The sequence below is a fragment of the Eublepharis macularius genome, chromosome 15 (assembly GCF_028583425.1).
Source record: "Eublepharis macularius isolate TG4126 chromosome 15, MPM_Emac_v1.0, whole genome shotgun sequence".
Classification (NCBI taxonomy): Eukaryota; Metazoa; Chordata; class Lepidosauria; order Squamata; family Eublepharidae; genus Eublepharis; species Eublepharis macularius.
In genome coordinates, this window is record NC_072804.1 from 31,920,307 (window position 1) to 32,143,909 (window position 223,603).

The 223,603-nt window shown below is 45.4% G+C and overlaps 2 protein-coding genes across 2 annotated transcripts; one reads left to right on the forward strand and one right to left on the reverse strand.

Moving 5' to 3' along the window:
- Positions 1-83,905: 83,905 nt before the first annotated feature.
- On the forward strand, positions 83,906-117,058 carry PSMB2 (proteasome 20S subunit beta 2). Its single transcript, XM_054998696.1, has 6 exons — positions 83,906-84,116; positions 87,320-87,442; positions 88,309-88,379; positions 111,090-111,252; positions 113,855-113,904; positions 116,849-117,058. The coding sequence occupies exons 1-6, from the start codon at positions 84,026-84,028 to the stop codon at positions 116,954-116,956; spliced, it is 606 nt and encodes a 201-aa protein (XP_054854671.1). The 5' UTR covers positions 83,906-84,025; the 3' UTR covers positions 116,957-117,058.
- A 12,968-nt stretch (positions 117,059-130,026) lies between these two features.
- On the reverse strand, positions 130,027-205,637 carry TFAP2E (transcription factor AP-2 epsilon). Its single transcript, XM_054999438.1, has 7 exons — positions 205,440-205,637; positions 204,059-204,520; positions 201,357-201,408; positions 141,696-141,924; positions 138,988-139,106; positions 132,977-133,118; positions 130,027-131,248 (listed from the first exon to the last, which is right to left on the reverse strand). The coding sequence occupies exons 1-7, from the start codon at positions 205,464-205,466 to the stop codon at positions 130,960-130,962; spliced, it is 1,320 nt and encodes a 439-aa protein (XP_054855413.1). The 5' UTR covers positions 205,467-205,637; the 3' UTR covers positions 130,027-130,959.
- Positions 205,638-223,603: the final 17,966 nt, after the last annotated feature.

The following is a 223,603-nucleotide window of genomic DNA, read 5'->3' on the forward strand; positions in this document are numbered from 1 at the left end:
ACCTGGCGTGGGCTTCCGGGGACCACAGTTCTCTTTGTCAGATGCATCTGAGGGGGAGAGCTGTGGTTATCGAAAGCTTATACTACATTGGAATTGGATGGTCTGGTTGTTTTGCTGCTACAAACCAACACGGCAAACTCCTTTGAAGCCTCACACAAGCCAATTAATCTCCACTCCAAAAGGAGATGTTTACATTTACTAGCAAAGGAATGTTTTGGTTGCACCCTCCCTCTCCCCCCCTAACTGCATCTTCTCTCTCCTCCTCTCCTCCCCCCTCCTCTTCTATATTTGACCAGTTTCTGTAACATGCATCTGACGAAGAGAACTTGATTCTCGAAAGCTTATGCTACAATAAAATTGGTTAGTCTTAAAGGTGCTACTGGACCCTTTTTGATTTTGTCTCCTGTTCCTTAATTGGCCAGTTCAAGATCTGCTGGGGCTTTAGCTCCTGGTGTACTCTGGATACTAAGGGCCAAGCAGGAAGTGACGAATTACACTTGAATGGCAAGTGAACAGACTTCCTCTTCACTCACATGCATTCCTCGATTCACTATGTGATCGAGTAGAGTGCAACTGAACAGGGAGGAATACATGTGAGTCTGTTCACTTGCCATTCAAGTGTAATTTGTCACTTCTAGCTTGGCCCTAAGTAAATCTCCCCCTGTTGTTTGGGGTTGACTGGGCCATTAAAATGGTCTGGGGACAAGCCAAGCTGAACTCAGCTGATGATGATGGGAAGCAAGCATTTGAAGCTCCAAAGGGGCCCCTTGGCTTAGACCTGGGACACTAGTTCTGACCACTAGTTGTTTTAAAGATGGGGGGGGGGCGGTACAAACTGGTGAGTCATAGGCTGCTTCCACACACATTGGATAATGCACTTTCAATGCTCTTTAGTGATCATTTGGAACTGGGTTTTTGTGTGTGGAACACAAAATCCACTTCTAAAGGATAACTAAAGTGCATTGAAAGTGCATTATTCAACATGTGTGGAAACGGCCATAGGATTGTTAAGTGGAATTCTCTTAATTTCTCTTTGCCAAATTTCTCCCTGAAATCCAGCAATCCGTTTCTACTCTTTCTATGAATTCAATCAGTTTTGAATCAATTCCTCTTCCATGAAGATTCAATTTAAATATCTATGAAGCAGTGTATTTATTTATATACTAGTAGCATCGTTGAAAAAATAAGAACACCTTGAGCCATTAAACAAACAATTAAAAACAAGCCAAGACTTGTCTGAACATATCCTTGCTGCAGCAGACGGCTTTTACCCTTTGGATCAGATTACAGTGGCACAATAACAGGCGAGGAGAACTACACTATCACATGGTTTAAAAAACTGAAAGATAAATTAATGCGAAACCAAAGAATTTCTCTTTCGAAAGAGGAAAAGAGAATAAGAGGAATCAATTGCTATATCTAAAAAAGAAAATGTCAGAAAAAGAAATTCCTCGCCCCATAACACCCCTAGTGAGTCATATCTCTCAAGTGCCTCTCATTAGTATTGAAGTTAATGATTTGTATGCAATTAATACCTGCAGTAAATGCCACATATCCATGGAGGGGCATGAATCTCTTTGAAGGTTCTCTAGAACAAGCCTCTTTGAACAAATGCTGTCCAAGAGCACACTGTAGCTCACTTGTGGCTCCTGTTTATTTCCATGGGACTCTTGCAGATATATTTCTTACGGATCTGCCCAAGGGTTTTCCCTTGGTTACTTGCCAGGTTCAAATCAGCAATGTGAGAGGCAAGGGAGAAACTTCAGGCAACCCCCTTTCCCAGTAGTGATGACAGACTAGCATAGTGCAATCCACAAAAGGAGGTTCATTATCGGACCTCCATGTTTGTATGAACAACGGTTGCAGCACTCTGTGCTAAGGAATTAAATTAAGAATTCTGATCTAAGGAAACATCCAGGATTTTGCATCATCCCCATGGCTGAGCTCCTCCGCTTTTGCAGAGAGCCTCCAAGTAAGGAGACAGACTAACCGTGCCCCCCCCCTTGCTTTCCACACCTTCCAACTCTCTCGGCTGTATTTTTCTGTCAGTACACGGGCGTTAAGCAGGCATCTTGCCACAGCACCCTCCTCACAGCTGCAATTCTACATTTATTTATAGCCAAAGCTTTTTTGTTTGCTTGGAGGGGGAAAGGAGGTGGTGTCTGACAGAATCCATCCCCAGCAATGACTCCGATTTGGTGCTATGAAGTCCCCTTTGGGAGTGGGGCATCTGTGACGGAGGCTCTGAAGCTCATCTGGAACTGTAATGATGGAACCATCTTGCGATCAAGACACACTTCTTATCTACCCCCACCCCCCACAGAATAACAACAATGCACATAATTTTACTCCAAATGCATCTTCTCCTATACTCTCCTGTGCCAGTAACACTCCTCAGTCAAATAGAAAAGAGTCCAGTAGCACCTTTAAGATGAACCAACTTTACTGTAGCATAAGCTTTCGAGAATCACAGCTTTCTTCGTCAGATGCATCCTCAGTCAGTCTCCTTCTCATGGTAACTTCACCAAGGACAGTCTGTTTGGTAACAGTAGATCACAGGCTTTTTCTATGGCAGACCCTTTCCTCTGGCATGGCCTTCCTGAGTGGGTCCTAGGGTTGCCAATCCCCCAGTGAGGGTGGGGGATCCCCGACTCCCAGCCTCCTCCTCCACTACCACTCACCTGGCCAGCAGGGGGAAAGGTGTGGGAACAGGCCTCCCAGGGTGTGCTCTTGGCATGGCACGACGACCCTGGGAGTGCTCGTGGGCTTTGCATCTGGCCAATTCGGCCCGTTTGGGGGCCCAAATCAGCCTGCATGAAGCCCAGGAGCATTCCCGGGGCCTGCATGATGATGTCACTCTCGGAAATGACGTCATCACACTGGGAGCGTGTACGTGCTTCGCTCAGGGGAGAAGAAACTGGAGGTAAGAGCTGAGTCCCCCCACCTCCTGCCAGGAGGATAAGGGAACCTGGTAACCCTAATGAGTTCAGAGGTTATCTTCATTCACTGCATTCCAGAAAGCTTGTGGATGGTTTTATTTCAGAGGATTTGGGGTGGAAGGTAAACTGTGTTGGCTGCGTTTTTTAAGTTTTTTTTTTTAAGAAACCTTTTTATTTACTATTAAGACAATTTTTGTATCTTTGCAGCTCCTATTGCATTGTTAGTCTAAGTCTAAGGAGATAAGGCAGGATACAAATATTTCAAATTAGTACAAGTTTATTCACTGGCTGCCTTTCAAGGCAACTTGCAAAATAATTAAATGGGGCTATTAAACAACATAAAAGCATCAGTTTACCCAATTAGCTGGTGAATCATGGGAGTTTTAGTTGACTAGACTTCTGTTTCTGCTTAAAGTTGTGTACAAGTTAACATGATAACAATAACTGCACATCTACTTCTCTTCTAGACAGATTAGTGGCCTACTCAGAGTGATGAACAAAGTCAGTGTTGTTATTATCCCCACAATTCAGCTGGGGCTGAGAGGAGTGGCTGACCCAAGGCCCCCTGTTAGGGTTACCATTCCCCCGCTGGGGTGGGGGATCCCCTGCTCCCACCCTTCCGCCCCTGGCACCCATTTACTTGGCTGGTGGGGGTGTGCGCTCCCCTGGGGTGCACCCCCTGAGTGGCAGTGCATGCCTCCAAGCCACGCCCTGCACCCCAACCCGCGCCCTGTGCCCCCCAAGCTGCGCCACATGCTTCTGCACACATAGTGGGCCCATTTTGGGGAGAATCGTGCCCCACAGGGCCCGATCTGGCCCTTGATGAGTGCGGGAGCACTCACAGCCACACTTTGACCCCTGCGCAATGACAGCACTTCCAGAAGTGACATCATCACGCAAGTCCAGAGCGCGCGTGCAAAAAGGAAAACTCCCTGAGCCGCAAGGTGAGTGCCAGGCTCCCAATCTCCCGCTGCGGGAGTAAAGGGACCTGGCAAACCTCCGGTTTGGGCTCCAGGGGATTTGGCAACCCTACCCCCTGTTGAGCTCATAGCAGTCGTGGGATTTGAACCAGCAGATTGCTGATCCGTAGCTCAGTTACTTAAGCATTATGATACAGACGATGTGTTTCTGAACCATAACATCATCTTAGAAAAGGTACTTCTTCTTGCCCAAGACAGAAGATGCTTTTCTAAGATGGCACATATCATCTGTAGTTACTTTTCTCAAAATAGTGTTAAAAGTGTACTGCCTGATTAATCTGGGCGACCTTTTTAAATCACTCAAAAGTGCTGTGGTTGATTGATCTGATTGAAGGTGTGATCCTAAGCACCCTTCAAAACCCATTGCAGCAGTCCTGAGGGAGTGGAGAAGGAACGAGGAGAAAGAACCGGAATGGCATAATAGTGGTTAGTGTGTCAGACTAGTGTCTTGGAGACCTGTTAAATCCGCCCCGCAGTGGAATCTTGATGGGCAACCTTGGGCCAATCACACACTCTCAGATTGTTGTGACAATAAATTGGAAGAAAGGAGAATGATGCTGGCCACTCTGGGTCCCCATTGGGGAGAAATTGGGGTATAAGCAGGGCTTTTTTTCAGCTGGAATGCGGTGGACCGGAATTCTGGCACCTCTTGAAAATGGTCACATGGCTGGTGGCCCCGCCCCCTGATCTCCAGACAGAGGGGAGTTTAGATTGCCTTGTCTGGAGATCAGGGGGCGGGGCCACCAGCCATGTGTCCATTTTCTCCAAGGGCAAACCACTGAGTTCTACCACCTCTTTTCCCAGAAAAAAAGCCCTGGGTATAAGTGAAGCAAATAAATAAACAGTTGAGACTAAGGAAAATAGGGTGACGGGCACTGCGCACAACCAGTGTTCTACAAAGCGTTTGAGGAACTCACACAATCCGTAAAACAAATAATACATGGAATTTTAAAGCAATACTATATTTTAAAGCAGCAGTCCACAGCTTGTTATAAAAAAGGCTGCCTAGGGCACCTTTGTTCACAGTCTGCCAAAGCAAAATCATATTAACAAAGCCACATAAATCTGGCCAGTGAGATGGCCTGAGTAGTATCCTTAGAGAGGCTGCTCCAGTGTGAGCAACATGGGTTTCACTTGCTAAAAAGATGCTCCAAACAGACTTTAGCGACTGCTGTGCATGAAATGGCAGCTATGCATTGCATCAGGCCTTAGCATACGTGTGCATACATGCCCTATAGCGCATCCGGTGAGCCAGTGTGGTGTAGTGCTTATAGTGTCAGAACAGGATCTGGGAGAAGTTAGTTAAAATCCCAGTTCTGCACTTGGGATGTTTCCACATGGAGATAATTTTCTGTGTAGCTTGCTATGTTAACCTGAGCTCCTTAGGTGGGATTAAAATGTACTAGATGGATACCCATTCACCCTGCTAGCAACTTATATTACAAAAGCATTCCAAAATGGTGAAACGAAGGATATATGAGGTGCAGGTACTTGGAAAATAAGGATTGTGCCTGTTTACCAGGAGCTTAGAAAACATGGATTGCCCTTGATAAACAGCACTGCCAAGCATCTGTACCTCTTCAAAACCACTGTGCAATGCAAACACGTGATATCTCCACTCTTACACTCCATTGCATCTGATAAAGTGAGCTCTCGCTCATGAAAGCTTGCACTGGCATAAACTGGCTTAGTCGGTAAAGCAGGGGTCCCCAACCTTTCGAACCTATGAGCATCTTTGGAATTCTGACACAGGATGGCAGGTGCAACCACAAAATGGCTGCTGCAGGAGGCAGAGGCAACCACAAAATATCAGGGAATGAGATCGTGCGTAACTCTAATAGTAACTTTTCAACATGTCAGGCAGGAGTTCTGCTTAATGCTATGCCTTTAAAAACGTGTATGTATTGTTTAATACTATTTTCTTGCATGCTGGTAGTGAGTGGAAGCTAACCTTCAGTCATGCAGCGAGGAGCCTTGTGGTGTGGGGGACAGCTGCTCTGGAACTAACTTTTGCAAAACCTGCACAAAATCTCCAATGGCCAATCAGAAGCCCCTCTGGGCAAGAGGCCCACCCAGCTCTTCTGCTTTCAAAAAACACTTGTTGGGGGCCAGGGGAGGTGTCAGCAGGCACCATGGGGCCCACAGGCACCACGTTGGGGAAGCCCGCTTTCAGGCATCACTCCGGTGTTATTTTGCTGTTCTCAACTAACATGGCTCCTTACCTGGAAATATTTCCCATATACTGACCTACCTGTTGTCCTCCTGTTTTTAGCAGAGTGCCTCAAATCCAGCCTCCATCTCTCATCCTTGACTTCAGTTGAGCCATTCTGGCAATTTGGGATGTGATAAACAGAAAGGCTTTTCCCATAATGCCGTGGGACGCTGACCAACTAACTTATGCCCTGATGAATCCGTATTGTCCTCCTTCAATTGAAAATGTAACTATAAAAAATAAAACGTAAGCCTATCAAAAGTATTGGGGGTGGGAGGAAGAAAGGAAGGCAAGCAGGGGCAGCTGAACACTGAAAGCCGTAGCAAAGGGAAGCAAGGTCTTGGGCTTTTCTCCCTCCAGGCCTAACCTAATCACTCTCTCTCTGCATTATTACTCTACCTAACACGGCATGCTTTTAAATAAAATATGCAAAGATTTCTCAAATTATTTCCTCAGGGCCCAGCACACTTTCTATCTTCTCTCGTGCATGTTAATCTGAAAAATGTAAATGCCGAAAGAAATACACACCCCGCCAATCTGTTGAGGTATGGCCATTTATTAACTTTTTTTTTTAGTAACGTATTCATTTTCAGTGCTAAAACTGAATTTTAAAAAATTATTTAAATATACAAAAAGTGGCTGTTTTGCTACCTGTTCCCATTTCTGAACCTGCATTCGTTCAAAGGAAATGATTTTAAATGTCTCCAGCAGCAGAGGTTTACACAAGAATGCCAGTCTTTTAATTGTGGAATATGGATTGATGTGATATCATAAAAGATACAGGTCTTTTGTATAGTACCTTTGCGTTATAGCTTTTCTTCTGCTAAGGAAACAAAAAGTATTTCAGTGCTGATGAAGGTTTTTCAAACATCCAAGCAAAATTTTCACTTTCAGATAACATTCTGCCCTGCCCAAAGACATATTTACTTAGGAGTGCTAGTGTGTGTTATAGTGGTTAGAATGCGAGTTTGGTTTGGGATCTAGGATTTCAGACTCCGTTGTGGAAGCTTGCTGGGTGACTTGAGCCAGTCATTCTTTCTCAGCCAAACCTACACCTCAGGGTAGTTGTTCTAAGCATAACATAAAAGAAGGCAGAACAATGTTGTACGGTGCTTTAGGTTTCCACAGGGCAGAAAAGCTGTGTATAAATATCTAAAGAGAACTAAAACAAGAAAGTCCCAATGGGTCTTACCCACAAATAAATGTCTTGAGGATTGCATTTTAAGTTTTTCAGGCTTTATTCAATCTAAATCCCTATTAAAAGCAGTTGCATCCATTGTATCAGGTGCATTGTTTTTAAAAAAAGGGTTGAAGATTGTTGTGTGCTGGGCTGAGTTGGCCAAGCAAGGCCTCTAAGGCATTTACTGTATTGATTGTAATGCACTATACTGTGTTGAGCTTAAGGTTCAGTCAAGGCTCCCAATGCCTGCAATTCTCATTGGTCCATAATCCCTGCAATGTCACTGGTTACTTTCTCAAGGCAGCAGCCAATCAGTCCTCTATAATAAAGACCAATCAGTGGCCTGCCTACTTCATACATTGTATATAGTTTATGCAAATAATGGTATTATAAAGTATGTGTTCTCATTGGCTATCAGTTATTCTTGGGGTGGAGCTGCTGTATATATATTGAGGGCTTCTGTTCAGTCTGGTGTGTCTGTGTTCCTGCTGAATAAAGTCAGCATGGTTTTGTTCCTAACAGATCTTGCCAGACCAACCTGGTTTCCTTCTTTGATCGAGTGACCAGCTTACTGGATCAGGGGAACTCTGTTGACATGATTTATCTGGATTTCAGTAAAGCTTTTGATAAGGTCCCCCATGACATTCTGATGGGCAAACTGGAAGACTGCGGAGTAGACTATAGGACAGTTCGGTGGATAGGGAACTAGTTGGAGAACCGCACTCAAAGAGTGGTGGTCAACGGCGTTTCATCAGATTGGAGGGAGGTGTCCAGTGGGGTGCCACAGGGCTCGGTTTTGGGCCCGGTACTTTTCAATATTTTTATCAATGATCTGGATGAAGGAGTGGAAGGGCTGCTCATTAAATTTGCTGATGATACCAAATTGGGAGTGGTAGCAAACACCCAAGAAGATAGAATTAAAATTCAACAAGACCTGAATACTCTGGAGAAGTGGGCAGCTGTGAATAGGATGCAATTCAACAAAGACAAGTGCACAGTATTACATCTGGGCCACAAAAATGGGAAACACAAATACTGGATGGCGGATACACTTCTGGGCAGTAGTATATGTGAAAGGGATCTTGGGGTAAGAGTGGACTGTAAACTGAATATGAGCAGTCAGTGTGATGCAGTGGCAAAAAAGGCTAATTCAATCCTGGGTTGTATCAAAGGGGCCATAGCATCGAAATCGCAGGAGGTCATAGCCCCTCTCTATACTGCCTTGGTCAGGCCACACCTGGAGTATTGTGTGCAGTTCTGGAGGCCTCACTTGAAAAAGGATGTGGACAAAATCGAGAGGGTGCAGAGGAGAGTGACAAGAATGATCAGGGGTCTGGAGACTGAGCCCTACGAGGAAAGGCTGAGGGCCTTGGGAATGTTTAGTTTGGAGAAGAGGAGGTTGAGGGGGGACATGATTGCTCTCTTTAAATATTTGAAAGGCTGTCATTTGGAGGAGGGCAAAGAGCTGTTCCTGTTGGCAGCAGAGGGTAGGACGCGAAGCAATGGGCTAAAACTACATGCACAAAGGTACCAGCTGGATATTAGGAAAAACTTTTTCACGGTCAGAGTAGTTCAAAAGTGGAATCAGCTGCCTAGGGAGGTGGTGAGCTCCCCTTCACTGGCAGTTTTCAAGAAGAGGCTGGATGAATACTTGTCAGAGATGCTTTAGGCTGATCCTGCACTGGGCAGGGGGTTGGACTAGATGGTCTATATGGCCTCTTCCAACTCTATGATTCTATGATTCTATGATTCTAAGAGCTGTTAAACTACATGGTGTCTGAACCCACTATTTAACAAAGATACTGTACATAATCCATGAGTTTTTGCTTAAAAAGCAGAATTGCTACATCCACTTATGAAGAAAGAGCAGGGTCGGAGGGGTGGGCTGTATTTCAAGTAGCAAAAAACAAAACCCTTCCTCAAATTTCTAGTCTCCAGAAATGTCACTTGGCATATGAAGCTTTTCCTACCACATCTTTATGTTAGAAAGCGTTTCTGCTGTGTATTGGGCTGCTGTTAAAGGGATAAAAAGGCGCCTGTAAAAAAAAAAGCTGTCAAACCTGATTTTGGATGGGGGGGGGGCGGAGCTCATGACTGGACACCCACCCATATCCCTCTAGGCAAACCTTTCTTGCTTGAAAAACTATGGATAGTTTTTCATTTAAGAGGACCAGCAGAGGGCAGTGCTGTTTCCATATGCGGAGGAGGCTCTGACTGTCCAACAAAATATTTATGATATTTATGAGGCTTTGAGGCCTGCACTGGGAGGGGGGAGCAGAGCCTGGGGGACACTATACGGGAACATCGGAAAATCATCCCAGCAGATTCTGTGGACATCCCTTTAGCTCTGTCTTTAGGGTTCCACTCCAATGTCATTATTAAAGGAGCGCATTAAAATGAAAACACACATACTACATCCAACCTGTGACAAGAACTGAAACTGACAGAGTTCTGTATTTTGATTCTAATTGGCAGCTTCCGTTTAGAAGAAGGCCGCCAAACAAACTTGCTTGAAGTCTAAATTATATCTTTTCTCCCTGCCCTCAATTCCCATTCCTGTGCCTCCGGGTGTCCGTCATCGAGGCTGAAAGGAGGGGCAGAATCGGGATCACAGAGATATAGGCCTCGTTTTGGAGTTGGATGCCTTGGGGAATGTCAGCGTTCACCTATGTAATGAGATGGGAAGAGGGCGGGGGATGGGCCAGATAAATATTTTAAAGGAATTTTTAAAAACTCTTAAGTAAATCAAAGTTTTTCTTCAAAAGATGTTTTTCCCACAGCCATACAGGAATCTCAGAAACCTTTCACCGTCTTTGCAGTGCTACGGTTGCCAGGGAGCGGGGGGAGGACCTGGCATTTATCTTGCATTCCACTGAGGCTTCTCTTCGAGAGATGGAAGAATACGTATAGGAGGAGTGGCATAGGGCCGTCAGTCTCCGTAGCATTGCTAGGCCCAGCCTGGCAACCAGCAGGAGACCAAGGGATGGGACAGGAGGGAGCGGTTGTTGGTGATGGCATGTCACTTCTGGGGAAACCAGGAAGCAATGTCGCACCATTTTAGGAATCACCAAAAACTCCAGAAACTATGGTAAAACTAGGAGTTTGACAACTCCTAGAAAGGTGTGATGTCACTTCCAGATTTTTCCCGGAAGTGTCATCAAACCATCACTGGTGGCATTTTAAACTCTTTTGTTCACTTGGCTGCTGGAGTGTCAGTAGGCAACACCCGCTGGGGATGGGAGATCTCCCACTGCCCAGCAAGCATATGGCAACTCTAGCCTCCAGGTGGAGGTTGAAGTCTCCCAGAACTACAACTGATCTCCAGACTCCAGAGGTCAGTTCCTCTGGAGGAAATGGCAACTTTGTAGGGCAGACTCAATGTATCACATTCCCACTGAGTTGTCTCCCATCCCCAAACCTCCAAGAATTTCCCACTCCAAAGTTGGCAACCCTACCCTCGCCTCCATTTTATTCTCGTAGCAACCTATGACATAGGTCAGGCTGAGAATGTGTGGGTAGATTGGCTGTTTTCCCTGCATACCTCCTGAGCCAGCTGTTTTTAACCCCCCTTCCCTCTGAGGGTGACATACGTGTTCCTTCCTTTTATCCTGACCATGTGACTGGCCCGAGGTGTAGCTCATAGCTGCATGGAGCTTGAAACTATTACCATTACATCACACTGTCTTTCTATTTGAGGTGATTAACAGTGATCTGAAGCAGCTATTGCACCCAGCTGCAAACAGAGTTGAGGTAGCTGATCTGCTTTGGGGAGGAGAGAGGAGTCATAGGAAAGGGGCTTCTGGAGGTTCAGGCATTAGAGTAGACAGCCCGGCACATGCTCACTTGTCCCACATGGCTGGAATTCCACAGAGGCTCCATTGGGGAGGGGGCATTGTTTTTGATTAAGGTTCTCAAATATCAAGATCCTCTTGAGAAACTGGCACTCACTTTCCCTAATTCACATTATTGCTTTTGAAGATCATATCACCTCCCCAGCTAATTTGTTTTAGGATCAAAATTATAAGAACCTTATGATATTATTAGCACCTTACAGGGCCTGGAGGTATTGTTTTAAGATAGAAATCAGCTGTCCTCACCAGACTGGAAAGTATTTCTTTATCCCTACCTCCAGGGCTTTTTTTCTGGGAAAAGAGGTGATGGAACTCAGGACCGCACAATGTCACTTTGGGTCAACTGGAACAAGGGGGGAGTTTTTTAAAGTCTAAATCGCCCTCGGCGAAAATGGTCACATGGCCAGCGGCATGGAGGGCAATCTAAACTCCCCTCTGTCGGGAGATCAGGAGGTGGGGCCACTGGCCATGTGACCATTTTCAAGAGGTGCCGGAACTCCATTCCACCGCGTTCCCACTGAAAAAAAGCCCTGCCTACCTCACTTATGCAGTGTCCTCGCATAGTCTGGATGAAATGCTTGAGAAGAAAGGAAACCACTCGCTCAGAACACTTTGTATTATATAGTTTTATTAGAAAGCTTCCCCTTATGAAAAAAAACACACACAAGTACTTAGGAGTGGGGAATCAAAGCTTTGGATATGGTTTTGATTAGGATAGAACAAGATATCCATGAGAAGTTATTCTGGGGGTGTACAGAAAAGGATCCACAAAAAGTCATTTGGAAAAAAGATTGCTTAGTTGTGGAATACAAAAGAACTCTATGCAACATTGCTCTTCAATGCTCCACCTCCCCCCACCCCTGTGGTTCCAACTGAGAAAGTGAGAGAGCATAGAAAAATGTAAATATGTATAGAGAGTTTCAGGCAGGTAGCTGTGTTGGTCTGCAGTAGAAGAGCAAGATTAGAGTCCAATAGTACATTGAAGACCAACTACATTTTCAGGATTTAAGCTTTTGAGGTATCTGACAAAGGGAGCTTTGATCTTTATACCCTGAAAATCTTGATGGTCTTCAGCACACGAGTGGACTTTAATCTTCATGTATGAGAGAGATGCACATTATTGCACATTGTATCAGGAATGATAGATGAGTTCCCTTCTATCTCATGAAAAAATTTCTGTGCCATATCAATCTACCTGTTGGCATAGCTCAGTGGCTCAGGGCTATGATACAAAATATGCTCCAGATGTGCCTGGTCACATCAGGACAGGGAACTCACCTTAACCTGTGCTTACTCGCTGGCACTGTGTAGGAACACTGCAAATGGGAGGGAGAAGGAACTTCTGTTTTTTCCCCACCCTGCTTTTGCTAGCAGAAAAAGAGGCAGGAGGGCTCTGTCCCTTTTTTGGGCTCCACGTGTCCTTCCTATGGTGCACGGAGCCAGAGAAAATGGACAAAAATCCCCCAACCACTCTTTGCACTGGCAAAAGTAGAGAGGGAGGGGAACTGGAAGCTCCTCCCCTCATAGTGCCAAGCAAACAAGTGCCATTTAAGGTGAGTCCCCCAGTATACATCTGACTACAAGTGCGGCCATGCACCCATGACCCAGCATGTGTCAGGTGTATTGTGTAGTGATAACCTTAGTCAGAGTCCTTTCCTCTGTTTTGTCCCCTGCTGTAGGACTGTGAGTTCAAAACCCTTCTTTTTCCATACTGTGTCTTTAATACAAAAATAGGGGAGGAACCAGAACTGTAATTTGCCTTCCTTAGCAGGCAAAAGGATGCCACCTTTCCAGGAGGATTTCAAAGAAATGAATGCAAGGTCAAAGTCATCCATAACAGAATCTGTTGGCCAAGCCTGTACATCTGCATGCATTTTCATGCGTATTATTGTATCTATGTGTTCACACATTTGTTAGAGCATCAGAAAGGTAGATGCTGAATTAAAAATGTGCATTTAAAACTCAAAAACTTTTGCCTACTTACAATGAAACATCATCTTCCCTTGTTTAACAGTGCAGAAGATCTTGGGTTCACTCTCTGAAATCACCAGTTAAAATGATCTAAAGGAGTAGGGCTGGAAAAGAATTTTGCCTGTGGCAAGCTGTTGCTAGTCAGAATACAACACTGTTCTCTCCTCCAGTAACATAAATAAATAAAAAAATTAATCCTCACAACAGCAACCCTGTGAAGTAGGTTAGAATTAGAAAGGCAATAACTGGTCTAAAGTCACACTACAAGCTCTGGGTGTGGATTAGAACCCAGATCTCCCAGATCTTAGTCTGACATTCGCCATTATAACACACTGGTTGTCTGGGTTTGTTGCTTTGCAATGCGTTCATATCATAAACCTTTTACTGGCATAAAATACAGTAAAACAAGGTAAAAAAAATAACCGAAAGGTAGATACCAAGAGGGTAATATAGAATCTCAGCTGGTCAAGAACCATGAGAGAATAAAGAACACAGTAAAAAGATACACAGTAAGGTCTAAGTATTGTAAACTCCTACCCTTAACTTACATACATGGCAGAAGAACTCGGCGACAGATGCAATGATTTCGGGGGACTTATCAGGTAACAAAAAAATAATTTTGTTATCAATCGTGGATTTTGCAGAAGACAAAGGGGGCGAATCAGATGGTGACGTAAAGAAGAGTAATGGGGACAATGAAGAACGATATGTTGAACAGAATCAGGTTCATTATAAGAGCAAGAACAAACTCTTTCCTTATAGGGGATACCCTTATATCTGCCTGTTAAGACAGCTAAGGGAAAGAGACTGAACCTGGCTAACATGAAGGCTGTACTATGATGGGGGGATACCAGATTAGAAAAGTACTGGGCCATAGAGCCATATGAAAAGGAAAGGCCAAAAAAAGTGGGGAACAAACTCCAGAGCAGCCAGCATTGATTACTTGGGCTTCAATGTCCCAAATCCTCCTTCGAACTGCCTGAAAAATGTCCATTTCTCCAGAAGATAGCATCTTCTCGTGCGAGTTTTGCACGACATCGCACAAAACTCGCGCGAGAAGACGCTATCTTCCACGGTTTTCGCGCTACATCTCGCGACGTTTCGGAAGCCGGTGAGTAGTATGAAAAGGGCCCAGGGTCAATACCAAGAAATTTGATTTTAGACACTATAAATTGTGACCATTTAGAAATATAGGGGTCTGTAAGGAGGACAGCGATAAGACTGTTGTGGGGAGGGGACTAAAATGGAGATAAAGCCAATACTTAATAACAGCGATCCACGCCTGCGATTCAATAAGATGAAGACCCAACTCAGCGCAGAGAGTAAAGCTACAGAATTGGGAGGCCGAGGATCCTGCATAGAAAAATAGCATTGATGCGTTCTCCCTCATTATTGAAATTCTGGATCCACACAGGAATCCCCTACAGCAGACATGAGATGACTGTAGCCTGAAAAATCTGAAGTGCAGCCGGGACAAATTGGTTACCTCATTGATGAAAGAAGCGTGTTATGGCCGCAATCTTATTCCTGGCCAAGATGAGAGAGTGATCCCGATAAGAACACCAGTTTAGGTTTTACTGGAATAGAAACCAAGGTATCTGGATGATTTAAGCTGCTCGATTTCTCTTCCCTCTATTCTCCAACAATTGCGCTTCCAAGATTTAGAAAAAAACAATATTTTTGTCTTATCAAAGTTTACAGAAAGAGAGTTCTGTCTCCAATAGCCCATGAACCCTATTAGGGAATGCATTAGGCCTACCCTAGTAAAGGAGAGAATCACAGCATCATCCGCATAGAATAGGATAGGTACCGAACAAGAGTTCAGTTTAGGGGGACAGCCATCAATTTTTGCTAGAGAAGAAGAGAGACCAGAAAGAAAAAGGTAAAAAAGAAAGGGGGACAAAACACACCCCTGTTTAATGCCTTTAGTCACAGGGATTTTTTGAGTAAGGGACCCTCTCCCATCAAATCTAATCTGGCAAGTGGTTGCGGAATGGAATTTACGGAGCAGAAACAAAAGACATTGGTCCATACCTAATCTGTGAAGTTTCTCCCATAATAGGGGCCTATTAATAAAATCAAAAGCTTTACGGAGGTCAATAAAAGCAGCATAGAGCTTTCCTACCGGGTAATGGGAATATTTTTCAGCTAAGAAGTCTAGAGTTATATAATGATCCAAGGTGGAATGGTTTGTCATGAATCCGATTTGCTCTCTATCTGGCAGATTGTGCTCGACCATCCATTCAGATAGTTTTTTAAGAAGATGTTTAGCATAGAGCTTCCCTAAAATAGATAGGAGGCTTATAGGTCTGTAGTTATCAATATTGTTAGGGTCACCTTTTTTGAAGAAGGGGACAATTATGGAATTCAGCCAGGAATCAGGTAAGAAGCCGTACTTATCAATGAGTGTAAAAAGATGGGCAAGAGAATGTGACCACTGATCGATATCGCCCTCCAAAGCTCTGCCGGAATGCCACCCAGCCCTGGGGCTTTACTAGATCTGAGAGTATTGATAAGTTCAGTCACTTCATCAATGGAGACCAGTGCAATGCTTTAAACAGAGCTAAGTTTTTTTCCTTTTATAAAACCGAAAGCTTTAAAATGTACAGATATTGAAACCCCCCCAAGTATATTGCTTGGTACTTCTTGAGCTTAGGGATGGAATCTGGGAACACAAAGTGCTGAGTTAGGCAGAACTGCCAACCTCCAGGTGTTGCCTGAGGATCTCCCTGAATTACATCTGATCTCCAGTTCCCCTGGAGAAAATGGCTGTTTTGGAGGATGGACTCTATGGCATCATATCCCGCTGAGGTCCCACCTGTGTTGGTGGCCTCCAATCTCTTGCTCTAAGGATGCCACCAAACAATGCAGCTGGCCCTTTAAATTGCATGGACGCACGCATGCACAAGTGCGCGTGCGCGCACACAAGCCAGGCTCCTCTTTATTTTATTTTAGGTTTTTTCCCCTTGTTAAAAGATGTCTGCAAGGGGAACTGCCAGTCTGAAAAATGATCCTTGCTTCTCTCCACCCACCCCCCACCCCCCGCCCAATTTTCTTGGTATTTTCCTTCTAGCTTGTGATAATCTGTTCAGGTAAAAACCGCAGGCGCATTCATTAAATCTTTCTCTTTGACACCTCAGCTGGTTTGCTGCCTTAGGCTCCTTTTCTCTTTGCTCTCCCTCCTTTTCTTTCTTTTTTTTAAAAATCCCCCCCTCTCTGCACTCCTCCCTTTTCCTTCCATCTCTAAGCTTGCCTGATCAGCACATATGAACGCTGTGTGTGTGTGTGTGTGTGTGTGACAGAATTGTGCAGTTGGCAAAACTGGAACTTGCTGAGGGGCTGGATTTCTAGACATTTCTATCAAGTTAAGGGGGAGAGAGATGTTTGCTTTAAACCAAAGACATTGGGTCTTAAGCTCTGAGAAAGACTATTTTGCAAGACCTTCACTGACAGTCATGAACAATGTGGAAAACTCATGAAAAGCCTCCAAAATGACACTTAAGTGTAGCTCTTGAATAATGTCTGTGAGCCACAGAAGCTATTCGCAAACTGTGGGGGAGAACCATGCACAAAAGCCAAAAGTTTCTTTGATGTTCCTGTTTATGCCTGTGAAGAGACAAGCCACTCTTGGCTTAAGGGTATAACTTGTAAAGTGGCTTGCCTCTTCAGCGAATGTTAGGAATTTCAGAGCAAGATCTCAAGTGCTACCCAAAAATGCATCAAGAGAGGAAAAATGACCCCGGTTGTTCCTGGGTCATGGTTTAAGAATCAATGGACTAAGGAATGAGGAATTGATTTTCAGGAGCAGTTTTTGAACAGGAAGACTTTGACAAAGAACGAGGGTATCACATGTTCACATGTTTACAGTTTGATTCCTAACTGGCTAAGAACATGTAGTGGAGAAGAAAAAAACGGATTGATCTGGCAGCAGATGTGAAAAGAATAAAACAGAAATGAGAAAGAGACCTTTTCCAGCTGACAATTAGCCTCCTTCACAATCACATCTTGTGAAGAGGTTTATCACAGATGAAAGTTTGAAAGCATTAGTCCGTTCATTCCTTGACACTGATGTTGCTGATTCAGTGTCAGATTTGGGGATAGGGTTGCCAGTGAGTGGCTTGCATCCAGTGGGAGACAAGGGGAGGGAACATGGGGGGTGCCAAATATGTTGACAGCATAACATCATTTCCTGGGCAAACCCAGAAGTGACATTGCAACAGTCTAGGATTCAGTTAAAACTCTATGGATTTATCATAGAGTTCCCACTGCATCCTAGAGTGGCTTGTTGTCATGCCTGGATTTGTCACAGAAATGATGTCATTCGATCAATGTAATGGTGATTTTTGCCTTACTCCCTAGCCCCCCACTGACCTACCAAGCAGCGATGAGGGTCGGGGAAATTGTCAACAGGTGGCAACCATACTTGAGATGCCCAATATGGATGGTGGCATTTTGTTAACTTTGCCCTTGAACTGTTTCCCTGATCAAAAATGCCCACCCACCACAGCTTGAAGGCCACAGTTGAAGAGACAGACATTTATAAGTACCTTACTCCCCCCCCCCAAATTGGGACTTAAAGCGATGAGGGGAGGAGTTTTGATTGATGAGGGTAAATTTACCCATAAAATTCCCCTTTCCCAAGCACCAAGTCTAGGGATGCCAATTCCAGACTGGGACAAGCCTGGAGATTTGCATGCAATGCTGGTGGTGGGTGAGGAGGGGACGGAGCTTAGCAGGGAGGTAATGCTACCTCGGAAGCTGCCATTTTCTACAGTCTGGAGATCAGTTGTAATTCCAAGAGAACGCTAGGGGGCTGGCAAGCCTGCCAGGAATCTCGGCAGTGAGATTCAAAAGGGTTTTTTTGCATCATGCTTTCTCTTGCTCATTGACTGAAGTTATCATATTTGTAATCTGCCCAGTCCCGGTGAGAAAGGCAGATTACAAATGAAGCTAATAAATAAAATTAATTAAATTAAATTTATGCACGACACACTTTTAACTTAAACTACAGCACTCCTAAAAAGCAAGAAGGACAAACATTTTTCAATAAATAAATGCCACCAAATCTATAACAGCGGTGGTGTTTCCATTGAGAAAGCTATTAGGGCCGTTCCTATTTTCCCTTTACACTACAGTTTCTGTGTGCTTTCATAAGCTCAAAGTCTATATCAAAATTGCAAGTGTGATGGAGGTGTTTTGGTTGTGTTATGTAGGTGTAAGCATAGGTGTGTACTTCTTTTGTAGATTTGAGAAAGACAAGCGACTGTACTTACAGGTGTGAGAAGAAGTGTGTATGTTTGTGTATGCATTTACACACATTCAGAGTCAAGGACTCCACTTTGCTGTCAATTCATTATACTTCCTCCACCCCCAGTCCCTGTTGGGTGTGACTTTTCAATGCATCAAATATTTTAAGTGAAAGAAAGAAACAAGAGATTGCTGGGTATGTGAACTCAGCCCGCCCCGGAGAGGCGTGAGATTATTTTAAGAACCCCGGAGAAAACTTTTGTCTTGCTTTATGTATGAAATGACTCCCTTGGGTTTCTGAGAGGGTGGAGTGGGAGAAGGCCACGGAAGGGCTGGCATGCAGATGGTCTCCGGTGCTGGCAACACCAATGAGCAAAAAGAACCGGAGGGCCTGAATGACTGATCTGTGTGGCACAGAACGGGTCCCTCCCCACCTCCCACAGCTGCTGGTCGCGCCTCATTGTCATTCCTGGATCTCGCAGCACAACAGCAGGCTCATGCTTTGCATGCTTGAAGTCCCATCTTCAAAATAATAATAAATAATCATATTATTTCATATATACAACCTTCCTAACAACCCTGTAAGGTTAGTTAGTAAGAGTCTCTTTACACGAGACATCTGACACGTGAAGAACTTGTGTCAAGAGATGCAATGTTCGCTGGGAAGGGTAGTTTTAAAAGACAGTGCGGGTGGCAGGGCAAAGGCTTTGCTATACACTGGAGCTGTGTGAAGGGGCTGTGAAATGCCAGAAGGGAAACTTCAGCCCATTATAACCTCTCCAGGTCCAAGCTCAGCTCTGGAAGTCAGCTCCAGTCCATTTCTGTCAGGTCCAGTATATATCTTAACTGACTCCATTTTCTAATGCTTTTAGTGTTTAAGTGTTTTCTCCTCAGGTGCACCAGTTCCCAGGCAGCATTCCCACCAGAGGACTGTTTTGTCTAACACCGTTCCACCAGGCATTGGCCTTGAAGGAGAGCAGCTTCCCAGGACTGAAAGATGTTGTTTTGAGAACTGTGGGGGGAGGCTGTTCCAGATGGGTATTGTTACTCTGTATCCTATGCTTGCTCTTCATTGGTAACAATGATCATGTACCATCCTGAGTCTCCTATTCAGGACAGTGGACTATAATGGACCTTTTCTGCAATAAAACTTCCTTTGCTAGACATTGGACTTATTCTTGCTTCTAAAGGGAATCTTGCAGAGAGTACCTTATCTAGCCACAGTCTGACATTTTGTTACCAATCATGTCTGCGTCGGGCCCAGCGGAATCCAAGGTTGTCCCGGACAGGGATCCTTTGTTTGATCCGTATGCGTCTCCCGACAATCAACCGGTGCAAACCCAAGACTCCCAGGAGCTGGGAGCAACCGGGAACGGAACCGGAGCCTCCACTTCTACCCTGCCTCTCATCGACTTCAGTACTCGAAACGAGACCGAAAGCAATCTCGGGGCAAGGCCGAAAGCAACCGCTCTCCCCTTGATCTCGGTGCCCACCCCGTCGGAGTGGGGAGCCAGACCCCGAGAAACCAGAGAGCGCCGGGCAGGTGGACTCCATCCACGAGTCTCGATGGACGGGCGCCGAAGCCTAGAAACCGTTCCGGAACTAGATAGCAGCCAACCATGGCGATATTGGAACAGGACGTTTGAGCAGATGGAGGGGGACACGTCTCGCCGAGGCGCCCTGAGTTGGGATTATTCCGAACTTGCCCCGTGGAAGGAGCCAACGGAAGTCCCTGAACCAAGTTGGGAGCAGATACGAGGTCGCACCTATGCGGTAGATACCAGCATCTCGGCCGTGACGGGTATGGCCAAGGGAATTCTAGCCGCGAGGTCGCGAATAGTTCAAGGGGACCCTCCTCCGTGGGGCCCTTTCTCCCCGGTGAGTACAGCGAATGAAGGTTCCCTGAGCGAACAACCAGGGCCAAGTCGTATACAACAATTAGAAGCTAAGCTGATGGATATGGAAGAAAGCTTGGCTCACGCCATTCATTTAATTTCCTCAATGGGGGCAGGGGAAAGACTGTCTCCTGAAGAGATGGCGATACAGATAGCTACCCTTCAAAGTGTCATCTCCTATCCGATGGAGGAAGTTCAGCAGCGGTCGTCGCCTACCGGCGGGGGGGGCACCTATCCTGGCGAATCGGGAGAACAACCCAAGGAACTTCCCCCTCAGCGGGAAACTCCACCGAGAAGGGACCACCCGGTTGTGCCATCCGGTGAGACTCCCATCGAACCTCCTATCACGGGAGGGGATGTGCCGCCAGACGAGACCCCCGTTGAGAGGCCTACGGAAGGGGAGGAAAAGCCAAGTGATACACCGGTGATACCCCCCCATACTTCCCCGAAAACGGTCCGGCCGGACCAAGCGGGAGCACCCGTGGCTCCATCGGGGGGGGGAGCCCCTGGTCAACCGCGCGAAACTGTTCCCGTCGGGCAACCTCCGGGAGATGGTCTACCAGCGCCAAAAGGCCAGCCGACGCTTCCCAGAACAACAACGCCCGGAGGGGCAAGCCCGCGCGGCCTTCCACCCATTCGGCCTTCGCCGCTGCGGCCCCTTCCGCTTCGACCACAACTAACCCCGCCGCTGCAGCCGATACGTTTGCCACTGGAACAACCCGTAAGACCGCCTCCGACCCAACCGATGGGACCTACACCACTGCGACCCCACCAACCCACCCCTCAGCGGCCGATTATTACTTCGCCACACCAACCTCAACCGCCAGCACCTCAACCGCTACGGCCAGCACCTCCGGCATTGCCACCAGCCCTGCCGAGAGCACCACCGCCAGCCCAGCCGAGGCCGGCACCCCCGGCTCAACCGGTGAGGCCACCGCCAGCACAACCGGGTCCCCTCATACCTCAAGTGCCATTGAGGCTTCCGGCGGACTTCTACCCAGCCCCGGCTCCGAGGCAAGACCTCCCAATGGGTTGGGTGAAACTAGACGCCACTTTTGACGGGGATCCCTCCAAACTGGGCTTTTTTCTAGTGCAAGTCGTGCAATTCTTCAACCGGTGGGGACACCTCTTCGGCAGCGAGGCCAGCCAAATTGAACACCTCGGCTCCCGTTTACAAGGGAAAGCAGCGGACTGGTACGTAGGACTATATAATATCGGGGCCCCAGAACTCGATACTCTCCAGGGGTTGGTGGATGCTATTAGAGCACAATATGAAGATCCCTTAGAGGAAACCAGGGCCCGAACAGAATTGCAGGCCATTAAGCAGGGCAGCATGGCAGCGAGAGACTATATCACGAAATTCCGACAATTGGCTGCCAAGTGCCCCAGGTGTGAGGAGTCCACAAAAATTATTCTGTTCAAACAAGGACTTAATCCGAGACTTTTGGACAGAGCCCTCATGCAAGACAATCCCCCTACGCTGTTAGGTTGGATTCAACTTGTTTGCGAAGTGGAAAATCGCATTTTAGAAGTCCGTTTGGTTGAGCAACAACAACAAACGGGACAAAGAAGACCATTGACCTTACAGAAGGGAGCTCGGGGAGCTGGCTACGCCACCCGTGGAGCGAGAGATGCTAGATGGCAACAAGGGCTGTGTTTGCAATGCGGACAGGCTGGTCACTTTGCAGCACAATGCCCCTACCGGCCTGTGCAAAGACCTCCGCTCCAATTACGGCGTCCTACCCTTGCTCCGTTCCCTACGCTCCAACGCCCGACTCCAGCTCCACGAGCAAACAGAGGCCGCGGCGCTTCCCAAAGGCCAGCCTCAGAAAGAGGGCTGGAAGCGGAAGAAGTTATGGAATACGATCCCGCTTCCCCATCTGCAGAAGTCAATCCAGAAAGTCCCCAGTCGGGAAACGAGATGGATCTGTCGTAAAAGGGCCCAAACGACAGATCCGCCCCAAGCCCGTCCCTGCACGGAACCGGCCACCTGGGTCCATTTTATTCATGCCAGTGACTTTAATCAACCCAGAGAGAAAAATGCACATTCGGGTGCAAGCTCTTATTGACTCGGGTTGCTCAAGAGACATCATAGCCCCAGCTCTAGTCAATGGACTGGTCTTACCAACTCGGGATTTACAAAATCCAGTAATTTTTGAACAAATGGATGGTACCAACATGAATCCGGTCACGACTGAAACCATCCCGGTGATCACAGGCATGGGACAACATTGGGAAAAGAGGTCCTTTGTCATCAGCTCTACTGCCAAGTACCCGTTAATTCTAGGCAGCAAATGGCTATGTGATCACAATCCCTACATAGACTGGGCTCAAGGATGTATTACCTTCAATCATGCCAACTGTAAAAATCACCGTTGGAATCAAAACTGGGGCGAAGACCCAACTTATAAAGAAAAGGCCCTCCTCACCCAAGAAGAAGTCAACCAAATACCCGAACCGTACTGGCCTTTTCTAAATGCTTTCTCGGAGGAGGAAGCTGATACTCTACCCCCGCACCGACGAACGGACTGTGCGGTGGAAATTTTACCCGGAGCCTCATTGCCTAAAGGACGACTCTATCCCATGAGTCTCCATGAACGTGAAGAGCTCCGGAAATTCATCGACACCAACCTCCAACGAGGGTTCATCCGCCCAGCCTCTAGCTCCCACGCCGCTCCAGTTCTCTTCGTGAAAAAGAAGGATGGGGGGCTCAGACTGTGCACGGATTTCCGAGGACTAAATGCAGTGTCCACCAACAACGCCTATCCTATACCGCTCATCCGAGACCTTCTCAACGTCGTGGCCCAAGGTAAGATCTTTACGAAATTAGATCTAAAAGATGCTTACTTCCACGTTCGTATCAAGGCAGGGGATGAGTGGAAAACCGCGTTTAATACGCCCCTCGGACAATATGAATACTTAGTTATGCCTTTTGGATTGGCGGGAGCCCCGTCTGTATTCATGTCCATGATAAACGAAGTTCTACATGAATTTCTGTACAAAGGGGTGGTGGTGTACCTTGATGATGTTTTAATTTATTCTGACACCGAGGAAGAACATGTTCAAATGGTACAAAAGGTCCTGGCCACCTTGATGAAGAATAAACTGCCCATCAAATTGTCCAAATGTGAATTCCATAAAACCGAACTCACTTACCTTGGGTATTGTATCTCACAAGAGGGGTTGAAAATGGATCCAGCCAAAATACAGGCGATCCAGGATTGGCAAACACCCACCACCCGCAAAGAACTGCAATCCTTCCTGGGTTTTGCCAACTTCTATAGAGACTTCATAGCAAAGTTCGCCCAAATCACACTCCCCTTAACAGAATTGCTGAAAACCAAAGAGAAAGGGGACCAAGCCAAAAAACCCTCTGCTAAACTACAATGGACCCCCGATTGCCAAACGGCCTTCGAATGCCTTAAAAAGCAATTTGTAACGGAACCCATCCTCTCCCACCCCAACGAACAGTCCCCCTTCATAGTACAGGTCGACGCCAGCGATACGGCGATAGGGGGAGTTTTGCTGCAGAAGGGGGAGGATGGGAAATTGCGGCCTTGTGCATTCTTGTCTAGAAAGTTCTCAGAGGCAGAAAGGAATTGGAATGTGTGGGAGAAGGAGGCCTTTGCAGTGAAAGCAGCTCTCACTAACTGGAGGCATTGGCTGGAGGGGGCGAGATACCCTTTCGAGGTCTGGACAGATCATAAAAATTTGGAGGCCCTCCGAAGCCCCCGCAGACTGAATACCAAGCAATTGCGGTGGGCGGAATTCTTTTCCAAATTCAACTTCACCCTCAATTATCTCCCGGGCAAAACTAACTTTTTGGCGGACGCCCTGTCGCGCATGCCCCAACATAAGAGCAAGCGGGCGGAGACTGTCGACACGGTCTTCTCGCCTAAGCAACTTGGGGGCGTGGTGACTACTCGCAGCCGCGCTAAGCAGCCCCTCCCGGCCGACCAAGAATGGAAATCGAAACTTAAAACTGAAGTGGAGAAGGAGGGGAATAAAGCTCCGCGAAACAAACTAACCCAATCCCCACAGGGGGATTGGCTAGCTGGGAGCAAGTTTTATGTCCCGGACAGCCTTAAGTTGGAAATCTTGCAGCGCTGTCATGATGCTCCCACTGCTGGACATTATGGGTATCTGAAAACTTTACACCTAGTTCAAAGACAATTCTGGTGGCCGGGCATGCGCAAAGACATTTCCCAATACGTTAGTTCCTGCCCTGTTTGCCTCAGCGCTAAAACCAGAAAAGGGAAACCTCCGGGTCTCCTGCAACCATTGGAAACACCGAACAGGCCCTGGGAAGTAATCTCCATGGACTTTATCACTGATCTGCCTCTTTCAAAAGGACATAATTGTATTTTAGTTGTGGTAGATCTGTTCTCCAAACAAGCCCATTTTATCCCCTGTACTACTATACCCTCCGCTCGAAAACTAGCGGATCTGTTTCTAAAACACATCGTAAAATTACATTCTTTTCCGTCCAAGGTGATTTCGGATCGCGGCGGACAGTTCGTTGCCAACTTCTGGCGGGAGCTTTTGAAAATGTTGAATATTGAACAAGGTATCAGTTCAAGCCACCACCCACAAACCGACGGGCAATCCGAAAAAACAAACCAAATATTAGAACAGTTCCTTCGTTGCTACATCAATTTTCAACAAGATAACTGGGTGGACCTTCTCCCTCTAGCTGAATTCTCCTATAACAACAGTGTACACGCTTCAACGGGAGAAGCCCCCTTCAAAATTGTATATGGGACTCACTTCAATCCCTTCCCTTTGGACGCACCCCCTCTCCATTCCTCTAAATTGCCAGATGTATCCTCATGGTGGGGGGAGGCGGTGCAGCAATGGACTATCATTAAGAGACACCTTGAAAAAGCCAAACTGGATTACAAAAAGTACGCAGATCGCCATCGTGTGGCCGAATGGGAATTACAACCAGGAGACCATGTGTATATTTCCACAAAGAACCTAAAGCTAGCTCAGACAAGCCGCAAACTCGCTCTGAAATTCTTAGGACCTTTTCCTGTGCGCAAGGTAATAAATAAAGTGACTGTTGCTGTAACATTGCCCAAGAACCTTCGCCATGTGCATGATACGTTCCATGTCAGCCTTTTGAAGAAAGCTCCCACCGACAACAAATGGCATATCAAAGCTCCACCCATTCCAACTTTAATTGACGACCAAATACACTATGAGGTACAACAAATTTTGGACTCTAAAATCAAGAGAAATCAGCTTTTTTACCTCATTAGGTGGAAGGACTTTGATTCTGGTTACGATGAATGGGTGAACTCTGCACATGTTCATGCTCCTAGATTGACCAAAGCTTTTCATACTCGCTACCCATATAAACCAGGGGGGGATCTATTTTAAGGGGGGCAGAAATGTCAGGTCCAGTATATATCTTAACTGACTCCATTTTCTAATGCTTTTAGTGTTTAAGTGTTTTCTCCTCAGGTGCACCAGTTCCCAGGCAGCATTCCCACCAGAGGACTGTTTTGTCTAACACCGTTCCACCAGGCATTGGCCTTGAAGGAGAGCAGCTTCCCAGGACTGAAAGATGTTGTTTTGAGAACTGTGGGGGGAGGCTGTTCCAGATGGGTATTGTTACTCTGTATCCTATGCTTGCTCTTCATTGGTAACAATGATCATGTACCATCCTGAGTCTCCTATTCAGGACAGTGGACTATAATGGACCTTTTCTGCAATAAAACTTCCTTTGCTAGACATTGGACTTATTCTTGCTTCTAAAGGGAATCTTGCAGAGAGTACCTTATCTAGCCACAGTCTGACACATTTCCATTCCTCACTGCCCTCTGGTTGCGATCCCACACTGTTTTAGACTGGAGAGGTGAAATTGACAGAGCCTTCCTGGAGGGGAAGATGAAATTAACAAATGCTCTGAGGAGCAGTCTCTGCCAGTTCTGTCTTCTTAAACTACGCTGACTAACATTGCATCTCTTTACTTTTGACAAACACGCACCAAGATATGTCATGTCTAAGATATGTCTAAGACTATCCCCTTATGGGGGACAGAAGAAAGCAGCTTGGCTAGGGATGCTGAGTAGGTTCACTAGTAAGGTCCATACAGCAGATTTCCTGATTAGCTCACTCTAAGCCGTTTATGGGCATTCAGTTTCAGCACCGCCAACCATGTGTAATCAGAGACTGTGTGACCCACAATCCTAGTCAATGTGCATGGTTGCTATGTCATTTCCACCTTCAGAATGCATGGATGGGACATTGAGGATTTGAAGGTACACAGAAAAATATGTGTTGCCCTATTCACACAAAATGGTGACCAGCTTTATCAGGAAGATTGCAGGTCGCACATGCCCCCATTACAAATGGTTTGTGTGCTGAGGAGGCTGCTGCAGGTGGCAGGAAGGCTCAGCCTGAATTGGGCCATTGCGGAGCATGGGAACTCTCCAGGACCTGTTGCGCTGCCCCTGCAGCACTCCCGGGCTCCACATAGGCCCGATTTGGCCCAAAACAGGCCCAATTTGGCCCACACAGGAGCGCTACCTGGGGCATTACATGTCCCACAAGTGACATCATCACGTAGGCTGGGAGTACATGTGCTTTGTGTGCACGTGAGGATAACCCAAAGGTGAGTGTCAGGTCTTCCGCCCAGAGGGTAAGGGGACCTGGCAACCCAGCCTGTGCCAGGCTTCTGAGGGGCTGCAGTGCTGGCAGGGAGGCCCGGCATGGTGGCGTGGCCCTCCCAAAGACCCGCAGCAGCCACAGAGGTAGTGGAGAGGCCCAGCATGGTGGCATGGCCCTCCCAAGGCCCCGCAGTGGGGGCCTGCCAAATCAGTTTTCTAGAGCCCATTGTATTTTCCCACACAACAGGCTCTGTTGCTAGTCACAAATAAAAGCCAACAGCAGAAAAATCTAGACACTGCTGGATAAATGCATTTAATTTTATTTGTGTATACCCCACCTTTCTCCCCAGTGGGGACCCAAAGCAGCTTATATCAATCTCCTCACCTCCATTTTATCCTTACAACCACCCTGTGAGGTAGGTTAGTTTGAGAGTGTGTGACTGCCCCAAGGTCACCCAGCAAGCTCCCATGGCAGAGTAGGGGTTCGAACTTGGCTCTCCCAGATCTTTGTCTGGCATTCTAGCCATTATACTAAGTTAGTCATTTTTATTAACTTTAATACAATTTGAAACAACTTTAATACAATTTGAAACAAAACCCAAGTGTGAGGTAATTCTCTAAAGATGTGTGAATATTCTCTTAATAATTTCTACCTATATTTGTTCACGTTTTTCTCAACAATTTTGATTCTCCATTTTTCTTTCCTGTTGGTTTTGTAGACTTGTCTGTCTTGTATGTTTTAATACATGTCATTCCTGCCTGTAATCTGCTTACAAGACAGAATGCTGATAAGTTTGAAATATGTGAAAATTTTATGGGGGAAATGTGGGGGAACCACAGGTTCAAGTTTACAGAAGGGAAAAGACAAAAGCAAAATGGAGATTTGGGGGATTAAAATGACAAGAATGAGAATGTTGTTGTTGTTGTTGTTGTTGTTGTTGTTGTTATTTGCTCTCCTTGATGAGGGCTCTGGGAGCCAGGAGGAGCAGGATGCTGGAGCAACTTTCTACAAGGGCAGACTGGCCCTTTGATGTACTGGGAAAGTCCCTGGAGTGCTACTGCCCTGGAAGGCCAGTAACCAGAAGGAAGCTGAAACAAGTGCTTACAACCAAGCCAAGTGGCCCCAGGGGTGGTATGAGTACCGCAGAGCCCAGCTTGCTCTAGGGCTGTTTTGATATCCCAGTTCCCCCCTGACTGGCTAGAACACTCCTTCCATATTCTTTCTTCCATTTCTGAAAAACTTCAGAGATGTTCTGAACCTCTCATTGGTGTTTTTACTTGTTTCTTTGTTTAAGGAGCCTTCTAAAACCTAAATTTATGCTTCTCATTTGGAGCCAAGCATGCACTATGTGGCTCAAGTCCATGACAAAGAGTGAAGGGGAAAGGGGTCTGGCAGTGGGGCACCCCTCATCTCTTCTGCAGGGGATGTGCTTGGCTCCTCCGTCCCTCCAGCTGGCAGCCTGAGGTCACAAACAATCAGGTTTAGTTCAGTCCCAGCACAATCCTGTTATTTGTCCTGCACCGGAGGGCCCTCTTTTTCTCTTGCTAATTCCACAGCTGGCGCTCCTGGCACACGCCCATTCTGGTTAACTCAGATCAGGGGTTCTGGAGGGATTCCTGGTCCTTCTGCATGGAGTTCCCTTGGGGAGGAAACTTAACCAGCTGAAATCTGGCTGTGATCCATCTGGCTTGCTCAGATTTTACTAGTGAGAATGAGGTCTACGTGTGTGCTGGATGAAAGCAAAGGGGAGTAATATTATGGAGAGTGGAGGAGAAAGGAAGGCCTGGTGTGTTACAAACATGCTGGTTTCATCTTTGGCATAGTTGGCATCCATAGGGAGGGTGTTAATTTTCTCATACAGCATGTACTTTTGAACCCTTGCTCTCTTACCTTGAGTGCTGAGAAATTTTGCCTGGCTTGTTGTTGAGTTTTCCTTATCACCTCGCTGGTCAAGAACTGCCTCCCACAGAATCCAGGGTGTTGCAAATGATTCTGGGAGATATCCTTAGAATGTATGCTCAATTTGTGCAGGGCATCAGGCAAGGCTCTGAGGAATCTCCTCTACAGTACATGCACTCATTTAGAATTTAAACTACAGCATCTTCCTAGAGATGACTATGGAAGAAGGGCTTCTGTAGCAGTTGGTTCTAAGTGATTTCCCAGAAACCTTGAAGAAAAAAGTGAAGGGGAAAGATCCCAACTCTAAATGAACTAAATAACCAAAATGTTGAGAAAAAGCAAACCAAAATGAACAAAAAGCTAATACAGTAGATGAAAAACTGATACAATTTTTTTCAAATAGAATATAGAACAATAAGCCCTGGCCAGGATAGCCCAGGTGAGCCTAATCTCGTCAGATCTCAGAAGCTAAGCAGGATCGGCCTTGGTTAATAATTGGATGGGAGACCTCCAATGAAGACCAGGGTTGCAGAGGCAGGCAATGGCAAACAACCTCTGTTAGTCTCTTGCCATGAAAACCCCACCAGCGGTCCCCATGTCAGCTATGACTTGAGGGCACTCTCTATCACTACTATAGAACAATAAAACTGTAGAATTAAAGCAATGATTATATACATAGCATCTAAGTATGACACTTTCCCCTTGTGTAGTACAAATAGTGAACAGAATAATAATAATAAACACAAGGATGCCATACAGATCACTCTCAAATGACCATGGGAGCAGTCAGTTCGGCCTCTGCTGTTTTAATAAGCTGCTTATGATATAAAATCATAAGCCCCTTGAATCTGATGTGCCTGAATTCGCATTAGAAATCCAGCCAGCTGAGCAAAGTGTTGCCAGGTCCTGCCTGGGAGAATGAGCCATGAATGGAATGTGAATGCAAAGCTGAGTGATTGGGCATGATTAGCTCCTGCCTCCCCACGCTGCGGAATGTGCTACGTTTGAGAATAGAGGTGCTCGTGAGTCACCATCCTGAACATTCCAAACTCCCCACTTCCCATTGATTAAATCCTACCCTGCAATTGAGGGCCATCAATCAGCTCTGATAAGTTTGTAGCTCTTCTTGGGAACATTTAATCAAAACTCTAAATTCATTAACTAAGCTCCAGGAACATTTAATTAATGGCCATTTGTTTGTAAGTCACCAAGGGCAACCAATCTAATTCCTTTGTCATGCCCCCGTAGCGCCAATCAAGATACTCAAGCCTTTTGTCCATCCCAGGAGACAACCAGTAAGGTCTTTGTCCTAACAACTGAAGTCACTCTCCAGCCTCAGGGCACATTCAGTCCTTTAAGAACCCTAGCTGTGGGCCCCTACTTTGAATCTTAGCACTGCTCCCTCAGAGATCTCTCTGAGCCTTACTCTCTGGCCAAAGATGGACAGTTGAAGCCCTCTTCCTCCGCAGACTACTCCTCTGATGGTAACTATCTCCCGAATCCATCACTCTGTTCCAACCTCTAGCAAATTTCCTAGGACTCTGTGTAAACTGTTTATTTGCTTCCTGTGTGTGTGTGAGTTTTCTCCTTAAAAACTATTCTTTGTTTTCAAAGAACACTCGTCTCATCAGTTTCCTTGGGGAGGGGACCTTGTAAAAATTGGTGGAGTATCCCGCTTGTTACCCTTCTCGTATAACCTTCTCCCTGCTGCTAATTCCCCCTATTCACAAGGAGACCAATTCCAATAACAACCAGACACAACTCTGTAATCACCAGACCATATACGTTTTGGCTATTAAAGCCTTCTTTAGTGGTCACTAATGAATTACTGTGCACTGTTTATCTATTTATATAATACAACAATTGTTTTAATTCTATGATTTTATTGCTCTATATTCTATTTTTTAAAAATTGTGTCAGTTTTTCACTTTCTGTATTAACTTCTTTCCCCCCAGAAAGTTTGTCCATGCTTGAACACCAGTTTGGCTGATGCCCTGTTCTCCAGTAGCAAACAGGGAGCCAAAAAACAAAGTGATAGTATAGGGGGTACAGAAAATAAAAAAAGATTATATAACAGTTTTATGGATCAAAGCAATTATATATAACAAGATATATAAAACAGAAACAATATCTTCCCAACATCCCCTTCCCTAAACTTTTAAAGACTGACTACGTAGTATTTGCTTATGTTGGGATACATTTAAAATCAACATTTTAGGTTTCCAATTTATATTCAACATTTATATTTAACCTTCAACATTTTAAGTTTCTAATTTCATAGCTAATCTGTTTTGAGGGGCCCAGTTTTTTGAGAGACAGTTCTTCTGTTCACCAGACCATTCATGGCTGTTTAGCAAGTTGTTTTGACAAATCTTTCCTTACAATACAGTACATCACAATGAGCTTGTTGCACATGCACCTTCTCACACAGTTTGATGGAGTTCTACTCTCCCTCCCTGTGCTGTACCCCGATTCACTTGACAGGGAATTGAAAAAACCTTCTATGCAGTGTTTGTTTATGTAGTTCTTAGCAACACTGTGACTGCCAATCTGTTTAGATCAGCAGCATTTTTACATGTGTACGCAGTTTTGCAAAACACCAATGTTAACCTGTCCTGCAGGCACTTGAATTGTTTGGTGCCAACAGACCTGGTGATCAACCCATATCTGATCCATATAGTCAAACTTGTCATGTTCGACTCATAAAAATGTTTGCTGTGAAATTCGTGGTATTTGTAATCATGACTGATCTTCTAGCTAAGGAGCCCTTTGACAAGTTTCTGAGAAATCTCAGGGCACCCTGGAACATTGAAAAAATTACTGGAAGAGAGAGGACCATTCATAGTCAAGGGAAGGCTATGCAAGGATAAACCGTCATCCGTGATAGCCAGTTAGCGACCAGTGAAAGAAAGCACACCAGTGCTTCCTTTTCCTGTGCCCACCTTTTTGCTTAGCTTGTTGTGCCCACTTGTTGCTTAGCTCCAGCCCTAGAAGACCACAGTCATTAGCAGGAAGGAAAGTTGTGTATTGCTTTCGTTTCTCCGGGCCGCACTTCTGATAGTTAATATACTCCCATGTGCCAGCAAAGTTCTTCAGACTGCCTTGTCCTTAAGGGGTTGCCTGTACAAGAACATCCAGGTAATGGACTTTTTCTGTGCTGGATCCAGTTCTATGGAATGATTTACCTGAGTGGGTACAGTAGGTGCCTTCAAACTGTAAATTTAGGAAGGCATGGAAGAGTTTTACTTAAGTGAGTCTTTGGAGGAGAGTGACCAATTCCAGCAGATTTGGCTGCACTCTTTTTAATTGAGTGCATTCCCTTTCTGTGTGCTTTTCAATTTGTATTCTGTGCTTTCTGAAGTGTGCGTTTTAAAATTCCTGTTAATTGGAATGTTACATTGTGTGTCCTGGCAACTTGGTGTTGCATTTAGTGGTCTTGAGTCTGAGGAGATAAGGCCGGATATAAATATTTGACAGACAGACAAACTTTTCTTGCTAGAGACCAGACAGACAAGCTTTTCTTGCAATGATCAGAGTGAGACTGTAGATCAATAAGCTGTTCTGGAGGACATGTGGCTGGCCTTGACTGCAGATGGCCCTTAGCTTGGAAGCTATCATGCTGCTCAGGGGACAGCAGAGTACCTAGTGCCCAAAGTAAGCAAAGCAATTGCAGGGCAGAAACAGTAGGAAGTAGTGCTGAGGGATTAGCAAAGTGATTCATGGGTGCACCCCATGATCCTGTACCCAGGGCTGTTCACTGAATATGATATTCTTGCCAATGATCTGTTGAAATGGAAGTGTCTGACAGCTGGGTCCCAGGTATGATAAAATTTGCAAATGGTGTTGCTTTTAAGGGGAACACAATTGCATGCTAAAGAAGTAAGAAAGGTATTTCACAACCTAAGAAAGAGGTTCATAGAAGATAGATCTATCAACAATTTTTAGGCATGGCAGTTAAATGGAGCCTCCATGTTTGAAGAGAGTATAGCATGAAACACTAGATGTGGTGGGAAACCCTCCCCCATGTACTTTTGGCTTGATGTCTTGTTAATGAGCATCTGGACAGAGGAATGTGGCTGGCTATTAAGGGTGATGGGCTAAATGGACTTCTGATCCGGTTGACCAGACTGTTCTTAACTGTGACACTCTTGGTGGTGCTGACTTCATTATAAAGCCTAATGCCCAATGAAAAACGTGGTTTGTGTGCCAAATATCTCCCCAGGCACCGGGCCACTGTCTGACCCCTAAGAATACAGACCTTAGCCACGTTTATTACATTAATTTGAGACAGGGTTACCAACCTCCAGGTGGGGTCTGGAGGTCTCCTAGAGTTAACAACTGATCTTCACACTACAGAGATCAGTTTCCCTGGAGAAAATAACTTCTGTGGTGGGTGGACTCTATGGCCTTATACCCTGCTGAGGTCCTTCAACAAACCTCACCCCCCCCAGACTCCGCCCCCAAATCTTCAGGAGTTTCCCAACCCGGAGCTGGCAAGACTCCAAAGTATTAGTCTGTAGCAGTAAAAATAAAGGGAGTCTTGTGGCAGCTTCATCATCATCATCATCATCATCATCATCATCATCATCATCATCGGTCCTCCTTTCTCACTGAGATCCAAGGCATATTATGAATATAATGTAAGCAATAGCTAGGGCATTCACTGAGTAAAATACAATATAATCAACAGTTAGGGACATTCAGTGAAAATAGATATAATAGGGTATGGTAGCAGAAAATTTGAAGACTAGCATAAAACCAAACATTTAATTTCTGAATTAAAGCATCATTAACTAACATGCCACCTTTAGCAAGGGAGGGCTATCCAGGTGCATAAAGGCTAAGGAAATCTTCGTTCAGCATAAGCTTTTGTGAGTGAAACCTCCTTTCATTTACGCAGCTAATCCAAGTCCCAAGCAGCTAGGCCCCAAGAAGGAATTCTTTCCACCTTCATTCCCTCGCCCAACACAGTCCTTTTCACTGCCATCTCCACATAATGATTAGAGGTCAGAACGGGTCTCTTCAAATACTTTCCCCTCCTGCTGTGGGTCCCCATGAATACAAGTTAGGGTTGCCAGCTCCAAGTTGGGAAATTCCTGGAGATCTCGGGGGTGAAATCTGGAGAAAGTGGGGTTTGGGGAGGGAAAGGACCTTGGCATGGCATAATTCCATAGTCCATCCCCCAAAGTTGACATTTTCTCCAGGTGAACTGATTTCTGTGGCCTGGAGACCAGTTGTAATTCCGGGAGCTCTCTAGCCACTACCTGGAGGCTGGCAACCCTAATACAAGTGGAAACACAGCCGGAAAGAGAGAGGTCCTCGGAAAAGAGGCCCCGAGCGCAGGGAGGGTGCGCGCACGGCCCGGCGAGGGCAAGCAGAAGGCGCGCCACGCCTCCGTCCGCGGCATCACACGGGGACGGGCCCGGACAGAAACCGCTCGCCATGCGCGCTGGCAACACTGCGTAGCGCGTCGTGGGATGCGGGGCACCGGGAGCCAGGGTGGCTCCGGGAGGTGTCAGCGACTCGGTGCCCCCCGATGCTGTGAATTCCTGCCGCGTTTTGTTCGCGGGAGCAGCACGCAGCCCGGTGCCCTGCTCCGAATTAATTATCCGCTGACACGGTTTCGCTTCTCTCCTTCTTTGTGTTATTTTAATTAACGGAGGCCTCCTCTGAGCAAGCCAGCTGTCATGTAAATTGTAAAACTGTCAGCATGTACAGGAACTTAACGGCGAGGGTTGTTGGGTTTTTTTTTTTTAAATCAACCATCGCGCAAAAGAGATGTGCTACTTCTCTGTCTCTCTCTCCTCTCTCCAAGTGCATTTGTAAACTTTATTTAACGTGTGAAAACTGGTTGGGGGAGGGAGGCTGAAAATCGGGGGTTGGGGTTGGAAAGGCCCTTTCATTTTAGAGCCACCAAACTGTTGTCTGCTGAGCTTGGCCCACATCTAGCTCTTCTTGATATGCTGGGGGGAATTCAACACAAAGCATCTTTAGTTGGCAAAGAGATTTCTGTCCTCCCCAAAGAACAAATCCAGTCCGTGACATTCAAATGTGTAGAGGCAGGAAAATCCTGTCTTGATTAGGACCGATTGAAGAGTGAGCTCCGTCTGTTTAGAAGGGGGGAAATGTTAAAAGAGAAAACAGCCCTTCCCCTTCGTCCATTCTGTTCATAGAATACGCCCATATTTAGCTAAAACTGTGCTTGGCACAAAAGTTATAGCTGAAGTTTTACGCTACTTAAGTGCCATGGTCCCCCCCCCTCACCAGAATTCTGGGAGTTGTAGTTTGGGAAGGTTCAGAGAATTCTTATACATGTCCCCCCCCCACACACACACACTATGATTGCTACAGTTCTCTGAGAAGAGGGAATTGATTTTTTAAACCCGTTCATTTAAGTTTGAGAAGCACATGGAAGGGTTTTTTTAAAAAACCAAATCTCTAGTACTCACAGATCTGTTCAGAAGCAGAGACTGACACACTGGGGGTTCAATGCACATGAGAAAGAAGCAAAAATAAAACGAGTTTCGGAGCAAACAGGAAGGGGTGAGACATTCAAAATATGCCTTGTGCCAGCTGCTAGGGACGTAGCGGCAATCAATGCTGCGACAGCACCCACTTAAAAGGAAACAGATAAACCAATAATGCAGGACGCTCTGGGATATTCCTGTAAGTCACACTTACTAGGGAACTATAGGTTCTCAAAACCCTTACCTGGTTTGGCTACATATTGGCAAATTACAAGAGTAAGGATGAAAAACCATTTGGATCTTCCTGTGCTGAAATCTAGCTGGATTTGTGTGGGACGTCAACTTGAGTTTCTAACTGTGGACTGGGAAATTCCTGGGGATTCGGGGGGGGGGGAGCCCTGGGAGGGCAGAGATTGGCAGGTGGGGGGCAGATCAGTAGGGATGGGATGCAGTAAAGTGCTCCTTGTGAAGGCACCATTTCCTCCAGGGAAATTTATCCTTGTGGTCTAGAGAACAGTTGTAATTCCAGGAAAACTCCAGGTGCCATCTTGAAGTTGGTAACCCCAAAGTGATGTTGTTGAGATGGTATAGTCCAACCCAAGCCAGACCACACAGTCAGAGCTGGATTTATGCAGAAGCTATGAATGCTACAGTTTTAGGCCTCAAATTGTGAAGGGCTACTAAAATATTGCTAAAATTATTAAATTACTGGGGGGGGGGGGTAATTAGTGCACACTTGTGCATTAATCACTTGTAAAAATAAATACAATTGACTGTTTGGTCTCTCTGGGGATTTCCCTCTCTTAGTTGTTTGTTCTTTGTATGGAGACACACACCCCTTCTTTTTGAGTAGTTGAGGTTCCCAGTGGTGGCAGAGGATCTGCAGCTCCCAGCCTCTGCCCCCCTCCTGCCACCACTCACCTCTTTGATAGGAGGAAAAGGCCCCAGGCAATGGGAATGGGAGGCAAGAAACTTCCCAAGTCAGTGCGCAGCAGGCGTGCCCCCAACGAGTGTGATGACATCACTTCTGGTAGTGATGTCATAGTGCCCAGCATGCCAGCTGCTGGGCGCAATGCTGTCACTTCTGGAAATGATGTCATCATGCCCTCCGAGGGTATACGCACAAGGCTATCATCAAGGTAAGTGCAAGGATCCCCCCCCTCCGCCCCCACTGGGAGGTTAAGGGGACCTGACAATCCTATGCTTTGGGGGCTCTGAAACCTGGTATAGTTCAGGGCCTCCATATTTCTTAATCCAGGACTGTGAATGATTCTGCTGTGTGCATAACTTGGCTCTTCTCTGTGGAGTGAGCACAGAGGGACCCTCGGACGTTTTTGTTGTTGATTAACCTAGAACTAGGCCTACAAATTTCTGGCCATCCATAGAAATCAAAGAGTGTTTTCTTTGGAAGCCTTCAAAAGGGAGGGAAAGCACCGTGTTAATGGGACTCATATGTCTTTGTTTAAAAACTGCTCAAAAGCAAGAACAGCCAATGCAGAATGAAGCAAGTGCTTGGGGGGGGGGGAATATGGCACAATGGGAGTTCAAGTGAGGATATTTGGTGGATGTTTCATTTCCAGCAATTGAAAGGGTTTCCCCCCCACCATGTTTGATACCACAGTTTTCAGTGTTGTACTAATCCAGCGCCATTTGGTACAATTTGTGTCAATTTAAAAACTTTATATTCAATAGCAAAGTTGTTATCTTTAACAAAGAGGGAAAATTGCATAAGTTAAGCTCCTGGTAGAGTTTAAGACTTGGGCTTCCAAGATTTTGTGGAAACGCTGCATTTGAAATTTGACTTTTCCAGCATTACATTAAAAAACCCCAAAATAGGATACTCTCGTGACACTGATTGATCTCTGTCTTTTGGTGCTGCACCTCTGAAGACGCCAGTCACAGCTGCTGGCGAAACGTCAGGAACTACAATGCCAAGACCACGGCTATACAGCCCAGAAAATCCACAACCACCACCAAAATAGGATACTTTGCATTGAGATGTCATCTTCATTGCATGAGTTTGAACACTAAGTGTTGCCAAATCCCCACGATCTTAACACATCAAATTCATAGGAGAAAGGTCTGATGATGTCACAGGGTGGGTCCTGGTGACATCATCAGGCTTTGGGTGGAGTCAAGTGATGTCATACTTTCACAATATACTTTCACTTAGTTCCAACCAAAGTTGATTTTCAACCACATAATTTGAGTTCTCCACCTCTGAAACAAATATTTTAAATAAATGGATAGCACCAAGAAGTCTAATATGTCAAGAAGAAGGCTATGCTACAGTTCAGCCTTGTATAGTTGCTGGGTGGGAGGAAGCGTGAACAAGGTGACAGGGACAGAATCCAAGAAAACTCTGTCAGCATCTTCCTGCGTGAACTCTCATGTGTTTGGGGCCTGCTTTCTTCACAGCCCTGCAAACTGGGGCAGTGGGAAGTACAGGAGCAGAAAAGCCCCCCAGGCAACCTGTGTTCAGTGAGCCCCTCATTGCTGTGAGGTGATTAATGGCCTTCTGCTCTTGTGCCTCAGCGGTCTGTTCTCTCCTTTTTTTTGCTTCCTTACCCATCCTCCAGTGAAGATGGTGCTGAAGGTCTCCTGTAAACAGGGAAGTCAGGTCTAATAAGAAAATTGCCCCAGAACTGGACACAAAGGAATATGTATGCAGAAACTGGGTGTGATGGGGCACATGCTTTGTGCCTGATTTGTAGAAGGGGGGGGGGCGCAAACTTCACTGGGTCCATTACTGCCCTTGATCAATCAGCAGAGATCGATCAATCGTTAGTTGCAGAGCATGTTCTAAAGGTGCTCAGGGCCTAACAACATGTCACATATTTCTCACCTTTCAGCCAGTGGGTGGTAAGGTAAAAACCAGCCCCTACAAGACCTGAGCAAAGGGTGTTAATGATAGGACATTTTGGAGGTCATTAATTCATAGGGTCGCCATAAGTTGCCAGTGACTTGGTGGCGTATAACACCTGTCACTGTTACTAAAGAAAAGACCCCCCCCCTTAAAAAAAATTCTCCATGGGTTGGGTCTTCTGGTAGTGCAGTGTAGTGGGCTAGAATGTTGTACAAGACCAGGGGAGGCCCAGATTCGAACTCCCTCCTGTAAAGAAACTCACTGGATGACTGTGAGCCAGTGACTGTCACTCAGCCTAAGCTACCTCCCATTATCCTGTGATGGGTCTTTTGAAGATGAGGGGTGGGTAAGAGCAATGCATCTTAACTGGAAAAAGTTGGGATAAAAATGTAGTAAATGAATCATAAATTTTCAATACACCTTAGAGGTTCTTATATGTGAGAGATTTTTAATGGTCATTTTTGCTCAAAAATAAAAGGGACAGTCTTGAAAGAATGCAGATTTTTTTTGTTTTTAGTCTGTAGAAAATTCTGAATGAATGGGCGACACGCTGCTTGATACAACAGAAGAAGAGACCCTTTGTTCTACACATTTTTTGCTCATATTTCAAGTTGTGGGGAAAATTTCCAAAATAGGCTCCTGCACAGTGTGAGCTAAACAAATTTGGAAGGTCTACAAAGAGAGGGCAGTTTACAAGGTGTTTTTAATTTGCATTTTATATTTGAAGGCACTTCCTTAAGCAGGGGTTTTTACAAGAGGCCTCTTGGCGTAAGTCACAGGAGACAAGCCCTATTAGGTATGCTTTGGAGCTAGCTTCTTAACAAACTAACATTTATTATCTAAATAATCATAGTAAAAATATTTTAAAGAGAAAAGGCAGCAATGCTGAACTTACAGACAATTAATCCCATGCAAGCACATATCAATCCCTCCCCCACATATATATATTTTTTTGTAAAACCTGCTGCTAGAATAAGGTTGCCAACTCCGCTTTGGGAAATTCCTGGAGATTTGGGGGTGGAGGTCAGGGTTTGGGGAGGGGAGGGACCTCAGTGGAGTATAATGTCATAGAGTCCATCCTCCAAAGCAGCCACTTCCTCTAAGGGAATAGATCTCTGTAGCCTGGAGATCAATTGCAGGGAACTCTCAAACCATGTGTTAGTATAACTTCTCTTTGTATGGGTTCTATGGGGCTTAGAAAGCAAACTTTCACACAATTGTCAGTTAAGACTTTTTAAAAACCTTTTAACAATTAGTACAATACGATTATTTTTTCTTTTCTTTAAACAAACTCAAAAGTGCAACTATACAGAAACTTGCAACTACCAATGTCTTTGAAAACTCAAGGTGAACAGTTCAACTTGTCGGATTCCACCAAATGATAGAGTCCTTTGCCACAATCCTTCCAATTTGAAGCAATTGGAATCCAGGCTTCTGTCCTCTTGGGGAATTACATCCCTGCAAGAACAATACAATCCTGGTAATAACATCAACCAAACACAATACACATACACCACTTTTAGTCATATTGTTTACATACAACATTTCTGATCACCTTATTCAAGGTGATAAGAGCATATTGATTATTATTCAGCTCCCCAGCAACCAGCTTGTCCCTCAGCTGCCTGGCTCTAACTGCCGACTCCACCCTACTGGGCTAAACCAATTACCTCATAGGGGTTACATTAGCATCCTAAGCACTTTACTTCTAGTGAAGGACTGAAATATCCTGATGGGTGCAGAGCATAGTGATGGGTCTGATACACTGGTTTGAATCCCACTAGAGCCATATGAGCTCGCGGCTGACCTTGGGTGAGCCACTCCTCACAGTTCCAGCTGCCCAGCCGTATGGTGGGGATAATAATAAAACTGACTTTTGTTCACTGCTCTGTGCGGAGCACTAATCTGTCTAGAAGAGCAGCATATAATCGCAGTTATTAATTATGTTACTATCAGATAACATGTCAGCCTTTGGTGTCGTATGTCTGTACCCCTCCATCCATGTCATTGTTCTAAGAGATGCTAATTGTCAATACTGTGGTTTGATTTCATATTGCAAATGCCATATGCATCACTTTCGTTTCTCTTCCAGCCTGCCCGAGAATGCAGCTGTGTAATCTGTGTATTTCTTTGAAGCTCACCAAAATGACCTTGTAGTGTCTGAAATGTTACTGTTTCTGTTATGCCTTTTTCTGTCTTGTCTAGCTGGTGTATAAACCCAAGCAGAGATTCACAGACTTCTTCCTGCTCAAAATTGTGGGTCAGGGAGGAGGGGAATGTTTGAGTATTTAGCCCTGTATTTTCCTCAAGTCCCTGTTCCTTTCAAGGAAGCTGTACTGCTTGGAAGCTTTCTTGTTTCTAAGTAAACTATGGACCTGTGTATGGAAATGATTTGATTTCTGAATAAAAACCCATTTAACCAGGAACTTGTGTCTTGATGCAATGGGCCAGAGATCTGCCTGCTGTATTCTGTCATCCATAGCCTGACATTTGGTGGCAAGGAATAGATGTAGAGACAAACTCTGTGAACTGTCTCTTTTTCTTGCCCCCTTTATTAGTAAGACTGGATTCAGAGGGATTCTAAATATGCTGTAGAAAAGGAGCCCCAACCGAACTGAGCCTGCAGGCATCTTTGGAATTCTGACACAGAAGGATGGGCACAATCACAAAATGGCTGCCATGGGAGGTGGAGCCAACCACAAAATGTCAGGGAGTGAGGTTATGCATAACTCTAATAGCACAACATTTCAGAAGCTCTGTTTAACAGGATGCCTTTTTAAAATGAACATCTTGTTTAAAATCCTGCAAGTGCTGCCAAAGCAACATTAAAAAAATCTGCACAGCCAATCAGATCTCCGTCAGCTAATCAGAAGCCCTGCTGAGCAATAGTTCCACCCAGGGCTCATTTCGAGGGGGAACGCACAGGAACACAGTTCCAGCAGTTCCCCAAAGAGGTCACGTCAGGTGGCCCCGCCCACCTGACTCTCGGCCATTTTGGGCCCATTTCAGTCCGGATCGGGCCTCTGACGGGTGGTAGATCACTCTCCCACTCAGCAGTGGCCTGATCCTGACCATTTTGGGCCCGTTTTCGGTCATTTTCAGCCCCTTTTGCCATTTTGGGCCCAATTTCGGCCCTAAATGGCCAGGATTGGGTCCAAAACAGCCAGGATAGGTGATGTCAGGGGGTGTGGCATATGCAAATCAGTTATGCTAATGACACACTCCTGGCGATGGCAAGGGACGTGGCATATGCTAATGAGTTATGCTAATGAGTTCCTCTAGCTCTTTTTCTACAAAATGACCCCTGGCTCCACCCACTTTTAAAGAACGCTTGGTGGGTCCCAGGAAAGGTGTCAGCGGCCACCACATTAGGGACCCTGCTGCAAATTAAGGCAGGACCTAGATATTACGGATGATGTAGGGTTGCTGCCAAAAGCTACAGTACAGTCCGGAGTTGCTTCCTCCTCTCTCTCCATCTGACGAAGAGAGATGTGGTTCTCGAAAGCTTATGCTACAAAAAAGTTGGTTAGTCCTATAGGTGCTTGTAATGTATTGGTCGAACTGTAGCTGATAGAGAACTCAAGGCTTTGTTATCAGTGGCCACTAAGTACGGGTGCTAAGTACGGGCCACTTCGAACCGTTTGACTCAACAGCCGAGGACTGGGAATCCTACATTACCCGCTTCGACTTCTACCTTGAGGCGAACAAGATTGAAGACACAGATCTCGTGAGAGTTCTTTACCATTTTGCAACTACAAACTAACACAGCTAACGGGCTACCAACTGCCCAAACACCGGCTCAATTGTCGGACGCACTTTGTCCCTCGCCTCAAGTGACCTTACGAAGGTCCCAGCGGACTCAGACTACTCCCAGCCACCTGAAAGATTATATTTGTTAGGAGGTCAGTTCTGACTTAGGGGGGAGGAGTGTAATGTATTGGTCGAACTGTAGCTGATAGAGAACTCAAGGCTTTGCTATCAGTGGCCACTAAGTACGGGTGGCAGCAAATCAGGAGAGCCAGATAAAGACCAATCACTGAGCTGTAAATAAGTTACAATGTATGTGAGTTATGCAAACGAGGGTATTCTAAAGTACGTGTTCTCATTGGCTATAACTCTTTGGGAGGGAAAACTGGTATGTATATATATTGAGGGTTTCTGTCAGTTTTTGTTGTTGTGTGTGTGGTTATACTGAATAAAGAGCTGTTGGTTTACTTCAAGTCTGAACCCACTATTTAATACTGGCGACGAGGGTGGGATCTCTGATTGGGTATGCAGCCCCAATACCAGAGCGATATCACTAACAAGGTGCTTGGGTAGGCAGCCCCAAGACCTAAGCTGAAATCTTAAGCGTGAGGAATTGTCACCTCCACCATCCGACATACGCTCGCGTCGTCCAGAAGGCAGACATGGCCGCTAAGGGCCACTTCGAACCGTTTGACTCAACAGCCGAGGACTGGGAATCCTACATTACCCGCTTCGACTTCTACCTTGAGGCGAACAAGATTGAAGACACAGATCTCGCGAGAGCAACGTTCTTCAGCGTGTGTGGGCGTTCCACGTTTGATATAGCACGGGCATTAGTGGCGCCAGCCCAGCTTCAAACTACACCATTCAACACAATAAAGAACAGACTCAAAGAACACTTCTCACCACAGCCATCAGAAATAGCCAGCAGACACGCGTTCTACAACCGCAACCAAGCCCAAGGGGAATCCATAGCAGCATTCGTCACAGCCCTCCGGCAGGCAGCCCGGCAATGCAATTTCCCTGACCTAGAGATGGCACTTCGGGACAGGTTGGTGTGTGGGCTGCGAAATGAAAAACTACAAAGACGACTCTTTGCGAAGAAAGAGCTGACTTTCAAAACAGCGCATGAGGAGGCACTCGCTGCTGAAGCAGCAGAACAGTCTGCAAAAGAGGTCCGGCAGTCGCACACTTCCCCATCATCCCGCAGGGCCGAACGGGTACATCAGGGGTGTGTAGAGGACCTGTCATCATCAGAGGATGACGAAGAAGAGGTCCTGAGAACTAAGTTCCACGGCAAGCAACCGGGGGGGGGGGCACAACATTTCAGGGCACCCCTTGCGCAAGCTGTGGAGGACCTCACTGGAGGAAGTCCTGCCGGTTCCGGGAAGCACAATGCCAGAACTGCGGGAAGATGGGACACATCGCTCGAGCCTGTCGCTCTGCAAAGAACCAAGTCGGATTGCCCAAGTCCAGCCACAAGTCAGCACTGGGCTACAACAAGGCACCCAACCGCAAGAGCGACTGCCATACAGTCACTATACGCCACGCTAATGTAGCCCAGACTAGTGAGTCATCAGTGCAAGCATTACGACCTCCAAGCAGCAACAAAATAAAAGTAACCGTGAAAATCCAAAACATGCCATGTGAAATGGAAGTCGACTCAGGGTCCGCGTTATCCATCATCCCGTCACACACCCTCAAGCTGATACGCAGAAGGTCATCCACACCTCATCTTGAATCAGCAAACATGGTGCTGAAAGACTTCCAAGGCCGCCGCGTGCCGATCATGGGCATCGGCACATTCCAAGTAAAGTACAAGGACTTTATTGGCCCACTACGATTAGTGGTAGTTCAAGGCCGCCAACCTAGCTTACTTGGCCTCGACTGGTTCCGCCCTCTCGGCATCCAAATCGCAGGCGTGCAGCGGCTGCATCGTGATGAGGTAGCATCAGTATGCAGAGAGTTCTCAGCAGTCTTCGACGGGGCCCTTGGTAATTACACAGGACCGCCTGTCTCGTTTGACTTAGACCCAGCCGTGGCCCCCATCTGCCTGAAGCCTCGCAGGGTTCCATTTGCGCTCAAGCCAAAGATAGATGAGGAACTGGATCGTCTGATCGAACAGGGGATCCTGGAGCCAGTTTCTCACGCTAAATGGGAAACTCCCATAGTAACCCCACTGAAACCCAATGGAGCGGTCCGAATTTGTGCAGATTATAAATGCACAATCAACAAAGCACTACAGCAACATGCCTACCCAGTACCAGTCGTGAGCCATCTCCTGGCATCGCTTCAAGGGGGAAAGATTTTTGCCAAGCTTGATCTGGCACAGGCTTACCAAAAACTACCTGTGGACGAGGCGACGGCAGAAGCCCAAACGATCGTGACACACCGAGGGGCGTTCAAGGTTAAGAGACTACAATTCGGCGTCAACGTCGCCCCAGGAATTTTCCAAGGCATCATGGAAGGACTTCTACGCGGAATTCCAGGCGTCATTCCGTACTTTGATGACGTCCTAATCGCGGGGGAGTCAGAAAGCGCACTTGCAGAGAGGCTTCGCTGTGTCCTTCGCAAACTACAAGACGCCGGCTTAAAGGTAAAGAGAGAGAAATGCCAATTCGCTGCTGAGAGTGTGGAATTCTTGGGATTCCTCATTGACGCAGCCGGTATTCATCCCACATCAGCAAAGGTACGGGCCATTAAAAGTGCACCTCCTCCAGGATCAAAGAAGGAACTACAATCCTTCCTGGGCCTATTAAACTTCTACCACGCATTCTTACCACATAAGGCCTCAATTGCAGAACCCCTGCACCGCCTTCTAGATTCCTCCGCCCCCTGGGGGTGGGGCAGAAGAGAAGCCGCGGCGTTTGAAGCAGTAAAAAAACTACTGTCGTCAGAGAGCGTGCTGACACACTTTGATGAGAAAAAACCACTCGTACTCGCCTGCGACGCCTCCCCATATGGTATCGGAGCCGTCTTAAGCCACAGAATGCATACCGGGCATGAAGCACCCATCGCCTACTTTTCAAGAACCTTGTCGGCCGCGGAACGAAACTATGCCCAAATAGACAAGGAAGCTCTGGCAATCGTAGCTGGGGTGAAAAAATTCCATGATTACCTCTACGGCCGGAAGTTCCTCATCGCAACCGACCACAAACCACTCCTGGGACTACTCTCTCCAGACAAGCAAACGCCTCAAATCCTTTCGCCCAGAATGCTGCGGTGGACGGTGTTCATGTCTGCCTACTCCTACGACTTACAGCACCGCCCCGGCAAAGCAATGGGACATGCCGACGCCCTGAGCCGCCTGCCACTTGCTGACCAGGGGACCGACCCATCTCCAGCTCATCACATCATGCTGCTGGAAGACTTGCCGAGTCCACCACTTAGAGCCTCCGACGTGGCGTCACACACTGCTAAAGATCGCACCCTCAGCCGCGTTCTCAACTGGGTGTGGAGGGGGTGGCCATCAGGCCAGCTGGCCGAAGAGTTTCGGCCGTTCCTCATTAGGCAGCACGAACTCTCAGTGCACAAGGGCTGTCTGCTATGGGGAAATAGAGTTGTAATTCCCAGCAAACTGAGACAACAAGTGCTGGAGGCACTACACAGCGGACACCCAGGCATAGTCCGCATGAAGGCAATGGCGCGCAGCTATGTTTGGTGGCCAGGCATGGATAGGGCTATCAAGGAATGGGTCCGTACCTGTCAGCCGTGCCAAGAAACACGCCCAGCTCCAGCGCAAGCCCCAGTACATCCTTGGGAGTCAGCGAGAGCACCCTGGTCGAGACTCCACATTGATTTTGCAGGGCCATTTCAGGGACAAACCTTCCTAATAGTTGTGGACTCTTATTCAAAATGGCTAGAAGTTGTTCCCGTCTCCACAATGACTACTGCAGTGGTCATTAGGGCCCTACGTCAGCTGTTTGCAACACACGGTTTGGCTGACACGGTAGTGTCAGATAACGGAACACAATTCACGTCAGCGGAGTTCCGGCAGTTCCTGGCCAACAACGGCATCAGGCAAGTCACGTCTGCTCCGTTCCACCCTTCCACCAATGGGCAGGCAGAACGGATGGTGCGGACAACAAAGGACAGCCTTCGGCGAATCAGCCAAGGAGACTGGCAATCGCGATTGGCTGCGTTCCTGTTACAGCAACACGTCACGCCGCATTCTACGACAGGGCGTAGCCCCACTGAACTACTAATGAACAGGAAGCTCACCGTGACTCTCGACAGGCTGCACCCCAACCTAGCGGAGGAGGAAAGGCCCATGCTGGAAGGAGAGGTAAGGACCTTCCAGCCGGGGGATCTCGTATATGCCCGCGACTACAGCGGACGTCTGCCATGGGTGCCTGCGACCGTGGACACCACAACGGGACCAGTGTCATACGCCGTTGTCGCTGCGGATGGCAGGAAACTACGAAGACACGTGGACCATCTACGACGCAGATGGCCGACCAGGACAACGGGAGCCGAGAGCTTACCAACGCCCAGTGAACAGGATACCATCCCTCCAGAAACGGACAGTGAAGCTATACCACAGCAGGCACCAACGGTCAGCTCACCGGCTGCAGAGGCAAGTACTACCCCCGAGAACCAAGCGGAACTAAGTAACGGGCTACCAACTGCCCAAACACCGGCTCAATTGTCGGACGCACTTTGTCCCTCGCCTCAAGTGACCTTACGAAGGTCCCAGCGGACTCAGACTACTCCCAGCCACCTGAAAGATTATATTTGTTAGGAGGTCAGTTCTGACTTAGGGGGGAGGAGTGTAATGTATTGGTCGAATTGTAGCTGATAGAGAACTCAAGGCTTTGTTATCAGTGGCCACTAAGTACGGGTGGCAGCAAATCAGGAGAGCCAGATAAAGACCAATCACTGAGCTGTAAATAAGTTACAATGTATGTGAGTTATGCAAACGAGGGTATTCTAAAGTACGTGTTCTCATTGGCTATAACTCTTTGGGAGGGAAAACTGGTATGTATATATATTGAGGGTTTCTGTCAGTTGTTGTTGTTGTGTGTGTGGTTATACTGAATAAAGAGCTGTTGGTTTACTTCAAGTCTGAACCCACTATTTAATACTGGCGACGAGGATGGGATCTCTGATTGGGTATGCAGCCCCAATACCAGAGCGATATCACTAACAAGGTGCTTGGGTAGGCAGCCCCAAGACCTAAGCTGAAATCTTAAGCGTGAGGAATTGTCACCTCCACCATCCGACATACGCTCGCGTCGTCCAGAAGGCAGACATGGCCGCTAAGGGCCACTTCGAACCGTTTGACTCAACAGCCGAGGACTGGGAATCCTACATTACCCGCTTCGACTTCTACCTTGAGGCGAACAAGATTGAAGACACAGATCTCGTGAGAGTTCTTTACCATTTTGCAACTACAAACTAACACAGCTAACTCTGAATCTAAATCAGGCCACTGCAGCTGGAAATTGAATTCTGAGCTCAGAACCCCTCCCAGACTGCATTGAGCAACTGAGCCCGTGCCAGGGACAAACCCAGGAGAAGTATAACACATAGGTAGGCCCTCATTGAGGTGGCAAACCTGTGTCTAAGATGTCTGCAGGCTCACAAGATTAAATGCTTGACTGTATTAAAAAATATCATTGCATGAAGAAAGCTAGATATCAAGGAGAAGGATTCTAGCACAGTTCTTTTACTGATATATTAGTGTTCTCTGTGTAGACTGTTTCGTCTGGAGGAGCGTTCTATTCTATGAGCTTCAATCGACACTCTGAAGTGGGTCAGCCAGGGTTGTAACTTCAGTGAGAAGTAGGTCAGAGACACCGGGTGTGATTAACCAGGAAGTCCACACTGAATGATTTTCTAGTTTTTTCTCTCCATTCCCTTGTGCCCATCTGTCCCCATCCCACCAAAGGGCTTTTTTGCAGATCTTTCTAAAAACTCAGAAGTAGGTATACTGCTGTGGTGTTATATTCGTGTAAAAAGCATAAAACCAGCCAATGGTGGCAGCTAGATGGAGTGGTGACGGGGAAGGGAGCGAAAATAGTGTCCTGTGTGAATGCAGAAGTGTGAAAATCCCCACTTTCCCATCCACACTGTGGGAAAACCTGATTTGACCCTATTTTCCCTGGAGGGTACTCCATTCAGCAGATAAACATCTACTGGTGATCCCTGGCCCCAAACAGGTTCACCTTGCCTCAACTAGGGCCAGGGTTTTTTCAGACCTGGCACCAACCTGGTGGAATTGTCTATGGAAACTTGGGCCCAGCAGAACCCGTTATTTTTCTGCTGGACCTGTAAGATGGAGATGTTCTGCCAGGCTTACGGTGTTTGAGGCGGGTGAATCTCTTAACCAGCCTCCTTCCAAGGGGTGGCACATGCCCCCCTGTGGTCCATCCAACAGTTGGCTGCCTTGCCCCTTGGGCCCACCAACTGGAAACTGGATTATGCAATATATACACTGTATTCAGACTGTTTTAATATACTGCAATTTATTCCTGTGCTACCAATGATTTAACTTTTTCTGTATTTTTTAATTTAATGTTATCTGCTCTGAGTCCGCACACAGGGAGAGTGGACTACACATTTAATAAATAATTTTTTTCCTAGAAATATTGAACTACAGCAGGTTCTGGAAATTTTGGATCAAAGAAGTGGAAACCATGAAAGGTGACACAGGGGAAACTATAGGATGACAACATTGCTGTGTGGATGCTCTTAAAACCCCTACTGCAGTCTGCGATCCAGGGCAGGCCAAATCATCCAAATGGAAACAGACTTGGTGGTGGAGAGTGCCATCAAGTCATAGCTGACTTGTGGCAACCCCTGCTGGAGTTTTCATGGAAAGAGGCTGACAAGTGGTTTGCCATTGCCTGCCTCTGAAACCTTGGTCTTCATTCAAGGTCTCCCATTCAATTACTAACCATGGCCCACTCTGCTTAGCTTCTGAGATTTGATGAGATCGAGCTTGCTTGGGCTATCCAGGTCAGGGCAGAAATAGTCTTAGGCTCCCTAAAATAATTAACACATCTTTTATTCAATATGTTTCAAACATTCCCAGGATTTCACAATCCATCTTTCAATAATCCGTACAACGACCCTATAAGGTAGGTCAATATTTTCCTCCCTCCATGGAGGATGCTGAGAGAACACTAGCTTGTCTTGGGCCACCTAGTTTGCTCCAGACCTAGGAGAGATTTGAGCAGGAAATTTTGCCGCTTGCTTAACCAGTGGGCCACAACAACCTGCCTTAAAGGGCTGTTGTAAGAACTATGGAGATGTGCACAGTGCTTGAGGGGAAAGCACTCTGGAATTCCTCTTATGCAGTGCTTCCATTGTTAAGGCTGAAATTCAGGCATGTCAGGCATGGTTCAGAGTGAGTTGGAATAAAAGTATTCTGACTTGAAGGTCAGAAGTTACTGAACCAAACTAGCATGGGAGTGGGGGTGGGAGAGAGAAGCAAATTCCAAGGAATCTGTTGTTACATAGAGGCAGAGGGGAGGTATGGATGGAGGGGTAGTTTGATGCCCTCTCATTCCCTTCTCTGCAATGACAAAGAGGAGGCGGTATTAAGGGCGCCCCCCCCCCCCCGCCCCAGGACGCCTTTCCAAAGGAATATGCAAACCAGAGTGCTGAGTGATTGACAAATCCAGGGTCCCTTGCCTCTCATTTAAATATGTTCCTAGTCTGCACAGCCGATGTTAATTTATACATTGCCTAAACAGCCGGTGGCTATTGTCTGTAAAACCGCATCTGATCAGGGCAAACAGGGCAGTTAATGTACTAGCTGGTCAGTGAAGCGATTGCAGTTTTCCTTCCACTGGCTCAGTGGCTCCAATGGAAGAGCTGAGATGGAAAGAAAGTGCCAGGGGCTTTCACTGAAGTTCATTCTGTCAAGCGGCCGTAGGGCGAGTCTCAGCTCTCTGCAAAAAAACCCCCACATTTATATATCCTCCTCCTCCTGCACGATGCTCGGGTTTTGCCAAAACTGGAACAGTCTCTCTTGAGATCACTAAGCAGACAGGAGTAGGCTTGGGGAGGGAAGGATCCTTCTGGACTCTTGGTGCCTGTCTATTAATAGGGGTGAGTGGATTCTTTGGACTGGCAACAAATGGTCTTTGGGGACATGTGACTATACTGTGGTTTTAAGACAGATGTGCCCCTGGTACAATTCCCATGTGTACATCTCCAAGCTATTTTCCCACCCTGCCCAGGCTGTAGGCCCAGTGTGTTTGTGTTTTCCAAGATTCCTGCTTTTGTTTAATTTTTTTTGCATTTTTCCCATGAAATGTGTGAGAAGCTGCAGTGTAAAGCCCAAGCTACATGTTACGTGTCACATGTGACGGCTACAAGGACATGGCATCTTTACGGAATTCAATTCTGAAGTGCCACAGGGGGAGGGGATCGGGCCCAAGGACCAGAGGGAAGAGGAGTGGCATTGGCCTTCCCCCACTTGCTGTTCTTCCCTCCTGAAGCAGTCCTGGGAGGGAATTATTTGTCCAATGAGCAGGGGCAGGGGGGGGGGGGGGTTGTACACACACTGATTACTTGCATGTACACCATGGGGGATGAATTCAGTCCTAAACAGGGTGATATGTTTCTAAATCAGTTGAAGGCAATGGTTTTTGAAGGGTGAAAGTCTGCTTAGGATTGTACTATCAGTCTACTAAAATTGACCTTCTCAGAGAGCAGGGCCATTTCCACACGACTTACCTGCCTGCAGAACATCGCGTGAAAGACCCGGAAGACAGCGTCTTCTTGCGTGAAATTGCGCCAGGAAGATGCTGTTATCTGGGAGTTTTGCGCAAAATCGTGTCTTCCTGGCGCGATTTCATGCGAGAAGACACTGTCTTCTGGGTCTTTCGCGTGATGTTCCACAGGTAGGTAAGTCGTGTGGAAACGGCCCAGGTCTCTCTTCTGATAAAAATCCCCTCAAGTTTTGGCCCTAAATATAGGACTTGTTGGATCATACTTAAAATTTTTGCAAGTATGTATGTGGGTGATTTTTGCTAATTATCCCCTCCCATGCCAGACATCTGAGTCCCTCCTAAGTTATTTCTAAGTCCCCCTGCCCCGCAGGAGCAGCATTCCAGGGGGCATTTTGGGGCTGCAGCAGGAAGCGGATGCAGGGAAGTCACAATTCTGTGACTTTAGCAGGAGGAAGTCTGCTTAGAGGAAGGTTGGATCTGCCCTAGCTTTTCCATCCACAGAAATTTTAGGCAGAATCCAGTCCACTGCATTGTACTGTTTTGGACTTTGTCTTTCACCATCATCCCCCCACCCCTCCTCTAAACTCAGCTCATCAATACATCACTGTTTCCAAGTTCTACACAATCATGGGATATGTTGAAGTCAAGTGAAAAATTTCAGACACATTTGGAGAAGGTTGTTCAAAATGTACAGCTCCTAGAAACTGCAGTTCCAGGGCTATAGTTCCCAGTTAGGGCTAAACTTTCTATTGCATCATTTAAATTTCCTAAAACAGCCATTCTGAGGAACTGTGATGCTTGTGGTACCTGAGATATTGCTGCCAGAACAGGAGAATAACTATGGGTGGGGTAACACTTGAAAGACAGTATGGCATACTTTATTAGGATCTGGGAGACCCAGGTTCAAATCCCTGTTCTTCCTGGTGATTTTTAAGGTGGCCCTTTGTCTACTACTTTGGATTTGCAGTTAAACCCAAGGGACAGCAATTCAAACCCCAATGCAGTCTGGAACTTGCTGGTAGATTTTGGACTTCCTATCTTTCTGCCTCAGTACCTTTTCTGTAAAAATGTAAGAAAAGTGCCCATGGTTGAATGTAAGTGACATGTATACACATATATTTGCTTATTTGGCTAAGGTGGTGGGAGCCAGTAAATATTGCGCAAAGTGAAATCTTTGGTGCATATGAAGGATGAAATATCTTTGCCTATTAGAGCAGTGTTAAAAGAATGCCAACAATATTTGGCAGAAGGAATTCTAGTAATAGATTTCTACACTGTCCCTTCACCCACATGCACAACAAGATTGGCGGGTGCTCTGTTAACAGCCAAGCCATAAAAGGCTATGAACTAATACTATCACAAACAATATCTTCGCAGCATTGAGGCTTTCAAATGTTATTTATATCTTACAAGACAAAGTACAATCGGATTGGGTAAACATTCTACAACCGTTTCATCATCCCATGTCGACACAAGACGTAATGTGGTCTAAATACACTCACAGACCCAAAGAAAGCAAAAATAGTATTTTTTCATGTATCATCAAAACATGGGCTAAATATAAAAATAAGCTAATCTCAAGATTATCCCGATACTCAACGCAATCATCACAGGAAAAATTTCCTGAAGAACATATCTTGTTCAAACTGCCGAAGAATTTACGACTAACAGACATATCTTCCAAGAAAGGCCTTATTGGGAAGATGGAGCTAGAAAACAAATTATACCAAACAATTCTGTGGTATCTCTATTTTCAATTTACACATTGTACCATTATAAAAGATATAATGAGTAAACCTAAACAGAATTTGAGGAATTATTAGATGTAGAAAAGCCCACTCAAAAAGGATTAGTAGCTAAAATCTATAATATTCTCATCCAGGCAAACAAAATAAAGAATATACCATTATATTCAAAATGGCAGCAGGACAGCAAAATTTCAATAGCAAATGAAGAATGGGAAAAGATCTGGGCATCAAGGCTACTTAAGTCTCCAGTCATCAGCACAAGACTGCAGACCTATTAAATAATTCACCGTTGATGCCTTACTCTGCAAAAATTATCTAGAATATCTTCAGCTAAATCACCATTGTGTTGGAAAAAATGCGGAGAAGTAGGTTTGTTTGCACACTGCTGGTGGCAATGTGTGCACATTGAAGAACTCTCAAAAAAAGTCTTACATCATATTACTCTAATAACAAGTTACACTATGCCCTTTAAGCCAGAACTTATCTTCCTGGATCTCTGGCAAAACCATTCATTGCAACAGATAAGACAAGACTTGATCTCATCTCTTTTAGTAGCTGCCAAGACCGCCATAGCGTCAAGATGGAAATCCCAACAACCACCTAGTCTAAGTATCTGGTTTACTAAGATATGGGATAAGGTATCGGACAGATTACAACAATCTGCAAATTATCCCAAATCATCAAATTTCTTAGAAAAGTGGTACCCATTTTTAGAATACCTCTCTAGCAATGATTCACAACTAGTAAAATCACCGTATCAGACACTCATAGATATTGAGTTTTAATAATGAAAGACAAAACATAGTTACAAAAGACAAAGCTTCCCCTAATCTTAACTATAATCTTAATTCACGATGCTATCAGACTACCGATAATAGTTAACGGCATAAAAATACAGTATTCAGCATTAGCATCAACACCCCCCCCCCATATCTTCCTGTTTACATTGATGGCTGAAGTTTTTTTTTTGTTCACTCCCTCTAATGTACCTGATTGTGTTGTAGGCAAAATGCTTTACTATGTTGCAGAAAGTGTGGCTCAATAGAAAGCATTCCTAACAAAAATTGTGTAGCTTGGGTACTGACCTCTTGGCCCCTAGCCAGCATAATATTTAGGCTAATGCATGACTCTTCTCCTCTGCTTTCTCAGAATTGACAACCCCAGCTTGCGAAATTCCTGGATTTTTGCAGACAGCACCTGGGGATGGTGGAGAGCTCAGTGGGGTGAGCCCCACTGACCCATGAGCACTGTCCTGTCTTGCCCTCTGAGGCAACTGAGAATTAACCAGTGGTAGTCCAAGCCTGGCACATGCCACCCATCTGGTCCCTTCCAATCCTGGGAGGGGTTTTGCACTCCCTCTTTCTGCTACCAGCCTACAGCACTTGGCCTTTGTGGAAATTGCCTGCTGAGAGAGCCAAGGTGCTCAGCTCCCCTACATTGGCTTGTCGTCTAAAGCCCTGCCTCATGCCCAGGTTTCCTGCTACTCAGCACCTGGGCACAACTTTCTGCACTTGTGCACCAGAGTAAGTTTAGCAATTTGACAATAGACCTCCTGCCTTGATGCCCTTTTCAAGATAGGAAGTTTGATCAGTGGGAGTCTATGTGGTACAGAGAACAGCTCCCAGCATTTAAGAAAATTTGCCAGTTTGGTGTAGTGGTTAAGAGCGCGGGACTCTAATCTGGAGAGCTAGGTTTGATTCCCCACTCCTCCACTTGAAGCCAGCTGGGTGACTTTGGGCTAGTCACAGTTCTCTGGAGCTCTCTCAGCCCCACCCACCGCACAGGGTGTTTTGTTGTGAGGATAATGATAACATATTTTGTTATGTTGTCCTGAAGGGTGGTATATAAATTGAATGTTGCTGTTGTTGTTGTTATAGAAGTATTTTTTTAAAAAAAGAAAGAAAAATGTTCACACAAACACATCCATGCACAGCAACAGATTGATCAATCAGTCCCTTGAGAAAGATGTAAAAACATAATTTATTTCTCTCACTCTTTACATGGGCTAGTCAGATCTCATTTTAAGGCAGGCTCATTAACTTAGCAGTAGAAAAGAGCAAGAGTCCAGTAGCACCTATAAGATGGACAAAATTTGTGCTACGGTATGAGCTTTCGTAAGTTACAAAAAACAAAGCAGATACTGAAGAAGTGAGCCATGACTCATGAAAGCTCATACCCTACCACAAATTTTGTTCATCTTATAGGTGCTACTGGACTCTTGCCCTTTTCTATTGCTACAGACAGACTAACATTAACTTAGGTTACTTACGGCTCAGTGGAAGAGTACCTGCTTTGCATTCCACAAATTCCAGGTTCAGCCCCTGTGGGCCAAGCTACACATGACGAATGACACTTGAACGGCAAGTGTATTTCTTCCTGTTCACTTGCCCTTCACTCAATCCACTTGCTGTTCAAGTGTCATTCGTCATGTGTAGCTTGGCCCTGTGATCTCTGCTGAAAGGATCTCAGACAGGAGATGCTGAGGGAAAAAATGCTTAGTGAGAAGTTCAAGTTTCCATACCTTGCAGTCCTGGTTTAGGCCTCCAACCTCCACTTATGCAACGGCCACCGCCTGAAAGGAGCCCAGGTGTGCTCTTTCTGCTTCCAGGTGAAATGAGCAAAAGACAGCTTCTCCTTTTGCCCACCCCATGCACAGGTCAACCTAGTCCCTGGGCATAGCTATTCTAGTGTTTCCTACCTCCTTGTATAGCCCCCACTGCATGGAAGAAAGCCTGTCCCCAACATCCCTAGAAAAGTGGCTGTTTGTTATTATTAACAGTCCTGTCTTGGTATGTTGCCAAGTAGGCCCCCTCCCCTGCTTTGAAGCCTGCTATGAACTGTGTTAGAGTTTCCTGCATTACTGTTTCACTGCTGCACAAAGACTGCTTTGCACGTGTGTGTTCTGATACACGTGTCAGTTTCCTGCCTGCGTGTCAATTACCTTGCTGCTGTTATAGACTGTGTAGTTTACTGACTCCATGTTTGGTTAACTGCACAAAGGACTCTCCTTCTGGGCAGCCCTGCCCTGACCTATATCTGGAATTCCCTGTGTGCGTTTGGACTCTGTTACAAGTGTGCCCCGTGCCTGCACTGCCATCTACCACGGACCATGCCTGTTCCCTGCTTTGGACTGTGTTTTGTGTGCTGTTCCCCCTGCCTCCATGGAAGCCTGCCTCATATGGGCCCAAGCTGCTGCTAGCAGCCGGGCGCCAGCCGGGGAAACCTCCAGCGAGCCTGGCTAGGCGCTCCCTGGTCAGTTCCCGCCTGGAGCCTCCCGCGGGCCGGTCCCCGAGCTTGCCCTCGCTACCGGGCAGCCTGCTATCCAGCCCCAGCTATGCCCAGCCGGCATCCATGTTCCCAGGCAGCCAGAAGACCCTGGGAAGAAGACTGCTTTGAGAAGCCATTTCGGCGAAGCGGGCACACCACGTCCGCAGCGAGAGCCCCTCGCCCCGCTCTGCATATCTTAGGAGCCGCCCCGGAGAAGGAACTAAGTGCCGACCATCCCAAGCACTTAAAGAATGCATCTCAAAGAAACCTCCGCATTCCAAAGCTGATGACATCAGGACAAGCCCTGTCCGCTGGAACATCCTTTCAGCCCACTTGGATTTCCCCCTCCCTCTTTTGTCCCCTCTTCCTGAGGTGTCACTTATCACAATCTGATTACCAAAGTGGCCCATCCAAGCCATTCAGTAGCCCATTAGAGTCTTTGTTTTAATCTGTGAGAACCACCAAGTACAGCACCAGCCCCAGGGTACGTTTTGGGGTATTTAAGCTGGTCTCTCAGACCACTCGGTGCTTAGGCCATTCCTATCCAGACCCCCCCTTGCTGCCCGTGGCTCAGGCCATTCCTATCCAGACTTCCTTGCTGTCCGTCTGTGGTCCCAGTGCTGGCATTGGGCCACCTCGCTGTTGTGTCTCTGCTTCGCTTCAGGATAAGTGAGTATTCCCCCTACCATCGTTGGGAACCCGCTAATGCGAACGTCTCTGTATTTCCTACGCTATATTTCTTAGACCTTGTATGTTCTTTGTATGATTGTGCAAGCTAGGCTTACGCTACACTCAATACACGTGTTTGGACCTTACTCCTTGTCTGCCTCTTTTTCACTAGAGTGTCTGGGATCGGGACCTCCGTAAACATAGGTTATGATCCTCGCTTAATATTAATAGTTACAGACTGCTACAGCTAATTCCCCATTATAATAAAGAGCAGTTCTGGTAACAGGTAAGCATCAACAGTGCTTGACAGCAGGGACAAATGTTCTCTGTCAAAATGACTGATTCACCTCCCCATTTGCTCCTAGTTTCTAGGACATTTTTTAAAAAAAAGAGACATGGTCACTTCTTGGTCACTTCTTGTTCTGGTGGCGATGAACGTCATAGGCCTCAGACTGAATGGAGTGAGGGCCACAGTAGCATGCATGTTTGGAAAGGAAGATCCCAAATGATCCCAAGGAGTCAATGCAGTCAAATTTCAAGCCTCCTCCTTCCTCTCAATCCCTAGAGGTGGACTGGATCCGTCTGCTTGCCATACTGAACCGTTGTTTTGTTCATTAGGGTTCATCCATAGCCATGACCCTGTCTGGTCACTGAAGCAACGTTTTAATGTAGAAGGGCTTCTAATTAATAGGATTTGGAAGATAATTAAGATGATCTTTCCAATCTCATTTAGCTCTTTCTGCTAAGGCAATGTTGCTTTTGGTGCGTTGCTCGGATAACGCTGCTCAGCCGTGGAAGTGTGTGGCACAAGACTGTGTCAGGAATCAAGTCAAGGGTGCGGGATATCAGTTCAGATAATCAGCAAACCACAAACATTTGCTTCTCTCCATTTTTCATGTCTTCAATAGAGCGGCTATGAAAATGCACACGAGTCGGAAATTCAGTAACACTTCAGAACTCCAAATTGGACAATGTGAATTTTGAATCTTTTCTGATTTTCCCCTCTTTAAATACTTCATTTAAAAAACCTTAAATCCTATTGATTTGATTTTACGGCAATAACATGAAGCCTCAACCTGTCAAATTACAGAACCTTTATAGCTTTTAAAACCTCCATATTTACAATTGGGCATCAAGCATTAGGTTGTATGAACTAGCCAAAGTCAGCATGTGTACAGTTTGTCTGGATGTGGCCATGTGATTCCAGCCAATGTGAATTGGTACTAAGGTTTCAAATTTTGTAATGTGATTCTCAGGTCTCACTGCTGCTGCAGTGCTGGCTTGACTGTGGTTTTGAGGCTGGGCCACTATGTAGCTGCTGCTTACTAAGGTTGAAGACAAACTTAATCTAAAAAGAATCGCAAATATCTCTTTTTGTATTAGTGTCTATTAAATTAATTTTTCTTCCTCTAACCAGGTAGCTAAGGTAAACTCCTATGATTGCTTTCTGGGCAGGTAAGCACTAAGGAGGAGCAAGAATGACATATCAGTGATTTGCCAGGATGCTAAAGGCAGATATTACGATCAAACGAGCTGATAGTGGATTTTTAGTGCTGTGTGCTATGTGATTTTATAAATCTGTCTTTGGCCTAACTGTCCATTTCCAATCTTGAATGAAGCTCAGGTCGAGCAAGAAACATCCAGATCGCTTAGCAGATAAGAGATTGCAAAGATGGGTTTTCAGGACCTTGGTGAGCTCCGAGGAAAGTCAGATGTTACTACAAGAGTAGCTAAGCCCAGCTGAGTCAAGCAAGCAAGTCCTGATGCCCCTCCCCTTAACTACACGCTACAAGGAATTGAAAGAGCCATAGACTGGAACACTGCATGTCAATGTTGCTGGGTGGTGACCTGGTGTATTCTTTTGTCTTTCTGCTGGAAGTCTGCAGAGAATGGAGGCCTTTGGCTAGCTGGTGTGGTGATGGAGTTGAGGCTCCCAGTTCCTTGCTTGTAGAGGAACTTCTTGAGTCAAAGACAGAGTCCTATTGATTACTGGTGCCTTGCAGAGTGTAGTAACCTAAGGTTGCCTTGGAGTCTGGGAAATGCCTGAAGTCTCTCCCCTCTACCTTGTAGATCTGTCCAAAATCTTTGGGACCTGAGCCATGAGTTTTGCTTCTCAGTTATCCACCAAAACTACAGTCCAGAAGAAAGAAAAAGGAGAACACTCGTTTTTGATTCTGGATCTCCTCCTCACCAATAACGATTCCATGTCATTACTGTCTGTTATTCAAAGTAAAACATCCATCTGGGCACACCCAGCCATGGAATATTGGAAAGCTTTGCCCAAGAGGAAGCTATCCCAATGCTACGAGGACGCACAGGTTGTTAACAAGATGGAGTAACTTTCGCTACAAAAGGTCACCCCTCCCCAGTTTCTTCTCAGACGTCACTCCAGATTACACCAAGAGTGATATGATCAGTTGTAATAGTACTGCCGCTTTGTCCCTAATTAGCTCCTCTCTAATTACGTACCCCGGAGAAATCTTTTAAGTAGAACAGCCTCGTCTACAATCTAGTCTGAGGGACTCATTTGTGTTCTTGAATGTGGGGGAAAGAGCTCTTGAGGCCAAATTCTTTCTAGACCCTAAATCAGAGAGTAGGACCCAAGAGGCTGACTAAGCCAATTCTGCTTTGCACCCAGCTTCATAGTGCGCTGCTGATTTACACCCCAGCTCCCCCTGCTAGAAAAAGAGACTTTGGTAGATTAGAGTAGTTAGAAACATAATAATGATACGCTGGTTCTTTTCAAACCTCTCCCCTGCCAAATAATACAAAGTTATGAAGACTTTTCATTCAATATATTTTTTTAAATCTGACAGTCTTTTACCCTTTGTAACTAGCCCACTGGCAGAGAACTTGCTTGGCATCCAAAAGGCCTCAGTTTTAATCCCCAACATCTCCAGTAGGTAGTAGGTGATGTGAAAGATCTGCACCTGAGACCCGGCCTGGACAGCTGTCGCCAGTCACAGTAGGCCTTTCTAGACCCAGCCTCCAGGTGGTAGCTGGAGATCTCCTGGAATTTCAACTGTTCCCCAGGCAACAGAGATCAGTTCCCCTGGAGAAAATGGCTGCTTTGAAGCGTGAACTCTATGGTATTATATCCCACTGAGGCCCCTCCCCTTCCTAAACCCTGCTCTCTCCAGGCTCCCCCCCTCAAATCTCCATGAATTTCCCAACCTAGATCTGGCAACCCTAGGTCTGACTCAGTATAAAGTAGCTACGAAGGGCCCATGGCTTAATGGCAGAGCACCTGTTTTTCATGCAGAACGTCCCAGATTCTATCGCTAGTTGAAAGGATCAGGTAGTAGGTAACATGAAAGACCTTTGCCAATAGCAACTCAGTCTTTTCTGGGTTGAACTTCGCTTTATCAGTTCTCATCCATCTAATAGCAAGGACATTTCCTCCAGCTGATTCAAACTCTCCAGTAAGAGCTGTTCCAACACCAGAAAACACAGAGACTCCCTTTAAAACATTTTAAAATGTCTTTATTGAGCTTTTGGCCAGAAATCTGAATATAGCACATATGCTAGAAATTTGTGAAATTTCTGTGAGACGTTAACAATGCCCAGATGCAGGATTTAAACTCCGATATATTCAGAGATGGGCCGAGACCTTTTGGTGCTTGAGGCAGAACATCTGAACAACACCCCCTACTCCTTGGGTGGTAACAATATTAAGGTAAGCGATTGAACATTTGCAGTCCTATAATGGCATCCCCCAAAACTTCCAGCTGAAGGGGGCTCCCTTGATCTGTCTAACAGTGGGGCCAGCCAAGAATATGTTGAAACCTTTGCTAAATTTCCATAATAAGCCTGGCTAATGTTCAAAGTCACTTGAAGACTATGGTAGGCAATACATATCCTAAAATAAATAAAATTAACGTTTAAATTGAAGGCCACTATTGTACCTACATAGCAACCAATGCGATATTGTAGCGAGAATATCGGATGAGGGAGATCTGGGTTCAAATCCTGACTTAGTCATGAAGTTCACTGAGTGACTTTGGGCAGATCACCCTCTCTTTAATGACCGAATCTGCTTCACAGGGTTGATAGAAGGGTAAAATAGGGAAGAAAATCATGTGTGCTGTCCTAAACATCCTGGAGAACAAGTGGGACAGGGGAGGAATCAGGGGCGGCGCCAGGGTTTCTGGTGCCCGAGGCTGCCCCTACGCATGCCCTGGACTGTGTGATGACGTCACTGCGTGTGATGTCATTACACAGCAAGCCGGCCCCATTGGAGCAGTGGGCGGCTGGAACGGCATGTGGAGGCTGCCTGCACTTCCAGTCGGGCATGCCGAGTGGCTGGGGAGGTGCACATGCGTCCTCCCAGCCCTCCCGCTCCATTGTTCTGCACGCCACCCTGGATACCTGCCACGCCAGGCCGGGCCGCGGCTGCTGCGCCCAGCTGGGGGCGTGTGTTGGCAGTGGCAGGGTGGGGCGGGAGGGCTAGCAGGCTGCAGCAGCTGTGGGCCAGGCCCAGCAGGCAGCTGGGGCAGCTCACGAGCGGCTTCCCATCCCTCCTGCTCAGCCGCCAGTGCTGCCACCGCCAGCTCCATGGTGTGTGCCCCCGCCCCCACCCCCAGTGCCCCCTCTGGTGCCCCCTCCGGTGCCTCAGCCCTCAAGGTGGGAACCGGACCTGCCTCGATGGGTGCACCAGCCCTGGGAAGAATAAACAGTCAGTCTGGGAAGTCAACATCAAAGCAATGACGCTACCGAAGTGAAACCTTGCAAGGACGGTGGAGCTAGCTAGCAGTCAAGAATGTCCCAACTGTACAAGAATCCCTTGAGGGTTGGGGGGGGGGACGACAATATACTTTTCAAAGTGTTGTGACCCCAACAACCGCATCTCTAATAACAACTTGGCAAAGCATCCTGGAGGAACTTCTTGAATTGTGCGGTGCCAAGAGTGGATTGGGATGTTAAATGGTCCGATAGGGATTGAAACCAAGAGTTGGCAGTACCATAGGGATCACTTGGCTCATGCCTGGACATTGGTAATGACGACAACAGGTGTAGGCGTGCACGTTTTTATGGCAGTTGCAGCAGCCCTGTGTCTAATCTGAGTGGACCCTGCAGTGCTGCCGGCCACGCAGGGAGGCCCTTGGTACCACTTGCTCCTGCCTTCCAGGAGAGCGGCCCACCAGGAATGACCCTGGTCAGTGAAATGGCTGATCCACCCCTGTGTGGAGTAGTTCTTTAGGAAGACAGAACGCCTCAGGCCAGTCCTCACTCTTGCCCCATGTCTGTTTCGTCTTTCAGCTTGAGGGCTGAGTGACCTTTTCCCTTCTGCTGCCAATCTGCTCATCATCATCCACCCTTGGAAGCAGCTTTTCTGCATTTAGAGAGGCCGTTGGGCAATGACTGCATACGTTTGTGTGGGATATGTAGATTGGACTCAGTTCAAGCTATACAGGCCATGTGATGTAGTGGTTAGAGTGTTGGACGAGAATCTGGGAGTCCCTATTCTGCCATGGAAGCTCTCTGGGTGACCTTGAGCCAGTCACACACTCTCACCCTAACCTACCTCACAAGGTTGTTGTGAGGATAAAGTGGAGGAGAGGCAAATGATATAAGCCAATTTGAGTACCCATTGGGGAGAAAAGTGGAGTATAAATGAAGTAAACAAATAAACTTAGGCTTACCAGTTTGTCTGCTGATGTGGGCAATCTCCTGCCCTGCCAGCTTTCCTGTTCTGCCCACACTCACAGCAGGAGAAAATGTTGGCAGGGGGGATGTAGCAGGTGTGGCAACATTACTTCTGGTCACCATCTCTGTGATGCTCTAGGACTTTCCTCAAATCTTTGTGGTCTTTATCATACGGATTGGGGCGATTCTACAGCATTGCATGATGTGATAACATCACTTCCAGGTGGAGACATCACTATGTCATGTGATGCTCATTCTCCCCATGCCCTGCCCTCTAAAGTTCCTGGGATTGCCACATGCAGGCCTGGCAACCCTACCAAGTGATGACTTGGGGCAGAACATTGAGAAGGGTGCAGACATGGTGTAGGGGCTTGCCATGCCACAGGCCGTTGGTGGAACAGGAGCCAATCCAGCTAATGGCATCATGGCAGAAGGCAACTGGCATACTTTCTTGGAATGACACAATAGCTTGAACACATGTTGTCTGGCTCTTCTTCTTTTGGAAATTTGCCCCTGATTTTATACATTAATTAGGTAACACGAGCAAATGTTTTGTAGAATTGTGTGCTCAAAAGCTTGACCACATTTCCAATCCCACGGAGAAGAATCCCCAAGTTGTGTGTGGCTCTGCTCTTTACCTGGGATGAGATCCTAAGACTCCCTTTTTGCTAAAATGGATCATCTCTCTTCTCCTAAGTCTTCCTGCAAGTGGGAAAGACTTCCTTCCATTGGAGAAAAAATTCTTTCTGATAGAGAAAGGCTTCCTTTGATGGAAAAAAGTCTTTGCTGAAGCAAGTTTTTCTATGTTGGAAGAAGACATGGGGGGAGGTCCATAGGATCTTTGAAAGGATAGGCAGATCAGCCATCAACATTCCTGTTCAAAATTGAACAAGAGTGGAGGACTTAATTTGTCTCTTGATGGGCATAAAAGGAGGGGGGCCCCGTGAGGCAATTTTTCAGGTAGTTTTGTGCGGAGTAAAAATCATGGTCAAGAATTCACTTGACCAGTCAGGAAATTTCAAATAAGGATTCTTCAGAATAAAGCTCCTCATCCTTCCTTTTCTCTCCAAGTGAGAAAAAGCCCTCCATAAATACAAATTTATCCCCAACCCTTCCTCCAAGGAGATCAGGTGATAATCATAGTTCCTTCTCTTATTCTTATAACACCTCTGTGAGGGAGGTTAGGAAGATTGCCCCAAAGGTCACTGACTGAACTTCATGACTGAGCAAGGATTTGAAGCTGGGTCTCCCAGGTCCTGTTCTGGTAATCTACCTATGAGGCCATATTGCCTCTCCCTATACTTGACTAATTTTTAACTCCGGGGGTGGGGAATGACCCTTTTAACATACAGTGTTAACAGTTCGAGAAACTAGACTTCAGAGACAATAGGGAAAAAAACAAAAGCAGAAACATCTGGAACGAGGAACCAAAACAAGGGGTTTTTTTTAAATAATGGTTTTCCCTTAAGAATCCTTCCAGTGGTCCCCAAGTCTCCCATTTTTTAAAAAAGATGGTATTGCCATTGCTATTTACCACAAACTTGCAAACTTTTTCTCTTTTCTCTTTTCCATGCTTCCTATATTCCGCTTCTAAGTTTAATTCTGAACAGCCGGCTGCGTTCAGCCTGACTGGTTTGTTATGGCTTATAATTTGTGTTAGGATTAATTAACTAATTACCGACAAATGTCCGTTGGCAAGATTCTGCTTCTGCTTGTCAACTTGAAGTATTTAATTATTTTAATCATTTACTTTCATCTTCAGAATTTATGCTCTTCCAAGAGCGTTTCTAGGCATCTTTTAATTATTATTCTAGGGTTTTTTTTCCTGAGATGGGGTGGGGGGGAAGTAAAAGATGGCATAATTTCACATTAACTATTTCAGCTAATGAACTTGCTACAATCTTGGAAGAGCTCTCAGATTTCTAAATCTTGCAACTCAAGGGAATAATTCTGCATTAAGTTTTATTGTGGTTTTGTGTGTGATAGCTGGCAACTTGGGGGGCGTGGGGAGGGGGGAAATGGTACCAAACGAGAAGCACAGCAGCATTTTTGGCAAATATCCAGAAGTGCCACATCACCAGTGTGATGTCAAAATGACACTCGAGGATTTGGGCAAAACTCTTGTGGTAAAAACAGAGTTTTGCCCAACGCTAGAGAGTCACCTGATCATCATGCCAGTGACATGACATCACTTCTGGGCAGGGCTTTTTTTCTGGGAAAAGAGGTGGTGGAACTCAGTGGGTTGCCCTCGGCGAAAACGGTCACATGGCTGGTGGCCCCGCCCCCTGATCTCCAGACAGAGGGGAGTTTAGATTGCCCTCCGTGCTGCTGGAGTGGCACAGAAGGCACTCTAAACTCCCCTCTGTCTGGAGATCAGGGGGCGGGGCCACCAGCCATGTGACGGTTTTCAAGAGGTTCCAGAACTCCGTTCCACCGCATTCCTGCTGAAAAAAGCCCTGCTTCTGGTTATTCTCTGGAAGTGATGTTGTGCCACCACTAGGATGGTGTCATTTTTTTCTTCACTGTTTATTAGTTTTTTGAACAATAATAACTAATAAAACATTGATTTATAACTATATGCAAAGAAGATATATACAATATGAATTTTAATTGAAAGTCATACTGTTTCTTGATTTGCATATATTTGAATAGTCTTTATAAAATAAAAGGGTAAAATGGGTATGCCTTGTCAGGGCATGGTACCATTCCTCATACCAACCCTCAGAGGGCCAGCAGGCAAAAAAAAAATGTCTCCCTACCAGATGTAGTTGCTTCCCTTTTTGGAAGTAGACAGTAAGACAGGTCCGAATTTGTAGTGATAGAGACAATGTTTAATAAAAAAAAAAAATGCATGAGATGGATTCAAAGAATAGCCACAATCCCACTTCATGTTATATTGTTGAAGGCTTTCACGGCAGGAGAACGTTGGTTGTTGTAGATTTTCCGGGCTGTATGGTCGTGGTCTTGGCATTGTAGTTCATACAATGCCAAGACCATGGCCATACAGCCCGGAAAATCTACAACAACTAACCACTTCATGTTATTTCTGCCTCAAAGCCCGGAAAATCTACAACAACTAACCACTTCATGTTATTTCTGCCTCACTCGTGATAAAATATATTTATTTGCTTAAAATTATTTATTTAGATATTTGTACTATACTGCCCCCCCCACCCAAAGAGGAACCAAAATGACTTCCAAAATCATTCTCCTCCCCTTCATTTTATCCTCACAACAACCTACAGGATCGGTTAGCCTGAGAGAGACTGGCCAAAGATCACCCAATAAATTTCCATGGTAGAGTGGTTTATAGAGTTAGTTTACATAGTGGCCAACCACTCGGCCAACAAACAGGGCATAGAGGCCAAGGCCCTGATATTGCGTCCTAGCACAGATGGGGGGGGGGGGGATGCACACTGCTTTCAGTCCCTGTTGGGAAAAAAAGCTGAATATAAATATCCAAATAAATAAATATAGATATTTCTAGGTATGTGAAAATGTTCATCCTACCCCCAACAGTGAGCAGAAATGTTCACCAAAACATGTTGACGTTCTGTTCTCCTCCATTAAAAAAATCCACTGTTGTTCAAAAATAATTGGATGTCTCTTGTAGTGCAGTATTTTCCCACCATTGCATCAGGCATATGTGTATAAAAGGCCCTGGTCATAGTGTGCAACTGGAGGGGGCAATGAGAAGTTACGATAGCTGCCCCCAAAGTAGAAGAGTCTGTTGCTTCTTGTGCCGACTCCATTATCAAGAGCCAGTTTGGTGTAGTGGTTAAGAGTGTGGGACTCTAATCTGGAGAGCTGGGTTTGATTCCCCACTCCTCCACTTGAAGCCAGCTGGGTGACCTTGGGGCAGTCACAGCTCTCTCAGAGCTCTCTCAGCCCCACCCACCTCACAGGGTGTTTTGTTGTGGGGATAATAATAGCATACATTGCAAACAGCTCTGAATGTGTGTTATGTTGTCCTGAAGGGCAGTATATAAATCGAATGTTGTTGTTGTTATTGTTATTATTATTATCATTGATATCCCAGAAATAATATTACACCCCAGTGCAACCACTCTATGAACACATGTCAAGAATTGAATGATGGGAATATGATAATGCATGCGGTGCTTATGTCACTGAATGTCAACACATCATGGGGCGATGCAGCAAATCACAAAAGATCCTGGCTTGACCTAAGCACGTCATCATCCCATGAAGTCACTGGAATTTCAGCTCAGCTCTCAGAGCACCCCTGAGTGCTGGCCATCCAGCCTTTTGGAATAAACCTAAATATGCTTAATGACCTTGAAGAATGCGTGATGGCCAAGATGCCACCCAGGAGAGGAGGTAAGAAGAAACCACACGACAATGGTGCTTTGATTTCACTCGCAAAACAGGTATGCTCTACACAATTAGCAGCCCGAGGTGGTAACACTTTTGGGGAGCTGCATTCAGATGTCTGGTTAGCTGGTTAGCAGTGGCATTCCAAAGCAGGACATCTGACAAACTGGGCTTTTTTGGTTGGTGCTAAAATGAGTTTTTAAATTAGGGTTTGGACATGGTTTAACAGCAGTTTGTATTTATTGTAGGTTGTTGTGATGTGTGAATTCACAAACTCCAGTTTGCGGAGCAGAGGCTGCAGAGCTAACAGTGGAGGAGAAAAGTCCCCCTGCTGAGAGGGGAAGAGGCAACACAAAGGAGACAAACCAGGGTTTAAACACAAAACAGAATTTGTTACTTACATCATCTGGTAAACTGAACACAGTTTATTACATTCCACCTTATACCAGTGATTCCCTAGCGTGGAACCAGGGGTGTCATGATGACACCCACTTTGGGGTTTCCTAATGCCTAGTTGCTTTCCCAAAAGCAAAGAGCCAGTTCTGGATTTCTTCCACATCACTGGAATATAGTTTCTTCAGAAGAGGAGCCTTAGAGGTATTACCTTTCTGTCTGCGGGGAGTACCCATTCAGAAACAGATACCTCTATTGTAGAATGATGCTTGGCTGGGAACTTCCTCATGTGTTTTGATTGTCTCCCTCCATGTCAGTCATTTTGTGACTGATCTTAGCCTCCACAGCTGCCATGTTGTGGCGGCACCCACTCCTCATTCTTAAAATTCTGAATGTACTCCCAAAACAGGACAAAGTCCATTTCTGTAAAGGTTATCTGCCCCAATTTCAATGCTATTGAGAACTATTTCCCCCCTGCTTCCCAATAGCAACGTGGTGCATTGGTGCAACACCAGGGATTCCCCTGACTTTTCTCTAATCTTTCTCAAACCTGCTTTGCTTTGAAGTTTTGGGAAAGATCACAGGAAAGCCTGTGGGGAGCTCAGTGGGGTATAATAGGGTTGCCAGTCTCCTGCTGGGGGTGGGGGATCCCCTACTCCCACTCTCCACCCTCACCCCCGCTTATCTGGCCAGTGGGGGGAATACACCTCCTGGGGTGCACTCCTGGGTGGCACAGCGCCCTCTGGCACTCTGCAGTGGCCCCATTTGGGTCCGAATTGGGCTCAATTTGGGCCAAATTGGGCCACTGCAGAATGCAGAAGGGCTCCCGCACTCCACAGCAGCCTGATTTGAACTGACTCAGGCTGGATTTGGGCTGAATCGGGCCGCTGTGGAGTGCGGAAGTGCTCCCAGGGCTGCACATGACCCATGTGACGATGTCACTTCTGGGAGTGCAGGAATATACACGTGCAGAGCGTGCACATGAGAGGCACATTAGAAGGTAGGTGCCGGACTGCCAACCTCCCATCTGAGGGGTAGGGAGACCTGGCAACCCTAGGGTATAATGCCATAGAGTCCATCATCCAAAACAGCCATGTTCTCCAGGAAAACTGATCTCTCTGGTCTGGAGATCAGTTGTAATTCAAGGGGTTGGCAATCCTAAGCGAGCATGTTGATCAGGGCGAGACCACTCAAGAAGTGGTCCCCCACCTTTAAACTGTTACCATGGTATCATTCTCTTACAGATACTCCCTTCCTGGTGCTTCTTTGAAGCCTTTTTTGCTTCAAAGCAAAAAATTTTTTGCTGCATTTGGCCCCATACCTATTCAGGTTTTCTTCCAAATTCCGGATGATTAACTCCCCTTTCAGATTTCAATGAGTTGTTTCAAGGGTTCTCTTCTGAGTTTTCTCCCCATGCAGAAAAAGTGCAAGCAGAAAACTCAAAAGAGAACCTTCGAAAAATCTCATTGAAATTGAAGAGGGAGTTAATTTTCCGGAATTCGAAAGAAAATCTGAAGAGGTATGGGACGAAATGCGGCAAAAATTGCCAGTGCAAAAAAGGCCTTAGTATCAACAAGGGGGGAAAGCAGAGGAGGCAGTTTCAATGGGAGACAGAACACAAAGGGAGAAGAGCATGTCTCTTCTCTAGCACTGTGGCCCTGATTTCCCTGTTCTCCTCTCCTTTATAGCTTCTTTGAAGCTAAATTTCCCATCAGGAGATCTGATCACAGATCTCCAAAGTGCCATTTGAATGTACACACTATGTACCCACTATGAAGAAAGCTCTATACAGCCACTTTCAGCACTCTGAGGGGAAACCAAACAGATTGTCTGTCAGTAGCCAAAGGGTTGAAAAGAGCTGAAAGATCATCTAATTTCTAGTTGCAAGAGACCGGCTTCCTACAGATCTTCAGCCTTTTTTTGCTGACGTCAAATGTTGACCATGATTCATAGAATACTCATAGGAGCAATCCTGACAGAAAAGCTACCTAGTCCCTCTACAAGAGTGTGGGAGAAAGCATGCAAATTATATTCGGGGTCTATTCACTACTCGAAGGCACAATTCCAATGTATTTGTGGGTAGTAAAATTTCACTAAACAAAATATACGTTTGTGGTGACAAAAGACAATGGGTTATTTTGATACCCAGAATCTGTTTCAAAAATCTATCTTTATTAATCACTAATATGTTTTATTCTTGAGGGTTTTTTTTTAACCTCAAGCACTTATTTGTTTGCTGTGAGGTAAACGTTCTCCAGTGAAGAAGACCACAGTTTGCCCTCATCCTATAGACAATTAGAACACGTCACTTCTGGAGCAAGCCTAAATTAATCTATTCAGAAGTAAATCCCATTTTATTCAATAGAGATTATTCCCAAAAAAGTGTCATTGGGAATGCAGTTGTCGGTGCCTCCCTGGATAATTTTTCTTTTACAAAAACTCATGGAACCTTTTCATTCCAGTGCATTATTTCTGGCACTAAAACATCCTAAAGTCAAAATCAGATCATTTTTAAGAGGTTGTTTCATGCACCAGTTGCTTACAGAAAAACAACTGTTGTTTTGTTGTTTCATTAATTGTTTTATGTGTGTATGCAGATATATTTAAAGTTGTTTTAATGTTTTGACTGCTCATTGCCTTAGGGACCCTAAGTTGTGTAGAAAGGCAGCATACAAATGTTTTATATAAATGATAAATAAACCATTAGTGATTAGTAAGTTGTACTTTGGGGACACTGATCTCTAACATACAGGTGACAATGTCCTCAAAGGATGGTATTAAGCTACTTTGCTACATATTCTGCCCCCCCAAAAGCAACTCCAGTGTTTTATCCTAGAGTTTACTCTTAAATCATTCCAGTTACAGTTATCTCCCCAAAGGTAACAACACCTGCTATGGCTGTTCCCTGAGAAGCATATTCCCACTGCTCCAATCTCAGCTGCTTTACCTGGAGCTGCCTTTCAAAATGGTTCAGAAACTTCATTTTCATATGGCCATCTGTATATTTGAATGTCACCCAAATATGGATTTGTTTTGCAGAACTTCAGAATCTAGTAACTACCCTCTAGTTTATGAGATCTGGTTCTTCGTGTAATAATGATTGAAAAGCACCAGCCAGCTAGGTGCAGATCTAGGTCACGTACGCTGCAGTTCTAAGCACGCTTACTAGGGACTAGGTCCCACTGAACACAATGGAATCCTGAGTATAGATGTGTAGGGTTGCAGGGACTGACTACAGTCCTGCCAAATGTAAGCATTTTGAGGTTGCGTTTGGATAGAAGAGTATTAAAGTCTCTTCTGTTCATTTCAGTGGGACCTAGAAGGATGCAGCTTTCCGCTGGATCATGTCCATGATGAGAAAATAGATACTTTGCCTATTAAGTTGATAACAGGGTTCATCACTTAATGCCCAGAGTATGTATGTATGTATGTATGTATGTATGTATGTATGTATGTATGTATGTATGTATGTCATTTATAGTCCGTCTTTCTCACTGAGACTCAACACAGTATGAGATTAGTACAATCAGTATCAAGCAGGGGCAGATCGAGGGGGGGCAGGAGGGTAGCCTGCCTCCGGCGCCACCAAAGAGGGGGCGCCGGGCACGGCTGCCAGCCGCCAGTAGCACGCCATGGCTTGCCATGCGGGAGGCTGAGCACAGGGTTGGGTGGCCCTTGCCTGTCCCGCCGATGGGGTGGCTGGCTTGCCGTGCACACAGGACCCCCCAGCCCTGCGCTCAGCCACCTGTGCGGCAAGCCAGCTGCCCCAGTGCATGCCTGCACTGCTGCCGCTGCCACCAGCTCCGCATCGTACCATGTGCTGGGGCAGCGGCTTGCTGCACAGGCATCACCGTGCAGTGGGGCAGGCGAACCGTGTGGAGGGCCTCCTAGCCCTGCGCTCAGCCACCCATGCAGCAAGCCAGCCGCTCCAGTGCATGCATGCCTGCGCCGCCGCCACCAGCTCCGTGGTGCACCGGGTGCTTGGGCGGCCGGCTTGCTGCGTGGGCAGCACGCCTCCTGCCCCTGCGTGATGATGTCACAGAAGTGACATCATCACTCAGCGTGGGGAACGCACACAGAGGGCCAGGCAAGGGTTGCACTGGGTGCCGGCAACCCTATATCCAGCCCTGGTATCAAGTATATTTCAATACAGTATCAAGGACATTTCCATAAACAATGCCATAGGGTAGATAGATACAAGTTTTAAAAGACATAGCATTAGCAAGAATCCAATACAGAGTAGAAGGAAATATTGAGACAGAACATAATCACTTCTAGAATTGACATTAGACAACTTAAAGCACAAGTAGTACATAGGAGTACATATTTAAAGCAAAAGATAATATGTAAGGCAATATAGTGATGAAATCTATGGTCCCTAACTCATTAGCAAAGCATCTGAGACCCCATCCCTACAATACAGCCTGCCCATTTGAGTAAAAAACCTTTTTGAATAGTTCGGTTTTGCATTGTGTGTGGAAAGCCAAGAGAGTGGGAGCTCTCCTGACCTCCTTAGGCAGGTTGTTCCATGGGGTAGAGGCCACCACAGAGAAAGCACGTGTACAGGCTGCTGTTGATTTCAACCGTGTGCAGCCTGGCACCTGGAGGAGACCCTGTTCAGATGAGCAAAGCTGCTGCGGAAGAACATAGGAGGGAGGCGGTCATGCAGGTATGCTGGACCAAAGCTGTAAAGAGCTTTGTATGTAATAACCAATACCTTGAACTGAGCACAGTAACTGATAGGTAGCCGGTGGAGTGACTGTAGGACGGGAGTGATGTTCATGCTCCTGTTTGCTCCTGATAACAGTCGAGCTGCAGCATTTTGCACTAGTTGGAGCCTCCTAGTTAACTTAGATGGGAGACCTATGTATAGTACAATAGTCAATAGCAGGGCTTTTTTTCAGGGGGAATGTGGGGGAACGGAGTTCTGGCACCTCTTGAAAGTACTTGGCAATAGTGCTTGAAAATAATACTATTTCAAAGAATCCCATGTGTTTCTTCCTCATTTTCCTCTTGAGAGTTTCACCACCTCTTTCCCCAGAAAAAAAAACCCTGGTCAGTAGCATCTACCTTTTTTTGCTAATCCCTGGGGGAATACAATCCACTGGGGCATCCTTGGGCATTGAAATGGAGTTCCCAGATCACAAGTGATTATGTGCCCTGGGATAGATCCATCTCCTGCTCCTTTAAGGAGTCCCAAACTCTGTCACCAAATACAATTGGGATGAATGGGTGAGTGAGCATGAGATACAGAGATGAATGGTTGTACATGAAGAAAGGAAATTATATCCGGGAAAATAGCATCTTAAATATGGCTGTGACAGGAAGAACATTGCTTTGTTTGAAATGTGATCCTTGAGGAGAGTTTTACGGATACCATGGATGGTCCAAAAGACAAATAAGTGGGTTCTAAATTAAATCAAGCCTGAATTCTCCCTAGAACCTAAAATGGCAAAACTGAGAATATCGTACTTTGGTCACATGGTGAGAAAACAAGATTCTCTGGAAAAGAGAATAATGCTAGGAAAGGCAGAAGGCAGTAGGAAAAGAGGAAGACCCAAAGTGAGATGGCTTGACTCAATAAAGGAAGCCACGTCCTCCAGTTTGCAGGATCTGAGCAAGGCCGTTAATGATGTTTTGGAGGTCATTAAGTCATAGGGTCACCATAAGTCAGAAAGTAATTGACTATACATAACACACCCACACAATAGGAAGATCAGTGGAAGAATTCTGGGTTCAATATAAAATGTGCGATGTTTTAAAAAACAAGACTTCTCCAGAGAAGGAAAAGTTTGTAGTCTGCGTGTGAGTGCATGCGTATGTGTAAGTGTTTTGCATGATGTGAGTCCTGACCTTCAGAGGGGAACAGAAGGAATATTTTCTCCCCTGAGGCTAGAGTTGTCACTGAAATGTCTGTCTTTCTTAATAATTTCAATCCGGGTGACAAGGGACTGGGCATTTTGCTCTGAACGAACGTACTGTAAAAACTGTCAGATGGGATTTGTCTCAAGTCGTGGCGTTCCCATCCGTTCAGGGTCATCGTTACAGACATCCTATGACCTGTGGAGCAGAGCATGTCTTTTTGACAAAGAAAAGACTGTCTCAGACATGTGGAATGGTGTGTGCCATGGCCAAATGTAAAAATATAGAGGTAGATCCTGCTGGTCTGTTTAATAGCAGAGATGCTTTCCTCTGCCTTTCCCTCAAGAAAGATTCTGGGGAAAATGTTCCACCTGGACTAGTGGGACAGCTATCTGACCCATAACTTCACCTTTCAAAATATTTCCTTCCCATACAGCTGTCTAGGAGCTGGATAAGCAACTTGAGACCTAATTGCCAAATCTGCCCCCCCCAATACTTTCCCACTAGTCCTGTAGCATAGTTCTTGCTCCCAGTTCTATCCCTGCTCCTGCTAGGCACCCAAAGATCCACAGATTCCCCCTCCCCCCCTTTTTTTTGAGGGATGAGTTTTTCATCCCACCTTTCCTTTGGCAAATTTTCCATTTGTGTGTGATTCTTTAATGGTGTTATAAAAACATTCTTATGTGATGTACACTATGCCATTATTACATAATACATAATTTGTCAGTCCTTGGCAGGTAGATCTTCAAGTGCCTCACAGCAAGCACTCGGATGCATTGGTTGAAGTACCTTTTATTAGAGATCTATACAGTCCAAGTGATCTATACGAATGCATTGGCAGAAGTGACTATTCAAAAGTGGACAGTGTTAATTATAGGGAAACTTCCCGCCCTTTGGGTCCATTAACATTCTGGCGCGAAACCCCAAAGAGCTACGTGGGAACTGATTATTTTAGGCTAGACATAGTACAGAATGGAATCATCTCAGTCTCTGAGAAAAGATACATTGCTTCATTTGTGACCCAGTCCTTGTGGGCATCTGGCAACCAATCCCACTACCCCTCCCCTCTCCCAGTTGTGGCTCTCTTGAAAATGCATCCTGGTTCACAAGTCATTGTTGACCACTGGCTGTGAAGCCAGTGAATAGAAATCAACCGAAGCATGCATCCCCAAGGGGAATGTATCATCAGCATGTTTTGACTGTGCAATCTCCCCCCACCTTTCCTTCATGGAATGCAGGTGCTGTTTCCCCCTCTTTTATTTATCCTCACAACACCCCTGCAAGGTAGGTTAGGATTTGAAAAGGTGACTGGCTCAACGTCAGCCAGTGAGTTACACGAGTTACTGGGCATTTGAACCAAAGACCTGTCAGCTCTACACTGACATTTGAACCACTGCACCAGCATTGTCTCTGCTGACTCTTCCTCTTCCCCACTAGATCTAAGATACTAATTTTAAACTGTTGTGAAATTGGTTTAGTGGCCATGGCTTGCCCCAAGGAATCCTGGGTACTGTTGCCTTATGAGAATAACATAAATCCTTTGTCAAGATCATTACCTTCTCACAGTACTCAGCTTCCCATGATTCCTTGGTTGGATGTTAAACAGGATTAACACTGCTTTCAGTGTATATGGTTGGGTCCTTTGACTCTCTTTCACTTAGCTGGATCCTATGACTCCCTCCATCAAGTGTTCCTGCAGCAGAGAATGACTTTTTCTGTTGGAGAAAGACGTTTCTTCATCAGAGGAACAAAACAAAAGTCCAGTGGCATCTTAAAGACTAACACAATTTATTCCAGCATAGAATAAATGGTGTTAGTTTTTAAGGTGCCACTTCTGTTTGTTGCAGCCTAAGCTGAGGGTGAGGAGGGGGGAGGGAGCATGGCAACAAACTCAGACCCACACACGGGATTAAAACTGGGCACAACTTTATTGAATACAGCATGAAAAGGAGCATTGGCGATGCATGTGGGTCGGATCCCAAACATTGGCCGACCCACCTGCCAGCTGATGAACCACATACCCCTAGACTTTCCCTGAGGGGGGGGGACCAAGGAGTGACATTAAGGGGGAGATCATGTGGGTGTACCCCCCTGCATTATTCCCCTGCCACCTGGGAGTGAGTATGCCCCAGCAGCCCCCGAGCTGGGCATGAACCACCATAACTCACCCAAGATTCCTTATGGGAATCCCCTTACCAGGGGCAGGCCCCGCCTCCCCCCAAAAGGGATCTGCATACCGCCAAGAAAGTCGTAACAAAGAAAATAAGCAGAACAACAATAACAGAGGGAGAGGCGGGTGGGCTTCGCTGACAAGAGCAAAGTGCAGGGAGGACAGCTGCCAGACCAGAGAAAGACTTCCTCTCTGAGGTCCAGTGCCTGGCCCTCACCAGGTCGTCCTCTGTCATGATGGCTGGGATTTCAAATTGATTGGCTTGTAATCAGATTTGCTTGGCTCTGATAGGACAGCTGGAATTTCAAATGTGATTGGCTTGCAGGCTCGCCTGGGCACCCAGGTGAGCCCACAAGATGGTGGCTGCCGTGCTCCAACCTCCTCCACGCCTGACAGCAGCAACCTGGCCCCCAGGTAAGTCCGGTGGCCAACGTTTTTGCTATAATAGACTAATATGGTTACCTCTTTGAAATTGCCATGGAAGGCACTCCATCAGTGTAAACCTTCCTTTGTTGAAGGAAATTTTTCTCCACAGGACAAAGACTTTCACGAAGGAAGACTTTGCAGAAGAGAGTCATAGGCCCAAACTTAGCGGACAGGAGTAAAAGAATCCCGCCTAAGAAATATTCATGCTGAGATTTATGGTTCATTTCAGGAGTGAGCCCTGGCATTAGTAGAAGATTCTGGGAATAAACTCCACTGAGCCTTGGCCTAAATTAAGCCCCCAAGAGATGGTAGGATGTCATAGGAGTTTTCAAAAAAGAGAGAAGGCAGTAGCTTCATATATTACATTTTAACCTTCATTTGTTGATTAATGTGTTTGTTCCTGCATGTAGGAATATGAGCTAGGAAGCCATCAGTGACCACATTTCCCTTTTGGACGAACACAAGGTGATCAACTCGTGTTTGCCACAAGGTAATAAGCGAAATGGCCCTCAGAGTTAAAGGCAGCTGAAGCAAAAATAACTATAGAACGTTTTGGAGGCTAATTTTTAAGTAGACAATAATGGACACAGAAACAAGCACACAGACAGACAGCAGCAGCTCAGCCTCCTAAATAACCTAAACTACATCTTACTATTGTGAATTCGGTTAAGTATTTATACATGAAGTCCTTTCTATATTGAATTGAACATTGGTCTGTTCTAAACGTCTCTGAGATCAGGCAGCAGCTACCAATTGCTTGTCCGGCTAACACATCCTTGTTCTCACAGACAGCTGAACGGAGCTCTCTGCCAAATGAGGGGCCACGGCAACATGGTCCCACTGCGCCTTGCCGTGATTCTCACCTGTGCTATCAATAACTGGAAATGGGCAGGGGTGCTAATCAGCTGCACTGACCCTACCAGACAAGTGGGCCGCAATCCATTTTCACCTGCACATACCAATCGATTTCTTCATCTTAGGTGGAGAGTAAATACCAAGCCAGATGATTGGCGAGAGGCAAGGCGGGGGGAGGCATTCCCATCAAAGCAGCATGTTACATTAACCCCTTGGGAGTCCAGTGTGGAAGGCATCCAGGCTTCTGGGTGCATTAATACTGTGGATGTGTCTACTCACCAGTTTTCAGTGGATGGATCCTCATCCTTTTGCCTTTTCAGTGTTTCACAAGAACATCCTTTGAGAAATCCCTGCTCAACAGCAATCCACCCCAGAGGTTTAACAACTATCTACTCACACTGTGTGAGTGCGAGTCCCCTAGCCACACGCCTTGTCTTTCAGACAACTTTGCTGGACAGCGAAGCCACCTGTGGGAAGCAAAGGGGGTGGGGTGGAGGAGTTGTAATTGGATCACATGAACTGTTGGCTGTGCCTGCTCGGCTGTGAGTGTACTTTCTAATAATCCAAGAAGGCCCTCTTTTTCAGTCAAGCAAATCTGTCTTTATTCCATCGGCAAATAAGCCATAGCAACAACAAAATAGCCTTCAAGATAAAATCAGGGAATTTCCACACGTTTTCATAGGAGAAATTAAAATGACATAATAATTTAAAATATCTCAGAATATAAAATATCTCAGAATGACATAAATAAATAAAACTGCTTTAGAATCCAATGGCTAATAAAGCAATTAGTGTGCGGGTCAAACCATGCTTACATCAGCCCACAACCTTCTTTTTAATAACTTCAATAAACTATTCTTAACATGTCATATCCTACTTTACCCCTTTACTGATGCTGGACAGTCTTCTCATGCTTCAAACTGCTCTTTATTCTACTTTATTGCATTTTTGTTATCTCCATTAGGGGTCACCATAAGTCAGCTATGACTTAAGAACACTATCATCATCATCATCATCATCATCATATGTGAGAGGCCTGACTTCTCTCATCATCCATTAAACTACCCAAGAGATTAAAGTCCCCACATAGAGAATCTTACCTGATTTATTATATTAAGCATTTCTCTGTTCAAATCCGCCCTTTCCCCCCTCCCCTTGTGCCATTTTCTGTAAAGATGAGGTAAAGGAGTTTCTTTCTTCTCATTGTGTCTGAAGAAGTGAGCTGTCTCACAAAAACTCATATTGAAATAAATAAGTTTTTAGGGTGCCATTGGGATTCTGTTTTGCAAGTCTCACAACAACACTCTTGGGTGGAATGCTCATTAAGAGCAATGGAAAGTGCTAACAAGGCAGACCCAGCCCTCTCTGAGCCCTCCCCTCCCCTGAATCCGTATCTGGTAATGGTTTCTAATAGATGGTGGAAGGAACCAACTGCTCAGTTTGCTGTGTGTAGTGGGGCAACCCACACCTTGTAAACAGACTTGTACATGCAGAAACTCAGATAAATTTGCAAGTGTGTGCATGGAGATGGGATTGTGGGTAATACCATCCTTGTGTCCATTCCCATTTCACTATCCTCTTCTGCATAGGCAATTTTTGCCACTTTTGGCCCCATACCTCTTTGGGTTTTCTTCTGATTTCTGGATACTTTACTCTCTACTTTCTGCCTGCGCTTATTCCCTGATGCAGTTTTGAGATGGCTTTTTCAAATCCTGCAAAATTTTCCTTTTGTTTCCCCCCCCCATCCTCTGTTCCGTGCCCCCCCCCCCCGTTTTTTGCTGATTGGTCTCTCCATCCTCATCTCAGCTCCTCCTTCCCCCATCCCCCTCCTTTCCCAAGACGCTTCTTTATTCTTTTTTGTGAAGAAAACTTAATGATATTATAACATCGTAACATAGTTCTCATGGCATTGTGTTAGTTTGCCTCCTAGTGCCAGCATCTGCCTCCCAACTCTGGGTCAGCCTGCACTGGGCTCTCCACAGGGGGGAGTGGGGATCATAAATCCTAAACAAAAATATCTACCCAGAGCACATCTGTCCTGTATTGGAGGAAATTTTTTTAAAATCAAGTATAATGACGGGATAACGCCATAACATCATTACGCTTGCTTTCACCACCTAACACTTGTATTTTTTTTTACCAGTGTATTTATTGCTGGTTTTACTACTTCCCAGATCAAGGACCAAAGTTTTCCTTAATAAGAGCTACTTCAGAGTAAAGGAAAACACCCTAAGCTACTTTTCCCTGGCATGTTACCAAATTTTGTTCTGTCCCAAGACCAGAACGTAGACTAGGAAGAGCACCAGAAATGAAGCTATATAAACTATGCAGCAGAGAGAGAAATCCTGTGAAATAAGTGTTTTTTTTAAAAAAAAAAGCCTACACCCATCTTTTTGTGATCTTTTCCTGGGTCTTTTAAGGAAAACACTTGCTACTCTGCAGCAGCAGGTGCTCTACCAATAGCTCACAACATACCCATTTGAAGAACCCCATTCCAGACTGTTGTGTTTGAGGTTTAAGATGTTTTCTGATTGTGGCTGTTTCACGGCTGTCATTATGATTATAATGCTGTTTATTATATCTGATGTTTTTATTATTATGAGTTTTTATGATGTTTGAACTATATACTGGAAGTTGCCTTGCAAAGGTATAAATAAGTAAGTAATGCTGAAAAATACATTACATTATCGCCTTCTGAAAGAATATTTCAGCCACGTTCATCATGGAGCATAGAGAACTAGCAAAATATTACAGACAGTCTGGGGGAAAAAACTACGTAATCCCTTTTCACCCCTCGAGCAGAAGGGCCTGTGAAAAAGTACCGGCACAATACATCAATCAAAAGAGCAGATGTGGTCTGATAAGACAGCCAGTTTAATTGTTGCATCAGGTGTTGTCCCATTTCTCATTGTGTTGGATTAGAAAAAAGAATCTTCTGAATATCAGTGTGCTGACATCATTGCGGATCAGGTATCTTTGAGTGTAACATGGAATCTCATTGTCAGATACCAACTTCAACTTAAATGTGATCAATCAATGATTGTCAAATATTAAATACCATTGACTGCCAACTATCAAAAGTTCTGTCCTGTTGTCAGGATTGTGGTGATTAGAGGTGGGTATGAACGGTGAAAAAAACAAACCGTGTGGTTTGTGCGTTTTCACGAACCACGAACTTCCCCGAACTGGTGCAAGTTTGAACCGGTTTGTGGTTCGTAGTTCGTGGGGTTTAAATGCCCCTTTCCATGCCGCTTTGCAGCAGCACGGAAAGAGCCATTTAAACCTGCAGATCAGCTGCTTGATGGGGAGATCCCCGACAAGCAGCTGATCATTTAAACAGTGGGGCTTGGCTGCCTGGCCTGGAGTTCCCGGCTGGCCAGCCAAGCCCCACCCGCAGTTTAAATGGCCATTTCCCCGCAGCTCCGAGCGGCGGGAGTTCCTGGCCGACCAGCCAAGCCCCACCCACAGTTTAAATGGCCATTTCCCCACCGCTCCGAGCGGTGGGGAAATGCCCATTTAAACAGCGGGGCTTGGCTGGCCGGCCGGGAACTCCTGGTTGGGCAGCCAAGCGCTGTTTAAATGATCAGCTGTTTGTCAAGGATCTCCCTGACAAGCAGTTGATTGGCGGGTTTAAATGCCCCTTTCAGGCGGCACGGAAAGGGGCATTTAAAATTAACTAAAGAAACCAGCAGACCAGTTTGGAAGTTTGTGGAAACGAGCTTCTACAAACTGGGCTGGTTCATGGTTCTTTTTGGTTCGTGTTCCGTTTTATGCCCATCTCTAGTGGTGATCCATCTGTGTGTAAGGGGAAATTATGCTACATACATTCCTCTTAATACATGTGGTCATCATTTGGTGTGTCTAGGGCAATGCACATATTTTCCAGCTGCAGTGCCTGCAGTCTAAAACCCAGGTTTTTTTAATGGTAATCACCTGTGTATACCAAACCTAGAAACTATGCATGCTGTCCTACTCACACAAAACGTTGACTGTGGGTATTGGGCAGAATGCGAGGAACATGCTCTTCTTATGCAAAGCTGGGGTTTCAAAAGTTGTAATGAGTGAAAGGGACTAAATACTGGCCAATATACTAACATTGGAATCAAGTATGCCAAATCATCAAAACTGGGTATCAAACAACTGGTGGATAAATGTTTTTTATATGCAGAGAACACCTGGTAAATATTTGGCATCAGGATTTACAGGAAAGAATAAGGGTGGAGCAGATCTCCTTCATCTTATTTGGTGCTACCCAAGATGTAGGTAATCCTAAACAGAGTTACTCCAGTCTAAACCCATTGAATTCAATGGGCTTAGACTGGAGTAACTCCGCTTAGGACTTCACTGTTAAAGTATAAAAGAAATTCCATTACTGAACTTTGAACTGCTTTGTAACCCAGAATACCCATGCTTTTGAGATTTGTGCTGAAAAACAGGGGGTTTGTGGCTCTAGATGGTGTTCTGTCCCTCCCCCCAGTGCTGCCATTGCTACCCATTGCTGCCCAGTAGCCAGATCTTTGAGCTATACTTGCTACCCTAGGGCTAACTTCACAACGCACTTTGCCAGACCCTATCTGCAACCTGCATCTGGTCAGGCTGCTGCAGAAAACTGTGTCTGTGACAAGGGCAGGTGGCAGGGCAGGTATTGCAGCTGCCCCACCCTGCAGGAGGACTGGTGAACTGACCTGGAGGAGCTCTTCTCTTTCCCAAGGGCTGTAGAACAAGTGTCAGCTGTGCTTGAAATGGCTCTGTTGTTTGAATGCAGCCACCTTCAGCTTGGCAAGGGAAACAGCAGTGGCCTCAATAGTATCCTAAACAGCTGTGTGCCAATTTTAGCCACTCAGCGGCATTTCCCGTTCATGAAATCAACCCAAACCCTTACCTGTCAAAAACTGACCACCACAGAGAAGTTGTTTTTGATACACTGGCCATCAAAAACATACACCCCTGATAGATTTGGCTAGCAGTGGTATTTTGTAACAGTGTTTTTTTTCATTGCTGTGCTTGCCAACCAGAAACACAGGGGTTCCTGGTTCAAGGGAAACAATTAGGCATGCCAGCCTCCAGATGGGGAGATGTCCCAGAATTACAAATAATCTCCTGACTACAGAGATCTCTTTCGTTGGAGAAAATGGCTGCTTTGGAGGGTAGACTCTATGGCATTATACCTCATTGAAGTCCCTCGTTTCCTCAAACTCTGCCCTCCCCAGTCTCCAACCTCAAATCTCCAGAAATGTCCCAACCTGGAGTTGGCATTCCTAGAAACAGTGCATCTAAACAAGTACAGTGTCTTTGGGCTGTGACAGCAGTCAATTACTGCCTCTGGCTGGATATGAAATACAAAAAACAAAGGAAGGACATTTCAGGGTGCAACCATTTTAACAGGACACAAACACTTATTCTGTGCTCATTTCCTATAGGGAGACTAAATCTGGTACCAACTGAGGCCAACAAATGGTGAAGGGAATCAATTGCTGCTACTGAGCATGCTGTATTTAACTGAGCATGTCCAGTAGTGTTTAGTTGCAAAATATGACAAGTGGTTGTTTGGCGTAGTCAAAGCTCCCTTCCAGTCCTGTGCACAAGCTTAAGAACAACAATGGTGCTCGCTGGTACTGTGTCACTGATCAGCTGCAAAGCCTTGTTGGATCGTACCAACTGCTGATGCTGAACCTGATCAGTGCATAAAATTGAAGAATTTCGAAGGACTAAGCTGCACTATCAAATTCTGAAGCACCACAGCAAACAGGTGCCTCCTATTTTTTCCGCTGCCTGAGATACTCCGTCTTTCTTTTTCATCCTTGGTTCTGAAAATTCAATCGGTATGTTTTCCTTTTCTTCCGTCAGATTCTTTTTTCTTTCCAAAATCCAATCTGTCAAGACAATTCAATAACAACCTTAGCATTTAATTATACCCTGGGGCATAATAAAAACCAGCAAGAAGGATAGCTGTTGAAAATTTTTGAGGGGTTAAACTTCTTATGAAAATAAAACACAAACCCCTAAATTAGACTAGCTGGCTTTGTGGGTATATGGAATAGTTCTAGCAATCTACAGGGAAAACATATTTGAAAACTCCAAAATTGGATCCACACACTTAAGAACTGGCATGTGGCTCTGCCATTGTTTGGTAAAGGGAAACATCCTGTTTTGATTTACACATGCACCGCTCAATTTAACAAGTGTAGCTGTGGGCAATTGGAAAACAGTCAAAATGGTGAATGTGCGCCTTACTCTCATTTATACTGTTTCCTAAAGACAATTTGTTGCTCCCCTCCCCCACTGTGGCATGTTTTTTGAAATCTGCAATGCCACAGAGAGGGCAAAGCTCAAGTCCCTCCTGCCGCTATTCTGCCAAAATGCTAAAGGAGAGAAATTCAGAGCAGACATTGCAAGATAGAGACAGAATTAAATCCTGAGCAGATCTGCTGAGAACTGCATTGTTCACTGGATTCCTGCCTCCAGGCTTAGATTGAAGTAACTCTGTTTAGGATTGCACTGTTGTTAGGATTGGGTTCCAGATATGGAGAAAATACCATAAACATTAAAACAAGCAACAACTGATTCCAATAATCAGTACAATACCACTTCCATAAACTCTTTTGAAACATTCAGCTTCACATTTTTCCCTAAAGAGAGTCACAGAATATGACACTTCCTTCCCACACTTCTACAGGCATTCCGAAGGATTGGGGCTGCTGCCGAAAAAGCCTACATGAGTTGAAATCGTCCCATCTGGTCTTGGGACTGTAATTACCTGTGCTTCAGGGTTCAAGAGAGGTGGAAATCTAGTTGGTCTTTAAGGTGCGACTGAACCCACATCTTGCTGTTCTACTACAGACCAACATACCCACTTGAAACAAAGGTTCAAACTAGCACTCTGAACTGAATGCAGAAACAAACAAAGCTCGTGTAGATGTTTCAAAAACATAGTAAGGACCACAATTGAAACATTCTAGATGCCTAGAAAGTGTTACAAGTTGGAAACTAGTAATTTCCACCTATTCCTCCTTCCAGCTACAGACCGCCCCCTATGCTTTTTCTTGGAACAGCATTTCATGGAGATTAGTGGGCTGTAGTAAGAGCGGGCTGTTCTGCCATTGGAAAATTTCAGTCTGGAGCCAACCCCAGGCCAGAGATAATGTAAAATGTGGGCATTGGGTTGCCAACTCCAGGTTGAAAAATTCTTGGGAGATTGGGGGGTGGAGCTTCAGCGGGGTATAATTCCATAGAGGCCACTTTCCAAAACAGCCATCTTCTCCAGATCAGTTGTAATTCTGGGAAATCTCCAGGCCCACCTGAAGTTTGGCAACCTGCGTGGGCACCACTAACCCACAGCTCCTCCTATTACTCTACAATGGAAAATACATCCCATCCCATCAGCATCCATTTAAGCACTCCTGACCATTCGTTAGATAACGTTATGTCAATTGTTAATTGTATTTCTAAGGAATGTGCCCAGAATCAGTGGGGTGCTGCGTTAGGATCTAGAAGACCCAGGTTCAAATCTTCACTCTGTCCTGAAGCTGGGTGACCAACCTCTCTCTCTTGGCCTCCACTAAAAATAGAGGTGACCTTTGTCCAAGTCCGTCCCAATCTAGCCTACCTCACAGGGCTGTTGTGAAGATTAAAAGGCGGTAATCCAGTTTGGGCCATTCACTCATTCTCAGCCTCAACTCACTCACGCACACCGCCTGAAGCTTCTAAGAGAAAGTGCGGGATTAAAAAAAATAAATATGATTTATTTTTATCTAAATAGATATAAATAAACAAAGAGTTAAATTTTGCTTGGCCGAGGAAACCCGAGACTCCTGAAAAGCCTGCTAGAGAAGAACGCTGCGCATGAGGGCGGGGCTTAAGTTTAGAAAAAGGGCGGGGAAGGGGAAAGGTCACGTGGCTCCGCTCGCTCGCGCGTCTCCTCCTCCAGTTCTCGCGAGATGTTTATTTCCCCCCTTTCTCAGTGTTGCTCTCTGTTGTCGACGTCATTTGTCCGCGCCGCCTCGCACGCCGGTTGCTTCTCGGCTCGCTGTGTCACCGTCGCGCGCTTCCGTCTTCTCCTTTTCGGCTCCCCTCTTGAGCGGTTCCCGCCCGGCTGGTCCAGATGGAGTACCTCATCGGCATCCAAGGGCCGGACTTCGTGCTGGTGGCCGCCGACACCGTGGCCGCCTCCAGTATCGTCCACATGAAGCGCGGTCAGTCTGTGGGCCGCGGCCTTAGGGGTGGCTTGGTGGTCCGTTTCTCTTCCTCAGGAGCCTTTCCGTCCTCTCTTGGCAGGCGCAGGCATGGCCCGCCGCGCAGTGTCAGAATTTCGTTTTGTTTTCTTCTCAGGGCTGAAAGGGGGGCGCCGAAGGGGGGGGATTTCGGTGGGTGCTGGAAAACTGCGAGTCTTGAACTTCCCACATGACTCTGGTGCAGGAGTTCTGCTGTCCTCGTTGGCTGCCTTTTCCTTAAAGGGAAGGAGTAGTGTTACTTCTGTAAAATACTTTGGATCCCCCACGCGCCCTGTTATGGGTCTACACATGCATCAGGACAAGATAATGGGGTTCTGAATGGGCTGAACTGCTTCAAACTCTAGGTGTGTGTTAGTGAGTAATGTGTTAGTGCTTCCCAAGTAACGCTATTTGAAAAAAAAATACTGCATTTTTGGAAAAGTGTTCTAGACCAGTACTTTATTTATTTAGCTTATTTATGGCCCACTTTTCTCAGTGACACTCAAGCCGGATTACAGAGTAAAGAAAAAGAAAAAAATGTAATCATACCACATAAGACATCTAATGACCAATGCAGTAATATAGGAATACAACACTGAAAGAGCATATGGGCAACAAAGAGAACAGCCAACTGCTTGTGGCAAAAGTATTGTGTGAGCAATGGCATTTCAGGTTATAAGAGAATGCAGATGATACCTACACTATATACCAGCCAGATCATACCTATAATAATAGATAAGAATTGCTGCAAGCTGTGTTTATTGTGAATTTACAGGAAATTACTCGGGGGGAACTTTGAAAATGGTAATAGCTCTCTTGCCATCCAAAGTGGTACAGTCTGCTCTGCCACCTTAGCAGTATGATGCCTCACTGTCATTGCATTATGCTTCAGTATGGAAGTTGTTATTTATAGTCCATCTTTACACAGTGAAAGTGAAAAATAAAACAATCAACAGCTAGGACTGTCACTGCGCGAAGTACAATAATGAACAACAGATAAGACATTCAGTGAAAGATTCAGTTGTTGATAGAAGAGAGACTTTCCCCCTGAACTGCATGGTACTGAACAAAGCTGCTTGCCACAGCAACTAGTGTGTGGTGCAAAATGACCTAGATGCTACAGCACTTAGCCTGGCTGCCTGCTGCTGATTATTTTATTGCGATTGACAATGTGTTAGGTGCACACACAAGTCCAGCAAGATACTAGGTAGGGCAGGAATAAGTAAACATTTTTGTTATTGTTTAAAGTGCCATTGAGAGTTCAATTCTAAGTCTTTTTGCTCCAGTCTGATTGCCCAAGATTACATCACTAGTGAAAATGGAAAACTTCGCATGTTTCCCAGGTGTAAAGATTGCTGTTAGGAGGAGGAGGAAGCTGAAGTGAGAACGAAAGTGCAAGTGCATGAAATGCAGCGTGGTGCTTTGTGATTTCTGCTTTTGTATGTATATTAAGGGTGTTGTATGATGGCTTTATTGTTTTGTTTGGCTAGCTTAAGGGCTCTTCTGAGCAGAAGGGTAGGATTAAAATTTCTAAATATGAAGTGAAGCAATGACTTGTAAGTGATTTGCGGAGGCTTGAATTGCGCAAAGGCTCCTGAGGAACTCCAGGCAAAATCTCCCATAAGTCTTCCGTTATCATTTATTGAAACAGGTTTTTTGTACTAAACAGTGTGACCCAGATAGAAGGTGTCTTGTGGTAATTTAAAGACTGAGTTTTTATGCATGAGGTAGGTTCTCGCATGGCAGACATATATATGAGGTTATGAAGGGGAAAAATGAACTCCAAATGCCCCTCTGCAAATCTGCTGAGCAAAATGTAATGGTGGCAGATGATGACTTTGAATTAAAGTATGTGGTGGAGGAGGTGCAATTTGAAATGCACAGTATGTGTGCTTCCACACTTCTGGGAACTTCAATAGCTCTTCCATCTTTGCTGTTTCTCTTGCCATCTCTGTACTAAAAGGGGAGAGGGTGGAGAAACTCAGGATAAACAGGGTGTGCATATGTGGGGGGGGGAGTGTTGTGGAGTGGTGGGCCAAACTTTACTCAGATGCTGCCATTTCTGAAATATCAAAAATAGGGTTAGCTGGCACTCCATGATGGATTGCAGCAAAATACCCTGGGTGGATACAGGTGGGATAATAGTTGGCGCAAAGGATACTTATACTGTGGCTTATATAACATTGCTTAAGTATGTTTCAAGTGGCACTTTGCCTCATGACTCCCTCCAAAAATGCAGAGGGTGGCAACATCAACTTTCATGGGAAGGTTCATTCTATACTTGCTTCTTCTGAGAACAAGCAACGAAGGCTTTCATGGCGTTGTTTGTTTTGCTTCATATCATACTGATGTAATTTAAGCTGTTTAAGAGATGGAAGCTTCCTCTCCAAGCATTTTAAGAACTGCAAAAGTCTCTGTCAGTCCTGTTAACAGTCTGTAACATTTCTGAGGTGTTCCAGAGATGATTATTCAGCTTTATTTCATAAACAGAAAACAAAATATGTGTTCTGTAGCAGGAACCCTAAATGCAGAGAGCTGCTTTCCACAGAAGGCAGCAGTTACTCCTTTAATACTTTCTTTTTTGATTTGTGCAGATTGAGTGTAAAATAAGATTATGCAGTTATGAGTGGAACAAAAGTAGTATTTTTCACAGTTTAGTTTTGAGTACTACAGTTTTTGAATACTGATCCTTTTTATCCCATTCCCAAAGCATCTGTTTTCAAAATACTTCATTTCCTTAGCAAACTGTAACTATTTTCATTACCTCCCTCCCCACAAAGCTGAGCACTTTCTAAACTATAATTGGTATGTTTTAAACTGATTGATAACTGATATGTTCAGACTTTTTTCAATAACTTTTAGGAGGACTATTAGCAAAGAAATCTGTCTTGGTTGATCTAGTAAATATAAATACATGTGAAACTCTCTAAAGGTATGGCTGTTGGAGTATATGGATCTAAGTAACTTTTTAACATACTGATTCTGTAACTTCTCCATATTTGTCCATGGTTTGTTTGCAGTCTCATTTTCATAAGTTAATAAACTATTAATTTTGTGTTGGGGGGAGAGGGCGTAGGTCTCCTCTGCTCCTTTCTCTCCCCTTCTGTCTCATTATCTGAAGCTTCACAGTAGCTTACACTTATTTCTGATCGTAGTGTTATTTCTCTTCTTTTCCATTGGTCTAGATCATGACAAGATGTTCAAGATGAGTGAGAAGATCTTACTCCTATGTGTTGGAGAGGCTGGTGACACGGTCCAGTTTGCAGAATACATCCAGAAAAATGTCCAGCTCTACAAGATGAGGAATGGTGAGTGGAGGCTGTCCTCTCTTTGTCGGAGCTCCAGATGTTGAGGATTTTTTGGCAATGAGTTCTATACTTTATATGCTTACAAAATTGCAGGAAGTATGACTGGATTATACTCCAACATCCTACATGCATCTTTGTGGGATAGAAGCAGAGTATGTCTCTCGCCCACCATCCCAGTTGCCATGTCCGTTGTGTTTCTTCTCCCTTGTTCTAAATAACATTACAATAGGGCAGGTTCTTAAAAAAACTTTTTTTAAAAAAACCCTACACTCTTCTGAAGCTAGACTACACACCCTGAATGATCATGTAATGGGATTGTATCTCTTCAGACTGCAGGTCTCCCCTTTATTTGGGTTTTTAAAAAAATCTTCCTTGTTCTTAGAAATCACTATTCGAAGGTTAGATTGAAATTTTCCTGAAATAGTAGCCTTCTAAATGAAAGGATATTTAAGAACAACAAAGCAGGTACTCAGTCAAAGATGGGACCACGTATTTTTCTAACTGGATACAGTCTCAGCATACCATACTAAGTTACTTCGGATATGTATTTTGATTCTGAAGCATTTTATAGATCTGTGTAGTTCTGATCCATAGCCCACATTTGCCGGATCACAGCTAAGTGAATCTGTTCAGTCCCACCTTCTGAACAGGGCTGGAAATTATTTCAAGTGCTGGCTTTGGACAGAGATGCTCAAAGAATAAATAAGAACACGCTTTTAGCTGCCAAATGGAAAGGGCTGGGTTTTGTTGCTGGTTTCTGTTCTGTTTCTGGCCCTGGATTGTACTTACATCAGGAAATGAAAGAAATACTTGCTTTTGTGCTGTACACCTATAGCTTTGTGAATATGTTCATTTCTTGACAATAGGGTATGAGCTGTCGCCAACTGCAGCTGCCAACTTCACGCGTCGGAATCTGGCTGACTATCTGCGGAGCAGGGTAAGCGAGGCACAAGCAGTACCTGCTATTTTCTCACACAGTGAGTTAGGTCTGGCTTTTACAGCCCATGTCTAAAAACTGGTTTCAGCAGCCTCTGTTTACTTACACTCTAGCTATGTTGGCAGCCCTGAAATCCTGTCCTTAAAAGTTGAGCTTCTCAGGAAGCTTGATGCTTCAGTCACTACAATATTCTGTGTGTCTTTTCTCTGTACTCTCTCCTTCTTAATAACAACTGGATGAGGGTGAGCAAATGCAGTCATAATAATGGAATGAGGGGCACAAAATCCAGCCGAAACAGAAGTGGTATGTATTAAGAATAAAGCTAAGACAGGAATAAGTATACGGCCTGTTCTGGATATACTCATTCTGAAAGAATAGGGTTGCAATCTGGAGGGATGGCCCTGGATTCTTGTATGTTGGTTAAGCAGCTCTTCTGGCCACTGTCACATGAGCCTTAGCATTGAGACTGGACTAATGTAACAAACTCTATAAGGAGCTGCCCTTGAAGATGGTCTGAGAAATGTCACGATTCCAAAGACAACTGCCAAGATGTTCTGTTGGAGCTTGCTGTAGTGCACATGCCACACTTCCTGTATTTTCTGAGCTCAGTTGAAATTAACTCGTGAAGTCTTTAGTGGATTGGCCTTAAAGCATCTGACAGACTGCATTGTGCCCACTGTTCTTGTCTATTGACTGAGGTCAGCCATGTGGTTCCTCTTGTAGGAATCCACTATCTCAGGCTCGTTTTAGTGGTGGTGGGGCACTCCTGCACTATAAAAGTCCCTTCCTTGCAAACTTTTTAGCCCCCTCAGTAAAGACTTTCTGGCAGTATCTAAAGACTGATTTGTTCAGAAAACCTGCAAGCAGAAATATTCCGTTCCTGGTCTTTATTAGTTGGAGTTGCTGCTAATTTTAGATACAGTCAGTTTATTCCATTGTATGTTCTTGGTTAAGTGCGTTGCACCCACACTGAACTAAGATGGGCTTATTTTGGTTACTCTGGTCTCCTTTGGAAAGCAAAAAGTGCATTTGGGTTCTCTTCTTTTTCTTGCAGTGGCTGATTGCGACACTATTTTCTCCAGCTCCTTTCACTGTGATTCTTTTGGGTCTCTCGCTCTTTTTTTCATAAGCATGTGCATACACATGACTGAATGCTGCAGGGCAGAAAACACAGTGTAAAAATGGAAATGGCATGTGATCGGCCAAGTTTGCCTCTTATTGGGGAAAGGCTGCTTTTAAAAAAAGAAAGAAAGAAACAGCATTTTGGCAGCAGGAAATGGTGAAGAGGTGATCAGTTTGGTCCCAGGGTATGGTAACAGTGATAGGAGACCTTCTGGTAGTACTCCTGTGTAAACTGCTTACATTTCCACAAGGGCAGGATATGAATGCAGTGTAAAAAAATGGAGGAACTGATGGGTTAAGTATTTTCTTTTCCTACAGAGGATAAGGCATAGGTTGTCTATAGATAAACGATTTAGATGTGGCAGTATAGGGATGGTTTCTCTGAATATACAGTATTGTGGTACAAAGTGAAGCTACTGTGTAGTAGTTAGTTTCAGACTAGGGATCCCCTGCTCTGCCATCGAAGCTTTCTGGGTGACCTGGGGCTAGTTGGACTCTTTCGTGGAACCCCTGATGATGTCCTGTGCAACCTCAAGGTTCTGTAGAACCCTGGTTGGGAAACACTGCTCTAGATAGAAGCATCTTGATTAGAAGAGGTAGGAAAGATCACTGCCTGATATCCTGTTTTCCTCTAACTGATGACTGACTTGTATAGTACCTTCCTTGGAAGGATCATTTCAAACACATTCCCACCCTCATTTTCTGAATATTTGAAGCCTCTCCCTTTTCAAAACTTTACATTTTTTTTATTTTTAGTTCTGGGAGCTTTAGCTGATTTTGTTTTCCTTTTTCAATCTCTTGATCCTTTAATAATCCATGGCATTTCAGGCTTTGATTAGACCTAGTGAGGATGCTTAACAGTGACAGGCATTTTGGAAGAACGGGGGCACGGGTAGCAACATTAGGCTGCTGAAGCAAAATAGTTCAGTGGCTCTACAGAGCTCTGACTTTGCAGAAGCTCATGTTGAAATAAATGCTGTTAGTCTTCAAGATGCCACTGGACTTTTGTTTGTTATGCAGTGTCATTCTGCTGTCCCTGCAGTGCTATGGCTGGTGAAGGCATACAGATGCATATTCAGCTTTTGGGTTTGCTTTGTGCAGCATCCCCCCCCTCCAGTTTTATATTCTTAGCTGTCAGAAATAATCAACTGGTTATTCTCTCATACAGCCCCCGCAGTCCAACACTTCCAGGCTGAATTAGCATCCCTTTATTCTTGCAGTTGCTTCTGGTTTGCCCTCATGCAGTTTGACCACTTGAGGTTTTATTTCTTACTAATGCCTTGGGCTGCTCACTAAGAGTTTTTTCATATGTTCATATGGATACAGCCAAAGTTGGGGAGTACCCAATCAACATAGCAGAAATGGAGGAAAATAAGGGAATGTGTGTGAGAGGAAGCAAGGCCTGAAATGTCATATCACGGCTATAGATCTGTTTAATTAGAGGGCTGCAGCCTACATTTTGGCTTGTAAGCACCAGTTTTCACATATAAATAAACATAACGTTTCCCAATGGAGGAAAGCAAAACAGTGGGGCAGTAGCTGAATAGATCAGATGTACATCCCTTCTTGTAAACTGGTACAGGCTTGTAAACACCCAATGATCATGCTCTTGCTTTAGTTATCTACAAATCAAATGCAAGTCGAATGCCCCCCTCATAGTCTGTAATGTGTATCTTTGTTACCAGTCTTTGCCTTCCTGCCTCCTCCAGTTTCTCTTGCATGCATACAGCATCCATTTTTTTAACCCTTTAACTATTTCACTTGTGCTGCTGTCTCGTTCTTTCTCAGGGTCTATTTTCTCTCTCTGTCCTGCCTTCCCAACTGACTCACATGTTCATACCAAGTGTTCACTGTAAGCACAGTACAAGAGCCTTTAAATTTAGAGCTGAAGGTGTTGACAGACTGTAATGAAATGTGAAATGTGATGGCCCAGTTCTGCACATCTTGTGATCTGCCCAGCCAAATGCAACCCACTCACCCGCCAAAAGATTAGCAGCCCCCCCCCCCCTTTGCACAGTAAAATCTGGAGATTTGTGTGCTGGTCAGTTGTGTGTTAGGCAGTTCTTGGAGTTTGCAGTGTTGCTAGTGAACTTTTCAGCTTTGGAAAGCAAAGGAACCCCGCCCCCTCAAACTGGAACCAGCAATAGGCAGGAAAATGGATTAACTTCCTTTTTTAGAAAATTGAGATAATGCCTTCAGTTCTCATACAAATGTGCGGATTCTGTTTAATCAATCTGCAAACCGTTTAATAGAGCAAAGCTGTTTGATGTGGTGAGCCGAACAAGCTCCTTTTTGTGGAAAAGGAACATGAAGGCTTTGAGTAAATATCATACCAAGCTGAACTGTGCGTATGCAGGGACCAAATCAATTACCGAGTCTTTCATGGTCCTATCACAAGGAACTGCTAAGAGGCCACTTTCTCAGCTCTTTTCTGGCACAGGACCAACAAATGCTTGCTTTCCTTCTCCTACCTGTCCTCCACCAGGTACTGAACACAACTGAGATGCAGCTCTCACTTTGCAGCAGGAGCCTGTCTAGGTATGAAGTATTGCTTGACTATCTAATATGTACCACCATCTGGCCATAGTGGGATAGTCCGTAATGGTCCCTCCCGTGTAGGTGACAGTCTTGTTTTTAAAACTGTGTCATCGGGTCAGCTGATAGCAAAGAAAGGAACAAGGCATGTTTGCTCCCTAATCTATACATGTCCACATATATGCATTGCAAGCCAGAACCTGTTGAAAAGATCCCACTGAAGTGTGACTTCACCACCTCCTCCATTCCATTCCCCCCCCCATGCTGCTTCTGGAGGTCTCCCATCTTCCAGGATCAGTATTTCGGTGGCATCTTAGATTGCTGGAGGAGGCACGGAATTCATGTTTCAGTGCACAGAGTCCATCTGTGCAAAAATCTTTTTGTCAGGATTCATTTCTGTGTGTCTCTCCTCTCTAGCGCTGTTCACAAGTTACAGTGAATGCATGTACAATCCATGTACAGGGATTCTTTGTGTGTGTATCAAGTAGTCCTCATGTTACAGTCAACAAGTGTATAGCTGAACATGTGATACAAACCTCACATTAATCCTGGTACTGGTCCGCAGATTCATATGTAAAGTGAGTGTGCTTTGGCTCTATCTTACACACAAATGTATGCACAGGCAGGGTGTACATGTGTTCATTGCAACATGAGAACAGGGCTTCCGACTTGTATTAATTGAGAAACAGCTCCTTCCTTACACTGACTAGTCTGTAACCAGACTTTCAATATCATCGATGTGTGTGTAAAACTGGCATAGCACTGAATATAAATACTTCATCCAAGTAGCGTGGAATTTGATTTCATTCTTTCATAACAGTGATAGTTTGTGTTTCTAAGTAATTTTTTCTCCATGGCACTTCTGTAAAATTGGTGCTTGGAATGCTTGGTTGTTTGGGAGAAATTATCAACTGTGAGTCTGACAAATCCATTTTCCGGGGTATAGTACTTTCTACATCTTGGTCTAGAAGAAGACAGTAGTATCAAGGATTTCATGGCTTTTTGGGGTGAGATGTGTGTGTGTCTACAGGAATACTGTGCATCCTTTTTTCCTTAATCGTCTATCGAGAGGACATCTGGATTTTTTGTTTTCCACTTCTGAAAATCATCTGGAGTTTCTTCTTCATCAGATCCTTGCTTTGTTGAGTAGTGCCACTTTCGAATAGGAGCATCACTCTGCAAGGTCATGTGACCTTTGTAGCAGATGGCCCAGGTGCCACTGGCTTGGAGCGTCCCTCACTAACGAGGGCAATTTAACATGCTGCTTTGGCAAAGGGGTTAGCAGGATGCGACACGATGGGACGACTGTCTGCTTCCTCTCCGTGCCAGGTCCCTTGAGGCCTGATCCTGCCTGCTCTTCTTTCCTCCACCCCCTACCCCAGTGCCCGGCTATGCCTTCTAGCTCACCTGCTCCAGATGGGCCACGCAGCAGGGAGGACACTGGCAGAAGCAGATGTGTTTATTTACCGGAGATGAAATGTTGCGCTCTTGCAGATGGCAGCGCCCTCCAGCAAATGATGCACTTTGACACCATGGTCGTGCCACTTGGCAGAAGGCGGGATAGGGAGATGGGGGGGGGCTCTTTTGAATATCTCCTAGACTACATTTGCATGAAAGGCAAAGACACTTTCAAAGTGAGTCTGTAACTGTTCCATAGGGAATGTTCTTCTCCTGGTCATTCTTTCATTCCGAAGCTGCTTGTTTGATTCTTTTCAAAAAGGTGTGGGTGGGTGGGAGTAACATTTTCTAGTACTTAGAAGCATTTTTTTGCATGTAGAACAGTGCACACGTTGCTCACCAAATTTATTTTATTCTTAGAACATATAGCCTTCTTTTCACAAGCTGGCCAAGTAAACCAAACAGAAGCACTTACAAACAATAAGCAAAGTTACTAATTAAACAGTGAAGATGAGAGGCTGATGAAAATAAGATTCAGAAGACCAGTATCTCACCACCAGCTACCAAAGACCTCTCTGGATTATGTAAAGAGATGAGTCCGTGCATTTCAGCATTCTGAACAATGACCAAGAAATCCTTGCCACTTAGAGGCCAGCCTGTCCTCTATAAATTGGCACCAGAAGCAGGGCCTCCCCAGATCCTATTAAAATTGTGAAGAGGTTCTTCCCCCACCTCTGGTGTCTTCAACATTCTGCAATGTTTTCTATGGAAGGCTTGGATCAATTGATAGGCTATAATTATGAGTTTTTGTCATTTTCTCAGCTGAGGTCCAGGTATGACTTGTGAGCTTTTGCTGAATGGCAGTATTTACAACTACAACATTTTTGGTATCCCAGTATGGCCCTGCAGTGTTGAGTGTTTCAGAGTCTCTCCACTTTTGGAAAACTCTCAGTGAATCAATGCAAAAAATGAAACCTACAATATTTGTGTTTAAATATTCGGTGTCAGTTAATAAGTATGATAAGCGGCGTCTTAGGAACAACTGGACCAAGGAGTTAGATCACCCAGTCTTGACAAAGCAATGAGAAACGGCCTTAAATGATCTATCTGTTGCTTCCATGGATCTTAAGCTACAACTTATTCAGCAAAAAATTATGTTTAGGGTCTATTGGGCACCGTAGCACCTTTTTAGTAATGACTAAGTACAGGGTATGCTGCCGTTGTAACTTATGGGACATGTCTCTTAAGTATATGTTTGGGTATGTCCAGTTATTCAATCTTTTGATGAGGAAATTGTTATTCATATTAAATAATATCAATGGCATTATGGCAAATTGTTGCCAAAATTACTTTAATGTTGTAAAATTTATCTTGATATCAAAATATGCTGCTACTCCTGTTCTAACTATACAGTACTCTTTCTGGTTTCTGTCCAAATAATGTGCTTTTTGTTTACTACAAAGTTTGTTTTTCAATGTCAACTTTTCCCCTGCCCCTCAGATTGCCAAATTTAAGATACATGTGCTAAGATTAAAGTAACATAGGATGCAGTAATATTCCGCTTTCTCTTAAGCACTGGATATATATGCACTTTTGCTTGTAGAAAACTAAGGCCTTTATACTTTAAAATTCCATAAGCATGCTCTAAAATAAGTTTAGGTTTGCTAAGGAAGTCAGTATTGCATATAGTTGAACCCTCCTCCTGCAAGTGTCCCCCCCCCCCAGCTTCAGAACTTTTGGATATTTTACATCTCTGGCAGGGGTGGGGCTTGAATAGGAAGTCCGTTCTGTCCAGTAGCAGTGCTAGGTCTGGTGGTGGTGGTGGTGGTGAGAGTAGCCCCTATGTTGCTGCTAACCCAAGCATATGATTTGAATCACAAGATTTTTAAATAATAGGTTCTTAACCATTTGCCCCAAGGCTCGGAAATCAGATGGGCAAAGTCCTCTCTTTCTGTGGCTGAAAGAGAAGATGCTATAAAACAGGGTAGCTGACAAAGAGGGGGCTGTAAATGCCAGCAACATTATCTCTCTTAAGAGACACACATCTGTTTGTTTCAATACTTGGAAGCTTAACCAGTTGTTCATGGGTGAGGGTAGGAATTTTTCTTCCCAGTCTCACTGACTGAGAAAAATTAATGGGATGGATCTTAACATGCTCTTCTGTTGGTTTAGTGGCACTTCCACTGCAGCCCCCCCCCCCCACACACACACACACTTTGCCCGCCTACACTTGTTTGCAAGAGGATGTCTTGTGATTCCCAGGAGAGAATTTTATATGGGCTTAGAGGGGTGGTCTATGGGAAAATACTATTTTCACTTGCTTTGCTTTTGCTCATGGTAATTTTGTATCCAACTCAATAATTTTTAAAAACAACAACAACAAAGAACTGGAATATGGCACCAACTTAGCCCTTCAGGGCTCAAGTTGCAGTTCATGAGAACAGAAAGAACCAAATTGTCTATGGAGATGGAGAAGCTATTTGTGAGTAACGAGTAAGAGCTAGGATTTGGAAAGATGTGCTAGAAGTGAGTGATATGTACTTACTTAGGGAGAATGCTGCCACCACTCCATTCACATCACTGCTGTGTGCTGCAGCCACAACATGCATTGTGAGTCTCCGTTTGCAGTGTAGCATGACTCTATTTTTTTTTGCTGTTTATAAAGCTAAAAGTTGCAAATACTGCAATCTAAACTGTTTATTGCAAACAGGATTAGAACTTCCTTTGAAATTTAGGAATAGACATACTCTAAACATCTCTCAAAATCTGGTAGAACCCAGTAGGTTGTTGCCAGTTTTTCCTTATTCTTCATGAAAATGGAAAGACGCATGCACGTGATTTGCCAAAGAAGCCCATCCTGCTTTAGTGGTTCCAGATTAACGACATAAGCGTGAAAAGGTGTAGTCTTCCATCCCCTGTACCAGACTGGAAGCTTTTACTGGCACAGGCTCCATGTCCTTACTGTAGGAATCTCACCATCTGATGGAGCGCCGCTTCTTTTAAGTAGGAACTCTCTCTGTCTCCATCTGCCTCAGCATCTAGGCCAAAAGGCAAAGACCTCCATTTCCTTAAAGTGAATAATAAAAATGAATGTGTTTTGGTATCAGCTTAAATGTGCAGCAAAACCTCTTTTTGTATGTGTGAGCGAGTCACGCTACCTAGATTTAATTCTTCTGTCTTGATTGGGAGATGCCTACAGAAAGTGATCCATATCTGAAGAACTACAAATTGGACTGCAGTCTTTGTTCTCTAGGCATGTTGTGTTTGTTGCTTAAAATTTCACTGTCATGGGGATGATAGATGGGGCACTGAACCCCTCCCTTCACTTTTCCCATTGACTGGAAACCTTATCCAGCTGCTTCTCTGGCTTCTGAAACTTTGAATTTGTTACCAGTCTGTTCCTAAGTCTGTTTTTAGACATGTGAAAGAAACTTTTCAATGAAAACTGAGCTTCTTAGCTGAATCTTGCAGTGTATATCATGTTCCGATTTTTCTGTGCTCGTGGCACATTTATTTACTTCACCTGTATCCCAATTTTGTTTTCATTGGGGACCCAACATTCTCTCCTCTGTTTTATCCTCACAACAATCCAATGAGGTAGGGTAGGCTGAGTGTGTGTGACTGGCCCAAGGTCATCCATGGAGTAAGTATCCATGGCAGAGTAGGAATTTGAATCTGGGTCTTCTAGATCTTAGAATGACACTCTTAACCACTCTGGCTCTCACATACTTGGTCTTGGTGGTGATCTCTCAAAAGTTTTCTAGTCTGGGTCAAATTTGGGGTGGGGGAGGGTGGTCTGTGCAGCCCCACAAGTAGGTGGCTGAACTCTTCCCCTCATTCACCTGGTTACATTAGCTGTGCATTCTACATTTCCAGTGTTCCCTAAGGAATTGTAGAAATCTGGATCCTCAGTCCTACTTGGCCTGAAAGAATCTTCAGGTGAGGTTCTGAAAAATCACATAAGATCCTGTCCTTTGTTTATTGAAATTAATGAGTGTGTGAATTTCTAATGCATATTTGTGAATTTTGTCAGTTATAAAGTTTTCCCCCTCCCCTTTTCCAAATCTCCCCCTGTGGGGGGAGCAGCATGTGTAAAGGTGTTGAGTTCTCGCTCCTCAAAAGCTTTTGCACTCTCCTGCCAGGTGCCTGCTGAGATCAGAACTCCCTGTGTTAAATGGCCCTGTGGGAAGCATACAGCAATTTTCTACCTCCTTCCTTTGACTTCATTTGTCATGGCCTGGCTGACTTATTCCAGCCCAGACTGAAGCTGGAACAGTTGCTCTTCCTAAAACAGATTTTATGTTAACACTCCACTGGTGTTCCCAGGAAATCTAATCTGTATTTATACATTATTCCACTGCAGTCTTTAAACTTGTGATATTGTCCCATCTCTTCTTCACTTTGGCATAAATAGCAGTAACATGTATTTTTTTTAAATTATCTAATCCTAAAAGTTCAAGACTTCATCTCATGGAACTGTCTGATTAACTCTCTCATAGCAGTATCAAAATTGCTCGTCTCCTTTCACATGACATCCAAAATATGACACACACACACACACACACCTAAACTCTCAAAGGGAATCATTTGTATAGCCTTCCCTCACCTGAAGGATATTAGACATTCTAAATATTTGTGCTGCTCCCGCACCATTTAGTACATCTGTAGTCCGAGATGGCATGCTTGCTAGAAAACCATGCTGTTCTTCTTGAGCTTCAGTTGGCAGATGGGGAAACCAGATTCAAAGCCCACCTCTGGGATACAGTTAGGAACTTGCCAAAAAGTATCTCACGCTGCCTTTTCTTTGAAAGCTTCAGCTACTTCTGATTATGTATTGAAGCAGGAACACTCTTATTCTCCCACTTATTCTCCCTCTCCTGGCAGTATGGGGGAATGTTCTGCCCAACAGGACCCTTTCGTGGGTCATGTTAAGTGTGCCACATAGCAATAAGAGCTTCTTCCAAAATGGTGCCCTCTGGAGGGTGGGCCGGCAGTGATCTTTCACCTTTCTAGAGTATTCTTATGTCTGAGGATGCAATAATACGATTTTGGGGTGGGGGCGGGGGTAGCCACTTGTTCGAACACCTTTGCTGGATAAAACTTGCCCTAAACAGGCAACTGGCAGAGTTGATCCTCTTTTCCCTCAAGCTGCTGCAAGTGGCTAATAGAGGAATGAGTGGGAAAGTAGGCTAGTAAAAACTGGGGCAATGAACTTCTCATTTACTGCTTTGCAAGACTGACACCTGGGCCCAGGACAGATGATACAATGCCAGATGACTATGCCATGGTTTTTATTTACTTCATTTATACCCTGCCTTTCTCCCCAGGAGGAGCTAGTGTTCTCTCCTCCTCCAGTGTTCTCCATCTTCTCACAACAGTCCTGTGAGGCTAGTTAGGCTGAATGTGTGTGATGTCAGGGCTTGCCGCCGCTGCCGCTGGGCGTGGCATTGGGCGGTCTGCTCCTGACGTCATAGGGGGGCCAGGGATGCTGCAGGACCCTGCTCTGTGAAAGGAGGGGCGGTATACCTCACCCAGACTCCCTCTCAGTCCACTCACTGGCCTGCTCAACCTGGCCTGCTTGCCCCCTGTGTCCTTCTTCATCCCCTCCTTCCAGAACTCTCCTCCAAACCTCCACTCCTGCATTGCACCGCTCTCCCTCCACATTATCACTCCTTACTCACATCCACCACCACAGGGCTCTTCCCAGCCAGCTTTTATAGGGCTTCCTTCTACTGCCCCACCCCTCTTCCAGCCCAGTCTTGGGCTGCACCAAGCAGTTGCAGCTGGGGTAGCTGATCTGGCCCCACTGACCAGCACCAGCTGTGCCTTGTTCCCTGGCTGCCCAGCCTCCCTGCCTTGGCTGATTGCTGAAGGCCTGTCCAGCTGCAGTCCCCTGGCTAGCAGCTCGGCCTCCCTGGCTGAGCTGATGGCTGAAGGTGGGTCCAGCTGCGGCTCCTTGGCTGGTTGCCCAGGACTTCCTGCAGAGTGCCTCCAATAGCCCCACCTGGAGTGGCTTGGCTTTTGGCAACTCCTGGGCCAGGCTACTATTTTCTAGCTGGGGCGTGGCTTTGGGCTGTTGGGGCTGCTGCTGCTTCTCCTCCTTAGGTAAGGTCTTTGGGTGGGTGACTGCTGGGCCCCCAATCCCTCTGCCCTTGCCCCCTTCTGCCTTGCTTAGTCCCCTTTCCTTCCCCAGGGGAGTGGGACTCGCTGGCTTCTCTCTGTCTCCCCCTGACTCCTGAGGCCCTGGGCCTTTGCCTCTTGCCCCTGGCGCCGGCAGGTTCTGGCTCCATTTGCCCGTGGGAGGGGATGACCTGCTGTCCCCAGGCTGCCCCCTCTGCTTGCCAGTCAGACCGGTTGACCTACTGCCTGCTGGCTGACCGGTTGACCTGCTGGCTGCTGGCTGCCCCCTCTGTTTGCCCGTCAGCCCGGTTGACCTGCTGTTCCCTCTTGTCAAGTCTGGGGGCTGGGGCTCAGACCCCGGACATGTGACTGCCCCAAGGTAACCCAGAAAGCTGCTGTGGTGGAGAGCTGAACCCGAGGCAAATGCCTCCTCTCTGGTGTAGACATTCTTCTACTAACTAGTTTCAGTCCTGAAAACAGCTGCTTCATGTGAAGCCTTGCTGGATTGGATCTGCAAGTCCACCTCATCCAACATCCTTCCCCCCACCCCCCATGGCCAGCCAGATGTTTTTGAGGAAGCACACAAGCAGAGGGAGAATGCTCTGTTATCTGTCTTCTCTGGCCACAATTGCTACATTCAGGTCTTGATTATCCTCTGTGAGCATCTATGCTAACATTTTCCCCCAATTGTAGGACAAACCAATCTGTAAATGTGCGTCAAACCATGGTCTCAAGTTATGATTTGATCTTCACCTTCAAAAATGAAAGGGGCCAGCGGTGGTTCTGATACTTGTTTAAGAAGCAAGGGAGGAGTCAGGTGTCTGCACCCAGCCACAGTGCCTCAATGCTTCTCCTTGTAGCCATCAGTGGGAACATGGAACAGAAACCCCAAACAGAAATAAGACTCAACAGTTTAATGTATTGCATGTTCAGAAGACCACGTTCTAGTCATTGTGAGCGAAGCAGGGTGGTGGTGGTGGTGGTGGTGAATTTTTACCCTGCTTTGATTAAATATTTGGCAGTGGCAAGCAGGTACAGGGCCAGTCAACCGCTAGCAGAGCCTGCAAGTGGAAGTGGTGGGTGGTTTCTCCTAGTCCTTCCCATCCACATGTGTCCCAGTACTTCTGGCAACTTTCTAGATTCAAAAGAGGTTGTGGTGGGACGTGGAACATGGAGGAAACCTAACATCTGCCAGAACTTTTTCATTGGCAAGTTGCTTGGTTGCAACCCAAGATTTCTTTCTGAGCAAGAGTCAACCTGTAGGGTTGTCAGTGAGTTGCCCATTCCTGCTCAAAAGCATCAAGCTGAATATGTGGAAAGCTGTCATGTGCATGAGTTGTTAAAGGAGGGGATATGTTCAGCTTTGTCGATGGGGAGGCTGTGTTGTGTGGGATCTGTGGCATTAAAATTTCATCCACCAAATTGAGTTCTTTTCAGTGCTGATTATGTTTAAATAGTGACTTTCCCCCAAATCTGGCACACAGTTGCACCCCGATTTAAGTCGACCATTCCGTACTCGTGCCCCTTGCTGCTTTGTCTGGCTTGAGTTTGCTTATCTGTGAATCTGGCTTTGTATGAACACTGTGCTTTTGCAGTTACGCTGTTTGCAGTGCTTCATATTTATAGCTCTTTGCTTCTCTTGTAGCCTGTAATTCTGTGATATCTGTGCTTATCTGGTTGGAAATGAAGATGTGAAGGCCCAGGAAAAAACAAACGTGGAGGGCTAGGGACACAAATGGGGAGCTTTTCCTTTTTTGGAGCATTTTTCTAGTAGAAAGAGTAGAAATTTGAGTGAGCATTTAAATGCATACAGAATATTTTCTCCTTTGGAATGAGTGAAATTCTTTAAGAAAGCATTTTAACTCACTGTATTATTTATGTAAAACAGTCTATAGAATTTGATACTGATAATTTAGTTTATTCTGTAAACATATAACAATATTTTAAAAATTTAAATGCAACTGCTTTTATCCACAATATGCTGTGCTATGTATGCCATACTATTGAAGAGTTTGTTGTTAAATATAAAATATATCTCAATATCAACATGTGCTGCTTGTCCTGTTAAGACTTCATATGATTGCAGTCACATAATATACTTTGTTTACTACAAAAATTGTTTTCAGTTTTCAACTTTCATTTTTTCCTGGCCCTTGTTGACAAAACCTTGTTCTAAGGTCGCCTGGGTTACAGCAGTTTGCAATGTGCTCCTCATTATTGGTCACTTTCAGTTTTGCTTATAGAAAAAAGTTCTTATTTTTAATTCTGTAAATATGCTGAATACTGCAGAGTATAAATGAAAGTTACAAGTTGTACATTTAATGCTAAAGGAGCAAAATATGTTGAGGTTTGATAAAGTATTGCATATATGGCAATTTTCCCCCTGAAGTTTCTGTTTTTTCCCCATAGCGTCACATTTCCTGGAAAGTTTACATCCCTAGATGAACATCGTGTCCCACGTAAATGCTGGCAGTGGACTGACTGCATGCATTGATACTGGCTGGTAGTGTGTACAGTACACAGTTGCTTTTTCGTGATGTTCATTGTATAGTTCTCATGTTATATTCAGTACAGTAGAATGTGAGACTTAATCCCCTCATTTATTCAGGTATCGGTCCCCAGTTTAATTTGTAAAGTGAATGAGTGTTGGCTCTTCCTTACGTACAGACATATGCACGTCCATGCAGTGCATTCCCTGTAACATGTAAACAATGCTAAGGAATTGCTAGGTTAGGGCTATGTGTGTTTTGTGCAATTGTGCTAAGCAAGCGTATCTTAGGGTGGAATCTAGTATGGAATTCAGTATCCTGGGAATCTCCTCTTTCCTTCTTTTCTTTTCCGACTAGAAATTTTTGTGGCTTCAAAGGCTGGTCTCAGCCTAGCTTGTGGTTGTCCAACACTTAAAATTTTATTTTATTCTTACTAACATTTTCAATGTCACAGCTTTTCCAGAGCTCTCTCAGCCCCACCCACCTCACAGGGTGATTGTTGTGGGGATAATAACAACATACTTGGTAAACCACTCTGAGTGGGTGTTAAGTTGTCCTGAAGGGCAGTATATAAATCGAATGTTGTTGTTGGTATTAAAGTTGGGGGAGTAAATATCAAGTGCTCCTTTATCATTTCAGTGCTGTTTATAGCCACTGACCTAAAAGCTGAGCAATTGTGTAGAATAGCCTATGCCGTTTTCCACAAACTTCTTGGTGTAAAAGTTCTAGTGATTTAAACCTGGAAAATTCATCTACTGCGTCTAGCTCAGCATTGCCAGCTGTGACTAGCTGCTGTTCTCCAGGGCGAACTGAGGGGAAAAAAAGGTTTGTCCTGCCATCCACTGCTTGGAATGCCAGGGCTGGAACATGGTACCCTTTAGCCTGGAAAGCATGCACACTGGTGCCAAGTTGCCAACCCATTCCCTCTCATCTTATGAGAGGAAAGGATCTAGAATATTCATGAAGAAACATGGTCCCTATTCTCCCCTCTCCACCCCTCCCACCCCACCCCACCCCTCTCTTTCTCTGCCACTGAGATACTTGCCTGGTATTGTATGTCGATGCACCGATTTCTGCAGCTTCCCACATGTCTCTCTTTGTGCTTAGATCTGCTTTTCTCCTGGTCAAAAGTCAGTGAATTTGACCTTTATCCTGCATGCCTCTTCCTGGAAATCTGCAATCATCTCTTGCTATTGAGGAGTGACCTGTATTGATAAACTTTGAGATGGCCTGATGTAGCGCCTTGAATCTTTTAATATTCGTATTGGGTACCACTGCTGTATTTGATTAGCAAGTGAAATTGGCAGAGAAACAGATTATTGTGTTAACTGCTGGGTATAATAAGGCATCTGTGCCATGTTGCCTTTGAAGTCATTAAATTTGGAAGCACTTCTAATTACAGCAGGGGAATACAGTTCCTTAGCAAGACAAAGATAGGGAAGGCCTGGAGCTGGTGCTAGGGACCATTTTAGTAAGCTGTGCTCTTAGGTTGGTGCATGCATCCTATAATGAAAGGAGTGGGGGGGGGTTAAACTTAGAAGCCCACAGAATTATGGATGGGGTGTGTTTGGAGGGGGAACATTTTCCCCTCTTTGAAGAATTTGGGGTCTCCCAGTTAAGTCAACTGGTTCAAGAGCAACTGAAGAAATCCAGAGCATCTTTAATGTGTTTGCTACCCTAAAAGATGGTGAAAGCAACACACAGACAGACAGAACATAGTATCCTCATAACAGCACTGTGAGCATAAGTGCATTGAATAGTTCTCACGTTACATTCAGTGCCATAGAATGTGAAACTCAATCCCCTCATTTATTCAGGTATTGGTCCCCAGTTTAATTTGTAAAAGGAGTGAGCATTGGCTCTTCTTACATATAGTGGGGCTGTCACTGTCCCAACATTACTTCTTAACCAGGGGTGGTGGTGGTGGTGGTGGGTAATGGGTAATTACATGGTTTAAAAATCCTTTGAACATTGTACCAAGTTCACCCTTTTAATGGTCACTCATGACCAAACTTCTTTTTAAAAAAATTTGTTCCTCTTCTGAAATCAAATGCAACTATACTGGATTTTCTAGGTAACTTTCCATTTATGTGTACATGTATCTGAGCTCAATTCATGGTTAAGGGTAACCTTGGCTGACTCTGATTAGTTGTTCTAAGGAATTTTCTTTTACTTGTTGCTATTTTGAGGGTCCTTGAAGTAGCCCGTTATTGTTGCAATGATCTTCTTTCTCCCATCTTAAGATCAATTCATAGAACAACAAGAAACCGAACAGTTGTCTGCACCCACAGACCTGACCTCTGACTGGCTTTAGCCAAGCTGCATTGTGCCTCGCTTCAAGGAGCCATGCCCAAGATCCAAATCAGCAAATGTGAAAATGCTGTGGTTCGGACAGGGCTCTGTGGAGTTGCTGGATTCTCTCGGTGGACGGCTCTCTTGAATTCACCTGTGAGGAGCTTGAAGGCTGCTCTGTCTGTGCACAGAACTGCAGCATCCTGCCCCCGCCCCCCGCAACACACTCCCCTCCCCGTAAAATGCAGCTTCTTAAGATACATTTTAATTATAAGTGACACTACCTGGCCTGCGTCCAAAGGGAGCCTGTGAGTTCCTCTCTGGCTGTCCACGCCTGGTAGGATGCCTTCCTCTCGCCCATTGCATCTCCTCCTCTCCCCTCCTTCCCTGTGACTTTGGCTTCCGCCAGATGTCACACTGCCACCCCAACCTCCCATTGCTGATTTTGTTGTGTGTGTTGGTGTAGTTGTCACCGCTGTTCCCTTAAGCTGTAAATTCTGAAGGATTTCACGCTCTTCCTAATCACTGCAGTTATTTTACATCAGTGGAAGAGGCAAAAGATGCCTTCCCCCAGTTGGTAGTGTAACACCAAGAGGGTATTGTTTGAAAAATAAACAAACTGTTTGTCTGCCTCATCCTTTAAGCAACCATTCTTTGAGTGAAAACTTCTGAAATGTACTTGAGAAAGCTGTCAATATTTAGTCATCACAATCTAAAAATCTACACAATTCTTGGAACTTGTTGCAGGCCCATTGCTGTGCAGTGCTAGCTCTAGTTGGTGCTTAGAGCCCTAGCCCTGCTCAGCACTGAAGCTCGTTGGTGTTCTCTCAGTCTAACCTACCTCACAGCATTGTTGTAAGGGGGGAATAGTCATGCTCAAGGCAATATCTGCAGGTGGATAAGCTGACCGTCCCCAGCAGATCACAAGCAAGCCAGACCAAAGCAGTGAATCATGCCCAAATCCAGCAGAGTAGCCTTTCTCTATGCCAGGTATTTGGTTTACTCTTTGCCCACTTCCTCCTTCGTGGCTTTTGGAAGTCTTCGATCTAACCACCGTTTGTCATAACATGGGGACTGGAGCACCTCTAATTGGGGTTTGTTACTTTGTTACCTGTCACAAACTGAAATTCTGAAACAGGATGTACAGAAGGGAGTGTGTGAGCCCAGGAGAAACTAGGGTTGTTTTCGCTCCATACAAAACAGGGTTTGTTTGTGACCATCTGAATGCAGCTTAGCATTTCTCAAAAGAGGCCTAATGTTAACATGCACACTGGTGTAGAACACTGTGCTTCATTTTCTGGAGCTGTTTCAGCCTGCATCTCTTTGTCCCTGTTCTAGTAACCAAAGTGGTGAAATGCTCAGCACAGGATCTTTGAGGTGCCCAGTAAGTTAAGTGATACTGTTATGGCATATAGAAGCTCGGCCCTGGTTTTTGTGGCACGCCTGTGTTTCCTTTAATGTGTTGTTCCATCCTTACAAAAGCACACTCCTTGAAAGCAGCTGAGAATAGAGAGAATGACACAAGAAGAGGGCTTGAAATGCCTTCTGCGGTCTGCTGTGCCAAGTTGTTACACAGCTGTCCGGGTCTAATTAGCTTGCGCATCATTTATGTATGTATGCTTTGACATCTGACACACACACACAGGCAAAAGTTGGTGTTTCTGAGCCCCATTTGTGGCACGGAATCTGACTCTCCAATTACAGCACAGCTTTGATTTGCCAGTTTCTATATGTGCAAGATGCTTAGGCGTAAATAAGGGGGTGTTACATGAGCTAATTAAATCAATTGAGCTGGGGAGCAACTTGCAATTTCAGAAGCTCCTCTGACATTCTTCCATGTATTTTAAAAAAATTCCCTCTGGAAGTTTACTGTTAAAGAACACTTCAGGATGGAGGAGGCCTGTTCTGTGGGGACTGGAATTAAATGATCCTGGGCCATACTGACAGTGAATTCTGATAATTCTCTAGTTTTTAACTCATATGGGTTAAGTGTGAATTATCCTACTATATAAAAGGCAAGCCATATTGGCAACGACTCACCTTTTATCCCCATGCAGGCGCACTCACACACCTCTCCACGGGGATAAAAGGTGAGTCCTGGGCAATACAACTTGCCTCGGAGGCCCTGAGGAGGCTACTGTGGACAGCTGGGGCAGAGCTTTGGGAGGGCTGCGCCACCTCCGCCCACTCCTGTCCCCAGCTACCTGGTCAGTGTGGGAAAAGGTGGAGAAACGTGCCTCCCAGTGCACACTCCAGGTGGTGCAGTGCATTCCCACATGCCACAGTAGACAAATTTTGCCCCCAAATAGGCTGATTAGGCCTGCTGCCAAATGCAGGAGTACTCCAGGGCCCCTTGTGCTGCCCCAAGAGCACTCCCAGGCTGAGCAGCAGCACGATTCAGGGCCAAATTGGGCCTCTGTGGAGAGCAGGAGTGCTCCAGGGCCCCTTGCACCACCCCAGCAGCACTCACAGACTCCAAAGCAGCACAATTCATCCTGAAACGGGTCCAATTTGGCCCAAATTGGGCCCAATTCAGCCCTCTGCAAAGCACAGAAGTGCTCCAGGGCCCATTGTGCCACTCCAGCAGCACTCTCAGGTTCCGCAGTGGCCCAATTAAGGGCAAATTGGGTCACTGCAGAGCACAGGAGTACTCCAGGGCCCCTTGTGCCTCCCCTGCAGCACTCCCAGGTTGTGCAATGGCCCAGTTCGGCCCAAATCAGGTCTGCTGTGGAGCACAGGAGCACTCCAGTGTCGGTTGCAGCACCCCGGCAGTGCTCCCGATTCTGGTCCGATTTGGCCCGCTGTGGAGTACAAGAGCGCTCCCCGGGGCGTCACATGGCCTGCATAGCACAGGAGTACATGTAATTTTTGTGTGAGCGAGAATGATCCAAAGGTGAGTGACAGGTCTTCCGCCTGGAGGGTAAGGGGACCTGGCAACCCTACCCCTGCGTCAGGCCTCTCAGGGGCCGTGGAGGTGGCAGGAGGCTTGGCATGGCAGCGCGGCCCTCTCAAGGTCCCTCAGCTGGGGGCCTGCCAAATCAGTTTTCTAGAGCCCATTGTATTTTTCCACACAACGGGCTCTGTTGCTAGTTACTAATCATAAATAAATATATTATTAATCATTGTCTACTAAGCACTTCGGGCTTGGAATCAGCATTTCTTCTTTCTCTCAGATGTAGGTTCTGCTGCTTGTAGTTGTGGGGTGCCAGTGTTTGGAAGCTGCGGGGAATGGATGTGTGCGCGGTTTGTGGGTGGAGGTTGTTTTTACCTTTGGGGTAGGTATGTTGTCAGAAACAAACTGTGGAAAAACAGCTGAACATATCCATTGTGTGGCAAGTAGCCGTGTGTGAATCCAGCTCTAAAATTTGGGGAGATTAACCCTTTCCTCGCCACCTGTTTCCCTGTCAAAATTGCCTTCCCAGTTGCTTCTCTTCCAAGGGATAAATGAACACGTATTTCTAAGAATTGTAAAGGCTTCCCTGGGATCTGGATGGAATTGTAGAACCTCTAGAAGCTTGTCGCCATTCCTTTTCTATTGTCAACAAGGGACGAGAGGGAGAGAAACAGTTGGGGCTGTGTCTTCGCCTGTGGTCATTTCCAGTTTTCTCTGCCTGTCTCTCTTCTGGGGGAGTTTCAGAATTCTCAAGGCAGCTTATGCAAGGCTCCTTCTCACTTGATGGATGTCGTGTGTGCCCCAGAGAGAAGAAACCTCATGAATTAAAATCCCACTTCAGGTGTGTATGGTGGTAGGGGGTGATCCCTTCTATGCAAATTCAGCAATCTACCTACCCAAAACCACTTGGCTTGATTTTGTTTCCATACATGCATGTGGACACCTGCACTTCCCAGTGAATTTGTGGGATGCAAAATCACTTCTGTAACCTAGCTGTACAAAAAACCTTGGCAAATGGCAGGTCTGCAGAGTTGGGTGCCTAACAATACCCTTGGGCAGGAGGAGCTGATCCATGTGGTTGGCAGAGGTGTAGAAATGGGCTTGCCTCTCCCATAGGTCATTGTACACACTTCCCATTTCAGAACAGCCTCAAGACTTGGGATGTGGGGAGGATGCTAGGTCGTGTCTGAATCTACTAAAGAAACTGTAAAGAGCTTCTAGACAGCTTGAGGAGGCAGGATTTTCCTGGCAGTTGGAAGAGTCACCCGTTCTACATAAGCCTGTTGGAAAGCAGTAATGCTAACCAAATATAATCTATACAGAATAAGTTTAGCTTTAATATACTTTCTGGTAAGCTGATTTGCACATTTTAAGCTGATGAGCAACTCATAAATTTATAAAAAATAAAAGATGTGCTGCAGCGTACCCCCTGGAGTGCAATATACTAAGACTTCAGTGCACTTTTGGTATCCTAGCTTGGGAGGGGCAGTTCAAATTCCTTTGCTTTCAATTTGGAAAAGTTGTTTTTGTTTCTTCTGCTTATGTTTCATTATTACATCTATATATTTTTCTTTCCATTTCACTGGAAGCTTATACAGTGAAGCTGTAACCTACCCCCCCCCTTCAGTTGACTTTACATTTTTTCAAGGGCTCTATCCTTTGCCCAAAGGATATTTCCTGCTTAATTTCAGCTAGATAGGGTAAGAGCAATTAACATCGCTTGCAAAGCAGACACAAGGAGATATTTTGGCACTCCAGAAAAGACTGGCTGGGTTGCAAGGGGACACAGAGAAGGACTTGGCATTAACACCCCAAGAAAGGCAGATGTGGTGACTCTTCCACAATCCCTGCTTTGGTCATAGGCACAAGTCTCCACCTTTTGCTCGCTCTCTGCTGACAGTGAGCACAAGTGCTTGATTGGAAATTGCTTAAACTGTGTGTGCTCACTACACACAGCTTGCCAATATGTGTACACATAATTGCTGCAATGCCCAAGGTAGTGATACTAACTCACTTACAGTCAGAGTACAAAATTGACAGGCCCACTTGCACTGAAACTTAAGAGAACAAGAGAAAACCTCACTCTAATTAAACAGCAACATTCATGCTAGCAAAAATAGCAAACCCGTCATTTCTCTCACATACAGGTTAGTCCTGCTGTAGCTATGCAGTTTGCAAAGCTTCAGGACTTACAAATGCACCATCTCAGTGACAGTAGTGAGAAGGTGCTGGTTATATAGAACCAAGAAAAAACCCTCCCCCAAGGAAAAAAAGTCTCTTATGTTGCAAGATCAGTTTCACACTGCTGGTGGGAAGGGTTCCCTGTCAGTTTCATTATCACCTGCCTGCCTCTCCTTCCCTCTGAATCTGGGCAGGCATTCGAGTAACTACTGTTAATGAGTATTGTTTTCATTATTATAACAGCACAGTAAAAAAGGACTCTAGTTTCATTTTATTAGTAAATAAATGGATGTGCATCCCTGTTGGCTGCCAGCATTCTAATTTGATTAATTCCGTATATAAGTCTGAGCTTGCGCTCATCATTTAGGTTACAAAGTGGGCAAAAGTACTTAGAGTTGCTAATATTTGTGTACAGTAAGTTTTACCGGTGGTTTGTATATTAAGTAAGTTTAGGCGTATACAGAATAATAGATGAATTGCTTTCAAAAGCAACAGTTGTGTGATTCCTTTTTATTAGGATCAGCCAGAATATCACAAAACAGCCAGGCTTAAGCTTGTGAGTTTAAGGGCTCTTTTAGAGGTGCATTTTCTTTCGGAGCCTGACAGACAAAAGCGTTCACGTCCACAAACTGAACATCTGGGCTGTGTTATAACGGCATTGAAAAAACAAGTTCATCAGATGAAACTGATTTGCATGCTGTTATGCTGCACAGTTCTGCAGCTCTTAATATTTTGAAGAGTTTACTCAGCTTGTTAGTCTTGAGGAGTGCAAGGTCATGGTAATGACGTGCTTCTCTTTAGTTACTGGGAATCTTAACTGAGGCACCCCACTCCCTTTGCTTTTAGGATCGCCAACCTCCAAGTGGGCTCTGGAGTTCTCCCAAGAATTTATATCTCATTTCCAGATTACAAAGATCTGTTCTCCAGGAGAAAAGGGCAGCATTGGATGGTGGGCTCTATAGTATCTCAGCCCCACTGAGCTTCTGCCCACCCAAGTCATGGTTACCAGTCTTCAGGAATTTCCCAAGCTGGAATTCGCAACATTTCTGAATTTTTAACAAACATTATCCCCATATTTTTCCATAAGGACTAGGAGCTTGATTTAAAGAAAGGGTTGAGATTGTCTGTGGACTAAATTCTGCCATCTGTATTGCAATCTGGTTTCCCTCCCCCCCCTGCCACACCCACACACACTGGCATGCGGACTTACTGTATCTCTTTTTAGACAAAATTGTGTTCCCAGCAGTTTCTAAGTTCCTTTGCATAGATGATACTTGGGGGTCCGGGATATAGTGGAGAAGGTTGCTTCAAGTTTTGTTTTTCACTTGTATTTTGTGTGTTGATGCTCTAGCTTGCTTGGCTAATTTATTCCTCCTTGTGCATTTTTTTAATTAAAGGCAGGTGCTGAGACTTCATAAACACGCAATTAGCATTCTGATGACTGCAGAAAGATGAGTAACAGCAGATACACAGCCTTGGTTTAAATGTCTTTAAGGAAAAAATATATATAAATATGTGCCATGTAATATAGAAGTTAGGCGCTAAGCAGCTACAGTTTGGGTTCTGATTTTGGCTAACTGCCCAAAACAAGAACCTATGGGCTGTTCTGTGAGCTACTTTGGTGTGTCCATACTGGTGCTCTGATTTGGGTTCTTCTTTCCCCTTCTTTCTGTTTTGCAGACCCCTTACCACGTCAACCTCCTCTTGGCAGGCTATGATGAGCAGGACGGGCCTGCCCTCTACTACATGGATTACCTCGCCTCTTTGGCTAAAGCTCCCTTTGCAGCCCACGGCTATGGAGCCTTCCTGACGCTCAGCATTCTTGACCGCTACTACAAACCAAGTAAGCACCAAGGTAGCGGGGCAGCCGCAAATTAGTTTCCCTTCTTAACGAAGCAGTGCAACTTTCTGGGCAGGGGGAGCTTAGTGTCTTTTGAATTGATAGAGGTGTGAAGATATTGATATAGAGAGCCAGCATGGTATAATGGTTAGAATGTTAGACTAGGATCTAAGAGATCTGCGTTTGAATCGCAGCCTTGAGCCAGTCACATGCTCGGAGTTTGACCTACCTCACAGGATTGTTATGAGAATAGCATGAAGGAGATGAGAATGATGTGAGCTGCTTTGCCCCCCCCCCCCCGTGGGGCGAAAGGTGGGGTAGAAATGAGGTAAATATGTATAATCTGAGTGGGAGGGCCAAGCAGGCTTTTGACAGAAGGGGAGAGGGCTATTTCTAGAGATGAGTTTTAACGTACTGAGTCACTTTGTATGGGTCCATTGTACTAGAAGAAGCAAACTTTGTGGTACGGGAGTCAGATTTTCTTGATGCAGAATTCTTTGTTACACACTGTGTGTGATCCTTGAATACTGAACAAGGCAGCCATTACAAGCGGCAGGGCTGGGCCTAGCCATTGAGCCAACCATGGCAACCACTAGGAGGTGCCAGAGGGCCTTGGGGACAGCTGCTGCCTGTGCTTAGGGACTGCATGTAAGCAAAGGGTGTGTGTGGGGGGTCTGTTTTACATTTATAACAGTGCTGAAGAATCTAGGGTACTATTCAGTTGAGGTTAATGTAGAGCATTGTAGTATAAGTTACTGAAATTAAGATGGTTGGCGATCATTTATTATGTAACTGTTATACTGGTCAACATATATTAAGATGAAAGACTTTTAAAAAATATTTTCTTGTTACAGCAAGAAGCTTTAGACTAAACTGGCAAGGGTTCTCCAATCTTGTTGAGCCAGTAGGGTACTTCCAGCATTTTGAGAACAGGGAATTGGCTCCACCACAAAATGGCTGCCATGGGGTATTGGGGCCAACCGCAAAATGTTGGGAAGCTGCGAGGCAAGGGCCCTCCTCCTGTGAAGCCTGGTGTTTCTCTGTTCTGTCCCTCAGTGAGTGGGAGGAAAGCCAGGATTGGCTCTTTGCTGTAGGGGTGAGATGCTTTGGGGAAGAAGCAAATGAGTTCCAGGAAACCTATTGGCATGTGCCATGTTAGCCTTACACATCATGTTGGATGTCACTGTGCTAAACAGTTCTTCCTAACAATTAAAAGCCCTTCCCGGTCTCTTTGTCTCCAAGTCCTTTGCCAACACTTACAAGCTTCACAAGACTCAGAAAGTGACTTGGGAAAGAGAAATCGAATAGGGTCACATTTTTATTTCTGCCCAGATCCCAGCTTCTGGTTTGAGACAAGCTTGCAGGTGGCATGAAATACACGCAGGTATTGAGAGTTGTGCTCCGCCCCCGCCCCCCTAGTGATTTACACTCTGCCAATAACATTTCACCTGTCTTAGGTGGGCATGCATTTGCTCCCCAAAAATAATGTTAAATATTATCCAGACATTCACTGAATATTTTTGATAGGCCTATTTAGCACTCTGTGATCTCTGTATTGGACATTGGTTGATGGTTAACATGTTGTGGTATTAAGCATCTTTGGTTGGCCTGCAATGATACTTACCATATAACTTATTTGATTACTTTTATCTATTTAAAACTCTTGTATGCTGCTGCCTTTCCATCCAGCGTAGGGTCCTCCAAGATAGCTTGAGGAGTCGCATCTTTTGGCTGTGAAATCTCATAAAACTTGAGATGCCCGCCGTTCTTAAAACCTCTTAATTCTAAATCTCCCATTTTTCTTACAATTTTTTATATCTAAGCATAAATCTAAATTTTAAGTTGCGCATCCAGAATTGAGCTAGCAAAATTGGCCCTTCTGGCAAGTCATAACTGTCTGTAAATATTTGCTTCAGAAATAGGTTGAAGCAACAGCTCCCCAGAGAAGCCGACTCTGTGTTAGTCCTGCCCTACTTAGGCATCTCTTCACTTCTGTTCTTCTGCAAGATGGTCTTTGCTGACTTGCGAGACGTTCTCCCCACCCCCACACTGATCTGAGAGAGCAAAACTAAGCCCCCACCTCAGTGTTTTGTCGCAGTCTGCTATCCCCAGCATGTAGCCCTTGCATCTAAAGCGAGAATGGCTGGGGCACTTCTCACACGTGCCGTTTCCATTGTTAAAAACTATCCACTCAGCGGGGAATGCAGCACTGTAAACCCAGCCCTTTTGAGCAATATGTAGCAAGCTGGGGACAGATGGATCTGATTTAAAGCCCTAATAAGCTCAAGAAGGCTGAGGTGGCTGGGCTCTTCCAAAGCCCTGGCCCCTGGCTGTGGGAGGCAGGATTCCGTCGGGCTTCCCGTTAGGGTGGAACAAATTGATTTTTTTCAATGGCTCATTGGGCATGAGAGCTGGGGCACAGGTGATCCTTCAGACATGTGGAATGAGTTTTCTCAGAGCTGGGAAGGGATCCTGGTTTCCTTTTTTTTTTTTTTTTTTGCACAACTGAAAGCTGTTCAAACTTCACAAAAAGGGGGAGGAGTGAGTGTCTTGACTGCTAATTAAAGTGGTCTGTGGATGTCTGTCTCCCCCCCTCCCTTTCCAGGTATCACTCGTGCAGAGGCAATAGAGATTCTCAAGAAATGTCTCGAGGAGGTGAGTGACCTTCCTGGACCCGAAGGACTGATGTTTGGTTGCCTTTGTTAGGCTAGTCCCCCCCATCTCTGCTGCTCCCTCTTCCTCCCACCCCACCCTCTAAAAGATTCTTGCCTGAAGGAGAAATAAATACAAAGCAGCCAGATGTGAAATTGACTACTGGAGCATTTTCCCCTCCATCTTTTTTTCCTCTGGATTGTGATGTTTAAATTTGCTTTTATCTGTTTTGGCCCTCCCCACTTAAAGTTACAAACATAACTTCTCTCTCGCTGCTTCTCTTCCTGGCCAGTGGCGTTCTCTTTGATCATATGTAGGATACCTAAGGCAGATGGTGAAATCCTTACATAAACATGGGTGAAGATTACGTCCATGTGCAGCTAATGGCAGACGTTCATGTGAAAGATGATGGGGCCAGGCGTTGGCTCACAGCCTGCTGGGTTCCTTTGGAGCTTCTGTTTGTCAGAACTGTCAAACAAGGGGTGAGGCGTTCATGCAGCCATTTGTCTAGTTGCAAAAGGGTTCACTGTGATTTCGTGTGCCCTGTTTGCCAGACCACAGGACAAGCAGCACCCTTGGCTCCTGCTGCTGTTGGGTCTGAATTGTGCCCTCCCTGTGACCATCACCATAACGTGGCTCCAATGTTAGCTCCATACATCTTTAAGACAACTACCTAACAATCAGATGATAAACGGGGCCTGAGATCTTGCAGAAGGGGCCTCCAACACTTTAGAATATCAGAAGGTGGGGGTGATCAATAACGACATCTTCCACTAGATCACGATGTGTTGTGTTCCTTTCTGCCTTTGATACTGGCCACTTCTTGAGACCATCATAGGTTGAATTAATCGCTTAGGGTTGGTTCCGAACAATTTCTGCTAACAAGGCTTCTGCTACAACCCACTAATATCCCTGAAATCCATAGGAGCAGCATGGAGATGGGCACAAATTAGAGTTCTGGGGAAGGGAGTTTGTGAAAATCCCCCCTCTCTTCTGTTGATGGCCACTCTCCTCTGCCACAAACTCAAGCTGCCTCATACTGAATCAGCCCCTTGGTCCATCAAAGCCAGCATTGTCTCCTCTGACCTGCAGTGGCTTTCTGGGGTCTCAGGCAAGTGTCTTTCACTTCACCTCCTACCTGGTCCTTTCCAGTGGCAATGCTGGGGATTGAAATGGAGCCTTCTGCCTGCCAGGCAGGTGCTCTGCCCTGACCCGCAGCCCCTCCCTAGATGAGTGGCTCTTAGCACGCACACATGAGCATGTGCACATGCACACAACCCAATCTGTGCTATGAGGAAGAGAATGCTGACCTTACAACTAGAAAGAAGAAGGAATGCTCTTTCAGCTCCACACTCTGAAGCCTAGATGGCAAGCATGAGTCAATCCAAGCCAAAAGATGTGTGTATAATGAATCCCCTTCCCCCAATATCTTAGCTTAATGTTCTTTACCCTGCTGGAGAAATGTTTTTTTCTTTCTCAGATTGTTCTGGGTTGGCATCCTGAATCAGTAGTCTCAACTGACATGGAAGCATGGTATATGTCTGCCCTGTGCTCCTTTCCTCTCAGTCAATTGGGGTCACCACATGGATGCGTTCACTATTTGCACCTGCTGGCCTAAGTTAATGATGAATACCTGAAGCAGCCTTATGCTGAGTCAGAGAACTCCAATCTCTCAAGGTTGCTATTGTCTGCTCAGGTTGACAGCAGCTCTTCAGGGTCTCAGGCAGAGGTCTTTCCCATCACCCACTACTTGATCCTGCTCACTGGAGACACTAGGCATTGAACCTGGAACCTTCTACTTGCAAAGCAGTTGTCTGCCACTGAGCCATGGTACCTCCCCCTGTGATAGAACCCTCTCTTCTTTCGGAATTTATTGGCTTACTGCAAAATGAAATGGAGGGAAACCAACTTTTGAATTCATTTATGATCACAGATTATCCACTGAACACAAGTTGAAGTGGTGCAGGAGGGTTGTTACCCCAGAGCTGAGTAACTCTGTATTATTTCTTGTCTGAAAACCGCAATGGGTTACTCCCCTTCCCTCGCCCCCAGTATCTTTTGACTTCCCTTCTTTTAAAATACTCATTCAGTTTCCTTGCTGCCTTTCCAGTGTCTCTCCAGGCTGTTTGCAATATGAAGCTAACTCATCTTGTAATAAGATACCCCATTCTAAACATGGTAGAATGACCATAATAAACATAAAACACATTGCAAAGTAAACTAAAAATCAAATTTGTAAGAAATTACAAAGCACCTAATTTACTTTAGAGGCCAGTAGTGTTCCTAAATAGAAAACAAACCGCGAGATGGAGATGTGTCTACCAACTGGACATGCTCGAATGGAGAAATTCTCATTAAAATATAATCCAAGGATGAAGATCTCTAGATTTCCTCATTCTGTGATATCCTGACTGCATCCCCTCCATAAGAGTGAAGATAGCTCCCTGTTCTTCTCTGGCAAACACTTATTCTTTGATGTGGCAAGCACTTGATCCTACGTTTCTAAATACTCGTGTGGCTCTGTTGGGGAGCCCTATTGGGTCCAGACACATGCTTCCATGTTTGCCACAGGGAAGACTTGTGTGTGTATGCACAGTTCTTGAGGTACTAGGAACATCTAGTAGCAGAGGAGAGTGCTGGTTCTTGGCCCTTGCCCTGAGGAACAAATGCCAGAGGCAACAGACTTAGAGTCTGCTTCCCCCAAACCCAGTGCTTTGTGACCACAAGAGTCCCAGTAAGGCTTACCATAGTTCTCTGAAAGGGGAAATAAAATTTCACAGTCAAAATTAAGCTCTACAAATTTAAATTGGGCAATAGGAGCTTACCTGTATATCTGGCAGCACACAGGAGAAATGGTGCTGAGAAGGGCCGGTCGAGTAGAGAAATGAAGCCGGATCCTTGGGCATCTTTCCAAAAGCACTGACCAAGTCTCATTTCTGTTCTGCAGCTCCAGAAGCGCTTCATTCTGAACTTGCCTTCTTTCAATGCCCGTTTTATCGATAAAGATGGCATCCATGACGTGGACAGCATACCGCTCCTGAAAGCAGCAGCCTGAACACCCCAACTGCCCTCTTCCTGCCTTGGTTTGGCTTTTTGTACTTTGTTTGAAATCCACCATGCACTTTGCAAATGCAAATAATAAAGGCCGACTCTTTTATTATTCTCTCCAAAACTGTCTGATCCTGCTGCGAGACAGCTCTTTAATGGACACATTTCCTTTCTTTTAAAAACTATTCCCTCCCTGTTCTCTAGCTTATGGAATTTACTGCTTCAAGACACAGTGACAGCTGCCAACCCAAGTGGCTTTAAAAAGGGATCAGACAAATTGACGGGGGATCGTCCTTGCACACCATCAGTATACTTCTGCACACAAATGGCAGGGAGCATACACCTTCAGGCTCTACTTGGAGCTTCTGAGGCCAGCAGAATATTGAACTTAGGTGGACTTCGGTATGGTCGGCCAAACACGGTATCCTTAACTGCACAGTGCCAGTTGCAAATAATCAGAGAAAGCTCTCTCTGTATCCCGTTTCATAAATGAAACAGAATGTTTAGACATTCCCCAGTGAGATAGTATATTAATGTGAGATTGTAAATAATGCTGCGATATTAGCATGTCTTCACAGTTTCCATCCATTTTCCATGGTGTAGTTGGTGCCCTTGCAGTTGTATAGAGCAGTGCCCCCTGCAGGCCTACCCAGGTATGAGCTGTTGGAAGGAATGTAAAATGCCCGAGTAAGTTTCTAGTCTGTCTTGGGAGCAAGTACAGGGATAGTCTTCAGCTCTCTTGAGGTAAATATGTAGGCTCACTACAGTCCTTGCAGTTGGATTGGTACATATTGCAGTAGAAGGTGCTACCTTTTACCTGAGAAGTGTACCAGTGGAATCTGACATGCAGTTTCCTCCTGTGCAATATTACATGAAAGGTGGGAGGACCAGCATGGCTGCCAGAAAAGGGTGAGGTCATGCCAGACACATGACCAAAGAACAGGTGGAGCTGGAGTTGCCAGGTCTCCCACTATAGCAGGAGATCTCCTGCCAGCAGCCCCCAACTTACACCACCTCTTGGTAGGCCCTGAGAGGGTGCAAAAGTCACCGTTGCATTGGCAGTAGGATGTCATGGCTGGGTTGAACACGGCAGCACTGTCAAACTGCTTTAGGATTCAGTGGAAACTTTGTGGGAGTCCTAGAAAGGCACAGTGTCTCTTCTGGGTTGGTCCTGGAAATGACGTCATGCTGTCAGTGCACTGGGGCAAACCCCCCTCCCTTCTGCTGAATGCCGACCACTGGCTTGGCAACTGTAGCTGTAGCCAAGTGGAACTGAATGTCATATAGGAGACTGTAGCAAGAAGATGAGAAGAAATCTGGTGGTGGTCTCCCTACCTTTTCAGACATGTCGGGCTCCCAGTGACATCTATGGGTGGGTAGCCTGCGCCATAAAAATAGGGTTTGTTGCTGCAACCCTGAGCAGTCTTGCTCCTGCCTGGGCCTCATTTATACCCTATATCTCCATATATCAGCTGCCAGAGAATTGCATATGTGGGATTGGATTCAGAAGTTTTAGTGGAGGGTATGGACAAAAGGGCCTATGGCCAGTACAACCAAGAGCCCCATCCAATCCCAGGAAAATTGAGTCCCAGGTTTAGATGGGAACATGCGGAAAGTTCCCAACACATGCACCCACATGTCATTGAATGTCTAATTTCTTTTGCTTTCTTATTTGCTGCTATAATGCGCGCCTTGTTCAAATTTTGTTGGTTCTAGAAGCCAGCTGAGAAATTTAGGAGCCAGACTCATATTTTGTCCTTCAGAGTTACGTATGACTATATTTTCTAAGCATGCTATGGTGAAATTTCTAGGCACCATGGCAACCTGGCACCTAGGATTTGTCAAGCCTCACTATAACGTTTCCTGATAGCAGCCCAAGAGGGCAGACCAGGAAGTGATTTTGACAGTTGGGGAGACATGGGTGTGCTATATTACACAGGTTGGATAAGGCCCTGATCCTCCGCATGTCCATCTTTGCCAAAGGAGCAAGACTTGTTTGCCCAAAGGACCAGAGTCCTAACTTCTATTTCCGTTTGACTCGGTGCTGCAGAGGAAGAAGCTTGCCCCTTGTTCTACTGGTGGAGCACATGCTTTGCCTATGTCTGGTGTGAAGGAATCTTCGTAGAGAAACTGGGAAAGCCCACTCTGCCTGAGCTCTTAGAGCTGCTGTCCCTCAGATTAGACCCATGTTTTTAGTGTGCTGCAGTAGACAATTATAAAATAAAATTTACCTGTTCTTGGAGGAGATCTAGGCTGCCTGCTGAAACTCAGGATTCCGATAGCACCTATAACACTAACGAAATTTCAGGTATCTGAAGAAGAAGTGAGCGGTGACTCACAAAAGCTCATACCCTACCACAAATTTTGTTAGTCTTATAGGTGCAGTTGGCCTCTTGCTCTTTTCTACTGCTATGGACAAACTAACATGGCTGCCCATCTTGCTGAAACGCAGAGTGATTGGCTGTTCTGGCCTAGCCTCTCTTCACCCTGTCTCTGCATAGAATATGATTGAAGTATACCCAGATGGAAATAGATTACCCAAGTTCAGAGGACGCCTCTGAGGCCTTTTGGAACACTGCATATGTTCATTACCCTGGGCCAGCAAATTAGAAAAACAAAGGCAGGCTGCACTGAAGGTGGGGTGCTTCTTACTCCCAAACCTCCTGTATAATTTTAATTCCAAAGAAGAGCTTCTGGTATCTGACATTTGTAAGACTTAGGCACATGAAATGCTTGCCAAGTCAGACGTATCAATTGAGTCAGTATCATGGGGCTCTCCTCTGCTAAATTTGGAGAGAGTCTTTGTTAAATGTCACAGCCGCACGTATCTTATGTAGGCATTCCTCTGTTAATAGACTAAATGAGACCAGCCCATTTAGTTCTCAAGTTTGTATTAACATCGCTCCTTCAGTAGACTTCTAAGTAACTTCACTTCTAGTTTTGACCACTTTGGCAGGTTTGCAGAAGCCACAGTAATGTGTGATACTCCAAGCCTAGTTGGTGTGTAGCAAAAGTGTCTTTATTTAGCCTGTTTTAAAAATTAGACTTCAGAATTTGTGCCTGAAATAATCACTAGCAAAATGTTTTGCGTCCCCCTCCCCCAGTTACCTCTTCTCCCAAGGCAGGCAATGGCTTTATGTCTATTAATGATTCTACCCCACGCAGGGGTTAGAATGGAGCATATGTTCTGCCTCAAGGCAGGAGCCCAAAAGCCGAATCTCCCATTGACTGTGGCAGTATGAGAGGTTGTGTGAGGAGCCCGCAGAGCAGCAACCTCTCGAAATCAATGGACAAGTGGCCCAGCATTAATCCGCAGGACAAAAGAAGTTAGCTGAGGCTAACAAAACAGATCCATCAATAAGCACTTTGTTCTTGGAGTATAAAGATTTTTTTGATAATTTTTCCTTTTACAGTTTTGAATTGAATCGTTTGTATCCTGATTAGTTAACATTTGTTTTAAACATGTGGCTTTAGAGGGTTAAACCAATGAGTACTGGAAAAAAGCCTTTAAGAAAGAAGTGGTAGTAATTAGTTCCTAGTGAGTAAGGCTGAGAAATCAGATTAATCTCTGCTATAAATTTGCTAAGTGGTTGAAAATAAGTCACTCCCCACCCCAGTCTGCGTAGAAGAGAAGTAATGCCTCTTTACCTACCTTACAAAATTCTTGTAAGGAGTTAAAAGCATACCACTGCTTTCTTCACGAAACACAGAGAAAAAGGCTGTGTGTCATCTGGGGAAATGTGGAATTTAGTTCTGGGCGCAGCATTCAGCAGGCTGAGAGGGTCCCCTTGTTTCAAAAGACAAGCAGCTAGTCCTTGCGATTTCCAAGCTCAGGCTCAAAAGTGTGAGACAAAATTCTAAGGTGCTATTGCTCCACGTCGCTTTTCTTCCCTTTTCGAGAATAGCTGGAGCAGGTAAATGGTGCCCAAGGAAGTCTGTAATTTGCATAATGTGCATGCAGAATTCAGCCTGACTCGCTAGCTTAATTAGCTATGTAAAGTGTTCCAGGAGTGTCTGGAATAAACAGTATTGTCCACCTGCCAGTGGTGATGGAGTGGCCAACTGTCCTGGCGTTTCAGATTGAGGGCCAACCCAGGCGTGCGTTAGACATTCCGCTTTGGAAATCACAGCCGTTTTTCAAAGTTAATTCACAAGCATGGGAGTTAGGGGGCTGGTACTGCAGAGGGGGCTTAATCCTCACACACAATTTCCCCAACCCACTACACAAGTTTCCCAGCAGGGAAGATAGTGGTGGCTCCCTGGATCCCTTTAAATTGGGGGGGGGAAGGTCCAGGAGAGGGCAGCCCTGATCTTGCTGTGCATTTAAGAAATTTAAATTGCCGGGAGTTCTGGCCATGGATCTCCCACCACACATCTGGTTTAGCCTACAGGGGATGATCTTCTGTTGATTGCTTCTTTTTTTAAAGTATGAAAACCTGTGTTAATTTTAAATGTTAATACTACTTAGAATTGACATAGGGTTGTTGGACAGCTTCACATACATCATTTGATTATAGAATTGATTGTAAAACAGCATTACTCTCATATTGCAGATGGGGGTAGTAAGGCAGTGGGGAGGGGTCGCCAAAAGGAGAGTTGAACTCAGGACTCTACACAGCTTACAGCTCAGCCGTTCTCTAGCAGCTCTTGAGCCTTGCTATCGGGTCTTGGATTCAAGAGCTGAGGCTGAGCAGGGCTGGAAACATCTATTTGTAACCTTCCCCTAGGGAACCCTTTTACTTGTGTGGCTTCTTCCTCTTTTGGTTTAAAGCATAGCAGTTGTTGCTGCCCAAAGGCTCCCTGTTACCAGTGCAGTCACATGTGGTCTCTACTCCAATTAATATGTCAAATGCCTTTGATTCGTTTTCGGCTTGTTTTTTAATTAAACCTTCCAAGTCTGAAAGCTTCTATTGGTGGATGCCATTGATTCATCCTGTGAATAATCCTTTTGCTCGCTGCCTTCCCGTAATAGATCCTCAGGATACAGGCCATCATTTGAGGAGGGGAGGCTAGAAGAACATACGTTTGAACTCATAACTTCCAACTTTAAGTCATGAAAACTTAAGTCAACAGTAGTGGGTAATGTTTAAAAATAGCTGGGATAAAATGAGCATTCAAATTTCTGCAAAGGAAATGCATTTGCATATGTCATGTTAAGATGCATTAAAGCTGAGTACGGCATGTTTATCACTTTACATTTACAACCTAGACCAGCCTGTCCAGGTGCATCAGCATACCAAAGGTGCTGAGCTATCCCTAAAACCGAGTGAGGGCATATTTTGACAGTGAGTTCGTTCCAAGTCATGAGCTTGACTCCAAAGGTGCCCTTCTGTCTGTACAAGCCATCCTGCTTCACAGTCACCCTCTGCGAATGGAAATTCTTTTCCCTGAGCCGAAGAGCAGCACCTGCGGATGCAATCTCATGGGTTTAAACCCAGTTCTATGAAGCAATGGATTTAATAAATATAACTGGAACATGTAAACAGTTCTTGGGCTGCATCCTGCAGATCCATTAGTGGTAGCATTTTCCCCTGTGAAGGAGGCTTCCTTCTGACCTGAGAAGCTCTCTTTGTACAGGGGGAAAACTACTGTTTGTGGAACGGATCCAGGCCTTCATGAAATGGGGTGGTTCTCGATGCCTGTCTTCCCAGTCAGTGGTAAACAAGAAAACATTATTTCCCAAAGTTGGTGAGACATGATTCAAGAATTTCACATACCAAGCAAGCTTTTACTTCAGCATGAACTAAGGGCCTGCACTGTCTTAGTCTTTGTTAACAGAATTAGCTTCTCAGGAAGTAGCAAATGCTTGTAATTCCAGAATGGGTCTTTTCATTTTAAAGCAAACAAACAAACAAAAACCCTCCTGCATTGGTATTTGAGAATTTCCTCAGCCAGCTGGCTTGAGTTAAGCTACATGAATACCCTTATTGGATAACTACCTAATGGTACATTAGCGCCAAACCAAATGCTTTAAAATGTCACTTTCCATTTTCAAGATGGCTACATTTGTTTTAATGGCTAACAGTGGCCTGGCTTACTGTGAGGGCAGTGTTCCAAAACGGGGTCTCATGCTGTAGGGGAATGGGGTGGCATAGTCCTAAGGTGGTGCTAGACTGTACCAAGGCAGAGAATTGCATTTTTGAATGATCTTGTGGGTCTGTATGTGTGTTCTCACACACCATGCGAGTGAAAAGGGAGTCTAGAACTTTCTCCCACATGAGTTAAGTTTTTTTTTTTACTTGCCGAACTTTTTGAACACCTCTATCTTTCTCTGTATCCCACACTTGTCATCTGAACTGTCCATTTTCCCACCTCAAAACTACCATTTCATTTGGCTCCCTTTACTGAATCAGGGGAAAGGTGAAGGGGGAACAGTTCCACAGTTTTATATATTTGGCTGCCTGGTGTGTAGCTCAACATCTATCAACATTCATTTAATATTTTTTTTTAAAAAAAAAATCAAAGTTCATTCCTGCTTCTTAATGTGGTTGGGCCTAGTTTGAAAAGAAGAGGGCAGTGGTTGATCCATTTTCAAAAGGGTAGTGGGGGGAAGTTACTGGCAGGAGCATATTCACACTGTTCCTATTTTGTTTTATTTGTGTAAGGGCTTTCCATGCTTGGAAATTACTGTTTTTCCGTCTCATTTCTGTGCAACTCTTCTCCATGGAGCTCAGGTCTGTGCAAATGGTTCTCCTTTTTGCTATTTTATCCTCACAACAGTAACCCCGTGAGATAGGCTAGGCTGAGAGTGACCAGCCCAACAAGTTCACTTGTTCAATTATTTGGGCTTATGTTTCCATTCATCTCTTTCCTGGATCTCACTTTATAAGCGAGCCTTGGTCAGTTTTAGGACAAATAAAGAGAACCTATTCAGAAGTTCTCTTTTTCCCTCACATTCCTCTGCCTTACAGATATTTAAAGCAAAAGCTATTCCTCAGCTATTGTATGGTGCCCCAATTTGGACTCAAGTTATCAATTCTTTTATTGAGTGGATTCAATCTACCTTTCTACGTGGCCTCTTTAGAGCACCTAGATGTGTAACCTCATTCGTCTTGCAACTAAAAGTGGGTATGAAGCAAATTTCAACCACAGCCTGGACCGTAGCAATTAAGTTTAGGTTGTTTCTTATTCTATCTGACTCCCTTCCAACAGTGATGAGGTGGATTTAGTCTGGCTCTTACTCCAGTTCATGGAGCCAGAGGATAGACAAGAAAATTGCTGAGCTGCGTCTTTCTATGACTGACTTACCAGTGTTGGGGTTAAACAAAGCCTGTGTAGTAGTAACAGAAAAGCTTGAAAACAGACTGGCAAACGTTAGTACTAGGTGACTTTGCTTACCTACTTACCTAGGCTTTGTGCCTTTTTAGGTTAAAGGTTTATTATAAGCATATCTTACAGTTCCTGCCTATTGTAGGCTGTTCTCCTTAGCCCGTTTTAATGTGTTTCCCTTAGTTCAGCTAATGGAAAGATTCGGGGGAACTCACATGACCAGAAGCTGTGTCTATGTAGTGTTCAGGTTGTGGAATCTTACATGCTTTTTGTTTTCCTGTAACCTGCTTGCTGAACAAAGACTGAATATGTTATTTTTGCTTATGGCTACCCCTCCAGCTGCAGTGGTTGACTTATGGCAACCCCTGGCGGGGTTTTCATGGCAAGAGACTAAGAGCCAAACTACAAGTGACGCCTGACACAGGTTGGACATTTGTCAGCTTCCCTCAGGTTTTGATGGGAAATGTAGGCAGCTTGGCGGAATGTTGGACAGGTGACAGTTGAAAAGTCCATTGGACAGCAGTCGGAGAGCCAAGCTGCAAGGCCAGGATGCCTACATTTCCCATCAAAACTTGAGGGAAGCTGACAAGTGTCCAATCTGTGTCAGGCGTCACTTGTAACTTGGCTCTCACAGAGGTGGTTTCATCTGCTAAATCTCCTGTCAAGGCCTGACATGGGGACAACATACTCTGGCTAAATATATCTCATAAGCCCTAAAACATGATCAAGTCATGAAACCTCTCTGTGGACTTCAATTGAATTCTTATAATAGGCATAATTGAAATCACAACTATTGCGATACTCACTAGTAGAGATGGGCACAAAACAAACTATGGAACAAAATTCCATACGGAACAGCCGGTTCGTAGTCAAAGAACCATGCGTTCCGTGGGACCGTGTTTTTTGGAACCAAACACTTATTACTGTTCCGTTGCGGTTTGGACACTTTTGACATCAAAGACTCCCTCGCCCAGGCAACGGTGGCAGTCTTTAGTTTGCCCCCAATCTGAGGCCTCCAGTCTTGATTGGCAGTTGTCCCTGCCAACTGGAGAGCTCCCACTCTGGCCTATCTAGCCAGGAAAGGGGGGGAGGGTTAGAATCTCCAAGGCAACTGAGGAGATGGGCCTTCAGCAGCCATGGTAACACCAATCTCTTCCAAAACCATGTTAGGCAGGTTTTTCTGCCAACCAGCGTGCTCCTGTGTTGTTCAATCTCTTGGTTTTTCCATAAATAGGGGAAGCCGTGTGATTCCTGGTTTCAGTTTCTCTAGAGTGGGAGAGGGAGGTGAGCTTGGTGGCAGGCTGTGGTGTTGAGATTGGGATTGGAACTTGGATCTTTGGCCTGCACTTCTGGCTGCTGGAAAAGGGGCTGAACCCCCTCTTTTCTTTTCTCTTGCTTTCTTGTTTTTCTTACTGACTGGGGACTGGGGAGGTGTTTGAGAAAAGGGTGCTTTTTTCTCTGAGCATGAAGGGGGCCATCCTGCCCCCCCACCCCCGAACCTCAAACCGGTTCAGAAAGTGGGTGAGTCTGTTAAGTTCGTGTTCCGTGGAAATTAACGAACCACGAACCGAGCGGTTCAGGTTTTTTTCATTCCGTGCCCATCTCTACTCACTAGTTCTAATTTATGCTGTACAAATACTTGAACCTGAATTGTATTTATATGCACATGTTTTTATTGGCCCTAGCCTAAGCAAGTCCAACAAGCCACTGCACTTTATAGACTATTTTACTGTGAATAAACTCTGTTAAGCCAAAGGTCACCCAACTGAGCTTTTGTGCTTGAGTGAGGATTTGAATCTGGGTCTCTTTTCACTGTTGGTCAAACACAAAAATCTGTACCACACTGGCTCATTTCTTCATGTCCAGTTACTGTTAAAAGAGCAAAAGATTTTAAAAACCAACAACACTAGCATCTTTATCCTCACTCAAGCCTTTGAAATAACTTAGAACATTCCGTATAAATGCTAGCTGTGTTGCTTTAACAGCCCTGGCCTCCAAAGCAGTTTGGGAACTGTGGTTTGGTCAGAGTGCTGAGAGGTCTCCCTTTAGAAATCCCTAGCTTCCCATTCACAGAACTACGTTTCCTGTCATTCCTGGTGGTGAGGGAGCAATTTCTGCAGAGAAGGGAATTGGAGCAGTGCGAATAGTCAGCTGGTACATGGCAAAAGGCCTCCTCCTGTGTGACTGCTAAAGACCCAGCATGCTCATTCCCCTTTGCAGGTGGTCCCCAAATGGAAAGTTGGGTCTGCTTTCCTCTGTGCAAAACTAGCATTGGATTCTGCCCCCTTCCCCACCCCCATTGTAATCCCTTAATCGGGCGCAGGAAGGCAGACGGCGTCTGTTCCAGACAGGTGAGGTTACATAGAGGAGAAGCAGGTAAATAGCCAAGCTAATTGCTAAATAAGTGGCAGAGGGAGCAGCTGAGATTAGAACAGAGGGCACCCACACGCACACACATTCAGTTCTGGCCCTGGGAAGCGGCTGCAGAGTTGCATCAGAGGGGATGTCCCCCTCGAGATGAAACCAGTGTTTCCGCAGCCCTTCTGGAGTCCAGAGTAAACGATGGTGTGGCTCAGGCACCTCAGCAAGCCACAGGCTGCAGTCAAGCCAGGAACTGAGTTGGCGTGGAAACAAGTTGCCCTGTATTATTTAGTGCATTCTTAATACTGCCTTTCCTCCAGTGAGTCAAAGGCAGCATACCTTTGTCCTTCCAGCAATCCTCAGAGGTAGAGTAGGTAGCAAGAATGAGCAGCCCAAGGAAACTTGGTGGCCAAGTGGGAAGGATTTGAACCCAGATCTCCCCTACTGACATATCTGAGTTTAAACTACTTTAATGATAACTGCTCATGCAGCCTATTCGGCTCTGAGCAGTGCCACACTAGAATTAGAATTAAAAGGAAACGTTTTTAATATATAATCTGTATAGCATTAAAAATTTAATAAGTTTTTTCCTTAACTGACATATCTAATGAAACAGGTATACCCAGTATAGCAAAGGGAAAGAGTGGGGGAGGGGAGGGTTTTGTTTTTGTTCTGTGTGTACCATATAGAACGCAGCAAAGAAACAGAACAGCAGGGGCTGGGGGAGAGAGATGAGATTGTTCCTTCTTCACTACCTCTCCCCAAACGAGGCCTAACTTTGGAGCAGGAGATGTAGCTAGCAATGATTCTTGTAGATGTGTCTTGCAATGGGTATGCCATTTATGGGGTAGAACACAGAGGGGGGGGTCTGCTGACTGTTGGGCAGAAAAGGCCCCCTGCTCCCAAAGTGGTCACCCCTCTGGCCCCCTGCTCCCAAAGTGGTCACCCCTCTGGCTGAAATCTTTCCCTAGTACGTAGTACATTCTTATTTGTTAAAGTAATAGGAATGAACAGTCCTTTCCTCTGCTTCTCCTTCTCCATGCCAACCGGGCTGTTCAGGGAAGAGGGTAGAACTGGGGAAGCCCACCTAGGAAAGAAAGAGGCGAGCAAACAGGCACCCTTGTAACCACGGCTTCAAATACATTGGACTCTAAACCAGCCCTCTACTCAGTAAAATTTGGAGTCTCTATCCAACTAAAGTGGCTCTTCAGCTGGTGGAGGAGCATCAAAGTCAGGAGAGGGTCCTCAGGCTGAAAGAAAGCGCCAGACTTTGCTATGCAGAAGGGCAGGATCCCAGGCTGTTTTCTCCCTCTTTGGCATTCTACGGTTCCCTCTTCTGGAGAAGAACTACATGCCAACTATAAGATGGTCTGCTCCAGGCAGCAGATGGAAGCACTCCATGACGGGTAAGTCCTTGTTACCCTCAGGTGGTTGATAAGAAAAAGTCAGAAATGCATGGAACCAAACTGGCTTTCCCCACTTTATTTCCACATATTGATCCTGCAGTGACAACTTCAGACTACACAGATCAGTTCCCGGGGAAGAAATGGCAGCTTGGGAGGTGAACTCTAGTATGCCATAGAGTCCAGAAGAAATTCAAGGCTTACACTGACATCACATCCCCGCTGCGCACCCTCCCCTCCCCTGGGTATCACTTCTCAAATCTCCAGTAATTTCCCAAGCTGGAGTTGGCAACTCTGTTCAACAGATATTTTGATATCTCTTCCAACTCTAAAGTCACCTGTTCTCCAAACACAATCAGATGCATTCATGTCTCTTTGTTTTCTGATGGTCTCTTTCCTGCATGCGCTAAAAATAGGCTCAGGGGGAGGTGGGAGGGATAGACTTACTTACTTGTAGACATCAGGAGTATGCTTTCTGAGAGATTTCTGAGGGCCAGATTTCACTGCAGATGGAGTCCATGATTGGGTTAGCTAAAAAAAAAATGCTAGAAATATCTGTTGTTGTTTTTTAATTGGGATGAGACAAAAAAGCTTTCTCGGCATTTCCCTGATAGAAATCCCCTCCCCAAGATACTATTAGCCCTGGTGTGTGTATAGGGGGGTGAGTATGTTCAAGGTGTCTGGTAGGTTTTTTTCTTCCCTCCTGGATCTAATAGCAGTAGGAGCGGGTGGTTTCTCTGTCTGGAGATGGCATGGGCTGAGGGGGGAGTTAAGTTTCCCCACCTTAGCACCAATTCCTGATCTAAATTCCAATTCCAAAAGCACCAATTCCCCTAACCCTCAACTGTGTTTTAAAGGTACAGGACACATGAGGAGTTCTGCTCATGGACTTCCCAGTGTAAAATGTAGGTTGGCCCAGTGTCTAACTAGGGTTGCCAGCCTCCAGGTGGTGGCTGGAGATCTGGAATTACAACTGATCTCCAGGTAACAGAGATCAGTTCCCCTGGAGAATATGGCTGCCTTAGAGAGTGGAGTCTATGGTATTATACCTCGATGAGGCCACATTCCTCCCCAAACCCCGCTTTTCTAGGCTCCACCCCCAAATCTCCAGGAATTTCCCAACTGGGACCTGGCAACCCTATGTCCAACAGATGTCGGCCAGAAGAGCCCATCCTTGTTGAATCCCTGTGGGCACTTTTTGGAATTTCGAAAGTAGTTTACTGAGTCTAACTAGAAAATGGCCACTGGGGGTGGGGCTGGCCAACCACTCTAAATGGCTGCCAGAGGGGACTAGCATCAATCACGCAATGTTGGGAGGTTCCAGGCAAAGTTTCCTCCTCTGATGGTGGCAGCAGTTTCCCGTTGGGTGTTCCCTGCAGACGCAAAGGTGAGGCCTCCTTGGCTTTTCTGAAACACTTCCTGTTCCAATGATGTGGAGAAAATCTGGGATTGCTTTGTTGTCTTGGCAGTAAAGAAAGAAGAATCCGAGGAAAACATCCGTGGGCACTGTGTTGGGGATTACTGATGTAGGCTGAATTCACAAGTCCTGTTCAAGAAAACACTATAAAAATGAAATCTCAAAAAGGAATACTTTCCCCCCCTCTGCCTCTAAAATTTTCCTTACGGAACTCGACTCTCGAAAGCTTATACCCTGGAAATCTTGCTGGTCTTTAAGGCGCTACTGGATTGAAATCAAAATTGTCCTGTGTATTGTAATGTTTCTGTTCCGGGTTGAACCTCACAAAATGGGGAGTATTCCATTGTCAGTATCACAAACACGGGTTGTGGGGGTTGTTTGCAAATAAAAAGAGGTTTTATTAAGATAATGACTGACATCTGGGTGGGAGTGGCACTGTACATCTATTGCAGCTTTTAATGTGAAACAACAGCGCATACAAAAGGGGGGGGACCCCAAACTGGGCTAAATGTCTCTAGTTCTTAGCATCACAGGCTATTATTGTCCATGCTGCCAGGCTGTATATTCAAAACTTTATTCCATAAAATTCCAAGGACTGATATATATATATATATATTTTAAAGGAAGAATTCCCAACTTAATTGAATATAAATAACGCGCACTGGACATTTTAAAACTTTTTTGATTTAATTACACATAAATAAATATATACAGATTTCAAAACAGTTCGAGTTTGGCCTCCTTCAAGTTCTGCTCCTTGTGCTTTAATCATTTATTAATTTATTATTCTTTATTCCTTATTTAATATTATTACTAATGTTTTGAAAACCTGGGAGGTAAGGCGGTGAATTGTAAAATCTCAGTTATCTTGGTGTCTTGGCCAGAGAATATAATGGAGGGCTTGCAAGTTTTCCTTGCGGGAAACACTACCAAAATTTAGGTATCTGTCCCCCACTTAAAACCTAGAGAAAATCCACAGTGACTTCCAAAATCTGTAAACAAAGTCCCAGAGCCACTCAAGAGCAGCACCGCTGGCAAGGTTACTCTTTCCTTGGTCGAAGAACACAACAGCATATCACTCCCTCTCTATGACCCCTCCAGATCTGTTCAATGAGACAGCTCAAAATCCATGGACTCTTGGTTGCTCTTGATTCCACCAAGACCTCTTTGTTTTGGTATGGTTTGGCCGGGCCTTCAGAAACACCTCCATAGTTTTGTGATTATGGGTTTTGAAAAGAAAAATATGAAAAAAGGAGTAATTGCACATGTTGAGCTGGCTTTCAGTATCCACATACACAAATCAAAATTGTCAACAGAAACTCATCAACGCGTCTAGATTGGCTTCCGTTGTAGTGAAGTCCTCTTGGATGTTTTTCTTCAGTCTTTATTTTGTGTTTACTTGATTTTTGAGAGATATCTGTCACAGTTTGAGGAACCATGGCAGGAGGGTGGTTCTTAATTAGCTCCCCCCCCCCAACATTGATAAGAACAAGCCTCCTATTTCATGATCCGGGGAGCGGAAGGGCCCTCTTACCGGAGCAGGCTGAAAAACTCTGGAGGCTATTTCCGATGTTTCACTTCTTTTTCTGAGTTTTTGGAGTCACCGACTGAGTGGCCATTCCCTGTGCTGTTCATGAACATTTTATCCAGCCCTTTGAGCGACTCTACCAAGTAGTTCTGGAATGCCGTCAGAGCGGCACAGATGGCTGGCCCCCCAAAACCATGAGTTATTAAGCTGAAGTGGGTCAAGCAACTTTGAACACCAGGATCCAAGATGAGCGATGGGCGGCTGTTTCCAAGCGGAGAGCGATCCTGAGCCATCAGATCAGCAAATTCTTTGCAGATTTGCCTGGAACAAGAAAGGGGGAGAGAAGTGGCATTCAGAAAGAAAAGAGATGACACTGTATTGTCGAAGGCTTTCACGGCCGGAGAACAATGGTGGTTGTGGGTTTTCCGGGCTGTATTGCCGTGGTCTTGGCATTGTAGTTCCTGACGTTTCGCCAGCAGCTGTGGCTGGCATCTTCAGAGGTGTAGCACCAAAAGACAGAGATCTCTCAGTGAGAGTAAACGTCAGGAACTACAATGCCAAGACCACGGCAATACAGCCCGGAAAACCCACAACAACCAGAGATGACACTATTTATATATTTTAACCCCGCACACTCAGTGGCATTATGGATTTACCATTTATTGTCATTTTCCTCACAGTTGGGGAAAAGCTGGATTTATAATTATTTTAAATAAATGTATTAGAACAATATAAAATTGTAATAAATAGCCAACCCATGAGATCCAGCAGTTAGAAATTCTTAAAATTGTTTTTAAATACCCCATCCTCTAATGTAATCCAAAAGCAAATCCACAAGGAGGGAGGGGATGATTTAAAAAATCTGTTAAAAGAGCAGTATTTATTGATTTAGATATCTACATCTACTCAATGGGGACTTAAAGTAGTTTACAATATTGTTCTGTGCTCCATTTTATCCTAATAACATTCCTGCATGGTGGGTTGGGTTGAAATAGAGTGCTGATTTAAGGTCACCCAGCAAGCTTCCATTGTAAAGTGGGTCTCTCAGATCCTCATCCAATACTCTAACAACAACAACAAAAATCATACTAAGGAACAGCCTCAGACACATATTAAAAAGGAAGGGCACAAAATTAAGAAAAGGGCCTGGGAAAAAGCAAGGTATTTGCTAAGTCCCTGAAATTCAATAAGCAACAGTGAAACCTTTATGGGTAAAAAATTTCACAGGTGAGGTGCTACCACAAAGAAGGTCCTGTCTCATGATCACCCACCTCACTTCAGCAAGTGGAGCATACATCACAAGGCCTCTGCAGCTGATCTTAGTGACTAGGTAGGTTTGTATAGGGAAGTTGGCTTTTTTCACACCCTGGTTCCCTGTCAATTAGGGTTTTATTGGTATCCACCAGGACTTTGAATTGGACTGAGATGCAAATTAACAGCTAATTTTTTTTCAGTAAACCACTGAGATTTGCAGAAAGAACAAACATTTAAAAAGAAAAAAGAGCAACATACTCAACTTTACCAAAGATAGCCAATTTCTCTGTTCTTAGGGCCATTTCATTTTCTTGTCAGTGGAATGAGGGTAGAGCTTGGGATCATTTCTTGCAGACAAATTTACAGATGTTGCTTTCTGGCTATGCCCAACATGTACAGTGTAGCACCAGGAGGAAACAAAGCCTCCAAAAAAGAGGCGCTCTCCCAGACCCCCTGCTGAAGGTTCACCAGAGAAGAAGGGGACGCTTCCTTCTTCCATGAGTGGAACAGGAATACAGGATCCAAGCTTTGGTACATGAATTTATATTAAATTGGAAACAAATGTTGAGGGAAATCATCAAGCAAATTCTACTCACCTTCTCCCAACATCCCTTGTTGTGGATTTGGCGGAGTTTCTTACATGTAAATTCATCAGTAAGACTTCAGATTTTCACACGTACAAAGATTAAATGTGATTTCTGAAATTTTGCCTGATTGTGCGACATTTCATTTTTACTTTCCTTCGCTAGAGACCCCCAAAGGACAAGCAGCTGCATGATTGACCCCCAGACTTACTTAGTTGCTAGTAGCATGTTCTTCCGGGCATGAAGTTCACCAGGATCTGCGTGCTGGCGGCAGAGGTATTCTGCTGCGGCCTTAGCTGGGAACTCTGTTTCACATACATATCCAAAATCTCGAGCAAGGTGAACAGCTTCTCCTGTGAGAATAGGGGGGGGGGAATAACTGATGATGAATGGAATCTCTGGTCTGCTCTGATCCTAGTCCGGTGGTACGCATAATTGACTGGGGGGAAATCAGGCTGTCGACTGATTAACAATCATCTGTCTTTCAGCTAGTAACAAATACAATAAATTTGCATTTTACCAAAATTCCAAATGAAGGCGATTTGGCAAAATACTGAAAGAAACAGGAGATAAATCACCATATAGTAAAGCAGAACTGCAGCTTATTGTGGGAAGGGAAGGCTCTCTTTAGTAATTCTTCGTTCTCTGTGATTATAATATAAAAGTCAACTGTCTGATGTGTTTTGCTGCTTTTTTCCCAAGTTTTCTTTATGCCAAAATACTTCAGGCCAGCACGAATGACTTCAAGCAGCATCCCGGCACAGACACAGGTGGCCTCTTTTTGTGAGGCTGCATCCACACGGGGAGGACTCTCTGTTTCCCTGTCACGGCTGCAGTGAACGCAAAGGCATTCACATGGGCAGCAGAGCAGTCACGTGGGAAATTTCTGTGCACTTTCCTCCGTACGCTACATTTTTACCCCACTCCATCACTTAAAGGTTTGGGGGATGCTTTTTTTAAAAAAAATGTTCATTGCTAAATTGCTCTAATATGGTAACTCTCTATGGCTATGATGGACTAAATGCTCTGAATCCCCAGCTTTCATTTTTTAAAAAAAAACAGGAAAACTCACTATGGAGATATAAAAGGAAAGGTCTACCTTTGCAGTGAAAAGGGCTAGTTACTTACCTTTTTTAAAAATGAAGGCTGGGAATTCAGAGGAATGAATAGATCATGTCAATAGACTGTTATAACATTATTACAGTTAACATTTTTTTTAAAAAGCCTGAAAAAGGTCTCCAGTGGAAAATGGTGCTGGGGGTGGGGGGGATGAACCTTTAAAAATGTGCACCTCCTATCCAGATGGCTTGTTAATGCACTTGGGGCTGTGTTCTTTCCAGAAATATTTTATAAAACCTGTCCGAGAAGGAACGTACTGAGGATGGGGAAAGCCTGCAAATTAGAGGACTGTGTTTTGCAGACCTCCTAAAAAACCCTGCTGCTGTTTAGAAGCCAAGGTGGACAAAAACCTCTGTATGGATGCCGCCGGAGATTCTTACACCATATATCAAGCACTCTTGCACTGGGACAGTGGAGCATAAAACTGGGCTGATATGCTCCTTTCATTAGATGTTTTCAAACTCTGGCCTGTGCAATCATGAGAGCTAGAAACATGTCCCATTTTTTAAAACACACGCACATTAACAGCCTTATTTTTGTCAAGCACAATTTCAGATTCCTTTCAGAAGTACTGAAGACCAGCAGAAGGAGGGCAAGAAGTGACATCGGCAACTAGGTTAATATACTTTGGATGGATGGCCTCATCCAGCCAGCAGCAGGGGGGCCTGAGATGAATTAGCTCGCTCTCTGTCTAAGCAGGGTTTCGGGGGCCGGCCATGATCAATGGCCATCAGTTCTGATTACTTCCGCAGGGATGCCTGAAGATGGATCAATTTCACTGATGAGAGGGCCTTCCCTGGGAATGATGGATGCCCTGCCTGAGTGCTCTTGCCCTGAGGATGTCTCCAATCTCTGCACAGAGACAATACAGAAAGGGACAGATCTCCCTCTTAATCTTCTCTGGGTCCCGAAAAAGGGATCACCCAAGTGCCCTCCTACCCCATTTGCAAAAAAAGTCACAGGGCATCCACAAACTCCCTTCCAGATAGAAACCTGGAGTGAGTTCCACATGTTCTTCATGGGGCAGGGGGACCAGCACCTCCTCGCCATTGTATTCTGCACAATTTGAAGGATTGCTGGGCTGAAGAATAAGAATTACTCTCTGGGGAGCCCAAGCCCAGTGTTTCTACATCAGTCATTATTCTGGGCATGATTCCTTACTAGAAAGTGGCAAGTTAAAAAAAAACCATAGGCCAGTTATTTTTTGCAGAGACATAACAGGGACCCTCTGAGAGCATGTAGTTAGTTCTTCTGCATCTTTACCTGCGTGCAATTTAGGATCTAAGGATGCAGTAGGAGCATTTGCTCCTAGTGGAGCCTGACTGGAAGGAGGCCAGTCCAAAGCACTGACTCTTGTAGAGACACAAGGGGCACCCTCTTCTGTGGACAGGTTACACTAGCAGGCATCTCCATTCAGAAAAGACCTAGGGCAGTGACTCTCAGACTTGATAGAGCGGGATCCCGCCCCCCCGGCTTTAAAAGTGTTGTTTTCAGGACCCACTTCGAAGGAACTCCACGCTACTTTCTCCCTCCTGCATATCCCACTTATGTCAGTTAACAGTGAGTGGGTTTATTAGGGAGGGGCCATGGCTCAGTGGTAGAACTGTATGCTTGGCATACAGAAGATGTTATTCTCAATCCTTGACATTTCTAGTGCCAAAAGAATTCTGCCTAAGCCCCTGGAGAGCTGCTTCCAGTCAGAGCAGACAATTCTGACTGTGATGGCTTCAAGGGTCTGACTCTGTAGAAGGGTGCTTCATGTGTCCATGTGTGTATCTGATGAAGGGAGTTCTGACTCTCAAAAGCTCACATCCTGGAAATCTAGTTGGTCTTTAAGTTGCTACTGCACCCGAATCTTGCTTTTCTACTGCAGACCAACACGGCTACCCAGTTGAAACTATCTGCTTGCATGTGTGCATCTGTTTATTACTCAAAGCAGGACAATGCAAAGCTGAATGTGTGATAAAAGTCCTTGTGTCTGAAACAATGTCAGGTTACTGCAGGCAATATGACTTTGCTGGGTTTAGTATAATTCACACATGTACAGCATCATTTGTTGTTGCCTCAACAGTTCCATGAAGGACTCATTCCTCCATCTTACTAATCTGGTACCATCCGTCCAGATCTATGTTGGGGGAGAACCCATGAGCCTTGTGGAAAGGGAAGAAAGGTGCACAGAATCAACTGAACCACAGGCTGAGCACATGGGCCCACAGGTTCATTTATGAAAAGAGGGGTGTTAGAGTTAGACTGGCCTGCAGAATCCAAGAGGTATAGATGTTGAGTGGAATGCACTCTGCATGTGCTCAGGAGCAGTCACATCATTGTGATTCACTGCATTGAAAACGGGTACATGCAAAAGGAGGAGTTGACCCAAACTAACGCACTTCAGAACTTGAGGCTGACTCTGTTCCTGCCCTTGTAATTTACTGTGACACGCACCCCAACTCTAAACAGTAGCCAGTGACAGCTCCCAGCTGTCTGGACAAAGTCAAAAGTGTGTGTGCAGGCACTTTCTCAGAGTCCTCCTTTCCTTTTCTTCTCATGGAAATCAACTATTCACAGGAGCTTGGCCCAAATGCCTTCGGGAACAACCGCTGCCTCGCAAACCTGCTCGTTTCATTTGCTGCCAACAAAGGAGACAGAGTTCCTCTCTCTCCCCCTCTCGGGCAGCTGCTTTTCCGTCACAATAGATTTCCAACATCATGCATTCGAGAACTCCCTTCTATGTCTTCTCACATCAAAGACACCGAATGAAAACCTTCTCTGTTTGCATTAAGATTGAGAATAGCAATGGGCGGAAACCCTCTCTGGTCTGATTCGGACGTCCAATAATTCATCGCTATCCCTCCTCCAAGGTTAATGACATGTGAGTTTGGCCTCAAGGATCCTTTGCCAGCTCAGGGAAAGAACTGGCATAGAGGCCTAGGTCTTGCAGGTGGAAATTTTCATGAACACACATACACCTTATGCTCATCTAGTTACATGCAAAGAGCCCTGCTGGGTCAGACCAGCGGTCAACCTCGCCCTTTATCCTGTTTCATACATCGGCCAGCCAGTTGCCCTGGAGGGCTTAACAAACAGGGCATAGAGGCTACGGCCTTCCTGTGATGTTGCCTCCCAGCACTGGTATTTAGATTTTGCTGCCTCTGGACATGGAGGTTCTCATTAGTCATCATGGCTAGCAGGGAATGATGGGCCTCTCCATGATTCTGTCTCAGCCCCTTTTAAAATCATCCATACCTGTAGCCTTCACTACATCCATTATTCGTTGAGTGAAGAAGTACTTCTTTTTGCCTAGCCTCACTACTTTGCCCATCAACTTCACTGGCTGCCCCCGAATGAAACTTCTCTCTAGGCACTTTCTCCATCCTATGCATAATTTTACAAACTTCTATCTTGTCCTATTTCTAAATTGAAAATACCCAGATTTTTCAACCATTTAATCATTTGGCTTGCCTTCTTCTGTACCTTCTACAGCTCTGCAATGTCCTTTTTTGAGATGCCACGTCCAGAACAATACATGGTATCTCACATAGTAATGTAACATTCTTGCTTTCCAGTATTGCCAGATGCGATTTTTTCTCCTATTTTCATTAGCAGAAATGCCAGACTGAGGGCAGGAAGCAATGCCCTCGCTCTCCTTGGCCTTTTAGCTTTGTCCTGTCACTGTATTTCACTGGTTACATGTCAGTGTCATGAAGCTAAATCAAAGGTAGCACAAATGCACCTGACTGGACAGGAAAGCAGAATATCCGTCATGGGTGGTATATATTTTGCCCCCCCAGTTACAAAAAAGAGACACCCCCCTACTTACAGGGGGAAGATGGGGCAGTAAACTTGAAGGGGCATTCGTGCTTTGCCCAGTCCCTCTTCACTACACCCCCTCTGCTCTTATAAGGACTGTGAACAATTGGACACTGTCACAAAGAGAGTTCCACTTACTCTGGCAGGGACACAGGCTACTTCAGGCTTCCAGGTCCAAGAGTTCCCTCCAAACACTTTGTTGTGGGAGTGCCAAGAAATAAAGGCCTTCAAGCTTGCAACCCTCCTCATCCTCAAAAGTTTTCCAAGGATGGCTCTGGTACACCAGCACCCCCCCCCCAAGGAAATACACATGAAGCTTCCTTCTACAGCATCAGTCTTGTCACCTCTGATGGTAGCAGCTCTTCAGGGTCTTAGGTTGAGATCTTTCACATCATTTACTGCCTGATCCTTTTAACTGGAAATGCCAGAGATTGATTCTGGGACCTTCTGCATGCCAAGCAAAAGCTCTGCCATTGAGCCACAGCCCTATCTTATACCAAGTCAGACTATTGGTCTGTCAGGGGCATCTTGTCTACTTGGACTGGCGGCAACTCTTAAAGACCTTTCACATCCCCTCCTATTCCATTTTTTTAAAAAATGAGCAATTAAAAAAAATTGGATCTCTCAGTGCCACAGATATGTGACACGGATCAGAGCAAATTTGACCAAGATCATAGTTCTTTTGTCTTTCTGTAAAGGGAAGGGCTTTTTTTCAGCTGGAACGCGGTGGAACGGAGTTCCGGGTCCTCTTGAAAATGGTCACATGGCTGGTGGCCCCACCCCCTGATCTCCAGACCTAAACTACCCTCTATCTGGAGATCAGGGGGCGGGGCCACCAGCCATGTGACCACTTTCTCCGAGGGCAACCCACTGAGTTCCACCACCTCTTTCCCAGAAAAAAAGCCCTGGTAAAGGGTAAATATGCCTCAAGACTGCACAGACCAGGGAGAAAGGATTTCATCAAAATGAGTCTCCCTGTCTTGTTAGCAGAGTCCTCTCTCTCCCCCACACCTTAAAATGATAAGACAAATATAGGCTCATTGGTTTCATTTCATGAAAGACAACAGAGGCAGAAGGGTTAAAATCTCATCTCCCCTTCCTGCATGGCCCTAATCTGAATTGCAGGCTCATGCACAATTTACCTCTTACAGACCACCATCTTCCTCCCACCTCTTTGTGCCTTACAAGAGAGATGAGATGCAACACTCTTTGTTTCCAGTTGGACAGTGAAGACTTTCAAGGCTAAATCCCTCCAACAGATCATCTGTGATGTCAGTTTGTTGAAGGAAGACCTACCTTCCACCAGGGACGTTAACAAGGTAACATTCGCCGCTTTGCGTCTCCCTGCGGGTAAGTTTAAACCAATCTTCTCCAATCTTTCCCTTAAACATCTCCCTCCGTTTTTCGATTTTGCCCTGAAAGAGGAAAGCAGGGAGATGCAGCCACTCCAGCAGACGGAAAAGGAAACAAAAAGAAGAAGAGAACAAAGTAACCCATCCAGTTATGTTGGTTTGTTCTTCAGTGGACATATTTGTAAGACCATTTGGAGTTAATGTGGTGGTTTTGAGGCGCCGTGACCAGCTCTGGGGCACTCTCTTTTATTACTGAAAGTTTATTGGCTCTTTTAATAAATCAAAACAACCTTTCCCTTACATAACACCCCCCCTTCTTCTATTCTCCTACCAGACCACAAATGTCACAAACACAGCTCACCTATCATTTGAAAAGACTGTCCAAGAAGACAGCAGGTTGCAAACTTGGGATATGGTAGAGATATGCTGGAATACAAGGGTTTGAATCAGCAACCTCATTACCTTATCCTGTGGCGCCTATTCTCTTCTCTATAGTTATTTTGTGGTGGTTGTTTTTTTACTTCATTTATACCCCTCATTCATTCACCCTTCTCAATGAGGGACCCAAAGTTGCTTACATCTTTCTCCCCTCCTCCATTTTACTGTCACAAAAACCTCATGAGGTAAATTGAGCTGAGAGTGTGTGACTGGCCCCAAGGTCACACAGCGAGCTTCCGTGGCAGAGCAGGGATTCAAACCAGGGTGTCCCAGATCTCAGTATGACACTCTGACCACTACAGTGCCCTGGCAGAGAAGGACTGAGGAAACGCAGATTCAAATCCTTACTCAGCCAAACTGCTCGGTGGGCGACTTTGAGCTAGCTGCACTCTTTCGCCTGGTGGAGGTGGTGAGGGCCGTGCATGTGACCCTGAGCAACTTGGAAGGTGGGATAGAAATGAGATGGACAGTGGACCTTGTGAGCCAGTGCCCTGGCTATGCATATTGTGAGCTTCTGAACATCAACACAGTGATGATGCTGTACTGGACAGCAACTGTCATAAATCAATATCCCAACAGCATCAACTTTGAACATATGAAGTGCCCTTCTACTGGGTCAGACTATCGGCCTATCGAGTGAGTCTTGTCTCCTCTGATTGGCAGCGGCTCCACAGGCTCTCAGGCGGAGGTCTTTCCCATCACCTGCTACCAGATTCTTTTAACAGGAGACGCTGGGGATTGCACATGGGACCTTCGACATGCCAAGTAGATACTCCATTACTGAACCACTTCTCTTTGTTCAACTTAACAAGAATACATGAAGCTGCCTTGTACTGAATCAGACCATCAATCCATCAAGGACAGTATTGCCTACTCAGACTGGGTCTCAAACTGACATTTTGCACATCACTTCCTGCCTGATCTGGGATTGAACCCGGGACCTTCTGTAAACTGTACCAAAACTGTACCACTCAGCCACAGCCTCTCCCTGTTAGCTGTGAGTATAATGGTATGATGCATTTCCAAAACTCTTCAGCTACCATGGGGCCTGGCCTGTTGTTAGCTTGCTGCCCCAGTCCTCCTTTCAGTTTTGCTATGCATGTCCTATTAGTGCTGGAGGAGACAGATCTGAATCACTGCTAGCTTTCATATGTTCAAAGGGAGTGCAGGCATTGCACCTTCATCCTAGTTGCATCCTTTGGCACAATGTAACCTCTTTGCACCTCTGCATGACTTAACTTCATGAAGTCTGCATCCCATCTCTCCACTTTATGCTTAAGACTTAGGCTTTTCCATCAAGGCCAACAACACTTGCTTCTTCCTACAACTGTCCCCCTCAAGTCTTGTTCATATTACAGTGAACACACATACATCCTGCATGTATATGCATTCATGTGTTTGTAAAAAAAAAAAAAAAGAGCCAACACACATTCACTTTACAAATAAAACTAGAGACCAGTCATTTCTTGGATAATTGTGGGATTTAAATCTCACCTTGAGCTGTATGTCTTTAATGTAACAAGAGAATTACTTAATGTGCATACCCGAGAACTCCAAGTATACACTTTATACAGATGCTACATGCATTTCCTGTAACATGAAACAGAACTACTGCTTCTTAATTCCACCCTTTAACATCCAGCCTGAAGAAGAGTTTTGTGGAACACAAAAGTTTGCTCACTCTTTTGTGCCCTTTTAGCTGCTCCTATTAAATAAAGACTGTTGCTACTGTTGCATTTGGGTTTTTTACACAGTTCCATTGTCTTATCTCAGATGAACGATCACCACTGTGGTGCCCATGGGCACTTGATGCTTGTCAACATGTTTCCTGAGGCCCAATTCTTTCTTCTTAAAGCGAAACCCCAATTCTGTCTTTCCTCCACTGCATTGGAACAGGAGGCCTTGCCTTTGTGTCTGGAAACAGCTACCTCCATTCTCCTAACCTCCTAACATTTTTGTGAGCTTTCCAATGTTCAATGATTGGGCCAAGCCCCTGTGGCAGCCATTTTGTGATGGGCCCGTGTGCCTCATGACAGCCATGTTCTCACTGGCCCCTGCCCCCACGGCAGCCATTTTGTGGTTGTGCCCACTCACCATTCTCAAAATTCCTAAAGTGTCCATAGGCTCAACAAGATCAGGGGACCCTATACTACATCCCATACTACCATCACCCTCAAGTGAGAGCCCAAACTGGAGTGTGGGGATGTTACCCACCTCCGGAGGACTCCGCCTAGAAGGGAGGCATTGAGACACTCAGGGGGCGAGAGCCGCCGCTGGACCTCGCCGACGGTCACTTTGTACTTTGAGGTGGAGCTGAGGAGGGAGAGGCGGCCTGGCACAGAGCAGAAGACCTCATTGGGATTGGTCACTCCTCCGATCAGGGTGTCCTTGTTCATCGTCAGAGCAGAGATGGTGGTGCCATTGGCTTTCGAGGGAATGGGCACTGGAAGGAAAACAAAACACATCAAAAGAATAAAGAGGTGCCCATGCCACAATTAATTTTCTAGCCTCTAAGACAGTGGTCTTTAGTGTTGTCGACCTCTAGGTGGAGCCTGGAGATATCCCAGAACCAAAACTGCATTTCAGACTACAGGCATCAGTTCCCCCAGAGAAAATGGCTGCTTTGGGTGGACTGTATAGTATTATACCCCATTGAAGTCCCTCTCCTCCCTAAACCCCTCCTTCCCCCGGCTCTGCCCCCAAATCTGCAGGAATTTCACAAGCAAGAGTTGGCAACCCTAGTCTGGTCTTCAATCTTTCCTTTTAACCACAGGCAACCACGTGGGGCTTGCTCAGCTGCGAGCATGTGGTAGGAAGTCACATGACATCACAGTCCTGTGACAGAATGCGGTGGAATCAATGTATCTGAGCTTGCCAGTGCTAAACTGAGATCTCCACCATTTCACTAACAGACCTTGCCTTGCCATCCTACTGTTCATCTCAGGCATGCATGCACACAGAGACTGAAAGCATGGGGCCCTTGTTCTCTAGGCATGCGCAGGAGTAGCAGAGCCTCCATGAAGCCGCAGAAGAATGGCAGCTCTACACTTATCTGGAACCCAGTAAGTGGGTCTCCATGACCCATGGGTTGAATACCACTGGCTTTATGGTGCCAATAGGGTCTTACAGATGTGGTAGAATCATCAAGTAATTTTGGAAGGGTTCATATCGTAATACCTATTATATTAGCAAAGATATCATTAGTGCCTCAATGCCACAACTTGGGGCTGAGATCTGTGACTAGACGTTCTCGGCATTTTAACATAGAAATGGCATCTGTGCAGGGCCTCAATATCAACTGGGGCTGCAGCCCTTCCACTCTTCATGGTAACCCCAATCAAAAGCAATGTCCCCCTTCACCCGCTGTTTTAAAACTTATATTCTTGAACCAAGGGAGTGAAAAGTTTTTCAGGCACTATATTTACCCTGCAATGGCAACTTAACTTCATTCCAGTAACATTGATCAGTCCAGAATAACTGTTCAGATGTCCTGATAAGCTGCTGGCTAATAGAATTAAATCAATTTCAGATTGCTTTTAGTTCTCCAGCAGCAAAGTCCTCAGCTCTGCCCTACACATTATGCAAAACCCTCTGCTCTGTGTAAGAAACAAGCATGAAGATTGTCATCGTTGAATTCTGCATGCGCATGGATTTCACTGAGTGCAGACACATTTCCCATATATCCCTCCCCCTCAGCACTTATTGATGCAGTAAAATACATAGGTGCCCAATGCTGACCTACCACAGTTTACACAACAGTTTCATGCTATCGCCTACTTGGAACTGCTCTCCATACAGGAAATGTGACCGTTTGAAGTGACCCCAAGAATAAACCTTTCTTGCAATCACCACCAATTTTTAGAGTAGCATTCACATGAATAATCCAGTTGAAGTTTTTTTATCTGCAGAGCATCATCTGTGGGAAGAAGCTAGTTCATTTCCTCCTTTCCTTTCTGTGGGTAAAAAGAATGCCTTTTTGGGCACACCGGTTATTGCCAGTGTGAACACTTTATGCCGAGATCTGTTTAGATGCAGCGCCCCACCCCCCTGAAGGTTTTCGAAGGTGCCCTAGCACGCTGCCAATGTAATACTCCAGATCAGTTAAGCCTCAGCATTCTTTGTGGTTTGCCAAGTAACAACTGCTTCATAAGAAAGCCCGTTCCAGCGGTCTATGCTGCTTAATGTTTGGATCAACGAATCTGTGTGTGTGTGTGTGTGTGTGTGTTTTATATAAAGGAAATTTGCAGGTCCAAATTGGAAGAGAAAAGCCACACAATGCAATCAGAAAGGGCTAAGCAGAGGGAACCCATTAAGAGGGCCCGGACAATCAGTACATTGTGAACCCAGGGCTCTCCAAACTTGTTAGCAGCACTATAAAAAGCCAGCACATGTTATATAAAAAGGAGAATGCTTTCAGGGCTTAAAGAGATGAATGGAAATCTTCTGAGGCACAGGGAGTTCTCTCAGTGTGAAATCCTGCCAAAGGGTAGGACAAGCCCAGAGTTGCTGGCCACAAGTTTCCCTTCCAAATGCAATCGTCCAAAATGCAGCCATTAGGCATACTTTCTTAGTGGATCTATGTAATAAATATGTGTAATGGGGGGTGGGGGGTAGCTATGCCAAAAAAAACCCAAAACGGGGCAGTGTAGTGGTTGTGACAATCTTGGAAGATCCTGCTGGGAAGATGGTATGCACAATGTAGCCTCTGGCAGGTTGCTCTCTCTCTCTCTCAAAGCCTCACCTGCCCATCTGCAACATGAAGAATAATATTACTGGCCTACCTTACAGCACAGAGTACTGTGATAGGAGGTGCTTTCTCAACCCTATTGGATGTGTGCAATAGGAAGGCGGAGCATGATCTAACTTTGTGCAGAGAAGGACCTATGTTCAATCTTCTGGAAAATGCTAAAGCATTTTCTTAAGTGCCAGGGTAAAAAAGGGTAAAGGGTATGCACGTACCAAGTCATTACTGACCCATGGGGGGACGTTGCATTACAATGTTTTCTTGGCAGACATTTTGTTACAGGGAGGTTTGCCATTGCCTTCCCCAGTCATCTACACTTTACCCCCAGGTACTCATTTTACCAGCCTTGGAAGTATGGAAGGCTGTGTTAACCTTGAACTGGTTATTGGAAGCCGGCTTCCGCCAGGATCAAACTCAGGTCATGAGCTTGGGCTGCAGTACTGCCACTTATGACTCTGCGCCACGGGGCATTGCCTTAAGTACCAGGACAGAAGAGAAATTCTTCATGAACTTTGGGGAACATTTGCCCATCAGAGTTGGCACTGATTATAGACCCAGGCAACCCAGAGTACCAGCCAGTCACAGCGTGCATGTGTGTGTGATGTTCCAACCCCCCTATTTCTTTCTGTGCCTGAAGGAAGCCTATGAGGTCTGTGGTCTCAGGCTTTGCTTGACTCCAGCCCTGACCAGTTACAGGTCCCTGATGATTCTTGTCTCGTGGTTCCTGCCAGGGCTTTTTTTCTGGGAAAAGAGGTGGTGGAACTCAGTGGGTTGCCCTCCGAGAAAATGGTCACATGGCTGGTGGCCCCGCCCCCTGATCTCCAAACAGAGGGGAGTAATCTAAACTTCCCTCTGTCTGGAGATCAGGGGGCGGGGCCACCAGCCATGTGACCATTTTCAAGAGGTTCCGGAACTCCGTTCCACTGCGTTCCAGCTGAAAAAAAGCCCTGGTTCCTGCTACCCTTAACCAAGTCCCCAGTTCAGATCTGTGAGAGGCTTTGGGGATTGCAATCCTCGCTTTGCTGTTCTGCAACAGGAATAAAGTGAAGAACAGAGAACCCTTTCAGAATGTGGCCTTTTATTCAATTTGCAATTTGCGTTGACAACTTAGCCCAGAGATTATAGCAGTTTCGACTGTAGTACCAAGTGACTCCCAGCCGTCCAATTGTGAAAACAACTTACGTAACCTAGAAATTTGTGCAGAGCAGTGAGTGAGCAGCAGGTCTCTAACTAACTGGTGCTACCAATTGGCAGCCACCAAGTAGTCAGTTGTGAATTCATGAGCCCCCAGTGAATAGTTATACTTCGGAAATTATGAATTCAGGCAGAGTCACATTTGCACACAATGCCTACTTCCATTTGTTTTCTGTCATGATTGATTACATTATTAGCAGCAGCACTGGTGGAGGAGAGTGCCCTCAAGTCATAGCTGACTTATGGTGAGCCCTGGTGGGGTTTTCATGGCAAGAGACTAACAGAGGTGGTTTGCCACTGCCTGCCTCCGCAATCCTGGTTTTCTTTGGTCTCCCATTCAATTACAAACCAAGGCTGACCCTGCTTAGCTTCTGAGATCTGACAAGATCAGGCTCACTTGGGCTATCCAGACAGTCCTAAAAGCAGGGCTGGCTCATCGTCACAAAAATGCCCTGCACATCCAGGTCAGCCACTAGATGGCGAAGTTCCCAGCTGTTCACACATGCATATTGGTCTTTGCAACCTTCCTATGACTTGAGTGTGCAAACGGGTGTTTGAGGATATAACTCCAAAAACTCATGATCATTCTGCAAACTACCATCCTTTAAATCTTCTTCCAGGGAACAGCAGAAGGTTTACAGAAATAGTCATAACATTTATTCCAATGACATTACAATTTCATGACGAGGGTCTGAAGCTGCCATGACAAGTTGGATCTTGTAGAGTTTGATAGTAATTTTCATAGTCGATGCATATGCTCAGGGCTTTTTTTCTGGGAAAAGAGGTGGTGGAACTCAGGACTGCACAATGATGTCACTTTGGGTCAGCTGGAACAAGGGGGGAGTTTTTTCAAAGTTTAAATCGTCCTCGGTGAAAATGGTCACATGACTGGTGGCCCTGCCCCCTGATCTCCAGACAGAGGGGAGTTTAGATTGCCCTCTGCGCCAGTGGCACAGAGGGCAATTTAAACTCCCCTCTGTCTGGAGATCAGGGGGCGGGGCCACCAGTCATGTGACCATTTTCAAGAGGTGCCAGAACTCCGTTCCACCACGTTCCAGCTGGAAAAAAAAGCCTGCATATGCTGGTTCTATTAATTGTGGCTATTTTGAAGTATTTTATTAGTTGAATTTCTTGAGGTTGTTGATGTCATTTTTTAAAAATTATATACTGTGATTTAACTTAATCTTTGTATTGGATGAAGAAACTGGAAAAGTCTAATAATCCGTTATGCTGTATGGAATATTTTTATTGAGAGGATAACACTAAAAAGATTTTAAAGAAACCTTTCCAAACACCATCAACACGTGCTTTTCGATGGAGTCCATTCACATAGTCGGCAGTCAACCCGTTAGAGAAATCATATTCAGTCACAGAGGCAAACCCAACCAGTCGCCCCAGAGGAATAAACAGAGCACATGCTTTCCAGTGACACAATTGTTAGGGAGCAATGGGCAAACCTGGCTTGTCTTGAACTGCAAACGGCTCACCCTTTGCAAGCAGCATCTGTGAGTATTCAGAAAGAAGTTCACTTAAGCTTTCTAAATTAGTTCATGCTTCTTTAAGTCGCTGTTAGAATGAAATTAAGAGCAAGCACCCTCAACTCTCAAAGCTTCTTCCCTGCATGCTTGAATTAATTTTTTTTAAAAAACTTCCGAAGCAGTGTGCTAACCCTCCTGTCTAGGAATGTTTTAAAAAATCATTAAAAAATTCTCCCTCTTAATGCAAATTGTATACATTTTTAGAAAATTCTTCCCATCTACAGAAGTGTACTAGCACTCATCCAGTTTTTTAAATTAAAAAACACTCCTGCTACAGTGAAAAAAGTCATCCTTACTTTTTTTTAATAATTATGTTACACAGTGCTCCTGTGCAATTTAGAAGTAATTTTAAAAATTGGCAAGTAACACTCTCACTTTAAATAATGAACTCTTTTAAAATAAGGAATCTGATCTCAACATATAGTCAAAATAAACTTTGATTCCATTTGCAAACCTATTTGTTTCTTATTGACAAAACAGATAGTCCAGGCAGTGTGGGTGCGGGGAGGGCTTATGGATGAGGCAAAAAATGGAATCCTGCCGATTTAATTGGCATAACTGCAAATCTGTCATTCTTCCATCATCATGGGAAAAACTGGGAATCTTTCACAATTCCATAGTGGGAGTTTCTGCTTGCATCAGAATGGTAATTTAATTGTTCTGCCAATTCAGAAAGAGCAGCGTGGTTTCGGCACAACTAAGCTGAAAATATTTTGAGGAGTTTGCACTGTTTTATGTTAACTGTTTTTTTGGTTAGAAGCAAGACGTGTTTGTCCTCACAAGATCGAAATGTTTATTTAGTATCAAGGCTGAGCTGAGTAGACAGGTATGGCCCTTGTGGTTCCAGCCCAATTCATCACCAGCAACTGTATTCTTGTAAGTGCCCCTCCCCAGCAAAAGTACTTGCCAACCAGGGGGGTTGGATGTTCTGTTTTGTTGCCTGAGGCCCCCTCGCCTCAGATTGAAGGAGACGTGTGGGGAACGGGTCTGACTTTACCATTTAGCAGGAGGGTGTGCAAACAGATTCCCACTTTCCTCAATCCCTGACAAAACACCAACCAGTATTATAAACACAGTAGTTTAGTATTACCAGATCTCAGGGTTTGATCCGAGGTTTTAGCCTCCTTCTCACGGTTCCCAGAGAAAAGGAGCCAAAGGGCGAGAGACCAGAATTGTGAGGTCATACCACTTGGCTTGAGAGCTTTTCTGTTCCCTTCATCCACCAGCCCCCATCCATGTCTGTCAGGATATACTTGCAACCCTGGGCACGGCCAGGGCACTGAAGCCCCTTCTTCCCCCTCCCTGCCCACCCCAGTCCTGATCCAAACTGGGCCCTGCAGCACTTGATTCAAGAGCATCATGAATCACACCTGAAGCTGCTTCAAACTGAATCAGACCCTTGGTCCGTCAAGGTCAGTGTTGCCTACTCACTGAAGAGTGTTGACAGCAGCTGTCCAGGAATGGCCCCTCATATCACCTACCACCTGATTTTTCCCTGGAGATCCCAGGCAGCAATGCCATTCCCCCACTAGGGGCAGAGGATCCCCAGCCACCTGGGGGGAATGAATGCTCACAAAATATGTATGCTTCTGCATCACCCTGGAAAATGACTTCATGTTCTGGTGTGACATCGAAGCTAGGGGTCCTGCCAGGCCCAATTTGCTAAAAGACGCCCTCTAAAACTCTAAGCTTGGAGGTGATTTTGAGCTAATCGCACACACCCTTGGCATGATCCATAGTAGGAAAGGTCCTGCTGGTCTGATCCCCACCCCCACCCCCAGTTTGGCCCCTGGGAGACCTGGCAACCCTGGTGCTGGAAATTGAACCTGAAACCTTCTACATGCCAAGTGCATACCTTAATACTGAGCCACAGCTCCTGCTTTCAGTCCCACTAGTTAAAAACTTGATGTCTCATTTGGCCCTCCGACCACAGATGGGCGCACCTTCTCCCCCCACATGGTAGCACTAGGAACTGCCTTTATCCCACCATGTGCCAGGCACCTCCCTTTTATTCCTACATTCCACCCCTACACCCTAGGTTTTGCGTATCCAAAGACTGGGCAATTTTGAAAGATTCTCGGATTCTCCCTGACTGGAAATGGCTTGAGAAAATACTGGTGAGGACTTTGGCTGCTCTTTAACCATGAGGACAGGCACAAGTTTAGCAATTTCAATGGTCTTCCTGGCACAGAGGTGCTACGAGTTGGCTTGGCCTGTTGAATTTCTGCTGGCTAAACAAATGTTAAAGGTACTAAAGCCCCGGGGGGGGGGGGTATCCTTCATGGAGAGCGTCTACCAAATTACTGGGTATCAATTTCACACTCCTAGACATGTGTTAGCTTTGCGGCCCAAATCCCATTTAAAACAGTAATCCTGATACTATTTTCCCTCCCATACCAATCTACAGGTGCCATCTAATCTGTAACCTGCCCAAGGCTGAAGCCACCTAGAAATATATTGTCCTCCAAGGTGCCAGAGGTCACTGTGGATCTGGCACAACCGACTAAGAGGGTTGCTCTGGTAGAACTCCCAAATGGAATTTGCATTGGGTTCGCAGCCAGGCTTGGTATGCACATACAGTAGAAGGTGGTGGCTGAACAGACTGAAATGTTTCTCAAATGTTTTCCATGGGAAAAAATTCTACAAGTTTTTAAAAAAACCTACTAGCCAAATGGAGGGAGTCCAAGTCCATCCATCTCCTTGAGGTGCTAGCTTTCCACCTGCAGGAAGTTCCTTTTAAACACATGGAAGTGTTTTAAAATGTGAAGTCACGCAGGCCATTCTACCACCTCGTATGTCTACCAACCCTCTGAGTAGACAAGGCTTTAGGAAACAGGAGTTATTGTTCTGCGTGTCATTAGGCATACACATAGCCTTCCTGCATGTGCAGGAGAGAAGGAGGTGGGCTAGTGGGTCTCCCCCCCACACACACATACAGAACCAGTCAGGGTTGCCAAGCCTCCAGGTGGGGCCTGGAGATCTCCCTGAATTACAATTGATCTCCGAACTACAAAGGGCAGTTTTCCTGGAGAAAATGGCTGCTTTGGAGGGTGGACTGTATGGCAATATACCCTGCTGAGGTCCCTCCCCAAACCCCATCCTGTCCAGGCTCCACTCCCAGGTCTCTAGGAATTTCCCATCCTGGAGCTAGCAATTCTAAAAGCAGCGTGGGCAGGAGAGAAGGGGGGGATTTAGCAGGGTAGCAGGATTGGCACTTTAGTGCTCCACACAGATTAGTGTTAGGTCCCTGCGAGGTGGGTTGGTATGCATATATTGCACTTGGAAGGAGCATGTGGCTGAAGGTTTACTTGATGGTAAATCGGGAGTCATTCCACTGACTCTCAGTTCGAAAGCCAAAGGAAAGCAGGCTTGGCTGTTCAGAGTTTACGGGCCTTGGAAGCCTCCGATGATTCTGCCTTGAGGCTGGTCCAGCTTGCACCAGCTTGCATTTTCCTAGTGCTCCTTCCTTCCCGGATTCTCTTTAATACTGCAGTTATTAAACCTTAATATTGCAACCGTGCCTTACCCGGCAAACTTAACATATATACGATGTGTGTCATCATAACTCAAACATTTCCTGTACAGCAATTCATGTTGCTGAACAGGTTTACGCAAATGATAGGCAACCAGGTAACCCAAGGAGGGTTAAACCTGCCCCCCATCCATGAAATATGGGGAAAGAGTGATTCTGCAGCACAGGAATTTGCTAACAGTCCTCACTGAGGGATGGAGTGGACAAGCCCTCCCTTCTAGGCACAAACGGAGCTGCTGTATTTCACCACCCTCTTCAAACTCTTTCACATCCCCGAGCCAAGTAAAAACTATGGCCTCTCTCGCTTGAATTCCTTTACAACACTTCCCAAACTCACTTTGAACCTTAACCTGCTTTTAATCCACTTTTTATTTTTTAGTAGTTATTATTAAAATATTTCTATCCTGATGCTGGCCCAAGCAGAAGGTGACTCCCAGCATATTTTGTATCACTACAGGTTACAATTTTGTTTAACTGCACACACACACACACACACAATCAAATATAATAGGAAGAAGTTACCCACAGTTCAACAGAAATTATTTAAAATCATGCCTACCGAGTATCAGGAAAATCTAAGTGCAGCTAAAATATAACAACATTCAATATATATATCATCCTTCAGAAAAACTTAATGCCACATTCAGAGCGGTTAACAAAGTGTGTTATTATTATCCTCATGACAGCCACCCTGTGAGGTGGGTGTGGCTGAGAGAGCTCTGAGAGAGCTGTGACTGACCCAAGGTCACCCAGCTGGCTTCAAGAGGAGGAGTGGGGAATCAAACCCGGTTCTCCAGATTAGAGTCCTGCTACTCTTAACTACCACACCAAAGGGAGAATGCTGACTTGCCTCCTTTCCACATACTCTGCTGTCCCCAAGTACCACCCCCAATTCCGATGAATTTTCCAAGCTGGGTTTGGCAGCTCTAGTATTATGGGGAGTTTCTGTCCAGTTTATGCACCCCACACAATTTGTAGACCTCCGTCACCCCTTCTCAGTCACCTGAGAGCTGTTATGGGGTACCTTCCTACATATGTCTGTCTATTTATCTTTCTCTTCCCAAACCCCCCTAAATTAAAAATCCATAAATAAAATGGTAGCCATGCCTCCGGTGCAACTTGTCAGAGAGCCAAACTTGCTCGGTCCTGTTCCACCAACGAAAGGCCAATGAAGTGTTCCACCAGCAAAAGCATATATCTCAGGGAGAAAGCCGTCTGCTAGAGGAATGGATCTGTGGGCTCACAAGTGGAATAGATCTGTAGGATCCAGCCCTAGGAATTGTTCCTCACTTCTAGCTTACAAACAAGCAGATTTTTAATTTTTTTGCAGAGTCAGTCTAAGTGGCTAACTCATACATCACAAGCAAAGCAAATGCGTGTCAGGAGGAGGCAGAAGTAATCCACCCTTCATTTGTCTCTACCTCACCCTTCCAAATGGCTTTTTTCCCACTCCACTATGAGGTCTCAGTTGCATATCTGTAATAAAGGGTAAGCACGGAAGCCATGGGGGGGGGGCGTTCGAAACAAATATCAAATTCAACAAGCTGCACTGATTTTGAAAGAAGATTAACATTTTAGCACAGGGACGTCAGAAAATCAGAAATCAGAAAAAAATCACACCGATGTTACATCATCAAGTCCAGCATCCTATTTCTCATAGCCAGTGATACAATATCTCTGTTATGCTGTCCCTCAACAACTGGTATTCAAAGGTACACTTCCTCTGAACATGGAGGTTATATTTTGGCATCATGGCTATTAGCCACCCAGGGACCCATCCTCCATGAATGTTCCCTTTTAAAGCCGTCTAAGCTAGCAACCACCGCTATACCTTGTGGCAAGGAATTCTATACATTAATTATATGTTGTGTGGCGCTGTGAGTGTAGGTAACACCTGAGTCTCCAACTCTCTCCCTCATCTCTCTCGCTGCCAAATGATGGTTTGAACTTCCTACTGTTGAGGGAAAGGGGAAAGCAAGCAAGCATGGCTGGGGCTACTCCAAAGCGACTGTTTAAAAAGCCTGCCATCCTTCCTCCCCATGCACAGGATTCTTCCTCCTCCTCCTCGGGTATCTCTTTTCCATCCAAAGGTGTTTTAGAGTTCACCTCCTCCCCTCTTGCTAGTCATCCTGCAAGGAGGTATTTATGGCTATGCCCACAGCGGAGGTCAGAGCCCTCAGCTATATTTCAAAACGGCTCTCTGTCATTAGCTTTCTTTTCACCTAGAGGGGACAATTCGGGTATTCTCTTATCTCAGGTGTACAACTTGAGCAATACCTTTGTGCCAAAGAGATCCCTCAGATTTACCACATGCGTCTGTTTTTAAAATGGAAAGGACAGCTTGGAATCTTCCAGACTCTCCCAGATTCCCTGTTTCCTTCAGGGGGATGACTAAGGGAGGGGGAAATATAATACAAGAAGGAACCATGCTGATTCTACACTATAAAAGTCCTCAATAGAAATCACCCTGTGTAGGGATTAATGAACAGATTTCTTGTGTTTCTTATTAAGTGGAAATAGCAGCTGTGGGGGGGGGGAATAGTTTTTTCTCTGCTCTGCTTTCCCAACCGTACTTCTCCTTCACATAAGGGAAACTCACAGGCGCCATACATCCAGAGGAGTTGGCCATGTTAGTTTGTAGTTGCAAAATAGTAAAGAGTCCAGTAGCACCTTTAAGACTAACCAACTTTATTGTAGCATAAGCTTTCGAGAACCACAACTCTCTTCGTCATATGCATGGACATCTGTATGGTGCCATGGAAGGTACTGTACAGGTATTTGTATGGTTCCCCTGGGGACTTCAGCAGGGTAGAATGCCATAGTGTCTGCCCTCCAAATCAGCTCATCTAGTTGTTCTTTAATGTGCTACTGGACCTGAATGTTGCTTCTCCACTACAGACCAACACAGCTACCCAGTTGAAACTATTTTCTCCAAGGGAACTGACCTCTGTGGCCTAGTGATGAGTTGTTATTCTGGAGATCTCCAGATACCACCCGGAGGTTGGCAACCCTAGAAGGCATACAGGATCATGTGCGCATGCACAGACATCCGAATTCATGCCACGGACATCACTCACATAAGCCCAGAAGTGACATCAGCACAATGCCATGGGTCAGTGGAAACACTCTGGTATTTGGGCAAAATTCTTTGGCTTAACTGTAGAGCTTTGTCCAAATACCAGAACATCACCAGTAACCCCCCCCCCCAGCAATGTGCTGACATCACTTCTGGGCTCACAGGAAGTGATGTCAGCACACTGTGATGCTGCTGATGTTTCCTCTCCACACACACCCTGCCCCCAGCCAGCTGAACAGCTGTTGGAAGTGCCTACAGGCAGCAGGGACTCCCCTGCCCTGATCGGGGGAATGGTACGCCTGCATAGAGTCCACTCTTCAAAGCAGCCATGTTTGTCAAGGGAACAACTGATCTCTGTAATCTGGAATTCCAGGAAGATCTCCAGATCCACCTGGAGATTGGCAACTCTCAAAGAAAACTTGTCTAAATCTTGCCCGCCTCGCACCCACACATTTCTGGCCCAGTTGTGTTGTGTCCTTTACCTGAAGGCCTACATAGGATGGCAGTCACCAAACCATGCCATGCCTGCGTCACCCCCTGTGGCCATGGCATGACCAGTGACACTGTTTTGTGTTTTAGCTGTATATTCTACAGGTGAATAGAACACTCTGGCCCAGGCCCAGTTTTATGCTTACCCTGCAATCCTACATTCAGAAGTAGGTCCCCTTTTGTTCAAAGGTTTTATTCCCAAGGATATGTGCAGAAGATGGAATTGAGGTGTTCGATGCTATTCCGTTGTTTTGTTGGTGTTTTACCTGGGGCCATGGGGCCTCTTTGAAAGGGATATGCCAGAGCATAAGTGCTCAGATAAATTTGAAAATGAGAGAAAATCCGTTGATTTCTCTCCCTAGACCCATGTAGGTTGAAGAGAGCCTCCACAACACAAAAGCTGGGTTCTCTTGCACTCTTTTGATGGCACCAGCCAACAGTCACAACTGGGTTATCAGATGGAAGAGATTTGTGCAAAAGAGCTGGGAAAATTTTCCTTTGGGGAGTCTGGACAAACAGGTTTGTTTTCATGCTCAGGTGCTAACAGATCAACCTATTTGGGGCCCTGAGAAGGAATTTTCCCTGAGGTCAGATTGGCTATTTATTTATTTACTGATTTCTCTCTCCCCTTCTTCCAAGGAATTGGATTAAAGAAAGAAAATGACCAATGACTTTTTTGACAGAGTTTTTTTCTTTGCTTTTTGGGGTTTACAAGTTTAATCTGTCTGGTTTTTTTACTATATAAAAATCCAGCCCAGTTCCTTTTTCTTTTCAGTCATAACAATTTTGCAACTCCTTCCTGATTAATATACCGTAGAAGCCTAAACGTTTTAACTGATGCCTTGGGACTTGTGAGGAGTGAAAACCACCACGCAGGCTCCTTTCTTTCTTAGGTCAAATCGGATGAAAAAGGAGTTAAATATTGCTTTTCCCCTCTAGCTTTTGTGTTATTGTTTATTAATTTTTCAGTAGGTACACCTTGTTTGGCAAAGAGAAACAAATGAAAATAAATCCAGACATATAATCAAGAAATGATCGATAAACTCTCCAACTCATGAAACCAGGTACAAAGGAAGCCATTGAAATCTCCTACACAGTCCTAACCCCCGTGATGCCATTTCTTTTATTAATGTTAAAACAGAACCTTTCTACATATTCTTTTGATCAGTGGGCAGAGGAATTTCTAACATTTGAAATAAATTATTTGGCATGGATGAATATTTTGATCATTTTATAATTGAGGGTGATTTTTAATTTTAAAAATAAATAAATAAAAACCATTCTTTTTGTGCAGAAAAACACATCTGTTTGTAATGTGTTGGACACCGTCCACAGCTTGCACCTCAGAGGATACATAGCGTTTCCCCTCCAACACTCACTTTCTGTAATATTTTGTCATGAAAAGGTACTGTTCTTCCCTGGATAGCACAATCCATTCTATCGTGATGAATGCCTCATGTGTGGCAGTGTGATTGCCATGATGACCTTTTACCACGACCGTGTGGTGTGTAGTGAAGCGTGCATATAAAGCACACCTAATGTGCTGTGCCTCTGTGAGGTTGTGATCCTTTCTTTCTGGTTCTTTTGACGTCATTTGTACATGTGCCACCAAAGTCCTTTGACGGCACTTGGAATTACTTGTAGATTGTGCATAGTCCCACACCAGCGCAAAGTGAAATAAAGGTCTGGGCCTCCAAGCCAGACAAGATGAAGGAAGTTTTATGTGAGCGGAGATCCCAGCATTCATTTAAAAGATATGCTTAGGAGAACCTAACTGCGCTAATCTGGATCATTATCCTTTGGATTGTAAGAGTTTTTATTAGGAGGTATTTTAAATTGTTATTATGTATTTTAATCTTTTCTATGAAAATGTCCAGATTAAAAAAAAATTATCTTGATAGATATTTGATTTTATCTGGTACTATTGCTGTGGTTCTCTGCTAATACAATAAAGGTAGGTTGGTGGTTGAGTGGATGGATGATGGATGGATGGATGGATGGATGGATGGATGGATGACTTAACCTGCTCCCTTTTGTTCTGAATTGGGATCCTGAATGCCTGATAACAGAGTTCAAAAAGCATGGGAAGTGTCTCTGTATTATAACCATAGCAGATGGCTGGAGGCAACTCACGTGATCAGATGTTCCTCAATATACTCAAAGACCCTCCAAGCAGACATCTGAGAGATGGGCTGTAACCTACATTTCCTCAGAATTGTTGGAATGCTCTTTGATGGTAGTGGAGGAGCCCATTGTGTGACCTATCTGTAGACAGGTGCAGTCCCTTTCCCCAGCAATGCTTCCATAATTTAGTGAGCCTTGTGGCCCCAATCCAATTTTACAGGCACATAATAGACAAGTGTTTATCTCCATGGTGAGAAGTAAGCGGAAAAATCTTTAGGCAAACTCTCAGGAAAACCCTTGTCCAGTTCCTTGTTGAGAAGTGAATCTGGAGGCAAAACCTTTTTGTGATTGATTACTGCTGCAAACATTTGAGTGGATGGTGGGTATGCTAGTGTCAGTTCAGTAGCATAGTGGTTAAATCACTGAGCACTCTGCTAGTTTGAATCCCACTTCTGCCATGAGTTCAGTAAGCGGTCTTGGGTAAGCCACTCCTCTCAGCCCCAGCACCTCAGCCGTATTGTGGGGATAATTGTAATCTGAAGAAGTGAGCTGTGACTCACAAAACCTCATATCCTACCACAGATTTTGTTAGTCTTATAGGTGCTTCTGGACTCTTGCTCTTTTCTACTGTGGAGATAATAGTAACACCACCCTTAGTGAGATATTTGTCTGTCTAGGAGAGCTGTATATAAGTGCAATTGTTATTATTACTATTACTACTACAGTTATAAAAGTTCTATCAAAGCTACCACTTCCTTTGCTCTTCACATACAACAAGGCTTCCATAATTTTGTGATCAGGGCCAGCGCGCCCATAGAGGCCAAGTAGGCAGTGGCCTCAGGCACGAGGGCCCTGGAGAGGCGCCAGAGGGGGTGTCAGGAGTGGAGGCGCGCGCCGCGGAGCTGGCATGGCTGGCCCGCAGCTGCTGCAGCCAGCCAGCCCCTTGCTGCTGCCGCCGCCGCCGCCACACGCCCCCAGCCGGGCACAGCAGCCACAAGCCGCTGCCGGGGCGGCGTGTGGAGTGTGGAGCAGCCTCCGCCCGCCACCCCAGCCATCCGCCGGCTAATGCCCCGGCTTGCGCTGCGCGATGACGTCATCGTGCAGTCTGTGGCACGCACGCACATAGCACACGCGGGGAGGGGGTTGCCACAGGCACCAGAGACTCTGGTGCCGGCAGTGTTTGTGATCATTTTGACTCATTCCAACTCTACATGCACATAACAGCAGAAAGTCTCTTCAGAAACTCTTCATACTACCAACCCGATATCAAGTAAGTAGATGACATTGGGGTGTGTGTATGCTAAATTTATCTATTCACTTTCTGTCTCAAAAAGCTGGTCACAGTGTGTGTAACGGGCTTACATACACACCATAATGGGTCATGTTGGGAATCCACGTATTAGCAAATTACTCCTATCCAGCTAGAGATTCGTCAGTATACAGATCAAGGCCATCATCTTTATTTAGCCTTTTTCTTATGAAGATATAAAGAAGCATGCAGCGTTCTACCCAATTGTACAGTAAAAAGTAAACCTCCTGCCTGCCAGTATCTTATCCAATTAGCTCAAAAGTTATGGGCCGATTGGTGATCACTTCGGCTTTCATTGCAGTAAAATGTAAATTGTTTTAAGCTGGGGTCATTTCGCAGAAAAAGAGCTCCAGGAACTCATTAGCACAACTCATTAGCATAACTCATTAGCATATGCCACACCCCTTGCCATCACTGGAAGTGTGTCATTGGCATAACTGATTTGCATATGCCACACCTCCTGACCTCACCTATCCTGGCTATTTTGGACCCGATCCTGGCCATTCAGGGCCAAAATTGGGCCCAAAATGGCAAAAGGGGCTGATATGTGACCTCTTTGGAGAACTACCAGAACTGTGTTCCTGCACTTTCTCCCTCAAAATGAGCCCTAGTTTTAAGACATTTAAAATGCTTGAACTGAAGCTTATTACACAACTTGTCTTTCGGTTTCTGTGGCTTCACTCTGCCTCCCCAGGTATACTTGTGGCTCACCACCACCCAGCCTACCATCACCACCACAAAATGCCTGCTATGGGGTCTGTTTTCTCCCCTTGAGAATTCTGTTGATTTATTCAGCACTGAGAGGGAGAGACTCTCTGTTAATATATTGGCAAGGCATCTGGGGAGGGTCGTTTTCTGTGGTTTCTAAACAGTATAATCCATTTTGCAAATAATACCCTCAAGAAGTCTTGACTGTGTTCTCTGCAGATGTACAGGGGGGGGAAGTCTTTTGGAGAAGGCTACGCATCTGATCTAAGCTACAGCCTCATTGCTGTCAATTCATTCAAACGTATGTCAATTTCCCACTGCCAGGAGACTCTTCAGCCAAGATTTATCTTTTGTAAATGATTGTCATAATAATATTTCTTTTCCAAGTGGAGAATTAGCTGCTAATCCACAGGACACCTGATATGATGGTATTATAGTTGCTAAACACACAATGCAAAGATGCCTTTCCCATCTGCCATTTTGGAATTTCTCAGCTGAAGTGGCTCCAGGCTAAAGGTACTAGCCTCCACTCCACCCATGTCAGTGTACAATGTTGCAAAACTATCTGGGTTGCAGTCCTTAACCATTCTTCCAGGGACGAACTGCAGCTTTCCTTTATGAGATTACTTTGGAATAAGCACTTTGTGAAAATGGTAGTTCAAGCCTTTGTTGGAACCTGGGGGTTTTAAGTCAGGGGCCAGAGTCCATTTCCACAAGACTCAATCTGTGAACTCAAGGGTTGCCCTTGGTGCCTCATCAAATGCCAGGAGATTTTGAGGGCGGTGCCTGGAGAGGGTGGAAGTTGGAGAGGATGTGACAGCATTTGGGGAGATAGTCTAGGGATTTCCCCTAATCTCTATGATAAAGACCACAGAAACATGGGGAGTTCTTAGCATCACTATGGAGGCCCTTCTCTGGCCATTTTTTCTCCCACTGCTCAATTTCTCAATGGCAGGAGATGACGGCTGAGCACGGGGGTCTGCTTGCCAGAAACAGGCAAATGGCAAGTCTAGTGAACACTACCACAATCACGCACTACTTGCATATGCTCTTCTGTTCCTCATGCATGGTGGTCCTACTGTGTTTTGGACTGTGGCAGTGAGCAGAAGAAACTTTAGCCTCCCTGCATCCTAACACTGCTGTTGCCTGGAATAGAAACGGAGCATTTCCAATCTCTGGGAGAGGTGCTATTTGGCCCATTGCAGAGTATTTCTGTTCGAAATAAAATTGTGTGCGTGGGGGGGGGGGTTAACTTTATTTTGCTCACTGCCTGAGAGGAGCAGGAATAGTGCACATAAAGAACAGAGAAGAATATGCAAGTATCATATGACCATGAAATTGAGTTCACACGCTGGGTGAAGGGTCCTCAGCCACTCAACCCCTGCAAACTCCGTCTCATGGAAATCAAATCTCCGTTCTGATGCAGTAGTTACTGTGAGGTTAGCAGAGGACTGGCATATCAACACTTCCTGTGGTGCGCATTTGCCAAACAGTGCTGATAATGTGCAAAAAAACAAAAGAAACAGATCATTTTGCATATCAGCCGGTCAACGTGCATAATCTTCCAACTGCTGTTAGAGAATTCCACGTATTGACAGATGCATGATGAAGTAGAGAATATGCATATTGACCAGGCAGTGTATGAAAAGCCCTTATTATGCTGACAAGTCATACACAATACCCATAACATCATTTGGAGACATGGAATAATAGGCAAACAGTGCAATCCTAAAAAGATTTATTCCTGTTTAAGCCCATTGAAATCAATGGGTTTAGACTGGCGTGACTCTTCTTAGGACTGCACTGAAAATGTCCTAATTAGTCTTCTTTATTTGTGCATATCCTCTATGACTGCTTCTGCATGGACCTCATCCCCTAATTGTCTACTTTCTGTGTTTCCCCCTGCTTTGCTCAGATCTTTCCCAAACCTGGTTTGGTACTTTTTTGGAAAGGTTGCAATCAAACCGCCTTTACATGCCGTGTGGATGTGAAAGTCCACATCCTTGCAATTCCTGTCCCCATTGGCACCACTTTCTTGGTGTCAGTCTCTGTGGCCAGCATTTCCCCTCTCTAGTGGCATTGTATAGCTTTTTTTGGATTTTTTTAAAAAATGGCGGTTAGCATATTGCCACACTATACCATGTTAATTGCTATACATCATATTGCTACACTATACCACTATGTCAATTACAGATTTTTTTAAAAGCCTGAAAAAGACCTCTGGGGAGTGGAATGGTGGTGGCAGCCGTGGGGGTGCTGGAACAAGGAACATGCAAGGAACCTATTGTGTGGACACTCAATTGCCGCCACAAATGTCGAAGCCTTTGCAATGGCAATGGAAGGAACATGGGAAACCATCATTGTGCGGATAGAGGTAAATGTCCAGTTAACGTACACAACCGCCAGAGCTGTGAGGGGGCCCATGGCTCAGTGCCAGAGCATCTGCTTGGCATGCAGAAACTCACAGTTTTAATCCCTGTCATTTCCAATTAAGGATCAGGTAGTAGATGATGTGAAAGACCCTCACCTGAGACCCTGGAGAGCCACTGCCAAACTGAGTAGGCACTACTGACCTTAATGGACCAAGGGTCTGATTCAGCATATGTTTGCCCTCCCCTATGAATTGTACAGAGTAGAAAGCAAATGGGTTGGATCCAGGCAGCTTTTTCCTATCAATGGTCTGATTCCACATAAGGTCGCTTCACAAGTTTCGTACCTCGTATTGATAGACTACCCTTCCTCCAAGGAACTTGGGATGATATATGTTGCTTGGGGGAGGGGGGATCCCGTTCTCCTGTAATACGATTAACTCAAGAGCCACCATAGCGTTGTGTCAGACTTGGAAGTGGGAGACCCAGGTCCAAATCCCCAGTGTGTCCTGGAAGCTTGCTGGGTGACCTTGGGCCAGTTATTCTCTCTAACCAACCTCACACACTTGTTGGGGGGGACAAAATAGAGGAAGGGAGAATGATGTCGTAAGATACTTTGCATCCCCGCTGAGGAAACAAATGGGGTATAAATATAGAAATCAGTAAATATCCACAATATCTAGAGAATATGCACAAGAAACAGCATTTGTTCAAAGTCTCGTTTCATTTTGCATTAAACCCATATTAACTCCAACATATGATCTGTGTCAGTGCTACAGTCTTCCCCGAAAAGATTTGGGAGTTTGGGCTAATCTGGTAACCTTTGTTGCTTTGTCATTCATGCAGAAACAAATTGCGCACTTGCATGCAAGCTCTGACTCATTTCCTCTGACTGTGTAATTATTAAACCCTAATTTTCAATTTAAACGAAAGAGGCTTATCCCCATTAAGGCTGATCAAAAATTTGTTGACTATGATATGATACTGGAAGGATTAAGGTTAAACACATTTCAGATTAATTTGAAATATTATAATGAGTTCCTTGAAATGTCTGAGCTCTTAAGTTATGGTATTATTTTAAATTGTTTGGTCATCATTTATTGTAAATGGATATTGATTTAAAATATAGTTATAATATTAACAAAGGGGCGGAGCACCTTCCATACAAGAGAAGGCTAATATCTCTGGGGTGTTGCAGTTTAGAACGAAGAATGGAGGGGCAGGAATACAAATTTACTACATTATGGAGGGAGTGTTGAGATGAGTGGATTTAGTTGAGTGAAGCTCATGGGACAAAAGGAAATACCTCTTTGCTCAACAAATAATTAAATTGTGGACTTCGTTGCTAGTGGAAGTAGAGGCAGCCATGAGCACTGACGACTTTAAAAGGAGGCTAAACAGATTTATAGAGCAGAAGAAGGCCCCTCAGTGGCTACTAGCCAGAGTGACTAAAGGGACTTCCACGTCCAGAGGCAGTTGGCCTCTCAACATGAGTGCTGAGGGCAGCATCAGGATAAGTCCCTGGCCTCTGTGGCCTCTTTGTTGGCCTTGCAGGGCTCTGGGCGCTGGGTGAAACAGGAAGTTCAATAGTTAGGTCAGCGGTCTGATCCCACAAGATTCCTCTCGCGTTCTTATGAGAACTTTTTCTCCCTCTCCTAATTTGGAGCTGACCGGGGGAAAGGATTGGCAGTAGAAAATGCTTCTTGGGACAATGCGTACCTAATTTAGGCTGTCCTGCCATTGGTTTAGATAGCTTTTTTAAAAGCTGGATTAGACAAATTCATGGAGAATGGCTTATCAACTATTGTTTGATATGATAGTGAAATGGAACCTTCATGCACAGAGGCCATAGCTAACACGTTTTTATCCTGCGTTTCTCGCAGAAGCTGAGAGAGGCATATAGGGCTCTCCTCTTCCATTTTATTCTCATGTTCCAATGAGGTAATTAGCTTGAGAGAGAGTGAAATATTGGGGATGAACTAGATCCAGTCTGTCAAGTACATTTTTATCCTACCCTTCCCTCCAAAGATTTCAGAGTGGCATACATGGTTTTCCCTTTTACCCCTGCTACAACAACCATGCGAAGTAGGTTAGGCTGAGAGATCATGACTGGCTCCAGTCACCTAGAGAGAATCATGGCAGTACGGGGAATTTGAACCCAAGTCTCCTTGGTTTCCAGGGCCGTTTCCACACTACTCACCTTCCATCGGAACACTGCGGAACGTTGCAAAAAAAACATGGAAGATAGCATTTTCTCACGCGAGTTTTGCACCATGTCGCACGAAACTCATGCGAGAAAACGCTATCTTCTGCATTTTTTTTCGCAACGTTCTGCGGCATTCCGATTGAAGGTGAGTAGCGTGGAAGCGGCCCAGGTTATGTGCCAGCAACAGTGCAGCCCAACTGGGCTGGGATCGCCTGGAAAGAAGTCCCCGCTGCAGCATAACGCCTCCCTGTCTGGCTGTGGGCGAGTCGTGCTCCCTTCTCCTCGGATATGTGTCTGTCAAGCAGGAGCCACAGGGTTGTTATGAGACTCAGCAGCACACAGGGATTAGTAAATTAAAAATTGTAAAGAGTGAGATAAACAGCAGGAGGGTTGGCCAGTACAGACTGTGTGACATCGGAGAGCAAACTGAAAAGTCAAAGGCTGCCCTTTTGCAGCTACCAGTGGCTGAAGGGAGTTTCCCGAGATAGACTCTGTTTCTGGATGAACTTCATTCCTGAGAGCATTGCTAGGGGCCAGGAAGAGGTCGTCTTCCGTGTAACTAACTACTGGACAGTGTAGATAGCTGGCATCACCTCCATATGCTTAAGGTTGCTGGGCCAAAGGTTTAAAAGAAGCAACAACAGGAAGAGGCCATTTTGTGCACATTTTGGTGGCACAATACATTCGAGTGAGAGCCGCTGTCAGCTAAAGATCTTTGACAACTTACAGGGATGGCGGACTGCCCGAATGGAAGGGGAAGAGGTTTTAGTTCATGCAATTAATGTCACAGCCAAAGATGTCTCCACATGTGCCAATCCATTCTTGTTCACAAGCCCCGATCAACACACTGGTCAGGGGCTGCAAGGCGGGATCTCACTCTCTCCTCTGCCCCATGCACTGGGTGTCCATTTGTTGTATGAATACCGTTTACAGTATTCCATGCTTTCATCAAGGTGCACAAGGGGAAATTTTACCTTCACAACAATCCGGTACTGTAGGTAAAGCTGAGAAGTGTAAACGAAACTTCATGTGCTAGAACAGACGTTTGAACCCAGGTCTCCGTGGTTCAACTGTCCTAGATGAGCAAATGGAGGCCTGAGGCCAATTCCAGCCTCCAAAGCCTTTTCACTCCGCTCCCAGCACAGCTCTTTGTTGCCATAAGCAATTATTGCATGAGAAGTCATGCAAGCAAAAAGCCTCTTTAACCTTCATTCCTGCAATGTGAACAGCAAAAGAGGCCTGGGAAGAGTTTACTCTTTATGTGCATCTGCAAACTTGCGTGTGCAAGCCAGGTCAGAAAATGTTGAACAACTGTGGTGACTAAAACAAGATACCTGCCAGAGCCCCAGTCACTATTCACATGGACAGGAAGGAGTTAAAGAGCCCTTTGCCTGTGGGACACCAGGTGTTTGGGACTGTGCACGTGTAAGTTTTTTATTCATGTCCAACATATTACACTGAAATTGGGCCTTACTTTGTGCCCTCAGGCAGATGTTATCTTAAGCATGGCAATAATGATCACATACTTACAAGGTTGTTTAGAAAGCAATAAAGATTATAATGCATGTTGCTAAATAAAAACACTGGATTATCAGCAAATGTGTGTGGGTATCAGCAGGGGCGGTGCCAGGGTTTCCAGCATCCGCGGCCAGGCGCGTGAGCACCACACTGCGTGATGATGTCACATGTGATGTCACCATGCAAGCGTGCGCTGTGAGCCGGCCCCATTGCTGTGGCGGGTGGCTGGGACGGCGCATGGGTGGCCTCCCAGCTCTCCCGCTTGGTTGTCCTGCGCTGCCCCAGATGCCTGGCACGCCCGGCCCGCAGCTGCTGCGCCTGGCCGGGGGCGTGTGCTGGTGGCGGTGGCAGCAGCGCGGGGCAGGAGGGCTGGGAGGCTGCAGCAGCTGCAGCTTCCCATTCCTCCTGCTCAGCCACCAGCGCTGCCGCCACCAGCTCCGTGGTGCGCGCCCCCCGCCCCCAGCATCTCCTCCGGCGCCCCTGCACTCACGGCAACCATCTACCTGGCCTCAATGGGCGTGCCAGCCCTGGGTATCAGGAGAAAAACCCAGAGGAAGGGTCTGGATTAGATCCTGTGTGTGTTTCCTGTCCCCATTTCTGTCTTCAGGCAACGTACTAGGTTCTCTCCCTTCCTCTATTTTGACCTCACAACAACCCTGTGAGGTAGGCTAGCCTGAGAGAAAATGGAATACAACTGAGTGTCAAGGTCGAATGGGGATGCAAAACTAGGTTCACCTCAGTCATAATTCAGCACTTTCTAACCATTGCACTTGACCTTTGTCCCAAACCCAAGTTCATTGGTTTGTTAACTATGGTGGGTCGAGAGGTGGCACAGAAAAGAAAGTTAAGAAAAAGTCTTGGAATAGTACAACAGGGTTTGAGTCCAGTGGCACCTTAGAGACCAACAAGATTTTCAGAGTGTAAGCTTTCGAGAGTCAGAGCTCCCTTCTTCAGACCTGAGTAGGAACAGAGATCCATAAGCCTTTATATCCCCACCAAAGGGACACACCCTTTGTAACACCCCACCAAAGGTGCACTGATCCCTTGAAGTACAATTACATCAGAGGGCCCAATCTTGCAAAAGAGACTGGGGCAGTCTGTATTATCATCGTTTTATGATGTTATGTTATCACAATCCACCAGATGTTTGAGCTGGAATTTTTGGTCCCTCACCAGCTCAGATTTTATCCAGGAATCTAGGAGTCGGTGAGGTATGTTAGTGTGTGGCATGTTCCAAGTAGTGCGGCTGTTTGCAATTGTCAAGTAGTTATCTTGTCTACACTAATATCAACTAGATGTTTAGTTAGTCCTTTTGGAATCGCACCTAGTGTTTGTATTACTACTGAAATAACTGTTATATGTTTCTCCCACAGACGCTGAACTTCAAATTATTATTGTTGTTGTTAATATTGTTATTATAATATTACTATTATTTTGCAAAGGATGACTACCCAGATGAGACCCAAGGCCAAAATATCTGCTTTAATTTTTTTTAAAAAATCATTTTTGCAGCTAAAACAGATTCATTCACACACACACAACCCACACACCTCTAATTAAACAAGTCATAACAAAGTCTGTGGAACTTGGCGATAACGGGTGCCTCCGAGGCGTGGCAAGGGCTGAGGGGAGCCCACAGCCCTTCATGGCGCCCAAAGGACTTTATCTTGCATTAACACACACACGCACACACACCCTGATTCACCATAATTAGATATTTTACATATCATATTAAAGAGACTGCTATTTGGGCTTAGCCTAAGGGAGAAACCTCACTTTAAAATTTCCTTTGTTTTGCTTATTAGGTAATTTTATACTGAGCTTGAAAAGCACGCATCAGAGGGTAGAAAGAGTTACCTCTCTGGAAAATGCTTGGTTTGACATGAAAGCAGGGCGACTCACAAGGAAACCTTTAGCATCTTTTCACAACGTAACTGGCTAAGAAGCTGAACTCTCAATTATCACCCCCCTCCCCCGGGTAGGAGTCAGAGAAGTCATGCTTAAATGATAACATTAACTTCTACACAGAGGGATATCAATATGGTGTAGCGGTTAGCGTGTTTGACTGGAATCTAGGAGACCAGGTTCAAATCTCCACTCTGCCAACAATATCACAGGTGATCTTAGGGCAATCACACACTCCCTCTTTCTTTAATCTACTTCTCAAGGTTGCTGTAATGATAAAAAAGAGGTGGAGAAGACCCCAGTTTGCCCACCCACCTGCTAGTAAGCCCGTTCCTCTTTCCTGCTGCTGCTTGGAACAATAGTGGGAGTAACTTTTTCAAAAAGGCTGTCAGGACAATGATGGGACATTGCTCACAAGGGAAAGATGGAAGTGATATCATTCATCTCTGTGAATTGCAATGGTTTCATCATAGAGTTTCTGGCAATTCCTAGTGAGGTGTGATGTCACTTCTGGGTTTCCCCCCAAAGCTATATCATGCTGTCTCCAACAACCATCCCCTTATGTCTGCCCCCCCCCCCACCAACTCCAGTCTCCTACTGGTTACTAGGCCATACCTGGCAATTCTAGGAGGACCATAGATGCTGCTCTAAATTTCTTGAAGGAAGGTCAAGATTTTAAAATGTACTACCTGCATAAATGTGAAGATGCAGTCCTTCATTTCAATCACGCCTTCTCTCCCAAAAGTCTTTATCACATATTTGCAGGGTGGGTTGCGGTTTCACACAAACTCATAAACCAGGAGTCTCTCTCCAGCTATATGCACACTAAAGTGTCAACTGGGGTGGGGGTTCAGATGCCGTATTATAGGTGCACATACACCAATCAGTCTTAGATCAAACCCCAGATCGCCCATTTGAAATGTATTTGTGCATGTCCAAATTCTTGCTACAGAAAACATGTGCCACATGGTGTCTGCGAATTTTAGTACCAGCCATCCCCCACCCCACAACTGGTGGAGGAGGCTGAGGGAGGGCTTCAGGCTCCCTATCAGGCAAGCCAGGTCTCCTGCTCCAGTTGAAGTCCTCCCACCTGGTAGCCTTTGTCCCCCCCCCCACACACACACACTACTTTGTAAAGCTGCAGTGGGGAGGGAGGCAGCCATCACTCCAATGATGCAAAGCAGCTTCCAACATGAATCCGGAAATGACATCATCATGTCAGAATGATGCTCTAAGATTTCCGCCCCCCCTGAATATTTTCCAGGTTGCTAATACTGGACTCTCAGACATGGTCTCTTGTGGGGAACAGGTGGGGTGCTAGAATAACTAGGATTCAAAGGGAAGGGTGGGCAAAGATTTTTAGGGAACTAAAGGGCTTCTTAGAGGTGTTTTAAAGGCAAATGAAAGAGATGAACAGTTGCCAGGGATCCAAGTGTGAAACATGCACAGATTTATGCCAGAGTCTTTTTCCTGGCACCCACTTCCTTCCTCTCGCCAAATCAAACAGCCAATCCTGACTTTCCTCCATCACTCTGGAACAGGAGGTGCTCCAAAAAAGTCCTGGAGGCCATGTCTTTCGATCTGCAGGGACTGCCCATATGGGAAAAGCTGCCTGCATCAGCTGCATCAGCATCAGAGGACAGCCCTCTTCCCCCTGCCAGCACTTACCTGGTCAGCAGGAGGGAAAGGTGGAGGAATAGGCCTCCCAAGAGTGCTCCTGGCCCCTGCACAATGACATCACTTCCTGAAAATAACATCATCACGCCGTCCCTGGAGTGTTCCTGCATTTCACAGCGGGCCAACTGGTCCCCCAATGGGCTGAATCAGGCTCATTTGGAGCCCAAATTGGTCCTCAATGAAGTATGGGAGTGCTCCCAGCCCCTGCGCGATGATATCACTTCCTGGAAGTGATATCATTGTGCCATCCCAGGAGTGCACACAGTCACCCAAAAAAGTGAGTGTCAGGTCCACCCTCTCACCGGGAGGGTAAAGGGACCTGGCAACCCTTGTCCAATCACAAAACGATGGCCAACTCCACAAAATGTTTGGACGGTCCACATCCAGCCGCATTTTCCTATGATAGAGGCTGCAGTTTCCAAATGCATCCCCCAGGCAGTCACAGTGATGACGCCTCATGCCCACTCCTAATGCACTTTCTGTTCTGCTGAAGCAGAGGAAAACTGAGACTGTATTTTTGCTATGAAGAAGAAGAAAATGGGTGCCAAGAAAGACACAAGTTGGTACCATGATTCTCACAGGTACCATATTGCCAACCTCCAGGTGGTCGCCGGAGAACTGATCCCCAGGCCACAGACATCAGTTCCCCTGGAGAAAAAGGCTTCAAGGATGGAGGGTGGGCTGTATGGCATTATACCTTGCTGAGGTCCCTCCCATCTCCAAACCTCATCCTTTCCAAGCTCCACCCCCCCAAAGCTCCAGGAATTTCCCAACCTGGAACTGGCAACTTTACATGCTGGGGATCACTGCATTAATTGAACTGAGATCCATGGGCTCAAGTATCTAGTTCACAGACCACTGCGTCCCCAGGCCCCTAGGGTTGCCAATGAAGGTTTGGGGAGTTTCTGGAGATTTGGGGGGTAGCCTAGGAAGGGTTTGGGGAGGGACCTCTGTGAGGCCTAATCCTATTGAGTCCTCCTTCCAGAGGAGCTATTTTTTTCCAGAGAAATTGATCTTGTGGTCTGGAGATTAGTTGTAATTCTGGGAGATCTCCAGGTCTCAGCTGAAGCTTGGCAACCCATAGCCCAGTCAAGATACCGACTGTTTTATTATTATTTCAAGCATCGGCAACCTTAGTAGCTTGACAACACGCCTGCTTTTTGCAAGCCTAGGCAGGCAGCAAAAACAGAAGGTTTTCTAGGCCTCAGGTAGCCTGCCATACATGGCTGTGGGGCAGAGTTCAGCCTCTGCAGTGGTGCAAGCCCAAGCTATCACCTTGATATGCCAGGTACCAAGGAAGCAGGCAATGCTAGCTAAAGCCCAGAACTTACTTGGGAAAGATCTCTTCTCAATCCATTTGTTTTTTCCAACCACAGTAACTCAAGATATACATCATCCTAATTTTCATTGCAATGACAAGTTTGAATTTGGCAAGTAACACTCAGCCTCACTGGCTTGAAAATGGATGATCCACAAGACAGTATTTAGGTGGCCATCAGTTTGGGTGTGAAGGGCTCTCAGGACGACTGCAAGACTGTGAAATTCCAGAATTTAAAAGTTTGGGGGGTGCCAAGTGACAGGTTGGATTGAAAATTCATTTCTGTTCTAACTTTAATCGCCAAATAAGCATTGTCATCAAAAACATTCAACAATCAGGTAACAGGACTGAGAAAAGAGGCTCCGTTCCTAACAAACAGGGACAGCAGAGAACTGCAGCAGACCTTGGTGTGCAGCCAGGACTGAAATCGCCTTTTCTTTTCCAGGTCTTTGAGCAAGCCATTCACACACACCCTTTCTCCCCAGCCTACCACCGGCTGCCTCACAGCCCAATTACTCCATTGCTAAACAGATTGTGTTAAATACTCACTGACTCAGTGTAAGTATCAATTTGTGCAATGGGAATATGGATCCACTCCAACTAGATCTATAATTACAGCGCTCCGCTAAAAAGACGGGGAATAATGTACCCTGGGGGACTTTCATCCAGGCAGATCTTCTTGTTTACAAGCTTGAGCAGAGGTCATTGGTGGAGAGTTCTCTTCCTCCCATCATTGCTTTTACACAAATTAAATGCCTGCTCACCTTTCTGATGCAGCAGTTATTGGAGAGGCCACAGAGCTGGAACTTGCAACCCAGCAGTCTAGAGTCTGTGATTCCACATTTTTTTAAAAAATCACAAGATTGTTTCTAAATGACACTCTTCCCCCCTCCCTGCACATACTTTTGAAACCTTGCTTGAAAGCTCCCCTGAGAATGCCTGCCACCCTCATCTCCCCAGCAGCCATCCTTGACAAGTATTTACCCACTCTTTGAAAAAAAACAACAACCCTCAATTAGGCTTCCTTGATAAAGGTCAAGCAGTGGAGGGAAGACTATTTTATCAGTCAGTTGCCAGCAATGGAAAAAGGTAGAGATGTGATGATGATACAGAAAAGATTGGGCCAGCTTGTCATAAACCACTTGAAAACAGTTTTGTACATGTAACTAGAACATTGAGTCTTCATTGGCTTATAACAGAGGGTTACAAACTTGCTACTCTGCAGGATGCTTTTCCTGAAGCGCCATTGTGCATGTTACAGAGGATTCTGGGGCATATCCTTGGAGGGCTATCTATCACCTTGTACAAGTTCTGAGCACCCCATGCTACATTATGCATCCCAAGGCAAGGCAAGGCAGCGAGCTTTCAGCCAGCTTGCATATCAATCTCCTTGCCGAGGAACGTTCAGGAGGGGGCCCTGGCTCAGTAGTGAAGCACCTGTTTGGCATGGAGAAGGTCCCAGGTTCAATCCCCCGCATCTCCAGTTAAAAGAATCAGGTTGTGATGTGAAAGGCCTCAACTTGACACCCTGGAGAGCCGCTGCCCGCCCGAGTAGACAATACTGACCTTGATAGAGCAAGGGTATGACTCAGTATAAGGCAGCTTCATGTGTGCATGAACGGGGGGGGGGGGCATTGAACTTACTGGGAAAGATCCTTATGGGGCAGGCCACTGTCCTGTAGGGCCACTGGCAATCAGCAGCAAGCAGAGCCAAGCCCCAGCAACTCTGCCAGCACTGCAGAGACTACTCAGCAGCATCAGAGTTCCTAGGAACAGCTTAAAATCTGAGATGCTTCCACACAAAGGATTTGCTCCACCTGGCTCGTAAATCGGAACAAGGTTTTATCAGAGCATCTGTACATCATCCTCTTCCAGCCATGCTTTTTCCATTGCCTACCATAGTTTGCTCTGATGTTTCTGGAACTAGTTTTACTCCAATCTTTTCAGAAACATCAGAGTCAAAATGAGTTTTCCCCACAGTGTGGATGGGAAGATGCCGAATTCCAGGCTTCCCCATCCACATCCATGTCCAGGGGCATTTCCTTCTCATTCCCCTTGGACCTGCCATTTCCCTCATAACACTATAGCCATACACTTACTACCTTTTTTCTAAGTCAGAAAAAAGCCATCAGGGGGTAGGGTGAGGTAGCAAGCATGGGAGGTTAGGGAGGAAGAACATAAAATCACCATCCACGATGGGGAATTGTCCCCATGTAGACACAGTCCCATTTAACGAGAATCTACGAGCCAAGCTACAAGTGATGCCTGACACAGGTTGGACACGTGTCAGCCTCCTTCAGCGTCCTGGTCTTGCAGCTTGGCTCTCTGACTGCTGTCCAATGGACTTTCAACTGTCACTTGTCCAACATTCCGCCAAGCTGCCTACATTTCCCATCAAAACTTGAGGGAAGCTGACAAGTGTCCAACCTGTGTCAGGCATCACTTGTAGCTTGGCTCTACATTCCAGTTAAAATTGCCTTTCTTGGTCTTTAGACCTGCTTCACCCATGTTTACAAAACATCCTGAGGTAAACATCATCTGAGAAAACATCCCCTGAAGATGGAAGAGTTTCAAGGAGGGCCTTGAAAAATGGTATGAAGGTGGGTATTTCCATCAGACCAATGAAATGCCACAACACCTGCACATGCCATCAGACCAATCACATTCTGCGATCCCTACACATTTTGGAATTAGGGCTTAACAGGCATACTAACTAACCTGAGACAGAACCAACGTTGCCTAGCGGACGGCCTTGTACAAGGGACCAGAGTTCAGATCTCATCTTAGCTGTTGGTGGCTTTAAGATACTATCTCTGAGCATCAGTTTTCCATCTGCAAAATGGGAACAAGAAGAAGAAGAAACTACCTCATGGGTCTGTTGTGATTTTTTAAAAGAGTCAAGAATAAGCACGGGCCATTGCCCAGCACTTTATACATTGCTGTGTAAATAAAGAACCATTTAAAAGAATCTCAAGAATGATTTTAAAAATATCAGAAATTGCAAGGTTTAACTGAGAGATATTGGCTTTAATTGGGACAATATTCATCAGAGAAGGCAATTTTTAACTGGCAGAGTACACAGGAATGTTCCCCACCCCTGTATCACACACAACCACATTAATTGTGGGTTCTCCACATTTCCTACATATGTGTTGTCTCATTCAGATAAGGCCACAGTACACATGGAGTAGAGATGCCATTTTTTCACCCTGAAACAACTCTAACAACAATATTTGGCCTGTTGGAGAAACCCTTGCGTATCCCAAGGAAGATGCAAGTTTCCCCAAATGCATGGATTCCGTGGGCTGTAATGGGGAACGAAAAATAAAATTCTAATAAGGACTTTTGTTCTAATAAGAAGCAGTTGCTTTTGTTTAGCAGACTGCAGCTTCTCCCATTTCAACATCGCAAAAAAGCACTCACATTGAGAATGTGACAGTATGCTAATTCATTTGCACTGAATTCATTCACAAATCGATTTGTTGATTCAAAGGAAGACAATCAACAGAAAATTCGTTAGTCTGTCATCAAGCCCTGGCAGGTATGTTTCTGTGAAACTTGTTGAATGGTGCACCTCTCCATTCTGCCCCAAGCAGGCACTTGGGTGGATTGGCCAAAGACCCAGCCCTGACATCAAGGGCCTTTCTTCCCTTGCTGCTACTTTGGTCTACGTATACAAAAACTGGGCTGTTTTGAATCTTGAACCTGCCTTCAAATTGGTGCTGGAAAGTGCCATCAAGTTATAGCTGACATGGTACCCCCCCCCACTGCTGCAGTTTTCAAGGCAAGCGGCTAACAGAGGTGGTTTGCCATTGCCTGCCTCTGCAATTGTGGTCTTCTTTGGAGGCCTCCCATCCAATTACTAGCCAGACCAAGCCCGCTTAGCTTAAAATATTTGATGAGAACAGGCTTGCCTCGGCTAGCCATGTCAGGGTGGCTTCAAATTACGAGAGTTAACAAAAATCAGATTTGCTTTTGGTGTCTTAAACTGAGCCAGTGGGATATTTCAATTAATCCTATGGAGTTGTGGGAACAGCAGACAAAACCTAAGATACCGTGGTGCTTTAGAAGGAGTTTATAGTTATTTGCTAATGTTTATACACACACTGGAAGATCCGGGGCAAATTAGCGCAATCAACAACAAAGCACTTAACGTTCCTCCAGTTTGGCTTTTGAGTAAAGTTGTCAACAAGGTGGAGGAAAATGTCCTGTCCTTTTAATTGAGGTGTAGTGTGTGGAAATGGGCAGCTGAAGCTTTTTGTGGTACTAGGGACACCAGGGCCATTTCCGCACTGTCTCCCACTCCTGAAAAATAGCGCAAAACTTATGGAACGACGCGCCTTCATGGTGCAATTTTCCATCATGACTTCGCTTCATGGCATGTTTTCTGATGTCATCACTCCACAAAGCAAAGTCATGTCAGGAAATCACACCACGAAGGGGCATCGTTCCGTAAGTTTTGCGCTATTTTTCGGGAGGGGGAGAAGACATGTGGAAACAACCCAGATTGCCCTCTTTGACAGGCAGCCTCCTGACCTCAGCCTCCAGCACCCACCACTACTTGAATGAGCAGTGGGAGCAAATGTGTGAGAGCCAGTTTGGTGTACTGGTTAAGAGCACTGGGGCTCTAATCTGGAGAACTGGCTTTGATTCCTCACTCCTCTGCTTGAAGCCAGCTGGGTGACCTTGGGCTAGTCACAGCTCTCTCAGAGCTCTGTCAGCCCCACCCACCTCACAGGGTGATTGTTGTGAGGGTAACACACTTTGTAAACCGCTCTAAGTGTGACATTAAGTTGTCCTGAAGGGCAGTATATAAATCAAATGTTGTTGTTATTGTTATAAAAAAAGGAGGGGGGAACAGCATCCAACAATGCTGTGACATCACTTCCAGGCAAGTACCTGAGTGATATCACCACTTCGTGCAATGCACCAGGAATCACCCCAATCTTCCCATAGGAACTGGGGAAATTCCGAGATCATCACAGCTGGTGACATCACGTCTAAGTACCTTGCTGCCAGTGATGTTAGAGTGTTGTGTGACGCTGTTTTGATCAGTCTCCACTTCTGCTGGTTGTAGTGAAGGGCTGGCAACCCTACATGGCATGGAGGTAAATAACATCCCATTAAGCCTCTGCTATTCAAGGGACAGGACACTTTTCCTCCAGGCTGCTGGCAGCCCTACTCCGGGGCCGAGCATCTCCCACATCCTTATATGAAAGCAGCAACGGCCAGAAAGCAGGGTGCAGTGTGCAGAATCAGTGCTGCAAAGCTGCTTTAAAAGACAACAATAACAGTTTTTCCTCCTGAGGACAGACTTTGATTGGCTGACCCAGCAACATCTGGAGATTTCCAAATTCATCTCCAAATTCATCACTGATTTGTCAGTGATTTCTTTCCCTCTGTGAACAGCTCCTGTTTCCTCAAGGGAGTCTGTGCTACAGCTTTCCCAAAGGACAACTCAAGTAGTGGGTGGAGGAAGGCAGAGAAGGGGATGATGCAACCCGACACCAAAATAAATATGGCTGCAAGGGAATTATTTCTGCTCGTTACCAATTAAGAGCTGGCTCTGTATTTTTTTTTAATTTACTGGGAGCCCTGGAAGTACAACGCAAGAAACAGCTCAGCTGTTCTGAAGGCCAGACAAAGGCTCTTCCTGGTTTGGTGGTAAATCTGCTTGCAAATATATTTTTTTTCTCCACACAAATGCTTGTACTAGGGTGGCCAAGTCCAGGATGGGAAATTCCCAGAGATTTTGGAAGTGGAGCCTGGGGAAAGTAGGGTTTCGGGAGAGGAGAGACTTTGGCGGGGTTTAATGCCATAGAGTCCACCCTCCAAAGCAGCCATTTTCTCCAGGGGAACTGTCCTCTGTATTCGGAGATCAAGTGTAATTCCAGGAGATCTCCAGACCCCACCTAGAGGTTGACACACTAGCTTCTACCAGCATAGGTTACCCAAGTATGGATGGGGAAGGGGGAAAGTGAAGTGGGACTCTTCTGAAAAGATAGGACTTTTCCTTATTCCCTCACCAAGCCTAGATAAGGAAAAACTAGACATTTTAAGGGGGAAACTGATTTTTGCTTTCAAAATGATCTGCAACATTAGCCACGCAAAAACCAAGTGGTGTAGTAGTTAGCATGATGGAGCTGAGCGGTTAGGGTTCTGGTTTGAAGCTCACAATGTAACCTTGGGCCAGTTCTAGCTTAACCAACCTCACAGGGCTCAAATGGAGGGGTGGGGAACCAAGCACTTTGCTCTTAGCTTCGTAATAGAAAGGCAAGATATTTTTTAAAAATACAATTGTTGTATTGTAGGGATGGCAAGTTTGGAGATTTTTATAGCATTTATTTATTCATTTATTAAAATATTATGCCCCGTGCTTTTGCTCTTAGCTCAAGGCAAGTTTCATCAGACCCAGTATCCTGTTTCTAGCACTGTCCAGGCACCTCCGGAAGTGGATGAGCAAGCCAGGAAAGTGAAAAGACCATCCCTCCTTCTGTGTCCTCAGGTTCTGGTACTCAGGGGTACACGGTCTTCATGGAGGTTCAATTTAGCTACCAAGAGCGATTGGTAAGGGTAAACTTTTCCATAGACAGATCTGTCTAATCTTTTAGAACTATCACCAATGATCTTGCAGATGAAAGATGTCAGGGCTTTTCAAAAATTCCACCTTGAGATTGCTTATCTTAAATCTAAAAAAGGCAAGAAATTAGGCAGAAAAGAGCAAGTGTCTTGCTCTTAATAGCAGACAAATCAAATTGGCAAGCTTGTGCTTTTTAAAGAATGTTCCAATAAAGGCTTTGCAAAACAGACCAAAAAATCCTCAAAGACGTGTGATGACAGATCATAAACCCCATTCAGAAAGGGGTGGTTCTTTTTAAAAAAACAGAATAATAAATTTTGCCAAGAATCTAAGCTGGGGGGGGGAACCAACACTGTAATTACAACCAAATTTTCTAGACTTGTTCTGGGTTTTTTTTCTTTTGCCAAAGCTCATTTTTTACACATTATCTTTTGCTTTCTTGGCACCCACACAAAAAAGCAAATGGTTACATATAATGAATGCACAAAACACACACTGTGTACCCGGCTGGTAACCCATTCCTTATTCAGTGGTATTTAATGAAAAGCCTGTTATGTTCTAATTAAAGAGAAAATCATTACGGTTGTTAGTGCTCAGCTTGTTTGTTGGGTTGGATTTTTTTTAATAACATAATGACATTTTTATCTCCCAGAAAAACTATTTCCTTGCAAGAAAAGCTCACAATATTGCTTGCTTCTTTGTGCAATGAGGAAAGATTGCGTAAAATCATAAGAGCCATATCGTTGTGCCTCTGATCATTGTATGGCATTTAATATAATTATACAGTGCAATCCTAAGCAGTTACACCCTTCTGAGTCCACTGAAGTCAATAGGCTTAGAAGGGCATAACTCCCCTTAGGATGGCACTGATATTGAACCAGAGAATGTGTGTCCTCCCCCACCCTCCAAAAAAAACTTTTCCAATTCAGGTATATAATAGCAAAATCCAAAATAGAATTACACCCCACTAAACCCAATGACTTTAGCAGAGCTTAACACTTCTTAGGACATCTAAGATCAGCTCTGGTTATGTTAGCTTCAGTGGCCTGCAGAGATCCTCCTGTTAGTTTTCCAGGATATTTTAGATTGATTTTAAAGTAGACATATTCACAGAGCCGGATAGGACTCTCAGCAGCTGTCATCCTTGCTAGAAATGGAACCTCCCTATGCAGAGGCAGTATCCCTCTGACTACCATATGCTAGTGACAAACCGTGGGGAGAGGCTGTAACTTTGATGGCCTGCCTGTGAGGTTCCCAAAAGTAGATCTCTGCTCATTACTGAAAACGGTTTTTGGGACCGTGACCTGTCCAAGCAAAGTGATTCTTAAACTTTAGACAGGGAGGCTTGCCTGTTTATATATTACAGAAAATCAGGGAATTTATGATTCTGCTACAAATAAGGTTGCCAACAGGCCTAGAGGTAAGTGTCCTGCCCCAGTAGAGGCTTAATGTGTGGAAATGGGTAGCTGAAACTCTGTGTGGCATGGAGGTAAATAACATCACATAGTACATTATATCTCATTAGATTTTTATTAATGGGACCCTACATTTTTTTTCTCCAGGACTGTTGGCAACTCCAGCTACAAATATGTGACGCAAACTGGGTGGGGGGAGCCTCGTCCCTCTGCACTATAGGCCTGATCAGTACTGGGTTTTCAGGGCATTTTTAAACCATCTGTACTATGCTTTAAAATAGTAGCGGCATTTAGACACGGGGATGCTGTCACGTCTAATTTGGCCTTAAAGTCCATGAGCTCCAGATATCCCTGGACTGTTCATGGATCTGCTGTTGGTTAGATGCACACATTCTGCTTGTCACGTGGTGTGTGTGTAGGGGGGACACACAGTCACTCCTCATGACAGGGTTCATGCACTTGTGTGCAGGCTTGTGTACACTTTGCACTTTACACACACCCCCCAATCAAACTCCTGCTCCATGTCTTCTGCCCAAAAAAGGGCAGATCTTGTGACCAGTCTAGATTAGGCAAATGAAGTACATCTGCATATTGTTTTGCATTCATCCTCCCTCACCATCCTCTGCATTATCCACCACAGCAGACTTTCAAATTATGTTCCAGGGAACTCTGGGACACCTTGCAAGCTTATCAACGTAGGGAGAATGTCCTGAAAGCAAGACATCAGAGCATGGGCAGACTTTCCCCTATCACTTTCTTCTTGTTCTCTTCCCCAGCAGAGAAATAGCATGGGTAAAACTAATTGCTTTGTCCTTTCTAAGAATTTTTTTTAAAAAAAGAATAGGCTATGTGTTTGTGACATGACATGGCCCACTTAATGAATAAGGACTTGTGTTTGGAACAGGATATTTTATGTTTGGGGGTGGTAGTTAATCCATGGTGGTTGGTAGGGGTACTACACTCCTGCCATCTGCCTTTTTATTGCTTAGATTGTTCTTTATTACAGGCGTAACGTGATTATCAATTGCAAAACATCTAAACAACAAGTCAAAGAGCAACGCTGCTATTAAATATATGAAACAAGCTATACAAGAGCATGTAAGTTATAACACCAAACATTTGTATTGTATAAAAGAAAACTCACCAAATGCCTTTTTTAAAGAAATGGACTACTTTCTGACAATTGTATCCTAACCCAGTGGGGAGAGAATACTAGTTCAGTGAGAAACGATATAATTTATATACATGAAAAGAGACCCACATGTTTTGGCCAGGCTCAGTAGCCAAACATTCTTTCCAGTGGCCCTCAAAGCTCTCTCGTTCTGCTCCACAGAGGCTAAGTAAAGCCATCCCTTGGTTCCAGATAAGGAAGCCTGGAACCATTTCAAAAGAGGCGCTCTCTCCTTCCCTCGACTCACCTGTGCTGCCATCTGACTTGCCCAACTGTGAGACACAGGGTGCATCTTTCCAGTGACTGGGAAGGGTATACAAGGGCTTGGATCCATCAGAACATGGCTGCAGACAGAAGCATCTCTACCTGTGAGGCACGACTTTCTCACATACACCTCAATGATGTCCCTGAGATGATGCAAGAAAGTCACATTCCACAACAAAAATCCTTCTATCCCTAGAACTGTTCTCATGGGTCCAAGCCTATAACGGCAAACAAAGCAGGGTTCTTCAAAGGGTAACTTAAGCAGGCTAAAGCTTCTGAACTCAGAAATAACTATTCTTATTCAACCCATGCATATTTCTGACATTAAACTGTTACAGACATTAAAATAGTAGAAGCTCAGGCATGGAAAGAAGTTTCTAGGGGTTTCTGATGGTTTGCCATTTCTTTGATACTCCACCTAGCAAGGAAGGCTCGACCTAAGAAAAGTGCTGAGCGTGTCATAGGTGTCATTCTTTCAGTTCACATGGGATTTCCAGTGAGCTCCAACTGGCCTGGTCAGTACAATGCTAACACTCAGGATCCTTCCAAATTAGTCATTCAGTATCCAGTTGTCATGATTCAAATAGATGACATTGTTAGGAACCTTTTCGTTCCAGTGTTCTCTGAATTATACCTCGCCTTTTTTTCAAACTTGATTTGTGGCCATTTGCTTAAACCTAAGAGTCTCTCTACACGAGATGCCTTGGCCCGTGTTCGTCAAGTGTATGGAGACACAGTGTTAGCTGGAAAATGTAGTTTAAAAAGACAGAGCTGGCGGAGATTGCTCCTCAGAGGGTTCACAACCAGAGCGCAGCGAGGAATCAAAATGGGCTGGAGCTGCATTCCAGAGCCAGGCTTGGATCTGGAGTGGTTATAAGGGGCTGAAGTTTCCCTTCTGGCATTTCACAGCTCCTTCACACAGTGTATAACAAACCCTGCCGCCGGCTCTGTCTTTTTAAACTACCTTCCTGGCTACCATTCCATCTTCTGACACATGTTCTTCACATGTCAGATGCCTTGTGTAGAGAGACTAACACTTAATTGCAATGCCAGGTTGTGAACAGTGTGATGCTCTAAGGTTTTCTCAGGGCCGCTGACCCTTTACATTTCCCTCTTTTTATTCTGCTTCTAGCTTAATAAATTTTTTCTCCCATAACCAGCCACAGTAGTCATGAATCAACTGTCAATGGTCAGTTTTTGTTTATCTGGGCAGGGTTAAATACTGCTTTTCACTAGGCAAGCAAAGCCACTCATTCTTATTGTTAATGCACTATTACAAAATGTCAATAAGAGGTAAAATTAAAACAATGAGCAGTGGCTTTACCTACAAAGTGAAACGCAGGACTTAATTTTCCCTCTTTCCCCAACAAGAACTGATAGTTGATTCATGAATGCTGTGAAGAAAAGAGGAAGTAATTAATTAGGTTGAAAAAACAAAAGAACAAAAGGAAAATCAGAGGCAGACTTTCTGCTGAGTGTGAATTTCTTCCCAGTAGACATAGTAAAACATATAGTATGATCTTGCCCATAAGGGTAGAAATTGTTGTTTTTGTTTTTTACTGAGGAATATACTAGACAATTTCAAGACAAATTCAAGACAATTTGCAACTTACTGTGGAAGAATAATCCTTCACCAGTGCAAAACAATCCACATGGTTAGTTTCTGTGTGTACTTACAACACTTAACAGAATCCTCTGCAATGCGCAAGGCTGCCATGACAAGTGCATGGGGATTCTTCAGCAGATATGTTGCTTGGAAAGCGTTTTCTAAAAGTACAACACTTGAAAATGGCTGTCATAGAAACTTGAAAAACACTTAGGAGCCTAGCCTGTTATAAAGTGAGTTTTCCCACATGATACACATAAAAGGCATCTTCCAGAAGCATAAAAAAGCATTATGCTTACAACTCACTGATGCAGCGAGTTGGACTAATGATACGAGAAATTTGTCATGGGTGTGCCGCTAAATGTTCTATTGGCAGCAAACATAACATTTAATCCAGACCAAACTTATGATAGCAGGAACTTTCGTGTTTCTAGAAACTCTGCTTTATTCTTTACAAAAAACCTTCTCTCCCTCTGACATGCACATTAACAGCTGAAACACCAACTTTCCCTTAGAATCACATTCTTCTGTTCTGGCAAGCAACTAGGATAATGAAATTTGGGTAGCCTACAGCCTTTATCCAAAGGATGTGTCTATAATTATGTTCAGCAGATTAGGGGAAAGATGAACTCTGATGCTCTCAAGATTTTAGGCTGCACGCAGATGACAGCTTTTAAACAAGATTTGAAGGCAATTGAGAGAGGCTTCTCGTATGATGATGTACAGTGTATATACCTATTTCTTTGGTCTCACAGTTGCCTCAAACAGGTTTGGCAGGTTTTTTGAAGCACTACAAAGACCTTACAACCTTGCTTACCAGAGGCACAAGCAGTAGCCTTTCTTTCAAACTGAGATGGGTGCCAAGCTGCTGAGAAGTGCTAACAGCAAGAATATTTTCCCCTTTAAGATGCTAACAACAAAGCAGGGGGCCTGGTTTTGAACAGTCGAAGCAAGTGGAGGTTGAAGGGTTAAAACTCCCTCTCACTTTCCTGTACTACACAAAGCAAATTTTAAGCTGTATGAGCCTGCAACTTCCAGGCGTTTCTACAGTCTTCATGTCTAATGTTTGAGTTGTTTCTAAAACCCCAGAATCCCAAACCCTGAAATTCATGGCCAAGCCTGATGACATCATCAGGTCTTAAGGTCAAGGTTTGGTGATGTCATACTTTCCCAATTTAGCCTACCTGTTTCCAATCAAGGTCTATCTTGTCCTATGTTTGATTTTTGCACCTCAGCCTATAATGAAAGAAAAGTCTTTGTTCCCTTCTGGGGCTAATAGCAACTTGAAGCAGCTCACACAAGGGTAATTTGAAACAGGAAAGTGGCATGGGAAGAAAATTTTTAAAAATTCTTGCCTGGCAGTGTGATGTTGATCCAAATTGCCCCCCTCCAGGGCTGTATTTTTAGTTGAAAATATATCAGAAGAACTAACCCTAGATGTCCAACAGAACTTTGAAGATGAGAGAGGTTCTCTATAATAGAATCTTTATTTGAAGGACACTTGGATTCATGAGAGGGGTGGTTCTGTTGCATTGGCAGGAACCCATGGCACCTGGGGCCAGCTCATTTAACCCTGCTCATGGTGGAAGAGCTTTTTACATGGCACTCTTGTGTGTGCCCCATACTATCACATTGTTTCAAGTTCACACACACACGCACGCACGCATGTAAAGTCTTGTGCTTCTGCCAATCTTTCCCCAGATTTCTGAAAAATACTCTGCGTTGTCACCCTTGCAGTAGCACGTAATGCACCGTCTGCTTTATTCACGTTGCCTGGAGGGACATCCAAAATATTAAACTCATCTTTCTCTCTCTATGCTAGTATCCTGGAGCTCACCGTCGACTCCCCTGTCAATTCTCCACAGCAGCTTCAACCCTCTTTCATCTTTCCTCTGAAAAGTCTCTCTCCTTCCTTGCCCTGGCTCCTTTGCTCCCTGTGAACTCAGCGGCTATTCTCCTTTTGTCAGGGGCTAAGGCACCAGATTGAGACCCAGTCTTGTAAACTACTATGGAGCCTAGGCAACCTCTTTGAGAATAGGGGTGGAGCAACATGAGACTTTGTGATTGGCAGGCACTATGAAGCCTCTGGATTGGTCAGGCTTGGGATATAAATACAGGAGCCAGGGCTTCTGCCTTAGCTTGCTCAATAGAGCAGTCTGTTCCAGGGCCCAAGAGAGGAAACCTAAGCCCAAACTAGTCTTGGTGCCTTCCTCCTGCACCTTCCCTAATTAAGTGTTGCCAATATCCAGTTGACACCTGGAGATCTCCCGGAATTACAAATGATCATCTCCAGACTAGAGAGATCAGGTTCTTTGGACAAAATAGCACTTTGGAGGTTGAACTCTATGATATTACATCCTGCTGAGGTCCCTCCCTTTCCCAAACCCCACCCTCTTCAGGGTCCACCCCCAAATCTGTAGGAACTCAATCCTATCCATAGTGCTGTCACTGGATAACATAGTATATTTACAGCACAATCTTAGACAGAATTATCCAGTCAGAATTATCCAGTCAGTTAATGACAAAGAATTCTTCAATAACCATGAATGTTGATAGGCAAACCGGCATCCTACTTGACTCTGTAAGCACAACTTTGAAGGTCAAAGGTCAGGTGCAGCCTTGTTTGTCTGCAGACCTCAGGCACTCTGAACCAACGTATTGGAGACCTTCGACCTTGTGGGTCTCTGGGCAATGCCCCTCCCATACTTCTTTGTGTTAACTGCCTTCTGGCTCTTTAGATTATCAGAGACTGCATCTGGGGCTGGTTGCTTGGTTTGCCAACCTCCAGGGTGGGCCTGGAGTTCTCCCAGAAATACAACTGATCTCCAGACCCATCAAAATCAAAATACTTTTTACCAATTCATCGGCCAATAAAAACATGCTGTTTGGTACCTTTTCAAAACTGAAGCTGTACTCAAAATTTAAATTAGTATGTGAAATCAACTGCAATATCCTGTTTCTTGTTTCAGAGACTAAACCCTGGCAAACCCTAGATCAAATGAATCCCCCAAATGAATAATGAATAGAATCAAGGCAATGCCGTGGTACTAAAGAATGATAATAGCAGTTTACTTTGTAGAATTTGTTGAGAGGATTGTGGATATAATGGGTTGCATCCTGCGGATCTGTTGTATGAACACTAGTGCTTTCCCCTGCATCTGGAAACCTCCCTCAAACACAAGTCTCGTGTATCAGGACTGAGGGCCAAGCTACAAGTGATGAATGACACTTGAACGGCAAGTGGATTGAGTGGAGGGCAAGTGAACAGGGAGAAATACACTTGCTGTTCAAGTGTCATTCGTCACTTGTAGCTTGGCCCTGAGGAAGCTCCTTGACAGATAGGAGTAATACCGTTCACAGGACCGATCTGCATGTTCTACCCAGTGTTTGGCACTTTGAATACCTCTAAGCATTCTAAGACTTGCTTATTTATGTTGGTTATGCTTATTAAAAGAGTGATGCATTTTGGGTTTACATGTAAACAACCTTGAGGTGCAACAATATCCCTTTCCTAGGTTTTGGCAAGGCTGTGCCTGAGGTTGGCGTGACTTAAGAACTGCCTTGACAAATTGGCAACAACTCAAAAGAGAAGCGTGAGGATGATTAAGAGGTCTGGAAAGCAAGTCCTATGAGGAAAAGCAAAAGGAGCGGAATCTGTTTAGCCTAGAGAAGGGAGAAAAAAGATTAAAGGGAGAGGGGCATGTTGAGAGTTTTGAAATATTTAAAAGAATGTCAGAGAGAAAAGGGGAAACTATCCTTTACTGCATCCACTGGGGATCACAGGACGTGGAGCCGGAGGTTGGAATGACAAAATGATGTGTTTAGGTTAAGCATTGGGGGAAAGAAGTTCAGCAACAGAATTGGCTGTCTAGGGAAAACGTACAGTTGCCTTTCTTGGAGGCTTGGGGAAAGGCCGCACAGATAGGTCCATGTTTGTGTCATGCAAGCATGCATAAAATGCATAGAATGAGCTTCCAGACCAACAGAAGCTAAATAAACTACAGCATAGGGCCTCGGATTGTGAAGGGCCTTTACATACATTCACATGTATTTAAAAAAACTATGCTAAGCATGACTAAAGTAAAGTGCTGTTGGGGCCTCTTAAACTTGACATAGCTTAAGGCCACAACATCTCTTAATCTAGCCCTAAACTGGAATCAGAATTCTTTAAGAATCTGGATATGTCCCAGGTTCTCTGTGGTTAGGATCTCTCCCACCATTTTTTTAAAGGCAGCCTCAAGGGCCCCTGATTTGGATTGAGAGACTACAGCTCAGGGGAAGGAGAGCATTTAACAAACCATACCATTTTTCTGATCTCAGTCATCCACCCTCTGAATTACTGTTCGCCCCTAGGGGAGGGGAGATATCATATGGTATTCAGACACTTGCAGGGTTTCCCCCATGGTTCAAATAGCTGTTCCAAAAGACCCGTTTGCCTCAGGAAAATTGTGCTGGGAGAAAGAGTAATATACTCCCCTCCCCTGTCAGCCCTCCAGGGCCTGATCCAAAATCCACTCCTCTCAGCTGCTTTTATGCTATTACAAAAACCCCACAGGAGGCTCTAATCAGATCGAAGCCTTTTAACAGCAGGGCTTTTATAAAGTTTTTCATCCCTGATGGTGAGAAGAAAGTATGTGGGGAATGCAATGAATGGCTGAGTTCCATCGTTTAGAGAGCAGGGCTTCAGTGCCCTCTGTACCCTTGATATCTGAAAGTGAGCTGTGGCTCATGAAATCTCATACCCTAATTTTGTTAGTCTTATAGGTGTTACTGGACTCTTGTTCTTTTCCACTGTGTACCTCCTGTCCCTCCTCAACAGAACCTGAATAAATAATGCAAAATTAATTTTGAAATTGCAAAAGAAACAATTATTTAGATGGCAAACTTTTTTGGGCCATGAGCGTACCAGTGAAGTCTGAAAAAGAGACACATGTCTGTAGGTGCATAGTGGGCACATGCCAGGGAGTCCTCCTGATACAAGTTCATTTTCTGTTTTCCCGGAGCCCTTTTATAAACAAAGAGCCAAACAGCATCAAAACTCAGAGCAAGGGATCAACAAAGAGCCAGGAAAGGCCAGTCCTTTGCAGAACTAAAAAGGGTCAACTTAACATTTCTGATAATTGACATGTTGATTAATAATCCATGAAGTTTCTGCAGCCCAAACACTAGTTATTATAAGTCTTTTTTTAAAGGAAGTGGCAGACACAAGGACTCACTATGATTAATAAATATGCACAGGAACACCCTGGCCATTTTTTTTATTGCACACTGGCAAAAATTGGTGCACGGTCTGGACTTTCATAACTGGCAACTGTCATTTTCCGTATTGTAAGAATCTCTTTAGGCCCAGGTATTGTTTGCCTGCCATACCCTTCACGTACTGGCTATTCTAGCATCCCACTTACCCCTTCCATAGACCTTAACGTTAATATCTCAGTTTCTTTTTTTAAAGAGCCATATCTGGCTTGGTACCAAGCCATAAAAGGCTGTGGAGCCGTAGGTTGCTGACCACCGTCCCAGAGTTTACACGTATAAATCTCCTCATCTTGTGTTAGGGCCTTCCTAGGGAAATTCAACATTAGGTTTGTCAACCTCAAGATTGGGATCCTTATGATCCTTGGAGCTTTTCGCGCTCCGCAAGTATGAGCCGGGCCACTTCTCCTGGACCCTTTCAGCTCACCGATACAGTCGTCTTCTGACGTTATATGCTTACTGCAGTGCCGAACTCCCGACCTCAAGCAATCCGCCGGCCTCAGCCTCCCGAACCACGGGAGGCTGAGGCCGGCGGATCGCTTGAGGTCGGGAGTTCAGCACTGCAGTAAGCATATAACCTCAAGATTGGGCCAGGAGATATCCTGGAATCACAACTGATTTCCAGACTACCGAAATCAGTTCCCTGTGGAGAAAATGGCTTCTTTGGAGGGTGGACACAGTGGTATTATACCCTGAAGACATCCCTCTCCTCCCCAAATCCCATCCTCCTAAGGCCCCACACTCAGATCTCCAGAAATTTCCCAAGCTGGAGTTGGTAACTTAGCACACACACGAACCAGACTCATCCATCTATTTAATTCCATATACTTTCACCTCATTTTTCAACCCAAATCGACTCCCAGTTAAGCTGCTGTTGCACTGTAGCTGAGAGAAAAGCTGTGATGTGCAAGTCTGCCAGTTCAGATCTGACCTCTGCGACAAAAGCAATTAAGTGCGTCTAAGACAAATCACTCTCTCAGCCTCGATCTTCCCGTCTGCAACATGGGATAAAATAAATACTATCTTGTTTTACGGGGCTGTGATAAAGATGACTGTGATAACTGAACACCGACAGAGCTATACAAATGCTAAACAGCATTATTATTAAATATAAAATATTCCTTGGTGATGCCCTGGTTACTTCCTACCCAGATCATTTTAAAAGGAAAGTTTGAAACTGCAGGGTGATTACATGATTGTAATTCACGAACACAGTGTGCGCTGCCACAGCACACCTGCTCATTTTCCTTGGGCATGCACACATACTCTTCTGCTTAGATCACATTCCATGACATTTGGAAGGCTGCACAGCATGGGAGAAAACCCTCAGAACTGGGAATATGACAGACGACACGCATTTTTGAACTGCGCAAACGTTATTTTGGAAATGCACCCCCCCCCACCCCAAACTGTCTGGTTGTGCATTTTAAAAAACCCTGCTCCTACCTCTTTCTGGAGGGCTGCTTGCTTCCTGCTGTCACTTATTTAATGTACAAAGAGTGAATCAGTGGTGCCCTGCAGTGGTGCAAGGGCATCCGAAGTACATCCATTCCAGATATATGATTTATACCCTTCAATGACCTTTTCTTTTTCTCTTTTTTTCCCCTTGCCTGACAAACTACTAAAGGAACTTAGGGGCAGGGCTTGAATATTCCATTGCCTGGTATGATCTTCATGCCACCCCATAAATTGATTGCCTTCCTTACCCCTCCCAACGATGCTCCGATAAAAGTTTTTATTGGGAATATATTTTATGCAGAGTTGAGCTGTTCTAATGACAGGGCTTGGTGGGCCTAAAGCAGATGAAGGAATTGGGGCAAAAAGCTGGTAGTAAATTAGGAAATACAATGCATCCCAGACAGCCTCCCTTTCTGTCTCTGCACATGCTGTGGCTGTCTGAAAAGACTTGTGCTATGGAGGATATTTACGGCTTGCTCCTGGCTGATATCGGCAATCACAGCCTGCTTTCCTAACTACTACAAAAAGGGAATAAGAGAAGAGAAGCTTGGCTATAACCACAGCTGTCTTCAGTTTAAGTTTGGGGTCAAAACAAGTAATTTGAGTGGAATATCATTTAGTTGCACCTGTACAAATGTTCAGTCCTATTCCTAAGGCAGTCCCACTCCACTATTTCCCACAGTTGTTGACCTTTTCATGCTGTTCTTCCACCTTCCTTGATTGGTCATATGGGTAATCCTACCCATAATAACAACTAGTTAATAACACTGTGTTATGTAGCCAATAGCAGCAGGCTATATGTTGACACCACTAAGGGCAAGTGAAGACAACTGAAATTAATAAGCAAACTTTTGTGTTTTTGTTATCAGAGTGCCAAAAAGTTACCAAAAAGGGGATAATTTTTTTTTGCATAATTAAAAATGGAGAAAAGGAGTTTCTGCACTGCTCTTATCCAAGGCAAATTCTACACAGGTTTGTTTGGAAATTACACTTTGCCAATTACAAAATTATATGCAGAGGGTATTGCCTGATCCCATATGAACTTGTTCTTGGACTCTCTGCGCTCTGTGACCCTTCCGTTTGACAGGCAGTGAACCCGAGAGTCAGGCTTTTCTCTGTGGTGGCATGAAAGAGGGCTTATAAAACTATGCATGAGAAGGAGAAAGGGGATAAAAAGAGTTTTTCATTCCGCTCTCAGATCATACTAGAATTCATGAGCACCCAGTGAAGCTGACAGGCAGTCAATTCAAGAGAGACAAAATATGAAGAACGCTTTTACTCCAAGAGTCAGTAGGTTGGGAGACTCCCTGCCACTGGATGTAGTAATGGCCTCTGCACTGGATGGCTTTAATGGGGGATTAAACAAATTCACAGAGGGCAGGCCCCTTAACAGCCATGATAACTGAATAGGACCACCAAGTTCTGAGGCGGTTAACATTTGAATATTAGTTGCTGGTGGGGGAGGGACAACAAGGGGCAGCCTTGTCTCTATGCCCAGTTTTTAAGCCTTCTCGTGGCATCTGGTTGGCCTCTGTGTGAAACAGATGTTGTCTTAGATGGACCAATGGTCTGTTCCTGCTAGGCCACCCATATGTGGCACCCCAGGGCCAAACTACAGGTGACGCCTGACACTAGTTGGACACTTGTCAGCTTCCCTCAAATTTTGATGGGAAATGTAGGCATCCTGGTCTTGCAGCTTGGCTCTCTGACTGCTGTCCAATGGACTTTTCAACTGTCACTTGTCCAACATTCCTCCAAGCTGCCTACATTTCCCAACAAAACTTGAGGGAAGCTGACAAGTGTCCAACTAGTGTCAGGCGTCACTTGTAGTTTGGCCCTCAGTTAGGGAATCATCTCCTCAGAGACATTCAGCTTGTGTGAATTATGTTTTACTTCACGTTCTGTGTTGTTAACATGTTTATTCTCTCAGGCTTTTGATACTCCTTTTGGTTTGAATTATTCTGGTGTATACAATGCTCTTGTATACTGTAGATCAGAAATAGCATGATCCTGAGCAGAGTTACTTTGTTCTAAGCCCATTGACTTAATTGGAAGTTACCATTCTAAGACCATTGGAAGGGTCTCAGGGCCAAGCTACACATGGCGAATGACACTTGAACGGCAAGTGTATTTCTCCCTGTTCACTTGCCCTCCACTCAATCCACTTGCCGTTCAAGTGTCATTCGTCATGTGTAGCTTGGCCCTCAGTCTCCTTAGGATGGCACAGGATGTTTTTAAACTGTTATTTAGTGACTGTTTTATCATTTTTGTGACGAGCTTGAGGGCTTTTCCCTGAGCATAAAGGGGAAATAAACCCTTTCTAAATAATAAGGAATAATACTAAACATGAACCTCACATATGAATTGTCACAGAATACATGCCTGCATATAACACTTTTTAAAAACTTTGTGAACACACGGTATGCATATAGTAAGAAGCCATAGCCAATCTGGGTTTTTCATTGCATGTACACACAGTGTGTTGGGGGTGGGGGAGGAGCATATTTATCGATCTATTAGGTATCAATCTATTCGGTAGATTTCATGCTACTTTCTACACAGTGATGCCTTCCAAGTAAGATTTTATTATTTAAACAATTATTAGATAGAACAAAATGCTACTTATGAGAAAAAGTCTTTCCCTTTTTCATTCTTAAAACAGTAACAGACTGAGTTTAGTCTTTCAGCTAAAGTTTTTAAAGTGAGCAAACTGTCGCTTTGATGGTGATCTTGTTCATTTAATCAATTTCCCCACATTCAAAACCTTAAATGCTAGAGTAGATATCACTTTTGGATATTTAGGTGAGCCAATGGGGTATATTGATTACAATATTAGACTAGGATCTGGAAGACCCAGGTTTGAATTCCCAACTCTTGCTGAGTTTTTTTCTGCGCTGGGCTTTTTCATTGACTCTGCATTGATTCTAGCTCCATACTGCATTAACTTCTGCACACATGGTCAAAATACCCCGATTCAGGCTCCAAACAGCTTCCTAGACTTTTTTGCATTCCTCACTGAGAAAGGCTGCAACTGTCACAGAACAGGTTTTTCCTCCGCTTTCCTGCACCTTTTCTCCCTGCACACATACCCCATTTTTAACCCCAGCAAAGTTAAACCAGACCCTTTTGAAGGGTAGAATGCGTAAATAGCAATGTTGGTGCCATTAAAAAAGATCAAAAAACAAAACAAAAATGAGGTCTCTGCCAGTCAGCTGGCCTCAGCCAAGCCGGTCCTTAGCTGATGGACTGAGGAAAGCGAGGAGTCCACAGCTGGTCTACTGAGGAAACTGAAGAGTCCTCAAAGCCTGCAGCAGAAACAGGGCATTTGTCTAGTGCGGAAATAAAAAACAGACATCACTTTAGTTCAACTCCCTCAAAGTGTAGAATTAAAGAACTGAAGCAGCATGAGGCTAGAACAAATGGATAAAGCGAACCCAGTCCTCATGGGCTGAATACACAGGAAGCCTGATGTAAAGAAGATGTCTGGGTGATCTTGGGTCAGTCACACAAAGTCAGCCTGACCTATCTCACAGATTTTGAATATGTTCCCCCTCCACACTAAAAAAGTGCAATTCCAAATCGTTGTGAGCATTTACAATAACCTCTTGATTACACTGGACAAAATCATGTATTTATTCATCTGTTTTACAATTTTAATCCCGCCCTTCCATTTGAAAACAGGGTGGCTGACATCTTTTGCTACATGCATAAAACATCAAGGCAGTATTAAACACAGCTAAAAACAAAACAGCCCCATGACCCATTGTTTGCTATGGGTACTCCCTTGTTTCAGCGGCTTTGTAGTAAGGGCCATTTAGGGCCCTCACCTGGATACAGGACACATGCAAACTGTGTATTGAAACACGGGAGAAAGTAAGCAGATATGGAGAAGGCACAATGTACTGGTGAGAAAATGACCAAAGATGGTACCTCCCCCTTCTGCTTTGAGCCCCCTGTGAGAGACAGAACCATTAAGAAGTTTAAGTTACTTTGACCTCTTGCATCAAAACCATGAAAAGTGCGACAAATTCGGTTTTAAAAATTGAGAATCCAAAGCTGGGGGGCAGTGAAGGCCTTCTTTGCCTGGGGCATCATTTGGTGCGGGGCGGGGCTGGCCCTGAAATAAGGCGTTTGGGGAGAGACAGCTTTCTCTTCTCAGTATATACCCCAATCCCCTCTTTTACATGCCTTTTAAGGGCATAAGAAATCTGTCCCTGTGGCAGAGGATCCACTTTATATAATTAGCCAAATCATCCAGGTAGAACTTTTCCTAGAAGCTACAGATAGGAGCTCCCCTACAGGTTAAAACAAGCATGTCAAACTAGGCTCAAACTCCTGACATCTTTCTAAGTCCTCTGGCCTTTCACACAGGGATGGTATTTTGTGGTTCTCCATTGCTGGTGCTGCATAACAGCATAACAGCAATGTAATTTCCACATGGCAGTCCCCCTGCCCAAGTTTCCCTGCCCCAACCGCCCAGAAGTGGCCACCCCCCTCTTCTTGGCCAACAGAGCTTTTGCCATTTTTTTAAAAAAAATAAGCACTAGAATATCATTATATTGATATATCATTGTAACAGTAGGCGTAGCAGGTTCTCTGAATTCCCAGCTTTTTTTTTTTAAGTAAGCCTCTAGCCCCTTTGGTTACAAAGATAAACCTTTTTCTTTATATCTCTGCAAGGGCTAGAGACTTCTTTTTAAAAAATAAAATAAAAATTCATAGAACCTGCTACACCTATTGTAACAACAGTGTATCGATATAACAATATTCTAGTGCCAATTTTTTAAAAAATAATAAAAAATAAAAAGCCTCCAGCGGTGGGGGAGGAAATGGTTACTACAGAGATAGGTTCAGGGGAAAATTGTGATGTGGGGGCAGGAAAATTTGGGTTTTCCATACTCACAGCAACCATCCAGACTTTATTGTGACCTTTCCCAAAACTTTAGAGCTAAAAAGGTCAGAGAAAGAAAAGCCAGGAAAACTCCAGACGGTGCACGAAGGCAGTGGGGATGCAGGAAAAATACCCACTTCCCAAAAACACTCAACTCAGGGCACATAACTCATTTGGAAGCCATCAGTACCTACAGTTTGGTTAATTCTCAACCCAACCCCGGTTGGATAGATATTCTAACATCGTGTTGACCCTTTTGAAAAGGCCTCTGTCCTTTTCCTCCACTTCCCTTTCCCTGGCTGGTCTTGTCTTTCCCTGTTTGAAGCACTGAAGGCTGAGTCTGTCTTTATTGATGGAGCATGGTACCGCATTCTGACAAAACAGGGTATAAATCAAATAATGAACTCCCTAGTATCACAGCTGTTTCTCAGACAAAGGCACATCAACTTCTGTTTTGCTTTTTAGCTGAAAACAAAAACTAAATTTTTGGAAAGGACTTGGAAGATTCCTTAAGGAATAAACAGGTCCATACACAGCAGGACCCCTCTGCTGTCCATAGCCGCATTCCCGGGGAGAAGTGTATGTTAGCCACAACTAATTCTATGAGGGAGGGAACGTCTGGCACAGTGAAAATGTGTTCAGACACATCCAGCAACTCTGCCCAGGAGATGGCAAATTATACCCTGCTGCCCAGAGAGAATCTGTCCATGTAGCAGGAATGTGATCCAAGAGCTTTGCCATTATTTTTAGATCTGTCCTTCATATTCGAATATCAGAAAGAAAACTAACAATGGAAATGCTGGCTGCTTAAAGGGGGAAAGCACGGAGGAGTAGTTAGAGCATTGGACTAGGATCTGGGAGAACCAGGTTCGAATCCCCACTCTGCCACAGAAGCTTGCTGGGTGACCTTGGTCCAGTCATGCTCTCAACCTAACCTACCTCACAAGGTTGTTGTGAAGATAAAATAGAGGAGGGGAGTATGCTGTAAGCCACTTTGGGTCCCATTGTTGGGAAAGGCAGGGTATAAATTAACAAGCAAACAAACAAAACAGTTCATTGCAAAAATCAAGCCTACCCTAGCCTCACAGTAACAATAACCCTGTGAAGTAGATTAGTCTGAAGAGGAGTGATTCACTTTTTTATCCATATGGAAGTTGAAATTCGTGTTGCAAATTCAAAAGGATCAAAAAAATAGTGCTTACGTTCAAATAACAAAATGCCTGCATATAAGTTATGTAAGGCTGCTCATGTTCTCAGCACTTTATTGCAAGTTCTTGAAGGCTAGGGCTTTCTTTCTTTGCTGATGATAGATACATTAGCACCAACGCACACACCCCTCAATAAGTTTCATAATCTGGCAAGTTGCCAACGTGACAAATTTTACTGCCCACGTGCAAATTATTTTTAAAGCATGGTATAAATAGATAAATATTGCATATGCCTTTTAAAAGAAAAACAGTTCTGTGCGTGATATTGCAAATACACGCACTCGCCCTATGGGTACACGCCCAGCTTGTTCCTTTCCAAGAATCAACCAGCCAACAGCTAAGCAAAAGCTACTAAATGTGAACCTCTTGTGGTTAACCACTTGTGGGTGCTTCACTTTTAGTTGTCCAGACCAGTTGCAATTAATATTTCCCCACGACAGGATTTTCAGTTAACAGAATTAACTATGATGCTAATAAAGGCCAAGAAGAAAATGAAAGTCCAGCTATTTTGAAGTATTTTCCTTCCGCTCATTCCCACACATCCAACTTTTTTACCCTCTCACCCAGGGGAAAAATGGAGATGTTTTACATTACAACCAACTGGGACAGGGTGTTTCTTTTAATTTTTTTTCTTTTTATCTTTTTAATGCAAAGAAATATATCCATCTGAAGCACGATTTGGGTTGTTTTAAAAGTGTAGCCTATATGGAAGGGAGGGAGGGAGGGGGCTGGGACTCTCTCTTAACATCCCCCCCCCCCATCCTAAACTCACTGACTTGGGAGTAAGTGCTACTAAATTCAGTGGGATTTACTTCTGAGTATACACGGCCAGGTATACATGTCCTTAATCAATAGAGAGGAGTTTTGTATCTTTTCTAATATATATAGACACGAAGAGTGGCTGCTTCTGCAAAAGAAATATACATTTATTTGTGGCAGTGGAGTTTAGCTTTGATGGGGATGGGGGTAGGTTCTGAGAGAAAGAGGGAAACCCTGATCCAAATAAAGTTAAGTCATGTTGCGCTGCTCCAACCCAATAAGCATTTACTCACAATCTGGTTCCCTGGGCTCAGTCTGGGAAACCCGCAGGAGGATCGCCGCCTCGTCCTAGCCACGTGTATTCAAAATCAATTAATTTCAGTGAGTTTTACTTCCAAGTAAGCCTTAGGCTGGCCATGAGATGGGATTAAGCACTAACTACGGCGGGATTTACTCCCGGGTAAAAACACAAAGAGAAACTCGGTGCAGCACCCGTGTTACTCAAGCAGATTAATTTCGGCTAGGCTTAAAGGTAATTGAAAAGTCTCTGGATCGCAGCTGAGCGTTGATGGGGTGGGGAAACCTTTTTTTTTTAGTAATGATCGGTTTGATTTAAATTGTTGGGGGGAAAGATGGATAAATCCTATGCTCCGTTTGGAATAATCCCTTTTGGATTTTGTGGCGCTTACTTCTGAGTAAGCGTGCTTTGTCAGATCTGAGAAAATGGGGTCGTTGTTCGTTCTTGCTCGGCAACACCCCCTCCCCGGTCAAAAAGCGGGGCGGAGAAGGAGAGCCCCCCTGGCTTTGTATTCAGCCCCCGATCTGATTTTCTGCTGCTCCCCGGGGATTTCCTCGTGCAGGAGAGGCGCAGCAGCGATCCTCAAAGCGCTGAAGATCCGCCGCCTTTGCCATCCGCAGGTCAGGTCTGGAGCGCAAATTCGCCCCGCTGCTGCTTCGCTCACATTGAAATCCGGCGGGTCAATTTCACCCTTGGGCTCAAATCCCTTCCGCGGTAATTCTTCCATTTTCTCTGGTTAGTAATCCACACTCACACACGCGCTTCAAGACACGGCCGGACCAGCTCACATTTATTAGGATTCAACCCGGCGGAAATCAACGAGATTTCCAAACCGATCAAGGTACCAACCCGAAAAGTAGTCGATTTCACCATCCCATGGGGGAATATTTCACCACCACTCGATTGCTTTCCGTTTCTCGTTCTAGGAATGGAATAACTATCCAGGAAACTTTGGGGAGCTTGTTTTGCTGCGATTTTTCATTTTCTAGTTCTCATTTTCCTTCTTGCCACGTATCTTATTATGGAGAAACTCCTAATTGCGCTGACAAAGAGGGTTCTACCAAATACGGACGATCCCCCACTCACAAAAACCCTTCTCCCTTTCTTTAACTTAGTTTTAAAAAAACCGGTGGGGAGCCCTTTCCTTTGCGGTGCTTCCTGAGAAACTGTGCCCCTTAAAAAGTCTCCTGAAAATATTCACCTCCAGCTAAAAGCACGGCAAGTTCCGCGTTAAGCCGCCAGACTTTTGGCCATTGTCGTTAAATGCATTCGAAGGCTGCGATCTTGCGTACAAGTGGGAAATTTACTTTCAAGACCTGGCAACCGCTGGGCGCCCTGCCTTGAAATGTTATGGATGTTAGGTTGGGAAGTGTTTTTAACGGAATGCTCTAGAACCGGGCAGCAGCAAAATAATTTTTAAATTTTAAATTTTATTTTATTTTGCTATTCCTCGATTAGACATGGAGAGGCTAACCAAAGGGGACCCCCCCTCCCCAGGCGCTGAAAAGTATCCTGTCACCTTGGATTACTTTGTAAATTCATCTCCCCCGGGGCCAAAGAAGCCTAGCAAACACCTGGGCCTGCCAATGGAATTGCTTCCCTGTTCGGTGGCAGGTAAATTTGTGGGGGGGGGGGCGGATCTTGTTTTGGCTGGGGGAATGAGAAAAGAGAAAATAAATGCCATACCCAGTGATGACATTTTATATCGCATCATAATACAGCTGTGTGATTTGCCCACAAAGCAAGCCAGAGAAAAGGATGGTTTTCATCATCCCTCTTTATACAGAGGTGAGCTGGCCAAAGCCATAATGGAGTGAGGGGAGGGGTCTGAATCCTGGTCCTCCAAGAGTCTAACAGTGCAATCCTAAACAGAGCACTTTTCTGTCTAAGCCCATTCAGTGAACTCTGCCTAGGAGTGCACTGCAAGCTGCGATGCAGCCAGCAACTTGATAAAGAACAGAATGCCTTTGAGGATGCACAGAGTGCTTCTTGACTGTCACATTTTGTCTATTTTTACCCTTCCCTTCCTCCATAGATGGTACCTCCCTCCTCCATGTTACCCTACCATAGCCCTGTGAGTTAGGTTCAGCTGAGAGAGAATGACAGGCCCCAGGGCATCTCATAAGCTTTAGGCCCAAGCCCTGCTCCAGCACAAGGGCCTTGGTTCCAGCCATTCACACACAACCAGCCAGGGGAGCATCCCAGGCCAGAACGTGTTTGAGTGGGCTGCCTTAGTGAATCAAGACTCTACTGTCTGTGAACTGGGAGAGAAGGGGAGGGATTTCAGTGACAAACGTCTTAGCCCAGATTTTGTAGCCAGAGAACTTGGCTTGTGATTGTTCTTATCACGAGCACAATCACCTCTCTAAGAAAATAACACAATTTCTTTCTCACACACGCAACAAAATGATGGAGGGAGGTTGGCTTTGAGCCTGGGTTTCAAAAGCCAAGTGAACCTTTGCCTGGAGGGGAAAAAATTAACCCAACTCATCCTGGGACTTGGACTCCAGATCTTTGGGAGGTAATACACTTCTGAGAAAGGCCCTTTTCACACTACTTACCTGCTCCCGGACGTTGCGAAACATCGCGCAAAAGCCATGGAAGATAGCGTCTTCTCGTGAGAGTTTTGCGCGACATCGCGCAAAACTCTCACAAGAAGATGCTATCTTCTGCGGTTTTTGCGCAATGTTTCACAACGTTCCAGGAGCAGGTAAGTAGTGTGAAAAGGGTCTGACAGTCTCAGACTCAGACTCTCTTCTGCTTCGCCTCCTCCCCCAAAACGGTCTAGCGCTTGACCTCTTTGTTCCAACTCCAATAGATCTTGGACTGAATATGCAAGAATGGCAGAACCATACCCTACCAAATCCCTTCTGGGGAAGTGAACTGTTACTCAAGAGTAGCAGAAGGAGGTGTGGCAGAAAAAGGTTTCAGTACACTAGATTACCAGTGCAATCCAAAGAAGAGTTACTCCATTCTAAGTCCATTGATTTCAATGGGTTTCGCTTAGAATAACTCTGTTTAGGATTGCACTGTAAATGTAGTATAGCAGCTGGAATGTCAAACTAGGATCTGGAAGACCCAAGTTCTAACCCCCTCTCTGCCATGGAAGCTCACTGGGTGACCTTGGGCTAGTCATACCCTCTGCGCCTAACGTACCTAACAGGTTAGTTGTAAGGATAGAATGGAGAACAATGTAATCTATGTTGCATCCCCATTGGAGAGGAAGTAAAAAAAATAATAATAGGGAATTAGTGGGGTTTTCCCATCTCTGGCTTAGACTGAAAGTCTGACCATAAGGGTTTAAGAATTAAACTACGTTAAGTGGGAGAGGCTAGAAAGAGAGACATCTGTTGAAGATTCTTCTTAAATCTAGAACTATTTCCAAGCATTTTTAAAAAAAATATAACCAGGATGCTCAAATATGCCCTGTTAAAAACCCATTGATTTTGCGATGCTTTCACACACAGCACTAACTGCTAGAATTGTTCACCAACTGAATAATTTTTAAGTTGATTCACCCTCTAATTTTCAACTAATTAATAGAATATAAATATGTTTACTTATTGCCAAAATCTGAACACAAATGCAAGATAATTTTCACATCAATGGAAGTTACCACTCATAGAAAGTGTTCTGTTTTTCTACTCCCCCTTACAATGGTATGTTAGAAACCAAAATCTGAACTCTGTGCTATTAAAAAAGGGTCTGGATGATGTACATCGGTTGATAAATCTACCTGTTAAATGATTAAAGCTTGCACCATTACTAGAAGTGGAGAGTTATGGGGGAGTCATTCACATCTGTAGTTTGAATGCAGTGACACAGGAGGGCAGGCAGCGAAGATGCCAAGCACATAATAATATTGGCTAAAACGGACGTTCAGATTTTTTAATTTGTTCTTCTTCAATACGGCATTAGCAACTTTCAGATATGCAGACAAATCACTCAAGATGCTCAGGATCAGTCCCCACCCAAGTACAGGCATCAGTTACGAAGGGGGTGCGCATGTGTTTCAATACCACCCTTTAAGGGGAGGGGCCATGGCTCAGTGGCAGAGCTACTGTTTGGCATTCAGAAGGTCCCAAGTTCAATCACTGACATGACCAGTCAAAGGAACCTGGTAGTAGCTAATGTGAAAGACTTCCTCCTGAGACAAGAGAGCCCATCCAAGTAGACCTTAATGGGTCTGATCAAGTATGTGTTCACCATCACCTATGAATTGTACAGAGCAGGAAGCAAATAGGTTGGATCCAGCCAGCTATATTAGTCACTTTTACAACTTCCCCGGTCCCACATGTTTGACCATGCAAGTTATGGGATCCTTAGAACAGCCTTTGTGATCAACAGTAGGGACCCCTCCTCCCCCTCCTCTGTTGCACCAACAGAACTGGTTGGATCCACCTTGATGAATCTACTTCTAATTTTTTTAAAAAAAAAATAAAGCTACAAAACTAAGACTAAGCATCTGTTAAATATAAATTTCCACCCACCTCTATCATTTATAGCAAATCTAGTTTGTAAGCATCTTGGGGCAGGGGGCCTGCTTTCTTTTCCACTGCAAAGTTCTCCACACATTGATGCCAATATTCATCAAACCATGAAGCACACCCCCACCCATAGAAGTGCCCAACAAGCCAGCTGGTTCCGTCTGAGGTCCACCTCTGAGTGTCTTGTCTTGGGAACTGAGGCAGATGGTTACTGAAGGCAGAGTCTTCTTTGCAGTGGCACCCAGATTGTGGAACGGACTCCTTCAGGAAATCTGATTGGTACCTATGCTTTTTTGAACCTGAGAGTCAAACTAAAGTACATTTATTAGACAAACCTAAGAAAGCACTTAGTTTGCTGAAGGTATTAATTGGTTGTTTTAACCCATTTTGTTTAATTCAGATTGTTATTTTAAAAAACAAAATTCAAGTTGTATATTTTTTAAAGCACTAACTTGATATTAGCTGCCTCGGAGTGGTAAAACACAATCCCCCAATAATAAATTTGATGCTGTGTGAATTTTGCCCTTGGGTGTTCATACTCAAAAACAATAAAATTTCAAGAAAATAATTGCGTACCCCCTCCCAAAGTGCTCATCACCTAGCATAACAGTTTATCCACCAGGTAGGCATATTACACTCCTCTCTAAAGAACTTAAAATAGCATTAAAAGACTCTTACAGTGCAATCCTAAGAAGAGTTACTCCAGTTTAAGCCCATTGAAATCAATGAGCTTATACTGGAGTAGCTCTGCTTAGGATTGCACTGTTATCCACCCCTGGGGAGATCAGAGATCCAGAGGATCAGAGTAGCTCCAGCCAAGAACGTGCTCTTCTTATGGACTGGGCCTTCCAGCCAGACACGATCACTTGTAAAATGTGGTAAAGTTTTATCCTATTTGGGGAAAATGTTAGGAACTAGATGCTCGTGTTGGCTGCTGTCCACATTTCAATTTTACTTTTTGTGTTTTCACAGTAATTTTTTGCTTTTAATTTACTTTCTCCACTTCACAATACTGGCTTTATTCCAAAACCACCTCGGTGGCCTTCTGGAATATAAATAAGGCTATCAATAAAAACAAAGTAAAAATTAACATTGTTGAAAGGGAGACAACACTCTGCCTTCCGCCTTGAATTACCACTGTAACAGATATTATTAAAGGATGAATGAGGTTGAGATGCATAAAATAGACTTCTGATTTCAACTTCCCACCAACCCAGGGGATTCTTTTTCTCGTTGTTGTTGTTGTTGTGTTAATAGATCTGTCTATGTTGTTGCAGATTTTTATCTAGCCAATTCAAGTTTATTTTGATGAGATTGTGGGGGAGTGTTAGGCGATCTCTCTCATCTTTAAACACACACACATACCCCACTACCATTCCAAGTAATTGAACGGCCTGGAAACAACATGTTTTTCCATGCAATTATAGCCTCTCTGTTAGAATATTCAGCATTCCTTCCTCTATCACATGAGATGCTGAACTGGCTTGTTGTTCTTTTCTATGTGCTTGGGTGGGGTGGGATAGAAGAAAGGTGAAAAAAAAATTCTGCTGGTGCTTTTGAGAGACTCAGAGCCAGTGAAAGGTGGAATTCACAGAGAAATTTCCCCTCAAGGGAATCGGACGTTCAAACTTCTGGATTATTTTGTTGTTCTTGTTCATTCATAGACAACTTTACAACCTGATCCTACACATATTTCTTAAAAAGCCTGTCTGATTTATAGGCCTAGATCACAGGTTACGTGTTTAGCATGGGACTTACTTCCCTAAGGACTCTGTCTCCTGTGCTATCCGCAAACATGATCCATCATAGTTTGAAAAGATTTCACCAACATGTGGGTGCCAAACAGAATATACACTCCCTGCCCACAGGTCTTATAAATAAGCTGTGCCTTCATTCCTCTCAGGAAAAAAAAACCAGTCCAGATTCACAACTAGTTCTCTAGCTTAGACAAACTGTTTGGACAAGCAAAATAAAGAATTCTTTGGGGGCATATTAAACTTCAATATACAGTGCAGAAACATTCAAAGAAAAGGCTAGGATGGTTTTGTGCAAAGTCACTGGGGAAAGATTGACTGGCTTCCACCCACCTCCCTTCCCCCAAACTGGAACTGGGACATATCGAGAGCGCATAGTGGTGGGTACATTAAAGAAAAAACAGCCGCCGACAGCCAAAAATGCCTTGAGGGAGAAAATGCACAAACCCAAGCCTGTTTTTTAAAAAAAACACCATCACCACAAAGCCCTTATCTCTCACTCCGCAGAGGGGTAAATCTCAGGTGCTGAGCCACTCAGGAACATGCCAATAATGATAATGAAGCACTGGTGCTCTTATCAGAAGGGCCAAAGCTGGTGTTTCTTTGGCCCTGCTGGAAACTTGAGTAGGGGTGGGGACTAGAAGGAAGGATTTCAAACACGCACATACCACACTTCTTGTATTTTTCTTACCAACATCTCTCCCACTAATGTACGAGTGCTCACATGATTATTTTTTAATATCTAGAAAGCATCGATCAATTCATCTGATTCAGCCAGCAAGGCTCCCAAATGACTGCCTCTTACAGGGAAAGGAGAAAGGATTGGCTTTCTTCTCAATTTCTTGGCAGAAGCAGAGATTTAATCAAGACCCAAATGTGAGCATTAAGGTGGGCAGATGACCTTAGGAGCAGAGAAGGAGGCAGCAGAAATAGAAGTCGTGGGCTCAGAAGCGTTGGATCTATTACATTGTTTTTAAAAAATACAACTACACACACACCAGCCAAATGAGATGAGATCTCTTACCTTTCTTGATCACAGACTGATCCAAAAGATTCATGCCAGTTTCATCCACAGCCTAAAAACGGCAAGCAAAGAGAAGTTTGATTCAATGATTAACTCCTGTCTGGAAATTGCTTTATGTCAATATACATTTATTGTGCTATATAATTAAAATAAAGGCAAAACTCGACAGGGGAGAGATTTTTCCTTCTTTAAAATCCATATCCAAGTTTGAGGCTTGCATCGGGTGATGCTGAAGATCTCTTTTAAAAGGGTGGTCTTACAATGTCCTATTTTTCAAATGAATTTAAAAGAGGATTCTCTAACAATTTTTTTAAAGGAGACATTTTAGTTTGTATTTTTGTAGTGGAGGGAAAAAATAGCCACATGGTATTTTTAATTAACATCTGAACAAGACAGGAATATACTATTTTATGGGGAGTGGGAAATCTCAAGAAAAATCCCAGTTTGCTCTATATAGCAAGTGATTTTAAAGAGCTTTGGCATCATTTAGCTAAAAGTCAAAGCAGTTTGAAACCCCAAAGGGAGAGACTTAAATGGTCATTTAAACTCTTGGGTCATAATGCAGTGTTTCTGTCCTCATTTACTGATCGAATTGCAAAAGAGGTCCCCATTTTAATCTATTGCAGCAAAAATTAAGTGGCATCTTAAAGACCCCCACTTTTTTTCTTTTTTTTATTGCAAACTTGAGAAAGGAAAACAAGATTCTGCCACAGGGCTGTTTTGTTTCATATGAACAAAGTAGGGCTTGCTTCTGAGTAAGCGCGAGAGGCTCAGATTATTCTTTTGGATGAGGCCCAATGTATTCCTCTGTTCAGAAGAAAACAGAATTTTTAAAAACTTTACTTTTTCTAGTTTTCTCACATTTCCTAAGCGTTTTCCTTTTTAAAAAGGAGTCAGTTAGCAGTAGTTTTTTGCAGTTAGGTTTGGGTTTTTTTAAAGCACAAGGTTTGATTTTATGCGGGCACACACACACAAATCATATTGGGACGAATAGTACTTTAAAAGTTCGTAACAGGCAACTTTACCAGCCTGTAAGAAATGCCGGCAGCTCCATTACAAAGAAAATATTCAAAATGGCTTTTAAGAGCTGGGAAGGAACAGCGAAGGGCCTTAGAAAGTGGACCTTTGGGAAAGCAGAATTCAGAGTGTAATTGTTGAGATGTTTAGGAAAAGGGAAGCAAAATATGGAGGATAAATTAAAGGAGGACTAGGTGGAAACTATTCTTGTTTTTTAAACATTCGCTTTCATTACACACACACACAGGTCAAATAATGCAAAACAAATAACAACAGCACTCACAGGACCAGAACACAGTTTCTAGTCATATTCCCTCAAAAGTAAGCCCTACTAAGTTCAGAAAGACTTTTTCCTAAGGGAATGCAACGCTGCCCTTCGTCCCCATGGAAGGGATGAGTTTCCAGAAAAAGCGCATTTTAAAACCCCATTTAATTCAATCGGAGGGGGGGGGCTTGGGATGAAAAGCCAGGGCGCTTCAGAGTTCTTCAACCTTGACCGGATCGCTCCCTTCGCTCGGCAGAGCTCACATCCTCTGCACCCGGAATGAAAAAATCAACCCGCAGCGAAATCGGTGGGGCTCCGATTCGGAGCGAACTCGGTTCGTATCGGGAGTCTGGGACGATTCCACCCGCCCCCGTCTGAAAAGAACCCAGCGGGGTCGACGCTGCGCCCCGCGTTCCCTTTTGTCTGGTTCAGGGCTGCACAATTTTGCTGCTCCCGGTCGGAAACCGGATCGAGGCCCTTCCTGTAACCTTCTGCCCACTCCCCGTTCTCTACCTTGGAAGTTACAAGACAGGGAAGGGGAGACCGTTTTGAAACCAGGAGGGAGGAGAATTCCTCGGCCAGGCACCGAAGAAAAGAAGCCACTTGGGCCGGCCTCGAAATAGTTTCTCTCTCCCCAGCCCCAAATCTTTTTCTCTCGCAAAAAACTTCCAAGATGTTTGCCGTCACATCAAATGTGAAGGAAAGGATGCACATAAAAATTGGATTAAAAAAATACAGGCTTTGTGAAAAATAACGTTCCCCTCTTTTAAAAGCAATTTTACTCCTCCAGCACAATTGGGTTTCTCCCCCCGCCCCACTTAGGAAAGTAATTGACTGTGAGAGATCTGAGGGGAGATGCAATTCCGTGCAGAGTTCCTCGGGTGGAAGCCTCGTTGTCCCGTCATCTTCGGGAAACCAACAAGGAAATCTCCCTCTGGAGACGTCTCAGATGTGCGGGAGGGGGAAAGAGTCGCGCATCCTCACAGCGGCCGGGACAATCGGCCTGCGCTGGGCAGCTTTTTCGCAGCCGCCCCCGACGCCGAAGCTCTGGGGTTCGACGGGCATTCTCCCTCCCTCCCTCCCTCCCTCTTCAGGGACGCGTGCCTAGGATCGTGGCCCCCAAAGAAGCTGGACTCGTCGGGCTCTTGTCAGCCAGTTTGCTTCGCCGGCCTTTTCCTGGCCAGTGGGCCTGAGCCTGCTGGAGTTGAGGGGGGGGGGGGGCGAAGGGTAACGCGGGCCCTGCCTGCTTAGCTGGACCCGGCCCCCCGGCTCTGGGTTCCTCCGGGCCAGCAGCGAGGAGGGGGCCTGCTGGACAGAGCTCTCGAGGGGGCCCTTGAGCGCCATCCCGCCCCCCATCCGCCTCGGCCCCGAGGGCGGGAGGGCAGCCTGCAGGGGCCGGCCCCAGCGCAGCGGCTCTTACCTGGATGTCCTCGAGGCTGGGGTGGCCCAGCGCGTGCAGGCCCAGCGGGCCGTCGGCCAGGGCGTGCGCGCCGTCGGCCAGGCCGTGGAGCAGGCGCGGCACGCCGGGGTGGTAGTCCCGGCGCGGGTCCAGGCCGAGCGCGCGGTGCGTCTGCGAGAGGAGGCCGGCGGCGGCGGCTTCCTCCTGGCGCGCCCGCTGCGAGTGCCAGCCCGCCTGCTGGTGCTGGTGGATGGGGTTGATGGCGCCGTAGGGGTCGCCCAGGTGCGGGTAGCCGGCCTCCTGGCTCTGCGCGTAGGGCAGCGGCGGCTGCGGGTACGGCGGCGGGAAGTAGGGCGGCTGGAAGTCCGAGGCCGGCGTGTGGCACAGCGGCGGGGCGGAGGAATAGGCCCCGGCTTGGTTCAGCGAGGAGAGCTGCGACAGGCGCCCGCCGGCCGAGCTGCCGTTGAGTCCGTCCGAGCGGTCCTGCGGAGGCAGAAGGAAAGAGGCGGAGGTCAGCCAGCGAAAGCCGCCCCGGCGCAGGGCGCACGCCGTCGCTCCCCGGGGCAAGGAGCGCCTGGGCAGCAGGGACCGCCCGCGGGGCCCCCCTCGGCGGCTCCCCGAGGGCGCCCCGTGGGAAACACCTGAGCCCAAGGCCAGCCGCCGCGGCTCTGGCCCGCCGCTGCCTCCCCGGAGGGCAACCCCAGAAGCGCCCGGCCCGCCTCTAGCCCCAAGCCGCTCCGGGTCCCTCTCCTCAAGCGCGCCCGGCTTCGGGGCAGCCCGACGGGGCGGGTGGGAGAGACTCCGCCGGCGGTGCTCGCTGGACTCCGCCGCTCCCTTTTCTGCTTGGAAACAAACTTCGCTTCGGGCTGCGGGCGAGAAGCACCCCAGGCCGACAATCGTGCCGCGACCCTGCCCTGCCGCGCTGGGCACCGCTGGCCTCTTTGTTTACTAGCTGTGCACCCCCCCCCCCCCGAACCGGGAGCCTCCCCCGCGCCTTGTTTTGTCTCCTTCGGCAATGGAAGCCAAACAAGACCAAAGCAGACACAACACCTCTCGGCTGCAGCCCCTGTCCCGGCTGAGCCGCCTGGCCTCGCAAACAGCCTCGGCAAGCACCTGGGAAACAGTCGCCTTCGCTTCTTGCGCTTCTCCCCCCCCCCCTTTGTAATCGACTCTCGGCTTCCACCTCCCCCCCCCCCGCTTTTCCCAATTCTCCATAGGAAAAATTAAGCCATCCACCAGGGACGTGCCGGAGCCCTGACATCTGGCCAAAATTAAAGGGTGAAATCTCTCTTAATTTGGAGGGATAGAGTTGCTTCAATTAACTTGCGCCGCGAAGAAGCCCGAGAGAGAAAAGCATTCCCCCCCCACCCCCCTACACTCAGGCACCAGAAGCCCAACTTACCATGGTCGAATACGTGTGAACTAACATCTGGGCGGCAGCGTCAGGGGGAAAAATCTTCTGAGAAAGTGCCCGAAAAGGGGGGGGGGATAATAATAATAAAAACAACGAAAGAAGCCCCCACCCCGAAAAAGAATCCGTTAAAATCTGCCGGCGACCTGCAGTTCCATGGGTGTCCCCTCCCCGTCCGTCACCAAGAGATCTCCCGGGGAGGGGGGGGCGCGGTTACGGCCCGAAATGCAAAGCTTCCCCTTTAAAACTGCGCCCGGCTCCCACTCCTTCTCGCTCCCTCTGAGCCCGATGCAACTCCATGGACGCCAGTTATAGAGGCGGGAGCGCGCCCGGGGAAGCGGGAGCGCGCCTTAAAGAGACAGGCCACCCGGCGCTTGCCTGGCAGGTTTAACCCGAGCGGGGCTTGACTCCGCTTCTGGGCGGGGGGGGCATCAACGTTTCCAGCCTGACACCCCCACCCGCGACTTAGAAATGAGGTGACGGTGGAGATCCTGCGCTCGGAGTTGACTGAAGACGAGGGATTTCCTTCCGAAAAACCGGTCTGAGGTTGGGTTGGGATCCTAAGTGAATTGAAGAGTAAAAGCCACAGAGCGCGGAGGGGGTTGAAATGTGAGAACCAGTCTGTAAGGTCGAACCGCTCGGCTGCATTCAACTACCTGGAAGCGGATCCCACTGAACCCCGTGGTATTTACCCCGGTGGAAACGTCCTTCAGACCCGCCTGCAATTTCTCTGGGTGTGCGGAGAGAGAGCCGTTTGTATCACTGCATAGCCACTGGGATTAACAGTCTAGCCATCACTCCAGCAACTGTATTGGAATAGTTTACCAAGAATTCAAAATCTAATGTGTGTGAAATACACATAATACTTATAATGGGATGGTGGTCAGAGTGATTTGTGGGAGTCACGAGTTCGAATCCATTTCTGGCATGGAAGCTTTGGTCAGTCACACACACCTATGTATTGTCGAAGGCTTTCACGGCCGGAGAACGATGGTTGTTGTGGGTTTTCCGGGCTGTATTGCCGTGGTCTTGGCATTGTAACGTCAGGAACTACAATGCCAAGACCACGGCAATACAGCCCGGAAAACCCACAACAACCATCACACACACCTACTTCACAGGGTTGTTGAGATGGTAAAATAGGTGTAAGCCTCTTCGGGTCCCCATTGGGAAGAAAAGCGAAGTATAAATGAAGTAAAACAAATAAATAATGTTTTTAAACTATACGTAGAAATACTTCCTACCTCTTTGTTGATAAACGTGTAATGTGCAATCCTGAGAGTACTTTGCTAGGAGTAAGCCCCATTGAACAAAACGAGTCTTACTTGAGCGTGGAGTTGCTTAGGATTGCTCCTTGAATCTCCTCCCTTCCTTTTGTAATTGCTTACATATCATGATGCAGAAATGTGTTTTCATAAATCGTTCGTTCTTTTTCATAGTACCGCGCGGGAGGCATTTTTATTTCTTGCCCGGCTTAACTGGACGACGTTTTTTAAAAAGTCTTTCAATCCACATGGGCGTTTGCAATGAGCAAGTCATAGTTTTTAAAACTCTTCACTAGATGGGGAGGGGGGAGACGGATTTTAAAAGGGGCGGGAATACGAGCCCCACTTATCTGTTCTGTCCCGGGTGGGTGAGCATCTGGGGTGCGCTCTGAGTGGAAAGAGAGGCCGTTTCTGCTCCAAGGCTCGCCTGAGTGGGCTGAGGGGCGGGCGGCGAAGGTGCCGAGCGCAGACAGAGGCCGCTTCTCACGCCGCTCTCAGGTTTAATTTTATTAGGCCGAGCAACTGCTAATTCCCCCCTCCCTCCCTTACTTATTCCATATGAAAAAAGAGGGACCCCTCCCACCCCCCACACAGGCAGAGACCGCAACGCGTAGATCCGCCACGCAAGGCTCGTGGAAAACGAACAGCCGAGGGCATCTTTCGCGGCTGGTGAAACTGACAAAGTCTTCGCGTCAGTTTCCCTTTCGAAAACTCTTCCTAGACCAGGTCCTTCTCCCCACCCCATTTCCCCCCAAAACAGGCAACGCAAGGAAATAAGCCTCTAGATCTGATCCCCAATCCGTTCTTGGCATTTTTTTTAAATGGAGACCATATTTCCTTATACATACATATAGACCGATAGATAGGTTTGCGTCAAGATTGAAAATAAATGTGCGCCTTTTTATTTATTTAAGAGAAAGTTTCATTGATTTTTATAAAGCTTATTTCTACTCTTGTGCACAACTGATTTGGGAGAAAGGCTCATTGAACTCAAGGACGAGACTGCTGGTGGGGGGGGGGGGCGCACAGGAGCAGGTTTGCTGTCTTTTATTCCAGCGGGCAAGACAATTTCATTGGGTCTTACTTCAAAGGATAAACATTCCATGGTCCAATTTTTTAAATGCGATCCTTGCTATTTTATTTAATCTTCCTTTATTCTTGCAATCCTTGAAATCATCTTGCTCCTCTCCCTCTCTCTTTAGGAAATTAATATCTCTTTTTGCTTTCTCACGTTTCCAGCCAGTTGGGGGAGAGAAGGGAGGGCAGAACCGCAATTCACCCCAAAGGCAGATCTGGGAAGATCTCTTGATAGGGCGGAGTTAAGAAAATACGATCCAGTGTTTGGTGTCTTTGATTCCTGATCTGAACACTGCAATCCTCAACAGATTGTTGTTCTGTTTAGGATGGAAGCGCTGCAGATTTTCCCCGTGGAAATCAATGGAGGAGTTGCTCGGGTCCAATGTATGTGCAGCTGGATTTATCCTTCATAATGGATAGGAAGGAAGGAAGGAAGGATTCTTGAATGAAAGGAAAGGAGTAGTGTGACATTTTAAATATTACCAGATTTATTGCAGACTCAGCTTTTCGGATTAGAGTTCACTTTATGACAGATTATGCCACAATCAAAAAATGGCTGACCTTTAAAGAGTCAGGAGAGCCCTAAAGCGGCGACCCTGTCGAAATCTGAAATGATCGAATGCAAAAACGCATCCTCACCAGCCGGCTCTTTATTGTCCCTCAGAAACCCCCGAAGCCAGCGGGGCTGGTACAGCCAGATCCGGTGGGACAAGATATGCAAGTCGCCTCCGGGTTTCAGAGCCTAGAATTGAAGGGGGGGGGGGATTAGAGGGGTGGGAAGCCCGGGTGCGCCCCCCTCGCTTCGCAGGTGCAATCATAATTGGTCGATTCGGTTTAAAATCCGGAACCAAGCCTGATCAAGCGTGCAAGATCGGAGAGGGACCGGCAGGGTAGTCCCGGTTACAAAGCATGCGAATCCCAACAGGGTCTCTAAAAAATAAATAATTGGCCAATGCACATCAGTGTGTTGGGCGCACACAACACGTGTACTCACCCACCCGTATGTAATATATTAACTATTGATATATGCTGTCGATATTCCGCCTGCTGACAAGAAAACCTGTTTTCACACGTGCAAGAACTAGAAGAGTTCAGTGGCACCTTAAAGACTAATAATTATTTTTCGTGCAGAAGCCTTAGGAAGCTTCGTCAGATGCAAGAAATATGCGTAGAGATAGACTATTAAAGTATAGCTTGTATATATGATTAGATAAAACGCCCCACTCTGTGCAGTGGGTGTGGTTTCTGAGTAAACCTACACAGAATCACTTTGCAGGTATATAAAGGTGTGATTAGTCAAATGTCAATACGGAGAAACGCGTGTGCGTCTATCAATGCCTGAACGTGTTTGAACCAGGGGCGTGTCAAAGAAGAGAGAGGCGGAGGTGTAGTTTGCAAATATATTCAAGAACCTGTTCAGGACTGGGTCTATGAAGCGCCTCAAAATAATCTAAAATGGGTCCTCATTCGCCGCTCCCTTTCTCTGACCTCTCCAAGTTTTCTGGATTCCCCTCATGGGTCTCGGCCATCATTTTATCTATAGGAACCTGCAATCTGCCACAGGCGAGCTGATCGATCAGGTGGTCCCTTCCTAGGGCTCGATCTTTACCCGTCTGTCCGCTTATCCAGATTCGTCCTTAGCACCCAATCTCCACCTGCAAGCTCAACAACGCAGTGAAAGGGGGATCCATTCTGTTTCCTCATTAAATAATGCCTTGCCGGATGGGGCCAGAGGTCACTTTCTTGCGGGTCCTTCTGGGCATGTTTCCCCTGGAGTTTGGGGAAAAAAAACACCCTTGTATTGTTTCTTTTTATGGAGGATCCACTTAGCTCTCCCGGCTAACAGGCGTTGATCGACGTGTCAAGGTTGTCTAAAACGTCCTTTAAATCAGGGGCCAGCCCCGCATCTTGCGGCTCCGGATTCCACGAGCTCTCTTCGCGTTGCAGGAAGAATTTAATTTTGCCTGTCCCGAATTAACTGCCGGTTTGTTTCGGTCTTCCGAAGAGGGGGGATTCTCTCTTCCTCTGTTCCCTCCAAACGCCCCCCAGAACCTTTCGGTGAAATCCTAAACAGAGTTACTCCAGTCTAAGCCCATTGACTTCAATGGGCTTAGACTGGAGTAACTGTGCTTAGGATCCAGAGGAGTTAGCCGTGTTAGTCTGTAGAAGCAAAATAGCTAAGAGTACAGTAGCACCTTTAAAACTAATCAACTTTATTGTAGCATAAGCTTTCGAGAACCGCAGCTCTCTTCGTCAGATGCAACTTTAGTGTAGCATAAGCTTTCGAGAACCACAGCTCTCTTCAGCCGATGCAACTTTAGTGTAGCATAAGCTTTCGAGAACCACAGCTCTCTTCGGCCGATGCAACTTTAGTGTAGCATAAGCTTTCGAGAACCACAGCTCTCTTTGTCAGATGCAACCTGACGGTTCTCGAAAGCTTATGCTACAATAAAGTTGGTTAGTCTTAAAGGTCCTACTCTTTGCTGTTCTGTTTAGGATTTCACTGTTAGCCTGTTTTCCTAAGGACGATGCGCGGATCGTTTTGGATTGAGCGCGGCGGCGGCTTGGGCCTGAGCCAGGAAAGCCCCAGCTTTGGGGTGGGGGTAAACTCGGGAAGCCCCTGGAAACTCTGGAATCCAATCCCACCTCTGGCAACTGGAACAGGCGGGAAGGGGCCGAGGCACTGGGCGCGGTCGTTCCATTCGGAAACGGATCGTTCCATTCCCAGCCGAGCAACCGAAAGCCGATGGCCACAGTGTCTTGGAAAGTTCAAAGAGTGCTAAAGAAAATTAAGGGCGTTTGGACTTTTTAATGGATTTGCAAAGCAAACAATTACGTCGAAACTGTCTGAAGCGCGACCTTTTTCTTTATCTTTCTTTTTTTTAAAGAAAAAAAATCTGCGGAAGACACGTTGGGAAAGTTTGCAACGTTTTAGGACCGAATGATAGATTAGAAGAAAACCCGGGCCCCGCCAGACACGGAGAGAGCTGGAGAGACTGGCCAGAGGGAGGGGGGAAGCAAGATGTGCGAAGAGGAAAATGTCCTCCTCTTCTCTCCCCCGCCCCTGTCCTTCCTCTTGGCGGTCGGGAAACGCGGGACCCGATCCGGCTACAGTTCGGGAATCCCATCTGGGAGTGGGTGAGGCCGCAATCTTAATAACGCTTTCCCAGGAGTAACGCCCAGTGCCTTCGCGTCCCTCTCCGAAGGACGCACGAACCACCACCACCCCCTGAATTTTGTGAAGCTAAGGACGCCCTTTGCTCGCTTTCTCGGGAGTAAACCCGAATGGAACCAGCGGGACCTGCTTTATAGCAACAGCCACCTCAAATATGCTCGGGTAAAAGCAAGCGGGCGCCGCTCCCTGCCTGTCCCGCTCACGGGTCTCGAACCGGGTTCAGGGCACAGGATCGTACCCATCCTCTCCCCCAATCCCCTCCTCCTTGTCACACAGAGGAGAAACCCACTTTCTGGCTCTCTCCCGGGCTGCCACCGAACGCGCCCGTCGGTCATCGCTGGGCCTTTGAATCTCCTCGAGGGGTCCCATCAATCACCGAAGCCCCCGAGCCAGAGGGGCGCGTGGCGGGGCTGCAGCTGGGCCCTTTAGGGGGGAGGGGCAGGTGCTTGGCGGGGGGGGGGTGGAATTGACCAGATACCCGGGAAAGAGCTGCCCATTAAAAACAAACCCACTATTGTATTTTGACAATACATCACATCAGAGCGGGAGACATGGCTGAATCGTGGGCTATAGCTCCACAATATATTTGTGAGCTACGGTTATAGCGTGATTGTTCGAATGAATAGTGTATTGATAGGAACAGACAAGCCGCCTCCCTTCCGCCTTGCCTGGTTCCACTCTGGTCGTTTTGGCCACTAGCGCTGTCTCGGCGGTTCGTCGGGCGACCAGGAAGCAAGCCTGAAAACTGTTGGGACTTCGCCCGGCTCCGGCCTTGATTCGTATGATTGCCAATGATTAATACGCTGCGATCCAGACTACAGTTGCATCCCCAAGCGCCTTTGCTCAAAGGACTTGTGCGTAAACGTGGCTAGGATATGACTGAGAAAGAGAGGGAGAAGCGGCCCCTTCGCTGCAATTTTGCACAGTCTTCCAGTACAATTCTAAGAACACCTTTCTAGGAGGAAGCCCCGCTGAGTCCACCTGAGTAGGGTTCTGAGAAGACCTGCTTAGGACGGCTTTTTGATTCCTCTGGGAGTTGGTCCTATTGAAGGTATGGGACTCCCAGGAGGAAAAAAAAACACGCCTGTGGTTGGATAGTGCCTAACAATAACAATTAACTGTAATAATACTAGTAACATCATTATTACTATTATTTCACTACATGGATATACCGCTTTTCGACTATGAAGCCTCCAAGCGGCTTACAACTATTTAAAGCGACAGGAACTACAACTACAGCATCATTATTATTACATTTTATTGATACTGTCATATATATTGTTGTTGTTCTTGTTCTATTTTATTGGCACGGTCATCAATAACAGGAAAATGAACAATCTGAAGTCAGTCTCCAGGCTTGCTTCAACTCGGTGGTATATTTAAAACATTACAATATATTATTTTATCATTCCGGTGGCCCGTTTGGTTTAGGGGGTGGTTTTCGATTCTATTTAGTCTTTAAATAGCGTTTAATCCGCTGCCTTATTAAAGGAAAGGATGCTATCAGCAAGGACCATCTCCGGGAGGGCGTTCTTTGGACCTGAACCGTTCGCCCCAAACCAGCCTGGCCCGGAATCGGGCGATCTGCAGAGAAACCAGCAGACCAAGGCCGACAGAAACCTCATTTGAAAACGGATCCTGCCGCTCTGAAGAGGGTTGCACTTTCAGGAGGAAACAGGTGGGTGGAAAGAGACTTTCCAAGGATCAACCGTCTCCCCGCTTGCGTCGATTTGACCCTCATTAACTTGAATAGGATTCCTCCAGAGTAAAGGACACGATTCGACTCAAATGAAGGCTATTGATTGTGGTGGGGGAGATGGGCGCTTGCCATTGGAGTGAATGGCGCTTGGAAAAGCACTTCGCTAAGGGCTGGATCCCGCCCTTTAAATGAATTGCGATTGCATGGGGGAAATGCACTTTTTAAGCGTTCTCAGATACGATCTCGGCATTCCTAATAAGAGTCCTGTAGGGTAGGCCAGTCGATAGGATTCCCGCATGTTGCAGAGAAGGCCGCTGAAGGGGGCCACCTAGTGGCGTTTGTGGGCGAGTTGAGATTCGAACCGAAAACTTCTTCGCTCGTCCACCAGTTCATTATTGTTAACTGATATTATTTAATAATAATAATGCATGACCTCAGGATCTAACGCCCCACTCGAAGTCGATTTGGCCTTACTTGGGTTTAAGAGCCACTTTATTTCCGAGAAAAATCGGGTTAGGATCGGGCCGGCGGGCTGCCTCCTTTTAGGGACAGAAATACTATACTGTGAACTCCCTAAGATTTTCCTCCGGCTAAACACGCCAGTAAAATCGGGCTGCCGTCCTCTGCACGCTTGCAGCCCGATCCTAAGCCTACTGACTCGGAAGTGAATGCCACTTCGAATGAGATTTACTCCCAGGTGTTTGTGCATTTTAAAAATCCTCTCCTACATGAAAATCAACGGAGCTCGACTCTCCCCAAATTAAAACATGGGGAGGATTGGCCGGCCGTGCAGAGAGGCTCACAGCCGCGACCTGAGGCACGCTTCCTCGAGAGTAAGGCCACCCGTTCGGTTTGGACCCCCTCCCCAAAGAAGCACCGCGCAGGATTTGAATTCAATACCGCCGCGCAAACGTCCCCGGGATCAGTCTGAAACCTTAAACGCTCTTTACTCGTAAGTAAGCCCAGGTGCCTCGGAAGTAAAGCCCCCCCTCCTAAATCCAATGGGACTTGGGCGTGATGGCCGCCTCTTTACTCGGAAGTAAGCCTGGTTACTCTAACCACGAGAAAGCGGGACCGAGGGCGCCCCACTGCCGCCGCCTTACCTGCAGCCCGTAGCGCTCCTCCTTGATGTTGCCCGGCTTCCAATGCATCCCTCCGGTGCCCGCAGCGCCGCCCGCCCGCGCCGAATCGGGCCCCTGTCGCCCCCTTCCTGCCGGATCCAGGCCAGAGCCGCGACGCGCGCCCTACTCGGAGGAGTCGCCCCCGCCTCGAGAGGAGACCAGCCGCGGCAGCCACAGACCCTGCGAGCCCGGAGGGAGCCGCAGCTGCTCTGGCATCCCGGAGTCCCGCCGAAGCCCGCCTTCCTTTATGCGGCCGGCTTTTTGGGTCAGACCAGCCCGCCCCCCTTCTCCCAAATCCAGGCACGGTTTGGGGGAGTTTTCCGACGGCGGCTGCAGAGGAAGAAGAGTGTGGCTCTCCCTTGGGGAGCCTTCAACGCCCACTTAAAGGGGGGGGGGGTTGCAGCTGGGAAAGGCTCCGTTGATTTGGGGAGGGGGTCTTTAAGGTGCTGGGGGAACTCTTGGGCCAGGAAAGTTGGGCTGAGTTGGAAGGGGGGAGCACGGCTAGAAGCCACACCCGACAACTGGTTAGCTCCACCCTCTAACTCTAGATTGGTGCCTGTGGGTTGTGGGGATATTAGTTGGAAGGGACAGGTACTCTCTAAGTATGCTCAGAAGCACATTGTCTTTTCTAGAAGGGTGTGTTATTCTGTTGCATCAAGAAGGACAGTTGGGATACCCTAGATACCAACATTTTTATGGTGTGGTATCTACCTACCAGTCTACCTACTCTGATTCAGTTATGTGCACATACAGCTCTGGCTGGATTATGGTCAATAGTGTCGATTGGAGGTTCCAGACTCCAGTCCCCTCCAGAATGAGATAACTGGTGATACTGGATTATGCAAGGAACAGTCTGTACACTGTTCTGGGGGCACAAATGTCTTCTTCATGGATCAGAGCAAGGATACATCAGTGCCACATCTCTCCCAGCATATTATGTAATAATAATATTAAAAGCATGTATTAAATTAGTATAACTACATCTTAAAACATTTGCACCAGAAATGTTATATATCATCTTTTTTTTTTGGTGCTATTATTAACTTTTCATTGATTTTTTTCTTGGTTTCTTCTACTATTATGGGTATGTTCTATAAATTATTAATCCATTAACAATAACATTCAGCTGCACAAATACAGAAGCACACAAGCGATGATGATGATATTTTCACACAGGCATTGCCGTTACAGGGTCATGTGACAGGAAGAGGTGGCGTCAGCATTATGACCTAACATTGGTATCGAAATGCTAGTGGTCTTCAACCTTTCCAGACCCACACCCCATTAGGCATGGGACCCTCTGACCTGCAAGCACTTGACAGGGAGTCATGTGACATCTGCATCATAGGACAGGAAGAGGAGGAGCCAGAGGTGAGACCTCACCAGGGTCAAGGCCAGGAGGACCATGAGCAGCAGACCACAAGAGCCAGGGACAGGAAATGCAACCCAAGTGCACCAGAATGGATACTGCAGTGAGGAAGAAGCCAAGATCCCTGAACGAGTCCCCGTCACCATAGACTAACCTCACTTTGCTGTCCTGCTGTTCTCAGCACACATGCAAAAAGATACAGGAGACAAACCCAGAAACACACAAGCAAATATGGTGGTGATGATGATATTTTGCAAAGCAAGTCCTTCCAAAAAGTAGCCCCCAAAAGACCAACTTGAGGATCCTGATCCATAGCTTGAAGACCAGTGTTGCAGAGCCCTCTGGTTTGTGGGGTGCATGCTTCACATCTGAGCATGTTGGAAGTGGAGAATTGCATTGAAACGGAGAGTGCAAGTTAATAGCAGGACCTCCAACGATTTCAAGGGAGTCTGGGTCACTCTTCTGCCCCTCACTATTTCAGAAAGACCCACTGATAGTGTCTTGTGCAGAGGCTCCCGACATCCTGGAGCTGGCCCAAGCAGACAGTTTCAAGATTTCTAGTTAGAAAATTGCTTGAGGCACTTGTCATGTTGGAACTGTCCTACCAGGTGAAAACAAGGGAGATGGAAGAAAAGGAGTTAGGCAGCTTATAGAAACAAAGCAATGCTGGCCCAGGTAATGCACCCCAGTCCAGCGTCACCCATAAATCTGTGGGACACTCAAAAACCTCCACAGCAGGGCGGCCATTTCAGATTTCAGTCGGCTGGTGGGGAATTCTCAGCCTGCTTCAGAGGATACACTTGAGATTCAATAAAAAAGAATTCAACCCAATATTTTAAGATGATTTGTTTGGGCTACTCTTTTCATCATTTGGAAAAAGTATTGTGATGTTATCAACCTAAGTCTGTCACCTTTTAAATTTTTTTTTAAACGAAAGGATTTGCATCGTTGGCAGGCGCACTTGATGCATAGGTGTGCTGAATTGTTTCTCATAGCTGTTGAGGGTGTCAGGCCAGGTAACTGTCCAGAAATATAGGATATGTAGCAAATAGAGGGGCGGGGCGGGGGGGACAAAGCTCAGCCACCCTCCTTGCACTTTACCTTGCAACCCAGGACAAATTGGCACTTTGCCACCAGGTGCATAAATATTGGTGGGCTACAGCCAGGATAGAGTGGATGTTCCTTCCCGTTGTTTCCCAGCCAATGGTGTGTGGTCTGTGGTGTGAAACACGGTTGTCCATTGTGTTGCAGAATTCTCTCTCTTCACAGGGAGGGGGAGGTCAGTTTGTGTGTGAGCGGAGAAAACACTTTCGCCTAAACTGTAATACACTGTGATGTGTGATAGACATTAACAAACGCAATCCCACATTAAATTTAATTTCATTCCATTCTTCCTGCCCCGAGCGATTGTTCCCCTTCATTTTCATTTTTCCTCTGAATTCCCACAACTCAGGCCTCTTTGATTTCCAGGTTTAATTAACAATGCTCATTAAATGCATTTTTATTCCTTTCTTTTAATATTGCTCTGCCACCTGTCTTTAGACGTCGAGGGCTGACTGTTTATTCTAATTTATTTCTATTAAATATGGGCATTAAAAAGAGCAATAAAAGGGGGGGAGGAAAAGGGGGAAAGATAGATGCACAAAAGGGGGAGCACTGTTCAAAGAGGCCTTTATTTCAACCCCCTTCCCCTCCAGTTTCCAAACAAAGACAGCCCAGCATGTATTTCAAGGATACAGCACCTGGAAGTTCTGTGAAATTGTATTTATTTTCCACTGCACCCGTTTTTTAAAAAAGGATCAGATTAGCCTCATTTTGCAGAGATTTTCTGCTTAATTCTTAGAAAACACTGCCCATCTAGTCTCTGGTCATCATGAAAGAGTCAAAACAATATGAAAATCTGGGGCAAGTTGACAACAGGGCATTGGAGGGGGAGTTGTGGTCATTTATCTTTAAAAGGAGGTGGTGTCTGTACTGGAAAGGCACTAGAAACTGATATGCCATGCCCCACTCATCCTGATTTGCCACAAATTTGGAACAGAGCCTCCATGTACGGAGGCAATATATCTGAATTCCAGCTTGTTGGGGGAAGCCAATGCTGTCATACCCTCAAGAGACTTCTGAGGCCCACAGAAGTTACGCTGACCCTGAGATGATCGAACCCAGAAATGCTTACATTCTTAAATGCTTGAGATGCTATCTGATCATCCGCATATCACCTTTTTGAGAGGACAAAGCAAGAGGAACTGCTTTGCTCTACCAAATCATTGGATACTCTCAAGAGAGGCAAGAGCTGAACACCTGCCCCCAAGTGAGTAGTGTGATGTATGTATAATCACTGATCTTCAATTCTGTGCCCGTGGGCACCATGGTGCCCATCAGTGTTTCCTGGTACTCTCTTCCTTCTCCCCCAAAGCAAGCAGCCAGTTGTGGCTTTCTTCCGTCTCATTGGAGCAAGAGGTGTTTCAGAATAGTCTGAGAGGCATCGCCTTTGTGCCTGCAGGGACTCAGGTGCACCTGTTTGGGAACAGAGACCTCCATCCTAGAAGGATGTTGAGCTCAGTACTTCCAAGTGTTTTGCAGAACTCCAAACATGCTGAATTCCAGCTTTTCTTTGCCTAAAGAAAACCTCCCTGTAAGCAGAAAATGAGCACAGCAAGGAGAAAGTTTCTCTCATTGCTTTGCCATGCTGGTTTTCTATTGTCAGGGAGCCTTTTAACAGAGGGGATTGTTTCAAAAAGTGAATCTTTAGGATCCTCCACCTGCAGTCCACAGTGGTACAGTCCATGCTAAGTGCCTGGCCACCTCATTTTTCTGCATGTGAAAACCATACAGTGGTCTTTGCCCTGAGCCAGCCGGTCTGCTTCCCCTGTCTGAGTCCATCCCCTGGGGTTAAAGCTTGGGATGGGCCCCCCGGCTGCTCCCTCCACCTCTGTTCTTGTGACCTTCCTCCCTCTGAGGCTGAGGGTGCATTTTCTGGCACACCATCAATGTTTTTTACCTTTTGCATCACAAGCCCAAGGCAACACCCTTATAATCTTGCGTTACTCATATCTTTGAAGGTTTATTAAATGGGAAGCTGGAATTATTCATTGAATTTTTTTTATTCACTGGAATTTTTACAAAACGTCTATGAGAATCAATCTGCCCAGTAACATTAAACTCAAATAAAGGGACACATGTGGGAAATGGGAAGATGATTGTGGTGCATTTATAACCACCAAATAGCCAATATCAGAAGGCAGAACAAAACATTTACCAGATGAGCAGCTACAGCTAGTGTGGAAGAGTGGTCAGAGTGCAGAATAGGATCTGGGAGCCCTAACTTTAAACCCTCACTCTGCTTGCAAAATTTGCTTGGTAACTTTGGGCTAGTCACAATTTTCACAGGGTTGCCGTGAGGATGAAATGGAGATGAGTTTGAGCCAGTCAGTTGCTGACCGCCTAACCTTCCTGACAGGGTTGTTGTGGGGATAAAATGGGGAGGGGCTCGTAGCCGGTTATAAGTATGTTCCTTTAGCAGGGTAGTGGTGGTGTGATTTGGGCAAAGATGCCCATAAAGATCAGGGAGAGATACCAAGTGTTTTTAAAAAAATCTGCCTAGGCTTGTCTTTTTTATCTACTCTGTGATCCCAGGTTCTAGCAAGCCAGCTGGAGAGCAGAGGGATATAAATAGATAGATTCTGAATCCTGAATAGCTACCGCTCTCCAGTTCTGTGTTTATTTATTATTTATAATCATGCCTTTCCTCTTCCATTTTATACTCACAACAACCCAGCAAGATAGGTTAGGCAGAGACAGAACAACTGACCCAAGGTTACCCAGTGAGTTTCTTGGCAGAGCAGAGATTCGAATCCAAGTTTCCTAACATGCCAACCACTGCAGCACACAAGCATGAACACTGGTTACAAATTTCCCTTTTCAGACATGCAATTCCACCATGGGTTTTGGCCATTGCAAGGGCAACAAGATAATGAAAAAGTGTTAAGCTCTAAGCGATTTAAAAAGCGATCCAAGTTAAGTGGTCTTCAGTGTAATTCTAAACAGAGGCATTCCAGTGAAATAAATGGGCTTAGACTGGAGTAACTCGGTTTAAGCTTGTACTGGGGGATAACCTTCCTAATTGGTGAGGTTTATAAAAAGCCAAAATTCCTCCCTTAATTTAGGATGGAGCCTTCTTCCCGACTTCACACAGGCTAGGAATTAACTTTGTGAATGCTCCCTTCACATAAAAATCTCTGTGCATGCAGAAAATTAGCACAGCACTCCTGATATAAGTTTTCCTCTTGCATGGATATTTTAAAACAAACATGGAAAAGCATTTTTAAAATGTGGCTCTCTCTCCTGCAGTTTGAAATAGTCCAGTTCAGGAAGCTTGCTGTGAGAAAGGCCAAGAGAACATGCATTCTTTACCCAGGGCTCTCAAAACGGAAACTATGGGCTGTCGAACTAGTCTGCGGACAGAGGAGCAGAACTCACAGCCTGAAAATGGGAGTCAAGTTGGATCTGTGGGGGGTTTGCCTAGCATAGCTGCAGCCACCTTATAAAATTGTTTTGCCACACACCCAGAGGCCAAATATCTTCACATGCAAAAAAAAAAGATCCACACCTTAGCTACAAGTGACTTTTCAGTTGCTGGCCCTCCCCACGCAGTTGGAGACGTATCAGATCTTCATAGGGCAAATAAACTGCTGGTTCATATGTAACATTATTGGCTATAGAGGTGTAGGGGAGAAATACATGAACACCATCATGTTTTCTTAGGTCATGTTTATAACGATGTATGTCAGATGTCTAAATATCTCCAGCCATCTGATACAGACTCAATCCAAAGGTCTGTCCTGGTCAGTAATAATTATTGTTAATAAATTTTTAGGCTCCCTTTGCTGCTGTGACTCAAAATGGATTATACACTCTGAGTAGCACTTCCATATGCTTCTTTAGGAAAAGGCAAGAAGCTTATAGAGCGTGGGAGTTCAAATGAGAAAGGAAGTTATTTCTCCTCCTCTGAGGAAGGTCTGTAATTAATATAAGAGTGACCCCTAGTGGTATACTCTGAGAAATGCTCCACAGGACTAATTTTTCTTCATCCCCCTCCCTCAAATCCCTACTGACTCAATTCAATTCTTATTTTCCTGGCACATATTTACATCTGCATAGTACATCGATGCTGAGAAGAATGGCAACTAAGTATACAATTATTTCTCCTTATTCCCTGTCCTACGGAAAAAGCCCTTTCCTGAGAAGTGAACACCTTGTGGTTTAAATCCTAATTGGCTTTTGCAAAAGTTTAAAATTTTATTTTTTGTTTAACAAGATTTATAGCCTATCGTTCTGCCATCATAATGGCCACCAAGGCAACTAACAAATTAAAACATACATACTAAAAGCACATTATAAAACCATTAAAATCATCCAAAACTTATCATTAAAACAGTTAAAACCAGAATTTTAAAAAATATATATACATAAAAACAATTATTAAAACTTTTTTTAAAAAGAGGTTTTATATAAAACCAAGAATCCTAAATTGGCTTGTATTTTTCTGTCGACTACATTTTATCCCACCTTTCCTCCAAGGAGGCTGGGTGGCATACATGGCTCTCTCTTCCTCATTTGTCCTCACAACAGGCCTGTAAGGTAGGTTGGGATGAGAGCAGGGCTTTTTTTCAGGGGGAACGCAGGGAGATGGGAGTTCCGGCACCTCTTGAAAATACTCGGCAATAGTGCTTGAAAATAATATGATTTCAAAGAATCCTGCGTGTCTCTTCCTCATTTCCCTCTTGAGAGTTCCACCACCTCTTTTCCCAGAAAAAAACCCTGCTGATGAGAGTGACCATCCTAGGACCGCCCCCCCCCCCGGGGGTGTGCTTTGTAGCCAAGGTTTTGAAACTTGGATCTTTCTGCTCCTGAATTCAATATGGTAGCACAACAGCACACTGGCTGGGGTGGGGGGTTCTCATGTACATTCTAATTTTGCACACTGCCACTTTGGGAATGCAGCATATGCACACAGAAGATAATTACAGACACTATATCACATAGTTGAATTGGTGAGGAAATATCCAACAGATAAATCACCCAATAATTCCTCACTAACAGCGTTCTATTTTATTCTTTTTTCTAGGTAGTTTCTTCTAGAAGATGTTGATTCTCCAAAGTGCTGACTGTGGATCCAGAGGATCATGTTGATATTGCTGTGCTGTTAGAATGAGCCTAACGGGCTTTGCCAGCTTGTTGTGTCCCGTTTCGTATTAAACTTTTTCAAAGGCGCATAATCAACATGAAGTCCAAGTTCTTACAAAGTCAGTTCACTCATCACCAGGTTAGGCAAATTCTGACAGACTGTACCTCTGGTAGGGGTTTTCCCTATTTGTGTCAGTTTCTTGGGTTCCGGAGGAAGCCCTTGTTGGATTCATTATGCACATAGAGCACAAAGAGCCCCGTGGCACAGAGTGGCAAGCTGCAGTACTGCAGCTCAAGCTCTGCTCATGACCTGAATTCGATCCTGGCAGAAGCCAGGTTCAGGTAGCCAGCTCAAGGTTGACTCAGCCTTTCATCCATCCGAGGTTGGTAAAATGAGTACCCAGTTTCCTGGGGGTAAACTGTAGATGACTGGGGAAGGCAATGGCAAACCACCCCATAACAAAAGATCTGCCAAGAAAACGTCGTGATGCCACGTCCCCCCATGGGTCAGTAATGACTTGGTGCGTACACAGGGTACTTACACTTACCTTTATGCACACAGAAGGGCAGCACACTGCCTAGGCAAGCACACAGGGCTTCCTTTCCTTGCACTTCTTTCACATTGCCTTGTCTTATGTTCAGTATTTTCCAGCACACACACATTCCCTGGAGGATGCAGGCGGGATTTTTACCTTTTAAGTCTTGTCTACAGCAAGTCAAAGGTTGAAGCCATCCGCCCCCGAGTAGAAGATAACAGCAGCTAAAGCCTCAGTCACTAGGTGCAATGCATGATGAATGATGACTAGCACACAAAAAGCAGCTCATAAACTCCCAGTACAGCTTGCCTTTAATTGCATAACAAAAGTAATATTGTCGGAGCGAGGAAAGTCAGCTCAAAAGGAAAGCAGACATTATAAGCAGGGGCAATTCATAGGATGAGCTCATTCTTTCAGATCACCACTGCCTCACTCACTGCTTGCGTCTCTTGTGAGAAAGGTGGGATATAAATGGAATGACAATTAATGATCCCTCCTGGACAATGTCCTTCCCCACCTGCTTCGACCTCCCATTTCCTTAGAATTACGATATTGTCTTAATCACAGGAAATATTGTGCCGCTACTCAAGCCAGACAATTTAAATTTATAGGGTGCTTCCCCCCAGTTGTAGCAAGAAAACCAGCTAAAATATAGTAGGGGAGAGGCACCCAGGGGGAGCGGCAAAATGCCTTTGCAGACAGGCTGGGAGCCCCCAAAGATGGCACTGAGTCTGATGGTGGAAAGGCCTGCGAGGGGGGCAGAGGTCAAGCACCTGTCTGGCCTGTGGACAGCCCCGAGTTCAAGCAGCGGAAGAGCTCTCAGGTCACAGGCACAGAGAAAGCCCTTGGCCTGGCTGACAGCCACTAGCTTTGGACCACCCTTGGACTGGCAAAGAGACCAAAGGTCTGACTTGGAAGGAAGCAGCTTGCTAGTCAATGCATAATGGGAGGGAAAAGCCCTAAGTGCAAATAGTCCATCACACTCAAATTAAAAGCATTTTACTAAAAGCATTTCAATGTTTCCATTTCAACGGCCTTCAAAAATAACATCAAGCACCCAAATCCTCATCCATTTTTCCGGAGTCTTTGCAGTCATTGCCCCAAATGCTAAGAGGGCGCAGGAGTCCTAAGCCGTTGGGTTAAAATGCTGCTTCCCTTTATAGGTGGGTAGCGAACGGCTGTTTCACACAATCAGCAGCATCTCATGCTAAACCTTCTTCTGTTAGGGTACTGCCACTTTGGGCTGCAAGCACTCACGCTCTTTGACGAAACAGTGCACACTACCATGTAAGGGAAAAGACTAGGCATACTGGTTTTCTAGGTGCAGGGAATTTTTTATGCCTCCTTTGTTTATAGCCTCAGTCCAGGCAAAGCTTCATTCTACTGATCACAGAAACTAGCTGCATGTTCTCTTTTTAAACAAAAGGGAGAAACCCAGACTCCTCCCTGCCCCACCAACCCCTTGCTTTTTCCAGATTTGGTGAATAAAAGCACACGTTACTACTAAAGAAGCAATGTATTAACAGGGGCTCAGAGGGCAACATTATGTTCCCACAAAGGATGAGGGTGTGGGTCATATTGCCGCAGGAAGGAATTATCCCCCTACCCATTTCTCTTACTTTCCCCACTTGAAGCACGTTCACAAGTTCTACTACTAGAGAGGGAGAAGACACAGGACCATGGAACAAGTTTTAAGTATCTGGTCTGTTGTAGAAGAGCCAGGTTTG

Bases quoted from the DNA above. Each gene is read 5' to 3' on its own strand.
- PSMB2 (XM_054998696.1), top strand. From the start codon at position 84,026: ATGGAGTACCTCATCGGCATCCAAGGGCCGGACTTCGTGCTGGTGGCC. The intron at 111,253-113,854 runs GTAAGCACCAAG...CTCCCTTTCCAG, and splicing joins TGACCGCTACTACAAACCAA to GTATCACTCGTGCAGAGGCA. The intron at 113,905-116,848 runs GTGAGTGACCTT...TCTGTTCTGCAG, and splicing joins TCAAGAAATGTCTCGAGGAG to CTCCAGAAGCGCTTCATTCT.
- TFAP2E (XM_054999438.1), bottom strand. From the start codon at position 205,466: ATGTTAGTTCACACGTATTCGACCATG. The intron at 141,925-201,356 runs GTAAGAGATCTC...TTTTCCTTCCAG, and splicing joins TCAGTCTGTGATCAAGAAAG to TGCCCATTCCCTCGAAAGCC. The intron at 139,107-141,695 runs GTGGGTAACATC...TTCCTCTTTCAG, and splicing joins CTAGGCGGAGTCCTCCGGAG to GGCAAAATCGAAAAACGGAG.